The sequence below is a fragment of the Schistocerca serialis genome, chromosome 3 (assembly GCF_023864345.2).
Source record: "Schistocerca serialis cubense isolate TAMUIC-IGC-003099 chromosome 3, iqSchSeri2.2, whole genome shotgun sequence".
Lineage (NCBI taxonomy): Eukaryota > Metazoa > Arthropoda > Insecta > Orthoptera > Acrididae > Schistocerca > Schistocerca serialis.
The window spans coordinates 844,840,588-845,128,945 of record NC_064640.1 but is presented as its reverse complement, the minus strand read 5'-3'; the positions used below and the strand labels follow the sequence as shown (position 1 = coordinate 845,128,945).

General features: G+C 40.6%; 1 protein-coding gene across 1 annotated transcript; it reads left to right on the top strand.

Annotated features, from left to right (window-relative positions):
• The first annotated feature begins 56,314 nt into the window (after positions 1-56,314).
• On the top strand, positions 56,315-278,802 carry LOC126470946 (WD repeat, SAM and U-box domain-containing protein 1-like). The gene is made up of 18 exons (XM_050098996.1): positions 56,315-56,364; positions 56,459-56,572; positions 59,234-59,405; positions 65,140-65,285; positions 95,690-95,895; positions 112,630-112,868; positions 139,051-139,141; positions 147,596-147,708; positions 162,883-163,028; positions 192,900-193,071; positions 198,586-198,731; positions 213,062-213,261; positions 218,495-218,727; positions 226,474-226,564; positions 254,128-254,237; positions 262,171-262,318; positions 267,210-267,365; positions 277,904-278,802. Exons 2-18 carry the CDS (start codon positions 56,463-56,465, stop codon positions 278,062-278,064), a joined length of 2,640 nt encoding a protein of 879 aa, XP_049954953.1. The 5' UTR covers positions 56,315-56,364; positions 56,459-56,462; the 3' UTR covers positions 278,065-278,802.
• Positions 278,803-288,358: the final 9,556 nt, after the last annotated feature.

The following is a 288,358-nucleotide window of genomic DNA, read 5'->3' as shown; positions in this document are numbered from 1 at the left end:
CTGTTGCCGGTCCCAAGCCCGGAGAAAGGAGGAGGGTTGGCGAAGCGCAGAAGCCGTAAAAGAATCGACATAAAATAGTTGGAGAGATCCTGTAGAGCTTAATACCTCAGTCGTAATGACGACGACGATAATAATAATAATATTGATTAAAATTTCAACGAGCGTACCAAGCAGGAATGTTGGAGCTTCCCAAATCTCTTCAACCGAAATGCAAATACTCCTGGGCTTAACCATTTCTATTGAATAAAATTTTTCTTGGTTATCGCTATTCTTATAACAGCAAAATATAACAGTTTACGAATGGATAACTTGCACACCCTCCGCGCTTGTGCCAATTCTTGCTATTATCTGTCAGTGTAACATCGCCAAAGGGCTTGTCAGTACGAAAGGATAGCGTGTTCAGCTTCGAAGTCTAGACAAAGTTATTGTAGTAGTGGACACAAGGAATCGGATATTCTAACCACTGCTTCTCAGTATATTTATTCCTTAATGAAATTTGTTGAAAATAATGTGCCTATTTACAACCAATAGCTCAATATATTATATCGATACTAGTGATAAGAACAGTCTCTATAAAAACCTAACATCACGTACCTTGGTCCAAAAAGGCGCCCAATATTCAGGAACACACAGATTCAGTTAACTGCCAGCAACCATTAAAAACTTGGCTTCAGATAAATTACAGCTTAAACAGAGTTTAAAAGACTTTTTGTTAGGAAACTCATCTACTCTGTAGACGAATATCCTAACAGGGACAGTTATACCAGCTTATGCAAAAATTTCTGTTTTGACAGAACTTGGTCACAACAGTTAAGATTTGGTATGATGTGTATGACGATAAATTTATCAAATACTTATAACTAGGTTTCATTCTGATAGTGTATTAATTCTGTAAATATTAGCAGTTCCAATTTATTGTAATATGTTCACATATTGTGACAATCTCCTGACAAATGATTGGGGAAGTGAGTGTTGTATTCATGTGTTCTATATTTTTCATGTTATACTTTCTGACATGTTCCATGCCCATGAGAGTCATGTCACTTTTGGGTCTGTGGAACAAAAACTTAATCCAATCTAGAAAGAAAATTTCATCTCATCAAAACAGTCAATAGAAATTGTGAATTAAATTTCATTAGGGGGCTTTAAATTTCTAGTAATGGAATAATAATATGTTTTTGTGTAAAGTTCACAGTCATATAGATTACCACATAGTCCAGTATGAGTATGTATTTAGAATATGATTTATAACCTCTTTGTAATGTTTAGTTGTGTCTCAGCTACATTTTCTGACATGATAAAGAATTCAAAGTATGACTAGTAGTAAATCTGGCAAAAATTACAGTGATCCCTTAGACTGCCCTCATCTGAAGAAAAGTTGAATTTCTAATTTATAATTGAGCTTACTGTTGATCTGCTAATGTTATGACCAACCTTGCCTTCCACTTGCTGAAACATGCACTGATTACCCTGAAAGTAACATTGTTATTAACTTTACTAGTGGAGAATTAAAATTCTCTCTCTCTCTCTCTCTCTCTCTCTCTCTCTCTCTCTCTCTCTCTCTCTGTTTCTCTCTCATCATCTGGGGGAGTACATCCTATGGGTTTAGATTGTAGACAATGTCTAGCATACGCGCAGTTTAAAAGTGCTGTATATTAAGCCATAGGTGTTCAAACTGAGTGTCTGAATTCAAGTCTTCATGTGACCTGAAAGAAATGATAAATAATTGTACAACATGTTTTGAGTCACTTGTTCAGGATAATGACAATTCTGTGTGCCACTTGCTTGTAATGACTTGTTTATGTGTAGATGTCGATGCATTAAGGTTGATTACATGCATGTGTTGGCCACCAGTAGCTGAGTGGTCAGCGTGACGGACTGTCAATCCTAAGAGCCCGGGCTCAATTCCCGGCTGGGTCGAAGATTTTCTCCGCTCAGGGATTGGGTGTTGTGTAGTCCTAGTCATCATCATTTCATCCCCATCAACGCGCAAGTCGCCAAAGTGGCGGTCAAATCAAAAGACTTGCACCAGGCAAGCGGTCTCCCCGATGGGAGGCCCTCGTCACACGCCATATATACGAGGTGTAAGGCATTCAGGCTGATACATGCAAGTGAAGAGAGTGGGAAGTGGGCCTACAGTTAAAGATATGTTTAGTTGTGTACATATTTGTTGTATCAAAGAAAATATCTTGCTTGTGAATTCACTATGGTACTGCAAAACATTTAACTGCAGCTGCCAGGTAAATAAACAAACTTAAAACTTTTTGCGGGGCAAATCATCCTGTGGAGCAGATACAAAGTAGAGCAAGTTATACATGCGAAACAATAATCTTGTGTTTTTTGCCTTGTTTGTGCAGACAGGGACAGGTAGGGCCAAAAAGGAAGAGGAACAGATAGCTCTAAAAATATATGAGACTTTGGTGACAAATGCATGTAATGTTGCAAACCTCTTAAACAAGTACTTTGTTTCTATTACTGACTGCTTGGGCTTTTCAGGTTCAGTAAACATTGCAGTGGAGTATCTGAGACCAGTCTTTACAAATAACTGCAGTAAAATGGAATGACACATCTCCCAAAGAAGTAGCATTCATTATAAAATCCTTAACATCTAAGTATTCTAGTGGTTATGGTAAATTATATAAACAAAGTTAATCAAAGAGTGCTCATGCAAGGTGAATTCTGGCTGAAGCTATTTGTGTAATCAATCTCTTATCAGCAGAACATTTGCAGACTGTCTAAAATATGCCGAAGTTAAGCCTCTTTACAAGAAGGGGGATAAAGAGATTCCATCAAACTATCACCTAATTTCACTTTCGCCAACTTTTCCAAAAATATTTGAAAAGGTTGTATTCAAGTGTCTCCTTAAGTATATGACTGCAAATAATATATTGTCCTAGTCATAGTTTGGGTTTCTAAAAACTTTCTGATAGAGAGAAAGCTATTTACATGTATAGTGAGAATGTACTTAATGAACTAGATAACAAATTAGAGGTTAGTGGCTTTTTCTGTGGCCTCTCAAAAGCCTTTTACTGTGTGAATCACAGCATTCTCTTAAGTAAATTAGAATATTATGGTGTCAACAGTAGTGCTGCGAAATTGTTTGAGTCTTATTTAACTAACAGGAAACAAAGGGTGTCACTGTGAAATACCCAAGCATTAAGCAGTCAGTCTTCATCTGACTGGAATTAATTACATGTAGTGTTCCTGGAGGTTCCATCTTGGGTCTGTTGCTTTTTCTTGTGTGCATTAATGACTTCTTGCCCATTACATTGCCAGATGCTAAGTTTGTTTTGTTGCAGATGGTACAGACATTACAATAAGTAGGAAGTCAAGTACAGATTTAGAAATGGCTGCTAATCAAGTTTTCACTGACATTAATAAATGATTTAAAACTAATTCACTGACATTAAACTTTGTAAAGACACACCAGAACCTGTAAGAGATTTCCTTCTAGCATGTGTATAGCACATGAGGACATGCAGATCAAAGAGGTTGACAGTGTTAAATTTCTGGGATTATAACTCGATAATAAATTCAGTTGGGATGGGATTTGCAGTCAGAATGATGTCAGGTGTAGTAAATATAATAAGAACTTGCATACTTTTCTTATTTTCTTTCTGTAATGTCATATGGGATCATATTCTAGAGTAACTGACGAAGCCGAGCAAAAGTTTTTAGCAAGCAAAAGAATATAACAAGACTCATTTGTTGTGTAAATTCAAGAAAATCATGTAGAAACCTGTTCAAGGAACTTTGTATCCTAACCATTGCTTCTCAGTATATTTATTCTTAATGTAATTTGTTGCAAGTAATATATCTCCATTTCCAACCAATTGCTCAATACATAGTATTAGTACTAGGAATAAGAACAATCTACATAAAAACCTAAAATCATTTACCTTGGATCAGAAAGGGGGCCAATATCCAGGAACACACATTTTCAATAAATCACCAGCAACCATTAAAAACTTGGTTTCAGATAAAGCACAGTTTAAACAGAGTTTGAAAGACTTTCTGGTAGGCAACTCCTTCTACGCTACAAATAAATATCTAAACAGCGACTGTTAGACCATCTTAAGGAAAAATTTTAGTTTGCACCAATAGGTCACAACTGACAAGATTAGGTATTTTATGAATGATAAATTTATTAAAAGTGCATAGCTGTGTTTCATCCTGACAGAGTATTAATTCTGTAAATATTAGGTGTTCTAGTTTACAGAAATGCATTTACCTATTTTGACAGTCTGCTGATAATTGATCAGGGTAGTGATTATTATATTCAGATGTTTTATGTTTTTTTATGTTATACTTTCTGACTTGTTTCACACCCGTGAGAATCATCTCATCTTTGGGTCTCTGGCACAAAAACTAAATCTAATGTAATCTAATTCCATTTCATTATAGTCACAGAACTTTGTAGGTAGTAGTCCTAGTGCTGTGTTGACATTGCCAGGTCTTGTAAACATTCTCTATTCCATGTAGTAATTTTGCCACAAGTGTCATATCAGAGCAGACTTTATCACTTATACTACATTATTTGCCCACAAAATTGAAATACTGAATGGGGATAAGGTATTTATTTATTTTTATCTACACCAAATCATTCACATGCAGTCAATGGTTCCATGAATAATTTTGATAACTACTTTACATTGGGAATTGACAAAATGCGGTTGTGGGAGTGATGTAATCAACTAATTGATATGTGACAAGTGCAGTGTCTCTCTAATTTCTCATGTTCTTTGATGCTTCCTGTTCTGGTTTGTTTGCTAATGTGTACACATGTGTCTTTTGTATCTATGCACAATAAAGTGTGGTTTACACTGAGGTGAAAAACAGTCATAGAATAGCAATGTGCACATGGTGGTAATATCATGTATACAGTGTATAAAAGGACAATGCATTAGCAGACAAGTCATTTGTATTTGAGTGATTCATGTGAAATGTTTCCAACCTGATTACAGCCATATGAGGGGAATTAACAGACTTTGAACACGGAATGGTAGTCGCTGCTAGATGTGCGGTACTTTCCACTTCAAAAATCATTAGGGAATTCAGTATTCTGAGATCCGCAGTGTCAAGAGTGTTTCGACAGTAGCAAATTTCAAGCACAGTGCAAGCTATTGGTGGCTCCATAATTGTGTGGGCTGTGTTTACATAGAATGGACTTGCTCCTCTGGTCCAACTGGACCAATCATTGAATGGAAATGTTTATGTTCAGCTACTTGGAGACCATTTGCAGCTATTCATGTTTGAAACAATGGTGGAATTTTTATAGATGACAGTGTACCTGATCACTGGGCCACAATTGTTCGCACTCGGTTTGAATAACTTTCTGAACAATTCAAGTGTATGATTTAGGCACCAGGATCACCCAATGTGAATCCTTTCATACATTTATGGGACATAATTGAGATGTCAGTTCATGCACAAACTTGTGTACCAGGAACATTCACACTTATAGAGACAGCATGGGACGATATTTCTGCAGGGGTCTTCCAACAATGTATTGAATCCACGCCATGTCATGTTGCTACACTACTCCGGGTAAAAGCACGTCCAACATGATATCAGGAGGCAACCCATAACTTTTGACACCTCAGTGTATTACACTGTTAGTCCGTGAATGTATTTTATTTGTAGGAGATAGTGTTCTTCCATAATTTGTGAACCCAAAGAAGCAATTCTGCTCTCGTGGATAGGTTATCTGCTGCAGTTGGCATAGATAAGTTCCGTCAGGCATACCACACATAACCTTCTACATTCCATCAGTGGTACCGTCCAGGTCATTAAAAATGAGATACAGATTCTACATTGCCCGCCTCCTGTTTTTCAACCACTAGACTCCGTGCCACACACCGATCCACTTTGGAACATCATGGTTTCAAACACACTGGTCATGAAATTGGACACAGTGATATAATCACATAACATTGCTTCACACATAATTACAGCACCGTCGTGAGACATCAAATTCAGAGTGAACATATTTCCAGTCATTTCGCGTTCACTGGTACCACATGTGAGATCAACAGAAATATCCACTCGTCAGCTTTCGCAGTCCTCCCACACTGTATTTGCAAATTCAGGCCCCACTGTTTGCAACTAATTGATTGAAAACTTAGTTGCAGTAAATGGAGAGCATTTTCAAGTAACAGCAAATTAGTGACTCTTTTAAATAGTTCACTTTGGTGACCAGTAATCTTGATCAACGTGTTACTTCAGTAGTGTTGGACATTATATTATGATGCTCCCTGCACCAAGCCTACAATGCCCTCATGATGGTGCTTATTTCACATTGCACAAAATCAATGGGTCAAAGGCTCACACAAGTCCTGTACCATGAGAGGCATTATGACATGATTCTGTCTGAATTCTGGAGACATCTGCATGGAATGATTATCAGTTTGGATGCTTTACTGTTACACATTTGTCAACAACAATTGCTACCAAAATGAGGTTAATTTTAATTGCTCAGGAAGGGCAACCATTATATTAGTTACCAATAAAGCACACACCTTGCCCAAAACATATGCCACAGTGGCCACCATGATAATTTCCATTCACTCTGAAGGAAGAGTGACCAGCCCAACATGCTGCTGCCTCGCTACCATGCCACATCTGCCTGAAAGTCACAGAGTGTTCTCGAGGACCTGTGAACTCCCCATGCCACTGTCAAGCGGCTAACTAAGCAGTCGTAAATGTTGCAACTATTGATCGTGACAGCTGAGCACAAACGAGCCCCTTGCACATGCCCACAGTGGTTTCATAGCCATGAGACCAGTCAGACAAATGTTTACTGTTCCACAAACATTTTGGTCAACTGGCAATGAAGTGCAAGAAATTATGTTTGCACCTCAACACCGAGAGATGATTTAGCTCAGGTGCAACAGTTTGACACCCATTTACAGCACCTACTGTTTTAGAACAGTTAGCACCCTATGTCAAAAAGACAGTATAGGACTGCTCATCCTAACGCTTCTATTGGCATGCCTCCAAAGCTGCTGACTACCGAATGACTACACAGCACTACATCACAAAGGCTGTTCATTACCAACCATTATTCAGGGCTAGTGTTATTAATCAAATGGGATCAGAGATCAGCACACTCCCACACTAAGGCCAATTTAATGGCAGTTAACAAGTCCGTCATATGTGCATATGGTCACAATACGTTTGAGGCTGACAATTGCCTCTTTGAGAACTGCAAGTGGACTTACAAATTAACCAACGTTGCTCAACCTATTTCAGGTGCCGATTTCCTCACACAGGCTGCACTGACCACCAATTTACTAAATGAATGACTGATACATTCTGTCAACAGTCATACTATTCTTGCAGGAAAGGCTCATTCATCAAAGTACACAATGTCCAATGTGTATAATTTAAGTGCTAACACCTCAAATGACCATCAACATTACTGGGAGTCGTACTGCTGCAACTTGAAATTACATCTCCATACCATGAAACAAGATTATGTAACAATCGGGTGTGAAATAATCAAGTTGCATGAGGACAATGTGGTGTTGAATGATACCCTATTGGAAACAGAAGGCAAACTCCAAGTGGCCCACAAAACATAAGAACAACATAGGACACCTAAGCATTGCATCTGTGCTTTGCACACAACTGCGTCCACAGAGTAACTGTGGCCCGTAAAATCACAGGGCATGGGCACACATACTACGGTTCACCATATCTCTACCAGACCTGGTCCACAATATCGTCACAAGTCCATTGGATTGCTAGAAAATGACTACCACCGATTTCCAGTGGCTACACAATGTTACCAGGGGAAGGAACACCTCACTCCCCTCCCCCTCTGTCTGCTACCAATGGCACTCCTACCAACCATCATTCTACGGTTCTGGCTGTGTCACTGACTGCAGTTACATGTCCATCATGTCCAGCCACCCACACACAAGCTGGCTGTGAGTTCAAATTTGAACTCCCTCTCATCTTTTAGGAGGGGGGGGGGGGGGGAGGGAGCAAATGCTGTGTGGGAGTGACATAATCAACTAATAAATGTGTGACAAGTGCAGTGTGTCTTTAATTACTCATATTCTTTGTTGCTTCCTGTTCTTGTTTGTTCACTAATACACTGTTTTTCCCTGTATGTATTTGATATGTAGTAGGTGGTGGCCCTACATGGTCCCACATTGTACAATAATTCATACTGTAGACCTATACTGAAATGTACATAATAAAATTAATAAATGCGTACATTTGGTAGACTTTGCAACTGAACATCTTATAGAAGCCTCTTTATGGGCCTAGGGATTGTTACATGTACACACTCCCTGGTGGTATTTTTGGTTAACAGCAAGAGTGAATTTAGGATGAACTCAGCAATTCACAATCACATAACTAGATGAAGTAATAATTCCCATGTCAGCTATGTATCCCTTTCTAGGGTTAATAATGGAGTTTTATTTTTGTGTACAAGAGTCTATAAAAGTGAGCTGCAAGCAGAAAACTGAACATTTGCAAATATTTAAAAACAAAACTAAATAATACCTCATTAGCCACTCTTTCAACAATTTATCAGAATATTTGAAGTGAAGAACGAAAATTCTGTTAAAAATTGAGCTCACTGTTTCATATAGATACATGACAGTGGCAAAACATTGAGTTCTTTCAAAGGTGTCAAGTGATGGAAGAGAAAGGCACTTATTTCATTATTTCCTCTTTTGTGTAATAAATATATTTTTGAGAGATATGTCCCAAAATGTAATGCAGCGTGGCATTACGAAATGTACAACTGCAAAGCAGGCACATTTGACTGTTTCTGTGTTGATTACTTTACTCAGTCTGTTTAATGACTTCTCTTTAAGTATTCCTACTGTCGAGTACTGTCTGTCAACATACTCTGAGGAATTTTGTAGTTGCAGTTTTATGTTTGTATCAGCAGTCAGAGCTTTGAGTTGATGAGAACAGTATATTAGAATCACCAGAAGACATTACCAATAGACCATCCTGAATGTTTAGGGACAGATCATTGCAAAGTATGATAAACAGAATTGCTCAAAGTGTGAAAATTGAGGAATTCCTTGTCTTACTACTTACTGCTTTAACCAACACTTTCACTACTTGTTTGGTGATTACAACTTTTTGGACTCTATTCAAAAGATATGATCCGAACCGATAACTGCATTTTCCCCTAATTCGATACTACCATAATTTCTCAAATGTAATGTATGGTTGTCAAAGTTTGTGAGCTCAAGGAATAGCCTGTTGTGTGTTTTCTTTTACAAAATGCACTATAGAATTAATCAAAATGAATATAAAGCTCCATTTATCATTACCCTTTCTAAAAAGACAAACTTTTGGAGAACCAATAAGCAATAACTTCTAAGGAAGCTCTTCAGGCCAATAGTTGTTGCACTTGCAGCTAACCTACCGGCACTAGTTTATGTGGCCAGCTGGTACTGAAACATGGAATTTCATCTAAATTACTCTAGCACAGGAATGATTTGTTAACAATTAATGAAAATTTTGAGAATTGTTAACAATAGTCCTTTATTATGCATTAAACACAGATGATAACTTGAAATGAACTTCCAGTGTGCTATATTTTAAAACAACTATTGAAACAAAAGACATACACCACAGTCTCTCCCTGTGAGTTTCCAATAGTTCTATTACAAAAGTCAGTGTGAAATTTTTATGATCGTCCACCTTTCCCTTTTCAGTGGCTTAGTAAACAATAAATGCATTATTCACTGAAGTATTTAGTAATCTTCTAATATGGATAAGTTATTTGGAGGAAGTAACTTCTTTTGTGATCACAATATTGCCTTTACAAGGGTAGGTCAATGACAGTAGCAGTACTTGACTTAGTTACAAATATAAGTCAGGGTTTTGAAGACAAAAGAGTCTAGAGCACTGGTACCTTGTGAGCTTAGTAAGGTATTCAATTGTACCTCATGTAAGACCCTCCTCAGCAATGTAAAATCATGTGGTGCTGGGGGAGCTGTTGAGCAAATTCCTACCTAAATAACAGACAGCAGATTGTATCAGTGCAAGGAGTAGACTCAATTGAAAAGAAGTTGAAATGGAGTGCACCATAGGAACCTGTAATGGGGTCTCTGTTGTTCCTGATTTTTGTTAGTGACATAAGCGTCAATGGGCACACCTTGCAGTTTGCAGATAATAACATTTGTTCTCAAAAAGGGAGAGTGTCGCTCAGGCTTTTCAACCAGCAGAAGTCCTATTAAGCAAAGCCAAGGCCTAGTTTATTATGAACAAGATGAAAATTAGTGAATACAAAACACAGAATGACATGGAGCCTTATTGAAACTGGAGCCCTGTGTGACACAGCAGCCATGGGCTTTTTCATTGATTCTATGTTAACATGGCAACAGCCCACAAAATGGTGTATTCCAAACTTTCCTGGGTCCTGTATCTCCTGGGGAAATTACAAGGTGTAATATCGGACAAGTAGCAACCAACAGTGTACCATGTAATTTTCCAAAGCTGCATGAGACATGGGCTGCTGCTGTGGAGGCACTCTGCAGACTGCAAGAATATACTTTGTTTTAGCCAATCTTTATTCAACTGCCTTGCTCATATGGAGGTAAATCATGCACGCTACAGAAAGAGAAATAAATGTCATCACCACAGCACTGGCAATAGACAGAATAGAAAGCCCTGGATGTTGATTAACAAAAACACAAAGGGTGTCCACAGGGCGGCTCTCGAACTGTTGAATGCGCTACCTAAGGGTATCCTGTCATTACCAATGGAGCAATTTAGGACTAAAATTTTGTCTGAACTGTGCACTATGTTCTAGAACTGATTTCATAGTTGTATAGTCATTGTACATTAGATTATAATCGAGTTGTTCTCTTCATTATATATTTTATAGCATCATAGTTTAAACTGCAGTCTTTCATTCATTTTATTGTTGTAATACTACTGTAATCTTGACGCAGTCTGTCCAGCTATGGCTGGTTAACAACACAGAGCTGGTAATAAATGGACAAGATGTCAGACTGGTTTTTGAAGATAATAAGCAATATTATCCTAACCACAGGATTATTCATTAGGCTTTGTGTTATAATGCTGCAAATTTCAGTAGGTGTGAGCGGGCAAGGAAAAAGTTATCTTGGGAGCAGCACAAAGCTTGTACAGTGACTAGGTACAGAAGGATTGATAAAAGAAGAAAGTTTGTCATCAATGTTTATAAAGTGATTGTTGAATATTTCACATAAATTTTTTGATCAGAGGAAACACCATCTTCATTCTTAATGCATGTTATTGATTGACGTCTTTCCTTTTCACCACCCGTCTCACTGATGACTTTCCATATAGCTTTTGATTTATTACTTGAATTGAGTATAAACTGCTAGTTGTACATTGTCTTGGCTTCACAACAAACTTGTTCACTTTGAAAGAGTTATTGAATAACTTGTTGTATGTAGTTTTACTGTAAGTATAGAGCAGTCTTTTGTTTGTACAAGAGGTTTGTGTTCCTGACACCAGCAATTTATTACTTGACATTTTCCATATAGTTTGCTTAGATCTAAGTTTGATTGGAATTGCTACATCTTCATGGTTGTACAGAATACTCAAATTCTTGTACCTTACAGTCAACATCACTATCACAATGTACACCCTTCCAGTCAGCTTCATGGAGCACATGTGTGAAGGTGAATAGGCTATATTATTTTCTTCAAACTTTCCTAACGGTCTGTCAGCATCTTGAGAGGTCAGGTACAGCCCAAGCCTTTGCAGCACCTGTGCTGAATGTCTATCTTCCAGCTGTTCTTTTTGCCCTCCCTTGGGAAATATGTCTGGGTAGTTTTGGGAATTCGTTCTGAAGCTTTCGTATCCTGACATCAGAACAGTCCCTCAACTGTTTTTCTTTCTTTCTTCATTCACCATCTCCTGCCCTTCCTCTGCTTCAACATTTGAGATTCCTCTTTGTTTCTTCTTCCTTCCTGTTTGCTCCTGAAGGCTGGCCTATATCTTTGACGTGTAACAGCTGACTGGTAATGTGTTATTCCTAGCCCCGGGTCAACAGGTAGTGTTCGCACGTAGCCCCTGCTACAGGCAAGGCGCAGGGAGAGATGACTGCCTGAGCTGTTACCTTCCCCAATTGCCAATATGTCACTCTATCAGGAGTTTGGGAGGTGTGACGTGAGGTGTGGACAATCACATAAGGCAGGTGAGGCCCCCTTGGTAGGACCCCAGTTGGAAGGAAAGCACCATCGAAGGCACTGTCAATCATGGGGGATTTTCTCACAATGAGCCAATCATCATTTCTGTCTACATCTACTAAATTTAAACAGAATGAGGCTAAAGATTCAAAGAATCTCCCAGTGGCACCTCAGTCCCTCAGGGTATCAAATACTGAAGAAGGTCAGTCCTTTGCTACTGTTAATGTGTTTATTATTCAAAAAGGTTTTGCTGCAATTGCAGGTTCTGTGAAATATTGCTACCATTTATGTAATGGAACTTTGTATTTGGAGTATAATTGTGATTTTCAGGGCCAATCATGTTGAGACCCACTGAATACTGAAATTTTTGCATGGTGTTATTTACACTAGACTGCTTGGAGGTCTGACCAAGGGAGAAATCCAAACTTACCTCTCTGATCAGGACATCACTGCAGTCCATCAGTGCTTCCACCGAAGATCAAAGTAGATTATGAAGTGATCATGATCCAACTGTACATTCCAAACTGGATGTGTAGCCACCAGTGGCAACATTACAACCGAATTCACATGTCCTGCTGAAACAAAACCAAATGAGTTATTTGTGGTAGGGTTGCTCGCAAGGACAATTGCCACCTCCTCCTCCATGCTGTATCAATTGCAACAGCGACCATGCAGCCTCCAGTGGAAGCTCCACAGCATTAGATCCAAATAGAAGGAATTATGGCTGCTCTTCGAATCATAGCATCCACTCTTTCTCTGCCTCCAAGAAACAAAACTGCATCCTTGAGATCGCTATGACCTCTCATATTTCCTTCTGGTCTGTTTTGACCTTCCTGCAGAAGACAGCATTCCATCTCATGGGGGAGTCATATTGCTGATCTGGGATGACATTCATAGCCAGACCATCTTACTGAACACTTGGCTGCCAGCTGTTGCAGTTGACATTATCCTTCATTGCTTAACCTTTGCTCTTTGCAGTGTATACGTCCCTCCATCATTTGGTGTCGCCAGGGCAGGCTTCCTCCAGCTTATTGATCAACTGCCTCACCTCTGCTTAGTGACTTTAATGCACACCATCGCATTTGGGGCTCTTCCAGAACCTGTCAGAGAGGTGCTCTCTTGGCTGACCTCAATCAACTCAACCTCTCTATCTTAATAATTGAGCACCGACATTCCTTTCAGACTCCACACACACCTATTCCCATTTGGACCTCTTGTTCTCCAGTGCCCACTTTTCCTGTCATCCTGAATGGTCCATTCTCTCTGATATGTACTAGAGTGACACTCTCCCATGCGCTATCTGTTTGCTGACTCCTATCTCACCTATGTGTAAAGCCAATTGGAAGCTTTCTGAGGCTGACTGGAGCCTTTAGTCCTCCCTGGAGACCTTCAAAAAACATTTCCCCAGTTGTGATGACCAGGCATAGTTCCTCACAAACATTATCCTTACCATCATAGAACATTCCATACCTCGCACTTCATCTCTACCATGCTGTGTACTGGTCCCCAGGAGAACTGAGGCATACTGTTATGTGAGTCACATGCGAAGACATGTTCTCTGCATTTATAACCATCATCCTTTGATGGCAAACTGTATTTGCTGTAAACAGTTGCAAGTGCAGTGTCATTGCATTCTTCGCTATATCAAAACAGCTAGCTGGATTTCATTTACTAGTTCTTTTAACAGTTCCACTTCCTCTTCCGTCATGTGGGGGGCAACCTCCATCGTCTGTTTGGGACTAAGGTCTATTACCTGATTTCCAGTATGACTGTAGCAGGTGATGTCATTGTGGACGTGGTAGCTATCTCCAATGCCTTGGGCTGCTATTCTGTGGAGATTTTGAGCTCCACCCAATATCACCCCACCTTCCTCCTTCGGAAACGAGTGGAGGAGGCTTAGATGATACCCTCCTCCTCTCAGAAGAGTGAATGCTACAATTCTGTCTTTACCATGGGGAAATAGATCATGTTCTCACTTCATTCTGATCTTCCACCCCAGGGCCAGATAATGTTCACGTTCAGATGTTGCAGCACCTTTCTCTTGAGGGCAAGCACTTCCTCCTTCATACACACAATCACATTTGGGCAGATGGCACATTTCCCAGATGCTGACGTGAAGTCATTATCATACCCATATCTAAGCTCAATAAGGACAAACACATTCCTTTTAGCTACCACTCCATTTCTCTCATCAGCTGTGTTTGCAAGATGATAGAATGTATGATTAATTGCTGGTTGGTATGGTGGCTCTAACCTCGCAATCTACTAACCCTTGCACAATGTGGATTTCGAGCGCATCATTTTGCTGTTGACCAGCTCGTCACTTTATCAACTCATGTCATTAACCATTTTCAGCCAAAATACCCAATGGTGACTTTGTTTTTTGATTTGGAGAAAGCCCATGACACCTGCTGAAGGGCTGGTATCCTCTGTACTCTATACACATGGGGCTTTCGATGCTGCCAGCCCTGTTTCCTTCAGAAATTTTTAAATAGACCAAGTATTCAAGATATGTGTGGATACAACCTAGTCAGACATCTTCATCCAGGAGACTGGGGTGCCTCAAGGCTCCGTCCTGTGCATCGTACTCTTTGCTGTAGCCATTAACCCTATAATGGCCTGTCTCCCACCAGACATCACAGGCTCACTTTTCGTCGATGACTTTGCGATGTACTGCAGTTCTCCACATACTTGTATCCTTGAGCAGCATCTTCAGCCATGTCTTGAGCATCTTTACTCGTGGAGTATCGACAATGGCTTTCGCTTTTCCACTGACAAAAGAGTTTGTATGAATTTCTGGTAGTGCAATCTGTTTCTTCCACCATCTTTACATCTTGGGCTTGTTGCTTTTCCATTTGCTGAAATTATGAAATTCCTTGAACTCATGCTTGATAGAAAACTTTCTTGGTCCTCCCATGTGTCTCATCTGGCTGAACGCTGTACCCAGCCTCCTAATGTCTTACGTGTTCTAAGTGGTACTTCCGGGGGAGCAGATCATACCACCCTCCTCCATTTGTACAAATCCCTTGTCTGTTCGAAACTAGACTCTTGGTGTTTTATTTATTCATCTGCACATCCATCAATTTTATGCCATCTTAATACAATCCACCGTCTTGGGATCCGTTTGGCCACTGGTGCCTTTTACACTAGCCCAGTTGAGAGTCTCTATGCAGAAGTTGCCGGGCAACTGCTGTTATACCGGTGTGATGTTCTCCTCAACAGATATGCTTGCCATTTATCTGCTATGCCTAGCCACCCATCCTACACCTCCTTTTTCGATGACTCCCTTGACTGCCAGTATGGGGTGCGTCCCTCTTCTCTGTTACCTCCCAGAGTTTGCTTTCAGCTCCCATTCCAGCAGCTTAACTTCACACTCCTTGCCAGTTTTCCAGTGGGTGTGAACCCTTCACTACCTTGGCATTGCGCGGTGGCCTGTGTTTATCTTGGACTTTATTTATTCCCTAAGTAAACTACTCCCAATTTGATCTATTGCAGTAAGTTTCTCGACCTCTGCACACAACGTAGTGACAGCACCTTTGTGTACAGTAATAGTTCTAAAACTGACTGTGGTGTCTAGTGTGCCTTCGTCATTGACATGGACCATTTCCGGTACTGGCTTCCAGAACACCACCCGATATTTACAGCAGAGCTCTACGCCCTCTATCAGGCTACCTAATACATGCAGCTGGAGAGGCTTTTTAATTGAGTCATATTTTGACTCTCTCAGTGCCCTTCAGAACCTCTGTGTGCTGTACACAGTCCATCCCTTAGTGCAATGGGTCCAAGAAAGCTACCATTTGCTGTCTGTTGAGGGAGACACTGTGATGGTCATGCAGTCTCCTGTTCACATTGCTCTGATGGGAAATCAGGCTGCTGATGCTGCTCACAAGGTTGGAATCCTCCTACCTCAGTCTGCTAGCTCTTCCATCCCTTTGGATGATCTCTATGTTGCCGTCTGTTGGCAGGTGGTGTCACTTTGGCATCACCACTGGTGCACTCTTCATGGCAACAAGCTCCAGGGAATTAAACCTCTCCTAGCAGCTTGGCCAACGTCATCTCGGCCCCTTTGCTGTGAGGAGATCATTTTAGCTAGGTTGCATATTGGGTATTGTCGTTTTAGCCATCGCCATTTGTTAAGTGGTGATTCCCCACCACTTTGAGCTCATTGTCGTCAACCTTTGATGGTTCACCATTTCATGACCGAATGTCCTTGTTTTAACTACTTATGTTGTCATATATGTTTGCCGTCTGATTTGTAGGGTGTTATAGTGAAGGACGCAGGGGTTGTCGACTGCGTTTTACTTTTTATCCTTCATAGCAATGTGGCAAATGACATTTAATCTTTGGTTCAGGACTTCCACTGTCTCCACAGCATATTTTGTGGGCCTTTCTACATGAGGAAGTCCTTGTTCTTAGCTCGCTTTCCATCAGTCGATTGGACTTAATGTATAATTTCTTTTAAGTTCTTTTACTTCTTGATATTCTAAGGTTATGACATGGGCACCTTAGTTGTCTTTGTGCCAGTGGGTTAGCGATGACTGGATCTGCAGGATTACATGATTGAAGTATGTGTTGCAACGATAACTCCTATCTGTATTTCAGGAAATCTGGTGTTGGAGGGGAAGGATCCAGATGACAATGGTTAGGAAATGCTAGTACATTAATAATCAGGTAATGACCATTCATTCCTCTGGGCTGCTTGTAGGCGATCATGTCAAAATAAAATGCTCTGCAGAAATTGTGGCAGCACTGTGACTGCCAGAAGTAAGGTTCCACCTATTTTCTAACTCCTCCACCCACAATCTGTACCATAGTGATCCCCTCCCAGAAGCACAACATAACCTTCCATTCCTACTCAAATCCATATGCCTATCCCAGAATCTGTTCCCTGAATCCATCTCCCTCCAACAACCCCCCCCCCCTCCCCCGCACACACATATTTTACAAGCTTTCTAAAATCTATAAACCCAACAATGCTGGATGTCCTATTGTAGGTGGTTACTATGCTCCCATTGGAAGATCTCCACTCTCGTTGACCAGCACCTCCAACCAGTTGCCTGTAGCTTAGCCTCTCATATCAAACATACAAGCCACTCCACTTAGCAATTCTCAGCCATCCCTACTCCATAGCCACCTGGATCCTTATTTGTCACAGTTGATGACACCTCCCTACACACCAACATTCCTCAGGCCAATGGCCTGCCATCCAACACTACCACTCTCAATGTCCTTCTGACATCAACCCACTACCTCACTCCTTCTAAACCTTACTGATTACATCCTCCTTTGAGAGGAAGATCCATTGCCAGGAAAAAAAATCACAACGCCAAAAAATAATTAATGTAGAGTATTGAAATTTCAGGAATACATTGGTCTAGGTAACGTATTTAAATGATTGACATTGCAGGATCACAGGTCAATGTAAGCACAAGATAAACCAATGCAAATGTGAAATGCTGGTACATTAATAATCAGTTTACCTGCCAGAATTCTGAATGCGAGCATGCAGAGATGTATGCATTGTGTTGTATAACTGCTGAATGTCTCTTTGTGGGATGGAGCCTCTTGCAACTGATCAGTCAATACAAGGACGGTTAATGCTATTTGTAGATGACACTGGAGATGTCATCTGATGGTGTCCCATAGTGCTCGATTGAATATGGATCTCATGATTGAGTAGGCCAATGCAACATTTCATCACTCTGTAGAGCTTGTGGGATTACAACAGCAGTATGTGGGCGAGCTTGATCCTGTTCAAAAATACTCCCTGTAATGCTTTTTAGAATGGCAGCACAACGGGTTGAATCACTAGATTGACATACAAATTTACAGTCAGGATGCGTGGACTAATCCCGTGATTGCTCCTGGTGTCATACAAAATCATATTCCAGACCATAACTCCAGATGTAGGTCCTGTGTGTCTAGCACATGAACTGGTTGGTTGCAGGCCCTCAACTGGCCTCCTTATAACCAACACACAGCCATCACTGGCACTGAGGTAGAACCAGCTTTCATTTCAAAACACAACAGTCGTCCACCCTGGCCTCCAATGAGCCACTTGACACCACTGAAGTCACAAATGACAGTGGTTTGGGGTCAGTGGAAGGCACACTACAGGGCATCTGTTTCAGAGCTGCCCTTGAAGCAACCAATTGGTAAAAATTCATTGTGTCACTTTGTGCTAATTGCTACTGCAAATGCAGCACAATTCGCCAGAGCCTCACGCCAGACATGATGGTCTTCCCCCTCAGTAGTGTCATGTGACTGTCCAGACCCCCCATCTTCTTGTGACTGTACTTTCTCGTGACCACCCCTGCCAATGATCATCTACAGTGGTTACATTTCTGCCAAGTCTTACTGAAATATCACAGAAGGAACATACAGTTTCTCATAGCTCTATTACATGACTTCACTCAAACTCAGTGAGGTGCTGATAATGGCATTTTTCTTGCCTTAAAGCAGTTCTTGACTAATATCAAGTCGTTATGTTTAGTCCCAAATCCAACCAACACTATAGTCATTACAGCATGTATTTAAAACAAGCCTCATTTGAATCCTCATAGTGGCGCTACTACCAGCATTCTTATGTGACTAGCATGAAATTTTATTTAAAAACAAAGATGATGTGACTTACCATACGAAAGCGCTGGCAGGTTGATAGAAACACAAACAAACACATACATACACACAAAATTCTAGCTTTTGCAACCAATGGTTGCTTCGTCAGGAAAGAGGGAAGGAGAGGGAAAGATGAAAGGATGTGGGTTTTAAGGGAGAGGGTAAGGAGTCATTCCAATCCCGGGAGCAGAAAGACTTACCTTAGGGGGAAAAAAGGACAGGTATACACTCGCACACACACACATATCCATCCGCACATACACAGACACAAGCAGACATTTGTAAAGGCAAAGAGTTTGGGCAGAGATGTCAGTCGAGGCGGAAGTAAAGAGGCAAAGATGTTGTTGAAAGACAGGTGAGGTATGAGTGGCGGCAACTTGAAATTAGCGGAGGTTGAGGCCTGGCGGATAACGAGAAGAGAGGATATACTGAAGGGCAAGTTCCCATCTCCGGAGTTCTGACAGGTTGGTGTTAGTGGGAAGTATCCAGATAACCCGGACGGTGTAACACTGTGCCAAGATGTGCTGGCCGTGCACCAAGGCATGTTTAGCCACAGGGTGATCCTCATTACCAACAAACACTGTCTGCCTGTGTCCATTCATGTGAATGGACAGTTTGTTGCTGGTCATTCCCACATAGAAAGCTTCACAGTGTAGGCAGGTCAGTTGGTAAATCACGTGGGTACTTTCACACGTGGCTCTGCCTTTGATGGTGTACACCTTCCGGGTTACAGGACTGGAGTAGGGAGGGTGCATTGGACAGGTTTTACACCGGGGGCGGTTACAAGGGTAGGAGCCAGAGGGTAAAGAAGGTGGTTTGGGGATTTCATAGGGATGAACTAAGAGGTTACGAAGGTTAGGTGGACGGCGGAAAGACACTCTTGGTGGAGTGGGGAGGATTTCATGAAGGATGGATCTCTTTTCAGGGCAGGATTTGAGGAAGTCGTATCCCTGCTGGAGAGACACATTCAGAGTCTGATCCAGTCCCGGAAAGTATCCTGTCACAAGTGGGGCACTTTTGTGTTTCTTCTGTGGGAGGTTCTGGGTTTGAGGGGATGAGGAAGTGGCTCTTGTTATTTGCTTCTGTACCAGGTCGGGAGGGTAGTTGCGGGATGTGAAAGCTGTTTTCAGGTTGTTGGTGTAATGGTTCAGGGATTCCGGACTGGAGCAGATTCGTTTGCATGAAGACCTAGGCTGTAGGGAAGGGACCGTTTGATGTGGAATGGGTGGCAGCTGTCATAATGGAGGTACTGTTGCTTGTTGGTGGGTTTGATGTGGACGGATGTGTGAAGCTGGCCATTGGAAGGATGGAGGCCAATGTCAAGGAAAGTGGCATGGGATTTGGAGTAGGACCAGGTGAATCTGATGGAACCAAAGGAGTTGAGGTTGGAGAGGAAATTCTGGAGTTCTTCTTCACTGTGAGTCCAGATCATGAAGATGTCATCAATAAATCTGTACCAAACTTTGGGTTTGCAGGCCTGGGTAATCAAGAAGGCTTCCTCTAAGCAACCCATGAATAGGTTGGCATACGAGGGGGCCATCCTGGTACCCATGGCTGTTCCCTTTAATTGTTGGTATGTCTGGCCTTCAAAAGTGAAGAAGTTGTGGGTCAGGATGAAGCTGGCTAAGGTAATGAGGAAAGAGGTTTTAGGTAGGGTGGCAGGTGATCGGCATGAAAGGAAGTGCTCCATCGCAGCGAGGCCCTGGACGTGCGGAATATTTGTGTATAAGGAAGTGGCATCAATGGTTACAAGGATGGTTTCCGGGGGTAATAGATTGGGTAAGGATTCCAGGCATTCGGGAAAGTGGTTCATGATCTGGAGCTAGGGTCAAGATATCCTATCTTCATTCATCCACAACCTTAACACCTTCTCTCCCATCTTCTTCATCTGGTCCTTCTCAGTCCTATGTGTCATCTTCTTGGCATTGTCCTCCACCTCATTGATGGCTTCATCCATATCCAGCTGTGTGGCTGGATTGAAGAGTTGTTAGCAAACAGAACACAGGATGTTGTTCTCAATGGAGAGACATCTACAAACATTAAAGTAACCTCTGGCGTGCCACAGAGGAGTGTTATGGGACCATTGCTTTTCACAATATACACTCCTGGAAATTGAAATAAGAACACCGTGAATTCATTGTCCCAGGAAGGGGAAACTTTATTGACACATTCCTGGGGTCAGATACATCACATGATCACACTGACAGAACCACAGGCACATAGACACAGGCAACAGAGCATGCACAATGTCGGCACTAGTACAGTGTATATCCACCTTTCGCAGCAATGCAGGCTGCTATTCTCCCATGGAGACGATCGTAGAGATGCTGGATGTAGTCCTGTGGAACGGCTTGCCATGCCATTTCCACCTGGCACCTCAGTTGGACCAGCGTTCGTGCTGGACGTGCAGACTGCGTGAGACGATGCTTCATCCAGTCCCAAACATGCTCAATGGGGGACAGATCCGGAGATCTTGCTGGCCAGGGTAGTTGACTTACACCTTCTAGAGCACGTTGGGTGGCACGGGATACATGCGGACATGCATTGTCCTGTTAGAACAGCAAGTTCCCTTGCCGGTCTAGGAATGGTAGAACGATGGGTTCAATGACGGTTTGGATGTACCGTGCACTATTCAGTGTCCCCTCGACGATCACCAGTGGTGTACGGCCAGTGTAGGAGATCGCTCCCCACACTATGATGCCGGGTGTTGGCCCTGTGTGCCTCGGTCGTATGCAGTCCTGATTGTGGCGCTCACCTGCACGGCGCCAAACACGCATACGACCATCAATGGCACCAAGGCAGAAGCGACTCTCATCGCTGAAGACGACACGTCTCCATTCGTCCCTCCATTCACGCCTGTCGCGACACCACTGGAGGCGGGCTGCACGATGTTGGGGCGTGAGCGGAAGACGGCCTAACAGTGTGCGGGACCGTAGCCCAGCTTCATGGAGACGGTTGCGAATGGTCCTCGCCGATACCCCAGGAGCAACAGTGTCCCTAATTTGCTGGGAAGTGGTGGTGCGGTCCCCTACGGCACTGCGTAGGATCCTACGGTCTTGGCGTGCATCCGTGCGTCGCTGCGGTCCGGTCCCAGGTCGACGGGCACGTGCACCTTCCGCCGACCACTGGTGACAACATCGATGTACTGTGGAGACCTCACGCCCCACGTGTTGAGCAATTCGGCGGTACGTCCACCCGGCCTCCCGCATGCCCACTATACGCCCTCGCTCAAAGTCCGTCAACTGCACATACGGTTCACGTCCACGCTGTTGCGGCATGCTACCAGTGTTAAAGACTGCGATGGAGCTCCATATGCCACGGCAAACTGGCTGACACTGACGGCGGCGGTGCACAAATGCTGCGCAGCTAGCGCCATTCGACGGCCAACACCGCGGTTCCTGGTGTGTCCGCTGTGCAGTGCGTGTGATCATTGCTTGTACAGCCCTCTCGCAGTGTCCGGAGCAAGTATGGTGGGTCTGACACACCGGTGTCAATGTGTTCTTTTTTCCATTTCCAGGAGTGTATATAAATGACATAGTAGATAGTGTCGGAAGTTCCTTGCGGCTTTTTGCGGGTGATGGTGTAGTATACAGAGAAGTTGCAGCATTAGAAAAATGCAGTGAAATGCTGGAAGATCTGCAGTGGATAGGCACTTGGTGCAGGGAGTGGCAACTGACCCTTAGCATAGACAAATGTAATGTATTGCAAATACATAGAAAGAAGGATCCTTTATTGTATGATTATGTGATAGCAGAACAAATGCTGGTAGCAGTTACTTCTGTAAAATAACTGGGAGTAGGTGTACGGAACAATTTGAAGTGGAATGATCATATAAAATTAATTGTTGATAAGGCGGGTGCCAAGTTGAGATTCATTGGGAGAGTCCTTAGAAAATGTAGTCCATCAACAAAGGAGGTGGCTTACAAAACACTCGTTCGACCTATACTTGAGTATTGCTCATCAGTGTGGGATCCGTACCAGGTCGGGTTGACAGAGGAGATAGAGAAGATCCAAAGAAGAGCAGCATGTTTTGTCACAGGGTTATTTGGTAAGCGTGATAGTGTTACGGAGATGTTTAGCAAACTCAAGTGGCAGACACTGCAAGAGAGGCACACTGTATTGTGATGTAGCTTGCTGTCCAGGTTTTGAGAGGGTGTGTTTTTGAATGAGGTATCGAATATATTGCGTCCCCCTACTTATACCTCCCGAGGAGATCACAAATGTAAAATTGACTAGATTTGAGCGCGCACGGAGGCTTTCTGGCAGTCATTCTTCCCGCGAACCATACGCGACTGGAACAGGAAAGGGAGGTAATGACAGTGGCACATAAAGTGCCCTCCGTCACACACTGTTGGGTGGCTTGCGCAGTATAAATGTAGATGTAGATCTCTGTCCATGTCAAACTCACTAATCACCAACGATACCTACTTTTTGAGCACTGTCACCCTTTACACAACAAAAAATTGTTTCCATTTAGCATGGCCACTTGTGGACAGCATATCTGCTGTGACGATGATTTGTGACGTATCCATAACCTGTTGATGCACTTGGCTCCATGTATCTCAAAGTCTCAAATTTCAGGGTTTTGAAATAATATGCTGAATACCAATTCTATAAAGCATAGTGCAAAATTACGTAGACCACACAATAGTTAAATTTCAAATTGAATTCTCCTACTTTATTTGCACTATAGCATTGTTGATTGTCAGTTCAAGTTTTACATATTACAGTTTAAACAGGTGAGGAGACATGCACCTCCTCCTTCGTAAATGTATCCAGATGAGAATAAATTCACCCACTAATCAGAGTCACAATGTTTATTGAATTTCATGGTGGTATAATATGCAGTGACAGAAATATGTAGTTAACAGTGCACATTATATAACTTGCTACACAATCACCAACATGAATAATACTGTCCAGTAAATAATAGTGATTGAACATTAACACTTTGAGTTTACATATGTGACATAGGTGTCATGCAGATGATGTCAAATCACAAATTTTCACATGAGATATTAGGCCTTTGATACTTAGTCTGGGACTTTCAAGCAGAATGATATAGTATGTTTCTGAGTGCTGGCGTGTCACAGAACTTTCTGATGCATTGATGTTGTTCGTTCGGTACTGCACCCATGAGTCTAACTCAACTCGACATAGAGATGTTACCTGGTTGCTGACCATTCACGGACTTTCGCTTTAATCGACACTAGTTGGACACAACCCAGTGATTTTGGGGGAGGGGTGGCTATTTAAAGACAGGCGCAAGAACTTTATGTGATTTATGAAATAATTTAATTTTTTAAAATTTGGCTAGGTTAGATTTTACTATTTTGTGTGGACTCAAGGACTTTACTATTATCTAGCTTATGAAAAATGTTTCAGGTTAATAAACCATAAAAGCATGTGGAACACCATTATGTTTTCGTAGTCTGAAATCCCATATCTACAAGTAGGGCATCTCTCCTGAAATCCATATTCTGTGATCCTCAGTTATCCAAAATCTTAATTAATGACTGAATTAATTAGTGAGATTTGTTATGTGATTCAGAAAAAAATATAGCAAAAGAAAAAATTATACCATCACAGGCCAAAATCCCACTAACATCAAAGCAAAATAGATTATTGAAATTATGAGTGTCCAAACTTTTAATGTCACTTATCCCATATGTTAATTAATTTCAGATAATTTAAAATATGGTCATGAAAAATTGGGAATGTCTGTTTTTGAATGAGTGGTAATAATACTTCCTATCCTGCCCATTAGCTCAATATGTTTTCCCATTAAGTGTTGTTGCAGGAACTTTAATTAACCACAACTTTTAATTTCCGAGTATTCTAGTAAAACTACATCACTTTAATCAGGAAGATAAATACAGACAATTGAATCACAAATTTAAATAAAATTTCACATAAATAACAAATTTACACATTCCTGTATATCTTACATATTATGTGTGTGATAGCATTAGATACAGGATGAAAAAGTGAAAGAATTTTAGTTATTCATATGAGCAGAAAACACAACAGTTGCAGTATTTTACAACTTCCTATATCTGTTCACCCTCCAACTGAATTAAACAGACACTTATGACAATTAGCTTACTGGATAATTCAGTGGTCTATAAGAGTCTTACATGTATCAAAATACATAAGAAAGAAACAATGTTATCATAATACTTTAAACTAATTTTCAAATCAGGTATCCCAACTAAATGTTACCTAACAGCCTTCCCTGGCCATCTTACGACATAAAATTTTACAAAATTTCGAAACATACAAGTGTGTAACTACAATACTTCAAAACACATTTATGTCAGAGAACTTCATGGGTCATAACTTATTCTTGATATTTCCCAAATTTTTCACCATGTTAACACAGTTCATTACTCATCGTTGGCACCGCCTTCACGAAAACCACACTCATGGTTTGCTGTAGGTTCTTTCTGGGATTTCTTCTTAAAATTTTCACTCACATCCAATGTATTGTATTGTATAGTATTGTATTGTATTGATCCAAAGTGGTGTTCGGCATTTACAAACATGAGAAGACAAACAAATTTTCTAAATTGGTGCACTAATAATTCCTATCTGTATATCTCCTATAAGAATGATTACTCATTAATTGGACATTTAAGTGTTATAAAATAACACAGCTATCAGTATAATGTCACACAGAGAATTTACAACAAAGGTCTCCTCTGACTATGACTTAACTTTCTTGAAATGAAGATTGAGTTAGTGAAATTCATTGCATTTTTAATTCCTGTTAGAAAATGATATCAAATAGGTGGTGAACAGGACAGTATCATAAAAATGAACTTTGTAGCAATTTATATTCAACAAGTCATTAAATAAATTAGTACTTCACTTAGCTTCATTAAATAATTTTCAGTATTATTATCTTTTTTTTTTTTCATGAAAGCATCACTCTGTTTCTGAATACAGTGCTGTAATGTCCAGCAGGTTCTCAACAAGTTATGTCATTTTACTTAGGCATGCCATCACAACAAAAGAATATTATTCTCTTGTGTATCATTTCACTTTCCAGTTTATCAATGCTCATTATACCATTTATTTACTCTGTTTCAGACATGTTGACTGAAGAGGTACTTTTGCAAAAGAAACTGTTACAAAGGCAGGGTCGCTAATCATTACTGTTTCATATATACTTCAAAGCACTTAATTCAGTTTGCCACTTCATATTCACTTTCTATTTCATCAATTCATTATAATATACTTCTCAATTACATAATACATTGCTGCATCATATACTTCATTCTGTTTGGCTTTATACACAAAAAATGACTCTACTGCATAATTATCAACAGCAACCACCCATATTAATGACAAGCCGACATTACTCTCTATCACATAGCAGAGAAAAATGTATTCAAATAATCACTTTATTTTCCTCATGTTTGAAGAGCAAGTCTATGACACACTTTGTTCTCACTAAAATTTTGTGTATGCAACAGTTATTATTACTGCAATATTCTTTATTTTGGCCTGAAAGACTTATAATATGGCACACATGCACTGAAAAGATGAACTTTCATACAGACAACTGAACTTAATTAAATTTTACATTGGGGCAATGACTTTCTGAATTTCATATACTTAGGAAAAGTTGGGTTAACTGATTCTCAAATCTAATTCAACCATCACATTTATAAACAATTCAAGAGGGAAAACTGTTTTTTCATACCACAAATATGTGCCCTTAGGTGGGCTGTACTGTGTGAGCTAATATGGATGTTGCCTGTTAGCTACATGTGCAGATATAGATTAAAAAAACTGAAATCGACGGGTAAGAGTATTTTTATTTTTGCATTTAACAATATCTCCTACAGTTTTACTTTTTTGAGTTAGATTAAGTGTTTATTGCTTTATGATACTCCATGAAATATGAACTGTGCATGGAGTCATTTTCCCTTCATGCTGAAGATTGTTGATAAAGTGAAGGTGGGGTTAACTGTACCAGTAAAATTTGTCGTTAAGTGGATTGGTTCAGTTAACCCCAGACAGTTGCAAAACATCTAATAAATTACATAAATGTAAGGTTTGCACGTTCAAGTAAAAACCATTTTTCATGCAGTTTCATTTGCTTGCTGTAAGAAATTGCCTGGAAATTCAACTTTATGTTGACCTCTAAAGGCTCTGATTTCATGAGTAATTTCAAAGAAACACATTCTAGTGCCCAAGAAAAATACCATATATAACACAGCCCTTGTTGGTGTTGCATTTCCTGACATTTGGAAAGGCTTTCATGTTAGTAATATCAAACGTATCAGTTCTCTCGTATTTTATGCCTACAATTTTTTATCGTCTTACATATTGGGCAGACCTTTCCCAGTCTGACAACAAATAACAAATGATTCACTGGGAGAACATGCAAGCATATCTGCAGATGACAATGTTCAGAATCTTGGACACAAGCCAGAAGATAAGCAAACAGAAATTACACATACATTATAAGTTTGGCCATGTACTAAAGCTGGTACAAGTAAAAAAATGAGACACAGAAGGAAAGGAAAATAAACTGTCCTTAACAGTACAACAGTTAAACAATGGACAGAGGCAGCAGCAAAAGACAGAAGAGCAAAGCTATTGCCAAATAAACATAAATTAAATTACGTATGCCAAATACTGGCAGAAAGGAGCAGCAGCTCTGAAGATTCTGATCACGTCCAATACACTGATTCATCTGATGCTAACTTGTACACAAGTGTTGAAAATGTTGAAACAGTGCAGAAAGGTGACTTTATTGTAGTTAAGGTACAAGGTAAAACTGTCACAAGTAGTCACAATTATTTGCTAGAGTGATTAAAATGTATGTTGATGACTGAAGTAAAAATATATAAGACAGTTGTTTATACTACAAAATTTGCAGCTACAGAAGAAGAAGATACTTTTTTTGCATTAAATGAAATAATTGCCAAACCACTCAACCCACTATGTCTCACTATGCAGGTAATTTGGTGTGACATCTCTATGGCACTGACTTCTTAATAACAATGTCGGGTATTCACAAGAGCTACAGAAAAAGTTCGCTATTTACATTGTTCAGAGTGGTATTGAGAGTGACAGGTTTAAGTGTTCACACATTGCACAAGTTCAGTCGTGGATACAGCAGAGCACTCGAACCGACCTCAACGTTTGAGACAATGGAGGTCTGGAGAACATGCATGATTATGGTACTATCATGACTCAAAAGCGGGTCCGGGAGCTGATACGGACAAGCCGGGCGGTGCGGAGCGCGATATCTGCAGCTCGACGGTGATGCGAATCGGTAAACTGGCACGGATGTCAATCCGGCCTCAACGCCCAATGTGGCAGAGGCACAGGGACATGAACGTGCGTCCAGGAGCTGCGACAGACACAGGAGGCATTGTCTGGGGTTACCAGCTGAAAGCGTGCTAAGCTGGAGACTAGGTCTCTACAGCAGATGGTGGCAGGTGCACGCCAGATTCTGACGGGTTCGGCAGCTCGGGCACTTTTTTTCTGCTGTGGGTGGCCTGGCGCATTGGTGATGCAGCACTGCTGTTTGAATCGGAGACGGTGGCTGGCGCGCGGGGCGTAGTCCACTGGCAGCTGTGGTGGGGGCGGCCGGTGCACCAGTGGTGGGCGCGGTCCGAGTGGCTGTGCCAGCTGCCTGGGCGGGGTGGTGTTAGGCACACATGGTGGCGTGATGACAGCAGGCTGCCGCTGTGCATCACCAGTCACCAGCGGCTATGGGTGCGGGCTCCGTCTGGCTACTGGCAGAGGGAGTGTCGTCTGTGATCAGGTCTTCTGCTGAGTCGAAGAAAAGCGTGGCTGCTGGAGTGGGAAAGACGTAGGCTGGCTTGACGTGGTCAATTGACACTGTAGATGGCTTCCCGTTGCACTTGATGACGAGCGTTTTGTCACCTCGGCGATCACTTGGTGCAGTCTGCAGTAGGGCGGCCAGAGAGATGATTGTACTGCGTTGCTACACAACATGACATTCGTGCAGCACTGTAGGTCAGTGTGCACGAATAGCTTCCTGATGCCTTACTGCATCGGTGCGTCCGCTCAGAGGCTGGCCATGTGAGTGCACAGATGTTCTGCCAGAGTGGGTGCCACGGTGTCGTGTGGGAGTGGTACTTCTTCAATGAAATTGCCCAGGATCGTCAGACGTTGACCGTAAACGAGGTCGGCAGGTGACGTGCCGATCTCCTCCTTCGGCGTTACTCGCAGGCCGAGCAGCACCAGTGGGAGTGCCTCTGGCCATGGTGTGTCGTGGCAAGTTAGGGTGGCTTTCAAAGTCTTGTGGAACCATTCGACCATGCCATTCAAAGCCGGGTGGTAACTTGTTGTCCTGTGTAGCCAGATGCCACACAGTCTGTCGACGTGCGTGAACAATGCGCAGTCAAACTGGCGGCCGGGGTCAGTTGTCACATGACTGGAACATCTAAATCGTGCCACCCAGGTGTCGACGAATGCGGTGGCGATGGTCTCGGTGGTGATGTCCACGACAGGCGTTGCTTCCGGCCAGTGAGTGAAGCGGTCCACCACGGTTAAGAGATACCGCTTGCCTCGAGAGACAGGAAGCGTGCCGATGAGGTCCACGTGAACATGCGCAAATCGGCGTGTCGCATCAGGGAAGGTGCTCACGGGTGCGTGGGTGTGCCTCCCGACTTCGCCGCACTGACATGCCGTGCAAGTGCGCGCCCATTCACGGCAGTCCTTCTAAAGCCCGGACCAGATGAAACGCGTGGCCACAAACATCGCAGTGGTGTTGGTGCTGGGGTGTGAACGTCTGTGGGCACAGTCGAAGATACTGCTCCGGGATTCCTCCGGAAGGAACGGTCGGTGCATGCCAGTTGAGATGTCACACCAAATCTTCCGTGCAGAGCCGGGGACAGGCACCAGCTCCAGTTGCAGGCCGCTGGAAGTGTCGTGCCGGAAGTGGTGCAGTTCTTCATCACTCTCCTGTACTTGGGCGACGTCCTCAAAGTTCAAAGAGGGTGAGATAGCGGCACACGCTCGAGACAAATAATCGGCGACAATATTTTCTATCCTCGAAATGTGTCGAATGTATGTTGTAAATTGCAACACGAACTCTAATTGCTTGAGTTGGCGCGGTGAACACTTAGTGTGGTTGTTATGGAACGCGTGCATAATCAGTTTATTGCCAGTGAAAATGACAAATTGTCGTGCTCCTAAGGACGGTTGGAAGTATTTCACCGCCACATACACCGCAAGCAACTCTCGGTCATAAGCGCTCCAAGCGTGTTGCGATTTGTATAGCTTCTTAGAGAAAAAACCGAGAGGCTGTCAGCTCCCGCCGACACACTGCTCTAACGCCGCACCAGTGGCGGCCTGGCTGGAGTCCAAGACTACAGCTAAGTACGCGTCATCTACTGGGTGAGCGATCAGTGTCGCTTCTGCGAGATTCCGTTTTGAGTCCATGTAGCTCTGCTCCATTTCGTCTGTCCAATTCACAGGGGTCTTTCCCATTGAGGTAGGACCATGTAACGCCTTAGTCAACGGCTCTTGCACGGCGGCAGCGTTGGGCAGGTGTCAGCAATAAAAGTTCAACTTGCCATGGTAACGGCATAGTTTTTTGTGCGTCTGCGATCGCGGCACAATTAGTATCGCTTGCACTTTCTCTGGTAGTGGCGTCGATCCGGTGGGAGTAATTAAATGGCCGAGGAACTCGATTTTCGTCACACCGCATTCGCATTTTGCTGCATTAATAACGATGTCGGCTTCACTCAGGCACTGAAAGACGGTCATTAGGTGGCGGCGGTGGAGCTCGGATGTCTTGGAATACACCATGATGTCGTCGAGGTACGCGAAACAAAATGGCAAGCCTCGCAAGACGCCATCCAGGAACTGCTGCCAAGTCTGGGCAGTATTCCGAAGACCAAAAGTCATAAATAGCCCTTCGGAAAGCCCAAAGGGCGTTACAATAGCTGTGTTTTCAATGTCTTTGGGCGTCATCGGAATTTGGGTGTATGCCTTTGCACAATCTATCTTGCTGAACACCGCGCAGCCCGCCAAAGTATAACTGAAGTCTTAAAGTTGTGGGACTGGGTATCGGTCCGACACCGTTCGCAAATTAAGGGCGTGGTAGTCCCCACATGGGCGCCACGAATTGTTTTTTTTGGGTATCAAATGTAACGCCGATGCCTTGCCGCAGCATGGCTCAATCTCTGCCTTTGCTGCTGCAAGTCTATCAGGCGCGAGTCGACGTGGGCGGCACGATGTGGGTGGTCTGGGTGTGGTTATTATGTGGTGCACTGCCGAATGTTTAATGTCTCTCGGTGCGCCGGCTGGGCGGGTGAGGTCGGGGAATGTTTCAAGGATGTCAGCATAAGCACTGGGGCACGTCACAGGTTTAACACTGTAGAATGCGGCCTGCCGGAGCCGTCCCGCTATCTTTAAATTTGTTGTCACGTCGATGAGCTGGCCATTTGTGATATCGGCTAGCAGCCTGTAGTGGCCAAGAAAGTCCTCACCCAGGATCGGCTCATTGACATTGGCCACAGTAAAAGTCCATGAGAATGTGTGGCGTAGACCTAGATCTAAATTGCGGCTGTGTGTGCTGTAAGTTTTAATTGCTGAATTGTTTGCTGCTGTGAGGGAGAGTGCCTAGACCCGCCTGTGGTCTCGTAACATAGAACAAGGGAATATCGAAAGGTCCAAACCGATGTCGACAAGGTACCTCACGCCCGCAGCCTGTTCCACGACAAACAGGTGCTTCGATATCATACTGCAGCCGGGTGCGCCTAGGTCCAATTGCAGCTGGCGTTTTTGTGCGAGCAAGGAGCCCGGCACCTGGTTGCGTCATTGCTGAAATGGGCGTGGCACCAGCAGCAGCCGCTTTGTGCATGCTCTGACGTCTGCGGGGTACAGTTGGAGCGGCTGTTGCTGCATTGCCGGCTGCACGAGCTGCGCCGCCTGTAGCCTGGTCTGCTGCTGCTGCGATGCGTGCTGCCCTCGTGCCGCGAGCGCACCAACCGGTCAACTTGCGTGGAGAGAGCTGCCACCTGTGCGGCCAAGTTTTGCACTAGCTGGTGCAGGTCGGCATCCTATGTGGGTGTGGGAGGCACATGCCGCCACTGAGGTGGGGGGCTGGTGTCGTAAGCTGCCATGGCCGCGGTGTTAGGTGCTGATGTCAGCGCATCATGCACATGGTCGACCAAGTTAGCGACAGTGTCCAGCTGCATCTCCGTCTGTGCTGCTATCACTGCCTGCACCTGAACTGGGTGGCTGCGGACCCAGATAGTGCATAACAGCGAATCTGGCACCATGTTGGACTGCACGAGGCTCCGTAAGTGACGCAGGAACTGCGAGGGACTCCAGACGCCTCATTCCTCTAGCCGCAGCCGTTGGTGCACTCGTTGTTCTTCGGATGACGAGATCCACCAGATCAGCTCTTCCTTGAGCCGTCTGTAGGATGACTGCATCGGCGGGGCATCCCGCACTTTGACCGCATAATTCTGGTCGAGCTGGCTCACTACGTGTCCAAATTTTGCCAGGTTGCAGGTTATGTGGTTGTTCATGAAGACCGCCTCCACTTGGCTGAACCACATTACAGGATCGCGTGGCCAAAAGGGAGACAGCCTGATCAACACCCGACCAGTGCTTTTCGGTGTTCTGGCGATCATAGGAAGCATCGGTGTGGCGGGGATTTTCGCGCCAAAATTGTCCTGGGCTGTCTGTGGCTGTGCGGCGTCCACACGTGTAGTCCATGCTTGTAGCTCACTCTCCAGCCCCTTGTTGCATGCGAGCGGGTCTTCAACAGTCTTTTGCAACTCTCCTAATGTCGCCACCTTAGCTCAGAGTCGAATCCTCGCACAAGAGCAAAGCACACAAAATAACATGACAAAAGAAAACACACAAAAAAGAATAACACTAGACAGCTCGCGAACGAATCATGTGCGCACAAAAACAATACAAAAAAAAAGCGTTCGTACACAAAAAACGTTTATCACTGAGGAGCACTGTTCAGGTGCAGGCATATAAGCACCAGCCTACTCGCGGTTCCACATCGCTTGTACCAACAAACGTTCGTCACTACGTGTTTCTAGCCTTGGAGCACGTCGGGGTCACCAGTGAAGTGGGGACATGTGGTATCACTGCTTACAGTCATGACGTGCAGTGAACCAGCTTTATTGCTGTGCCCACGCAAGGGAGAGGCTTGGTGACAGAAACAACTAGGGCAGTTTTTGGTCGTGACACATTTATTCTTCACTAGTTTTACAATAAGTAACAGATACCATTCACCAGTAATGTCCGTCCATACAGGTGTGTTGCGCTAGCGGTACAGCTCGATCACCAATCCAGGAGGGTGTACACTCCAGTGATGAGCCTTGGCGCGACGTGTGGGCTGACTGAGACCAAAGCCGTGTTACCGAAAGTTAAGCTCCTGGCGCGCCCAGAGGCACCGTGATGTCCGCGAAGGAGCAAAAGGCACTGCCAATGGAGGAGTGTACACCGCTATCAGGTGACTCCATTTAGGACCGCACGTACGCATTTGCAGTAGAGTCACATTCACTCGAAGCATGTGGTCCGTGGCGTGAGAAGTCGGAGATGTGTGTCGCGTCGCATTGACCAGCTCGCGCTGTCTGTCTGCTTTGTCCTGTATGATCTGGTGTGGGATGCACTGATGCCAAAATTCGGTATAATGGCATAGGTGCACTCGTGAATACTGGGCGTTGTTTACTTGTGTTGTCTGTGCCGTAGTTCAGCCCTTCGCGGTTTTCAACGGTGTGGCCGCCACAAGCCTATCCTCAATTCATGCCAGTGGCTTATGGAAGTGGAGTAGCCTGCTGGCCTGGCCTGTGGGGTGCAACCAGAGCTGGCAATCTGCAGCATTGTTTCCAGAGGTGGTTGGGTTCCTTTGGTTTGGAGATGAGTGGAGTGTCTCAACCATTATCTTTGGCTCTGTGATGATCTTGGGTGCAGATTTCTGGAGCTACATTAATGGGTGGAGAGTCATAGGACGCCTCTTGACAGGTCACGGATGCATTACACAAAGAAAGGAGCTACTCAAGTATCAGGAGTATTTGTGGAGTGCTCAAGGTTTTTTTTTTTTTTTTTAAAGGCTATGTGATACTTTGTATTCAACTCATAACATACATTTACAAATCATCCGATCATGCTGTACAGTTACACGTCAAATTTAGCCTTATGAAATACATAATTACATAACACTATTTTTACCATTACTGGTCGATATTGGACACAGTAATATTATTAAATTGTTTTTCTTACGATGTGACAGTACATTATCTTTATATATGTGTACAATATTACACTTAATGCTATAATATTAAACAGTCACACTGTTCAAATGATGGCCATAGTAATTATATAAAATTGTTTTTCTTATGATGTAACAGTACATTATCTTTATATATGTATCCAATATTATACACAATGCTATAATATTAAACAGTCACACTATTCAAATGACAATTTCATCGTTCATAAATTCCTCAATTGAATAGTAGCATTTTTCCAATAGGCTATCATCTATCTCCATGCTCAGTACAGCTCTACCCTTGAGTTTATTGTAAATTTTCGTTCCCATGTACTGGTGTGTCCGTTGGTAGAGTTTTAAGTGATGTGAAAGCATGAAACTTTCTTTGGGCCTAGTGTTGTACATATGTTTAAAATGGTTTTCTTCTGTCAGTTCAGGTTTACTATGTAAAAAGATGACAATTTCAAATATGTACAATGCAGGGATAGGTAATATTTTTAGGTTCTTGAATAATTGGTGGCAGCATTTTCTTGGAGGGGCAGCACAGATTTTTCTAACAATTCTTTTTTGAAGTAGCAGGATTCATGACATGTAGCTTTAATTTCCCCCCAAAATTAAACCATCTCTAATTACAGATTGAAAGTAACTGTGGTACACCACTTTTCTGCAGCTTATGTCTGTTATACCATTGCAAAGGCAAGGCTATTTAATTTTGGAGTTAAATAATCTACATGTGCTAGCCAGCTTAGATTTTTGTCCAAGTTTATTTCCAAGAATTTAATGGACAGAGCTTCGACCATAACTTAATTTTTGTGTACAATACTGAAGTCAGTGATTTTTTATTGTTTGGTTCTAAATTGTGTAAAGAAGGTCTTTGAAAAGTTAAGTTTAAGTCCATTTTCTTGAAACCATGTATCTAGGTTGTTTAGTGTGTTTATAACACCATCTGGAATTTCTCTCACATTTTGTTTTTCAAGGAGTACTGAAGTATCATCAGCAAACATGCCTGGCTCAGCAGTGATATTAAGACGTAAATCATTTATATAAAAGAGAAACAATATTGGCAACTAAGATTGAGCCATGATTGACTCATTGTATCCTCATGGTATCTTTGCAATATATATGTAGGAGGGAGCAATATACTGTGTGACTTCTCGGTGAAGGTATATTCTCGAAACTTCAACAAAAGCCCGTACCGAGCTACTGAGCGTCTCTCTTGCAGAGTCTTCCACTGGAGCTTATCTATCATCTCCGTAACACTTTCGCAATAACTAAATGATCCTGTAATGAAGCGCGATGCTCTCTGTTGGATCTTCTCTATCTCTTCTATCAACCCTACCTGGTATGGATCCCACACAGGTGAACAGTATTCAAGTAGTGGGCGAACAAGTGTACTGTAACCTACTTCCTTTGTTTTCGGACTGCATTTCCTTAGGATTCTACCAATGAATCTCAGTCTGGCATCTGATTTACCGACAATTAATTTTATTTGGTCATTCCATTTTAAATCACTCCTAATGCCTACTCCCAGATAATTTATGGAATTAACTGCTTCCAGTTGCTGACCTGTTATATTGTAGATAATTGATAAAGGATCTTTCTTTCTGTGTATTCGCAGCACATTACACTTGTCTACATTGAGATTCAATTGCCATTCCCTGCACCATGCGTCAATTCGTTACTGCATTTCAGTACAATTTTCAGTTGTTACAACCTCTCGATATACTACAGCATCATCCGCAAAAAGACACAGTGAACTTCCGATGTTATCCACAAGGTCACTTATATATATTGTGAATAGTAATGGTCCTACGACACTCCCCTGCGGCACTCCTGAAATCACTCTTACTTCAGAAGACTTCTCTCCATTGAGAATGATATGCTGCGTTCTGTTAACTAGGAACTCTTCAATCCAATCACACAATTGGTCTGATAGTTCATATGCTCTTCCTTTGTTCATCAAACGCCTGTAGGGAACTGTATCAAACACCTTGCGGAATTCAAGAAACACGGCATCTGCCTGGGAACCCGTGTCTATGGCCCTCTGAGTCTCGTGGACGAATAGCGCAAGCTGAGTTTCACATGATCGTGTTTTCCGAAACCAATGCTACTTCCCACAGAGTAGATTTCTAGTCTCCAGAAAAGTCATTATACTCGAACATAATACGTGTTCCAGAATTCTAGAACTGATCGACGTTAGAGATATAAGTCTATAGTTCTGCACATCTGTTCGACGTTCCTTCTTGAAAACGGCGATGACCGGTGCCCCTTTCCAATCTTTTGGAATGCTACGCTCTTCTAGAGACCTGCGGTACACCGTTGCAAGAAGGGGGGCAAGTTTCTTCGTATACTCTGTGTAAAATCGAACTGGTATCCCATCAGGTCTAGCGGCTTTTCCTCTTTTGAGCGATTTTAATTGTTTTTCTATCCCTCTGTCATCTATTTCGATATCTACCATTTTGTCATCTGTGCAACAGTCTAGAGAAGGAACTACAGTGTAGTCTTCCTCTGTGAAACAGCTTTGGAAAATGACATTTCTTATTTCGGCCTTTAGTCTGTCATCCTCTGTTTCAATACCATTTTGGTCACAGAGTGTCTGGACATTTTGTTTTGATCCACCTACCGCTTTGCAATAAGACCAAAATTTCTTAGGATTTTCTGCCAAGTCAGTACACAGAACTTTACTTTCGAATTCATTGAACGCCTCTCGCATAGCCCTCCTCACACTACATTTCGCTTCGCGTAATTTTTGTTTGTCTGCAAGGCTTTGGCTATGTTTATGTTTGCTGTGAAGTTCCCTTTGCTTCCGCAGCAGTTTTCTAACTCGGTTGCTGTACCACGGTGGCTCTTTGCCATCTCTTACGATCTTGCTTGGCACATACTCATCTAACGCATATTGTACGATCGTTTTGAACTTTGTCCACTGATCCTCAACACTATCTGTACTTGAGACAAAACTTTTGTGTTGAGCCGTCAGGTACTCTGTAATCTACTTTTTGTCACTTTTGCTAAACAGAAAAATCTTCCTACCTTTTTTAATATTTCCATTTACGGCTGAAATCATCGATACAGTAACGGCTTTATGATCGCTGATTCCCTGTTCTGCGTTAACTGTTTCAAATAGTTCGGGTCTGTTTGTCACCAGAAGGTCTAATATGTTATCGCCACGAGTCAGTTCTCTGTTTAACTGCTAAGGTATTTTTCAGATAACGCACTTAAAAAATTTCACTGCCAGCCATTATAAACGTTTGAGTCTCCCAGTCTATATCTGGTAAATTAAAATCTCTACCCAAAACTATAGTATGGTCGGGAAATCTACTCGAAATATTTTCCAGGTTTTCCTTCAAGTGTTCTGCCACAACAGCTGCTGAGCCAGGGGACCTATAGAGACATCCAATTACCATGTTTGAGCCTGCTTTAAGCGTGACCATCACCCAAATTATTTCACATTTCGGATCTCCGTCAATTTCCTTCGATACTATTACACTTTTTATGGCTATAAACACGCCTCCCCCTTCACTGTCCAGCCTGTCTCTGCGGTATACATTACAATTTGAGTTTAGAATTTCATTAATGTTTACATCTGGTTTCAGCCAACTTTCCGTTCCTAGTACTATGTGGGCATTGTGACCGTTTATTAATGAGATCAGTTGTGGGACCTTTCTATAGACGCTCCTGCAGTTTACTATTACCACTTTAATATTGTCATTCGCTGTTGCGTTTTGCCTACCGCTACCTTGTCGCATCTCAGAAGGCGTCTTGTCGGGCCGAGGGAGGGAAGTCTCAAACCTAAAAAACCCACATGCGCACTCCACACGTACTCTGCTACCATTGTAGCCACTTCCTGCTTGTAGTGCATGCCTGACCTATTCAGGGGGACCCCACATTTCTCCACCCAATAGCAGAGGTCGAGAACTTTGCACCCCAGTTCTCTGCAGAATCGTCTGAGCCTCTGGTTTAAGCCTCCCACTCGGCTCCAAACCAGAGGCCTGCGATTGGTTCTGGGAATGACATTAAAAATAGTTAGCTCAGTTTCCACCCCGCGAACAAGGCGGACGCCTTCACCAACTCCGCCAACCGCCTGTATGAACTGAGGATGACCTCTGAACCCAGACGGCAGGAGTCATTGGTGCCAACATGAGCAACAATTTGCAGTCGGGTGCTCCCAGTGCTCCCTGTCGCCCATGGCAGGGCCTCCTCCTCATCTCAGATGAGACCCCATGGCAAGCAGAGTCAACTCTGGCCTTCTTCCCCGACCTTTCCGCTATTTCCCTAAGGGGTTCCATCACCCGCCTAATATTGGAGCTCCCAAACACTAATAAACCCCTTCCCCCCATGTGCCGGCTCGGACCTTGCTGAAGGAGCGGCCATGTGTCCACTCACAGGCAGCGCGGGTAATGCCACATGGCCAACCTCCACATTGACCCTCCGCCTCGTGCGACGTGAACACCGTTGAACCCGCTGCTCCCCTTGGGGATAGGGTGGCCCAACCGTGCCCGGTACCCGTGAAGATGTCTCGACAGCAGAGACTGTGGGTGAAGCATGTAACACCTGGGGTGTACAATGCAACGCATCAGCCTCCCCACTGCCGCTACACTCCGAGGCAGCAGCCTGAAGACGGCTGACTGTGGCCATCAGCACATTCAGCTGTTCGCGAACAGTGGCCAGCTCCTACTGCATCCATACACAGCAGTCACACATCCGATCCATCCAAAGAAATCAACAATTTACTGTAGACAGTTAAGTAATTAATTTTGAACTAGACTGCTAATTCAGTAAAGGCGGCTAATAGCTGACTAAACTGTAAACTGTGGTTACTAGACACTTCTTGTTGGAAACAATGAGACTGAGCACTAACTGTCTCTGGACTGTATTCGAAACAAACACAAAATCTATGGAACACTATTACTAGTGCTCGAAAATTAAAGTTTCCTAAAAGCAAAAACACACGGAAAAAGAAGTGACCAGTAAGAAAAACGCAGTTAATACATAAATTTACGTTGCTTGCTGCACAGGAGAAGTGAAGCAGACGGCAGTTAACGCTGACAGTCATGTGGTGTCAGCTAACAGATGCCTTTCAGAACAGTTCCTGAATGCTTTTTAACGACATTCTGCAGTATGTCTACTGATATAATAGAGATATATGCAAGTTCACTGCACTACTAGAAAAGAAAACACTCTGCCTCTAAATTGACATCGGTCTGTGTTAAAGGATGATAGAAAGTAGATGGATGAATCAGCTGAGTGGGGCTGTAATGAGTTATGATTTACTGCTTGACTGATGATGCATTCTAGAGACAGCGAGAAGTTGTGGCAGGTCATGTATTGCACTTTCAATCATTTTTTTCCAATGTTCTCTCATTGCGTATCAGTTGTGTGGTATAACTTGCACTCAGCTCATATATAATTGCATGTTCTACGTGTGATTTAGAGAGCTATGTACCTGCGATCATTAACAAAAAAAACCCTCCATACCACAGTCAGCGGAGCACTTCCAACGCATGTGCGATGAACCATGTCTACCAAACCGATGGAAAACCTATTTCAGCATCCTCCTCCAAACAAATGAAGATGTATGCAAAGTACTCCATTCCCCTGCCACATCTTGAACATAAATTGAGGCAGGGCTTTGTGAGGTACTGTAATCCCTGCGTATACATTTGCTTCACAGTTATTGTGTTTGGAAGAGATTGTGTTCTGTTCTCATAGTTAGTGCAGCATTGGTGTAGTCTGACATGTCAAACACCACTGCTATGCGTTTGTCTTTTTCCTCATAAGATGTGGTAGTTTCATGAATTTTCCATTGCTGACAGTCATTTTATATGACTGATGCGAGCGTAGAATAATTTTTGAACCATATTCGGACATGAACAGTGTGTGCTATACACCTCCAGAAAGCTATATAGTGCATGTTTCACAAAGAATCTATTTTTTCCTCTTGGTGTAGAAGGTAGTAGTTTTATCATCATAAAGCTTCTCACCATAGTAAGTAGGATAGAAATCTTAGAGGGTGAATATATGTCACGTGTTGGACATATATTTACTCCATTGGAGTATTAATAGAATCGCATTCCATGTGACTAAAATATTGGAAACCACACTGCTTTTACATTATAGCATGTTTATGTGTTGAATCGTGTAGTCTTACGAGTGTATGATCATGTTCCGCGACAATTTCTCTTTTTCCAATACTACAGAATTGCTAGCACAAGTGATTTCTGTGCAGTTTTTTAAACTCCTTCCTCCTGGAGTTCCATCATGCATAAACCATACGTTTCTTCTTCTTAATCACCTGTTATATCATCGCAACGGTCTCAAATGTATCAGGCTCGTATTCGCGACACACCATTAAAGGGTGCTAACCTCCTCAGCATGGATGCATCTAGAGAGATCGTGTGTAATTGGATGAGTGATGTAAGATTGGTATCAAACAGTCTTCACAGAACAGCAGCTACAGTAGTGGAATGTGCATACTGGTCTGTATCGCTAGTATCAGTCGGTTGTGCAAGTTTGGAAGTCGTGTTATGCTCTTTCTGAAAGCACAATATCGAAATATATTGATTACATGGATCTCAGTTCATCCCGTTCTTTAACAAGGTATCGAATGTAGTGGGTATAGTGCGCTCACACTTCCGGTCAGTTCCTAATTAAGTCGGCGACAATGTGCGCAGGGAAGGTTGGTTAAAGGCCAAGGAACAGTTACAAGATGCATAGAGAGAGCATCTAGAGTTTTTTCTCAAGATCATTAGTCGACAGGTTCAATCGAGGGGCAGCTCATTTCGATATAGAGGGCAGAGTGCTGCTATGAATATGATTCTTTTGTTGGGATGGTAGTTATCAAAGGTGATATTTCAATCTCAGACTTTATTCTATGAATGCAAGTATACTTTATGACTCTCAATCACATAGGGAGACATAGGCAATTGCAATAAAATCTTACAGAATGTATGCAGTGTTTTGGCTAAGGAAAGTAGCTTTTGCACATTCTCTCTGCTAATGACTATTTCCCACATTAAAGAACAGTATTTGTCTCATGTCATTTAGGAAGTGTAACAGGGTTTGCGATATGTCCACATGTATATAGCACTCGCAAAGTAATGGAGGGTATGGTTTAGCAGTGATACAGAAAATGAGACTCATGCTGCAGTGTCATTGGCTGATAGCATAACGAGATTGCCACAATGAAACTCTTTGTTGTATTGACAGGTCGTCGAGAGTGGTGGTCTGGAAGTCGAGTAATTGGGAAAATTGCCTTATGGGAAACCTGGCAAAATTACGAAAATTAATGGAAAATACGTAAAACTGAGGTAAATGCGACAGAAATGTGGAGGAATAAGGGTACTTACATGATCGCCTGGGTGTACAAAAATCATTCCATTCCTCCACCAATGTAATTGACAACTGATTCTGCATACTATCCATGCTCTATGGGTTTAAGTCCTACAGAATACCCCCATGTTCCACATGTGGTTATGCATTGTAAGCCATAAAAATGAAAGACACAGTGTCCAAAGATTCAGAGATCACGATGACGACTACCTAGGCCACCAAAACAGTAACCCCACATGTGAGTTCAGTAAGCACCACCAGTATAAGGAATCAATGCTTTTGGACTCTTAAAAAATGGAACACTGAGACATCTGCTACCACATCACTGTGGAACATGAGTTTAAATGCAGACGTCATCACCTTTAGATATCTGTTTGGAAATGCTCTACAATACTGCAAAATTTACCAGTTTCCATACGTTGCAGTCTCATCTACATTTTCGTCAATAAGAAACACCACCTCTGTCTTTTATTTCAACCATCCTGTGTGTTTTGGGAGCAGCTTAGTTTACGCCATGGGATGTCCAAGTTTCTGTGAGAGCTCAAGGATCAAAAAGTGTTAATGTCAGTTTAGCACCTGATGCTGACCTCAAAGTCAAGGTAGAAAACCAAAATGTATGGTGGTGTACAAAGCTGTAGCCACACACTGTTTGGATGCATTAAAAAAATCAATGTATCAAACTGCTTATGAAACATCAACACTGGAACCCTCTATTGTGACTGATGGTCTGTGGGATATGGTCCTTCCTCCAGCACAGACGATAAAACTTTGCTCTGCTTTGTGCAAGCAACTTTAACCACTGGCCACCTGCTTCAGTGTGCCAATACCTACATATTTAATAGGATCGCCAGATATGTTCGATGTCAGCATGCAGAAAGTATTTGTTTTCGACATATTGGAAATGAGAGGCATGTTAAAACATTACCACCGTTCTCTACCGGGTGGCGTTAGTGAAGTTTTAATAGTTCATTGGATATTATAAAAGCAAATTGTGTGTGTCTGTGTGTGTGTGTGTGTGTGTGTGTGTGTGTGAGAGAGAGAGAGAGAGAGAGAGAGAGAGAGAGAGAGAGAGAAGAATAAGAAAAAGAAGAAGAAGAGAGAGTGGTTGGTTGGTTGTTTGGGGAAGGAGACCAGGCAGCGTGGTCATCGGTCTCATCGGATTAGGGAAAGATGGGGAAGGAAGTCGGCCGCGCCCTTTCAGAGGAACCATCCCGGCATTTGCCTGGAGGGATTTAGGGAAATCACGGAAAACCTAAATCAGCATGGCCGGACGCGGGAGAAGAAGAGAGACCTTGCCATTAACAAAGGATCTGACGATCTGACACTATTACACTGTTGTATTTCTAACGTAGTAATCATAGGAATATGATAAAGATTAGGACATGTACAGGGGGATATTTATAGACAGTCTTTCGATATCGATGAATTGTAGGTGTAGTGCTTCCGAATTTCTTTGTACCGTCCATGTATACCCTGCATAGTTGAGAATTTCCTTCTGCATGTTAGTGTTCTATTTTTCTCGTTGCGATATCTCTCTGCCCAATCAGTGATGGGTGGAGGAATAGACAGTCTTCTAACTAATAGAATGGTGCTGTCAGGACGTAATGGGATTTCGAGAGAATGAACTGGGATGTGGGACTTGCCAGGGGACATCTCTTTCTCGTCGGAATCAGGTGGATACAAATGCTATACCGTGGAACCTCACTTAACGAGCACTGCTCATAACGTGCAATTCGCATAACGAGCAAAACAAATGGTAAAAAATGACTCGATTAACGAGCAATGTTACACATAATGAGTGACGATGACTAGTGTGATGTCACCAGCCTTTTGTGCACAGCAGGAGAAACGTTCAACAACATAAACACCTTTCATTGTCTGCAGCTAACATCTTAGTGCAGCTTATGATCATACATTTTTCTAAATTTGTGTTCACATAGTGTTTTTCTGTGTGCAAACGTTAATAACTTTCGTACAAATGTCCCTTAGATAAAGCCATTAGGAGACGACAATAAGGGAGAGAAAGTGGCCTTAGAAATGAAACGTAAAATCATTGAAAAACGCAAATGTGGTGTGAGTATTGCTGATTTAGCATCCATGTACACTATGTGATCAAAAGAATTTGGACAGCTGGCTGAAAATCACTTACAAGTTTGCAGCGCCCTCCATCGGTAACGCTGGAATTCAGTATGGTGTTGTCCCACCCTTGACCTTGAAGACAGCCTCCACTCACGCAGGCAAATGTTCAGTCAGGTGCTGGAAGGTTTCTTGGTGAATGGCAGCCTACTCTTCACAGAGTGTTGCACTGAGGAGAGGTATTAATGTCGGTTGGTAAGGGCTGGCACAAAATCGGCATTGCAAAACATCCCAAAGGTGTTCTATAGGATTCAGATCAGGACTCTGTGCAGGTCAGTCAATGTCAGGGATGTTATAGTTGTTTAACCACTCCACCACAGGCCATGCATTACGAACAGGTGCTAGATCATGTTGAAAGATGCAATCGCCATCCTCGAATTGCTCTTCAACAGTAGGGAGCAAGAAGGTACTTAAAACATCAATGTAGGCCTGTGCTGTGATAGTGCCTCGCAAAACAATAAGGGGTGGAAACCCCTCCATGAAAAACATCACTGCACCATAACACCACCACCTCCGAATTTTGCTTTTGGCACTACACACACTGGCCGATGAGGTTCACCAGGCATCTGCCAAACCCACACCCTGCCATCAGATCACCACAATGTGTATCGTAATCTGTCACTCCACACAACATTTTTCGACTGTTCAGTCGTCCAATGTTTATGCTCCTTACACCAACCAAGGCGTTATTTGGCATTTACCAGAGTGATGTGCGGCTTATGAGCAGCCACTCAACCATGAAATCCAAATTTTGCACCTCCTGCCTAACTGTCATAGTACGTGCAGTGGGTCCTGATGCAGTTTTGGAATTCCTGTGTACTGGTCTGCATAGATGTCTGCCTATTACACATTACGACCTTCTTCAACTGTCGACGGTCTCTGTCAGTCAACAGACAAGGTCGGCCTGTATGCTTTTGTGCTGCAAGTGTCCCTTCACGTTTTGATTTCACTATCACATCGAAAACAGTGGACCTAGGGATGTTGAGGAGTGTGGAAATCTCACGGCCAAACTTATGACGCAAGTGACACCTAATCGCCTAACCATGTTCATTGTCCGTGAGTTCCACAGAGTGCCCCATTCTGCTCTCACACGATGTCTAATGACTACTGAGGTCGCTGATATGGAGTACCTGGCAGTAGGTGGCAGCACAATGCACCTAACGTGAAAAACGTATCTTTTTGGGGGTGTCCGGATACTTTTGATCACATAGTGTACAAGCGGTGTGCATCAATTATGAGGGTTGCCCAGAAAGTGATGAAACGTATTTTTCTCTCGCCCGAAAACAATACTACTAATGCGAAATGTTACTTATGTATTATTTGAAGTCTCCTGAGTGAGTGAGTTTCCGTCACCTTCGACAGATAGCGTAGCTGCAGGACAGTTTCAAAATGGCGTCTGTAGGTGATGTACGATACAAGCAACGTGCCGTCATTGAATTTATGACTGCAAAGAAAGAAATTATGGGGAATATTCACAAACGCTTGTTCAAAGTCAATGGAGCATTTGCTGTCGACAGAAGTACACTTAGTCGCTGGGGACGGAGGGTGAGGTCATCAAAAGGTGGCTCGGTGGAGGTCCATGATTTACAGCAGTTGGGGAGACCATCCACGGCTGTCACACCTGATATGTTACAGCGATCTGATCTTGTCATTCGCCTTTAAAGGATGCCATTCCTGGAAGACATTTTGAGGACTATGAGAAGGTGATTCACACATGAAGCACTAGCTCTGCCACCAGGACAAGGATTGGTACCGACAGGGCATATGAGCCCTTGTTTCGTGCTGGAGGAAGGCCACAGAATGGATAGAGATTACGTGGAAAAATAAGGCGTGTAGATAAAACAACATTCTTTCGTGTGTGGAATTCTCATTATGTTCAATAAAGAATTGTTGGAAAAAAATGCGGTCCACTACTTCCTTGGCAGCCCTCGTACTTGCGCTATCCTCAAGATGATTGACAAGATTAAGGAGATAGATGCTTCAAAGGGAGTGGCTCTGAGCACTATGGGACTTAACAGCTATGGTCATCAGTCTCAAAGGAAGTGTCAAGAGTATCTAAACAACGGTTTCGTATTATGGACGAAGTCGGAAGATCGCTCCTTATATGGATAAATAGAAAGCAATTGCAAAGCAACACTATTAGTGAGAACATCAATTGTGAGAAGGCGAGAATGATTTTCGCCATCCTCCTTAAGAAGACGCCAGGATGATAAGCGGCCAAAGAAGTTTATAAGGTAAGCCATGAGTCTTTGAGAAGTTTAAGAGAAGACCTGGCATCGACAGCATTGTAAGGCATGGCAAAGCAGCCAGCTCCCACACAAAGGCAGCAGAGAACTTCATCAGCAACTTCAAGATGCTCGAAGGTTCTGAGGGTTATCTGCTCCAGCAGGTTTTTAATTGTGACGAGATTGGTCTGTTCTGGGAAAATATGCTGAATCATACCTTTATAGCAGCAGGGGAGATGCATTGCCCGATCACAAGCCAATGAAAGACCATCTCACATTGCTGTTCTGTGCCAATGCAAGTGGCGATTTGAAATTTAAACCGCTGCTTGTTTACCATTCAGAAGCTCCATCAGCCTTCAAAAAGTGTAATGTCCAGGATAACTGGCTAAATGTGATTTAGAGGTCCAACGACAAGGCTTGGGTGACACATGATCTTTTTTGTGATTGGGTCAATGAAGTGTTTGGTCTTTCAATGAAAAAAATATTTGCTTGAGTTGAATCTGCCACTCCATGTCTTGCTTGTTATGGAAAACTCTCCTGCCCATTGCCGGCCAGTGTGGCCGAGCGGTTCTAGGCGCTTCAGTCTGGAGACGCGCGACCGCTACAGCCGCAGGTTCGAATCCTGCCTCGAACATGGATGTGTGTGATGTTCTTAGGTTAGTTAGGTTTAAGTAGTTCTAAGTTCTAGGGGACTGATGACCTCAGATTTTTAAGTCCCATAGTGCTCAGAGCCATTTGAACCATTCTATTGCCCATTTTCCTGGTCTACAAGAGCCCACCTTGAAGATTTTCAATTCATCAAGATCCAGTTTCTGCCTCCCAATACCACTCCATTACTCCACCCTATGGACCGGCAGATTATTTCTAACTTTAAGAAGCTCTACACTACAACATTCTTCGAGCATTGCTTTGAGTCGGCTGAAGCTACCAATCTCACTCTCACAGAGTTTTGGAAATATCACTTCAACATCGTTGCCTGCGTCAAGATAATCGAAAAGGCGTGGGAAGGAGTTACCAAAACTCTCACTTCTGCTAGTAAGAAGCTTTGATTGAAGTGCGTTGTCGAATGTGACTCTGAGGCATTTGAGTCAGTACCCTGTGGAGCCTGTAGTCAACGAGATTGTGTCTTTGGCCAAGAGTATGGGACTAGAAGTGGAAATGAAATGAAATGTCGTGTGGCTAGGGCCTCCCGTCGGGTAGACCGTTCGCCTGGTGCAGGTCTTTCGATTTGACGCCACTTCGGCAACCTGCGCGTCGATGGGGCTGAAATGATGATGATTAGGACGACACAACACCCAGTCCCTAAGCGGAGAAAATCTCCGACCCAGCCGGGAATCGAACCCGGGCCCTTAGGATTGACAGTCTGTGACGCTGACCACTCAGCTACCGGGGGCGGACACTAGAAGTGGAGAACAATGATTTCGATGAGCTTGTGGAAGATCACAGCCAACAAACGACCACCGGAGAGCTTATGGAGTTGCAGTGTATTTCACAGCCGGAAGTTGTGGAGAAGAGTCCTTCAGATGAAGAGGAGGATGAGGAGGATGAGATAGTAACAGCAAAGCAGTAATCTTCCAGCGCAGTAAGAGAAATGCTGAAAGCATGGGAATCGGTTGCAACGTACACTGAAAATCATCACCCCAATACAGCGCTGGCTATTCCCGCTACAAATTTATTTGACATCATTGCTATGTCGCATTTTCGCCAAGTGTTGAAGCGTCGGCAGAAACAGATGACTATGGACAATTTCTTAGTAAAAAAGAATTAGTTATGTGTGATGAATAATAAAGTACATAATACTGTATGAATAATTTTCTTTTAATAAATGTGGTGAATAAGATAAAACTTTCAGAACTTTTCTGCATGGAATGCATTATCGTATTTTACGTTAATTTATACGGGATAAATTGTTTCGCTTAACGAGTGTTTCAGACTACGAGTAAGATTCCAGAACGAATTTTCCTCGCTATGTGAGGTTCCACTGTACATCGAAGGCTGGAAGATTCGTGAGCATATGGCACGTAAGCAACACTCTTGATGAATGAGGAGTAGAGAGGTGAGCTCTATACCGCTTCTTGTAAGTTTTGTGGGCAAATATATTACAAGCTCCCACATACGTTTCGAGAACTGACTGCAACGAGAAAATTAGGGGCTAATACGAGGATTTTTAGCAAGACAAAATCAACAACAGAAGTTCCGTCTCTTGTTTCCTCTATAAATAAGAGATATATTCTTCCGCGAGTTTTGTATTCCTATAGATGGATGGAGTGATATGTTAACAGATGTACTAAATTTACACTTATATTTACATTGCTTACTGAGCAACCCATCGTCCGACGTGTGGCGGGGGGTGCCCTGTACCACTACTAGTCATTTCCTTCCCTAATCCTCTCGCAAACAGAGCGAGGGAAAAGGACTGTCTATATGCCTCCATATGAGCGTTAATTTCTCGTATCTTATATTTGTAGTCCTTACGCGAAATGTATGTTGGCGAAGGCAGAATGCTTCTGCAGTCAGTTTCAAATGTCAGTTCTCTAAATTTTCTCAGTAGTGTTCCTTGAAACGAACACCGTCTTCCCTCCAGGGATTCCCATTTGAGCTACTTGACGAAAGTAATCCGACTGTAGGAAAAAAATTAATCGCTATGGAAAGAGGCTCTTATAATCAATTTTATTACTTAGTCAATCAATTTGCTATCAATGGCGTCGCTGGGCAGGTGGAAAGCAGGCAATACTGCCACAGATACTCACTACTGGCCATTAAAATTGCTGCACCAAGAAAAAATGCAGATGATAAATGAGTATACATTGGACAAATATATTATACTAGAACTGACATTTGATTGCATTTTCACGCAATTTGGGTGCACAGATTCTGAGAAATTAGTACCCAGAACAAACACCTCTGGCCGTAATAACGGCCTTGATTCGCCTGGGCATTGAGTCAGACCTTGGATGGCGTGTACAGGTACAGTTGCCTATGCAGCTTCAACACAATACCACAGTTCATCAAGAGTAGTGACTGGCGTATTGTGACAAGCCAGTTGCTCGGCCACCATTGACCAGACGTTTTCAATTGGTGAGAGATCTGGAGAATGTGCTGGCCAGGGCAGCAGTCGAACATTTTCTGTATCCAGAAAGGCCCGTACAGCACCTGCAACATGCGGTCGTGCATTATCCTGCTGAAATGTACGGTTTTGCAGGGATCGTATGAAGGATAGAACCACGGGTTCAAAGTGCCGCCAATGCGAACAAGAGGTGACCGAGACGTGTAGCCAATGGTACCCCATACCATCACGCCGAGTGATATGCCAGTATGGCAATGACGAATACATACTTCCAATGTGCGTTCAGCGCGATGTCGCCAAATACGGATGCGACCATCATGATGCTGTAAACGGAACCTGGATTCATCCGAAAAAATGAGTTTTGCCATTCGTGCACCCAGGTTCGTCGTCGCATACACCATCGCAGGCGCTCCTGTCTGTGATGCAGCGTCAAGGGTAACCGCAGCCATGGTCTCCGAGCCGATAGTTCATGCTGCTGCAAACGTCGTCCAACTGTTCGTGCAGATGGTTGTTGTCTTGCAAACGTCCCCATATGTTGACTCAGGGATCGAGACGTGGCTGCACGATCCGTTACAGCCATGCGGATAAGATGCCTGTCATCTCGAATGCCAGTGATACGAGGCCGTTGGGATCCAGCACGGCGTTCCGTATTACCCTCCTGAACCCACCGATTCCATATTCTGCTAACAGTCATTGGATCTCGACCAACGCGAGCAGTAATGTCGAGATACGATAAATCGCAATCGCGATAGGCTACAATCCGACCTTTATCAAAGTCGGAAACGTGATGGTACGCATTTTCCTCCTTACACGAGGCATCACAACAACGTTTCACCAGGCAACGCCGGTCAACTGCTGTTTGTGTATGAGAAATCGGTTTGAAACTTTCCTCATGTCAGCACGTTGTAGGTGTCGCCACCGGCGCCAACCTTGTGTGAATGTTCTGAAAAGCTAATCATTTGCATATCACAGCATCTTCTCCCTGTCAGTTAAATTTCACGTCTGTAGCACGTCATCTTCGTGGTGTAACAATTTTAATGGCCAGTAGTGTAGTTCGCGAGTTGGAGCAGTAATCAGGCGTTTTTTCGTTGCCCTGAGATCTTTCAATCTCCCACCTGCACAGGGAGTGATGGCCAAAGTAATAATATTACCGAATTTATAAAGTGATACATAGTATTAATATGAAGTTTACAACCTCTCTGTGCTGCTACCTTAAGGGACTTCATAGGTGCTGAGGCACCTGGATACTTTAAGAGAGTTCGAAAGTGAGTGGGCATCTTATGACAAAGGTAGAATTTGCTTTTGGCACTCCGTTATCAGACTCGTATGATGAAGAACACAAAAGATACACTGATTCTTCTTTACCTGAGAGGAAAAATAACCTATACCAAATTGTTGTACAGGATTTTCATAACAAGTGCCAATACTTTAACGATGGGAAAACGTGTGCATGCCAAATTTCTTCTGTTGTCGAAAATAACTCATATAAAAGGGAGGAGTCTACATTTCACGTAAGACGTTTGAGGTTTATAGACAACATCGTCGTCTACGTCACGGGCGGAACTGCAGTTAGAACTATATGTCCAAGCTGCATTTGCTCGTCTTGCAGTGTGGTGCAGTCAGCAGCAGGGGCGGTTACAGGGGCTTGACCGACCGGAAGCTGCAGCTAAGCCTCGCTTGACAGGAAGGTACAAGGAATGGTCTGACAAGTTGGCTCTTGCCCGGAGCCTTGGAGACAACTCCTCGCCATGGCACGTGTGCTGCCCTCTGAATGGCTGAATAGTGAAGTAACCAGTACACTGGTTGAGCAGCAGCTGAAGCAGATGTGTGTGTTGTGTGAGGAGATTGCATATGGCAAGTGTTTGTGCTGGACGTTTATTGATTGTTTCACTGCTTGGTAGTCACAGTGACTGTCTCTGTGGGCTCTGAGCACCTGGTGCATCTGGTGTGTGGATACCTTGAGATATGTGAGCTACTGCCAGCATGGTCGATGTGCATGCAGGCCTCTTCTGTGCAGTGCGTTTCCCTAGATGGTGCACATTTCATGATCGTGGGCATGTGAGATCAGAATTTCTTTTTTTTTCTACCAGATATGTTAAGTGAAGTGTTGTGTTGAAGCCGGAGTTCGTGTTCTCAAATGTTGGTGCGTACAAGACCTCAGATATATTTAGCACTACAGTCTAGTTGTGGCAGAAATTTAATTACCTGATTTGCAAAATATTTGCATGTGATTCTGAAATGCTGAAAATGTGTTTTATTTTGGAGAAGAATCACTGTAAGGTGGTGGTGATTGTACTAAGAAATCTATTTGATTCCTGTAAATTGTTAAACAATTATTTTGATAGGGTAGGGCAATTGGACTATTTCCTGCCATTTTTGATATTGCTATTGAACCAGCCTTGCCTTTGTCCCCAGCATTAGCTAATAGGAACACAGTGGGGATGGAAACCTCCATCTGCATATTTGGATGTATTGGTTCATGAGTGTGTACACACAAACAGAAAGTAACTGCTTGAGAGAGACAGAAACAGGAAGCGAGTCTAGAATTTCCTGATCAAAGGAAAGCCACCACCTGATGCTTTGTTTGGGGGCCATGAGAACAAACGGAGGTCCCTCGGGCAGGTAGGCATGTCACCTTGGTCTATGTGTTTGAGGCACGCGTGTTACCACACGAAGAAGCCACTGGAGAGAAAGAACAAAGGATGCCGACTTCCAGTCTGTGGCTGGCGGTATTTAGTATCATGATCTGTAATTGCGACATTGGGCAGTTTCCGACCTTCATGGCATGCGTCCTAAAAGAGTGGCTAATACATCATTGAAAGCTTGTGGGGGGGGGGGGGGGGGAGGGAAGGAGCCCAGTCTCCTGCAAACTGATTAAATAAACAACATGGAAATTGAATTCAACACCTTATTATTGACATCGATTTGAATTTCATGCCGTGAAATCCTTCCTCTCCAACACAGACTGGGTCTTTTCCCCACAAATTTCTAGATGGTGAGGGGAGGGGAAGTGGGGGAGGGAAAGGAGAAGTGAGGGCTTGCGGTTTAACTGAGCATCTTTTTTCCCAGATGGGTTGCCCGCCATGGTGGCCGAGCGGTTCTAGGCACTTCAGTCCGGAACCGCATGACTGCTACGGTCGCAGGTTTGAATCCTGCCTCAGGCATGGATGTGTGTGAAGTCCTTATGTTAGTTAGGTTTAAGTAGTTCTAAGTTCTAGGGGACTGATGACCTCAGATGTTAAGTCCCATAGTGCTCAGAGCCATTTGAACCATTTTTGAACCAGATGGGTTGGGGAGGAGGAGGAAGGGGAGGGATGGTGGGGAAACCACTTAGCAGAACAATACCTTAAGGGAGTCGTGGGAAGAGGGGGGGTAGGTGTTACATGAGTAACCACTTAGTAGAACAACAGTTTAAATTCATAACTCAATCAGCTGTCATAGTTCAATCCATCTGCATATCGATTCGGTATAAAAAGTGCACCAGAACCAGCTTTGAGCAACTACTAGTGGCACAATTCCAGGGGATGGTGTGCCGAACTGTGAGGCTGGTTGGAATTGAACTTGCCCGAAGCCTACTCCAAACTTAGTTGATTAAACTATGATATCAGAGGGGTGAGGAAATTGTTTAAACTTTGGACTGCTGGACTTTAATGTGGGGCAATTGATGGGTAATGTCAGGGGAGAATCCTGTGCCCGCCTTAAATTATGTGCTTAGAATAGACAACCATGACTGTAGGTCTGTACTTGTCCTTGTTAGTAATAGATTGGGAAAAACGTGAAGTAGATGAGGGGACCAGCATTCTTTGTCTATCAGAGACGCTTGGACCTGTAGGAGGAAAGAAACATCCTTTGTACCAGGTGGTAAACTCAGAAATCTGATGTCATTAAGATTGTCCCAGTATTCCAGGTCTTCGATCCTAATGTAATAGAGTCTGTCCCAGTATTACAAGTCAGCCAGCAATACAATACACCACATAGGATTCTTCAATTTCCCGCCAATGTATTCTTAGGACAACAGCCCCACTTCCACAGCGCCTTTATAGAAATGTGGGAAAAACCCCTGCTATTTATGAATTTACCAACAATTTCTGAACTTCCTGCCATTTTATAGATGCTGCAATTGTCCTTATGAGAAGAATGCTGCCAACTTCTGCGATCTAATGTTTGTGGCACTATTGTCGCTTGGCAAAGCCTTGTGTTATGTGTTTCAATTTGTTTTGTGTGCAGTGTATTGAGTGCAATAAAGTTCGATTATTCGATTTTATATGAGGGGGAGTCAAATGAAAACTGAACACCTGCCACAACGAGACCATGCGATGGTTCCACTCAAAAATAATCACCACATGCGTTAAGAAATTTATTCCACTGGTATATGAGGTGATCAGTTCCTGTTACAATCAATGTACAGTGCTCTGAAGACACTTTGCACAAAGTGTGATGTGCCATAAAGTCAACACGCCCAGAAATGCTGTTGAACGACATCATCCTGAAACTTCCTGACAGATTAAAACTGTGTGCCCGACCGAGACTCGAACTCGGGACCTTCGCCTTTAGCGGGCAAGTGCTCTACCATCTGAGCTACCCAAGTACGACTCACGATCCGTCCTCACAGCTTCAATTCTGCCAGTACCTCGTCTCCTACCTTCCAAACTTCACAGAAGCTGTTCTTCAAGGTTCGCAGAAGAGCTTCTGTGATGTCTGGAAGGTAGGAGACGAGGTACTGGCAGAATTGAAGCTGTGAGGACGGGTCATGAGTCGTGCTTGGGTAGCTCAGTTGGTAGAGCACTTGCCCCCAAAAGGCGAAGGTCCCGAGTTCGAGTCACCCTATTCATAATGTGAGCCCAGGGGCGCACATGCAGGAATCCTGCACCACCATTCAAGGCATGGTCATAGTGGAGGTTGTTTGCTGTTGTGTTCTTCCCTACTATTATGAAGTGTTAAGTATGTAGCTGTGTTGTGTACATGATGTGACGAGTGTTTATACAGTGTAGTGTTGTGTTAGGCAGGCCGATGTGGCCGAGCAGTTCTAGGCACTTCAGTCTGGAACCGCGCGACGGCTAAGGTCGCAGGTTCGAATCCTGCCTCGGACATGGATGTGTGTGATGTTCTTAGGTTAGTTAGGTTTAAGTAGTTCTAAGTTCTAGGGGACTGATGACCTCAGCAGTTAAGTCCCGTAGTGCTCAGAGCCATGTGAACCATTTTAGTATTGTGTTTGTGTTGTTATGGATGAAGGAAAGGGAGACGATGAAACTCAGTGCTGGCACATAGACTACTACTCTCAACGGCCATTAATGGGGCCGCCGTGTTTAATGTCCCCATCTGACAGGTGTATCACCATCAACAGTGCTGGCACAACCATACAAGCAAGCCTTAGCGACCTCAGCTACAGTGGTTTAGCCTTAAAATATCACACTGTGAAACATAATTTGTCCTACAACAGTATTGACTGTATTGTAAAACTGAATAGAATAATTTATGTTACTTCAGGTATAGCTTCAAGTGTTCATCTGGCTTGAACAGAATTGGAAGCTCTAGTTACAAACGTGTTGGGACCAAACGCTATTCAGAATGCAATAAATGATCTAAAAACAGAAAATTTATTTTACTGCCTCCAAACTGATTCTTCTGTCAACATAAACAGCCAAAAATGGCATTCAAAATAAGTTAGCAGATTTTTACAAAAACAGCGATGAGTCTGCTCATGGTGTGTTTCAAGCAGTTCAGAAGTAGAATTCATCGTTTCAAAATATATGTGGGCTATGTGCTAACAACATAAATGCTAATTTTGGAGTTAACTGTTCTTTGTTTACAAACATGAGAGATTCGATATTAGATTTTATTAAGAGAAATTGTACGGATAAACATTGCCATAACTGTATGAGACATCCGAAGAGTTTTGTATCATGTGACAGGCTGTAATTTTGACAATTTACGCCCACATTTCCGACGCTGCCATAAAAAGGGATGAACTGAAAGAAAGGCATGAAATGAAATGCCATGTGGGGACAATATGGCTCTCTCTCTTACCCAGCAGAGATACATTATTATTAAATTGGAAGTTATTTTGCACGCTTAGAAGAAAACTGTCCAATGATTTTGCAAAATTTATTGATGTTTGACAGTGACAATAGCATCATTGTAGTCACATTTAAAATTTGTGTATTAAAACTATAAAATGTCTGGAAGAGAACTTCATAACAATTTAGGATGTATTTATAATTATGGATAATCTTAAAAATACACTAACAAAAAGAAAACAAGATCTCTTCTTTTAATATGAAACAGCAAAAAAATTAAACTGGCTTCATCGACACTGACTAGAAAAATTCATAGAATTTGTTTATTATTTTAGTTTTAGAGCACCTAAAAGAATAGTTGTTTTAGTGACGAGAACTGATTAACTGCACTAAGCAATATAAATTCAAAACTCAATGTTGAATATCACCATTTTTTAACATAATTGCAAATTTAAAGTTACAAAAAACTCCATTTCAGTTTGGATGATCATTATTGGGAAACTGCATTATTAAGCAAATTACGTGATAAAATATAGGCATCTGAAGATTTTGACGAATTATTCTAACACAAAAAGGCAACAAATATTTAATAAGAGAATGAATGATTTTACAAATTAATTACAAATATATTGTTGATTCCCTCCACTTCAGCTATCACAGAAAGAGTTTTCTTTGCGATGAATATTGCGTGAAGAAACAAAACAAAGAAAGCATCTCCGAATTTGGTAAAAAACAAATTATCCATTTATTTCAAATATAGACTGCAAAGATGCTGTGAAGCTGTTTGTTCCTAGATTAGATTATACTTTGACTGACAGTTATTTCTGAAAAATTTCTAAAAGCAATAAAAATATAGTTTAAAGAAAGTAATAAAGGAAGTAAATAACACTCTCTTTTCATACAATGTACCGTCTGTTCCTATCTTTAACAAGAAATATACTTTATTTGTAAAAAAAAAAAAAAAAAAAGTCTGTCCTACAGACGCCAATTCATAATCGGTTTCATTGTTGGTTTCTTATGAGGGTTATGACCTCAGAACAATTAAAATCCGATTTCAGTGTCGTTTTTTATGCGGTTTTTAGCCTTAGGGCAATTAAATGCCTATTTTTTCGTATGTGATGTTGTACGACCTTCCCATAGCGGATGCGCTTGCCAAACCTACGCGATCACGCATATCGCACATTATATACAGTTGGTTTAATGTGGAGTTCACATGGTAGACGTCGTATTACGATTCGTCCGTCATTTGTAGCCGAAACCACATGCGTTGTGACGTTTACTGCGCCTAGTGGGAAAAATTTCTTTTTTTCCCATAATATTTCTCCCTTCTTCAATAATATGCCTTTTCAAATTTATCATCTTCCAAAGCATCTAGTTTTTAAGCCTTTTGAAACTAGAACTTTAATTATAGTCATCATGTATATTTTAAAAATTCGAACTACAAAAAGCGCGCGTTGCGCTTTGCTTCAGTCACTCGATACATGCACGCCCTGTTGCGGCAAAACTGTTAACTACACTGACAGTAATCAGCGGTGAGGCTGGATGTTTTGTATTGGTAGTGTTACGTTGAGATAAGGTGTTGTATTTGTTTATTTTTGTTGTTTCTGCAGACATTCACACAACAGTAACTCAGATTTTTGCACATCTAATAGGATATGTATATGTTGTAGTACGATGTCACAACCCAACAAGAGAGTTAAAACTTTGCAAATACTACAGTGTCATAAGAGCGATGTCATAACATGTGATTTTGGCGGAAACCATGCCTTGGCGTCGGGTTCTGGGTGAGTGTGTTAATTGCGGATATCATATCGTATAGTTAATGTTTTACGTGGGTTGTTGCACTCTATTTTACACTAAAGACCATGTTTAAGGATACTGTTTTAATTGCTACCTTATCACAAAAGCAAACCGCAGGTTATAAAAAAAAGCAATGGTGTTCACACGAGAAAACTGGATAAATTTCGCAACAAGGAATGCAGTTTTCAGATAACTGGAATTGTTTAACATGTTAGACGCAAAAACTATATTTGTCTGTCCATTATTTAATATGCAAAAAGAGGCGGATTTAACAAACTATTTGTTTCAACTGTGTTATTTCTTGTCACCTAACAAAATATTGTGATAAGACGTATATGTACTCTTTATGACATTTGTTGACAAAATTCCTTAGTCAACAAAAAAATCATCAGTGGAACTGTCTAAGTGAAAGTTGAGTTTGTCAGAAATGAAAACATTAAACGTTAAGAATATAATTTATTATTGTATTTGAGTGGTTAATCATCTTCGACTCCTCTTTAAATCTGTTAAATTTATTGCTGTTCTCAGAAATTAGACACAGTGATCCTTAGAACTGCATGAGTATAAAAAGTGGCTGCATGTATGAGAATAAGACATGTTCCGCAAACATTAAAAATTCATGACCAGTCACATTCTAGCTATTTGAACTAGAATTTTCATATCATGGAGTTGTGACTGATATTATGTGGTTTGTTTCCCATTTCAGTAACCTATTAAAATAAAAAAATGTGTTGTATGTATATAAACAATTGAGAAAATTTTATGTGCACATACTCATCAGCTAGACAGGCATGTAGTGAAAATCTAACAGGGCACATGCCTGTTGCTTTAAAAGCCTGAAGTTAATAAGCAATTAAATAAGATTCCACCAGACAGTTGAAATTACTGTTTTTTTTCTCATTCTGTCTAGACTACAAATTTGTCACTGGACTGTTGTAGCTTAATTAGTATTAAATCATCATGTTCTAAGTTATGCCAATTTGTATGAGGTAGTCATATGCGATTGTTCCATTATCTTCATAATTCTCTGAGATTATTTCATGAGAGTTAGACCACTTTCAATTTTTGTAGTTTATTTACATAGTATGTACAAAATACTTGTCAGAAGTTTGCCTATTATTTAATGTAGCTTTTCTAATTTTATCTTGCAACCTCATTAACATATGGCCGTCAGTACCCATTTTTCATGACTTTTTCATTTATGTGTAAAGACTGAAAATTTCTGTTCTGGTAGAGGAGAAAAGAATCACATGTTGTTAAATCAAGTTATCAGATACTGCATTATTTCTTCACCTTTTCAGCATGTTCGAGAAAGCCATGGAATCGTGTATATCCAGTGCTAGTGCCATGTCAATTGATATTTGTCTTGCATTTTATTCTGCTCATCATCATGGTTTGTCTATGATTCATAATGACTGTTCATCCTTTTCACTTTAAAGGCGTATAAAACAGACAGAAATTATTTGAATGATTGCTGTGTGGTTTGTTCCTTTACTGTATCTAACTCCAACTTTTATATCCTTCTCCCTGGCTTCTTATGCAGACTAGCAGTAACTTTAAACTCAAATTATCAATTTTCTATCACTGAAAACTAGCAGTAGACGGGTTTATTGCCTTTGCACAGATATATGTTTCTGTCATTGATGTGTTCAATTATTTTGTGTTTGGGAGACGTGCCAGTTACTACACATGGTAGGGGTTTAGGCCACACCTCTCTTTGCTGATACTACACTGGTCTTGTAAATAAACAGCTTAGAGCTCAATTTAAATTTCTGTGTTTTGTGTTTGGCAATAGAGTAACGCATCTTTTACTATTACGCACTTACTTTTGCAAGTGGAGCCCAAGAACCAGCAGTGCTTATGTTTGAATTTGCATTACATGTTTCTAGTTTCATTTTTTTCTTTTCTTTCCCTGAATTTCGGTTCTTTATTTGGATGATAAAAATCTACTCACCAAGCAGCAGAAGATGGAAATACATGAAAGGCATAAAATTACTAACTTCTAGCAGAAGAGGGGGAAAGATTTGGAAGAAAGGAGATGATAAAGCTTAAGGATACATGAAAAACCACTGGAAAAGTCACCAAGGACGCTAGGTTGAGGGAGACTTGCTGATTAGAGGAGGAGCAAAAATGGCTTATTCTCATCCTTTCTGGTAAGTTTTCCTTAACCGTTTCCTATATGCTTGAGCCCTACCAGTCTGTTTTCCTGTAAAAACCACCCTCTCCTTTTTTATGCTGTAAGGACAACTCCTTCGTCTGTTGGGTAGCAGTTTTAATTCCTTCTATTTGTTTTTATCTGCTTGGTGATTGGATTTCTGTGTACCCATATTGAAAGTATTATCAGCTCATTATCACTTATTGCAGATTTAGTTTTTTTTTCTTTTGGGTATATGGGGCATTGCCTTCTCCAGTTTTCTCGTTCTTTAAACTACTGCAAGCCAATGGATGAGAAATGTTTGAGACACAGTGGGAGCTTAACACAGAGGTGTTTCAACTTCAGTAGGGGAAGAATTTCCATTACTAGAATTTGGCTAGTTGAGACACATGTGCAACTAATAGAGGTAGAAATATGCAATATCTAAGCTGATGGACACTGTTATCAGTATTTTTAATTTCTTTTTGTTGTAATTATGCAAAAATTTCAGAGACAAGAAAATATGGGTTTATGACTGGCATCCAGGCTTGGGATATATTGAAACCCCATACTCTCCTCTTTTGGGTCATAAGTATGGAGTTACATCAGTAAGATTCTCCCCTCAAGGTACGATGCTGGCTACCTCGTCAATTGATGGCACTACTGCGTTGTGGAACGTGCAGGTACAAGTAGCTTAAAATTTCGAGGAATATATTTATTAATTTACTTTTTTGGAAAGTATATGCAGATCTACAGGATGTCCCAGGAGGAAACGTGAATATTCAGGGATATGACAGTAATGATCAATCTAAACAAGGAAGTCTAGTAAACATGATCTCTAAAATTCACACCTTAAGAGCATTTCTTCATCTTTGATAGTGTGAAACAAATCTCTTTCAATATAAGCTCTTTGCTTTCCATTTTTTGGGAGGAGGTAGTGTAGACCAAAACAAGGAAAAAAATGTGTACCTTAAGAACTATAACACTTGTTCAGTAGAAGAGGTGTGTTTCACAGTGTGAAAGTGAAGAAGCTCATAGCTCTTAAGGTATGCAGTTAAAAGATCACATTCACTAGTCTTTTCTTTAGAATTATGATTTGTCATTGGACACACTGTATACTCATATTGTAACTTTTTTGTATTAATAGCTATGTACTGGTTATCCCAAAAAACACCAACAATGCTTAGTATGTTGTGTGAGAAGGTACTCTGATCAGTTTTCGAGAGGGAATGCATACCCGGAAACACGCGGCTCAGGTGCTGGAAAGTGTCGAAGTTTTGGATGGGTATGCATTCCACATTATGTTAGTAAACCCAAAACGAGTAACAGATCACACTGTCTGACATTACAAATTGGCTTCAAACTGCAGACCGTCTTCATCAATGCAGAGTGTACGTCAGTGGGCTGAGCTTTATGCACGTTAGCCAGTATGTGTGATTGTCTTTGAAGTATTTCAATCACTCCGTGGACTCAAGCAGTAAGGTCCTCTGTTGACATTACAGTTGTGCCATATACCTTACTCTTCATACTATCCCACAGGAAATAGTTGAGAGGTGTCAGATTTGGTGATCGAGCTGGCCATGGAACTGGTCTCCCCCCCCCCCTTCCCCCCCCCTCCCCCCCCCCCCCCCCCACACACACACCAGTCCATCAATTGGGATATGAGATGTTGAAGTAATTCCACATATTGACATCAAAGTGTGCTGGATCTCTGCTGTGTTGCAACCAAGTGTCCAATGGAACATTTGGTGTCACTACATCTAAGATAAGCAAAACATCTCTAATAAATGTGAGATAGAGCAAGCCTGTCAGTCTGTTTGGCTGTAGATATGGCCCAATGATGTTGTCACCAATTATCCTGGACCAGATATTAATATCAATCCCGTGTTTCTGATTTTGAATCACCTGCCCACACAGATTTTTGTCTGCCCAAACATGCATGTAGTGTAAGTATAACATGCCCTCTCCATGTGCATTCCGGGTGGAGTCATTCCTGATGTGGAAAGGGTCCTTCCGGATGCCATGAAGAGCACAGGGTGCAGCCAGCTGCAGGTGGTTGCTCATGTCGGCACTAATGACGTGTGTCACTTTGGATCTGAGGAAATTCTCTCTGGATTCCAGCGGCTATCTGATTTGGTGAAGGCTGCTGGTCTTGCTTATGAGATGAAGGCAGAGCTCACCATCTGCAGCATCGTTGACAGAACCGACTGTGGACCTTTGGTGCAGAGCCGGGTGGAGGGTCTGAATCAGAGGCTCAGATGGTTTTGCGACCGTGTTGGCTGCAGATTCCTTGACTTGCGCCATAGGGTGGTGGGGTTTCGGGTTCCGTTGAATAGGTCAGGAGTTCACTACACTCAGCTGGCGGCTACACGGGTAGCGGAGGCTGTGTGGCGTGGACTGGGCGGTTTTTTAGGTTAGAAGGCCTCGGGAAAGTACGGGGTGGGCTGCAATCTCAAAGGATGCATGGCAAATACAGGATGTGCTTGGATCAAGGAACCGTCGGAATTGTAGTTGTAAATTGTTGTAGTTGTGCTGGGAAAGTCCCTGAGCTTCAAGCGCTAATAGAAAGCACAGAAGCTGAAATCGTTATAGGTACAGAAAGCTGGCTAAAGCCTGAAATAAGTTCTGCAGAAATATTTACGAAGTCTCAGACGGTGTTCAGGAAAGATGGATTAGGCAGAATTGGTGGTGGAGTGTTTGTGTCTGTCAGTAGTGGTTTATCTTGTAGTGAAGTCGAAGTAGATAGTCCGTGCGAATTGGTATGGGTGGAGGTTATACTTAACAGCCGAACTAAGTTAATAATTGGCTCCTTCTACCGACCCCCAGACTCCGATGATATAGTTGCTGAACAGTTCAGAGAAAATTTGAGTTTCGTAACAAATAAATACCCCACTCATACGGTTATAGTTGGTGGGGACCTCAACCTTCCCTCGATATGTTGGCCAAAATACTTGTTTAAAACCGGTGGTAGGCAGAAAACATCTTCCGAGATTGTGCTAAATGCTTTCTCCGAAAATTATTTCGAGCAGTTAGTCCACGAACCCACGCGAATTGTAAATGGTTGTGAAAACACACTTGACCTCTTAGCCACAAACAATCCAGAGCTAATAGAGAGCATCATGACTGATACAGGGATTAGTGATCACAAGGTCGTTGTAGCTATGCTCAATACCGTTTCTTCCAAATCCACCAGAAACAAACGCAAAATAATTTTATTAAAAAAAGTGGATAAAGTGTCACTAGAAGCCTTCCTAAGAGACAATCTCCATTCCTTCCGAACTGACTATGCAAATGTAGACGAGATGTGGCTCAAATTCAAAGATATAGTAGCAACACCACTTGAGGGATTCATACCCCATAAATTGGTAAGAGATGGAACTGATCCCCCATGGTACACAAAACAGGTCCGAACGCTGTTGCAGAGGCAATGGAAAAAACATGCGAAGTTCAGAAGAACGCGAAATCCCGAAGACTGGCTAAAATTTACAGATGCGCGAAATTTGGTACGGACTTCAATGCAAGTTGCCTTTAATAGGTTCCACAACAAAACATTGTCTCAAAATTTGTTAGAAAATCCGAAGAAATTCTGGTCGTAAGTAAAGTACACAAGCAGCAAGATGCAGTCAATACCTTCGCTGCGCAGTGCCGATGGTACTGTTAGCGACGACTGTGCCGCTAAAGCGGAGTTATTGAACGCGGTTTTCCGAAATTCCTTCACCAGGGAAGACGAATGGAATATTCCAGAATTTGAAACACGAAGAGCTGCTAGCATGAGTTTCTTAGAAGTAAATACCTTAGGGGTTGCAAAGCAACTCAAATCGCTTGATACGGGCAAGTCTTCATGTCCAGATTGTATACCGATTAGGTTCCTTTCAGATTACGTTGATACAATAGCTTCCTACTTGGCAATCATATACAACCGCTCACTCACCGATAGATCTGTACCTACAGATTGGAAAATTGCGCAGGTCGCACCAGTGTTTAAGAAGGGTAGTAGGAGTAATCCATCGAACTACAGACCTATATCATTGACGTCGGTTTGCAGTAAGGTTTTGGAGCATATACTGTATTCAAACATTATGAATCGCCTTGAGGGGAACGATCTATTGATATGTGATCAGCATGGTTTCAGAAAACATCGTTCTTGTGCAACGCAGCTAGCTCTTTATTCGCACAAAGTAATGGCCGCTATCGACAGGGGATCTCAAGTTGATTCCGTATTTCTAGATTTCTGGAAAGCTTTTGACACCGTTCCTCAAAAGCGACTTCTAATCAAGCTGCGGGCCTACGGGGTATCGTCTCAGTTGTGCGACTGGATTCGTGATTTCCTGTCAGGAAGGTTGCAGTTCGTAGTAATAGACGGCAAATCATCGAGTAAAACTGAAGTGATATCAGGTGTTCCCCAGGGAAGCGTCCTGGGACCTCTGCTGTTCCTGATCTATATAAATGATGTGGGTGACAATCCGAGCAGTTCTCTTAGGCTGTTCGCAGATGATGCTGTAATTACCGTCTAGTAAGGTCATCCGAAGACCAGTATCAGTTGCAAAGCGATTTAGAAAAGATTGCTGTATGGTGTGGCAGGTGGCAGTTGACGCTAAATAACTAAAAGTGTGAGGTGATCCACATGAGTTCCAAAAGAAATCCGTTGGAATTCGATTACTCGATAAATAGTACAATTCTCAAGGCTGTCAATTCAACTAAGCACCTGGGTGTTAAAATTACGAACAACTTCAGTTGGAAAGACCAAATAGATAATATTGTGGGGAAGGTGAGCCAAAGGTTGCGTTTCATTGGCAGGACACTTAGAAGATACAGCAAAGAGACAGCTTACACTACACTCGTTCGTCCTCTGTTAGAATATTGCTGCGTGGTGTGGGATCCTTACCAGGTGGGATTGACGGAGGACATCGAAAGGGTGCAAAAAAGGGCAGCTCGTTTTGTATTATCACGTAATAGGGGAGAGAGTGTGGCAGATATGATAAGCGAGTTGGGTTGGAAGTCATTAAAGCAAAGACGTTTTTCGTCGCGGCAAGATCTATTTACGAAATTTCAGTCACCAACTTTATCTTCCGAATGCGAAAATATTTTGCTGAGCCCAACCTACATAGGTAGGAATGATCATCTAAATAAAATAAGAGAAATCTGAGCTCGAACAGAAAGGTTTAGGTGTTCATTTACATAGGTAGGAATGATCATCTAAATAAAATAAGAGAAATCAGAGCTCGAACAGAAAGGTTAAGGTGTTCGTTTTTCCTGTGCGCTGTTTGGGAGTGGAATGGTAGGGAGATAGTATGATTGTGGTTCGATGAACCCTCTGCGAAGCACTTAAATGTGAATTGCAGAGTAATCATGTAGATGTAGATGTAAATGTGGGTTCACCCATGAATACCACCAAGGAATTGTGGCTGGAGTATGCATTGTTGTAAATACCACTGCACAGACTGTACCTATCGTGTGTACTCCTCCTCCTGTAATACCTGGAGTTCCTGCAGATGGTATGAATGGAGCCTGCATTCATGGACAACACCCCACTTTTACCTGTGTTCAGCGTCTGTGCCACCATTGGAATGAAGGTGGCTGGACTGAACATTGTCAGTACGTCCTCCTCCAACTGTAATGTTCGAGCTTAGCATGGACGACCCGCATCACATTTTGGTCTCTGCTAGAGGACAAACAGTAGACTGGGGACAGTATTCGCAAGTACCAAGCACAAAGTGCTATTGCTTTACTGTGCAATCTACACATCTCGGGTAGAAAATACGTACGTGCAACTTTTCAGTTTCTCTGAGGCATGTCTCAGTGTCTGTGAATGTGGAATGATATTGGATATGTCTGTTTGGAAAATGTTCTGCATATGCTTTTGCAGCAGCTTTCCCATTGCAATCTGCTGTGTTGTATTCAAGCACTGTGTTGATTATTTTTGCAGCTGTGTACTGTTACATGCCGCACTGCTGTCGACAACATTACTGCACTGGTATACCACACAAGGTCCGCATTAGTATGTGCACAAGGGCTGTGTACAGGAATCTAGTGTTTGTTCTCGGACTTCGTCGCTCTACAGCACCCAAGCTGTGTGTTTCCAGATGTGGGCTCCTTCTTGAAAACTTGTGGCCTTCCCACACAACATACTAAGCGATGTCAATGTTCTTTTGGTATACCCGGTATAAGTTACTTAATCTGTGACAAGTGTTAACATTAGTTTCACAAGCTTTGGAAATGGACATAATTGAAGAAACGTGCAGAGAGATTTTTTTTTTAATATATATATATCAGATTAAGTAACTTATACCGGGTATACCAAAAGAACATATATATATATATATATAAATTTGTATCAATAATTTAGAGTAAACTGAATTCAGTTTTAAACCTCTGTTTCTCTGGGTGTTGAGAGGTTATGCATACTGTTATTTACAGACTGGGAATCGAATTCACACGTTCGTACAGACAAATGGTGTAGCCGTTAGAGTAAGCAGATTTGCACCAGATTGCAGTTTACTTATTTCAGCTGGGGATGATGGCTCTGTTTGTGTATGGAGTATTCGCCACAAAAATCTTGTTAGGTAAGTTGTACCTAATATGTTTCATTTAAGGCAAGATTGTGTCATTGAAGTTGCCAATTGATTATGCATTACCTCTGTGTAATGCTGCACTTTGTATTAAATTAAGTATTGTACCTAACTGTGCAGTCTCAGTGATGAAATTTGGTTGTGATGCAAATTTTCAAGATATAAATTAGTTGGTGACAACTCTTGTCCTAGGTGTAGATCATTCAATACACGATTGTGCAGCAAAAGGCGTGAATTACTCTTAGAAATCCTAACAGTGGATTGAAAATCTAGTATGAGAAATTTCATAAGATCCTTTCTGGTAGGCAGGGCTGTACTGAGCGCATGGTGAGATAGGCCCCCACCAAGGGTGCAAGCACAGAGGGGGTAGCAAAATATGACCAGTTAAAGAAATATGATGTAAGAATTAAGCAGCGGAAGTATGAGAGTTCTCCTACCCCTCGTGTTGCTGTCTTCTGCATTTGAGAAGAATTCTTTCCCACTCACGACAACTGTAAATGCCCACTGTTGTCACAGTGTCATTTATGCAGTGGCATTTCATCCAAGCAGTCTGATAATGAAACGACTATTACCAAACAGATGTCTACCACTGACACGGTTTATGTGGCAACAATGAGCTCAATTCACACAGCTGCCATGTGCACAGCTCACTCGGTTCACGCAGTTGCTACATTCACAACTTGCTTGTGTTCAACAGGGAGCTCTCTTGCTGAAACTTCACTATGGTGTTACAGGACCTCAAATGTCAGCAAGCTGATGTTGAAACAAACACAGTATGCTATTTCACACAAGGCATCCAATTTCTGTCAAGTGAGAACTGGAATGAGACTTGTTTGAGCTAGCATGTTTTAAAATATTTAACAGAATAATGAGTGTAATGGAAAACAGATCTCTCATATATCAAAACATTTCATCTGACTTCACCCCCTGCGGGTCCGGGGTATTCCTGCCTGTTGTAAGAGGCGACTAAAAGGAGTCTCACATGTTTCGGCCTTTATGTGATGGTCTCCCGTAGGGTTTGACCTCCATTTTTCAAAATTTTCCCGAAGAGTGTGCCAGTTGGGGAAGATGCCTTACATAGTGCATTGTGTCCATCATGTGCTGATACCTATTGCATCCTTCGTTGACTTGGATCTGCACTTCTGCCCATTTTCCAACTGTTTTCCATCAACTGTGCGGGTGCAGTATTGTTTTCTACGCTGACGATGATAATGGACTTATGTGCTTGGTTGTACCTGATATCCAGCATGGTAGCCACTCTGTTGTGGTGGGGCCGCCACATACCCTGTTGGTTGTAACCCCCTGACCACACAGGGATCGCTCTGCTGCTGCCTGCACCATTAACTCCCCATGTATGCTGAGGAGTAGATGCCTGTCACCCTGGGGCATCGGGACTCATGGCAATGGCCATCCTGCCAGGTGGCCTTTGCTGCGGCTGGGTGGTGCCGGTGGGGAGGGCCACTGGTTGGAGTGGGTGGCATCATGGTGGATGACACCTGATGAAGCGTAGTACATCATCTCTTGCTAGTGGTCAAACACCAGCAGTCTCGAAGCATTCATGGGCTCAATTCAACCCACAGAAGTATGACCCCAAATTGTTCCCCTCCCAGACCACACCATGGGAGAAACGTCAGGCTAAGGTTAGCAGCAGCTCTTCTTTGCCCTGGTACCTTGTATGTTTGAGAGCTGATGTGGAATCTTTCATGACTATGAGGCCTCAGTTTTTTGTTGAGCATTTAGAGGACAAGTTTAGGGAGGTGGAGGGCTTGTCCAAAATGAGATCTGGATCAGTCTTGATCAAAACAACATCCTCTGCCCAGTCATGAGTGTCACTCGCTTGTGGCAAGCTGGGGGATGTTTCTGTAACCATCACACCCCATGAGAGCTTAAATATGGTCCAGGTTATCATATTTCACAGGGACCTTCTTTTGCTGTCCAACGATGAGCTGCACGCCAATTTAGAGCGCCGAGGTGTACATTTCACTCGGCATGCCCACTGGGGTCCAAAGGATAATCAGGTTGCCACCAATGTCTTCATCTTGGCCTTTGAGGGTGATACATTACCTGCAAAGGTCAAGATGATGGTCTACCACTGTGATGTAAAGCCCTATATCCCTCCCCCAATGCAGTGCTTTAAATGCTGGAAGTTCAGCTATATGTCTTCCCGCTGTACTTCCAGCGTCACATGTCGAGATTGCGGACGCCCATCACATCCCAATACTCCATGTGCCCTGCCTCCCATCTGTGCCAATTGCAGAGGGCACCATTCGCCTTGCTCGCCTGACTGCAGGATTCTTCAGAAAGAAAGGAAAATCATGGAGTACAAGACCCTGGACCGACTGACCAACTGACCGACCAACCTACACTGAGGCTAAAAGGAAATTTGAACGCCTGCATCCTGTACATATGACATCATCTTACGCTGGTGCTACAACAGTTCTAGCCCCATCAGCTCCACCAACCCCAGTCACCTCTCGGAGCTGGAAGACTACACCTGCTCCCTGCCTCCATGTTGCTCCTGCACCACCTACTTCGGGAGCAACCCCCCTCCCCCCCCCCCCCCCCCCCAACCCCCTCCCTCCACCCCAACCATCGAGAATATCAGTACCCACTTCTGTGGCAGAGAAGCGTAAGTCTTCTTCAGCTCCTCTCGCTAGGAAGGGGTCCCTCGGGTCACTCCCTTCCCAAGTCTCTGCTGGTGGGAAAGATGACACCCAGAGCCCAAAAGCAACTGGTTGTAGGGCTTCACGCTCATCCTCAGTCCCAGAGACTGAATCAGTGAAGTTATCCCAGTCAGGGAAACTCAAGGAGTACCGAGAGAAATCCAAAAAGAAGATCCCCAAGACCAAAAGAATTGTGGTGGCACCCACACCACCGCTACCTACAAGCTCTGCGCCTGCAGATGAGGTGGAGATTCTGGCATCCGCTGAGGACCTAGATATCGCCAGACCCTCAGACACAATGGATATAGACTGCTCAGGCAGTAAGTCGGTGGCAGCAGGTGACCCTGAGGCGTAAACTGCCTCATTGAATGTTCCATGCCTTCCCAGTCTCACCATGATGTCATCCTCCAGTGGAATTGCAGCGTTTTTTTTCCACTGCCTGGCTGAGCTACAGAAACTGTTAATCTTTACATCTGCTTTCTGCATTTCCCTCCAGGAAACCTGGTTCCTGGCAATGCGGACCCCTGCCCTCAGCAGCTATAAAGGATATTACAGGAACTGTAGCGACTATAATTGGGTGTCAGGTGGAGTTTGCGTTTATGTCCTAAACTCAGTCTGTATTGAAACTGTGCCCCTTCAAACCCCTGCAATATATATCTTCCTCCAGATGGTGCAGTACCCCTGAATGTATTATCTGCACTGATTGATCAACTCCCTAAACCTTTCTTACTTTTGGGAGATTTTAATGCCCATAACCCCTTGTGCGGTGGCACCGTGCTTACTGGCCGAGACAGAGATGTTGTAACTTTACTGTCTCAGTTCGACCTCTGCTTCATAAATACTGGGGCCAACACACATCTCAATGTGGCTCATGCTAGTTACTTGGCCATTGATTCATCAATTTGCAGCCCAGAACTTCTTCCATCTATCCACCGGAGAGCACATGACGACCTGTGTGGTAGTGACCACTTCCCCATCTTCCTGTCACTGCCAATGGCATCAGGTCCACGGACGCCTGCTCAGATGGGCTTTATAAAAGGCGGACTGGGAAACTTTCACCTCTGCTGTCGCTGTTGGATCTCCCTCACACGGGAACATTGATGTGATGTTTGAGCAGGTGACTACAACAATCCTTTCTGCGGCAGGAAACACGATCCCTCATTCTTTAGGGTGCCCCCGGTGAAAGGCAGTCCCTTGATGGTTGCTGGAAGTCGCTGAAGCAGTTAAGGAGTGTCTGCAAGCTCAACAGCGACATAAGAGTGACCGCGGTGAAAGGCAGTCCCTTGATGGTTGCCAGAAGTCACTGAAGCAGTTAAGGAGTGTCGGCAAGCTCTACAGCGACATAAGCGGCACCCTTCCCTGGAATACCTCATAGCCTTTAAACGGCTCTGTGCCTGTGTTCACCAACTTATCAAATGACGGAAGTAGGAGTGTTGGGAGAAATACGTCTCAACCATTGGGTGCCACATGTCACCTTCCCAAGTCTGGGCAGGGATCAAATGTGTTTTCGGGTACCAGACCCCAACAGGTGTTTCCTGTGTAAACATAATTGGCGTGTTATCTACTGACGCAATTGCAATTGCCGAGCACTTTGCTGAGCGCTATGCTCAAGCCTCTGCATCGGAGAATTACCTCCCCCCCCCCCCCCCCCCCCTCCCGCTGCCTTTCGCACTCTCAAACGGTGACTGGAAGGGAAAGTCCTCTCGTTCACTACATGCCACAGTGAATCCTTTAACATCCCATTTACAGCATGGGAACTCCTCAGTTCCCTTGCGCATTGCCCCGCCGACACTGCTCCTGGGCCAGACTGGATCCACAGTCTGAGGATTAAACATCTCTCATCTGACTACAAGTGACATCTCCTCATCTTCAACCAGATCTGGTGCAGTGGCACTTCCCATCGCAATGGCGGGAGAGCACCATCATTCCAGTGCTCAAACCTGGTAAAAAGCCGCTTGATGTGGATAGCTATTGGCCCATCAGCCTCACCAATGTTCTTTTTAAGCAGCGGGAACGTATGGTGTGTCGGCAGTTGTGTTGGGTCCTGGGGTCATGCGGCCTACTGGCTTCATGACAGGGCAGTTTCCGCTGGTGTTGCTCTGCCACCGATAATCTTGTGTTCCTCGAGTTTGCCATCCGACCAGCCTTTTCCAGACTCCAACACCTTTTTGCCATCTTTTTTGGTTTACGAAAAGTGTGTGACATGACATGGCGACATCATATCCTTGCCACATTATACGAGTGGGGTCTCTGAGGCCAGCTCCTGATTTTTATCCACAATTTCCTATCGCTCCATACTTTGCGTGTCCAAGTTGGTGCCTACCATAGTTTCCCCCATATCCAGGAGAATGGGGTCCCGCAGGACTCTGTATTGAGTGTATCTCTATTTTTAGTGCCCATTAATGGTCTAGCAGCAGCTATAGGGCTGTCCGTCTCACCTTCTCTGTATGCAGACGACTTCTGCATTTCGTACTGCTTCACCATTACTGGTTTTGCTGAGCAGCGCCTACAGGGTGCCATCCATAAGGTGTGGTCATGGGCTGTAGCCCACGGTTTCCAGTTTTCGGCCACCAAGTCGTGTGTTATGCACTTCTGTCGGCATCGTACCATTCACCCGGAACCAGAACTTTACCTTAATGATGATCCACTCACTGTAGTGGAAACATATTGATTCTTAGGACTGGTTTTCGATGCCCAATTGACTTGGCTTCCTCATGTTCGTCAGCTGAAATGGAAGTGCTGGCAGCACCTCAATGCCCTCCACTGCCTGAGCAACACCAACTGGGGTGCAGATCGCTCTATGCTGTTGCAGCTCTACAGAGCCCTTGTTCAATCCCGCCTTGACTTTGGGAGTCTGGATTAGGTGGCGCACTCAGCATTGCATTTACTCAACCCAGTGCAGCACTGTGGTGTTCACCCAGCGATGGGAGCTTTTAAGATGAGTCCGATGACCAGAGTCCTGGTAGAGGCCAGAGTCCCTCCATTGCAGGTTAGGCATGCACAACTGCTGGCCAGTTACGTTGCACATGTTTGTAGTTCTCCTGTGCATCCAAATTACCGTCTCCTTTTCCCACTTACAGTGGTTCATCTCCTGCATCGGCGGCCCAGGTCAGGGCTTCCAATTGCAGTTAGTGTCTGATCCCTTCTTTCCGAACTGGAGTCCTTGCCTTTACCACCTATACTTGATGTCCATTCACGTACACCTCTATTGTGTACACCTAGGCCGAAGCTTCACCTGGATCTTTCACATGGCCCTAAGGACTCAGTTGAGCCTGCGGCTATCCGCTGTCACTTCCTCTCGATTCTTGACATGTATTGAGGCCATGAATTGGTTTACACCGATGGCTCAATGGCTAATGGTCACGTTGGCTTCCCGTATGTTCATGGAAGACATATTGAACAACACTCTTTGCCAGATGGCTACAGTATTTTCACTGCAGAACTGGCGGTCATTTCTTGTGCTCTTGAGTGCATCCGCTCAAGCTCTGTCGAGTTGTTTCTTCTCTATACTGACTCCTTGAGCAGCCTATAAGCAACTGACCCTGCCATCCTTTGGTAGTGACCATCTAGAAGTGCATCTCTGCCCTGGAATGGTCCAGTCGTTCCGTGTTGTTTGTGTGGACCCCATGCCACGTCGGAATCGCAGGAAATGAACTTGCCGACAGGCAGGCCAAACAGGCTACACGGAAACTGCTTCTGGAGATCGGCATCGCTGTAACTGACCTGCGATCATTATTATGCCACAAGGTTTTTAGCTTCGGGAGACGGAATGGTGTAATCTCAGTATGCACAAAAAACTGCGTGCTATTAAGGATACTATGAATGTGTGGAAGACCTCCATGGGGGCCTCTCGCAGGGACTCTGTGGTTCTCTGTCAGCTCCACATGGGCCACGCTTGGCTCACACACAGCTACCTCCTCTGCTGTGACGACCCACCTCAGTGTCGGTGCAGCACCCGGCTGACATTGGCCCATATCTTGTTGAACTGTCCTCCTTTGGCTGCCCTGTGACAGACTCTTCAGTTACCAGACTTGTTGCCATTAATTTTAGCTGACAACACCTCATTGGCTAATTTAGTGTTACATTTTATACGTGATGTTGGGTTTTATCATTCTATATATAAGTTTTCATGCATGTCCTTTGTGTCTTTGTGTTCTCTACCCTAGTGCTTTTAGCCTGGATGTTTTATTTGTAAGAGAGTAGCTGGCTTTTCCTTTTTATTCTTGTGGTTGGCCAGCCACGGTCATCTGCTCTCTTGTTTTTATCCCTTCTACATGTTTCTTCCTTGTTTCTGTGGTTATCTTTTCCTGTTTTGTCCATAGTTGTGTTGGTTGTCCTTCTGTTGTTCTTCCATTCTCCTGTTATTGTGCTGTATGTCTCCTTTCTTTTCTTCTTTCCCTTGTGTAATTATTTTACCGGGAACAAGGGACCGATGACCTCGCAGTTTGATTGGTCCCCCCCCCCCCCTCCCCCTCCTTTAAACCAACCAACCAACCAACCATTCATCTGACTCAATATCCTGTCAGGAAATGTATTAAATGAAAGATCTGTGTCTAATCTTGGAAAATGTGCTGCTGAATTTGGTGCTAAATATAACAGACAGATTGATATGACATAGCTAGTTAAAGTAATAGCTGCTTTCACGTTCAAGGTAAAAGAGCAGATTATGAACACTGAAACAGATTCCTATTTGGACATTTTAATTTTTTACAAAGTATGGATTGAGAGAATCTTATCCAAATGTTGAAATAGCTTTGATTGGGACTGCAGTATCTTGGATGAAAGTAGACAGCTGACCCTAAGGTTTTGTCCATAGGATATGATACATATGTTAAACTTCACATCAGTGAGTTTTCTTCATTCAAAACAAACGTATTCAAAGTAAGATTACAAAAAAAAAGTAATCCCTGTAGACAGACATTGTCTCAACTCTAAATTATAGCCCTTTTTCTTCTCTTTCTAATTAGCAATGTATATGCTATTGATGATTTATAAAGAAAAAATAAAATTTGTTCTTTATTATTAGTGATGTTATTGGCGTGTGGACCCTATTGGATCACACAGTGCCTTTAGATTCATTTTTCTGATCTTCCATATGGCTCTCATTCTCTATCCATAGGCTATTTTGCTTTCTTCTGTTCAATTGGTTCCTGGGTTTATTTTATTTTTTATTTATTTATTATTTTGTTTTTTGACTGAACAGATTCGTATCTACTACTTCCACTGCATCTGCATTTTTGTGAGGTCCTTTTTAACTTGCTTGATGCATGGTACAGTCTTTAATTTTTGGATGTGTGCTATAATCTTGTGTGTAAGCCTTATTGTTGGTAGTCTTTTGAACATATCCACAAAATAAATCTTCATTTTCTAATGTCTGTTGCCGGGTTTGATAATTTCTATGTTGCTTTACGGGATTTCCATCTCTATCAGTCCTCCATTTTGTCTGGGCCAACAATTTCCCTTATAACTCTTCGCTCTTCCTTCAGGATGATTTCCAGATTGTCCTTTCTGTTGAGAATAAATTTTGCTTGTGTACAAAGCTTTGCTATTGATTACCATGTTACAATGTCTAATCTTTGTTTGTGTGGAATCCAAGTTTGGTTTTAGATGTTGTGTGTTTCCTGTGAATGTGTTCTTGTAATTAAACTCTTAGTACTTCCTTTACTAGTCATGTTCATTCTGTGATCTCACTGTCATGATTGAAGCATCTGGCCCTTTCAGTTTGCAATACTCCATTTTTAATTTCTTAATGTTAAATTTAGTACTGATAAACTTGTGAGAGGGGGATATATGCCAAATTTTTCATCACATTCCTTGAGGACTTCTGTCTCATTGCTGTGATTTCAGTCTTCTAGGCCTACTAAATGGTCTTTCAAGACTAAGCAAGGGATATTAACATCATCTTTGTTCACCAAAGCAGAATAGGTTTCTAGAGATTTTAATTCTTTTTCTCATTCTCTAATGACTTACCTGAGATGAGTTTGAAGATGAGTAGGCTAGTGACTGTCCATCTACTTGGGAAATACCTTTTTTGATTTTAAAGGATTCTGATATTTCCCATGTAAATTTTACTTTGGATGTTGTGTCCATGAGCATTTGTTTAGTGAAGCTTACTCTACTGTCTTAGGATATCAAACAGAACTTATCAGTCAGTCAAGTCAGGTCTTCTTGAAGCCAAGAAAAGTGTACATGATTCAGCTGTTTCAAGTTGCCTTATTGTTCAGTATAGTTTTTAGTTTGAAGATCAGTTCTACACACAAAGACCCTGATAGAAAGCTTGCTTTGCATTTACTTATTTTATTTCGTGCTGCACTTGCATTCTTTGAAGTAGGTAAATATGTAGAGAATATCTTGTCTGTGATTTGAAGAAGAGGGATCCCCCTGTAATTATTTACATCTAACTTGTCTCCTTTATTGTGGAGGTGGTGGATGAGCATGTACTTCCAATCATCTGGCAGTTTCTCTATGTGCCAAATATCTGTGATGTGTGTAAATTGCTCAAGTGTGTTTGTCCCTATGTGCTTGAATCACAATGCAGCAATGCTATCTTCCCCAGATGTCTTGTTTTTAAGAATATGTTTGTAGAATTAATGTTTGGTGGGTGCTAGAAGGTGGTTCTGGACAGTTGTGTAACTGAGAGAAGTGTCAAAATTGCTCTCCACAGTTGTCCTGACTTGTCAGAGTGAGTTTACTGGCCTGAATCCTAAAGCATATTTTCTGTGGTGTGTATACACAGCTCTTTCCTCTGAAACTCATGCATCTTGTGATCCCAAAAATATTGTAGGAAGGTTCTTGTAGAATGTAAATACTTCTGGATTAAAGAAGATTACTCACTGAAAATGAGAAGCAATGAGGCATCTCCCCCTGCGGGTCCAGGGGTTAGAATAAGCCCAACATATCCCTGCCTGTCGTAAGAGGTGACTAAAAGGCGTCTCTCACTTTTTGGCTCTATAAGTTCATGTCCCATTTTATGTTTTGACCTGCCACTTTCCAAATTCTACAGAAATGTGGGCCGTATGGGGAAGGATGCCTTATGTGATGCATGAGTTATCCATAGTTCCCTTAGATTCTATCTCCTGATCCTCTTGTCACGGCTTTGAATCTCCACCTGCAATTCAGCTATATGGGCAAGGACACTTTCCAGGGTATGTCATCTTCTTCCATTGTCTCCTGTCCTCTTTCGCCCCCAAGACAATATTGATTTTCTCTGCACCCACTATCCAGCATGGTAGTCAGTTCGTTGTGGTGGGGCCATCATGTACCCATTTGGTGGTAGCCCCCTGACAACACAAGGATCGCACTGCTGATGCATGAGCTGTAAACTCCCCGCGTATGCCAAGGAGTAGATGAGTGTCTTCTTGGAGCATCAGGACTCCTGGCAACGGCCAATCATGCCAGGTGGCCTTTGCTGTGGCTGGGTGGTGCCCGTATGGAGAGCTCCTGATCGAAGTGGGTGGCATCAGGGCGGATGACAAGCAATGAAGTGGACTAAGTCATCTCTTGCTGCTGACCGTACAGTGCCAGCAGTCTCTAAGAAAGGCAAAATAGAGTACAGTGCGGACAGATATGACCCTAAATCGTGTTCTTCCCTCGCTACACGATGGGAGGAACGTAGGGCTACACCTCGGTATTTAGTTTGTAGCAGAATGTATGGGCACTCCTTTCTACCTATGAAGCCTCTATTTTTTGTTGAACATCTTGAGGGTAAATTTGGGGAAGTGGCAGCACTGTCCAAGATGAGAAGTGGTGCAGTCTTGATTCAGACTGCACCCCATCCCAATTCCAGGTGTTACTCGCTTGTGACCAGCTGGGTGATATTCCTGTTTCCGTCACTCCCCATAAAAGCCTCACCATGGTCCAGGGGATTATTTTCCATCACGACCTCCTCTTGTAGTCTGACTATGAGCCCTGCACCAATCTGGAACTGCAGGGTGTTCATTTCATCCAGCGCATTTACAGGGGACCCAAAGACTACAGGGTTGCTAGTGGTGCCCTCATCTTGGCCTTTGAGGGTGGTTCGTTGCCTGAAAAGGTCAATGTTAAACCATACATCCCTCCCCCTATGCGGTGCTTTAAGTACTGGAAATTCGACACGTCTTCCTGCTGCACTTCCAGCACCATGTGTCAAGACTGTGGACGTCCACAGCATCTGTGCACCTCCTCCCACTTGTATCAACTGTGGAAAGCAGCGCCCCAGCTGCTCACCAGACTGCACAGTACTCCAAAAGGACCGGAAAATCATGGAGTAAAAGACCTTGGACTGGTTGACTTACCAGGAGGCTAAACGTAAATTTGAATGATTACACTCCATTCGGTTGACATCCACATACGCTGCAGCTACATTACAATCACCATCACAAGTACCAGCCATACCACATTCTGTGCCATGAACCCCCCAAATGCACGGGACATCATTCCCCTCCCCCTAGCCAGAGAAGCAACAGCCTTCTCCGGCTCCTCTTGTGCGGAAGGGGTCCCTTGGGACCCTCTCTCCCAAGGTCTCCACGAATGCTGCAGCGGAAACTCGCTCATGGCTGAAGGAGCCAAAAGCTGCTGGACAAAGAGCTTCACGGTGTTCCTCCATGCTTGAAGCTACTTCGGAGAAGTCTTCCCAGCAAGCCCCTGAAGAGAAACGAGAGGGCAAGCAAACAGAGAACTTTTCTAAGAAAAAGGACCCTCCGGTGACCCAAACACCACCACTCCCTACCAGTCCTGCACCTGCGGGTGAGGTGGATATCTCAGCATCCCCTGAGGACCTGGATCTCACTGATGCCTCATCCACAGTAGGAATGGATACAAATACTCAGTTGGTGGCAGCAGGTGACCCAGAGGTGTAACCTGCTTCCTTGAATGCTTCATGCCTTCCCAGCCTCATGATAATGTCATCCTCCAGTGGTTTTTTCCACCACCTGGCTGAGTTGCAGCAACTGTTAAGCTGTACACCTGCTTTCTGCATTGCCCTTCAGCAAACCTGGTTCCCGGCAATGTGGACCCCTGCCCTCAGTGACTATAGGGGATATGACAAGAACTGTAGTGACTATAAAGCTGGTATTACACGACGATCTGCCGCGAACGGTACTGGTCTATCGCGACAGCCATCTAGCAGTAGAACGGGTGAAACTACGAAAATTAGCACACACATTATCTGCACGCAGGAATAGAGAGCAGTTCTAAACTGCCGTCAATCCGCGCATGCACAGTAGGCAGCGATAATTCGCGCATGCACAGAAGGGTGTACCACGGTGCTTTCTGCTTGTTGTTTGGTTATTGTAAGGCATCTAGTGGCTAATTTCAGATGTTTGTGTTTGGGATTTTTCGCGTTGGGGATCTTTTGCATTTTTTTTCTGTAAACAGGTTTCACAAATGCAGAAAAGAAACTTTTTTTTTTTTTGCAGCAGACTCTTATATACTAGCTGTTTGTGAAAGGATTTTTTTCTGTTGATAGCTTCGTATTCTAGAAATGAAATGGAGCAGAGAGGAATTAAGTGTCTGAAATCAGGCATACAGTGAGGAAAGGTGTATGTATGACCCACTGTATCATAATAAGGTAGTCTGAAATTGTTTCTTTCTGAGGAATATGCATATAACGTTATACGGTGATTTTTGATTTGTATCATAATGCCTTAGTTACGACAATTCAGGTTTGATTTAATTGCACCTCTTGCTTGATTTCAACATGCCAGAAAAGAGAAACTGGCAGTGAAAGGGAGAAAGTCCATGCAGTTTGCCCCAGTGCAACAGGCAAGGACTGCAAAATTCGAGTATAGTCCAAACTTGGAAAAATAACACAAGGTCACCTAAGTATCGGTCATTTAATGTGTTGCAAATTGCAGTGCTTACATCCATAACAACTTTTGAAATGGTTGGCAGTGCTATTCTGTGGCTGAAAGCCAGACTCTTAAAAGATTCCCCATTCACCAGGAAACTTAATGTTACAACCAGCCAGCAACATAACAGGGCGTTCACTGGTATTTTATTAGTGATCTAGGCTGGTATGATCACAAAACATAACAATATAATTCTTACTCTCTAGAAGGTGAGATAGCCTCCCTCATGACTGTGTCAAACTTACGGTTTCCATCTTCTATCATAGACAGCAGCTTCTCGAAACAGGCCATGTCCATCCTAACGAAGTTCCGAAATTCTTGCAGATCTTCGGGCCTCAGTTCTTTCATTAACAGTGAATATATTTCCCTGCCTTCCACCCTTCTTGTCAGCCAGGGTCGAACCCAACAACGTTTGACTTTTCGTTTTCGTCGCCGTTCTGCCCTAATCCGAAGATTCACTGTCACTGCTAGGGCAATAGCTCCAAAAACAAGTGGATCCTCCATGTGCAATAAATGTGTATAAATGTAATGTGCAATGTGTATAAATGTAAATTTCGATATACATATGCCTGTGTAATCAAGTGTTGTAATATAAAACTGTTGCGTCTGTAATTCAGAACAGTACTAACCTGCATTAGAGAAAAACTATTACTTAATACATAATGGTAGAAAACAATTTCTTTATAAATAGGAACCTTGAGTTCACAAATAATCTGAACGTATGGCACTTCAGTATATCATACAGTCACCCTCAAGTTGCGTGTGGTAGAACGAACGACTTTACAAGACATTAGGACATAAGACATCTATTTTCATTTCGCACATACAGTCTACTGCTGCGCATGCGCCCTAGGTATATCCCGTGCAGATGGTGTAATAGGTTGGAAGTGAACTAGTCTGTAGTTACAGGTATGTACATTAGGGGCGTTGGTACATAGGTGTATGGTTTAGGCAAATCGTGTAATACGGGCTTAATAGTGTCAGGTGGAGTTTGTGTCAATGTCCTGAAGTCAGTATGCAGTGAACCTGTGCCCCTTCAAATCCCTCTTGGAGATGTGGCTGTCAGGATAAGGAAGATGCAGGAAATATCTGTCTGCAATGTATATCTTCCGCCAGATGGTGTAGTACCCCTGAACACATTGGCTGCACTGATCCACCAACTCCACAAACCTTTCCTACAGGGTGTATATGCAGACAGGAAGAAAAAATTCCTGGATTTTTCCCAGATCTCCTGCTTAAAAATACATTTTCTCCCAGGTGAAAATATGCTATTGCCATGTTAAGTGACAGTATACTTTGCCTCGGAACTGTAAAACTTATCCTTTGATAGGATATGGTTTTATACAGCAGCATAGAATTTCCCAATACTTTAGAAAACGATACTCAGGGGGAAAAAAGATCTTTGATGTGCAGCAACATGTACGCTGCATGTTTTCGTATTACGAAAGTATAAATTCGAATTCCACCAACAGGAAAAGTTAATGGTTTAAATTAATATACATAGTGTTGCTACAAGAAAAGCAAAGCTTTCGCATATAATATTTGTCTCGAAGATTAATAAACTACAACAGAAGCTAAGCTTTCACTTATAATGTTGATCTGCTTAGTGCATATTACACGTTAATATACACCACACAAATACACCAGCAAAATTTTTAATACCGACATAAATCTCTGATCTTCTGGGCTCGAAATTCTTCTAAATAGCTCGTCATCAAAGATTTGATTTTTAAGAGAGACCAAACACCACTCTGTGATTTAAGAAATCCATCGTACATTCTCGCACATAGTTCATCTTGCATAAAAGAAAATTTACTTTGAAAATAACGCTTTCCTAACAACAATTCGCAATATTTTCCCTGTGACCTGTTAGAAATATGTTCATTTCAGCGGTTGTCAGAGAGCGCCAGATAAGAGTCGTCATCGCGCTTGCGCAGCTACGATGATGTGAGGATACTCCAAGAGCATCAGAATTTCGTGAACCATACTAAAATGCATAGTTCGCCTTACAGTGCACATTGGTATGTCCAGATTCTCAATGACGTAGGCCTCGACCAGATATGAAGCTTTTCAGTGTGGTTTTTGGGATCTAAATTTGCTTGGAGTACCAGTACTGTATTATGTCATGTTTGGTTCTTTATTATGGCATAATGTCATACGTGCTAGAAGATGAAAACGTGCACCTGAAATGCAGCGAACAGTTGAAACTAGCCAATAGTGTGGAATAAATTGGCTGCCTCAGCAGGAAAGCTTAATAAATGCCAAATTTATTTATCAAACTGACAAAAATAACTTAATTGTTCTCCAAGGTTATTAATGCTTGAGTATCAGAAAGGTGGAAATAAAATCAAATCAGAAACTAGTAGCATAGTTTACCCTTCCATAATTATGTGAATGTATTTTAATTCAGTTGATAGCTCCCGGCCACAGAAATTAAGAAAAAATACTTGGAAAAAAAAGTTCATTTTGTAGCGCACATCTTTCTGAAGAGTCTGATACATAAAAGATATATCTTCGAGGATATGTAAGGCACGTTATTTGGTCTTAAGTGTGCAGTGAAGTTCCACGCATCTTCAAACAACATTGTTATACCGCACGTCTCTATATTTCGCTCTGTGGAACTCAAACGTGTATATTTTGTAATGGATCCCATCAAACAATTTCAGGACAGTTGAAATTAAAATGTCCTGTAGCGCCTCTCCTGCTCCCAGTCGGCCGGTTTGACGCCTGCCCCCCCCCCCCCCCCACTACTTTTTTTTAAACCCCTCTCAATTAATACTGGATAGAATTATTTGTAACCAGGAGAACAAGAACTCTTCAGAAAAACTGGACTCTTTATTGCCTATTAGCTAATAACTTGCTCTTCTGTGTGACATAAAATTAAATATAGGACACCTAAAACCAGTAAGGACAAGAGACAGGCAAGACAGTTCACATTTCTTCAATCCTTTGGTCCTAGCAATTTTTCTCTCTAATCTTGCTACAGCTTTATTCAATCCTTTGGTCCTAGCAATTTTTCTCTCTAATCTTGCTACAGCTTTACATGGCGTGCTTTCCTTTCTGCGAAAGGACTATTACCTTATCAAAGTTCGTCAAACGCTTTGCTACATGAAAAATGGAAATGCCGTTGTCTAATACTGAAAAAGCTGTTAATACAAATAGTACCCAAGACTGGTGTGGTTTCTCAATCTGATTATGTCTATTTTGTCACTGTGCACTGGAGAAAACAAAATAGGCCTTTCTAATATTTCAGCAGTTGTAACACACACCAAATAAGCAAGACTGTTTTGGCAATAATGATCATTTTTATAATACGTCAGAATATAATTCACGAAGTACCAATACAAAATACCTATTTGGCCTACTACAAGCAAAAAGCTTTACGTTAGGAAATAGTTTCACATTTAATTCATACGCTCCAGTTTCTTATGCATGATACCGAAAATTAGTAGAACGAAATTTTTGTATAAATTTGGAATCGTCATATTCTTCCATAATTTGTGTGATGTCCCCGTTTCTTCTCCTTCCTCGTTCTAACAAACAGTCTTTTCATCACTAATTCTCTAACTATTCCTACCACTGCCAAAACTCATTCTCCGGTTAATTTCACTAACACTGCCACAATCACCGGTTTAGTTATCCAGCGATTATTCTCCAGTCAGGCATTATTACGTGTTTGTACAGTGCGTTTTCCGTGCTACTCTCAGAACGGAACTTAAGCAGCTGCTAGCTGGGGACTACAACTGGCCCTGTCTCATGTGGCGGTTGATCATCAAAAGATTTGTCAAAATTTCACTTTCTTGGATACACCTTATAACAAGGCTGAACATTCGCAAACCGAATCAACCACATAAACAAGCAGCACTTGGCATTCACCAGTTCAGCTTTATTCCGCTCAGCTCATATAGCCCCGTCCCGTTTTGTCTGCAGGAAAGTTTATTTCTAAATGTGACGAGGATTCCCCTGGCAGAGACATCACATACACTATGCACGCATTCAAAAATCAATTTATAATTCATTCAGAAATCAACTTAGAATGTGTTCAAAAACCAGCAGGGGTGCGTTTCAAAATCATATGAATAATCGATAGACCGACGTGTGCTGGATGCTGGGTGCTTTATGAAACATGGTTTTTTTTCTCAAGAATATGAATTTGCCCCTCCCCCCGAAATTGCCGTCCGGTTCAGATACCCCGGTTTGCCCTCACTCCGCACTAGATCTGGGCCTGCTGCACACGCGTGAATCTGGCAGCTTGGGCATGCCAGTAAAATTTTTCTGGGTATCATGTGGCTGGTTGCTGCTACTGCTGCTTACACAGCCAACAGCCACATTTCTGCAGCCAGAAGCGGGAGAAGGTACTACTCGTACGCGACTCAACTGCGCATGTGCATGAGCCCACTCGTAACTGATTAAATGAGTCTAATGTAAACAGATGTGACGTCACGCTCATTGAAGGCAATTTGTTGTTATGAAGCATTGCATAGTCTTCCGAAAGCCTTTGACACATTTTGCTGTTGGCAGACGCTTGTACGAGCACTGTGTTATTTTATATGGCGCATTTTCTTTGCAATTTAAGTTTTATTTTCGTTTTTTTCTCTCGTTTATGTTTTAATGCTGCAGTATTAGTCTGTAGTAGCGGTATACAGTAATATCCTTTGTTAGGGTAACGGTTCTTACCACTGAAAATTACAAAAATTTAACTGAAAACTAAACAATGAAATATTCCCGGATTTTTTTCGGTTTTCTCCCGGATGAAAAAATTCCCGGGTTTTTCCAGGATCTACCAGTTGTCCCAGGTCATATACACCCTGTCCTACTTTCGGGAGATTTTAACACCCGTAACTCCTTGTGGGGTGGCGCACTGTGCTTACTGGCCGAGGTAGAGATGTCGAAACTTTCCTGTTTCAACTCAACCTCTGCCTCTTAAATACTGGGGCCACCACACATTTCAGTGTGGCTCCTGGCACTTACTCGACCATTGATTTATCCCTCTGCAGCCCAGGACGTCTCCCATCTGTCCGTTGGAGAGCCCATGAGGACTTGTGAGGTAGTGACCACTTTCCCATCTTCCTGTCATTCCCCTAGCGTGATTCCCCCAGACATCTACCTAGACGGGCTTTAAACAAGGCAGACTGGGATGCTTTTACTTCTGCTGTCACCACTGAATCTCCCCCACAAGGTACCATCAATGTGGTAGTTGCGTAGGTCACTAGAACGATTGTTTCTGCGGTGGAAAACATGATCCCTTGTTCTATACTGAGCCCCCGACAAAAGTCAGTACCTTGGTGGTCGCCGGAAATTGCTGAAGCTATTAAAGAGTGTCAGCGAGCTCTACAGCGACATAAATGGCACTCTTCCCTAGAGCACCTTATAGCTTTTAAATGTCTTCGTGCACGCATTTGCCAGCTTATAAAAAGACAGAAACTGGAGTGTTGAGAGAGGTACGTCTCGACCATTGGGTGCCATCGTCACCTTCCCAAGACTGGACGAAGATCAGACATGTTTGTGGGTGCCACACCCCGACAGGTGTTACTGGCATTAACATCAGTGGCGGGTTATCCACCAACACAAACACAATTGCTGAGCACTTTTCTGAGGACTATCCTCTAGCCTCTGCATTGGAGAATTATTCCCCAGCATTTAGCACCCTCAGATAGCGGATGGAAAGGAAAGCCCTCTCCTTCATTGAATGTCTCCATGAACCCTAAAATGCTCCATTTACAGAGTGGGAGTTCCTCAGCGTTCTTGCACATTGCCCTGACACAGCTCCGGGCCAGATCGGATCCACAGTCAGGTGATCTAACATCCCTTGTTGGACTACAAGTGACATCTTCCATCATCTTCAGCTAGATCTGGTGCGATGACGTCTTTCCATCGCAATGGCGGGAGATCACCATCATTCCAGTGTTCAAACACGGTACAAAACTGCTTGATGTGGATATCTATCGGCCCATCAGCCTCACCAACATTCTTTTTAAGCTGTTAGAATGTTTGGCTGTTGTGTTGGGTCCTGGAGTCACATGGCCTATTGGCTCCATGCCAGGGTGGTTTCCACTGGTGTCGCTCTGTCTCTAATAATCTAGTTTCCCTAAAGTCTGCCATTCAAACAGCTTTTTCCAGATGCTAACACCTGGTTGCCGTCTTTTTTGATTTACGAAATGCTTACGACATGGCCAGGCGACATCATATCCTTGCCACATTATATGAGTGGTGTCTCTGTGGCTTGCTCCTGATTTTTATCCACAATTTCCTTTCACTCCGTACTTTGCGTGTCCAAGTTGGTGCTTCCCATAGCTCCCCCCATATCCAGGAGCATGGGGTCCTGCACAGCTCTGTATTGAGTGTATCAATATTTTTAGTGGCCATTAACTGTCTAGCAGCTATCAGGTCACCTGTCTTACCTTCTTTGTATGCAGACAACTTCTGCATTTCGAACTGCTCCACCAGTACTGATGTTGCCGAGCGGCGCCTACAGGGAGCCATCGACAAGGTGCAGTCATGGGCTCTAGCCCATGGCTTCCAGTTTTCAGGCGCGAAGTCATGTGTCATGCACTTCTGTCGGTGTCGTACCGTTCATCCGGAACCAGAACTTTGCCTTAATGACGATCCACTCACTGTAGTGGAGACATTTTGTTTCTAAGGACTGGTTTTCGATGCCTCATTGACGTGGGTTCCTAATCTTTGCCAGCCGAAGCGGAAGTGCTGGCAGCACCTCAATGCCCTCCACTGCCTGAGCAACTCCAACTGGGGTGCAGATCGCTCTATGCAGCTGCAGCTCTACAGAGCCCTTGTTCAATCCCGCCTTGACTATGGGAGCCTGGTTTATAGTTCAACGGTGCCCTCAGCATTGCGTTTACTTGACACAGTACACCACTGTGGCGTTTGACTGGCAACGGGAACTTTGAGGTCGAGTCCAGTGACCAGCATCCTGGTGGAGGCCGGAGTCCCACCATTGAAGGTTAGGCATGCACAACTGCTCGCCAGTTACGTTGCACACATTCGTAGTTCACCTGAGCATCCGATTTACTATCTCCTCTTCCCACGGCATTTCATCTCTCACGTCATAGGCCCAGGTCAGGGCTTACAATTGCTGTTCGCATCCAGTCTCTTCTGTCTGAAGTGGAGTCCTTGCCTTTACGCCCTATACGTGAGGTCCATTGACGCACACCTCCATGGTGTACACCTAGGCTGAAGCTTCGCCTGGACATTTCACATGGTCCTAAGGACTCAGCTATCCCCGTGGCTCTCCGCTGTCACTTCCTCCTGATTCTTGACATGTACCGGGACCATGAAGTGGTTTACACTGATGGCTCGATGGCTGATGGTCACATTGGCTTCGCGTATGTTCATGGAGGACACATTGAACAGCACTCCTTGCCAGATGGCTACAGTATTTTCACTGCAGAACTGGCGGTCATTTCTTGTGCTCTTGAGCGCATCCGCTCAAGCTCTGTCGAGTCAGTTTCTTCTCTGTTCTGACTCCTTGAGCAGCCTACAAGCAATTGACCCCACCATCCTTTGGTAGCGACCTTCCAGGAGTGCATCTATGCCTATGGTCCAGTCGTTCCATGTTGTTTGTGTGGACCCCAGGCCACGTCGGAATCCCAGGAAATGAACATGCCGAAAGGCTGTCCAAACAGGCTACACGGAAAGCGCTTTTGGAGATCGGCATCCCTGTAACTGACCTGCGATGATTATTATGCCACAAAGTTTTTCAGCTTTGGGAGAAGTGTGCAAGACCTCCATGTGGACCTCTCACAGTGGCTCTGTGGTTCTCTGCCAGCTCTGCATTGGCCATGTGTGGCTAACACGTGGCTACCTCCTCAGTCGTGAGGACCCACCTTGGTGTCACTGTGGTTCACATATGACTGTCGCCCACATCTTGCTGGCCTGCCCACATTTAGCCGCTCTGCGATGGACTTGTAACCTTACCAGCACACTACCTTCGATGTTGGGTGACAATGCCTCAACAGCAGATTTAGTTTTATGTTTTATTCATGAGGGTTTTTTTTTTATCGTATCATCTAAGGGTGGACATTTAGCCTTCTCTCAGAGGCCGCGACCCCCCACCATTTTAACTTTGTTGCACTTTCTTTGCATTCGTTTGTCTTGGTGGTAATCTTTTCCCTATATGTTTTCATCTCACCTTGTCTTTTTGGGGTGGACATTTTAATGTGTTGCAGAGTGGCTAGCTCATCCTCTTTTGTTATTGTGATCAGCCAGCCCAGACCATCTGCTCTATGCTTTTAATACCTCCTTCTACTTTTCCTGGTGGTGTATGTTTTCTCCATTTTTTGTTCCATTTGTTTTGTTTTTAGTGCGCACACACACACACACACACACACACACACACACCGTATGGCCCTACATGGTGCTGACTGGACTAGAGCTGTATTTTGGGAGGTGTACTGGTTGTAGTGTGGGTAGTATCAGGTGGGACAGGTGGAGGAAAAGGGATGTGGGTGGCTGGGAGAGTGTTGGGGGGTGAGTGACTAGCAGTTCGATGGGAGGAAGCTGGTTTGCTGTCTAGGAAAGTGGGAGGGGGGGGGGGATGGCATGTATACGGGCTCAGAATGTAATGCATGATTGTAGGGCCAGTGGGGACTGGCACACGCTGAAAGCAGTGTGAGGATGCGAATTCAGAGGGGCTGACAAGACAGAGGAAGGGGAAACTGTCAGAAGGAGGTGTGGGGGGTAGTGGATTACTTGAGATTGAGGGCAATATAATTGCGGTAGTGGGGATATGTTGTAAGGATAACTCTCATCTGCATAGCTCAAGGAAGCTGGTCTACATCTACATCTACATCCATACTCTGCAAGCCACCTGACGGTGTGTGGCAGAGTGTACCCTGAGTACGTCTATCGGTTCTCCCTTCTATTCCAGTCTCGTATTGTTCGTGGAAAGGAGGATTGTCATTATGCTACTGTGTGGGCTCTAATCTCTCTGATTTTATCCTCATGGTCTCTTTGCGAGATATACGTAGGAGGGAGCAATATACTGCTTGACTCTTTGGTGAAGGTATGTTCTCGAAGCTTTAACAAAAGCCCGTACCGAGCTACTGAGCATCTCTCCTGCAGAGTCTTCCACTGGAGTTTATCTATCATCTCCATAACGCTTTCGCGATTACTAAATGATCTTGTAACGAAGCGCGCTGCTCTCCGTTGGATCTTCTCTATCTCTTCTATCAACCCTATCTGGTACGGATCCCACACTGCTGAGCAGTATTCGAGCAGTGGGTGAACAAGCGTACTGTAACCTACTTCCTTCGTTTTCGGATTGCATTTCCTTAGGACTCTTCCAATGAATCTCAGTCTGGCATCTGCTTTACCGACGATCAACTTTATATGATCATTCCATTTTAAATTACTCCTAATGCGTACTCCCAGATAATTTATGGAATTAGCTGCTTCCAGTTGCTGACCTGCTATTTTGTAGCTAAATGATAAGGGATCTATCTTTCTATGTATTCGCAGCACATTACACTTGTCTACATTGAGATTCAATTGCCATTCCCTGCACCATGCGTCAATTCGTTGCAGATCCTCCAGCATTTCAGTACAATTTTCCATTGTTACAACCTCTCGATGCACCACAGCATCATCTGCAAAAAGCCTCAGTGAACTTCCGATGTCATCCACAAGGTCATTTATGTATATTGTGAATAGCAACGGTCCTATGACACTCCCCTGCGACACACCTGAAATCATCTTACTTCGGAAGAGTTCTCTCCATTGAGAATAACATGCTGTGTTCTGTTATCTAGGAACTCTTCAATCCAATCACACAATTGGTCTGATAGTCCATATTTTCTTACTTCGTTCATTAAACGACTATGTGGAACTGTATCGAACGCTTTGCGGAAGTCAAGAAACACGGCATCTACCTGTGAACCCGTGTCTATGGCCCTCTGAATCTCGTGGACGAATAGCGCGAGCTGGGTTTCACACGACCGTCTTTTTCGAAACCCATGCTGATTCCTACAGAGTAGATTTCTAGTCTCCAGAAAAGTCATTATGCTCAAACATAATATGTGTTCCAAAATTCTACAGCTGATCGACGTTAGAGATATAGGTCTATAGTTCTGCACATCTGTTTGACGTCCCTTCTTGAAAACGGGGATGGCCAGTGCCCTTTTCCAGTCCTTTGGAATGCTACGCTCTTCTAGAGACCTACGGTACACCACTGCAAGAAGGGGGGCACGTTCCTTCGCGTACTTTGTGTAAAATCGAACTGGTATCCCATCAGGTCCAGCGGCCTTTCCTCTTTTGAGTGATTTTAATTGTTTCTCTATCCCTCTGTCGTCTATTTCGATATCTACCATTTTGTCATCTGTACGACAATCTAGAGAAGGAACTACCGTGCAGTCTTCCTCTGTGAAACAACTTTGGAAAAACACATTTAGTATTTCGGCCTTCAGTCTGTCATCCTCTGTTTCAGTACCATTTTGGTCACATAGTGTCTGGACATTTTGTTTTGATCCACCTACCGCTTTGACATAAGACCAAAATTTCTTAGGATTTTCTGCCAAGTCAGTACATAGAACTTTACTTTCGAATTCATTGAACGCCTCTCGCATAGCCCTCCTCACACTACATTTCGCTTTGCGTAATTTTTGTTTGTCTGCAAGGCTTTGGCTATGTTTATATTTGCTGTGAAGTTCCCATTGCTTCTGCAAATATTAAGCACCAAACTAGGTTTGAACTCGGCATCTTTCACTTACCAACCAAATACTTTAACCATTCCACTAACACACTTCGTGATGTTGATGGAGGCAAGGCTCCATATGGCCTGGATTGTGAAGCAGCCATTGAAATTGAGCATGTTTTGCCACCAGGTGGCCAACTTTGTTCTTGGCAACAATTTGGCAGTGGCCATTCATCACGGTGGAGAGCTGGTTTGTCGTCATACCAACATAAAAACCTGTGCTGTGTTTGCAGCCAAGTTGGTATATGACATGGCTGCTTTCGCAGGTGGCCTGGCCTCTGATGTGGTGGGATAAGCCTGTGACAGGACTGGAGTAGGAGGTGCAGAGTGAGTCGATTGGACAGATTTTGCACCTTTGTCTACCACAGGGATACGATTTCTGTGGCAAGGGGTTGGGAGTGGGTGTGGTGTTAGTATGGACTAGGATGTTGTGTAGATTGGGAAGGAGGCGGAACACCACTTTACAGGGGGTGGAAAGTATCTTGGGTAGGATGTCCCTCATTTCAGAGCCCTGGTGAAGGATAAGTTTCAGCATTTTTAGTCCAGAGTGATATTGTGTGATAAGGGGACACTTCATTGTCACCGACTCTTGGGGGTGGTGGGATGATTGGGGGTGTGAGAGGCCTACTCCAGTTCTGTCAGAAGCTTATCTTGCCCCATCAGATCCCGGGTCACATGTGAAAGCAGCCATGCCATGTAACAATGTGGCTGCAAATACTGCACAGCTTTTTATGTTGGTATGATTTGACTACCAACCAATTGTTCACCAGGATGAGCAGCCACTGCTAAACCGTTGTCAAGAACAATGTTGTCCACCCAGTGGCACAACATGCAGCTGAACACATCATACTCAATTTCAAGGGTTGCTTCACAACCTGGGCCATTACTTCTCCACTAAGTTGTGCGATGAAATCACCTTGTATGATTTGTATACCAGTTCTTTATTGCACATCATACTAAAACCATTGTACAGTAGCTCCATGAACAATAAAATACAATTTGGTTTTATTTTAATTTTTTGTAAAGTTTATGCTCTTTGTGACTTATTTACTACAGCGATACATTTAATTTCTTGTGTGCAATATTTTATATAATATGGTTCAATTAAGTAATTTTTTCAATAGTAATTCATTTTTATTAAACCTACTTAAAATTGTAAAATTAGCTAAACGTGTGTGTAATTACAATGATAGGAGGCACAGGGGGAAGGGAGAGGGGGGGGGGGGGGCAAATTTGGGAGTTCTGGGTAGGACGCAGGATCACCTCAGTGTAGCTCTGTTGATGGGCTGTTGTGGAGCTTACTATGTCACATCCTTATTTTAGAAAAACTTCAGGGCAGTAGCCTACAATGAATTAAGGAAACTTTGAACAAGTACATCTACCTCTACATCTATACTCTGCAAACTACTGTGAGATGCATGGCAGATGGTACATCCCATTATGCCAGTTATTAGGGTTTCTTCCTTCTCAAGTCATGTATGGAAAGTGGGAAGAATGATTGTTTGAAAACTTCTGTGCATGTAGTAATTATTCTTATCTTACCCTTATGATCCCCATGTGATCTATACAAAAACTTTGTTAAAGGACTTTCTGGGAATAGTTTACGTTTACAGGAGTCTTCCAGTTCAGTTCCTTCAGTACCTCTGTGACACTCTCCCACAGAGTAAACAAACCTGTGACCATTCATGTTGCACTTCTCTTTATGTATTCAGTATCCCTGTTTCTCTTGTGTGGTACGGGTCCCACACACTTGAGCAATATTCTAGAACCGGTTCACAAGTGATTTGTAAGCTATCTCTGTTATAGACTTATTGCACTTCACTAGTATTCTATCAATAAATTGAAGTCTACCACCTGCTTCACCCACAACTAAACCAATGTGATCATTCCATTTCATATCACTACAAAATGTTACACCCAGGTATTTGTATGGGTTGACTGGTTCCATCAGTGACTCATTGATATTATAGTCATAGGATGCTATGTTTCTTTCAGTTTGTGAAGTAAAAGATTTCGTGTATCTGAACATTTAGAGCAAGTTGCCAATATCTGCACCACTTTGAAATCTTATCAAGATCTTACTGAATATTTATTCAGCTTCTTTCATATAGTTCTTCAATATAGTTAACTGCATCATCTGTAAAAAGCCTGATTTTACTACTAATATTGTCTGCAAGGCATTAATAAACAACATGAACAGCAAGAGTCCCAATACACTTCCATGGGGCACACCCAAACTTACCTCTACACCTTGCGATCACTCACCATCCAAGATAACATTCTGTGTCCTTCCTACCAAAAAGTCCTCAGTCCAAGCACAAATTTCACTTGATACCACATATAATGGTACTTTTGACAATAAATGTAGGTGTGGTATTGAGTCAAATGCTTTTTGGAAATCAAGAAATACTGCATCTTCCTGATTGCTTTTATCCAGTATGTTTTGAGAAAAGTGCGAGTCGGGTTTCACATGCTCAGTGTTTTCGAAACCCGTGCTGGTTGACATTGAGGTGGTCACTCTCTTCAAGATACATCATTATATTTGAGCTCAGAAAATGATCTAACATTATACAACAAATCAACGTCAATGATATTGGACGTTAGTTTTGTTAATCACTTCTACTTCCCTTCTTGTAGACGGGTGTGACCTGTGCTGCCTTTTTCCAAGAACTGGGCACCATTTCTTGTTCAAGGGATCTATGATAGATTATAGTTAGAAGAGGTGTAACTTAGCTGCAAATTCAGTATAGAATCTGACAGGGGGTCCATTGAGGCTGGAAACTTCTTCTGTTTTAATGATTTCAGCTGTTTCGCAACACCACTGACACTAATACTTAATGTCATTCATCTCTTCAGTGGTGTGAGGATTAAATTGGGGAAATTCTCATGCATTTTTCTTTGTAAAGAAACACTTGAAAATGAAAATGGAGTTAAGCAGTTCAGCTTTTGCTTTGCTACCCTCAATTTCAGTTCCTGTCTCATTTGCTAGGGACTGGACACTAAGTTTGGTGCCACTGACAGCTTTCACATACAACCAGAATTTCTTTGGGTTCTGTGAAAGATCACTTGACAGTATTCTGCTGTGATAGTCATTGAAGGCATCACACAATCCTCTCTTGACAGTCAAACACGTCTCATTCAGCATCTCTCTATCTGTAGCTCTACACTTTGTTTTACACCTATTATGCAGTAATCTCTGTTTCTTTAGAAGTTTTTCTACAGTGACTCTATACCATGGAGGTTCCCTCCCATTATGAACTGTTCTGTTGTGTACATATCTGTCCAGTGCATGATCAACTATTCTTTTAAACTTGATCCTCTGCATGCCCCTGCCCTGTGCTGAAAGCTTCAAGTTCCTCAATGAGATATGACACTGCTGAGTTTTTATCTAGTTTACCGAACACGTGTATCTTTCTGCTTGTTTTAATTGTTCTTTGTGCTTTTGTAATATTGTTGCCACAAATGCATCACTATCACTGAGACCAGTTTCGATGTGGACGTCCTCAAAGAGGTCAGGTCTGCTTGTTGTCATTAGATCCAACATATTTCCATCGTGAGTGGGGTTCCTAACGATCTGTTCTAGGTAGTTATGAGAGAAGGCATTTAGTAATCTTTCACATGATGTCTTATCATGCCCACCACTAACAAAACTCTAATTTTCTCAGTTAATTGTTGGATGACTAAAGTCTCTATTGATGATCACAGTATGATTGGGGAATGTAGATACAAGTGAACTGAGGTCTTCTCTAAAGTTTTTGGTTATGTCAGGAGATGAGTTTGCTGGGCAGTGGAAGGAGCCAATTATCATTTTATGCCCACCCCTGATTCTGAGTCTTGCTCAAACAATCTCACATGCATCTTCATTTTCTATCTTGGTGGATTTGAGTTTCTTGTTTACTGCAACAAATATACCACCTCCATCTCCCATTTGCCTATACTTGATATACATAAATTTTTCCCAAAAACCTCACTGCTATAAATTTCAGGTTTCAACCAGCTTTCTGTACATAGTACTATGTGAGCTTCACTGATTTTCGTGAGTGCTTCAAACTTTGGCACTTTGTTGTGAATGCTTTAGCAATTTACCGTTAGGATTTTAATACTCTCACCTGTGGGAAGCATTTCCTTCAGTCTTACACTGATACTTCTGGGTTTCCTACAGCTACCATTATCTGGATTGGATGGAGAGTTGCTTAATCTAAAAAAACCCATATGTGCACCCCACTCAGTCAGCTACCTGAGTAGCAGTTTCTGATGTGTAGTGCACAACTGACCGATTTAGGGGGACCCTACAGTTCTCAGCTCTATGGGGTCACAGTGTAGCTTGTCACAGAACCTTCAAAGACTCTTGTTCAGTCCTTCCACTCAACTCAGAACCAAAGGGCAATTATCAGTTCTGGGCACAATGCTGCAAATTATGAGCTTCATTGAAATTCCATGCACAAGGCTGATCTTCTCAACCTTCTCTGCTAGTCGCAGGAATGACCCATGAACGACCTCGGAGCCCAGATGACAGGCATCATTTATTCCAATGTGCACCCCAATCTGCAGTTGGTTGCACCCTGTTCCCTCGGTGGCTGCTGGGATAGCCTCTTCAACATATTGAATGAGGGCTCCAGGCATACACACTGAGTGCAGCTGGTGTCCTTTCCTGTCCCTTGCTGCCATTTCCCTAAGGAGTACCTTTATTCGCCATACTTTTGAACTGCGGATGATTAATAGACCCCTTACCCTTTTGTTCAAATGGCTCTGAGCACTATGGGACTTAACTTCTGAGGTTATCAGTCCCCTAGAACTTAGAACTACTTAAACTTAACTAACCTAAGGACATCACACACATCCATGCCCGAGGCAGGATTCGAACCTGCGACCGTAGCGGTCGCGCAGTTCCAGACTAGCGCCTAGAACCGCTCGGCCACTCCGGCTGGCTTAACCTTTTGTGTTTGCCGCCTCCTGACACCAGAGTAAACAGGTTTTTCCAAAACGGGTGAAGTGAGTCCAGTCCTACTGGCTCGGTTTCAGTGAAAGGCAGCACTCAAACTTGTTGGTTAGGGGGAATGTTGCAACACCCTGAGTCCTCCCTGGTCCCTATCCACACCTAAATCTACCATTGACTCGCCACTCAGAGGCAAGTGGACAAGTAATGAAAGATCCTGTACTTTCTGCAGAGAATACAAGGTCCACAGGAGAGGATAGTGCTTGAGATACATGTGGTACAGATATCATGGGTACATGACCCTCGGGAGCTCTTCCAACACACTGATTTTCAGCAGCTTCCAATCGTTTGACAGTAGTCAGGGTGATTTCCAGCTGATTATGAACATCAGTCAACTCATCCCATGTTTGAGAACAGCATTCACAGTGGGTCTACATTCTGGCTGGTGCAATGTATTATAAGGCAGTGGAAAATAACTTTAAATTAAGCCCACTGATCCTCTTTCAATTTGTTGAGCTGAAATGTTGCTGATTCCCTATAATAATTGAAGCAAATACTTAAAACAAGGTTTCTGTTAAGGCAACACAAACATCTGGTGTAAAAGTTACTAGTTTCGTAAAATGTTTTGGTCTTAATAATAGTTGTTAGCAAACTCGAAAACAGAATTAATTTACGATACATGCAGATAATATATAGGACTACTCCTCTTTAATGGAAAACTAGATGTAATACCATATATTAGTTAGAAAATCTGCTGCAGTTTGTTACAGATTGCTCATAGATTATGCAGAGGACAGTGGTAGCTTCCAAAAATTCTTGAAAATGCATGTTTATCTATGTTGATGTTCAGCCAATTCAGAGGTGATGTGTTCTTTGGCTGAACTGTAAATTACACACACTGATTTGCTATGAAATATACTATATATCCAAAACACTTGTACCGGAAACTTACAAAAATATAGTTTTGTAAGCATCCAAAAATTCTCAGAATAACCTATCTCTCATGTAATTGTACAATGAAATTAGAGAATGATTGTTTTGGACACTAGATAGGCCTGCCATTCTCAAAAATTTTGACAGAGCAGTGTTAAGTTTAAGCCTACAATTGACGATAAAAGTAAGAGTTTATCACAGTACCCACAAATGTTCAAAATTTCACATTATATCACAGTACAAATGGGTATTGATACAGTCTGAAAGATTATGCGGGAACGAAGTGAACAGTAAGATATGCAAATCTAGAACTTTAAATCGGCACATGATCTTGTACACACGTTTTCACACAAATGAAAATTCCTAAGTCAGTTTTTATATATTATAAATAAATGTGTATGTTGCACAGATTTTTCACTTGGCTGATTCTGTGCACACTTGTACACTAGTGTGCTGAAGAAGAACACTGCAGCTTGAGTTTATCTCAATCAAAAACCCAATTTTGCTGCTTTGTTACCTCAGTCATTTGTAAGCGTAATGGTACACCTTTTTTCCCTTTAAGAAAATAAGGTTACAATGATTGTGTGGTGTAGTTGGGAGTAATGTATGTAGGAGATGAAGTATAAAGTAGGATACAGGGCTTTTATGGAGTGAGTGAGCAACCAAGATTTTATGTAGATGTGGTACTGAAAGTACTCATATTAACCAGCTCTCAAACTGCTCTCAAACTGAAACATGCTATTTGATCCACAAAGCCTTCTTTATGAAAGAGATGATGTAAAGTAGTTAGTTTTAAGAAATATTTCCATGTCCAGGTGTAAACAATCAAATAGGTTGTTGACTGTTATTTCAGAAGTGTGTGTTGCATGTATTATCTTACTTTCCAGCAAACATAAAACTACATTCATAAATTTTACTTTTTTAAACATACCACTAAACTTGAGAGAGAAAAATCGAGGTCCTTTCATTACCACAAAAGTGAAGATGGGTGATTGCTGTGTTCTAATGGATACCTCTAAGAATCAAACTAAGTACTTATCTATGGGGCATGGTGCTTGTAACATCAATGTATCTTCAGTTCATATAGAAACAGAAAACGATACCCATTTTCATTATGAAAGCAGAGTTAGTAGCAGGCACTCTGTCTCTGAGACACACTGCCCAAACAATGTGTTTTAGTGCTCTAAGATGATGAAGGCCATTACTATTACTATTAGGTGACATAATTAACTGTGAATAATCAGTATGTTCAGAATTATGAAGGTCATATAGTTGTTCCTTGTGCAATTAATTTTTACAATTTGTGTAACAAAAAGTATGTATTACTCTCATAGGACGTTCCAGCCACATGAAGGAACCATTCAGGCTGTTGCATTTGCTCCAGATTCCTGCTATTACATAACAGCCTGTTCCCAAGGAGTCATGAAGTTGTGGGAAGTTACTAATGAAGAAGAAACAATTAACTCCCTGATATCAGTTGATGATGTTCATGATCTTGGTGTTACAGGATGTGATTTTTCACCAGTTCAAGGCCTCACAGGTTTGGTAAAAGCATTTTCAATCACCTGCGCCCCTGTATGATGTTGCAGTATAAATTATGTTAATCATCTAGAGTAGCATATGAATGACCATACATATTACAATTACTCAACCACTGAATATTTTTAACTATAGCATCATTGACTAACATAAACATATTAGACTCCACTTAATTATTATTTGAATTTTTTGTATACAACACAGAACAAATCACATAGTAGTACTGCATAATTTGTATTAATCAGGTACTAATGATCATGTATTAATATGAATTTGCTGTTTTAAAAGAAATTTTTATTGCTGAATCTTAATTCTGCCTTTGTTAGGCACATTAAGATTAAAAGAATGATTCCCTCTGTGAAATTTGTTTTCTTTCTGCATTTATGGAAAAGCTAAAACTTACTCAATGACTGTCTACGGAGATTAAATTCTTTGTAGGTTTCCCCTACCTGTTTTAATACTTTCATCTTATAATGTATAAAATGAATATCTCACAAATGTACTGCTAAATGACATAAACTATAATCTATTGCTTATTCACTCTCTGATACTGTGACAATAAATAATGCCAGGATGCATTTGTGCTCACCAGATAAAATAATGGCTATATTTAACAAATCGCTCTAATGTACAGGGTGGTTATAATTAAACTTTCACTACTTGAGCCAGTGGAGACAGAAAACTATTTACCGTATGGTTACCCAACTTTTTAGGAATGATGTTCATACTGTGCACTGCAGGATTTGAGGTTTTAATGGTGTTAGTGCCATGATGTGCTGTTAGGCTCCAGGTCTGGTGCGACGACATAGGACTGAAACACAAGCATTGGCGTCCCATACAGTTGTAGACAGTCAACATGAGTCTGGAAAAGGTGAGCAGGGCCTTACTCGTATGTTGTTTTATCAAAACAACAACGATAATGCTGCTGCTCTTCATAGGTATTGATGCATTAAAGGAATATGGAGAAGTCATCTTTCCATGCCAGGGTTGAAGAACGTGATTCAGAAGTTAAAGTTGACTGACACTTTGGGAATTGTTCATGGGATAGGCAGAAGGCCAATTGTGCGACTAATCTTTGAAGAAGTTGCTGCTGCCATGTTTGAGAATGATTGATGCAGTGTGTGATCTTCAAGCATTGCACAAGCTGTGTCATTACAGCTAAACATTCCATGGTCAAACATCCCACCTGAGATGTTTCAGGCAGTAGTATAGCAATATCTGGTGTGGTTCCAGGCTGTCAAGGATGCAGATGGTCATCACATTGAGCAGCATTTACAACCTGGCATGTAAATGTGCTACATAAATAACAAATATGTGAAAATGAAAATGTGTTTCTTTTAGTGTTTTATTTGTTATTTCTCTTCCTCATGTCCTTACAAATGTTTTCACCAAGTTTCATTGTCCTACAAGCATGGTCACCACCTCAAGTAGCTAAAGTTTAATTATAATAACCCTGTATAATAAGTGTCAACTTTTTTCTTTTTATCAACATGAAGTCTATGCAGGAGCAAGATATGATGATAAGAGGAGGGTTTGTTTGTTTGTGTTGTTGTTGTTGTTGGTGTTGGTGGTGGTGGTGGACATCTTCTTCTTCAGTCTGAGGGCTGATTCGGTACAGCTCTTCACGCTACTACCAACTTGCTTACTGTATATTTTAGTATCCCTCTACAATTTTTATCCTCCACGAATTCTTCCAATACTAAATTGGTGATACCTTGATGTTTGATGTCTCAGAATGTGTACTATCAACCAGTCCCTTATTTTAATCAAATTGGGTCACAAATTCCTTTTTCCCCCAATTCTGTTCAGTACCTCCTCATTGGTTATATGATATACCCATTTAATCTTAGACATTATTCTGTAGCACTACATCTCAATAACTTTTATTGTCTTCTCATCTGAACTGTTTACTGTCCCTGTTTCGCTTCCATACCAGGCTACACTACAAACGAATACCTTCAGAAAATACTTCATAACACTTAAAGCTATACTCACTGTTGTTAAATTTCTTCTTCAGAAATATTTTTGTTGCCATTGCTGTTCTCTGTTTCCATCCTCTCTGCTTCAGTCATTATCAGTTAGTTTAGTGCCCAAATAGCAAAACTCATCTACTACTTTTAGTGTCTCATTTCCTAATCTAATTTCCTTACCATCACCTGATTTAATTCTACTGCATTCCATTACCCTTGTTTTGCTTTTGTTGATGTTCATCTTATATCCTCCTTTCAAGAGACTTTCCATTCCGTTCAGTGCTCTTCCAAGTCCGTCCCTGCCTGAGAGAATTCCAAGTCATTGACAAATCTCAACGTTTTTATTTCTTATCCCTGAACTTCAATTCCTTCTCCAAAATTTTTTTAGCTACTTGCTCAGTGTACAGATTGGCAGCTGCTGCAAGTTGGTGTGCTGGAAGAGCTTCCGAAGGTCATGTACCTGTGGTACCAGTTGTCTAGTACTGTCCCCTCCTTGTGGATCCTGTCTGCTCTGCAGGAAGTATGGGATCTGTCATTCTATGTCCAACTGACTGACAGGCATCTCAATAGTAGATCTAGGCATCCTGTACTGGGTAAACATGCCCGGGGGGACTCAGGGTGTTAGACTGAGTCACCTAACCAACAAGTTTGAAGTGCGGTGTTTCACTGGAATGGAAACTGAGCTAGTAGAACTCACTTCACCTGTTCTGGAGGAACTTGCTTTGTCCCATGTCATGGGGAGGCAAACACAAAAGGGTTGGGTCTATTAATCATTGGCAGTTCAGACTTATGGCAAATAATGGTACCTATTACAAAAATGGCAGCAAGGGACAGGAAGGATCACCAGGTACACTCAGTGTGGATGCCTTGGGGCCTCATTCAACATGTTTAAGAGGCTAATCTGGCAGCCATAGTGGGACCTGGATGCAACCAACTGCAGATTTTGGCACACGTTGGAACAAGTAACCCTCCGAGGTCATATTTGGACCACTCCAGCAACTGGCAGAGAAGGTTGAGAAGACCAGCCTTGCACATGGACTTTCAATGAAGCTCACAATTTACAGCATTATTCCCAGAACTCATCATGGTCCCCTGGTGCTGAGTCAGAGGAAGGACTGAACCAGAGACTTCAACGGTTCTGTGGCAAGCAAGGCTGTGACCCCATAGGGTTAGTTGTGCACTACAAATCAGAGGCTGCTACCTAGGCAGCTGATCATATGTGGGGTGCACACAAGGTTTTTTTGGATTAGGCAACTTTTCATCCAGTCCAGATAATGACAACTGTAGAAGACCCAGAAGTGTAAGTGTAAGGTGGAAAACAATGCCCCCTACAGGCGTGAGTATTAAAGGCAAGAGTATTAAAATCCGAGTAGTTAACTGCCAAAGAATTTGCATCTGAGTGCCAGTATGTGAAGTGCTCCTGAAACACAGTGATGCACACATAATACTAGGTACAGAAACCTAGTTGAAACTTGAAATTGATAGTAGTGAGATTTTTGGGGAAAATTTAATTATTTATGGAAAGGATAGGCTATTGGGAAAAGGAGGTGGTGTATTTGTCACAGTAGACAAGAAAGTCAAACCCATCGAGATTGAAACTGAATATGCATGTGAGATTGTTTGGGCAAGACTCAGTATCAGGGTTGAGCATAAAATGGTAATTGGATCCTTCTATCACCCACCAGACTCACCTCCTGATGTAACTGAAAGCTTTAGAGAGAACTTCAGTTCACTTGTATGTTACTTCCTCAATCATTCTGATGACTTCAATCACCCAACACTCAATTGGGAAAATTATAGTTTTGTTAGTGGCAGGCATGGCAAGACATAATGTTAAACATTACTAAATACCTTCTCTGATATCTACCTAGAACAGATAGTTCAGAACCCCACTCCTGGCAGAAATGAGTTAAACCTAATGGCAACAAAATAGACCTGACGCCTTTGAGTGTCCACATAAAAACTGGTATCAGTGCCCATGACACAGTCGTGGCAACAATGATTATCAAAGTACAAAGGACAACTAAAACAAGTAGGAAGATATATATGGTCAGTAAAATAGACGAAAAAAGTGATAATGTTTATCTCAATTAGGAACTTGAAATTTTCAGCACAGGACAGGAGCATGTAGAGGAACTACAGCTCCAGTTTGAAAGCTTTGTTGACCATTCACTGGATAGATGTGTACCTAGTAAAACAGTTTATAATTGGAGGGCCCTCCATGGTATACAATCACTGTAAAAAGCTTCTAAATAAACATACACTACTACATAATAGGAGTAAAGCAAAGCATAGGGCTATAGATAAAGAGCTGCTAAGTGAGATACATTTGGCTATCGAGAGAGCAATGCAGGAAGCCTTCAGTGACTACTATAGCAGAATATTGTCAAATGATCTTTCAAAAAACCCACAGAAATTCTGGTTGTAACTTATTGTCCAGTCACTCGTGAGTGAGACAGGAACTGAAGTTGAGGGTAGCAAAGCAAAAGTTGAAATACTTAACTCTGTTTTCAAATGTTCTTTTAATATGGAAACCAATGAGTATTGCCCCAGTTTAATCCTTGTACCTCAGCAAAGGTGAGTGAAATAAGTGTTAGTAGTGTTGAGAAACAGCTGGAATCATTAAAATTGAACAAAGCTCCAGGGCCCAGTGGAATCCCTATCAGATTCTACAGTTAGCCCATCTTCCAACCGTAATCTATTGTAGCTCCCTCGAATAAAAAACAATGCCCAGGAGTTGGAAGAAAGCACAGATCACCCTGGTGTGCAATAAGAATAGTGGAAGTGATCAACAAAACTATCATCCATTATCTTTGACATTGATTTGTTGTAGAATGTTAGAGCATATTCAGAGCTCAGACATAATGAGGTATCTTGAGCAGAATGACCTCCCCCTTGCCAACCAGCATGGATTCCAAAGACATTGGTCACACGGATCCCAACCCGCACCTTTCTCACATGACATTCTGAAAGCTTTGGACCAAGGCAATCAGGTAGATGCAGTGTTTCTTGATTTCTGAAAAGTGTTTTACTCAGTACCATATATATGCTTATTTTCAAAATTATAACCATATGGGCCATCAAGCAAAATTTGTGACTGAGGATTTTTTGGTAGGGAAAATATAGCATGTTACCTTGATGGAGAGTCATTGCCAGAGGTAGAAGTAATTTTGGGTGTGCCCCAGTGAAGTGTTGGAATCCTTGCTGTTCGTGTTGTATATTAATAACCATGTGGCAAATATTAATAGTAATTTCAGATGTTTCGCAGATAATGCAATTATCTATAGTGAAGTGCTTTCCGAAAGAAGCTGCATAAATATTCACTCAGAACTTGATAAGATTTCAAAGTGAGGCAAAGATTGGAAACTTGCGTCATATGTTTAGAAATGTAAAATTGTGCACTACACAAAATGGAAAAATGTTGTACCCTTTGACTGTAATATCAATGAGTCTCTGTTGGAATCAGCCAACTCCTGCAAATGTCTGGGCATAACACTTTGTGGAATATGAAATAGAATGATCACATAGGCTCTTTGTAGGTAAAGCAGATGGTAGACTTTGGTTTATTGGTAGAATACTGGGAAAATGCAGTCAGTCTGCAAAGGAGATTGCTTACAAACCACTGGTGGCTCAAGTGTGTGGGACCAGTACCAAATAGTACTGACAGCGGATTCTGAATGCACACAGCAAAGGGCAGCATGAATGGTCACAGGTTTGTTTGACCCATGGGGGATGTACCCTCTGCCATGCACCACTACACAGTGGTTTGTAGAGTATGGATGTTGATGTAGACTGAATAACATCAGGGATAGGCTACAACCTTGTCTCACTTCATTGTCAACCACTGCTTCCCTTTCACTCTACTTGACTCTTATAACTGCCTGAAATCTTTTACTTCCTGAATTGTACACCTGCTGCCTTCAGGATTTCAAAGAGTGCATACAGTTCACACGGACAAAAGCTTTCTCCAAATCTACAAAAAGCTATGAATGTAGTTTGCCTTTTCATAAAGCTTGTAAGATAAGTTGTAGGGTCAGTATTGCTTCATATGTTCCTACATTTCTCCGGAATCCAAACTGATCTTCCCCGAAGTCAGTTTCTGTGAGTTTCTTCATTCTTTCGTAAATAATTCTTGTTACTATTTTGAAACCGGTTTAATAAGTCATTAAACCAGTAGTTCAATAATATTCACACCTGTCTGCACCTGCTTTAATTTAATTGGAATTATTACAATCTCCTTGAATTCTGAGGGTATTTTGCCTGTCTCATTCATATTGTATACCAGGTGGAATAGTTTTGTTATTGCTGGCTCTTCCAAAGCTATTAGTTGTTCTGAAGGTATGTTGTCTATTCCATGGGCCATGTTTATACTTAGGTCTTTCAGAGCTTTGTCAAATTCTTCCCACAGTGTCATATCTACTATCTCATCTTCATCTGTGTCCTCTACTCTTTGTATAATATTGCCTTTAAGTAAATGTCCCTTGTATAGACCTTTTATATGCTTCTTCCATCTTCCAGTTGTCCCTTCTTTCCCTTCTTCTCTTAGTACTACCATATTTACCTAAGTATAAGATGATCCTGAGTATAAGATGCCCCCTCTCCCTTTTTTAAGAGGTTGCCTCAGAAAAAATTGTTTTTAACACATTCTGATTACTCAAAATTACAAACTTTTTTACGGACATGAAATATTTGCCAGAAAGTTCACACCATACATCTTCTAAACTGATGCCATTTATTGATTTTCTACATTTTTATAATACTAGGAGAAATAAAATAATCAAAAAGAAATTGTTTGTATCATTATAATCTTCATTGGGATTGATTTTCCTTCCTGTTTCAACCGAATGTCACCATCTTGTTCTAAAGCTGATAAAAAGCTGTTAATGTTTTTACCCGTTGTTTTAACACCTGAGCGGCAACTGAATTTCTCATTTGCAATCCACTTAGTAAATCATTACAGTCTCTCATAACCAGGAAAAATATTGTTCTGGATTCTGTATCAACTAATGTTTTTTTTAAGGACAACATTTCTTTTTTTGAATGTTACCTTTGGTTAAAAAGTGGCATTAATATTTGTATACGGTATCCATACATGTATAAGAACATTTATTGCAAACCTGTTCAGACACAACAAAATTTTACATGATGATTGAATTTAACAGAGCAATAGCAATGGTCTGTTGCAGTAGATATTTAGTAGTTTCTCGTGTATCTCTGGCACTTGTGCTGCATGAGTCAGTGTCGTGTGATTGTTCGAGCAACGTCGATACTGTATCAAGTGCTTCAGTGTATCAGGAAATCTCGAGCCTATTGGAATGTGAGTGTAATTTGCTGAGCCCTGCCCTTCCAGAATCTTCAATGTAAATCTGCATGTGAATCCAATAGCCAAAGCTTCATCTCTAAATGTAAGACAGCCCTATAAATCTAAGACTGTCCTTATATACTCTACTAAACAATGTAAAACTGTTGACCTCAGCAACAATAGTTTAATCTGCGAATATAAGACTACCCTGTATTTTTCTAATGACATGTTTGGGAAAAAAACCTAATCTTATAAACAGAAAATTATGGTAGTTTTCCATCTGAGCTCTTGATATTCATACAGCTGCTTTTCTTTTCTCCAAACATGTCCTTAATTTTCCTATAGGTGGCATCATTATCCCGTAGTTATATGTACTTCTGTATCTTTACATTGATCTTATAACCATTCCTGCTAAGCCGATTTGCAGTTTCTGTCAGTCTCATTTTTTAGACATCTGTATTCCCTTTCAACTGCTTCATTTGCTGCATGTTTATATTTTCTCCTTTCATCAATTAAATTCAGTGTCTTCTATGATATCCAAGGGTTTCTACTAAGCCTTCATTCTTTGCTGCCTGCACCATTTCATCACTCAAAGCTACCCATTTGTCATCTACTGTATCCGTTCTCATGTTTAAGTCAATTGTTGTTCCCTCTGAAACACTCAACAACCTCTGGTTCTTTCAACTTATCCAGCACCCATCTCCCACCTTTTGCAAATTTTTTCAGTTTTAATCTACAATTCATAACCAATATATTGTGGTCAGAGTCCACATCTACCCCAGGAAATGTCTTACAGTTTGAAACATGGTTCTGAAAGCACTTGTCTTACAATTATATAAGTAAACCTTGTAGTGTCTCCAGGTTGTGTCCATATATACATCATTCTTTCATGATACTTAAACTAAGTGTTCGCGATGATTAAATTAGGCTCTGTGCAAAATTCTGCCGGACAGTGTCCTCTTTCATTCCTTTCCTGAAATCCATATTCACCTGCTATTTTTCCTTCTCTTCCTTTACCTACTATCAAATTCGAGACCCTCATCACAATTTTCATCTCCCTTAAATAATCTTAATAATTTATTTTATCTCATTATACATTTTTTCAATCTCTTCATTACCAGTGGAGCTAGTTGGCATATAAACTTGTGTTACTGTGCTGATTGTTGGCTTCATGTCTATCTTGGCTACAATAATGCGTTCACTCTGCTATACTGGGTGAAATAATGATAGAGCAGGAATAGGTGCAATAATGAATAAGAAAAATGGCCATATAGTAAAGGGTTATTTGTGTCAAACAGAAAATATACTTTGATGATCAGACAAAATGGGTGTGCAGCAGGCACTGTAATTACACATACCAGTGAAGTTAAAGATAGATATGATAATATTAGTGAACTGCTAAAGCATGTCAAGGGGGATGAGAACTGGGTTGGAGAACAAGTGAAATAGTCTTCAAAGAGGTGTGTAAATGCAGCTGGAAAAGTGCTGAAATTGGATTAATAGCAGATGAGATACTAGAATTAATAAAGAAACAAAAAAAGTAAAATAGTTGAAAGTGAATAACAGCTATACGGGGTGTTAAAACTATCCAGTATTACAGGGGATGATAGTATGCATCAAAGCAAAACAAAAATGTCTAATGACCAAAGGCCCTACAAAGCATTTGTTATGACATACGGTATGTGATCAAAAGTATCCGGACACCCCCAAAAACGTTTGATTTTCATATTAGGTGCATTGTGCTGCCACCTACTGCCAGATACTCCGCATCAGTGACATCAGTAGTCATTAGACATTGTGAGAGAGCAAAATGGGGCGCAATGCGGAACTCAGACTTCGAACGTGGTCAGGTGATTAGGTGTCACTTGTGTCATACGACTGTATGCGAGATTTCCACATTCCTAAACATACCTAGGTCTACTGTTTCCATTGTAATAGTGAAGTGGAAACGTGAAGGGACACATACAGCACAGGCCAACCTCGTCTGTTGACTGACTGAGACCGCCGACAGTTGAAGAGGGTCGTAATGTGTAGTAGGCAAACATTTATCCAGACTATCACACAGGAATTCCAAACTGCATCAAGATTCACTGCAAATACTGTGACAGTTAGGTGGGAGGTGAGAAAACTTGGATTTCATGGCAGAGCAGCTGGTCATAAGCAACACATCACGTCGGTAAATGCCAAATGGTGAGTCGCATGGTGTAAGGAGCATAAACATTGGATGATTGAACAGTGGACAAACATTGTGTGGAGTGATGAATCATCGTACGCAATGCGGCGATCTGCTGGCACGGTGTGAGTGTGGTGAATGCCCGGTGAACATCATCTGCCAGCGTGTGTAGTGCCAACAGTAAAATTCGGAGGTGGTGGTGTTGCGGTGTGGTCATGTTTTTCATGGAGGGGGCATGCACCCCTTGTTGTTTTGCATGGCACTATCACAGCACAGTCCTCCATTGATGTGTTAAGCACCTTCTCACTTACCACTGTTGAAGAGCAATTTGGGGATGGTGACTGGATCTTTCAACAATATCGAGTACCTGTTCATAATGCAAGGCCTGTGGTGGAGTGATTACATGACGATAACATCCCTGTAATGGACTGGCCTGCACAGAGTCTGACCTGAATCCTATAGAACACCTTTGGGATGTTTTGGAATGCTGACTTTGTGCCAGGCCTCACCGACCAACATCGATACCCCTCCTCAGTGCAGCACTCCATGAAGAATTGGCTGTCATTCCCCAAGAAACCTTCTAGAACCTGATTGAACGTATGCCTGCGAGAGTGGAAGCTGTCATCAAGGATGGGCCAACACCATATTGAATTCCATCATTACCGATGGAGAGCACCACGAACTTTTCAGCCAAGTGTCTGGATACTTTTAATCACATAGTGTATGAACACATTGTTCATAGGAGGTGCTCTTGTGATGTCGTCCATGGCCATGCATTACTTGTCCTAATACGAATGACTACCCGATAATTAAAGTCAGTTACAACCCCTGGCATGGAATGCTGCAAGGTAGGAAGGCCCCACAAACATGAGGGGGCAGATATGAGCACCGTTGTTGCATTGGTGCACCATTTCATACCAAGGTCAACAGCGTGCTGGGATAATGCCATCCAGTATTGATGTAAACATTAGTTGTCTCAGTTCTCTGCAGTGAGTTGTCCCTTTTATGTTGTGTCATTGTCCTGTAGTCTTGTTACATCTGTTTACATTCGCGTACGTTTCTCCTAACTCGAAGTGCGTACTGTGATGTTTGGCTTACTTGTCCTGTAATCATGTTACATCTGTTTACATTCACATACATTTCTCCTAACTTGAGGTGCATACTTTGATGTTTTGCCCATTTGCATGTTTGTGGTGCAGTACAACATGTTTCCTCTCTTGCAGATACTGTGACAAAACCTAGCAATGGGGGCCTTTCATTCCACAAGGAAAATGGCAGACATAATTTACTGCTATAGTTTAGCAAATGGAGTTAATCTGAGAGCCCATAACCTGTACACTGAACGATTTCCAGCACTGAGTGCCATCTGTCAAGCTCTTCAGCCGATTGTTACAGCATCTTGGGGAAACAGGTTCCGTAGCACCCAACAAAGTAGATGGTTGAAGGCCTCATGTGGTTTGTGCACGCCTGAAATGGAGGAGCATGTTCAAGGTGCAGTGGAGATGTTCTTGGTGATAGATTACTAGGGCCATACGTGCTACCACAGAGATTAACTAGTGCTCATTATCACTGCTTTCTGAAGAATGTGCTGCCTTTCTTACTGGAACATGTGCTATGTCAGGACAGGCTACAGATGTGATTCATGAATGATGGTGCACCAGCACATTTCCTCTGCATTGTGCATCAGCAACTGACAAAGACATTTGAAAACTGGTGGATTGCCCAGGGAGGTTCCATACCTCAGCCTGCTCGTTCCCCAGACCTAAATCCTCTAGACTTCTGGTAATGGGGACACATGGAGCAATTGGTGTATGCCACTGCAGTAAATGATGTGCAGACCGTACACAGTTGTGTCTTCCATGCATCTCGGCACATTCAGAACCAACCAGGGCAATTTCAAAGAGTGCATGAGCCCTTACATAGAAGGGTAGAGGCTTGTGTTGAGATGAATGGTCATCAAGTTGAGCACATCCTCTGAACAAGTGCTCATACATCAGAATGTATGCTTTATAGGATCCATGGTTATAAGATATTTTTCTTGTTTTGATGTGTACAGTCATCCTCTGAAATAATGGATATTCCTTTCCTGTGCAGGTCACTCAGTGATGAAACTATCAAGATATGTAGAAAAGGTAAAGAAAATTGATGGATAAAAGATATCATGAAAGAGATACAAAATTGAAACGAAATTCTGCGCACGTATGGTGTGGTATTAACAAACAGTCAATTTAGAGACCACAGAATAAGGAGCTAAGGAGCACAGTCGTTAGAGATTAAAATGGGGTGTGGCAATTGAAGTAGAAATAAGGTGCAAAGTTGGAAAAACTACTTTGAGAAACCATGAAGTAAACCGGGAGAAATTAAACCAATTGAAAATAAGGACATAGTGCTAGAAGATGAGGTGGCAGATACAATACTCTTTTCTGAACTTCAGTAGCTTTCCATCAACTCAGAAGAAACAATTGCCCAGGTATTATTGAAGTACCAGTGGCACACTACCTGGAACCAGGCCAAGGGGTGGAGCAACAACTTTTATAGCTCACAAATGAAATTTGGATAAGTAGAGATGTTCTATCAGATTTTGAAAAAAGTATAATTGTTGCACTTCTGAAGAAAGCAAGAGCAGATAGATATTACTGCACATCATTGTGCTGTCACATGCATAAAAAATACTAACAAATATACTATATCAAACAATGAGCTGGAAAATTAAGGTGTATTAAGAAAGGACCATTTTAGCCTTAGGGAAATAAAGGGCATTCAAGAACGCACTTTAGCACTGTGAGTAATGATAGAGGGCAGATTTAGGAAAAACAAGGATACATTGGAATAAAATGTTTTTCTCTCCAAAGCAGTGTGGTATCAACTACAGAGATAGAAGGGTAATAACTTCTCTTTACACAAAGCAGACAGGAGTTATTAGCATTGATAGAATAATAAAAGAAGGCTAAATCAGCAAATGTGTAAGGCAGAATGGCTCTTTTTCACTACAGGTATTCAGTTTGGGTTCAAGGGAAATGTAGGAACTCGTGAGGCAATACTGACCTTATGACATATCTTAAAAGGTAGACTGAGAAGGCTAAACCTACATGTATAGCTTGCTTTTGTGGTTTAGAGAAAGCTTTTGATGAGTAAATTCATTGAAATTCTGAAGATGGCAGTGGTATATAAAGGACTTGAAAGGTTACATGCAACTTGTACAAAAACCAGATTGCATTTGTATAGTTAATAAAATGTACCTGTAACCTAGAAGTTACAATAATGGACAGCCACTGACTTAATGTCTATTAATAATTCATTTATATCATTTGAAAAACATGAAGGTGGAGTAGTAGTTGAGGGGAGAGAGAGAAAGAGAGAGAGAGAGAGAGAGAGAGAGAGAGAGAGGGGGGGGGGGGGGTTGTGGCCTATTCCTGATGTCATTTTATCTTTACATGGAGCAAACTGTGAAGGAAACCAAAGAGAAAATTGGAAAGGGAATTAAAGTTCAGGGAGAAGAGAATTAAAACTTTGAGATTTGCCATTGACAAGATTGAAAGCTGAGGTATTGGAAGAGCAGTTGAATGGACTGGATAGTGTACTGGAAAGTGATTATAAGATTAATATCATCAAAATTAAAATAAGGATAGTGGGATGTAGTCAGATCAAATCCTGTGATACTGAGGGAATTAGATTAGGAACTGAGATACTAAAAGTAGTAGTCAAATATTGCTACTTTTGCAACAAAATAACTGATGTCTGAACTAGAGGTAATATAAAAGTGTAGACAGACAACAGCAAAGAAATTGTTTCTGAAATAGAGAAATATTGTAACGTACAGTGCAAATTAAAGTGTTGGGAAACTTTTTGTGAAGAAATGTGTTTGGAATCTAGCCTTGTACAGAAACAAAACTCAGATGCTCAACATTACAGACGAGAAGAGAAGGTGTTGAAATGTGCTGCTACAGGAGAATGCTGAAGAATAAATGAATATATTGGATGACCAATGAAGATTAGTGAATCAAACCAGGGAAGAAAGAAATTTATTGTACAAACTAAGCCGGCCAGAGTGGCCGAGTGGTTCTAGGTGCTACAGTCTGGAACTGCGCGACCGATACGGTCTCAGGTTCGAATCCTGCCTCGGGTATGGATGTGTGTGATGTCCTTAGGTTAGTTAAGTTTAAGTAGTTCTAAGTTCTAGGGGACTGATGACCTCAGTAGTTAAGTCTCATAGTGCTCAGAGCCATTTGAGCCGAACTGACTAAAAGAAATGGTTGGTGTGATAGGACACATGGTGAGGCATCAAGAATTTGTCAGTTCAATAATAGATGGAAGTGTAGTAGAAATGGCAGGGGAGATGAAGGCCTGACTACAGTAAGCAGCAAAGAAGTCTTTGGACTGGCAGTCACCAAAAGTGAACAGGAACTGAGTTGGGTGCTTAGTGGAATCAAATGTGTGCCACCTCATAGCTATTACATGCATATAAACAATAAGGGAACTATTGTATTGGTGTGCACAGCAAGTGGACATGCTGAATGACTGAATGTTTAACTGGGGCAAGGGTCCATTAAAGAGATGAACAAATTTTGCTATCTCAGAAGAAGAACAGATAAAGAAGGAAGTTGCAAGAGGGACATATTAGAAAGGATTGCGTGAAGCAAGAAAGCTTTTTATAAAATGAATCGCCTATTGAAACCCAAAAATATTAACCCCAAGACTAAAAAGAGATTTGTGATAATCTATTTTTTGAACATTGTTTTAACTGCATCTTTGTCACTGATTTAAGTCAGTTACTGTTAATGTGATTATCACAATATGAGCTAGTGGTATTCTCTTGAATGTCTCTGTGAAAAGAACTGAACAATTTACTTTTAGAAACATAACCGTTTCATATATGTGCCATGAAGATATTGTAGTTAATTGTTATTCTCTGAAATTCTTTCTACAAAATTGTCAGTACATCCAATAGATTTTTTCTGTGGCATTATCTGTGTACGTAAGTGAACATTTACTCTAGTTGATATACAGAATAATACATAAGTAGACCTTAATATTTTTTTAGCATTTTCTGTAGCTAAACTTGAAGCTTTACATACTGGTCATATCAGGTCATTGAGTACCGACTGGCCACCATGTCATCCTCTGGCATTGGCACCGGTCAGATCCATTACGGAGGGGCCCGTAGTCAACGCACCGCCCTCCCATCCGTTGTTGGCTTCCCAGACCTCAGAGCCACTACTTTTCATTCGAGTAGCTCCTCAGTTGTCATCATGAGGCTGAGTGCACCCCCTTCCAGCCTTCTCACTGAGGAAGAATCCCTGACTGTACCAGGAATCGTACCTGCGTGCTCCGCGTAGCAGTCTGATGTACTGATCACTGAGCTATGGAGGTGATTTAGCAGTATCTCACTAACAAATTTTAGGTCATTTTCCTCACCTAAAAAGATACTTCTCAACCTGGTAGTATCAAGGGCATATATCAAATCACTGATGCCACCACCTTGAAACAAGAATTATATTACCTAAAGAATGCATTGGCAACAAATGGTTGTGACATAAATCCAATGAACAGAGCTGTGAAGTGGAAGGAAGTAGTAGGCATGAAAGGGAAAGAGAAGAGATTACTGTGACAATTGGTTTTTCCTCCTCCAATATAAAGGTGTGAATACAATTTTTCCAGTAATTATAAAAGAAGCAATGTTTTTAAGATCTACTGAAACCACTACCAATACTTGGAGTTTATGATGTTAGCTGCAAGTGTAATCAAATGTATGTAGGGGAGAAACGTTGTGCAGTTAAACTATACTTGGAAGGTGAAGAATGACATGTGTACCTCAAGCAACCCAGCAAGTCAACCATAGTTAAACATAGTGAAAACCGTGATCAGAATATAGACCTTGATAATGTTCACATTTCAGCATAAGCACCATGTGAGTGTAAACAAAAAGTCAGAAAAGAAGTCAAGATTGCAAAGCACTCAAACAGCTTTAATGGTGATGACAGTCTTAGGCTTCTGGCAGCATGGCTTCTTGCCCTTAGTACTATGCTGGTGTTACTGGCATTTGCTAACATAAATTCAAACAAGGTACCACCCACATCCCACCCTCCAGTAATAATACATCAGTTAATCCTTCCACCAAACATGGCAAAGCCATTCAGTGACCTTTCCTAAACATTTATGGTTATAAACATACAAAATACAATGTGTAACGTGGTGAAACTTTGACAGTGTGCCCAAGTGTGCAGCCAGTTCCTAGAAGAAGGTTTCGACAAGGAGGCTGAAATGTCGAATTAGAAGATTCGAGTATGGTGAGATTACTCAAGAACTTTAAACATAGTCAAGAGTGGGTATGAAAGCCTACATTATAATCAGAAAGAATACATTCTCCAACAAAAAATGATGCTGTCTTTGTGGCCAATCTGGACACTGTTCATTAACACATTAAAGACAAGACAAATGGTGGGAATACAAATTATTTAGTTTCCAAATAGAACACAAAATTGTGCAAATAAAAAGTATAGAGAATGACAGAGCCAAGTTACATCCTAGTAAGTACACATAAAGTTACAAAACTAAAGTCCACCGAGTCCAAACAGCAAGTGAAAGTCAATGTAACAGGTTATAGTCAGTTTGAACACAATGCAGATAGAGACTTACAGAAGGCTGTATGGGCTGTATTGTGCCTTATAAACACTACTAACATATTGGCTCCCTCTACTAAATCAATGGTGGTACCAGTGTCATTCATGGGACACTCTCTGGATCATACATTTCCCTATGGGCACAAGAAGTGGTCCACTTGAATTGTGAATGACCAACTACAAATGCTATCCAGATTTAGGTATTATGCAGTATCATCCAGACAATGTAGGCAAATACCAAAGCATATTTTTTAACCAAGGAATGTGTGATTTATTCCCTGCTATAAGTGTTAGAATTTTTCTGAATAATTGTGTACTTGTGTTTACACCAGTTCCCATCAAGGACTCGTATAGCCTTTTCAAATGTTTTGCAAAAAATGACAAGGTTTATTTTTACACTAGTACTTGAATTAGCGAGATCTTTTCCTTGTGGATGCACAAGTGATAATTGTTTCTATTTCGATGAGAATGTGACTTATTACTAAGGCACTCGATACTGATCAACCCATCAAATTTCTTCCTCTGGCAGGTTGTGTAGTTTGCTTTGTAGCTGGTGTTTGTTCATCCATGAGAAACCACAACAGGGCAACAACAAACGTACATTTGCCAGTATACAGAATATTGTGTGTGTAATCGGTAATGGTGTACATACTATTATCTTTCTTTTTAGAGAGCAATGAAGAGCTGTTTCATCGTTATAACTTTGCCACTTGCGGTAATGACCATCTGGTGAAACTTTGGGAGCTACTTGTGGGAAAGAAAGAAAAACACCACACCAAAACTCCTCTACAGCTTAAAAGTGTTGTGTCAATGGAGGGACACTCTTCAGCTGTTACATGTGTCAGGTTTTCACCCAGTGGCTCATATATTGCATCTGCAGGAATTGACAAGATATGTTGTATCTGGGATGTAAGTGATGGATTTCCTTGCCATAATTAAAACTCACATTATAAAATTAGAACTTTAATAAATATAATAATCAGCACTCTTTGAATTTAGTCTTAATCTGTAACTTGTGATGGTATCTGGTAGAATTTTCGTTTTCTTTTGAGCTTTTATTTTAATTTTAATCTTCTGTATAATACCATCTCCACATGAAATCTGAGCTGTAGTGTTGTTGCCAAACTGTGCACAGCAGTTGCATTACAGTGAGAGTTAAAATTTTTCTTTCCGTCCATTTTTATTTCCATATTTGTCTTATGCTGTCATAATTTTTTTATTTTCTTATAAATACGCACATTTTGCAGAATGTATGTATCAATTCCATTTCATTACTCTTTCACAAAGTTGTAGAATACAACTGCTAGATGACTCTGTGAAATGAGTGTTGCATATGATACATAAACCTAACAGCAAGCAGTATCTTGCAACATGTCATGTTAATACAAAATTACAAATAATATTAAAACACACATCAGTTTATTTAAAATAAAGGGTAGAGTAGTAACTTAGCCATGTGCAAATGAAAAAAAGGTTGATATTTTTGGTAGAATAAGCAGTGTGAAAAGGATTGAAAGGAATGGAAGTAAAAATGTGGAATAATTAAATTTCAGCAAGAAAATAGAGTGAAACTGCTATTGCATCAATGCAGTTGTGTATGCTTCTGGATATTTGTTTTCTTGTTTGCATCACTGTTGTTGTGCAAGTCTCATTGCAGACGAGGATTCTCTGCATTCACTTGTTCCTAACCACACTGAAACAAAAAAATTGTGCTGTCCATTTATTTAGTTCACATAAGACAGAGCATCAGATATTATATGACAACTTTGTTGATCAATATGCCTATCCAGTATACAGCTGTCGTGGGTAAATAAGTGAAATTTATTTTAATGCAGAGTTTTTTACAATTTTTAAAATTTGAAAACTTCCGTGAACATCAAAACAACATTCTGTGCAAGTTTGGTGAAACTGCATTTATGGCATTCAGTGGAGTGTACTTGCATACATCTTCACCAAATGCGAATACACAATTAACCATAGTCCAACATACTAAATATTTTTTTGTAGACTCACACATTCTAACCCAGTCAGAAGTGGCTATTGACCGAAGTACAGGTTAATATTCATTCATATCTTTGCTTCAAGAACCCCATTTACTCCATTCATTCCAGTCATACAAAGGACTGTTGTTTTGCTGTACTTTTGAGAGGCACTTATTTGAATTTATGGTCAACTGCTCCCTAGCACAATATGGTACATTGTTGTATGTTTATTCCCATTTTTAAAAAAAGTTAAATTTGTTAATTTTATCTTCACAATGTGGTTTATTGCCATGAATTTTTTTCTTAACACAATATTTTCTTTGTTACTGACAACTATAGCTTGAGGGAAGGTATCTGTTACATGTACATCTGTGTAAGCACCCTCTATAGCGGCCACACCAACCAGATGCCTCACCATGAATTAAATGCTCCAAACTTCAGTCCACATTCTGGGGAGAAACATAATTAAACTCACTAATAAGTCTAATAAGAGTATGTTTAAAATAAAAATCTGTATTAAGTTGATAAAAAGGAGAGTCCAGCCTGGAAAAGGAATAGAAAGGTCACTCACTATATTCTTGAGGCATTAAGTGGTCAGTGGACACACAAACCAGACTGAAAATTTTGCTAAGCATCTTCATAGCTAACTGATACACAACATGTTCAAAATGACACACATATACATAAGGGTACTAGTGTCCCATTATACTTGTGCTGCAGTTTGACTGAGGTGAGGGGCTTGTATTGGGTGGAGTGGGTGGGAGGGGAAGAGAAGGAAGTGTGACTTGAGGGCTGAGAGGGAGAGGCAGCAAAGCAAAGAAATAGGAATGTGGCACTGGTGAGGTGTGGGGAGTTGCATGTGGCATATAGTGAAGTGGAAGAGTGCATTTTGAAAGGGAGAAGGAGACTGCAGAGAGGAGAGAGAGTGAGTGTAAAATGAGTGAAATGAGGGACGTGGGAATGGCAGTGGAGGTGGGGGTGGGATGGGCTAGCAGAGATTGAGGATAAGAGAATTGTGGTATTCGAGGAAGTGTTGTAAGGTTTATTCCTATCTAAATACCTCACAGAAGCTGTGTTTTGGGGTGGAGTGGAGGATATCCAGATGGCACAGGTTTTGAAGCAGCCATTGAAGTGCAGCATGTTCTTAGTAATGTTTTCTTCTGCTGGTTGGCCATTCCTGCTGTTACACACAGTTTGGCAATGGCCACGCATTTGGGTGGGCAGTTGGTTGTTGGTTGTATCTGCATGAAAGATTGTGCGAAAGTTTAAGCAGTGGTGGTTTATTGATATGACTGCTTTTAGGTGGTAGTGCCCGTGATAGAGTAGGGGATGCCTGTTCTAGCACTGGAATAGGATGTGCTATGTGAGTGCACAGGACAGGTCTTGCACCTTGGTCTTGTACAGGTATATGATTCATGTGGCAATGTGTTGGGAGTACACCACAGATGTGGTTTTTTTTTTCCCTACTTGAAACAGTTGTGGGTATCTACTGACATGTCCGATGATCTCATGTCATAGACACTGATAGAATAAAAATAGACAAACAAAATCAGTGATGTAATAATATTTCAGTGCACTTATTTTTAACTGAAAGACATCTTTCTGTTTCAATATTGCTGTTCAATAAATGTATGTTGTCTCCATTGTGTTTTTAAAATCATTTTCATGTGAAGAAATACTTTGAAAACACTAATAAGATCATAGGCATCTAGAAAATTTCACAGAATTTGTCAGGATTTTTCAGTAAAATGTTTTGCAATAGTAGTCCACTATCTTATAGGTAATATAAGAGGGCATACCTTGTATCAGTACATGGAGTATAAATGCATACAGCTGCTGTTGCTGACAGCATCAAGCAGAACTAAACACTTAATGCCAGACATGTCTTAAAGACAATTTTGAATGTGAATGTATATGCGTGTTGTCATGCTGTTAGTAATAACTGTTGATATGGTTAATACTTCGTGATTACACTGCTGTATGTGTAAATTGTTGTTTTTTGTCTCTGAAGAAAGCATGACCAGTCAAAGGCTTGTGCCTATGTGAACATTTGAAAATGGCTTCACAACTTAAACTGTTCAGCAGTGCAAATGGAAAAAGGATATAGAGTGAAACCCCAAACCCCATTTTTACACTTTTCAAGGGACTTAAAAAAAAAAAAAACAAACAAACTGGTGTAAAATGTGGGAAATAGTGTTGTAAGCTGTAAAAGTTACGTATAGGATACCGCCTTCCACTCAGTGTATGATATATGTACATAACAAGCATCAAAATATTTGTCAGGGACTTGTTTATTATCTAATGAAGATTTATTATTGAATAAAAACTGCTGATGTAACTGGAACTGATAACTGTTTGGGAAGTAGGAACGTTTTGACTCAATTTTGTATGTCATAATCAATGTTTTTGAAAGCCCGCAGCAGTCATTCATTATTTAAATAATGAAATACTGCACTAGTTACATATTTTTTCATGCTTAGCATGACACTTTTTGAGAATTTTTTCTCATTGTCAAGTGCAAGTATGTAAATAAGTATTTTGTATGGTGTTTGAATGCATCTCTTGCACTGTAGTTGTCCTTTTGAGGTTATTAGGTTCTGTACCTCATCGGCAATGTAGAAGACACACACACACACACACACACACACACACACACACACACACACACACACACTGTTTTTCGTGTAACATTACTAAAATACGTATGTAAATGCTGCATTTGACAATGAGAATAAATTCTCGAAACACATTTTGCTCAGCATGAATAAAATACGTAAGCGGCACTGTGTTTAAACTAAAAACATTTGAGCAATGCGAAGTGAATGACGGCATCAACTAGTGCTCCAAATGGCCATACGCCGAAACACGCTAAATATGGTTTGAGAAAGGTCTCACGATGTTCACAACAATTACGAAATTGCATTTGCGCAGTAGAGGCATTTCGGAAATGGTTGTGATTGGTCAGGATATCTTCATTCAAATGAACCTAGTTACTCACATGCCATCAGCCACCATGCCAAGTAGAGCTTGGTAGCGGCGGGAGATACGACACGAATTGTTCCAACTTTTACACATTTACCAGTTCAAATCCACTGAGTAGAGTGCCCTGGTGTCAAGAAACTTAACCACGTAATATTTGTAAACACTACTGGACAGCTAACATCATGCCAGCATCATTTTTTCTCTACAAACATTTTTTCGTAATGCGTAAATCGTGGGAAAATTATAAATATGTTGGCACAAAGTAGAGTGCAAATTAACATTTTTAGCATAGAAAACTTGATGAGACCAATAAAAAAATGTTGTAAACGGTAGGAAAACGTTAATTATGGGAACGTAGAAGTGGGGTTATGCAGTAAAGAAATTTTACAGTCTGAAAAAATGTTATCATGTAAACATTTTTGTGCTGTGATTTTTCTTTTTTTTAAAGAAAACCTCCATGATGTGGGTCTCACCTAGAATGATCGTGTTGTCAATGGTTCATTAAACTGTAACAATGCTTTCCTTCCAATTATACTGATTGGATGAAATGATTTCAGACTTTCACTATGTAGCCACTGTCCTCTAATGTATGCATTTATTCTTTATTGTGGGGTCCAAATAAGTTTGTACTGTATATGGTAACACACGGGTTTATTTGTGTAACTGTGTACATAGTAGCAGGGCTGGATTGATGGTTAGGTGCAGACGAGCATTCTTACTGCAGTTAATCTCCCATAGTGCCTGGTAAATCCATATTCTGATGTTACCAGTTCCTTGGTGTGGCAGTGTGGAGCCGTAAGACTGCCACACTTACTCCTCCTACAACGAAAAAAAAAAAAAAAAAAAAAAAAGGTAATTGTTAGTTTACAAAAATACCTGTGAGTCCAGGTAGAATTGAACTTTTCTGTATTGCATCATCACAGTATCATCCTCTTCTCTTGACTTTGAAACAGCACAGTGCTTTTGTATAGGTGTGTGGCAGCCACAGTCTGAGTTTGTGGAGATGGGGATGGGACAAAGGCCCATCCAGTAGTGGCTGACAATTCAGCAACATCTTCGGCAGTCGGGTATGTCGATCTATGACTGACAGACATGAGTTTCTTTTCCTCAGGAGAGTCAGTGTCATGTCACCATTTTACAAATGGGTAAGGGCTGTTTTAAAGTGCTCAAAATTTTACGTAGCAGGCCTCAGCACAAAAAGGGATTGCAACTCTTCCATCTTCCACACCATTAGAAGCTGCACAATATGGTTTGGTGTCATTCTTCTGAGGTGATTGTCATGCAGTTGCACCATGGTTGAAAACACCACTGCCTCCCAATGGTGACCTCAGCTGGATGTCACCCATTCCGGATATGTGAAACACAATGTCTATTTCAAAGTAACGATGCAGGTCACACCTCCCAGTGTCTGATCTTGTAGTATTAAAACTTCTGGCCAACTCACAAACCTGTTGATCACTGATAACTGTGAGGCAGCAGTGGAAATTGTGACAAAAAGGCAATGGGCTGACAAGACCCACAGGTGTCACGAGCTTCTGAGTTGTGCCTGGATGTCACTTTGCACTGGTGACAGGGAACTCACCACTGGATCCACGAGCAGCAGTCTTTCTTCATACGAGACCCTAGAAGCATTGTGCTTTGTGTTATCAGTACCCTAAAAGTGCATATGCTTGGATGACTTAATACGTGCAAGGATGTGTGCTTAGTGACTAATATAAAAAAAATTTTATAATACAAGGAGCATCATATAAGTCCCAGATGCTACAACTGAGAATAATTATGTACTCAATGCTGAGGAACCTTCCTTTAATCCGATGTATCAATGTTTGTGCCTCGATGATGGTCACTCTACCAAAATTGATTGTCAATGTTGCAGCATCATTTGATGGTTTTGTGATGCTGCTCTTTAAGTATATTGAAGATGTACAGCACTGTTAACCAAAAATAAATGTTGGTCTGTCAAGAGATAGCTTCGTGTTACTTCAACAAAAATCTGTCCAACTGCAAGATTGAGATTATGTAAAAATTCTCCACTTTTATTGTTGTACCTCTCTTCTTGGAAATGACTTGTCTGAAAGTACAAACATAACTGAGAATTTTCCAAGAAAGGAGTTATTTAACAGTGGTCTTAAGTTTTCATAACTTTTGTTTATGTCATACATTTTATTTTTTTCTGCTCTACTGGTGCTGCTTTGCCTGTATGGTGTTTGATTATTTCTAAATTCTTTTTTATGAATTTCTCATTAATCCACACACATGGTTAATTAATATGTATTTGTTTTTGCACTGATGTACCTGTTTTTTATTCTGCTGCATGTGTTTTGAGTTTGGTTTTTGTGCCCACCCAAGAATAAGAATTATAGAATATGAGCCAAATTTTGTTTATGATATACTGAACATATTACATAAAAACACAGTAAATGGCAAAGATTAAAAAAGAATTAGTTACAAAAAAATTACTTCAATAATTAAATTATGAAATGGAACTTAAATTTGCACAAAACTCTAGGAACCTAAGCAATCTGAAAATAACATACCTACGATTTTTTAAAATATTCAAGCAGGCTTGCTTGTTTTCTATTTCTCCTAGACTCTATGGCAATCATTTCTTGCTCCAAATGAGCAAGTTGAACTACTGTTCTGTCCTCAAGTCTATGGGCCATCATGTATCTCCTGAATGTTTCAAAGGCTTCAGCTACCTTAGTATATGAGGGCACAGGGTCATCTTCCTTGTCACTGTCACTTTCACTACCACTATGACTCTCCAAGCTTCTCTCTGCAGTCAGCTCCTCAATACTTTGTACTCCTGTGGTTACCACGTTGTCATCCACAGCCACAAAGTCCTCAAAAGTGACAGAATCACTGCCTATTAATTGGTGAAACTCTTGCAAATCACTTGCAACTTCTTCCACAGGAGCTGCCATCTCATTCTCACAGAATCCCGCTTTTGTGAAACAGTTTTTAATAGTTCCAGCACTGACTTCCCTCCACGAGTACATAATTAAATTTATTGCCTGTAAAATATTCAGCTTCAGTTGTGAGCTTTGCTAGCTTCCCAGTTTTCTTTGGTCCATCAAATTCAAGGCCTTTTTTACAAGGGCTGTCCTATATTTAACCTTAAGGGCATGTATTATGCCCAAGTCCAAAGGTTGCAGACGGCTGGTGCAGTTGGGCGGCAGGAAAATTACTTTCACATTTCTCAGAAAGGGTACGTCTGCTGGATGTGCTGCACATCTATCCACAAACAGCAGCACTTTTCTTGCAGCACTCCCCATTTTGGCGTCAAATTCTCTGAGAAAACGTAAAAATATTTCACTCGTCATCCATGTCTTGGCATTGTTTGTATATTTGCACGGAAACGTGGAAATGTTTTTGAAGCACCTCAGATTTTTTGGCTTCCCGATAACCAAAGGTTTCAGTTTTTCACTGCCATCGGCATTTGTACACAACAAAACGGTAAGACATTCCTTGCTCTTCTTACCGCCATGGCAATTTTCCCCACGAAAAGTAAATGTCTTATCCAGCATTAAATTGAAAAACATGCCGGTTTCGTCAGCGTTATAAATGTCATGCAGTTTGTAGCCCTGTATCAGATTAGGGAGAGTCTGCATCCACTGAGCTACAGTTGGTTCGTCCACACTTTTACTTTCTCCACATTCCGATTTGTACACAACACCATGACGCTGTCGAAATTTATCAATCCATCCATTGGACACCTTAAAATTGTCCATTCCTAACTGCAGTGATATTTGAAGCGCCTTCTCCTTCAAAATAGTTCCGTTTATAGGAATGTTTGCAGCACATGCTTTCTGAAACCAAGTTAATGAAACTTTCTCCATTTCGTTGTAAGTCGATGGTTTCAAATGCATACGTTTGGAATTTCTACAATTCTCAAACCCTTCCATTATCGACGATCTGTTTTTCATAATAGTGTTGAGTGTTGAAGGGGCCAGTCCCAATTGCTTCGCTAGCTCCACGCGACTCACGCCAGGAGATGCCTCCACTTTTTTAATAACAGAAACCTTCTCTTCCAGAGAAATATTCTTCCGCTTTTCACACATGTCCACTGATGAAAGCTTTAAAAAAACGTTATAGCGAAGACACACACTTACTAGGCACACGAACTGTTTGCTGCTCAGCTCACACAACACGCTACGAATACAAAGCATCGACTGAAATGGTGCCATAAAGATCGCAAGCAGAATGTGTGTCACATGTAATGTGACCGGGTTCTGCCGCTGACATATGAAATATGCTGAGCGCGGGCTTTCCGAGCCGGTGCAAACTGTGAATCCACAGAACGGAAAATGATGCGTCTACATCCAGTCACTTAAACATTATAAAGAGGTAAATAATTGACCAGGGTTCCAAAAATATGAGCGTTACATGGAGGAAACTGTAATGTAGAGGAAACTGTAATGTAGAGGAAACGCAGTAAAGAGGAAAATTTAACATTGTTTATATGGGCTTTTAGTCGGGACCGAAAAAAATGGATGTAACATAGAGGAAAACATTATATGGAGGAATGTTATAAAGAGGTTTCACTGTATAGGTAATCATATGGTGATTTGTAAGGAGATAATAAAGCTGATATTTTACAGTAACAAGCCATCACATTGTTTCATAAGATTTGCAGATACTTTTCACCCTCAATCCAACCATCCCTTGAGTGTTGAGAAGCATTGGATCTAATTATCTGATTGCCAAATTGTCACTCATAGTAATATTTCTTTAATTAAATAAAAAAAACTTTTGCTGTGGTAATAGATATTCCCTTCAGTGCTTTTGTTCACTGTTTATAAACATTCTAACCACACCTCAGTTTTATAAGGCTTACCTAGGCACATCGGGCACTGACTAGGTGGACTCTTATCTCCCTAGCTGCTCATTTTACCAAGATGTATCCTTCAAAATTTTTTCTTCATCCTCCCAGTGGGAAGGGTGGGTAGGTCTTAGCACTTGATTGAATGCGATGACTTGTGTAGCCAGTCCTCTGGATTCAGGACTTATTCAGAGTGCTGCTATTTACAGTAACAGAACACGTGCTGCTGGCCAGAATGTGTTTTTAATAGTCTAGCAGAAAGGGAGTAGTTTTGAGAAGGTTTCACCCTCCTATATCCAGAAGTGCTTAGAAGGAATCTGTGGCTCTTTAAAGTCAGTCGAGTGCTTGAGCAATGGGACACTGTTAGTTGGAACTTCTAATTCCCAGCAAGCAGCTAACCTCCAAAAAGCTAGATGCCTCAGGGACATACAATAGAAACAAAACTGCACAACACCTGGAACTACAACAAAGGTGTTGTGACTTGCAGGGATCTACTTGACATTCCCAGAGAAGAACTGAAAAATGAATGCATTTTTGATGTGCAAAACGTGATGAAAAGGGTGAATGGTGGTATAGTGAAATTGGACTCCTTTATACTTACTTCCGACAGCACAAAACTTCCAGAGCATGTGAAGGCAGGTTTCATTTGCCTAAGCATGTGGCCTTATTTCCCCACCCTAATGCACTGTTTTAAGTGCCAGCACTTTGGGCACACCACTGTTGGATGTAAGGGAGAAGCCACTTGTGGCAAATAGGGTAAGGCGGCCCAAGAAGGAGTTGGATGTTCATCTCTTGCTACATGTGTAAACTGCTCTGAGCCTCGGCCAGCTTGGTAAAATGTCCACTTTAATTTCATTGGTCCTTTTTTAGAAACTTTCTGGTTATTGCTTTTTCTTGTTTTCATTATGTTATTCATTGTCCATCTGCGATAGCAGGCGTGACTGTCAAGGCCCTATCATAGATATTTTTGATAGGAGAACTCTTGCACCTTGGTTTTGGACAATAGTCCTCAGTTTGTGGCACAGTCTTTCAAGGACTTTTGTACACACAATAGCATTAACCACATCATGGTGTCTCCCTTCCATCTGAAGTCAAGTGGCAAGGCAAAATGGCTTGTCCAAACATCAGCCTGTGTCAGGGCATTTGGACAGCACGCTCAATGGATTCTAGCTGTCATCCGTCCACACCTAGTACGGTCACTGAATTATCACAGTTCACACCAAATATCAACTTGTGGCTTGCCACTGGAAACAGTTCAGTCCCAGGATGATTTCAGGCCACCCACGAGGGAGCAGTAACTGCTGCGCAGAAGGAAACCCATTTCTGACATTCTGCGCATGACGTCACTGAGGAACAGTTTTTTGCGCGCACGAAGTGTACGTCTGAGCTTTGTGTTGTCGTGGTTCGTCCGTGTTGTGTTTCGTGCGTGTTCTCGTTTCTGTTTGGTTATCTTTGTGCAGTGAGTGTTTGTTCGAAGTATTTGAGTGTGTGGAAGCAATGCCAGGTTGTGCTGTTGTTGGCTGTAACTCTCACAATCGCAATACAAAAGGGACTGAAATACTGTTGCATTGATTCCCACGTGATGAAAGTCTGCAAAAGGTTTGGCTTTCAAAATGCTTTAGGAAAGAACATAGGGAACGCTAGAATATGCTCTCGTCATTTCAAGGAAACGGATTATATCCGGGACTTACGTTCAGAACTGTTAAATTTACCGCGGAAACTAATCCTTAAGAGTGATGCATATCCGTCTTGCAATTTGCCTTGTGGTAGTAGCGCCAGTGAGAACACACCGATTGCAATAGAAGAAAGGAAAGAACATTTTAACAAACGTGAAATTCGTAGAAGAAGCCTAGAGACTTTAAAGAAGCTCTCACCATTGAAGAGGAATGTTGACATGTATACATTTACAGATGAAGTTCTTTGTAGTGATCCACATAAAGTCACTTTACAGAATTCTGTAGCGTCACTACAGAGGAGAAATGCTCATCTAAGGAACATGTGCATGAAATTGCGAGCACGTAATAAAGATCTTAGAGGTCAGCTGTCAATGAAACGACGTCTGCACGAAGAATAATTAAATAAAAAGGAACTTGTGTCTCGTGAAACTAATCGAATACTGAGTAAAATATTTTCACCCAATCAAATTAGAAGTTTGTTGCGTGGTTCAAAACGGGTTCGATGTAAGTCTATTACTTTACGTGCTCTTTTGCAGAAGAGTTACAATTTTCTCAGAGAAAAACTCGGATATCCTCTACCAGCAGTGTCAACCTTGCGTTCTTGGATTAATCACAGTTTCAGTTGCCAACCAGGAATTTTGAAGGATGTTTTAGTGATGATGAAAATGCAGGCTGCAACACTGACTGACAGGGAACGTATTTGTGTTTTGTCATTTGATGAAATGAACATTGACGGTAGAATTTGTTACGATCAGCAAGATGACTGGATTCTTGGACCTCACAGTAATGTCCTTGTTGTCATGGTCCGAGGCTTGTTTGCAACGTGAAAGCAGCCTATCTATTTCAATTTTGACCTTCAGATGACAGCAGCACTCTTGAACGAAGTAATTGTTTCCCTGGCCAGCATTTGCTACAAAGTTGTGGCTGCAGTGGCAGACATGGGTGCAAAGAATAGTTCTGTCTGGAAGGAGCTTGGCGTTACTCATGAAAATACTTGTTTTCCACACCCGTGTGATTCTATGAGACGTGTGTGGGTGTTTGCTGACGTTCCCCATTTCCTCAAACTCTTAAGGAACCACTTGCTGGATCAAGGAATAATGTTGGAAAACAAGGCTGTGACAAAAACTGTGTTTAGAAACTGTTAGTTTTGGACAGTGGCGAGATGAAAATATGTCCTAAGTTATCTCAGCAACACATTATAGTGAAGGGCAGAGAGCGACAGCGAGTACGCTAAGCAGCTCAGCTGCTATCAAATACAACTGCACAGGCGATTCGGTAATTGGTGCCTGAAGAAGGACACGCCAGTGATTTCATACAAATGGTGGGTGAGACTTTCGATGTACTTAATTCAAGGACAAAAGAAAGTAATAAATCACTAGCCTGTGGATTTGGTGTCAATTTTCAAGACCAAGAACAGTGCCTACGTAAATTTTCTAAGTGTTGTGAGAAAATGCGTGTTGGCAACACAAAACATCTCCTACCCTTCCAGAAAGGATTTTTGAAAACTGTTGGGTCACTTTTGGGTCTGTTCAGTGACTTAGCTGTTTATAATATTGAATATTTTCTTACAGCAAGATTAAATCAAGACTGCTTGGAGAACTTTTTTTCTCTTTTAAGAGGCCTTGGACGTTTTTATGATCATCCATTGCCAGTTGAGGCAAAGAGCCGGATAAGACTGTTGTTGTTGGGAGCAAACGCTCATGATATTTCACTTTCAAATGCATCGTCTGTTGAGCCAGATGAAGAAGGAAGATTCGTGACTGCAACTGTTTTTGGCAATATTCTGCCTGATATGTGTGAGGCGTTGGCAATGGTTGAAGGAGAGAAGGAGATAGAAGATTTAGATTTTGGAGTAGGAGAATCTGATGTGCCTCCAATGTCACTGGCTTCTGATTGTAGCACTGAAGGATTTAAATATCTTGCTGGATATGTAGTTTATCGATGCAGACAGTATGACAGATCATTGGCCACACCCACTGGGGAGTTACTGACACTGCCTGAGGAGACATCGAGAGGATGGCTGGGCATGGTTTCTCATAGGGGTTTGCTTGTGCCTTCAGAAACGTGGCTCGAAACAATTAGCAAATTTGAATTAATTTTTGCCCAGATCCATGGACACGACAGTTTGTCCAGGGAAACTGGTGACACCAAGAACCTGTGCGCTATACTTACCGAGCTATTGCCCACTATTCACCCAGAAATCATTAAGATTTACTCTAGGGCGAGAACATTTATCCGACTGCGTTGGCTGTCTGCAGAGCACAAGTCGAAGAAAGCAGTTGCCGCTCAGCAACGGAAAGCAAGAAAGTGGTATTTGTCATCGCTTTAGAATGTAAATAAACCATATTTGTGAAAGTTAAATAATATATAAACTTAGTGCTAGAAGTGAAGGTCCTCTGTGTTTGTTTCACAACTAGCAAGACTCTACACTGACAGTGACAAGGATTGGCTTATTGTTTCCCACACTACATACCAACTTTGCTGAACGGCGGACTCGGTAAGTTAATTTACCACTATTTTCTGTAAATCGTATTTTGCAGCACTTTTTTGATTCAATGCCCTTTTATATAAGTGAATTTTAACAACTAGGGCAAACATTATACATCCACCTTGATAAAAATATAACCCAAAGGTTTGAGGTGTGAGAAAATTAAGAATGTGTGTGTGTGTGTGTGTGTGTGTGTGTGTGTGTGTGTGTGTGTGTGTGTTTGGGTTTGTGGCAGTTCAGGTAGGTAATTCAAATGCTTCCTACAAATAAGGCAGTTGCATAATTTCTTGAGTGAAAATGACAGTGTTTTTGTAGACATGATATAAACAGAATATAAATGAGCGTTACATAGAGCTTGTCTACAAGTTAACACTTCTCCCAGAACCAAAGTTAGTAAATTGAATGCTCATTTCGAACGTTTACTTCGTAGAGAACTGCAAAACAGATTGAACTTTGCACTTATTTTTGTATAGTTTGGTCTATAGACGCTTGATTTTATTAAAGTCAGCACTCAGCAGTGTCTGTTTAAAAGCTAGACAAGTTACAGAATATAGCAGTAACTTTCTAGAAATAGCAGAATAACAATTTACCTTTCACTATTTCTGTAGAAACTGAAACATTTCACAAATACATCGCTTAAATGCGCCGGCTGCGTCTTGTAGCGCTGTTCCAGAGGCAGCGGCGGTTCCTTCGTGACGTCACATTCTCAGCCAATGGCAGGACAGAACACTTACTGCTCAACCTTATTTTTTTTACGGACATTGAGGCCACCCACTCTGGCTGCGGGCCCGATGCCTTATTCTTCATCGGCCCTGGCAACTCTGGGAATCAAACAGGCCTGGTCATGCCCACCTAACCCAGTGGTTGGGGCTTCACCAGCACCGATCGCAGACTCGCTTCCTGCAGCAGGTGCCACCATCAGTGAGGCTGGAAGCCAGGTTTCTATCACCAGAGCATCTCCTCTCCAGTCCGTTGTCATCGCTGCCCATGTCAGCGCCCCTCGACATGTCCTCTGACATCCAGATGGCTCCTGCCCCATTGCCGGTTGTGTCCGCTGGTCGCACCAAGGCCCACGGGCAGCAGGCATATCCTCAGCCCACTCGCTTCACATTCGTACATGATGGTCCAAGTGTATCAAGAACTTCTCACGCCTTTGGCTGTCGACTGATGCTATGGACATCTCTTCAGTCACAGCATAGTGAACAGTGACACCTAGTCTTTGCCCCCTCCCATCCCCCCCCCCCCCCCCCCCCCTACCATCCTCCTCCTCTGCAGGGGAGGGAGAGTGATATAACTCTCTGGGTACTACAGTACTACATCTACTTCCCCAGAGCAGATGTAAATTGGGCCATTAAGCGAAGTGCAGTGCGCACTGACATTCACACGGTCCACCTTCAAGTATCTGAGGCAGTTCCAGGGGCAGCCTAGTCACCAAGCACCATCACCAGTTCTGCTGCGCATGCACAGTACTACACCAGTGACACCTGATGTTGATAGCATCTTTATAAGGGCATGCACAACCCTTCAGTCCCTCAGTCGTTAAATGTGCTAGAGACTTGTAAACTACTTTCATTGTATTCTTGTTGATGTCATTCTGTGACCTAATAAATTGTATCCATTTTATGGCTTTGTGTTCGTTGTTAGAACAGAAACATTGGCACTAAATGAAAACTCTGGCAAATGCAAAGCGATTAAGAATACAAGAGGAATTAGAAATTCAAAATGACATAACATGCCGCGGCAGTACATCCTGATCGTCACATCCAGCTATTAAGTAGCTATGCAAATAACATATTATTGTCAGCCAGTTGTAAATAGTTCTGTGTGAATCACTATACCTTAGATGTTAGAGGACATCATGTAAATGAACTGTTCTGATGTGGCTGAATAAGATAACAACAGTGATACATGTGTCTAAGCAATTAACTAAAGAAACAAGATAAGCGGAAATAAATCATTGAAGTAGTAAGGTGGAATGGTGCCATGAGCTACTGATGGAGATCTCCCCTAGCTTTCATCCAATGGTCAATTGTGCAGCCACAGATCAAGAATTATCTCAACATTCTAGCAGTGATAAGGGTATTGGACTGTATGTGATAGATTCGTGCTCCTGTAGAAGAGCAATTCTTTGCCAGTACACCATGGAAGTAATTTTCCACCATGTGCATGTGAATGAAGATATTGACACAAGATATCGTAGTAGACCATATTTGTGTAGGATCTTTAGGTCGGAGTTATGATAAAACACAGAGAAAATAATTTAGGAGTAGAGGAAACAACTCACTACATAGTATAAGCATTGAGTCATCAACAGGCACACAAAAAATAATGAAAACTTTACCACTTTCAGACGAGTCTTTCAAGAAGCTAGAGTAAGCATGCACGCATGCGTGGGCAAACACACGCACACTTGCGTGTGCCCGCGCTTACACACACACACACACACACACACACACACACACACACACACAAAAAAAAAAAGACCACTGTGCAGCTACAGTGTGCCTGCCGACAAATCAATATTTCTATTATTTGGTGAGTTGTCTCCTTTACTCCTAAATTATTTACAGTCTGCTCAAACTGTCCTTACCGTAACAGACTGAGCAAGTTAGATTTCAACATCTCTATGGTAGCAACATCATTTGAGATGAAGCATTAGCCCTGCTGGACAAGAATGGAGAAGGGAATGAAGAAACCATAATGGCATTTGCTTGGAAAAGAAACACAACTAATGTGAAGCACAAGAAAGGTAGTGTGTGCCATGTTCCAACATGTGTTCTGGTGCATTATACCAGCTAAGTGGCAGAAACAGTCATTCCATATTGTCAGGATTCCAGCTTCTGAGACTTGTAAATGATTTGAACAATAAATGCTGCCTTAAGGAAGCTGTAGCTCTTCTGCTTCCCTCTAGGGGAAAAACCCCATCTTGGGTCTCCCGCCATATTGTGACAAAACATGTCTGACTTATAGTTGCATACGATATTCATACTTGTGCATACCACAACAAATATAATTCCTTAAAAGTGCTGCACATCCGGAAAAACTGTTGACTGAACATGTGTCATGATTCAGCAGTTAACCGTTTAGTGCTCCATGACAGTCAGCATCAGTGAACTGTAGATCCAGACAGGTGAAGCCTGGTTACATGTTATTAATATGTTTGCATTGGCTTTTATCTTGGAATGTTTGTGTTACTCCTAATCATGTAGGCATGCATTAAGTGCATTTTTGATAATTCTTTTGTGGTTTTGTAACTGCCACTGCCCTGGGGAGGCATTTACATAAATAAATTATGTTACTTAACTCTGTCTTTAAAAAGAAGTGTTGTTTTTTCATTATTGAATTTCTTGAATTTTTCAACATCAGGTAAGTGTTTCACTTGTAAAGATTAGAGGTTCATCAAAAGGACAGGCACAAGCTTATGAGAAGACAAGAAATTATTTAGGGAATATAAATATTGACCAACTTAAACTGTTAATTGCTAATATCTGGCATTCATGTGCAACTTGTAGATTAATTTGTAGAAATGTAGATGAACTTAGAATGATTTATTCAAAAAACTTTAAAAACACTGATATGACTGTGTGACTAACAACAATTTTTATTTTTCTTCTGCTACTGTTATGCAGCATACAACACACAATAAATCAGTATGTGGACATTGATTGTGTGTTGTATACTGAACAAATATAACTACTGACTTAACGGTGACTACCTTCGATCCATAAGATGGATAAAATCTTTTCTTAAACTGTTTCTTCTTGATATGCAGTATGTTTCAGTAATGTATGATCTTAGGGACTTCATATAAGTTACATGTCATCTCATGCTACGGCAATTGTGCAACAAGACTGGGGTGTTGCAGAAGAGAAAGTGTTTCAGGTTTGTTGCAGGCCCACTAATGCTACAAATTGTGCACGACAGTGCGCAAGTGAAATTGTGTTCCTGCTTAAAATATTCTCCAAAGTTGAAGTACATGGGACACTATGACTTTTGTGGGCAAAACATCTAAACTCAGGGTTGCTACAAGTTCTGGAAATCAGGAATATCAGGGAATTTCAAACGCATCAGGGAAGTATCAGATAGAGGGGGGGGGACTGGAAAAAATCTCATATTTTTTTGTCTCTGTAGCATGAAATTGTTTGTTTACTTAAATGTCATGCTTCGTCACTGGCTTGGCACAGCTGAGTACATGCATCACTTTCAGACTCTCTCATTCTTACTGTTTCTCCGCTTCCCACCCCTCCCCTCAGCTTGAGGTCAGTGCTGCCATCACTACTTGCTGCTAGCCTAGCAGCTGCCGATGAGAGGCAGGGCGTCATGAGTAGTAGTTTGTTTGGATGTGATTATCAGAGCTTATCGACGCAGTGGCCAGAGACAGTGGTCATGTGTGCTTGAGTTGTGTCTGAGTGATTGTGTGAGTGGACTCGTTTTCTGACAAAGGCTATGGCCAAAAATGTAGTTGTGAGAGTGTGATTGTCTTTTCTATGTGTCTGTGTGGGGCTCAGCGATCATCTTTACGGTGAGTTGCTACCTATCCTCATTAGTATTTACGCAAGTACTCTGTTGTGTGGGTGATCACCGCGGTCTCATTTCATCGACATAGTGTCTGTGATACGTGAATAGCTGGCCACATGAGTGGACTTCCATGATGGGCCAAAACTGCAGGCCATTTCTGTGGGTATCTTGGATTGGACCTGCCAATCTGAAGCCCATACTTTCCCACTAATGTGTGGGCCCTGCCTGTCGGATCTAGTCTCACCGATCTTCCCACAGGCTGGGTCTGTCTGTGTGTGATGTAATGCGGCAGATTTTCATAGTTTATCCATGGACCCAGGACTGTGGTGCTTCTCGGCAGGGCAGAGACCACAAACGATGGATTTCAGGAACTGTGACTGTCTCACCGCAAGTAAATTGTATAGTGCGGTGTTTTATAGACATTTTATTTATTCTAGTACATTTTGGCACTTTGAAAATACACTCCTGGAAATTGAAATAAGAACACCGTGAATTCATTGTCCCAGGAAGGGCAAACTTTATTGACACATTCCTCGGGTCAGATACATCACATGATCACACTGACAGAACCACAGGCACATAGACACAGGCAACAGAGCATGCACAATGTCTGCACTAGTACAGTGTGTATCCACCTTTCGCAGCAATGCAGGCTGCTATTCTCCCATGGAGACGATCGTAGAGATGCTGGATGTAGTCCTGTGGAACGGCTTGCCATGCCATTTCCACCTGGCGCCTCAGTTGGACCAGCATTCATGCTGGACGTGCAGACCACGTGAGACGACGCTTCATCCAGTCCCAAACATGCTCAATGGGGGACAGATCCGGAGATCTTGCTGGCCAGAGTAGTTGACTTACACCTTCTAGAGCACGTTGGGTGGCACGGGATACATGCGGACGTGCATTGTCCTGTTGGAACAGCAAGTTCCCTTGCCGGTCTAGGAATGGTAGAACGATGGGTTCGATGACGGTTTGGATGTACCGTGCACTATTCAGTGTCCCCTCGATGATCACCAGTGGTGTACGGCCAGTGTAGGAGATCGCTCCCCACACCATGATGCCGGGTGTTGGCCCTGTGTGCCTCGGTCGTATGCAGTCCTGATTGTGGCGCTCACCTGCACGGCGCCAAACACGCATATGACCATCATTGGCACCAAGGCAGAAGCGACTCTCATCGCTGAAGACGACACGTCTCCATTCGTCCCTCCATTCACGCCTGTCGCGACACCACTGGAGGCGGGCTGCACGATGTTGGGGCATGAGCGGAAGACGGCCTAACGGTGTGCGGGACCGTAGCCCAGCTTCATGGAGACAGTTGCAAATGGTCCTCGCCGATACCCCAGGAGCAACAGTGTTCCTAATTTGCTGGGAAGTGGCGGTGCGGTCCCCTACGGCACTGCATAGGATACTACGGTCTTGGCGTGCATCCGTGCGTCGCTGCGGTCCGGTGCCTGGTCGACGGGCACGTGCACCTTCCGCCGACCACTGGCGACAACATCGATGTATTGTGGAGACCTCACGCCCCACGTGTTGAGCAATTCGGTGGTACGTCCACCCGGCCTCCCGCATGACCACTATACGCCCTCGCTCAAAGGCCGTCAACTGCACATACGGTTCACGTCCACGCTGTCGCGGCATGCTACCAGTGTTAAAGACTGCGATGGAGCTCCGTATGCCATGGCAAACTGGCTGACACTGACGGCGGCGGTGCACAAATGCTGCACAGCTAGCGCCATTCGACGGCCAACACCGCGGTTCCTGGTGTGTCCGCTGTGCCGTGCGTGTGATCATTGCTTGTACAGCCCTCTCGCAGTGTCCGGAGCAAGTATGGTGGGTCTGACACACCGGTGTCAATGTGTTCTTTTTTCCATTTCCAGGAGTGTAGTTAATACTCCTATATTAGGAAGTATGGATGATAAGAAGAAGAAAATTGCGGCAGTCACTGGCAGTTTGTACACTATGTACTGATGTGTTTCTTGAAAGAAAAAGCACATAATACCTGTAGGATAATAGACATAACACAGTGGGCAATAACCGACAGTAACAAACATAGTAGAACCAACATTTTATTCGCGGTCACCTACAGTGTTGGTTTACATAACTCTTCCCACCTTATACATTTCTTTCAAGAGGCCTACTTTTTTCTGAACTTGTTTCTGAAAACAGTGAAGGTATTTTAAATCTGTCTTGTGACTTCAACAAAATGCGTATTTTTGTAACCAAATGTGTTCTGCTTTATTGAAATAAAATAACATGTGTTCTTAATGAAACATATATATCATTTGGCTTACCTTCTCCATGTAAAAGCAGTTCATTAGACAAGATGTTGATGTTAGTACTTAAGATTTTTGCTCACACATTTAGAAATACATAAGCCCTTACTTTTTTTGTCAACTTATGTCTTTACTTACCCTTGAGACCTCAAAATTTGTCAGGGAAAAATGCTAAAACTTGTCTGGAAATCAGGGAAATATCAGGGAATTTCACTTGGGGAAACTTTTGGCAACCCTGAAATTGCACACAGATTCACCATGAAATATTGGTGCTATATATCCCAAATGCCCATCCATAATGAAACAGTGCCAACGATTTGACCAAGGCCACACAGATGTGAGTGATACCGATCAGGAAGGACCACAGATGACAGTGTCTAGGGAGTTAAGGAATTGGTTCGTAGCAATTGCTGAGTGACTATCGCGAATATTGCTCAGCAGACACACATCTCAATTTGCAGTGTTTATTCTGTGATCTGTGGTTATCTGCAGTATCAGAAATTGTGCTCACACTTGGTTCTGTAATCTCTGTCATCTGCACACAAGGTTTACAGTATTTGAGGACTTTTTGAGCTATACTCAGTGGAAGGCAATGATTTCCTAAACTTCACCATTGTGTGCAATGGGACAGGTTTCCAGCATTTCACGCCTTCAACAAATGCAATGGTGATTCACCACCTCACTCCTATGGAAGAAATGTAAAATTGTGACATCAGCAGGGAAAGTCAGGGCCACTGTTTTCTTTGAATGTTAAGGAGTTGTGTACACAAAGTTTGTGCCAAAGGGCACAGCCACCAATGGTGATTTGTACTGTGCAACTGTGACATCACTACACATTGGTATAAAGAACTAGAGGTGTGGAAAATTAAGCAAAGACATTGTTGTCCTCTACAGCAGTGCAACAACCCACATGGTGTGCACAACATGAGCTTTGCAACGACATTTTTGATGCGAGGCTTGGAAGCATCCACTGTACAGTCTAGATTTTGCACCATGTGATTTCTACCTTTTTAACAAGCTGAAAGCATATCAGTGAGAAACAGATTTTCCAATGATGAGGATGGTCACACAGTGGTTCTCAGATGGGTCCATGACCAAGGAGTGGAATTCTATCATCACAGAATTGAACGATTCATAGAACATTCCAATTGCTGTGTAAAGAAACTTGTTGACATTGTTGAAACATAGTGTCATGTATCTGTGTCACATTAAAGTTTAGTGCAGCTTTCAAGAAAAGTTACTTGACCTGATTTAATAATGTGTGACCTTCTTTTCAAAGTTCCCTTGTAAAAATGTTAGTTGCAGCAATATTACCTAATATTTTACTGGCGTGAATGTTCAAGAAACATAATACTGATTTAAACCTTCACTTTTGTACCTATGACACATTTGAGAAATAAATAACTTCAAATGATAAGGAGAAAACAGCAAAAAGTAAATAAATTATTTTATTTTACTCTGCTGAAATTTGGTGACAGAAGATTAAAATGTTACTGTGTATTCAGGAAGTTTACCCTGTATGCATCTCTAACAGTTATGGGGTCCATAGATCCTCAGAAGAAGAGTGGCAGCTAAAAGGCAAATTGTAGTTGCTAATTCCTTGCAACAGTTTCAGAAGTACAGGGATAGAGAAATTTATGACTTTTTCTCCTTCAGTTTGTTGAAATATCAAGTTATTTGAAACCAGTAGCATTCTATTTAGCATCAAGTTAAGGAGTAAATTTTCAAAAACACCATTTGCTGCAATGAGCATTGAGAAACTCCAAATAGTGACTCTGTGACCAGGGATAAGAATTTTTGTTTTGAGTCCCTGTTGTATAAAAAGTGAGAGAGAACTCATATAATAGCTTGATACTGTAGTGACTATAATAGATTTTCTGTTTTTGGAAGAAAAAGTCACTAGCTTCTTTGTCGCTGAGTTCATACTGGTAGTTCATCCATAAGAAATATTTGACTGATTACTATTCGTGTTGCTCAAATGTGTACGAGTGTAGAATATTTCAAATGTCAAAATCTCATTTATTGTTCCTTTATACATATATTAACTGGACCATAGTCAGCTGATGACGTTGCTATATAGCCTTTTCCAAGTGGCTGTAATGGTTAATTCATGTGGCTATACTTCGTTTGCATACTGTATGTGTTTTGACTTTGGAAAATTTCCATACGATTGTTCCATGGCTATACTGTATTGCATCAGTCAGTACAGCAGATAAAGACATGTGGCATTTATGAGATTATGATTGTTTTCAAACAAGAATTCATTTTGATTGGTGCAGCTCCTACTCTAGCGGTCCATAACACTTGATAGTGAGTAGGCTTTTTGAAACATGTTGTGTATAATGGAAAATTAAAGAAGATTTTGACCACTGAAATGGTAGCTACACAAGAATTCCCTGTACTAAGTTAACATGACTGTGGATAAATTTGTCTTCATAGATAACTTCACATATTCCACATAATATCTTCACAGATATGTAGTTTAACAGCTTCAGTAGAGAAATAATTCCGTGGATACCAGTGTTAGAGTAAAAAAATTGTGGTAGTTGTTTGACATCCTATGCCATCTTTAACTATTCTTAAATGCTGCAAAAATATGACAGTTTTCTTGATATTCTCCAACATCATCTGCAATTGTGACAGTTGCCACCAGATGATGATCAAAGAAGATGAAAACCACTTTGCAAATAAATAATTTTGTTTTGTAACTATCATCATGCCATGGTTATACTCAATGGAAAGCTCAACTAACTTTACTTTCATCAAGAATTTACAAAAGTAATTGTCTTCTTCTGCTGTGTGAATTTAGCATTCTGTAGAATGAGACATACTGATAAAATTTTCTTATGCAATAATGCTAAGAATATATACATAAAAGATTCCTGTTGTGCAGTCTTAGTTCATCCACAAAGTAGAAATGTTTGATCAACCATTGACTTGTGCTGGTATTTATCACCTATATTCAGACCATTTTCGAAAGAAATTTCTGGTCCACAGTCATAAAAATAAAATTTTCAGAACAGAATTACTACAGGTCTTACTACATTTTTTTTGTAATTTTTCAGACATGTAAAGCTTCTGTTTGCTTATATATGTGCACAGTTCAAAAGGTGTTGATGACCATCACATCTCTTCTGTTCTCCCTTATTGTGACACTTTTCACTGCAGCTGTCAGGGAACTTCTAATTAATATATTATGTACCCTGCATTTAAAATGTTCTGCTAACACTTAGGAAGTGAGAGCTATGAGGACTCAAACATGGTTCTGGAACATAAAACTACAGTGCCTGAGAAAAAGTGAAGCAACAAGAACACATGTCAATGTAACTTTGTACATGTACACACTGTGATTAAGAGTTGCAGTTCTTTGTAACTGTTAAATGGCCACCAGAGTGCATTAATTTTGGTTGTGTTTATTGTTGTTACCAGGGCTGGTAGGGTATAGATTGATGTGTCAAAAGTCATGGGATACCTCCTGATATTGTGTAGGATCTCCTTTTGCCCAGGGTAGTGCAGCAACTTGATGTGGCATGGACTCTACAAGTCAATAGAAGTCCTCTGCAGAAACATTGACCCACGCTGCCTCTATAAGCATCCATAATTGTGAAAGTGTTGCCAGTGCAGGATTTTGTGCATGAAGTGACCTCTTGATTATGCACCATAAATATTCGATGGAATTCATGTCGGGCAATGTGGGTGGCCAAATCATTCACTTGAATTGTCCAGAATATTCAGAAGTCAATCATGAACAATTGTGGCCCGGTGACATGGTGCATTGTCATCCATAAAAATTTCATTGTTGTTTGGGAACATGAAGTTCGTGAATGGCTGCAAACAGTCTCCAAGTAGCTGAACATAACCATTTCAACCAATGATCGGTTCAGTTGGACAAGAATATCCAATCTATCCCTTGTAAACATAGCCCACACCATTATAGAGCCACCAACAGCTTGTACACTGCCTTGTTGACAACTCGGGTCCATGGTGTCATGGGGTCTGCACCACACTCAAATCCTACCATCAGATCTCACCAACTGAAATCGGGACTCATCTGACCATGCTACGGTTTTCCAGTTGTGTAGGGTCCAACTGATATGGTCAGAAGCCCAGGAGAGCCAGTGCAGGCAATGTCGTGCTGTTAGCAAACGCATTTGCGTCAGTCGTGTGCTGCCATAGCCCATTAACGCCAAATTTCACTGCACTGTCATAACAGATATGTTCATCCTACATCCCACATTGATTTCTGCAGTTATTTGATGCAGTGTCTGTTAGCACTGACAACTGTATGCAAACACTGCTTCTCTGTCATTACGTGAAGGCCATCGACCACTGCGTTGTCCACAGTGAAAGGTAATGCCTGAAATCTGGTATTCTTGGCACAATCTTGACACTGTGTATCTCAGAGTATTGAATTCCCTAATGATTTCTGAAGTGAAATTCCCATGCATCTATCTCCAACCACTGTTCATCATTGAAAGTATCTTAATTCCCGCCGTGCGGCCATAATCGCATCGGACACCTTTTCTCATGAATCGCCTAAGTAGAAATGACAGCTCCGCCCATGCATTGCCTTTTTATACCCTGTGTACACAATGCTATTGCCATCTGTACATGTGCTTATTGCTGTCATATGACTCAGTATAAAGTGATGTGAAAAGTACCAGATGTTGAGTGATCACTGTTAAAGGTACGGAGATGGTGTGTACTAATGTGAGGCAGCATTTTAGCAGCTGACATAGTTCGAAAGAGACCTTATTATGGTTCTCCATTTGGTTGGCTGGTTGATTCCTGGAATATCCAGATTTGTGGGGCATTTAGATGCAACTGTGGGCCATTATTTGGCTACATGGAAATGTGCGGGCAGGCAGACTCATCCACGTATTCGGCCACGACTGACCACCGCTAGGGGGGGGGGGGGGGGGGATTCCCTATTGTGCCTAAGCCCATCGTAACCCCTTTGCGTCTGTGCCTGCCATCCGAGAATGAGTGAAAGACTCCCAGCAACATTCTATGTCATCCTGCACCATTGGTAGCCAGACTAACAAATTGTCCCATTGCATGGGCTGTCGTTAACAGCACGACACAAATGACTGCATTTGGAGTAGTGTCATGACTGAGAAGCATGACACCATTTAGTGATGAATCACAGTTTTGCACTGCCCAATATGACCATTTTCAGCAAGTATGGCAGTGATGAGGGGAGAGGTCCCATTCATCCAGTATTTTGGGGAGGCACAGCGGTGTTCCTTGTATCATGATGGTGTGGGGAGCCATCAGTTATGACTTCAGGTCATGGCTGATAGTGATTGGGGGAACTCTGACAGCATGATAGTACGTCACGGACTTCGTGCATCCTCACGATTTAGCTCTCGTGCAATAATATTATTGTGTTATTTTTTTTAACGGGATAGGGCTTGTCCCCACACTGTACATGTCTCAGTCTACTGTCTGCATGATGTTGAGGTACTCCTGCAACCACCAAACTCCCCTTATATGTCCCTGTTAGAAAATGTGTGGGATTAGCTCAGTTGTGTTCTGGTACCAGTATCCAGGGTATTGAGGACCATCTACAACAGTTGTGGGCAATCCTGCCTCTGGAGAGGATCCAAAAGCTTTATGACATCCTTCCTGACCCAATCAGTGCATGCACCCAGGGCAAACAGGGTGCAATATAATACTGATAAGTGGGCTCTTACTGCCAAGTTCAAATTTGACTCGATGTTGTAATCGCTGAAATAACGTAACATACTCTCTCAACTTGTGAAGTTCCATTCTTTTCCTCCTCCCCTTCGTGGTGCTCAACCTTTTCTATCAGGCATTGTAATATACAGTGACAGTCATAAGGAGAATGACACTTTTTTGACTTCACACAGTTTTCAAAAAGTTGTTTACAGTGTTATTTAAATGAAATAATGAATTAATTGCAGAGGCCATTCTTTATAGACTTACCTGACAAGTGAGCTCATAGAAACATATTGGCTCAGTGCAAACTTCTCTTATGAAGATTTCCTGAATAGAGGAAAAAACATTTTTCTGTTGTAATACTATCTGTAAGCTACTGCATGCAATTGCACAAAATTATATACTGCAGTTATTAATATAGTATTAATGTAATATTTATTTTTATTTTTTATTTATTTTCTGTTTTATAACAGCAGTTTATAACAGTCTAATTAAAATAAATTTAAAGTCTGGCATTAATCAGGCACCATTTTGTGTTAAGTTTGTAGTAGGAACTCACAGATTGGTTGTAATGAGAGAGTAGCAGCCATGTAGTATGTTGCATTTATTGCGCTGTATTGTGTGAAGATGATAATTATTTTTTTTCTTTTCTTTCTTTTCTTGTGCAGTTGAAGGGGTCCTGCCTGAGTGTTTTGGATGGGCACTTGCGTTATGTAACATCCTGTGCATTTTCTCGTGATGGATCATTGCTGGCATCAGGTTTGTGTGTACTGAAATATGTTACATAACTTACAAGTGGTTTCTCATCATTCATATTACATGGAACTGACATTTCTTCTCTTCTAGTTTCTGTGTAGGAAGTGATAAAACTCTGAAACATAAAGATACATAACCTATTAGAACAATTGAAAACTCCAAAGAAAATGAGAACTGACATGAGTGAAAAGAGTTAATTAAGAAAATATAGTGTCTTTGATCTTAAAAGTTACCGAAGATCAAGGAAAACAGAAGATTCATCAAAAAGTAATAAAATAGAACAGAAGTCACTGACTAAAAGTAATTTTGTTTGAATGTAGAAGGATAACTTACGAACATTTCCTGTATTTTGTGATACGCATCGTCTGACCAATATACGACTTGCCACATTGACACGGAATCTGGTACACGCCGGCCTTCCTCAAACCGAGGTCATCTTTGGCACTCCCCACCAGTGCACGAGTTTTATTTGGAGGACAAAACACAGTTCCGACCCGGTGTTTCTTCAGAATGGGTACTCAGAGTGGCAGATTCAACGTGCTCTCTGCCCAACCACTGCAGCACAACCTGTTGAGATAGATGAAGTCACGAGGGAGGAGGTAGGCACTGCATTTATTCCATACACAGGCGCACTCTCGGGGAAAATTGCCCGCATTCTGAAGAAACACCGGGTCGGAACTGTGTCTTGTCCTCCAAATAAAACTCGTGCACTGGTGGGGAGTGCCAAAGATGACCTCGGTTTGAGGAAGACCGGCGTGTACCAGATTCCATGTCAATGTGGCAAGTCGTATATTGGTCAGACGATAAGTACCGTCGAGGATCAATGCCGTGAACACCAGAGGCACACTCGACTGATGTATCCGAGCAAGTCAGCGGTTGCTGAACATTGTTTGTCGGAAAATCACGCCATGGAGTATGACCGCACGAGGATTCTGGTACAGACGTCGAGATACTGGGACAGCGTTGTTAGAGAGGCCATCGAAATTCGCACCAATGACGACCTCATAAACCGTGACTGTGGCTATAATCTTAGCAAGGCTTGGGAACCAGCGATTGGGTTAATCAAGAGTAAATCAAGCAAACGTATAGTTGTGACGACCACGGCGGACAGAACCATCACACCGACATCATCTCAGACGCCGTCACAATCTGTTCCACCGCGCGACCGTGGCACGGGGCGCGGACGGCGGAGGGAGCGCGCCGCTGGCGGAGGGTATTTAAATCTGCCGCCGCCGCGACCGAACCCAGTTCCCTCTGAGCAGCCATAGCGTACGGATCTCCGTGCCGGCATGTTCACAGGAGCTCAGTCCGTCAGTTCACCTGATGATGGCGACATGTATGATCGCTGAAATATTGTGCCCGTTGGGCACTATAGACCTGCAGCACACCCGTGGATATTTTGATTAAGATTCAATATGTCTCATCAGTGCCCAATGGCATAATAGCAGCACATGAGTGGGTGCAAATGGAGCAGTATGATCTGTCTTCAGGGGATAGGTGGGTCACGGGCAATGGCTAATGAAGGTTGAAGCCAGGAGGATTATGGGAATGGAGGATTTATTGCAGTTACAGTTCCGATCCGTGCAATTCAGAAAAGCTGGTGGTTGTGGGAAGGATCCAGATGGCACAGGCTGTGAACCAGTCATTGAAATGAAGAGCCTCATGTTCGACAGAATGCTCAGGAACTGGGTGGTTCAGCTGTTTCTTGGCCACAGTTTGTTAGAGGCCCTTCACGCAGACAGATAGCTTGTTGTTTGTCATGACCATGCAGAACACAGCACAGTGGTTGCAGTTCAGCTTGTAGATCCTGGTATTGCAGGTAGATGGGATAGATGATGATTGTGACTGGACTGGAGTAGGTGGTGGGGGGAGGATGTATGTGACAGGTCTTGCATCTAGGTCTATTACAGGGATATGCTCCGTGAGCAAAGGGGTTAGGAGCGGGGGTTGTATACGGATGGATGAGGATATTGTGTAGGTTCGGTGGGTGGTGGAATACCACTGTGGTAGGGGTGGGAAAGATAGTGGGTAGGACATTCCTCATTTCAGGATATGATGAGAGGTAGTTGAAACCCTGGCAGAGAATGTGATTCAATTGCTCCAGTCCTGGGTGGTACTGAGTTATGAGGGGAATACTTCTCCATGGCCAGACAGTGGGACTTTGGTAGGTGGTGAGTGACTGGAGAGGTAAGCTGCGGGAGATCTGTTTTTGTACAAGGTGGGGAGGTTAATTGCAGTCTGTGAAAGCCTCAATGAGACCCTTGGTATATTTTGAGAGGGACTGCTCATCACTACAGATGTGATGACCATGGGTGGCTAGGCTGTATGGAAGGGACTTCTTTGTATGGAATGGGTGACAGCTGTCGAAGTGGAAGTATTGCTGGTGATTGGTTGGTTTGATTTCGGTGGAGGTACTTATATAGCCATCTTTGAGGTGGAGGTCAACATTAACGAAGGTAGCTTGCTGGGTGGATGTGGTACAGGTGAAGCAAAAGGGGGAGAAGGTGTTGAAGTTCTGAAGGAATGTGGATAGGGTTTCCTCACCCTTGATCCAGATCACAAAGATGTCATCAGTGAATCTCAACCAGCTGTGGGGATTGGGATTCTGGGTGATTATAAAGGGTAAAGGGTTCCTCCAGATGGTTCATGAATAGGTTGGCATAGGGTGGCACCTTGCGGGTGCCCATTGTCGTACCCTAGATTTGTTTGCAGGTGATGCCTTCAAAGGAGAAGTAATTATGGATATGGATGTAGTTGGTCATGGTGACTAGGAAGGAGGTTGTAGGTTTGGAACCTGTCAGGCATTGGGAAAGGTAGTGTTCAATAGCAGCAAGGCCATGAACACTAGGGAAGATGGCATCAATAGTGACGAGCAGTGTTAAATGAAGAGGAAGTGTTGAGGGTTGGTGACTGAAAAGGTTGGTATCTGTTGTTTAGGAGGGTGGGTTATTGGTATTAGGCTGAAGGTGTTTGTCTACTAGAGCAGAGCTTCTCTCAGTGGGGGCACAGTAACCACCCACAATGGTGTCTCTTTGGTGGTTGGGTTTACGGAGTTTAGTTAGCATGTAAAAGGTAGGAGTGCAGGTAGTGGTAGGGGTGAGTAGAAAGATGGACTCCTGGAAAAGGTTCTGGGATGGGTCTAAGGACTTGAGGAGAGACTGGAGGTCCTGCTGGATTTCTGGAATGGGCTCACTATGGCAGAGTTTGTAGGTGGGTGAATCTGATAGCTGGTGGAGTCCTTTTGCCAGGTAATCCATGCGATCAAAACAGTGGTTGAGCCTTTGTCAGCAGGTAGGATTATAAGGTAGGGATCAGTTTTTAGATGGTGGATTGCCGTTCTTTCTGCGGATGTAAGCTAGCTTCCACATTGAGTGATTTGAGGAATGATGGTGAGCCAAGGTTTGAGGTTAAGAAAATCTGTGATTTGAGGGCAGTGGGTGTGTATCATGGTTGGATGGAGGAGTGAATTGAGTCAGACAGGGTTCAACATTGGTCTTTGGTTGAGCCCGAGTGGTAGGGTTGGTGACGAGAAAGTGTTTCCACTTAAGGACCAGAGAGGAAGAGAAGGTCTTTAACAATTACTGCATGATTCAATTTGGGAGCGGGACAAAAGATGAGGCCTTTTGAAAGGACTGATGCTTCTGTAGAGCTAAGGCTTTTGGAGGAAAAATTCATGGCTTTTTTTTGGATCTGTTTAGGCTCAGGATTTTGTATGGTGGCGGGAGTGAGTGTGTCTAATTCCGATGAAGGCCATTTTGGCCAAAAGCTTACTTGTGTGACAGTATTTCTGTTGTACTTATCTCCGACACAGCATCCCCACTGTATAGTGAGTAGCAATTTATCCTTCTCATAATATTGTAAAAAAATGAAATTAGATTGCTAAACACCAAAGAAAATCAGAAACAAAGAAAACTGATTTCAAAATAAACATAAAAAAATCACAAACAAAGAGAAATGATTGCAAACAAAGGAAAAAGTTCGCTGGATGAAAAGATAGATAAACAGAGAGAAAATGTCATTGAGTGAAGAGAAAGAGCATTGAACACAGAAAAGAGACTGCCAAATGACAAAAAACAATTACAGATAACACATGGACAAAACAAAAATTATATTATCAGGAAAGATGACTAATTGTATAAAAAGGAAAATTCACTCCAGGGAAGAGTGAAACAGAATGGCTGACCACTATTTGCCTTTAAAGGATGAAATTCAAAATACTGCCAATAAACACGTTTAAATGTGGAAAAAATTATTATTTACCTTTGGGAGATGACATTTGATAAACACATTTAAATGTGGAAATTAGCTATACCCAGTCTTTTGTGCTGTTAGTTCCTCCTTCAGGAGGACAGGAGGATAAGTTGGGAAAGGTTGGAAAGAAAGGATGAATCACTGAGACCCATGTCATGAGGATGAGAGGACAAAGATCAAAGATTTGGAAACATAGAGTTGGATGTGGAAGGTAGTAGTTTTGCTAACACTGTGACCGCTTCAACCCAGAGATAATAGAATAACATATTGAGAAGAAACATAGATTAAGAAGAACAGAAATGTAATGCAGCTATCAACAGTACTAGGAATTTCACCCTTTGAAGGTAAATGCCATCCAACCATACTGCCTCCTCATAATTTCATAACTTTCTCAAGTGAATTTCCTTTTTGATGCATTATTGTGAACCATTTTCCATGTGGCAAACCAAAGATTCTGTTGTTGCTAGGACCAGAAGTGTCACCAAGCTCGCGCATTAAAAGGAGGCATTAGGTGTGTGAACAGAGGAAAAGTGAGAGTAAAAGAAGATAGTTTTATGGAGGATGTCGTTTCTGAATGTGCTATTGGACCCAGGCACAGAACTATGGAGGGTTTTGAGTGCTGGTTAAGCTGCAGTGACAATACCAAAGAGGACCAGAGGACTGAAAAAGGAAAGAACATGTTTGTACAGTAAGATGCAGAACATATATGGACAATTAATCAGTAAGAACTTTGTTGATAAGTGCAGAAAAGCTGTCAGTATGCAAAGGCAAAATTCAAACAGAAACAAAGCAACAGTAATTAAGGAAATGAATACTACCACTAATAAAAAATGAAAGTTTTTTAATATAAAGAAAAAGAGAAATTCATCACTGAATAAATAGAAAGAGAATGAGATAGAATTAAACACAGATGCGAGAGCACTAAACTGAGAATAGATGTTGCTCAACAAAGGAAAGAGAATATTAACATGGAAATTAGATTACAAAGAAGGCAGATAGCTAAAAAACAAGATATCACCAAACAGATGAAAATGACCTCAAAATTTATAAAAAAAGAGGGTGGCTAAAGCGTCAACAATCACAGAAAGAGATTGGAAAAAATAAGGAGTAGAAAAGCTAAATTAACATATGGGTAATGACATACAGTGCAGTCAAAGGATGTAACAGAGACGTGTTGAGAGACAGCAAAAAGTCTGAAGATTGAGGACATTTTCAAATTTGAATTGGAGGTTATGTCATAAGTTTAGACAAGGTACATAGTGAACAAAGTAAGAACTTAAGAAGGAAACAGAACAATGGACAGCCATGAATTGCAGAAAAAAAACTGAAGATGGTGGGAATACAAATGTTAAATTAAACTAATGAAAGGTGCATTGACATGTATGTGACTTAATGTTGATTGAGAGATGCCAAGCTTTTCGAAACAGGTATGGATGTCATCAGCTTTACCTGCCCACTCAACTCCTATGTATTAAAAAGTGGTTATTCTGAATTTATGAACTGGAGTTTGATGACATTCCTGGTGTATTTCATTGTGTTAATTTTGTGTGAATTTAAGCCACAGGATATTGGCTAGAATTAGCCATTTTACAAAACGACTATGACAGGAAAATTGAGGAAATTCGAGCTCCTTCAGAGGCAGCAGTTACTCTTCTAGTACACCATTCATGACAAACAGGAAACGGAGGAACTAATAGCGGTACTCAAAGTACCTTCTGCCACACACTATAAAGTGGCTTGAGGAATATAAATGTAGATATAGGTGTTCCTTAAACCACAGTGCATGATTCTATGTTGCATAGGCAAGAGTTCCCCCAGTGGGGAAGATTTGATGTGTGTAAGATCGAGAATAATATTGACATAAGTCACAGCTTCCATCATTCTTTTTGTAACAAGCACAAACTCAATTGAGTGCTCCTGTGCCATGATACCATTGCTACTGGTGTGTTGATGCACTGCTTTGCACTTGTCAAGCTGGAAGGAAGCATTTCCTTACACAAATTATGACATGATGTAACAGGAATCATGATTCATTTCCATTCTTGTATGGTTATAACAAAATATTGCTACGTTCTCTTCAGTCATAATAAATAACCTACATCTAATACATACTCCGCAAGCCACCATGCAGTATATGGCCTAGGGTATGTTTTACCTCTAACAGCCATTTCCCTTTCTATTTCACTCGCAAATACAGCAAGGGAAAAAGACTGTCTATATGTCTCCATATGAGCCCTGACTTATCTTATGTCCGTGGTCCTTATGCAAATGTACATTGGTGGCTGTATGATTGTTATGCAGTCAGCTTCAAATCCTGGTTCTCTAAATTTTCTCAATAGTGTTCCTCAAAAAGAACATCACCTCCACTCCAGGGATTCCCTTTCAAGTTTGCAAAGTATCTCCATAATACTTGCTTGTTGATTGAACCTACCAGTAACAAATGTAGCGGTCTGCCTCGGAATTGCTTTGATGTTTCGTAAGCCTGACCTGGTGGGGATTGTAAACGCTCAAGCAGTACTCAGAAATGGGTCGCACTACTGTTCTCTATGTAATGTACTTTGCAGATGAATCACAGCTGTGTAACACTCTCCCAGTGAACCAATATCAGCATTCACCTTCCCCAGTACAAACCATACATGGTCATTCCATTTCATATTGCTTTGCAGCGTTATGCTTAGATCTTTAATTAACGTGGCTGTGTCAACTAGCACAGTACTAATACGATATTCAAACATTATGGGATTGTTTCTCCCACTCATCTGCATTGGCTTACATTTTTCTACATTTACAGCTAGCTATCATTCATCATGTCAACTAGAAATTTTTTCTTGAGACATCTTGTATCTTCCTACAGTGACTCAATTATGACATACTCCTGTACACCACAGCATCATCAGCAAACAGCCCCAGATTGCTGCTCACCCTTTCCACCATAATATTTATGCGTGTAGAAAATAATAGCAGTCATATTATAATTCCCTTGGGCACTCCCACTCACACTCTCTGGTAAACACTCACTGTCAAGGACAACATATTGGGTCATATTACTTAAGGGGTTTTCGAGCCACTCACATATTTGGGAACCTATCCCTTATGCTCTTACCTTCATCAACAGGCTGCAGTGGGGAACTGTGTCAAACTCTTTTTGTAAATCTAGCAGTATGGAATTTGCCTGTTGCCCTTCATCCATTGTTAGCAGGATATCGCGAAAAAGAGGGGCAAGCTGAGTTTCACATGAGTGATGCTTTCTAAATCTGTGCTGATTTGTTGGCAGAAGCTTTTCCACCCCAAGGAAATTTATTATACTTATACTTATACTTAAACTGAAAATATGTTCAAGAATTCTACAGCAAATTGATGTTAAGGATATTTGTCTGTAATTTTGTGGGTCAGTTATTTTACCCTCCTTATATACATGGGTGACTTTCGCTTTTTGAGTTGGCATGGCACATACAAGACTTATCTCCTGCAGATCCTGCCCTTAACTATGTGCTCTGAGACATATTCTTCCTCATCCAACATGTTTTCCTCAAAAGATGCATTATGATTGGCCATGATTTTGAACTCCATGTTTTGACTGATGCACATTGCCTTTCATATTTACTAACAATTTTAATCATTTACTACTTTTGATCAACACTATTGACAATGTCAGTTGAACATCTGATAATCCTCACCATTTTCATGATGATTATACCCACCTGATGCACTACGAGAATTTCTCGTAGTCAAATTCACTTTAATAAGAAGTTTTCTATTTTCTGTTTGTAGAACTAACCTTCTAAGCATCTAATGAAATGTCAGAAACGATAGAAAAGTATTAAGAGAGGTGACCAGTTTAATAATTTAATGAAACAAAGGTGTTTTGGGTATGTGAGATATTTTATTGAGCAAAATAATCAGGAGTCAAAGACAAGGAAGAGATAAGTATCAATGGTAAAGAAAGCATGGCGGAGTTGCTTAGTCTCTGAAAAAATATGAAACACAAAATTTGTGGTATTAGGACATTTTCTTATCTTGTTATTATGGAAACAGAAGAAACAGACCATGTAATTGATTTATCTTCTATTTTCTACATAGTTCTGATGACATTGTGCGTGTAGTACATAGCTTTTGTTGTGACATTCTTAGATGTTAGTTTCTACATGTAGATTTCGAAGCATAATTGCATCACTTATTTTGAATGTTTCTTGTTCTTAAAAATAGGTTCCAATGACAAGACCCTTGCAGTATGGGACCTGACGGGAAACCTGACCGTAGACTCAGAACTGACAAAACCGTGCTCTGCCCTACGTCACTATGCCAACAATAATACCGAGGTGAGTACAATGAATGGATTTGCACGAGTACTTTATCAGTGGGAAGAAATCCATTACAGCTCATTTCTATTTGCATTTGTATTCATGTGGTGCTCATTTTTGTCTTTTTGGATCTATAAATTCTTTTTTCGAGATCACTCAGATTCTTAGAACATTTTAGGTGATGGCATTGTTTTTAAAACAGTGTAAGGCTCCACAGGTGGTCTTGCTTGCCTCTGTTCTAGGACCAGTAGACGTTCTTGAGAGAAATCACATCAGACGGATGAATTTTTCAGAAATTTGTGAGAGATTGGAACAAATTAGGGATTGAAGTTTACTTTCTTACTACAGCTGAATCAGGCTGCAGTACTGAAACAATGTGGCCAGCCAGGACTATGTACCTGTGTATGTGGTTTTCAAATAGCCTGCAGATAGAGGTAGAGTGGTAGGGAAGTGTGGGTGGAATGAGGTCTGCATATGCATAGTGTCAGAGAGCGGCCAAACGATGTCTGAATTGCCAAACTGTGTTGCTGTGGACAACAGTCAGGTTCATTTGCCTGTGGTACATTGCATTACATGTTCAAATCTGTGAGGAGAATGATAAATTTTGAAACTGATGTCAATTAATCGCCTACATGAGAGAAATCTTAGTTCTCATCTTGACTACATTGTGTCTGCTGCTTCACTGCAATAGTCTGCATGACGTGTGAAGAAGAGAACAGCTAAGTGGTAATTTCAAGTACTGTGATGAATATTCACCAGTCAATTCGGTGATAGGGACACCAGACTGTGTTCAGAGTAAAGACACTCTATCTAAATTTTACCAGTGAATTGTTGAAGTATTATGATAACGATTGAAGCAGAAGGATCTATAATGCCCAAGTATTAATAACAAAGTTCCCAAATTTATCATCCTCTAGGAAAGTTCTCAGGCTCAAATTATTCTTTGAATCGATAGCTGGCTAAAACCCAGAGTAAAAAGCTCTGAGAAATTTAGCGAGTTGAGGAACATTTATCAGGACAGGTTAGATGCCATATGAGGGGGACTTTCCATTGCAATTGACAGAAATATCCTCTCTATAGAGGTTGAAATGGAGTGTGACAGTGAAGTCATCTCGTCCCATTTAACAGATCTAGATAAAACCAAGTTAATTGTTGGATGCTTTTACCAGCCACCCAATTGAACTTTGACAGTTCTAAAATCATTCAAAGAAAGTCTACAGTTGGTAGCATGTAGTTATCCAGATCACGCGATACTAGTTGGAGGCGACTTTAATGTTCTGAGTATAGACAGAGATGTCTGTGGATTCATTGCAGTTGGTGCAGACACACAGTCTTGTGAAGGGCTTTTGTACACAGTTTTTGGAAAACTGTCTTGAGCAGCCAGTTCGCAAGTCCACGTGCAATGGAAATATCTTAGACCTCGCAGCTACAAGCAGGCCAGACCTTATCAGTGGCGTCAATATGGAGATGGGCATTAGTGATCATGGTGCCATCATAATAATTGTTGTTATGAAAGTTAATAAATCAGTCAAGAAGGCTATGAAAGTGTTTCTGCTAGAAATAGCAGATAAGCAGTTGTGAGCATCTCGCTTAGCAGTGAACTGCAGTCATTTAATTCCAGTATGATGGCCATAGAGGAATTATGGGCGATTTTTAAACAGTGTACGAAGGGATTAATAAAATATTCTCAGCTTTCAAGCTGCATCAAGTTGTTAACTACCCATGAACTTTCGGCAGAGATCTCCTCTGCCACTGTCAAGTAATTGACTGTCGTTTTAATGCTGCTGCTGCATGTAGGTAGCTGTGCCACTGTCGATGAAGTCATTGGTGCCCAGTCTCGCAGAACCTGCCTCAACTCACCAATCACAGGTTCCCCGGCCATACTCAGCTGCAGTCTACTGTCGTTATTGAGAGTGTTGTCCAATATTTTGACCTCTGTTGCTTCTTTTATTACGCTATCCCAAAAGCTGTGGCCTATTCAGTAATAGAGGTATTGTCAAATGCAATTCAGTGTCCATTTTCCAGTGCATGCTCCACTAAAGCTGATTTTTTGAGATAGCGTAGGCGGAAGCAACTTTCATGTTCTATGTGACACTGCATGTAGGTAGCTGTGCCACTGTCGATGAAGTCATTGGTGCCCAGTCTCGCAGAACCTGCCTCAACTCACCAATCACAGGTTCCCCGGCCATACTCAGCTGCAGTCTACTGTCGTTATTGAGAGTGTTGTCCAATATTTTGACCTCTGTTGCTTCTTTTATTACGCTATCCCAAAAGCTGTGGCCTATTCAGTAATAGAGGTATTGTCAAATGCAATTCAGTGTCCATTTTCCAGTGCATGCTCCACTAAAGCTGATTTTTTGAGATAGCGTAGGCGGAAGCAACTTTCATGTTCTATGTGACACTTTTCAGTAGTGCAGACAGTCTGACTGACATAAAACTGCCCACACCCCTACAGTATTTTGTATATTCCAGGAGTTCTGAGGTCTACATTGTCTTTCACAGGTTTCATTAGTTGCCGGATCATTTCTGGGGGCCTGAAGACACTGGCAATTTTATGTTTCTTCAGGAGCTGACTAATCTTCCCTGTTATTGAGCCACAAAATGATAAAAACACAATCTTCTTTGCGTCTTCTTCAGAGACCTTCTACCTTCTGCTATTGCGTCTTAGATGAAACTGCTTGCAAAATTTGTCTGTTGTTGTAACTATTTTCCTCGAAAACTCTAAGTAATTAGCTCAGATCCGTCAGCAGGTTTTTGGTGTGTGTGACAGTTTCAGCTCAATGTGCCAAAGTCCTCAGAACAGACCGTTTCTGTGCTGGGTGGAGGTAACTAGTGGCATACAGGTGCCCAGTGCGTGAGTGGGCTTGCAGTAAATGCTGTGACTGAGACACCCATTGGGTTCACAACAGGTGGGGATGTCCAGGAACGGCAAGGAACCACCCTTCTCTACTTTAATCATGAACTTTATGTAGTCATGGTGGGTGTTGTTGATGTGTTCCAGGAATTCTTCCAGCTTTTCATGTCTGCGAGGCTATGTGATGAAGTTATAGTCAATTTAGCAATAAAAATAACTAGAATTTGCAGATGATGTCCTCAAAATGCTCCATAAAGAGATTGACTACAACTGGAGCTAATGGGCTCCCCATTGCAATGCTGTCCATCTGGTTGAAATATTCTCCTCCATGTAAAAAATATGATGCTGTCAGGATATGTTCAAATAAATCTATGACGATGTTGTCAAATACCTGGGACAGCAAGTCCATGGTGTCTGTGATGGGTAGACATGTGAATAGAGAAACCACATCAAAACTGATCATAATATCCCTTTCACCAAGGTGTAGATGTTTAATTCAGTCGATGAAGTCCACCATATTCTTTATATGGTGCACACAATGTCCAGCATGCATTGAGAGGAGGTTGGCCAAATGCTTTGCAAATATATTGGTTGGCGACCCAGTGGTGCTCTTGGGGATCTGATGGTGCTTACTATAGGCCTTAAAAGTATATCCTTCTTGTATACCTTTGGCAGATGTAGAACTTGGGTGGTCTGGGTGCCTGAGGGGGGTTGTTTTAGTGACACACTCTTCCAGCAATGACTGATAGATAAGTCTTCCTCACTATTCTGGATGTTGGGTCCTGATGCAATTTTTCATATGTATCTTCCTTGAGCACCCATCAGATTTTTGTATCATAGTCGTCTCGTTCCATTAGGATGGCAGCACTGCCTTTGTCAGCTGGCATGACAAATGTGAGTGAGAGGATCATTGTGGAGAGCATGGAGGCTGTTGTGTTCAGCTCTAGTCATGTTTGGTGCATGCAGTTTGCATTTTAAAAGAATTCAGCCCGTTTCTCTTTCTCTACGAACTTCTCCTGCAATTTCACTGGGTCCTAATGGAACAAGCCGACTATGATGTGAAAATTCGACAGATGCTGAAGGAAGATGGTGCAAAAAACTGCTTCAGGACCCAACCCCCAGAATGGTGGAGAAGACTTCTCAAACAGTCGCCGCTTGTAGTGAGTGTCATTAATAACCACCTTCCTCATGCACCCAGACCACCCATGTCCTACATCTGCCAAAGGTGTATAAGGATATTCCTTTAAGGCATATAGTGAGCCCCATCTGATTGCTAATCCATTGACTTGAAAAGCATTTGGCCAGTCCCCTCTTGACACACGATGGCTATTGTGCACACCATACAAAGAATACAGTGGACTTCATTGTTTGAATTAAACATCTATGCCTTGGTGAAGGGGATATTATGATTAGTTTTGATATGATTTCCCTATTCACGTTTGTGCTCATCGCAGACTCTATGGACTCGCTGTCCTGGCTCTTCAACAACATCATCATGGATTTATTTAAACATACCCTGATGTTATCATATGTTTTAAATGGTGGTGCATATTTCAACCAGATGGACGCATCACTATGGGAAGCTGGCATCTGCAAAACTTAGTTGTTTTTATTGCTACATTGCCAATTTCTTTGTCATGTGGCCTCATGGACATGAAAAGCTAGAGGAGTTCCTGGAACACATCAACAACATCCACAACCACATAAAGTTCTCACTGGAAGTATGGAAGGATGGTACCCTGCTGTTTCTGGAAGTCCTTGTCTGTCGTAAACCCAACGGGTATCTCAGTCACAGAGTTTACCACAAGCCCACCCACACCCACACACACACACACACACACACACACACACACACACTAGTATCTGCTTGTCACCAACTACCACCACCCCAGCACATGCACCGTCTGTTCTGAGGCCCTTGGTACACTGAGCTGAAACCATCTCAGTGCCGAAATCCTGCCGAGGGATCTGAGCTACTTACATAGAGTTTTCAAGGAAAATGGTTACAGCAACAGAAAAATGTCACAAGCAGTTTCATCTAAGCCACAATAGCAGAAGATCTGTGATGGAGATGTAAAAAAAGATTGCATTTTTATCATTTTGTGGCTCAATAACAGGGAACATTAGCCGACCCCTGAAGAAACATAAACTCGGCACAGTCTTCATGCTCTCAAGAAAGATCTGGCAACTAATGAAACCTGTGAAAGATGATGTATACCTCAGAACACCTGGAATATACAAAATACTGTGTGGGTGTGGGCAGTCTGATATCAGTCAGACTGTCAGTACTATTGAACAGCGCCAGATAGAACATGAAAGTTGTTTCCATCTATGCTATCCCCCCCCCCCCCCCAAAAAAAAATCAGATGTGGTGGAGTATGCACTGGACATGGACACTGAAGTACACCCTGGGATCCTGTGATTGGTGAGTTGAAGCGAGTTCTGCAATCGCACATCCAAAACATTGCTGTATCTAGTGTATGACTGGGCACCTGTGACGACATTAGCTGTGGTGCAGCTATGTAAGCATGGCAGCAGCATTCGTATGACTGTCAAGCTCTTTACAATCCCAGAGGAGATCTCTGCCAAAAGCTCGTGGGTAGTTAACCACTTGATGTGACTTGAAACTGAGAATATTTTATTAATGTTTAAACAGATATATGCCTAGTAAGTGGATTAAGGATGGAAAAGGCCCATAGTGGTTTACCAATGAAATTTGGTAAATGCTGAGGAAACTAAGGCTGTTGCACCACCAGTTCAAAGGAGACTGCATAAATGATGACTGGAAAAGGTTAGTAGAGTTCATGTGTCTGTGAAAAGATCTATCAGCAAAGCATATAGCAACTACCATCATCATAGCTTAACAGAAGATCTGGCCAAGAACTCAAGAAAATTCTTGTCGTATGTAAATTCACTAAGTGGGTCTAAGGCTTTCATCCAGTCAGTCATTGAACTGTCTGTGTAGCAGTTGAAGATGACAAAACAGTAGCAGAAGTTTTAAATTCTGCTTTTAAGAAATCGTTGTAGCAGGAGAATTGTTCAATCATACCACTGTTTGACAATCCTACGGAGTCCCAAATGAATAGCATCACGGGTATAGAGAATCATGTAAAAGAGTTTAACAGAAATAAGTCACCAGAGAATTCTAACTCAGTTGTACAAAGTGTACTCTACGGCATCATCTCTCATCCAGTGCAAAGTCCCAAGTGACTGGAAAAAAGTGCAGATGACTCACGTATGTAAGAAGGGTAAATGAATGGACCTGCAAAATTAGAGGCCAATACCCTTGACATCAGTTTGCTGCAGAATTCTTGAACATATTCTGAGTTCGAATATAATAAATTTGCTAGAGACCTAAAAGCTTTATGTCCAAGAATGAACACGGTTTTAGAAGGTATAGCTCGTGTAAAACTCAGCTTGCCCTTTTCTCACATGATATACTGTGAACTATAGATGAAGGGCAACATGGAGATTCCATATTTCTAGATTTTCGAAAAGCATTTGACTCGGTACCGTACTGCAGACTGTTAATGAAGGTACAAACATACAGATTAGGCTGAAAGACTTCTGAGGTAATAGAACTCAGTATGTTGCCCACAATGGTAAGTGTTCAGCAGAGAAAAGGGTATTATCAAGATGCCCCAGGTAAGTGTGATACGACTGCTATTATTTTGTTTATACATGAATGATTTGGCAGACAGGGTGGGCAGCGATCTGTGGTTGTTTGATTATGGTGCTGTGGCGTACTGGAAGGTGTCAAATATCTGTGACTACAGGATGATACAACATGATTTAGACAAAATTTCTAGTTGGTGTGATGAATAGCGGACAGCTCTAAATATAGAAAAATGTAAGTCAATGTGGATGAATAGGAAAAACAAACCTGTAATGTTTGGATACAGCATAAGTAATGTCCTGCTTGACACCGTAACATCATTTAAATATCTGGGTATAATGTTGCAAATAGATATGAAATGGAACAAGCATGTGAGAGTTATGGTAAGGAAGGCAAATGGTCGACTGCTGTTTTAGTGGGAGAATTTTAGGAAAGTGTGGATCATTTGTGTAAAGGTGGCCACATATAGGACACTAATACCAACTGTTCTTAGTACTGCTCGAGTGTTTGGGATCTGCACCAAGTCTAACCCAAAGACATCAAACCATTTCAGAGCTGGGCTGCTAGATTTGTTACCAGTAGGTTCAAACAACTTGCAAGTTTGTGGAGATACTTCAGGAAATCAAATGGGAATCACTGGCAGTGGAACAGGAAAAGAAAAAACTAGTGATGGTGTAGGGTACCCTACACCAAGCACCGTACAATGGCTTGAGGAGTACATGTGTAGATGCAGATTTAGATGTAGCTAACACAGCTTTGTGAAGACTTCAAGTACAGTATTTCTCAAAATGACAATTGTCTAATGACAGTATCTTTGAAACTGGTTGCAATAAGTGTCATTTATTATGATTTGCACTATGTTACAAGTAAAAATGTAATACTCCACAAAGACTATTGTAAAAATGGTCAGTAATGGTGTCATATTTTTTGCTGTCAATGGGCATTATGAGTGTAAACTAACTTGTTCAGCATTACAGTGAGAGACCACATTTATGACCAATTACACAAGCAAACAATTAATCATTGTCTATGAAGAAAATGACAGTGATTTACATTGGTTTGATATCAGAGTTAATAATGAATTTATGTGGCTCCATTCTAATGAGTTATTAGAGGATACAACATTAGGAACAGTATGATCTGCATACTTTCATAAGATAAAGATTCTTAATCTGTAAAGGCTGGGAAGTTCTCACATGCTATGTATACAGTTGATATGTTGACAAATACATTTTTTAAACCATGAGTCTTTAAACCAAGAATATTATTACTTTACTTTGTTCTTAATCTGCATCATAATATCACTGTCACTGATAACTGAGCCTGTGTCCGAACCATCTGATTGTAAATTTGATGATGATAGTTTCAAGGCTCATATCCATCTTCACCTCTGTATCAAAGACTTCTACCTGAAGCTTTTCAAAGAACTACACACAGTGTGTCCACACTGAAAGGGGACATTGTTGCTTCATGCACAAGTGTTTCAGTGTCTGTTATCTTGAATGTTTTGTTTTTTTCTCCCACATAGCCTTTAACATGTGCCCAAATTAATTCCATTTCATTATACTGACAGTGATATGTGGGTAAACAGAAAATTGCATGACCACATTCACATCCAAGAAAGTGAAATTCATAAATTCTGTCATGTGACTTGTATAAATTAACGAGCTGCAGGAGTTCGGTGTGAGTCTGATTTATGCCATGTGGAATATTTTTATTTCTAAGCCAATGCACAATATCTGCTTTCCTGGTGTTTGTGCTGGGCATTTTCTCTGTAAAAACTGAATGATAATGGGCATGGTGCATTACAATGACTAACTTTGAAGTAAGGTACGGCAAGAATTGTTCAGTAAACCACTTCTTGAAACTGACAGCATTTGTTTCTGAATGATAGTCAGTCACTGCTTTTTTTTCTTAAACCTAAATACAAATTTACTCTCAGGAACAAAACCAGAAGAGTCAGCATGCAGAATAATTATCCAAGAACCTATTCCTATGGGAACGTTAAAATTGCCAGTACAACCAGTGATTTTTCCAATAGGTATTCCAGGAATGATTCTGATTCACTCAGGTTTCATCAAGGTGATACACTGTCGAACTACCTCCTTCTCTTGTACTGTGCATCTATATAAGGGATGTGATTCATACTGTATCTGTATCACTTCTTTCAATCAGAAGCTCTCTTCTTAACATATTTGAAACCAATGCCTCTTAAAATTCTTTGCGCTGATGGACCTCTAACTTCGAAGCCAATTTTCTCATGCATAATTGTAACAAGTTTTTGTGATATCAGGTATCCACATTTTATATACATTTCAAACATAGAGTGCTTTAAAATATTGTTGTCAAAACCGTCCATTTGTGTTAAAGGTTTCTCATGATTTGATTGCTTTCTAAGTGACACAAAACCAACTTTTCCTGATGTATCTACCACTGTGACACTTTTGTTTACAACTCTCTTTAGTTATCTTACTGACATCACCTGCTTCTGCATTCCGTTCTTGTATCTTCATTTGTCAACAGTAGGAGTCTTGCATTCAAAATCACATTTTAAATAGTTATAAATGCGGTAAATAATTCCCCTCACCTGCTCGTGATGCACTTCATGTTTATTGCCGTCATCTGACATATTTATTTGGAAATTGCACTAACACATTGACAGATACACTTTCACAGATATATTGCTACACAAAAATAACAATGACAGTCGAACGAATGATTTGGTTTTTGTGAAGTAGGGCAACAGTGCAGCGCACATGAGAGAGATTCTTGCCATCTAGCTGTAACTCACAGGACTAGCCACACAGAAAGAGAACAAATCATATCAATGCCAGGGGTTAATGGAGGAAGATTTGCAGAATGGCCGAAAATTGGGCCACGTTCCTACATGTCGTGGTCTTCAGTTAGTTCTGAAGAACCATATTGTTCAAAAGCTCAGCAACAATTCCAATCTTGTTTGTGTTGCTGTTGACCACTTTAATGCCTCAGCTATATGGTGAGGGGCTACTTTTCATTATTCCATTGTTTCTGTTCTGTTGAAGACTTTCCAGTATTCCATTAGTTGAAACTTCCTGGAAGATTGAAACTGTGGGCTGGACCAGGACTCAAATCCAGAACATACACCTTTCACGGACAATTTCCCCACCTGCTTAACCATCCAGGCACATCTTCCATCTTCACAGCTTTATTTCTGCCAGTGCCTCTTCTTCACCTTCCAAATTTCACAGAAATTCTCCTGCATACTTAGCAGGAATGGAACTGTGAGAAAGAGTATTTTGGAGAGGTGTTGATGAAGGTGAAGCTGTGAGGGAAGGTTGTGAGTTGTGCCTGGGTGGCTCTCTCAGTAGAGCAATTGCCCACGAAAGGCAAAGGTTCTGGTTTCGAGTCACAGCCTACCACACAGCCACCGAGCGAAGTGGCTAGCACACTGGACTCTCATTCAGGAGGATGACAGTTCAGTCCCACGTTCAGCCATCCTGATTTACGTTTTCTGTGATTTCCCTAAATTGCTCCAGGAAAATGCCGGGATGATTCCTTTGAAAGGGCATTGCCTATTTCGTTCCCCATTCTTCCCTAATCCGATGAGACTGATGACCTCACTATTTGGCCTCCTCCCCCAAACAACCCAACCCAAACCCAACCCTACCACACAGCCAGCCAGCCAGGAAGTTCCAAATCAGTGTACACTCTGCTTCAAAGTGACAATTAATTCTGAATTGTATTAATTGTTTGTGTCCAGGAGGGTAAATTCTGTATACATTATATATGAAGTGCAACATAGCTCACAATGCCTCCCCCTCCTCCCTCCCACCCCCCTCCTTTCTCTGGTAATCCATTTATCACCTGTCTGTGATGTATATACTTTTGGAAGGAAGGAAAGTAGTTTAGTTAGTGTTTAACATCCTGTTGATGATATAGTCATTAGGAGCATGTGCTTGGATTGGTCGTAGAAGGGGGAAGAAAACAATCATGTCCTTTTCAATGGAACCACCCTGTTATTGGTTTTAAATAATTTAGGGGTATTGTAGTAAGTAAAAATTACACACAGATTATGCTGTGAATATCTTATGAAATTCACTGATTTCTGCAGAGATTTTTACGGAAATGGTTTGTAAATATGGCTGACATGGAGAAGTGATAAAGTCCTCTCACTGTGTTACATGGAAAGTGTGTGAAGTTCCTGTGTAATACAAAAATTAAGGAAGCATATAGTTATACATAGATTTATTTAGTATGCATAAATTCAACTTATTTCTGAAATGATATTATAGATCACTTTGTTATTGGTCAAAAGTGATTAAGTTTTTTAGTTACCAATGTCATAAGCAGATAATGACATTGGTTGCAACCACTGACAGCATTCTTGAGTTTAGAGAAATTTCTCTTACAGCACATTAGTGGTTGATGTGAAATTGTTATGGCTGTTGATGTCACTGTCACAAAAGTGACACATTGTTTTAATACGTGAAGGCAAGGAGAAAGTTTTTCAGCCTGTCTGGTAGATTGTGTATGTATCGATGAAACTTCATTTTTATTGTGTTGGGATCTGTTGTTCAATAATATGTTTTGTGTGAACATGGGAATTCACCTGAAGTTGATGAATGGCTGTAAGGATTGCACTCCTTCATTTTCAGCAGTTAACAAAATTGATACTTGAACTCTTAACATGCTGTATGTTTGACACCATTTTCTTTCTGTGGATGAGACATGGATGTACCACATCTGGCCAAAAATGGAACAGTGGTAAAAGAAAGTGGGTAGAAGCAAATAGCTTTGTGCCAATGAAGGGAAAGTTCACATCCTCTGCCAGTAACTTTATGGTCATTGTTTTCTTGGATGCAGAAGGAATTCTTTGTACTTATTACTTTGTGAAGAGTAAAACAGTAATTGGTGAATACTACACAAGTGTTCTGGATGAACAGAATGAAAAAGAAATAAATGACTTGTGTTAGTTGCAGGACTGTGAACATACCCACAAAGGTGTTTCTACAATGGAAAAAGTGAGGAATATGAAGTGCAAATTTCAATGTCTATGAATCTCCAGATTTGGCACCCACTAATGTCCAGCTATTTCCACATCAAGAGAAATTTGCGTTTGTAAGAAATTGGTGGCCAATAAAGGTCTTAAGGTAACTGCACATCTTGCAAAATAGAGCCCTGCAAGCATGGGGCCTATCTGCACTGTCTTCATACATGTGCAGTGTGTGAAATAGAGAGAGAGAGAGAGAGAGAGAGCACGAAAACACTTCATGAACTTTGGCGGATGTTGCTGCAGATGACCAATGCTTCCTCACCTAGTAACACAAGCAAGTGAACACTTAGCTGTAGGCATGCATATATTGCATGCTTTGGCACAGTGAAGCGGATATCATGCGCTCACAATCGCTTGCACATAGGTTGCGAAATTGTAACGTGCACATGTTCGATGCACTTTGCTTCCCTCCCTCACAGACTTGGACAACATTTATTCAAATGAGGAATAAAGATTAAAAATTATAATTCATTATTTGTGTATAACAAATGAAAATACTTCTGTGAAATATTATTCATTTACACAAATAAAACATTTATTCATTACCTATGAATAAAAAACCTTCATGAATAATTGATAAATTTGAAATCCAATGACATTTATTCCTCCAATTCTTTGTAATTCATTAAGTAAACATTTTTCCAAACATCTCATCAGAAACTTTATTTGATTTTCGAAGATTTGCCGTTGTGTCACACTAAATGTAATACTTTCTACACATGTAAAGAGGATAGCAGTGCATTATATCACCTAACACCATCTTTATTTGAGAATAACTATACAAGACTTCAAATTGCAATCATCTTCAGCAAAGACTGAGAAGTCATCAATTCCACACCAGTAACCCCTCCTCCCCCGCCTCCCTCCAAATAATAAATAATTTATAGTAATTTGATTTTACCCTCATCTCCCAGATTACATTCAAAATAAAATCATCTTTGTATGACAGAAGATCATTTGAAACTCATGATATCATTTCTTTTAACATTTCTTCGGTTATTATGTGTCTGCAGTTTGTTGTAAGCCTTCCTCGGTTGTGGCCAGCAAAACAGGTAAACTATTTATTTTTAAATCATATTCCAATTGGGGTAGAAAGACAGAAAAAGTCTTCCAATCATCTCTTGACACTTTCTTGATAGATATAGTTGCCAGTGTGCTGTGCTACTCTTCACTGTTCCCAAACACATTGTCTCTTCTGGAATTTTTCAATCTTGAAGCTCTCTGTAGCTGCATAGCCGTGTGTCGCATTGAAAAACTATTCCGTCTTCTAAAAGAAAGCTTATTTGTAATTAATCATAAAATAGTTTCGAATGACTTTAGTCATTCAGCATCATTCCAGAAACATCTTAGGAAATTAGTGTTTAGCAGCCACTGAGTTTTTGCTTGGTTCATTTTATCGCACTATGAACATAGATGGTGTAATTATATCAATGAGACATCCATTTTCAGTAGTGTTAGCAATCTAAGGAAGATATAGCAAATTAAGAGTTTTTGTCAGCTGGCTTCTCATCTTTGGCTACTTATGTGGTATACTTGCACATGTTAGCAGGAGGAGGGGGGGAAGGTACTGGCAGGTGCAGAGACAGTTGACTGGGGCTGCATCGGTGGTGTAAGTGCTAAGAGCCATTTGCCTATAAGTATTTTTAAGTTCCAGTTGTTACACTATAAATCAAGTAAAATGGTGCTGAAATCAAAGGTTGGTTTGAGCACTGCAGTGTTTTGCTAGGCACGGTAGTGTGCCCCTAACTTCCTGCCACCTCTGAAGCGACTTACATAGTCATTTAAAAGGGAACCTACATTTCGACATGAACTCTTAAACAGGGTGCAACTTGGCTTGTAATTATTAGAGCTGGAACAAGCGGTATGTAAAAGAGGAAATTGTAGCTGCAACAAGTGACTGAACTCCATACCTTTAGTTTTGTTGTCTGGAACTTTACCCACTGAGCCATATTTCTGGACAAACTATTAATAAGTTTTTTATCAGATAGAAACTGCACTGAACCAAGGGAACAGATACTAATCATAGAACTGTGTACAAGAAATAAATAAAGAAAATGCCGTAGTATTCTATGTTATTTGTTATTTAAGTTACAAATAATTTATTTTCAGGTAAATTTATTTGAATGATATGTACTGGAATAATTATCAACATACAAATTTATTCAAATAATGTCCATCTCTGCTTATCACTACACCTTATGCATCCTTCCTCTTTGTGGTCGTTGCAGTTAATATTATAAACTGTAATGAGTTCTGGTAGTTAATTTGCTCAGTTTACTCATGTGAGCCTGCAGTTTAGCTAGACTGAAGTCATTTTCTTAGTTATAAAAAAAAGCAGAAAATTGTAATCAGTTGTCACACTCTTCAATATAAATCTGTTTCATTTGTTCTGTCCAAAATGGTCTCAATGTCGGCGTGATTTTAGCCGGAGTCTGTGTTCGAGCATTATTTCATCAGCTTTTATTCACGCAAATTTAGATTTCCACAGCTAAATCAGTGATCTTCAGCAATATTCAGCATTTGATTAAAACATTACATTTTGTTATAAATAGTCATACTTCGTTGCTGTGGTAATAACTGATGAATCTTAGGTATACAACATTCATTTTCTACATAGAAAACTGACTGCTAAAAAAAATTCTAATTCTAAATGTAGTAATGCTTGCAAGGCCCATTAGTGCAACTACATTGTGACAAAGCTGTACAGAGGCTGTATTTTGTAGTGGTGTGGCAGGGCCATACACCTGTTGCCCCACATTCACCGAGTGAGCACTATGTGATACCGAATGAAAGTGCATGGTACCTAGTGAGGAAATTACTGGTTGCATGCTTCCCCATGTGTGTGTGAAGCGAGTGGTGGGCGGTGGGTGCTACTAGTATGGTTTAGTCATGGGATGTACTGCTCTAGTGCAAACTGCACACATCATTACAGTTCCACCTTGTGTTTCATTGAGATCATCCTCATTGGGAAGACATACATGCCCAACAACTGCAGAAAGAAGCATCATGCATCACGACTCCAAAGTATAAGAATTAACCTAGTTAGTACTCTTTAGTGGAACATTTAAAGAAACCATTAAATCTAAGTATTATTTTCTAGTAAAATTAGAAATGACTTTAATGAAATTGTTTCCTGTTCTTATAACCAACCACTAAAAAGAAATGAACATTGCTGTCATAGAAACAAATGTGCCTTATGCTGACCAACTACAGCATACAGAACGTTAAAAAGAATATTACATTTGGCAAGTTACTTTTTCTGTTGTTGCCCCCTCTAAATTCATTTCTTAAGTACTTACAATTAAACAATATAAATATCAAAATATTCTGTCAAGTTACTCAGTTGGCATCCCACAAGCCATTTTAATTAAGCTATCTCTTTTAGCCTTTTTTTGTGCATTGAGCTGAAAGAATTAAAAAAAAACTGATGCTGAATAATTCTCTTCATTCTCCTGTACTCTCTACACACAATATGTAATAAATATATCATTTTTGCATATTTATAACCAATTAATTTGTGAAAAATGTAGTTGTCCTTTTATTCACCTGTTTTGGTGATGAAAATTGTATGTCTAGTAGTATAACATCAAGCAGTTGTTCTGTTCATTATTACGAGTACAACCTAAATACCAATAGGAAAATCTTACAGTAGCAGAACCTGTGTGCTTATAACTGTTTAAATTGTTTCAGCATGGGTTACTGGATGAGGAAGAACTTATGAGACAAGCAGAAAGAGATAAAAATGAAGTGAAGCTTTTACAGTCCATTGATGGTCATGAAGGTGGCATCAACACATGTCATTTTTCTGGGAGTAAGCTTCTGGCATCAGGATGTGGGTTAGTTGTAGCTTTAAAGAAGGTGTTTACAATTTCTTTTTGCATATTATCCATCTTTCCAGTATGTATTTAATTACATATAACACAATCAGTGCCTTCTCTGTGCGATAACAGTGGAAATACTGTCAATGACAGTGCTGCTAAAGTAGGGTTACTAAACACAGCCCTCCAAAATTCCTTCACCAAAGAAGACGAAGTAAATAGTCCAGAATTGGAATCAAGAACAGTTGTCAACATGAGTAACTTAAAAGTAAATAAACTAAAAGTAGTGAAGCAACTTAATAAAAGCAAGTCTTCTGATCCAGACTGTATGCCAGTTAGGTTCCTTTCAGAGTATGCTGATACATAGCCCCATACTTAACAATCATATACAACCACTCGCTCGGTGAAAGATTCCTAACCACAGACTGGAAAGTTCCACAGGCATACCAATATTCTAGAAAGGCAGGAGGAATAACCCACTAAATTACAGGCCCATGTCATTAACATCAATATGTAGCGGGATTTTTGGAGCATATATTATGTTCGAACATTAGGAATTACCTCAGAGAGAATGGTCTATTGACACGCAGCCAACATGGAATTAGAAAACATCGTTATTGTGAAACACAACTAACTCTATTCACATGAAGTGTTGACTGCTATTGACAAGGGATTTTGCTTGTGCGACTGGATTCATGATTTCCTGTCAGATAGGTCACAGTTCATAGTAATTGACGGATAGTCATTGAGTAAAACAGAAGTGATTTCTGTCATTCTCCAAGATAGTGGTATAGCCCTGTGCTTTTCATTATGTATATAAATGATTTAGGGGACATTTTGAGCAGCCATTTTATGTTGTTTAAAGATAATGCTGTCATTTATCATCTAGTAAAATTAACAAAAGATGCGAAACAATTTAGAAAAGATACTGGTATTGTGCGAAACTTGGCAATTGACCCTAAATAATGAAAAATGTTAGGTCATCCACATGAGTGCTAAAAGGAATCCATTAAACTTTGGTTACACAATAAATGAATCAAATCTAGGCTGGAAATTCAACCAAATATGTATGAATCACAGTTATGAATAACTTAAACTGGAAAGAAAACACAGAAAATGTTGTGGTGAAGGTGAACCAAAGACTATTATTTATTGGCACAACATTTTGAAGATGCAACAGACCTACTAGAGAGACTGCCTACACTATGCTTTTCTGTCCTCTTTTGGAGCATTGCTGCACAGTGTGGGATTATTACCAGACAGGTTTAATGAAGTATATTGAGAAAGTTCAAATAAGGGCAGCAGGGTTTGTATAATTGAGAAATATGGGAAAAAGTGTCATGGATGTGATACAGGATGTGGGACGGACATCAATAAAACAAAGATGTTTCTCGCTATAGCGGGATCTTCTCATGAAATTTCAATCGTCAACTTCCCCCCCAAATGCAAAAATATTTTGTTAATGCTAACCTAGATAGGGAGAAATGATCATTATAATAAAATAAGGGAAATCAGAGCTCGTACGGCCTTTCCACGCAGTGTTCGAGAGTGGAATAATATAAAATTATTGTGAAGGTGCTTCAAGGAACCCTCTACCAGGCACGTAAGTGTCATTTGCAGAGTATCTACATACATGATGAAAACATCACTTTTAGCAAATGTGGCAAACCATGACCAGAATTTTATTTGTTGAGCAAAGTGTAGTTTGTCTTTGCTAATCAGACTTCATAGTTAGATGGAATGTGTTTATGCAACATGTTATTCTGTTTATATCAATGAATACATAGCATATTATCTCAGTACTGATTGTTCAGTAGTGATGATTGTGAAAAGGGATCACTCTAGTATATAGAACAGCTCTACTACAAATAAATGAATTTGAATACCTAATGTCCATAATATTGTAGACTAATAATTTATTTTTGGTCACTGCTGCTTCTGTTGTGTGCTATGTTATTTTTGGTGCAGACTGCAGTACAGAAAATAGTATACTATATATAATGAATGTACTTGGTGTCTGGCAGAGGCTACTTAGAGAGAAAATTCTTCAGTTGCAAGAATTTTTCCCATTACTAATACATTTTGACATTGGTGTTGTGATATGCTGTTTTCATTAAAACAGCCACTGTTTGTTGGTTTATTCAGGGATTAATTGTGGTGTACAAGCACAGAACTGAGTGATTGTTGTACAGGGTAAAGTGTCACTAACATGAGAGACAGCAAAATTCTGAACTTTTAGATAGGCCGAACTTCTTTCTAAGTAAGATTGATCCACCTAACTATTAAATTTTGTGAATGTACTTGGTGCTTTCAACAATCTTTAGTAGAAAATGGAAGACGTGGGTCAAATCACATAGCTTTCTGTCCTTGCCAGGAGCCTCTTGTACTACAGTATAACCTGCTTTTACATTCCCGGAATTAACATTTTCCCACATTTTTTATTGCTCCCTTCAAATTTCCTATGTTCACAATGTTAATTCGCACCCAGTTTCATGTTAACATATCAGTAATTTTCCCCTGATTTACATTTTATGAAACAATGTTCGTGGAGGAAAACAACTGGCGTGATTGACATAAAATGATGCAGGTATAGCGTTTGCCTTCAAGTAGTGTTTACATACGTTATACATTTAACTTTCTTGACACCAGAGTGTTTCACTCAGCAATTCTTAAGTCACAAAAAACGTAATTTGTATCCTGCACTGCCAACCACAACTTGGCGTTGTGGCTGATGGGAGTAACTGTTTTGATAGAAGACGGAAGAATGCGCAGCTTCTGAGGAACATTCATTCGTTTCGAGACAATACCAACTTTATCTGTCAGTACTGTGTGCTACAATAAGTAGTACCGTTGCGTTATTGTATCCGTATTGTTTCGGCGTTAACTTCACTCTGTGATAATGATCACATACAGAGGATATCCATTTTCCAGTATTTGTAACTTGCTAAATACGGTAGTTTCCTTTATGGTTTGTATACGCATTGTACAGTGTTGTTTGCTATCTAAGGTTGGCAATGCGACAAGCCTGTTCCTACAACCGAAGTGAGTCGATTTCAGTTGACACAGCTACTCTCGACAACTGCCATGCAAAGAGTTTGCGTTTGTTACTTTGTTTGTGTGCACCGGGTAGCGTGTTCGTAGCCTTGTGTGAAGTGATTGAAGTCTGTGGTTAGTTGTTTCTTTCACATTGTTGTTTTCTGTCACAATTTAGGATGGAAAACGCCGGTTCTGCCAAAAGAGACAGGAAAAACCTTTCTATGGAAGAAAAGGTCAAAACTCTGGAAATAGTTGATGCTCACCGTGGAACACATGTTGCATTAGAACAGAGTTTGGGAACTCAGGTATCTGCATTGAACACTGTCATGAAAAACAGAGACTATTTTGGAAAGTGTAAGTAACAGTGGGCCAAATTCCAAAAAAAAAAAAAAAAGAAATATGCCAGCTATTTGAAATATGCAGCACTGAAAGAAATTGCGAAGAACTGGTTTCAGGCAGCACGTGCATCAAATATTCCAATAAACAGTGTGATGTTGCGTGAAAAGGCACTGAAAGTCGCCAATGTACTTGGGATCGAGGACTTCACGGCATCAAACAGGTGGATAGATAGAGTCAAGAAGTGGTGCAATGTAGTGTACGAAACTGTATGTGGTGAAGAAAACAGTGTGGACATAAAATCTGTTACGGAATGGCAGAGTGACAGGTTACAAGACCTTTTGGAACAGTATAAACTGAAGGAGATCTTCAGTATTGATGAAACAGGTCTCTTTTACAGTGTACTGCCAAATAAAATGCTTGCTTTTAAAGGCGAAAACTGCCATGGAGGTAAACACAGCAAAGTTCACCTGACAGTAATGTTAGGCATGAATGCAGATGATTCTGAAAAAATTAAACCGTTTGTGGTTGGCAAATCTAAAAAACCATGGCGTTTTAAAAACATAAAAACACTGCCAATGAACTCCATTGTCAACAAAAAAGCGTGGATGACAGGAATTATTCGAGCAATAATTACATTGTCTTGATGCAAAAATGGGTACTCACAACAGAAAAATTCTCCTGTAAGTGGATTGTTGCCCTGTGCATCCCAGAAATATAAGACTACATAATGTGCAATTAGAGTTTCTGCCACCAAACTGCACAAGCAAATTACAGCCTTTGAATTTGGGTATCATCTATGCCTTCAAAACACACTATAGGAAGGCGATTGTGCAGAAGGCGTTAACTTTGATGGAAGTTGGGAAAGACCCAGCCTCCTTTAAAGTGTCAATTTTAGATGCTTTGCATTATAGTGCAAAGGCATGGACAGAAGTTACGGCGGCCACCATCTCCAATTGCTTCCGAGTAGCAGGATTCATCGAAGCCGACCACGGAAATGGATCTGATGTACCAGACGTGAGTGTTAGTGACTATGGTGAAAAACTGCTTGCTTTGTCATGGGAAAAGCTGCAGCTTCAGCATCTGGTTCACGATTTTTTACACATTGGCGACGACGTTGCCACTGTGGAAAGTGTTTCTGTTGACGACATTATCGACTTTCACTCACAATAAAATGCAGAAAGTGACAGTGACAGTGACAGCGACAGTGACAGTGATAGTAATGAAGACAATGAGATTCCCTCATTTGCAATTGTTAATGCAGCAGTGGAAACAATTAAATATATTTCAGCTGCAGATGTTAATGACAAAGTTTTCCATTGTGTTTATGAACTCGAAAACCACATTGAAAAAATACATCAGGCAAAATTAAAACAACCCACAATTTTGGATTTTTTTTGCCAAAAAGTAGTAACTACTGTATCCATTTGTTAACATCGTATTTATAGGCCAGCCAAATTAAAGGTCAGTATAATAAATATAAATGGCATATTAACGTGTTGTAAATGTGTGCTTAAAATGCTTAAGTGCAGTATGGTTTCCTTCCCTGTAATTTTGGCTGTGCATACAGGCCGATCTGTATTGTAACCCTGATGTCTACATTGATTTGAAAGTGTCTGTTTGGCTGGGAGCTGACTAAGTCAGTGAGTGTGAAATAAAGGCTTTAGTGGCAGATTGGTCTGTAGTGTAGTGCCATATTTAATGCACTTTACACATTTCACACACCTATATATACGAAGTTGAAAACAACGAGATAAATGGGTGGTACTGCATACATCTGCTGACATCACTTTCGCAGGAAAGTTACACTTAAAATCATGCAGTTTAGAGAGATCTTTAATGCAGTGTACACTTGACATGCACTTTTCATAGGCTTCAAATATAAATACTTAAACTGCCAACTGCATCACTTTAGCTTTGCAAACACATAAATCAACATATCGGCTGTGTGGTTTGTGTTATTTTTAATGCGATTTGTTGTGCTAAACTGTCGGTGAATGTCATGTCACTTGCTAAACGTAGCACTAAATTCAGATAACCTTTAATAAAAATAAACATTCCCTGATGAGTATTTTTTTGCCTTTTATGTACATATCTCATACAAAAGTACAGAAATGGAAAGGGGGCCCCATACACAGCCAGTAAAACTTAAAAAAGTCATTTCTCACATTTCACATTTTCCTGCAGTTTACGCCATTTTTTGCAAGTCCCTTGAAAAGTGTAAAAGCCGGGTTTTTCTGTATTTGATCAACAACAGCTAAGTGTGATCAGTCTCTTTAGAGTGTGTACATGTGTTCAGTATGTTTCTAATCATAACATTTATTGACAGTTAAAATGAGAACATTGATGCTCATAGAGCACTACATGCTTCGCTAGAAATCCGGTTCAGAGCATCCGAACTACTGCATCTTTTTTCCTCCCACAACAGAGGCCAAAGGTACTGATGACCTCAGATGTTGAGTCCCATAGTGCTCAGAGCCATTAAAAAAAAAAAAAAAAAAAAAAAAAAAAAAAAAAAAAAAAAAAACAGAGGGCCAACTCCATCTTTCCCCACTGTTGCGTCTTGTCAGGGAGAAACAAGAAACTGCATGCAGCACCATAGTGTGTACCCCATCCTCAGATCTGCCCCAGCCTCTCCTTTGGACCAAAAGACTCAATAGACCCTATGGTTTTTCACTGCCTGTTCCTGTTCCTGGACATCCTTGATGCATTTACAGGCGCATGTGTGGTATACACTGATGGCTCTGTGATCTACAGACAAACTGGTTTTTCCTACACACATGCAATGTGAAGTGAAGTACACTTCCTGCTAAACGGATATAGTGTATTCACTACAGAACTGATGGCCATTGCTTGAGCCATCAACCGCCTTCATTCTCGCACGGGCGAGTCATTCTTAATTGGCAGTGACTCTTTGAGTAGTCCTCAGGTTGTTGACCATTGCTACCCCTGACCCCCGTTGCTTATGACTATCCAGGATCTCCTGTATGACCTCCACCACACTGGATGGTCGGTTGTCTTTGTATGGATTTCCTGGTCACATTCGGATCCCAGGGAATGAACATGCTGACCGGTTGGCCAAGGCAGCTATCAGGATATCGACTTTGGAGATGGAGGTACCGGAACCTAAAATTCGGTTGACTCTGCACCGACAATTGTTGGGGACTTGGAATGCAGGTTGATGTGCCCTGGTTTCTCAGAATAAACTGTGAACGATAAAGGAGACCATGACCGTGTGGCAGTCTTCCTTTTGTGCTTCTCACAGGGAATCTACTGTACTCTGTTGGCTTCGCATTGGCTACACTTGGCTGACCCACGGCTGCGTATCTCCGCATAAGTATCCACCCCACTATCAGTGTGGTGCCTGTCTCACAGTGGACCACATCCTGCTGAGCTGCTTTAATTTGACAACCTTATGGCGAAACCTTAAACTTGCAGACACATCACCTGTGGTGCTAGTGGACAATGCCAAAGCAACTGATTTGGTTTTATGTTTTACCCGTGAAAGTGGTTTTTACTCCTCTCTGTGACGTAGGGCACATTAGCCTCATCAGCCGATTGAGGGATTGGAGGGGTGCCCTGTTGCCTGCTCTGACCCGAGACGCCAATGGCTGCCCTTCCTTGGTGATCCAGCCTGGGTTCATGCCCTTCCCACCTTTTTAATTCTTTGTATTCTTTTACATCTGTCATTGGTTGACAGACTAGTCATCATTGTTCTCTTTCCTGATATTTTATCTGTCCTTGTAGCTAGGTTTCTTGTGATAATGGAGGTTATGGAAGCACATATCGGATGTAGTGTGTGTGTCTCCAGGCACATAATGTGCCCTGGGTTCCTGCAGCTGCTTTCTGGTTCCGTTGTAGCAACTCTCCTATCTTCACACTTTTATCTCTTCTCCCCCCCCCCTCCCCCCCCCCCCCCCCTTCAACACACACACACTTCTGCTTGCTTCTATCTGATGACTTTCTTGATTCTCAGATGCAGTTGAGTCCGTTGGGATAGGTCTTTTGTGTAGTTTGTCTCTGGGAATTATTCTTATCTTGACACACATAGGATTAAGGAACCAATGATATCAGTCTATTCATTCATTCATCCATCCATCCAATTCAGAAGATTATCACTTAATAACATGTGATCAGACAAATGAGTAGCCTGGAAAATTATAAAATTTAATAAACAGAGAAACATAACGTGATCTCAAAGTCACCATACTTCAAGAGAAGACCATATAAGCTCCAGACTGGAAAAAACGAGAATAGCAACTGGGTCTGTTCTGTATGGATAAAAATTACCACAGGGAAACCTACAATGTGAAAGTTCTGAGAAGGACAGATACTGGATCACATCATTGCACGATAAAACAAAGAGTTGAACAAGTAGCTCCAATAAATCCAAGGAAAAAGCAACAGTGTTGGAACAATGAGTGTGTAAAACAGTGGTAGATAGACAACAAACTTGATTAAGATATCTGAGTCGTAAAACAGAAGAATCACATGTGGAACTCACAAAACAAAGAAACATAACCCAAAAAATAATAAGAAGGGATAAATGCCAATATCAAAAAGGTATACTTCTAGTAATAGGAGCTAATAGTGAGGAAACAAACTCAAGAGATCACTACAGAATATTTAACAGACAACTACAAAATATTTAGTATACAGTTACAAAGATATATTCTCCAATATTAATGTTAAAAGATAAAAATAAGAATGTGGCCCATAGCAATAGAAAAAATACAGTTATTGTAGCAGAAACATTTAGTAAATTACTAAATTGTGAAGATCCCCTGAACAACTGCAAAGAAACAGGTACTTATATTAAAACACCAGTGGAAAATGTAAACTCACCCACAGTCCATGAAGTCTACAAAGCTTTGAAATAGATCAAAAACTACAAAGCAAGTGGAGAAGATTGAACATTGTGGGACTTTGGAAATATGCAGCAGAACCACTGAAGATGTCATTACACCATTGCATAGTGAGAATGAGGAGCAAAGAACAACTACCAGAACATTGGACTACAACTGTGAGCCATTCATTACACAAAAAGTAGCAAATCAAATCCAGACAACCATAGAGGAATTTCCCTTTTGGATATCACATATAAAGTCATGTCGACAGTGCTGTACAATTGTGCTAAAGATCATCTTGATCTGGAACTAGGAGAATACCACAGAGGATTTAGGCTGTGTATAATCTGCCCAGAACATATAATCACTTTGAAATTTGTTATGCACTAAGATAAAAACAAGAAGTCATAACCTTTGTAGACTTAGCTTATGATAGTATCTGCAGATCTCCAGTGTTAAAGATAGGAAGGAATTTCGGCCTCCAGCCCAAATTAATAAAAATGATAAATTAAATCTGAAAAACACTAGATGTAAAGTAAAGTTCAGAGGAGAAATATCTGAGTCTTTTATGACTGAAACAGGTTTAAGACATGTAGGTGGTTTATCACTGTTATTCTTCAATCGTGCTGTGGAGTGAGTGATGAGGGCATGGTAAAAGGAAAATCCTAAAAGCATAATAACTGGAACCAAGAAAGATCAAATAAATTTAAATTGCATGGATTACACAGATGACTTAGTGTTACTATAGTTCAATTATTTTATCTTGGCGGTTCGTGCATGCCCACCCAGACGCGGGAGATTGCTGCGTTGCCAGTTGTACGCGCCAAGAGAAGCAGCGCCATAGTATAGTTCGCAGACTTTCGTTTAGGGGGGAGCGCGCAGTTTATGAAGTAAAGCCACCACGGCCGCATTAACCCTTTCGCTGCTACAGAGACGTGCTCCTCGCATTCCACGATGTGCGCGATTTTGTCATCACTGCATTGCTCGCCTGTGCAGACACATGGTGTTTCGACTGCTTTGACACACTTTATCATTCGACTTCATAAAAACTATTTGTCCCAAAAACTTAATTTTTACACACCTTCTTGACTGATACCTTCCCCCCATAAATTACTTAATTTTGTTTCGATGTTCAATGCAGTATTGTGCAGCATTAGATGTAGTAAACCATTGCACGAAATTTTGAAGAGTTTGCAGAGGTAAAAGTCCATAGCGTATACTTTCCATATGGTCGATTTTAGTTGCCACTAGAAATTTCAAAAAATTACATTCAAATGAATAAAATTCATGAAGTAAGACACTTCAATATTGTTTTTGAATAAAGAAAATATTAAGCACCGAACAAGGTTTGAACGCAGAACCTTTCGGTTAGCAGCCATACATGTTAACGATTACGCTAAGGCAGCTCGTCATTCAATGCATCTCCCGGAGGATGTTTTTAATATCACGCAAAATACCGACAAACACTGTTGGTATGACTATGAATTACTCACGTTTCATCGAAGTACAATTGGAAATAAACAATTACCGCTGTTCTTTATTGTGAAAAGGCGGTTAGTGAGAATGATACAAACACCTTTCCTTGCTATGGCCTGAATTAGGAGGTTTAATTAATTAATGGAATATGAAGCGATTGGCATAAAGAATGCTTTTTCCAAACTTTCTATAAAAGAAAGTCTGCTATCAAGACATTGCTTTTGTTCAATTACTTTATTTATGACTGAACGTTTCTAAAACTGAAGACACTCGTCCGTGCTCTGCACTGCAGTCGAGCTCTGGCAATGTCGTTCTCTGTTCATTGGCTGACTGTGTTTTGTGACGTCAGATGCGCAGAACAAACCTAAACTCGGCCGCCATCATAAATGACACGCACTTTAGCTAACAACATTCACGAAGCCAGAAATTAAATAAAAGACCTACAGAATACAGCACAAAAAGTAGGACTCGAGATATAATTTGAAAAGACTGAGATAATGGTAACAGAGGCACTAGTAATCAACAGCATAACAGTAAATAACATGAAAATAAAAATAGTGAAACAGTTTAAATATCTAGGAGAAATTATAACATACAACTCAGACGAGAAACTTGCATGGCAAGAGTGAATTAATAAAATGATAAAAACTCAAAAATTAACGTGGTCTTTATACAATAAACAATGCATATCAATCAAAACTAAATTGGAACATAACAAGATGGTGGTTCAACCAGAGGTGGCATGCGGAATGAAACTCTCTTGAAACTCACTAAAAAAATAAAAAAATAGACTCGACAAAATCCTAAAAAGTAGAGAGAAGTATAGCTAGAACATGCATAAATGAGAAATATCAAAAAGATTAATAATTGGAAGTAGTGCCAAATGGAATGGTGTACAGCAAACTAGAACCCATTACACATATTGTGTGGAAGAAAAGGAAATTTTTTTTTTCACAAAATTAGGACAGAACAAAACAGATGACCAAGAAAATTTATAGAGAAAATTTAGAACATGACGTAACAAGTAGGATGGATAAGAAAAATCAAAGTGCTAGAACTAACTCTGTATGATTTGCAAAATAAAACAGAAAATTTAAAGTAACTGAAAGACATAAGAATAGGGTTCAAACCAGAAATAGACAAATGATAGAATAAAAAGGGCACTTAAATATGAGTAATGTTGAAAAAAGATCATAACCAATGAGTAGCTACCGGGCAATTAGGAAAGAAAACATATTGTAGATGATGATCAGAAAATGCTTAACTGAAGTGGTCTAATGAGGCTGTAGAAGAAAAAGAAGAAGAAGAAGAAACAGAGGAAGCTCGTGTAAGTTTTCTTTCTGAATAAAATCTTTGACATGAAGGATGCATTACAGTGACATTGAATTTCATTTTTAATTGGTGTGATGCTAATAGTTTATGAAATAACAGAATTTTTTACAATTTTAGAGTAATTTCCAGAAGTTTACAAGCAAATGCAACCGTATGAACCTTGTATGGGCCTCTAATGTGTTTTTCTCAGTTTCAGCAATGACAGCATAAATGTTTTGTTTTCGGACCAGAAGTTGGTGGCTTAAACTTGGATATGAAAAATCAGTTTCCAAGTAACAAAATATTATTGCCAGCCTCAATCTCTGTAGAAATTGCATTACATATAACTTTATCTTGCCTCGAGAATTTACATATTTAACTTTCTGAAGCAAAACACAGAAATCTTACAATGGCAAAAGCATTAAAAGAACATGTGTGTGCTGTGCTGTATTGCATATGCATTAATTGCATGCATTCGGTAAATTTTGTCTTGTGGGCCTTTGTTACCATGCATTCTGCACTGGAACATGAGAAAAGAGGTATCATGTGGACATACTTTATCTTGAAAAATTAGTTCACATTACGTAAAATTGATGATAATCTCAGGTCTGAGTATATCAACACTATACAGTATTTCTTTCATTTTGATGTAATGGTGTATAAAAATCACTGCCAGTTTTCTTTAATGAATCATTTTGTACCCAGAGAGAAATGGCTTGCTTTTGTTGCCATGTCTTGAAGGTATCTTTAACTAATAAATTTCCCCTAAATGAGAAATATTGTGTGCTCTTTCAGTACAAAATTTAATAAACCACTCATATCGTATCAGTTATTGCTCATAAGGAAACATATCTTTGTTAAAAATTTTAATTTGGTTGAAATTTTACTGTTGAAGTTATTTTAGATATAGAATCTTTCTTTTAAGATACTGGGGATTGAGATTTCAGTTTATGTGATGAATATTAATAAATTGCTATATCGTTTGTTGTGTACATTTTTAATGCCTTTTCTACCCAAAGTACTCTGTAATGCTGCAGGTTTTTCCCCTTCTGACTTACTGCTCTTAACATATGTCCCAAGGTAACCATATTAATTTAATCCTAGATGGCACTGCAGTTGGTAAAAAAAGCGTATAACTTTTGCTTAAAATTACTATCCAGTGCCCAGCGAAGTAGTACTTTAATTAATGAAAATGGTGTGAACTAATTTTTTTTTAAATAGGATCCACCTTTTTAAATGCATATAATGATTACATATAAAAAAAATCAATCCATAAAAACAAAGTTTTATAGTACTGCACATTCTGCAAATAGTTCACAGTTGGAATTAGCTTTATCTGAAATACACCATATGGAGGTAGCCCAAGCGGATTACGCACATTGTGAGGCCTCGATGAAGGATTATTGTTTGTAGTGTCTGTTGTGTTGTTAGATACTTTGTTTTCTGTTGCTGTATTAATTGTGCAGTGGACGAGGTAGCAGACTGTCCAGTTGTTATCATTGTACCAGGCTGACGGCTGTTTGTGGAATATATGTAGCAGGCAGTACAAGAACAGCCATAAAACAAGGCACACTACAGAAAACTGCTGCTGTATTTGGTAGAATACTGAGAGAGGCTGTATAGAAAAGAAAATAGGGTTGTTTGTTGCAGCCTGCTTCGAAATGTGGAATAAGTACTCGAGACTCTGGAATGAATTTCCCGTTGACAAAAGCCTAAGACTAACAGCATGTATGGTTGTAATTGTTTTCCTGAAATTTACATCTTTTTTTCCTTTTTTTTAAGAAATGGTGAGACCATATTTATCTGAAATTCAAAATTGTTAGGTGATATCCAAGTGAAATTACAGAAACTAAAGCTGTCTTCCATATTCAGTTCCTATATGTAGCAAGTTTTTTCCTACCAGCTATTCTACAGTATGTTTTCACTCATCCAAGACAACAACTGTATGTGCAAATCCATTTCATGCAACAACTAATCTAATATTATTAACCACTATAAACTACTAAACAAACTTACTATCAAAATAATATTGTAGTTTTGTAACCAAATAAGAAATTCTTTGATAAACACAACCTTATTCTGTAAAACTACAAAACATTGAGAGATGCTTGACAATGACGTCTTTCATTTTGTTTGCGTGAACCTTGAAGTATTAATATTGCAGCAGCACGTATAATAGTTTCCTCATCTCTAGACATGACGTGGCAGACAATACGAAAACAATACAACAAATAGCATTGCAGACTATGCGAATACACTAAGAAATGTGTACTGTCAGTCTGGACAGAAACAGAGTTGGAAACAGATGTGAAATACTGTAGAAAATAATGTGTCCAGTGGCATTGTGGATGCAACTTCACACAACTTTTTACGGTGATGGCGTCACTAGTGAGCTTTCGACTATCGACTTTTGCAAGCAATTGTGAACGACCCCTGTGGTGAAATGTGTGCATTTCGATTATTCATTCCTGTGTGACGTACCTGCGCAGTAAGCCTTTTAAAAGAAATGTTGCATTGAAAGAATCATATCACAGATATGTCACACTTACCATTAAATGTCAATTAAAGCATCAGTGATGAACGCTTCAAGAGACTTTATGATAACTAATGCACGATACAAAACTTGGATGAGTAAGCTGTTGCGTAATGGATAAGGTTAGCTCAGTTAGAAGTTAGAGGTTCGCAACTTGCTGCACACTTTTTTTTTTCCCCAATTAAGCATTGTTGTGGTTGTAATACAATACATTCTGCAATATTTCATGTTGTTAAACATTTCTGTCTGGTTAGAGAACGAAGGATGAAATAAAAATTTGCCTGTTTATTTCCAAATGTGTGGTGATTTTCAAGTGCATGGTAAGGCAGCAATCTAAGAAGACAGCTTACATTCATGTGAGTGAAACAAGCAGCAATAAAATTCATATTGTTCCTTGTCACAAATACCTCACAGTTTATTTCCCAATATGTGGCAATTTCTGAGTGTGTGATTAGGCAGGAACCTCAGAGGACAGCTTAAATTACTGCAAGTGAAACAATGAACAATAACATTCATATTCTTCCTTGTCACAAATGTTTCACCAATTGCGCAGCCACAAACATGTCCTCCTAAAGAGTTCTTGCTACAACTGAGGCTCTCCTGTCACTAACACATTCGTAAACATCAACTTTACATAATACCGATAGACAAATAACTTCTTCTTGCAGGGGTGTGTGAAGAGACTAGTTTATGAGCACCAGTCAGTACTCACATGGACCTCGTTTCTAGGATTGTCATCGCAGCTCATGGGATCCTTGACAGTTGATGGTGCATCATAGTACACCTTGCTGTGATCGTGTTGCTCAACATTTTGAACAATACCTGTACTGGAACAGATCCGCATTTGTACTGTACACTGACAGAACAGATTGAACACACTGTGGCACAGGATATGGAGTGGGATGCATGAGTGGCGGAAGGAAGGCAGTGAAATAAATCTAAATCCACATTTACGTCATTACACTGCAATTCACAGTTAAGTGCCTGGCAGAGGGTTCATTGAGCAACCTTCAAGCTATTTCTCTACTGTTCCAATCTCTAATAGTTTGAGGGAAAAATGAGCATTGAAATCTTTCTGATTTCTCTTATTTTATTATGGTGATAATTTCTCACTATGTATGTGGATGCCAACAAAATATTTTCACGATTGGAGGAGAAAGTCGGTGATTAAAATTTCACGAGATTATCCTGCCGCAACACAAAATGCCTTTATTATAATGTTGCCACCCAAATTCATTTATTGTGTCTGTGGCACTATCTCCAGCATTTTGCAATAATACAAAATGATCTGCCCTTCTTTGAACATTTACATTGTCCTCCATCTGTCCCACATCACACAGTGTTACTCCAGAAGAGGGCAAACAAGCACTGTGTAAGCAGTCTCTTTGGTTAATTAAATGAAACTTAATATATATTCTCAGTGATGGAATACAGAAACCCCTGGAGCAGAGGTAAATATTGATTGTCAGTCTAGGAATTTGGTCAAAAATAATAAAGGAATGGTGAAGAAGATAGCTGATGTTTCATGTGGATGTGGCTAGTGGTCTGTCCTGGTGAGCAGATCCAGTGGCAGACAGCAAGAGCCACCTGTCCTGGCTGAAGTATGGAGTGAGAGAGTGGACACCGAGACGGCAAAACAGCTGCACCCCCATCCAAGACCCCCCCCCCACCCCCACCCACCCCACCCCTCTCCCTCGGTGACCACTCGTGTGAATTCCCGATTGATTAACTCGATGGTGTAAGCAAGCCAACACATTCAGCAGAGGGCTTTGTCAGAGGCTTGTACTGGAATGAGCTGCTACTGTCCTGATAGGCTGGGTTGTCATGTAGGCACTGCAAGAACTCACATTGCTGGATTGTTTGAAAAAGCATGGGAGAAAAATTTCAGAATCAAATTCTATTATGAACTCTTAAGATATTCTTTGACTGGCTGGTAGCCTCTACATCCTCCCACTTCCACAACTGTTTACAAAAGGACACCAGACACTTATTCAGAAGGTCCAAGACCCCCCCCCCCCCCACCCACCCCACCCCTCTCCTTCGGTGACCACTCGTGTGAATTCCCAATTGATTAACTCGATGGTGTAAGCAAGCCAACACATTCAGCAGAGGGCTTTGTCAGAGGCTTGTACTGGAATGAGCTGCTACTGTCCTGATAGGCTGGGTTGTCATGTAGGCACTGCAAGAACTCACATTGCTGGATTGTTTGAAAAAGCATGGGAGAAAAATTTCAGAATCAAATTCTATTATGAACTCTTAAGATATTCTTTGACTGGCTGGTACCCTCTACATCCTCCCACTTCCACAACTGTTTACAAAAGGACACCAGACACTTATTCAGAAGGTCGGTTGCCCAGGTAATGGACCTACAGGCCATGGAAGGCCTCTGTACGATCTATTTTTTGTAGTGTTGTTAAGGGGAAAATTGCGTATGGTTATATTGTCAAAGACTTGTGACACAAATTTTCTTCTTAAGTGGGATAGTTCTAACATGGAATAATCTTTCCATGTATATTGATAGCAAAAAAGATATAAATCTAGTTGTTGTTAACACTGAAAATAACCATGAATTGCAAATAATTTAAAAGTTTATACTTAACACAAAGTCGAAATTCACTGCTTCTTCTTCAGTACACATTATTTCTTCCATTAATAAAATTCATAATTGTGTGCTTATTGTGCTATCACATGTAACCTAAGATAGGTATTTTCAATGGGGCAATCGTTGTATACCTGATACGTTAGTTATACCTGTTGGGTAAGATAGAAACAATTTGATTCTATCCTTAATTTTTAAGTAAAGGTAAACATTCTCTGCACATACATGGAGTGTATAATTTGAATACCATAACAATAAAACGTCATTTTGTAAATAAAATAAGTAGATCCTATCTTAAGAAAAGGTGTGGTAGCATACTGTAATGCCTCCAGACATTAGGCTATAAAATTAAGTAGGGGATTACAAAATAGATACTGATCCTGAACAAAAGAAAAGTTTGTTCCCAGTGGCAGAACTTTAGGAAGGGCACTAATGGTGCAGAGCCTCAAAATTATGAATGTAAAGATGAGATAGCAAAACTGGTACTGCCAGAAGGCTTTAGCCAGAACTGCCCTTTCTCAGCAGTAGCAGAAGAAATATAGGACAGCCTCAGTAACTCAGCAGAATGTAAGAAATAGACAGGAGTGGCCAAGGCCAATGTCTGCCAAAATCGACAGAACAATCCATGGCAATCTCACTGCTTCAGTAGCATAAGAAACTGTGCTGTTGAAAGATTGTCAAAATCACTCTCTAGTTTATGGAGAGAGAGAGAGAGAGAGAGAGAGAGAGAGAGAGAGGGGGGGGGGGGCAAAGGTAAACATATAAACAGACCTATACACATGGAGAGATATATGAACAACAGTATTTTTTATAACCATACAAATGGTCGAAAGATCATGTGATTATTGAAATTGGTCCAACAATTCAAAATCATGAATTTGTGTGAGCACACTGAAGACTGCATCATGAGGTGATATACTGACAAAATACAGGAATTATTTATAAGATTAGGGGACGAAAAGGTTACTCAACATAACCACAAGTTTCTAACATTAAAGTTCTCAGACCCAAATGCATTTTGAAAACCTCTTGTATAGCGAATCTTAGAAATACAATTTTTAGGAATTGAACAAGAGGTACTTGTTTCTGCTAGGCCATTTATAATGTGCATTATATGCATGTAAAAAGTTTATTTATAATTTATTGTCATTCTACTTTTGATTATAGTGGAGTAAATAATATTGGCACACGAACTAGTGCTCAGGATATGTAATGGCAGCAGATCTGATAAATTCTTCAAACTGCCCACCTTCTCTAGCATCATACCTCCACAAAACATTCAGGTATACCTTAAATCTCACTTAAACTTGCGTAGAAATCTGAACATGGATTCTTGGAACCTTTAGCCTGCATCTGACCATCCCTCATCTCAGTACGACTCTGTCAAGTCCCTTTAGCAGCAAAAGAGCACATGAAAAATTCTGATTAATCTAAGGAAAGAGGATTTGAAAATATTCTAGTACAAACTTATTATACTTCAGTGCACTACAGACAAGACCTGGTTTCAAACAATAATTTCGATATGTGCTACTAATATGACAGTACACCAAAAGTTTAATATCTCACCACAATTCATTAAATCATTAAATATTAGGCCTGAAATCCACTGGCACAAAATGTAGATCATATACATGTGTAGTCTATTAAATAGCCCTCAAACTCTCTTAAAGAGTTTAACACAAAGCAGTTCTATGAAGTCATGTCCCTCAACATGTCTCCATCAGATTTTACAGTTAGCACAAGAGCAGTAAAAGTATATGTAGTTGATTATAAGTCACTAAAGCAATACAAAATTAAAATAAAAGATATGTAAAAGCTTCTCAGTAGTGTATGCTCGAAGTACATTAGTTACATGTCAGTAATGCATACCGAACCAGGTAGTACTGTGCTTAGCACACTGGACTTGCATTCGAGATGATGACAGTTCAGATCCATGTCTGGCCATTCTGATTTAGGTTTTCCATGATTCCCCTAAATCACTTAAGGCAAATGCCAGAATGCTTCCTTTGAAAGGGCACAACCAATATCCTTCTTCGTCCTTCCTTAATCCAAGTTTGTCAACAGGACATTGAACACTAATTGTCCTTCTTCCCTTCAGTGATTCAGAACCGACACAAATGAAATTCAAGATTAGCATTCACAAAATTATTTGAGATGGTTGCAATCTGTGTGTAATAGATTTATTATATAGTTCTTTAAGTTTAATGTTTTATATGGTAAATAAATAGCAACTTACCAATGGTTGAAAATTGATTATAGGGGAAAGGAAAAAAATACACAAAGTTTTCTGTAAGATTTTGAAAGGATACATTCAGAACATGGCTTAGCCCAGCACAAGTACACATGCAGCATTTTTACAAATGTCAGACGACAGGAAACAGTCACGTGGGTGGTGTGGTGTGGAAGTGGTAAGTGTCGAGAAATGTAATGGCAGCACTGCAAAACTAGTGGGGAGGAGATACTTTTTGCAATACAAGACGTAGGTTTCACCAAAGGGGTAAGGAGAGGAGGGATAGACTGTTAGAGGTGTGGGTGGACAGGGGTGGAGAGGGGAGAATGTGCAGTCACTGGGGAAAGAGAGGAGGTAAGGCCTTCTGGGGTGACAGAGGCATGATGGAGAAGAGAAGAGGAGAAAAGAGGGGGGGGGGGGCAGTGTGTCCAGAATTCGCAGATACATGTGTGCCCGCCAAAACGACACCGTAAAAAGCGTGTGCTTTGTTGAACAGCTGGAGATATCTTATCAGTTACATAACATCAGCTGCACATAAGACAGAGTAAGGCACTGTTATTTAACAGAAGACCAACCATCAGTGTTAACTTGTAGAGGCATATTTGAGACTTGAATGGCTTTTAGTTGAAATGGAATAATCAGTACAGTAAAATTTCATCTTTGTAAATCAGGTAGAAAGTAGTGGCTCAAACGAGCAAAACAAACAATCAGAAAGTTTCAACTTGAAACAACAGGTTATAGAAATAAGGTGACATATTTCATCTCTGTTTTAAGATTTTTATGTTGGTTTAGTGCATCTGTGTGGTGAATTTCAGCAAATAAAAGGTTCCAAAACTATTGGCTGCCAACCTTGGGAATTTAACGTTTGCACAGAAACCACAACAATGTCATGTCAATACAAAGAACATTTTGATGTGGATGGGATGCAGTAACTTAGACTTTAGATGAAATTACACTGGTTAAAACAAGCAGGTAGACACAAAGTGCTTACTAATCTCATCGAACACTGGGCAGGAAAATTTTATGAAGAAATGCAGAAGGAAAACAGTCATTTCAGTGGACATAAAAAATTAAAAATGTGCACAATTATTTTTAACTCTTATGAATGATGCCATGAAAGAAAGGAACAGAAATAAATGCTTCCAATGCTCATCTGCAGAGCGATGCAACATTAGTTGCAAAGAATGAATTCAGTTTGGGGTATAATGTTCCATTGAAAAGAAAGAGTGAACAGAATGGACACTGCAAAGAGAGGGGTGGACTTGGCAACGAAGCTTAACACTCACAACATGAAGTTGTAAGAGGAGACTTGATACATTCTTTCATCACCTTAGCACAACAAATGAGTGATGCCTAAAAACCTACTGTCACATATTTGTGATCTAGTCATTCAAAAGCAAGTTGGATTCTGTCCCACAGAGCTCATTAATATCTGTAACCACTGAAGAGTCAATAAAGGTCATGAGTGATTATAGCAGCTTAAAATCTATAGACAATGTAAGAGCCACCATAGTAGATATACACATGGAAAATCCTTCTCACAAAGTTAAAACAAAATTAACTATGAAACAACCACTGGACAGAGAAAGAGTATCTCAGTTTCAAATCTTATCTGTTCATAACTCACCATCAATCCTACCACTATATCGTGAAACGTGCGTTGAAAGCCAACAGCAGATGATACAGGTGGACTTTGCAATAGTTAATTAATCAATCATATTCTCAGTTACTTTATATCGTGCCATATTATTATCCCCAGTATTCATCTTACCATATTTCTCATAACAATACTTTGTTAACTTCATATGCCATGGCTTCCTTTTATCACGTAACACTCAACAAACCTTCACTGCTCCCTGTGCTAACAGCCAAAAGTAACCCAAAATGACAAGTTGTATTAAGCATCTAGAATGAAATGGTATAGTCTATTACAACATTGGCACTTCGTCTCATCCTCACATCTTGCAGGGTGACAGTGCATCAATCAATCTGTAGCCTCTTGAAAACAAAATATCACCATGTGCAAATTTGTCCAGTTTACAAAGCGTGAAAAAGACAGCAACCAAAATATAAAAGGTGGAGGGGAAGAATCCGCTCTGTTATTTCATAGTGGTCCCTATCATGTATACGATAGGGGCAGGACTGTGAAATAACTTTAAACAGTTTTAGAATACAAGAAAGAAATAATGTAATCATTACTTACAGAGAAAAAACAGAAAGAAAAAAAGGAATCTGAGACAGAGAAGGTAGAAGGGAAAGGATTTAATCCTTTGCTCCCAAAATCTGATAGGTCACACAGTGTTCTAGTGGCTTCAGCAACACAGGTGCTAGCCTAAGGTCACATAATCCCTTTTGTAATTAGATTGACACAATGGAAATTGAGAAACTTAATGGCTTTAGGTTTTCCTTTCTGAGTCTAGATGCCGGTATAGCATCTGCTCCTGGCCCTAAAACAAAAACTCACTCACACCAAGGCTTAAGGTTTAGGCACATACAATTTTGACTGTAACATAGATGCAGTTTAGTGGGGAGAGGAAGGGGGGGAACATGACCCTTAAGCCCTCACAGCTGTTCATGGGGCGGGAAGGGGGGGGGGGGGGGGGGGAGGACCTATGCTCGGAAACAGCCCACAGAAACAGTGCCTGATAGGAAAAATGAAATACAAGAGAAAAGATTGTGACATGAAAGCGAAACAGAAGAAAATGTCACAATCACCAACTCTGTGGTCACTAAGCCATGTCTTGCGAGCTGCAGGGTCCTGGAGATCATCATCAAAAATATCATCTAAAAAGTACCCATAGTTAATATGCACAAAATATGAAGGCAACTGACCACTATAAATCAAATGGGACATATCGTCGTGTGACAAAGTGCTGCTAATAGACCATTACGTAATATATAAAAGCTGTCTCTCTAAAAACATTAAATTTACTAAGGCTAAATAAATGAAAATTCTCATATCCAGTCTAGAGTCATAATTTAATTAAGTTAACAATGTGTTTCCATTTTAAATTGAATGAGCATGTGAGAACTGTGGTAAGGAACACAAATGGTCAACTTCAGTTTATTGGGATAATTTTAAGAAAGAGTGGTTCACCTGTAAAGGAGATTGAATATAGGAGGCTGGCATGACCTCGTTTTGAGTACTGCTAGAGTGTTTGGGATCCACACTAGATTGGGTTGAAGGAAGACATCAAAACAATTCAGTGGTGGGCCGCTAAATTTGTTACCGGTAGGTTTGAATAACATGTAAGTGTTACCGAAGAGCTTTGGGAACTTAACTTGTAATCCCTGGAGGGAAGGTGATGTCCTTTTCGAGACACACTGTTGAGAAAATTTAGAAAACTCGCATTTGAAGCTGACTGCCACATGTGTAGACAGCTGGGTGGCAGGCATGTGGCACCCAAATGTGTGTGGCACAGACTCAGTGGCAGCTGCCGCCCACATGGTGGCAAGGAAGAGATGTCCCTGATACTGAGGCCAGGACTCTCAGGCCCAGGACGTGGGCTGATTCAGTGGTTACATACCTGTTAAACCGTGGGGTGCCGAGTGTCTTGGGCTGCAACGTCCCTGGCGAGGGTGGGACATATGGCTACAGCAGGTTACCGGTGCAGCCCAGGCGAAGGCAGCACAGTATTGGTGACAGATGGACCACAGTGTGAGGTTTGTGGCATCGAACGGGCCACATGACTGAGCAGCAGCAGCAGTAAGCAAGTAAGTGATGGCATGGACAGCTTGGCCAGCAGACCAGGCAGGCATCGAGGTAGTGAGGCCGACAGGTCCAACTGCGTGACAGTGTGTGGGATGGCACAAGTGAGCCCAGCAGCTTGTTTGACAGGAGCAGCAGGCAGGAAGCCAGAGGGCTGTGCCAGTGGCAACGTATAGTTAACAGGGCAGTGCTACTTGCCAGCACTGTCGTCGGATGATCTGTGCCAGCTTATACAGCTCACTCGTGTGGTCTGCCTTCCCAGGCAGGTGCTGGCGAGCATGCTGCACAAGTGCAGAAGGCATGTGGCAGGACGGTATACCTCACTGCAGCGAGTGGCGCAGTTGGGCTCTGCCCTGAGCACTGTAGAGGAATGTGCAGATGTGGTGTGTCCCAGACCACACGGTGAGATGCTACATGGATTCCAGACAGTGACTGTGGCAACTCTTGTTAACTGGCCACACGGTCTCGAAAGTGAGCTGACGATTTTGTGGTCACCCTACGGACTGAACTGTGGATTAGATGCTGTTTCTGAAGCCAACTTGTATGGGGTGCGAAGTGGGATGAGTGAATATCGGAAGGGAGGCAGCAGAATAAATGAGTTAATTAATGAAAACTTAGAATATATTATCAATTACAGAATACAGGCCAAGTTCCCTTGCACCTTTCTCCAGTTGTTGATAGGCCTCACCTAGCACAGCAGTGTTTCGTGCGAGTAATGCCACATCGTCAGCGTAGGTTAGGTACTGTAGTGAACGATTTAAGAAGGTTCCTCCTTTATTTAACTCTATCTGACTTATGACTTTTTCTAGGCAAAGGTTGAATAGCGATGAAGAGATATCGTCACCCTGTCTAAGTCCCTTCTTCACTTCCACTTCTCTGGTGATTTCGCCCAGTATTTTTACTTTACAGTTGGTTTCGTTGAGGGTCATCATAGAAAGTTTAATGAGCTTCTTAGGTATTCCAGCCTCTTCCATTACATTCTGCAATGTCACTCTTGAGATGCTATCATAGGCTTGTTTAAAGTTGATATAAATCTGGTGTATGTTAATTTGATGTTCGTAACATTTTTCAAGTAGTATGCGCAATGTGAATATCTGGTCAGTTGTTGACCTATTTCTTACAAAACCACTCTGATAGTCTCCAACTCTCTCTTCCACATATGGAGTAAGCCTGCTGGTTAGAATCTTGGAGAAAACTTTATATGTAGTATTTAGTAGGGAGATTCCTCAATAGTTCTGCCAGTTTAATTTATCTCCTTTTTTATGTATGGGGCACATTATAGCTGTTTTCCACTCCTTTGGCATGCTCTCCTCTTGACAGATATTCAGTATTATTTTATGAATTGTTTTCCACAGAGTTTCCCCACCATATTTGAGAAGTTCAGCAAGGATCTAATCTTCTCCAGGCACCTTATTGTTTTTTAAGGTGTTAATGGCTTGCATCGCTTCCCCCAGTGTAGGTTCTGGTGTTGAAACCTCTGGTCCATAGTAAGTTAGTTCCACCAGTTTTCTTGTTCCAACCCTTCTACTTCTGGGTTCAGTAACTCTTGGAAGTATTCTGCTCACCTGCCAAGTATTTTATTACTCTCCCGTATCAAATCCCCTTCTTTGTTCCTACACACATTTGTTCTGGCTTGGAACCCGGTCTTTCCTTCTTTAATCTTTTGGTACATTTCATGACTTTGCTTCTCTTCTCCTAGCTGTTCAATTTCTTTCAGTTTTTTTCTTTTCTACTGCTCTTTTCTTCTGTCTGCAGAGCCTCTTCGCTACATGGCACTTTTCATTATATTCATTTAGATTTGCTTGAGTTCTTCTCTGCAATAATTTCATTTGTGCTATATTACATTCCTCAATTCTTCTCATACATTCTTCGTCAAACCAATCTTCCTTCCCTTGAGCCCATTCATGTCCTAAAACCTCTCCAGCTGCCTCGAGGATTGCAGCCTTACATCATTTCCACATTACTTCTATATGTTCGTTTTATGTCTCAGTCTCATTCCCCTCTTCTATTATCATCTAATATGTTCTCTGTATTTCTTCTAACTTCAGTTTCTTAATGTCAAACCTCTTTTGTTTGTGGCCTTTTTGTTTACTCAATAGTGAGAGCCTTTGTCTATATTTAATTCTCACTAGATGGTGGTCTGAATTGCAGTCAGCTCCACGTTGGCTCCTAACATCCATTATGTCCGATCTGTGTCTCCGATCAATCAATATATGGTCTATCTGATTTCTGGTTTGTCCATCTGGCGAAATCCATGTTTCTTTGTGTATTTTTTTGTGTGGGAAACATGTACTGCTGACAGTCATGTTTTTGCTTATAGCAAAATCTACAGCCCCAAGTCCATTGTTGTTTGATATTTCATGGAGGCTATGTCTTCCTATGGTTGGCTGAAAGGCCTCTTCTTTTCCTATTTCTACATTTAGGTCTCCTATTAATATCTTGACATAATGTTTGGGAGCCTGATCATACAGTTGTTCTTTGCTATAAAACTTGTCCTTCTGTTGTTCATCTGTCTCCTCTGTGGGTGCATGTACATTTATCATTGTAATGTTGAAAAAATTTCCCCTTAATCTTAATATGGACATCCATTCATTGATTGGTTGGAAGCACATCACCACATGTTTCAGTTCTTTAGCGACCACAAAACCTGTTCTAAAGGTATTCATCCTCCCGCCACTATAGAAGATAGTGAAATTTCCCACGTCCATTATGTAATTCCCCTTCCACCTAATTTGGTGGAGAGCCAATATTTTTATACTGTAGTTGTTTACTTGCGTTTGCAGCTGATGTAGGGCTCCAAATTGGTATAGACTCCGCACACTCCATGTTCCTATGCACATATCTCTTATCCTTTTTTTGTTTGCGAGGGTCATCATCAAAATATCTGTCTGGCTTATTCCTTTGCTAGCATTCGCAACAATTATTGTTTTACAGGGGGAGATTGTTAATCCTCTGCCCAACCATTTGGGGGGTTGCCTCTTACAGCTCGCAGGGTAGCTGGCTCCATGTTCAGGGGAGCATCCTTAGCCTTTGTAGATCCCTGTACTAACTGCAACGCAGCAGATGATTTGTATCGGGTTTACTCCCTTAGGGAGACTGGCTTCACTGCGCCTCGAGAGCCCTCCCTGCCCTATGTTGTAGGATGTTAAGAATGATAAGGGAAAGGGATAGGCTTAGGATAGGATTGGACAGGAGATAGGTCGTTGTGGGACACACTTCGTCTGACTCCTCCCCGTTGGCCTGTCCGGCATCGGTGGCCCTGCTGGTAGCTACGCTACCGCGGGCATAGCCCTCTGGATCCAGAGCACCCAAACATCCTCGCCCGCACGGGTAGTGCTACATTAAGGTGGTGTCCCCTGAGGAGTATCCATACACATCCAAATGTATTACCAAAACAAATATGAGAATTTTTGTTTTTCTTACAGTATCTTTATTTATTCATCAATCTCAACTTCATACACATGTTCTAGTGCTTTTTCCAGTCTTGGAATCACTTCTGGAACTCATTTTTCATTATGGTGACAAAACGGCACCCTTTCATGGTTCTCTTCAGCCTCGAGATTAGAAAGAAGTTGCAGAGGGCCATACAGTGGTTGAGGCAGCGTAACAGTTTTGTTTTTTGACAAAAAATCATGAACAAGCATTGAGTTGTGATGCAATTTCCACAAGTGGTTTTCTCACAATTCTGGTCATTTTCTTTTGATTGCTGTACACAAGTGCTGTCGAACTTCCAGGTTTTATTCCTAATTGACTGTACGACCATACGACATGAAGTCATGATGCACTATCTAATCAAAGAAAATAATGAGAAGAACCTTCATGTGTGCTTGAACTTGTCAAATTTTTTGTGGTCTTGGCTCCTTAGGCAATTTCTTTCTGGATTATTGGGCCTTGGTTTTGACGTTTCAGGTGTATTGTCACATGTTATAACCACCTTTAGAATGTCTGGATTGTTGTTGATTTCATTCAGAAATTCCCGAGTCATGTCTGCACAGTGTCATTTTTGGTCAGAATTCAACAAGTTCGGAACACATTTCACGCGCAAAATATTTAAAAAATTGCTTGGCATGAGCCAAAGAATATGGTGACATAATCAGCAACCTCTCTTATAGTGATTCAGTGATTTTCCAGAACCATTTTCTTTGCTCCTTCCACATTGTCATCAGTAATTGATTTGCTTAGGTTTCTAGGGCAGTCATCGTCTTCTTCAACATCTTTTAGACCCCATTTGAAATGTCTATACCACTTTCAAACTCTGGTCTTACTCGTAATAGATTCACCAAAAGCCACAGTCATTTCAAATGTAATGCTGCACTTCATTCTGTTCTTCAAGCCAAGTTTAATGCAAATTCTTTGATCTGTCTTTTTGTGAGTAAAAATTTACTGAGCACTCGAAAACATGTATAACCTTGTCAGCTGTCAATAATAAGCTCTAAACATTCAAAACAGCTCACAGCTGAAAGTGCAAACATACATCAGGAACATGTTTACCAACAAGATAAAAAGATAGTTTTGAAAATTGGCTGTGTAAAGCCCGCAAAATTAAAAAAAAAATTCTGTTACTTTTTTATCACACCCCATAAGTGCAGTATGTATGTATGTTCCACACCTTCTTCTAAACCACTTGACTGATTTCAACCAAACTTGGTACATGTATCACTTACTGTCTGGAAATTATCACTGTGGGAGTAAGAACTGCCTACCTATCAAAGGGATGAGAAATCAGAGTAGCCCATCGGATGCAAATACCCATAGTTTAGTCATCCAGTATTCAAGAACGAGAGCACTTAGAGACTTGCAAATAACGTTACACATAATTTCAAACCTTCACAAAACTTTTTCTCACTTATGACCCCCCACAAACTGATGAAAGGAAACAAGTTTATCATTTACTACATTTTCGCTGTTCATGCATTAAAACTGCAGTGTGAAACATGATAGTTTAATTTATTACTTCTTCATGTCTATCTCTGTTCACAATACATTTCACAGACAATTGTCACGTATACCACTGGATGTATCTGGAAAATTATATTTGTGTACAGCACATAGTTCAGGAGATTCAACGTCATAAACGTTGAGCTGGCTGAAAACGAAACTGCAGGGCAAAATTTGCTAGAGATACAGATGAAATGTGTATACAAATATGTGTGAAATACATTAAATATAAGTGTAATATATTTGACATGAATATACATGGGCAAAGCCGTGGGTAAAAGGATCATTCTAAACCTTTGGAATGATTTCAACCAAATTTGATACACACATTAGCTACAGACTGGAAAGAAATACTATGGGGTAGAAACCACCAGCATCCTATTGGGAGTGAGTGTGATATTGTGGAAGGAGGAGGAGATATACAGACAGTGAGGAGGAAGGAAGAAATGGACACACATAGGAGAGAGGAGGAGATGGACAGACAAAGGGGAGGTTGAAATGGGCCATTTTTTGTCTGCCATATATATTATGTTCTTCTTATAAACATGTCCCATGATGTACTATGTGCTGATCTTACTATTGCTTTTGCTTCATTTCTTTTCCAGTGGCATTGCTCTTTATCTACTAATGATTTCTTCTGTAAGTATTCATTGTATGCTATCTGTTTATCGTTAATGACTTTTTGTATCGCTTGATTCCATATTTTAAACCTCTTCTGATTGGCCCTATCTTTTTCACATAGCACTTCTCTTGCTATTTGCTTTATAAAATTTTTATATTACATCGTTCTTTGTTCACGTCTTTAGTAGTTGGGATTTCATTGAACAGTTGTGATACTAGAGGTATCCGGCATAAAACACAGAGAGTGAAAGGTTACTTATAGTGTGTTCAAAACTGGATGGCAGTCATAAGAGTCAGAGGACATGAATGTAAAGCAGTAGTTGAGAAGGGAGTGATGCAGGGTTGTAGCTTATCCCCATTGTTATTCAAATTATACATTGACCAAGCAGTAAAGGAAACCAAAGACAAATTTGGAGAAGGAATCAAAGTTCTGGGAGAAGAAATAAAAACTGAAAGGTTCGCCGATGAGTCTGTAATTCTGTTGGATACAGCAAAGCACTTAGATGAGGAGGTAATGGAATAGATAGTGTCTTGAAAGGAGGATATAAGATGAACATCAACCAAAGCAACTAAGAGTAATGGAATGTAGTCAGATGATTCAGAAGATGTTGTTGGAATTAGATTAGAAACTGAGACACTAAAAGTAGGAAATGAATTTTGCTTTTTGGGTGGTAAAATAAGTGATCATAACTGAAGTGTAGACAATATAAAACGTAAACTGGTAATGACAAGGAAAGCGTTTTTGAATAAAAGAAATTTGTTAACTTCAAATATAAATTTAAGTGTTAGAAAGTCCTTTCTGAAGGTATTTCTCTGGAATGCAACCTCCAACAGATGTGAAGTATGGATTATGAGCAGTTCAGAAATGAGGAGAATAGAAGATTTTGAAATAACACGCAAGGTTAGCCGAGAACGCTAATGTGGTGCTTCCTGTACTACTCGGGTAGGTGCACCGGCCCCAGATCGAATCTGCCCGGCAGATTACTGTCGTCGGTTGGTGTGCCGACCAGCCTGGATGTGGTTTTTAGGCAGTTTTCCACATCCTGCTAGGTGAATACCGGGCTGGTCCCCACGTTCCGCCTCAGTTCCACGACTTGCATACATCTGAACATGTTCGCACTATTCCATTAATTACACTCGACGCAGACAGCAAGGGTACACTAATTCCGTCCCGGGGAGCACTGGGTGGCGGCAGGAAGGGCATCCGGCCACCACTTTCCACTAACCTTGCCAAATCCATTCCTAACAATGCCAACCCTGCATCAGCACGGGACATGGCACCAGTGAAAGAAAGAAAGAAAGAAGGTTTTGAAATGTGGTGCTACAGAAGAATGCTGAAAATTAGGTAGGTAGATCACCTAACTAATGAAGAGATACTAAATAGAATTGGGGAGAAAATAAATTTGTGACATATCTTGATTAAAAGAAGGGATTGGTTGATAGGACACATTCTGAGTCACCAAGGAATCATCAATTTAGTATTGGATGGAAGGGGTGGGTGGGGGGGTGGCTATAGAGGGAGAGCAAGAGTTGTTACAGTAAGCTGGTTGAAATGGACGTAGGTTGCAGTAGTTATTTGGAGATGATGAGGCTTACACGAGATAGAATAATGTGGGAAACTGTATCAAACCAGTCTTTGGACTGAGGAAAACAACAACAATATTTCTTTTACATCTGTATTAGTTTTTGGAATAGAGGTTGTGGTGACCAGCCGATCTTTTGTGTAGCTTAGTTCTACATTAGGTTGGAAGGTGACAGTGGTTGTGAGTTGGCAAAGCCAAGTAATGTGAATATGAACTCTTTGGTGTAACGCTTTACTCATCTGTGGTCTGGTCCAAGGTGTAAGTTGGTTGATAGGTTACGATTTGGTTGAGAATTAGTGAGGGTGTATCAAATGTTTCAGTTGATCCCCATCTTGGTAAAATGAACTTGGTTACCTTGTGACACCATTTGAATGGCATTTTTGTTGGTTGTGTGTTCTTAAAGACATACTTTCAAAGGAAACAGAAAAAAATACCCCTAACTAAACTGTGTATCACAAAAAGTCTCCCTTTCTTTCTTCAAATTACTACTGCTATTTTTATGTCACAATGCATACAATCATGATGTGATTAAAATAGAATTCGGCAGGTTGAATTAACTTCCCTGCCTAGTAGTTTTTAGTTCAACAAGTCATCTGAATAGCAATCTTTGCACAATTTTGCAAATTAAGTATATTTTCTCTTACTTAATAGTTTCCTGTCTAAATTCCAGGGACAATAAGATTCATGTTTGGACCCTTAATGAAGATGATCAGTTTGTTGAGACTAGTGTCTCACCATTAGAAGGACATCAGTACAGTGTTTACAAAGTCAACTTTTCTCCAAGAGGTGACAAATTGGCTTCATGTTCTCTGGATGGTGCAGTAATCATCTGGAATACAGAGGTAAAGGGTTTTATTCACTGGAGATTTAAAGTAATTTGCTTAACAGACATTAAAATTTACGTTGTTTTTAAAATCTCATCATAGATCTAGCTTTATAAAATGTGGTGTAAAATCTGGATTGAAGAGGAAGCAAAGCTAGGTTATAAACATTCATATAACTGATTTTATTCATGTGTTAGTGAGCATAAAGCAAACTAAAAGCTAGCAGCCACAACGACAATAAAATATTGTTATTCTGTGTCCTGGGTTGAGGGGCGGGTACAACACTTGAACGAGATTGTGTAATACAAGAAGTTTACTTGCATTATTGACAGTTAATTAAAGATTTTTTCAATTCATAGCCACAGCACTCAACAATTTTTTAAAAAGTGATACCGAATTTATGTAGTATATTGCAAAAAAAGTAACTTTCAGTATTTTGTGGCTTACACTACTAATTCTGTTGGATTGTGCAACAAAAAGGTTTCATACTGATGCCAGCAGATGTGACCTTAGAGCTGTCATTCAGATTTCTGGATGATAGATAAAGTGAGGACCTAGAAAAAAAAGAGATAGTTATAAGAGAATCAATTTCTGTTATGTGTTTTTTTCACAGATTACATCCCTAACTTGTAATGATCTTCATTGTGTTTGTTAAATGCCATTTGCTTTATGAGTTAACTACACTGTGGAATTCATATGGACATGTTGAAAGTTCAAGGACATATTCCAAGACTATGGAATTATAATAATATGCAACAATGCTAGAAAATATCAGGACACACACTGCATTCACAGAAATCAAGTAGAAATGAACGTTGGTCATTCTGATTATTTATCTCACTTCTCTAACTGATATTTGTGAAGAACAGAAGGGAAACCCTGGATTGGAACTTTTATAAATAGTTCAGTGTGCTGGAGGAGAGAGTGGTTCAAAGGTAACAGACTACAGATCCAAAGGTCTCAGGTTTGATGCCTGGTCAGTCAGATTTTTACCTGCCTTTGTTCGTGTGAAACTGTTGGTCCCCCTTTAACTGGTGGGTGAGTGAGTTCCGGTTGTTGGAGGAAGGCAACAGCGTACCACCTGTAATAGGGCCATGCCTATTACAGCGCTGTAGTGTTCAAGTCAACCTTTGTGTTGATGACTGCTTTATATTTACTTGGGGCGAATTAAGAGTAGTGGAGGAATGCTGTGAAGGAAAGATTATATAGTAGAAAATAATTACCTACAGATCATGTCTAAATACACTGCCTGACCAATACAGTGAAGCATCTGGAAAGGGAGGAGGAAACGAAATGAAATGTCATGGTTTGAGAAGAGGATATGTGATGTCATTTCAGTGATTACAAAAATTGAGTCAAATTAACAAAGATAACGGCTATAGTCGTCTTGTCATGCAGTTCTTCTTGTTTAGTCGATGCTCCCACCCCCCAAAGAAGATGGCAGTTTGAGCCCTCTTATCAGAATAGCATTGCACCCATTCTGGCCTGGATACACACTGATTCAGTTGGGAAGGCTGTTGTGATGCCATTGTATCCTTCCCTAAGGCAAGATGGCCCACAACTATTGTAACTGGTCCTCAGTATCCCAATTAATGGCACTGGAACAGAGTTGACATCTGAGATTGTCCCAGATGTGTTCTATCACTGACAGATCTGAAGACCTTGCTGGCCATGAGAGTACCTTAACATCACGCAGACAGTTCATAGAGACGTGTGCCATGTGGATGAGCATTGTCCTGTTGAAAAATAGCATATCTCCCAATACATACACATGAGTGGTAACACACAGGGACGCAGTATGTAGTAGCTGTTGCAGAGCTGAGAGGGTGCTTGTAGCTGCAGCAGTTTGTTTAATGTGTAGTAATTTATTATAGTTTTTGTTTTTATAACATACTTCTGCAAAGAAGTTAATTATATCTGTGTATTTTACTGTGCTGATTAGTGTTGAGTAACTTACTCTGAGTGTTTTGCATAAATTTTAGTTCATATTTTTGTGTGAGGCAGCTTTATTTTGTAGTAAAGACTAGAAGCAGTGTAGCAGCAAAATTTAAATTGCACCCAGCAGCTTCTTGGGTTAATGTTGCATCAGTTATGATAAGACAAAACAAAACTTATTAAAGGTGGATGCAGGGGCGGGGGGGATTGGCCACTGTTTGCAAATGGATGGAAGCTGCATTGGCCACAATAGACAGTCTTCAGGCTGCTATCCTGGGCTGCTGCAGCATTGGGGCACCTAAGATGAATACTGTGGCACTTCTGGAAATATAGCACTGCCTGGAATTCCTGATGCCCCTGTCGGTTGACACTTGCATGAAAGTGATTGGTGAACAGTGGCCAGGTCATGAATTTCTAGGCAGAAGGCAAAAGAGGGTACTAGCTCCGTGGCTGTCCCTTTATGCCTCAAAAACAGGTTTGAGGTATTGGCCACTGCTGAAAGTGCATCTGAGTCAGTACAGAATGCCTCACATGTTGGACCATGGCTAATCTTTCTGAGAGGTCTGGACAAGCACAAAGGGTGGGATAATGTGTCATTGGAATGTCCAATGTTAAACGGATAATGGAGTTTCTCAGGGAAATAGAGCACAGATCAGAAAAGGAGGCCACTGTCCACTCTGTTTGCTTGCCAGAGGGGTCTTGTCTGAAATGTAGAGATTGAGCGATTGAGCATACTGGCTACACTCAACTACAAATTGTGGCTCATGTTGGCATGAATGACACCTGCTGCCTAGGTTCAGAGGCCACCCTCAGCTGCTGCAGGCAGCTGGCTGATTTGGTGAAGACAGCTATCCTTGCTTGCAGGGTGGAAGCAGATCTATCATTTCATAGTATCATGCCCTGAACAGACTGCAGTCCTCTGGTTTGGATCCAAGTGTAAGGCTTAAACCAAAGGCTCAGATGATTCTGTGACAATCTTGGCTGCAGATTTCTCAACCTCCACTATTGGGTGGGGAATTGTAAGATCTTGGAAATGGCTACCAGTGTAGCAGAGTACATGGGGTGTGCACATGTGGTTTTTTAAGGATAGAGAAATCCCTCCACAGACCTGATAAGACACATTTTGAGTTCAGGCTGGGTATTATTCATCATAGCAGATAGGAGAAGGAAAATATTAGTATAGTATTAGTTAACTGTAGAAGTTTCCACAGAAAGATCCCAGAACTAGTCTCACTTATAAATGTTGCCCACATAGTACTAGGAACAGGAAACTGGCTGAAACCAGATGTTAATGACTATGAAATTCTAAATTCTGATTGGAATGAGTGTCGCAAATATAGGTTGGACCACGGTGGTGGAGGCACCCACTTATTGCTAAAATTGTTTCGACTACAATGCTGAAGTTTTGCTGGGAAGCCCTCACGTATCCTTTATTCAGTACCGGCCTCTCAGCGTGTGATTTCCATACTTTTGGAGCTGCTTCAGACAAAGAGCAGTGCACCTGGGTACAATCACGGTTCTGTAGGCAACTGCAAACATTTTTTCATGAAAGCATTGAACATCTTGTCTCTCAGTGGGATAGATGTATTAACAGTTATGGTTATTAAGTTTGGAATAGAAAATGGTTTACTTTGTTTTCCATCTGTCTCATTTTCATTTGCCTGCCCCTTATACATAGCTGCACTCTCTGTCCAAGTCAGTTCTGTTCTGGTGTATGTTGGTGAGGTGTCAGTAATGAATGTGCTTGCAATGCTAGGTGTTGTGCTTCATTGATTACCCTTCCTTCATACTTGGACTTGATTATGATTTTGATGCAACATTGTTTGGTGGAGACACTGGGTGTTTCAAACATATACATCATTATGGCTCTAGGCAGTGTAAGAGCTGTCACCTACATGGGCAGTACATCATACCTAAAAACTTTATATTCAGAAGACAGATGGATACTAAAAAAGCAGTAAGTCAGCTTCACATCAGGGATCCATCAGTGTTTTCCAAAGACACTGCTCACGACCCAACAAATGGCTGAAAGAATTCGACCGAATTGCCAAATACGGTGTTTGGGATGACATGATGTGTTTGGCAAATGTCTACATTTACTTGAGTGGCTGTTCCCAGCAAATTCATGCTGAACTGGAGAAAACATTTGGTGACAATGGACCAAAAGTCTATGTAACAGAAGAACAATTCAATAATTGGGCCCCATGTCATGACAAAATGACACAGTCATATATACAGAAATAGGGGAGAGAGAGTCACTGATAACTGAGTAGGGGTGGTAATTACAGTTCTCATAGTGGTGAGATATTTTCCTGAAATAATGATCATGAACTTTCTTGTCTAAATGCCAAAACAGTTTGCGAACTCCTACCTACATAGACAGAAATGCGTATCATGATAAAATAAGAGAAGACTGAGCTTGCATGGAAAGGTTTAGGTGTTCATTTTTCTCAGGTGTTATTCAAGAGTGGAATGGTCAAGAACTAGTCTGAAAGTTATTTTATGAATCTTCTGCCAAACATTTAAGTGCAATTTGCAGAATATTCATGTAGATTTAGATTAAATTTATGTATTTTTCTCTGGTAATATGAATAACTTCAAAAGAAAATATGTTCATTTGTATTACTGTTACTGTTGCTCTGTTATGCAGTGGCCTGGAAATAGCCAGCATGTACCAATGCACACCAAAAAATCATGTATATGTAACCTGTAAACTGACTCCTCGTATATAATTTTGATATAAATTGCATCAGGGAACATGGAACTAACTAACTCATTAACTAACTGTGCGGAATAATTGAGATATGTTGTGAATTGTGACATTTGCTTACCATACTCCCTAACCGATTACACCACTGCAGTCACACTGTTCTACTTAGTGTATGGGTGTGAGCAGAGGTGATACTTGGCCCCTTACTACCGTTATATTTTGACTATACAGGGAGAAATTACATCAGCCAATGCATGACATAAGGGGCAGAAGAGATTTCAATTGTCGCAATACGGAAACTTTACTAATTGCAATGTTTTGTGTATGCTGAGATGTGAAATAGAATGCTGGTTCATCAAGAAAGTGGTAACAACCAGCGGCTGATAGTTTTAGAAAATATGTTTCTAAAATTTATGTTTATTGTGTGACACAAAGTTTTGATAAACAGCAACTGTGACTTCATTCACTTAGTATGCCTTGTCAAGTTCCAGTTGTATGGTTCTGCTTAATTTATTTCCATCACACTAGAAGTATGATTTACGATGAATATAATGATTATATTTTTATTGGGTGCAGTTCAATGATACATGCCGAATACTGTTTAGTTTCTTATTTTAAGTAACTGTTATGTTTCTCTTTCCTTGATGTTACAACAAAGCAATTTTGGCCATTTCTCTCACACTAATACTGGAAAAACTTTGCTACTACTATTTTTATAACTACTAATCAATACCATTTATACTTTGGTAAATGTAAACTTTGCCAATAAATGTCTGGGCTTTATCAGCTACTTGGTGATGCAGCTTCATTTAATGCTGTAAGTGATGCTTTAAATGTATGTTTTGTGAGTTAACATTCCGTAATTCTCCTATGATGTAATATTGCAGACTGGAATGCCTATTTGCCCAAATTTGCATTGTAGTGGTAGTGGAATCAGAACATGCCGATTCTCACCAGATGGACATCTGTTGGTCATAGCAGGTGATGCAGAGAAGGCGTGCGTGTGGAATATTGATTCAATGGAATGTCTGATGTAAGTTTCACATTGAAAACATCCATTAAATTAATTTTTTTAAAAACATTGTACATTTCTGTTCTAGCATCAATAGAATTAAAAAATGGTATCTCTAATGTACTTTCCCAAAATTGTTATTGTAGCCAAAGTATGGTCTTTCAACTTAAATTCCTGAGATATACCATACTTTGAAATTATAAGTATTATTCAGCTTTACAAATTAAATTGGTTGATTATTAGAAGAGATAGAAGGGGCCATGAAAATGTTTGTTCATTCACCTGCTAGAAAATAGGCTTGGATTGGTTATTTTGTCTGCATTGAGTAACAGCTCGTAACATTGTTTCTGTACTTATAAACCCTTCTTTGTAAGTGATCTTTTATCTCGTGCTTAGTATTGCCAGTTATTTTATCTGCATTGTGTAACAGCTCGTAACATTGTTTCTGCACTTATAAACCCTTCTTTGCAAGTGATCTTTTATCTCGTGCTTAGTATTGCCACCAGTGGATGTCCCAATCGAGGCAGATGAACTGGCGTGGGTGGAGCAGCAGAGTAGTTCAGGAACCTGCCACGGAGAGCACACCTGTTGTTTCATATCGGCAGACTCACTGATGTCAGTGTTCACTTGCGAGTGGCAGTAAGCAGAGCAAGTCAGTGCGCCTGTGGAGTTAGACCACTACGGACCTACTATTGAACAGGTGCCAAGAGTTATCTTGTTCCTAGTCATTAGCTGCTTCAAGAAGAGTATAATAATTCCAATCCCAAAGACAGCAGGTGTTGACAGATGTGAAAATTACCGAACAATCAGTTTAATAAGCCACAGCTGCAAAATACTAACACGAATTCTTTACAGACGAATGGAAAAACTAGTAGAAGCCGACCTCGGGGAAGATCAGTTTGGATTCCATAGAAACACTGGAACACGTGAGGCAATACTGACCTTACGACTTATCTTAGAAGAAAGATTAAGGAAAGGCAAACCTATGTTTCTAGCATTTGTAGACTTAGAGAAAGCGTTTGACAATGTTGACTGGAATACTCTCTTTGAAATTCTAAAGGTGGCAGGGGTAAAATACAGGGAGCGAAAGGCTATTTACAATTTGTACAGAAACCAGATGGCAGCTATAAGAGTCGAGGGACATGAAAGGGAAGCAGTGGTTGAGAAGGGAGTAAGACAGGGTTGTAGCCTCTCCCCGATGTTATTCAATCTGTATATTGAGCTAGCAGTAAAGGAAGCAAAAGAAAAATTTGGAGTAGGTATTAAAATCCATGGAGAAGAAATAAAAACTTTGAGGTTCGCCGATGACATTGTAATTCTGTCAGAGACAGCAAAGGACTTGGAAGAGCAGTTGAATGGAATGGACAGTGTCTTGAAAGGAGGATATAAGATGAACTTCAACAAAAGCAAAACGAGGATAATGGAATGTAGTCGAATTAAGTCGGGAGGGAATTAGATTAGGAAATGCGACACTTAAAGTAGTAAAGGAGTTTTGCCATTTGGGGAGCAAAATAACTGATGATGGTCGAAGTAGAGAGGATGTAAAATGTAGACTGGCAATGGGAAGGAAAGCGTTTCTGAAGAAGAGAAATTTGTTAACATCGAGTATAGATTTAAGTGTCAGGAAGTCATTTCTGAAAGTATTTGTAAGGAGTGTAGCCATGTGTGGAAGTGAAACATGGACGATAAATAGTTTGGACAAGAAGAGAATAGAAGCTTTCGAAATGTGGTGCTACAGAAGAATGCTGAAGATTAGATGGGTAGATCACATAACTAATGAGGAAGTATTGAATAGGATTGGGGAGAAGAGAAGTTTGTGGATACAACTTGACCAGAAGAAGGGATCGGTTGGTAGGACATGTTCTGAGGCATCAAGGGATCACCAATTTAGTATTGGAGGGCAGTGTGGAGGGTAAAAATCGTAGAGGGAGACCAAGAGATGAATACACTAAGCAGATTTAGAAGGATGTAGGTTGCAGTAGGTACTGGGAGATGAAGAGGCTTGCACAGGATAGAGTAGCATGGAGAGCTGCATCAAACCAGTCTCAGGACTGAAGACCACAACAACAACAACCCTTAAAGTGAAACTTCTGAAGCAAGAAGTCAGTTGCACTTGAATATTTCTAGTGTTGATTACCAATTCTAATTTTTCTGCTTTTGAAGTTACTGAATGCTGCTGTGCTTTCCACTTACAGTCAGTACCAATCTTGGCCTCTTTCACACTCTTTTTCTGAAGTGTAATAACAGTGATCAGTGACTGATTTGCCATGCAGCAGATGTTTTATCATGATAGGTACCTAGTAAAACTATCAACGTAATAGTGGGATGTGATGCCATTTCCTTCTTTGAGTCATTTAAGTGCTGTGTTTCAACTGGTTTTTCATTTGTAGGTAATTATAGATAACCTAGATTTCACCTGGTGTAATCACATGGTTAAAAATAAAATCTCTTTGACTAATAAAAAGGAGTGTGCTGTTATTCTTGCCATTTCCTCTTGAATCTTTCTGGGAAAGTACCAGTTTCTGTGGTACCCATTTTATGAGACACCCTGAGGGAACGGCTGCTGATGGATAACATCTTTGAGGAATTTCCAACTAACACTGATTGCAGTCATAATATTTTCAGTGCTCTGCTATTCATTGAAATATCTCCGCATTCTTTATGTTAGTGCCTGGTTAGCAGTAGTTAAGGTTGTCTGATACAATTCAGTTGTTAGATTCCCCCTGGATTTTCATCGTTTAAGGTTGACTGATGTTAGAGTTATTTTTGATTTGATTCGATTTGTTTATCCAGGGATCATCTCACAATGACATAGAATTTGTCATCATAATACAATGAAAATAAATAGCTCAAAGTATGCATACACATAGAATTTGTAAGTATGTTTTTATGAGGATGGGGTAGGTGGTCGGCTGTGCTCTCAATGAAAGAATCGTCCCAGCATTTTCCTTAAACAGTTTAGGGAAACGTAAGTCAGGATGGCCAGCCAGAACAAGCCCCACCCTTCTTAGTATGAGACTAGTGTGTTAACAACTGCACTGCATCATTCGATTGGTCTATACTGTACAATGTTCTTTGTGGTTTCTCTTAAATGTATCAGGTTAGTGCTTCAGTGAGTCCATTCAAAACATTTCATTGTACATCATCATCAAGATGAGTTACAACCCTCTCTAATGAATGTAATATCTACACACCATTAAAATTCTTCCTATCTTCTATCTGGATTTTCATGCTTGTGAAGTGCACTGTTCATTACCTATTCGTATATTTTGGAACGCTATATGTCACAGTGGTTAAGTATGATCTGTAAAGGCCAGATACATAGGTACATAAAAATAGGTACATAAAAAAATCACATATTCTGCTGCAGAATGTGAAAACACAAAATTACGTAATAAACTATTTCTTAGTGAATTGTACCCAGTTGAACTATTTTATCACAGGTAGTTTGAAGTAAACTCATTTTCTGCATGTAATTATTGAAAATTAACCAATTTTCAGTTGTTGATGTTGCACATCATCTGACAAAGCCCAGTTTGGAGAGATAATATGCATAAGAATGTGTTTGCAAAATAAAAAGTGCACAAATGCAATGGTGTATCAGTGCACTTTATGCTCTGGAGTCACAACGGTTGGTAGAACAATTTGTGTATGACACACACTGCATAATGCATCATAGGACCCAGCTCTGGGACTTACTATAGAACAAAGAAACAGGTATGTTTCTCTGGGTCAAGAGTTGGTGTGATTCAAATGCTTTTAACATGGCAGTTTTAGCTGGCATGTGTTTTGAACTATGGTTGCATCAAATACTAGTAGAGGTTGGGCCTGAACTACCTCATTACAGCACTGCCAGCCTCAGCAGACAGTTGTGTGGTAACCATTACCAAATGCCTTTGTGTTCTGCATTGCTCATTGGTTTCTTTTCTTATTTTGAAATGAGTGAAGAGACTAATCCTGGTTCACCACAGGCTTCGATTATGACTCTCACAACATGAGAATGTATTCCTATTCTTGCAACAGTGAAAAGTTGCACTTGATAGTTCATTTTACATCAAGGTAGGCTGGTTATACTGCAATAGTCATGTTGCTGCAGCATCAGCCTCTATACACATAACAGCCAATATGGTTTTCCAGTTCATCTGGAGCTGGAGCTGGAGTAAGCTATTGAGCAATAACCTTGTACATAAGAATTCATTGTGGAGTGGCTACTATAGTGACAGCAAATAAACAACTGCATAATAATGTAGATGTAACTGCAGCAAGGTACATGCTTTCAATAACAGAGCAAGGAAGTACATAAAATAAGGATTTGATGACAACCTATACCTTTTCAACAATACAGTGCATAGTTTACAAAATAAGTAATAACCAGTGTTCATAGCTTTTCACTCACCAGTTTATGGTGATGATTGCACAGTTACATCCAGCTCCTCATCATCACTTTTGTCAGAATCAGTACCTAGACCATCTTTATCATTGTCATGACCAAAACAAACCATTGGTTGTTCATGGTCACTGCTTGAATGTGTTTGTCATTGCGCTCGAATTTTCGTCCATGAGGCTGCATCCACAGTTGCAAGAGCTTCTCGCAACAGCCTCTCCACCTCTGTTATTGTAAAGGACTTGATATTGTTCCCTATGTACATCTTCACATCACTCCATACTAACTCAGTAGAGTTGAAATGATAGTGATATGGTGGTATTCTTATTACAGTATGATGCTGCTCCTTGGTGATTTCATCTACAACATGTGTAGGCATCACAGGCATACTTTTTGTAACAAGTGAATATAAAAGAAACTTCATCATACTCATATCTACAGTAATATTTCACAACTGTAACCACTTCACTATAAGTTCTTTGTGGTTCTGGCTTTGGTCAGTATCATGGAATGATATGGAGGATTGTCCATTACAAGTGTTGTAGGGACAGGAATCTTTTAAAAAAGATTCTGGAACTACTCAACGACCCCTCAACAAATCCAAGTCTTCGTGGTAATCACTTGTTTTTTTGCACCAAAACACTAGAAGAATATCAGGAACAAAATCACTGGAATAGCCAGCATGGACCATAATTAATCTAGCTCCTCTTCCAATCAGATGATGACTGCTACTGCTTGGAGTGTCATGCATCCAGCATTCACTGACAAATTCCTCCACATTAACCCACATTTTTTCTAGTTCTTTTAGGGAATGAATGTCTTTGTCCAGAATTTCATCCAAGAAAATACTTCAAACCATAACAGTAATCACCTTTTCTAACAGGACTTTGTGTCTGACTAGTGTTTTATAATGGAAACCCACAGTTTTCAGCACCATTATTAATGATGTTTCTCCCACCCCTGAAAATCTTACTTTCTTTTAATGACACTAGGAACTTTGCTACGCTAGGATACTCTTTCCTTGCTGTAATATATGTGTCTGCGAACTGCATCAGTCTGGAAAAAATCTAAGTCAGTGGCAGTGTGAGCCTGCTTTTTCTTCTTTCCAGAAGTCTCTAGGAATACATTATTTGATCCAGACAGCTCAGAATCATTACAGATCATGTCTATGTCTTTTGACTTTTGCAATAACACATCCATATTTACTACTGTTCTTGAACAACTTTGTTGGCAGGAATTGATGACTGTTCATGAATACTTACATATCCTTCCTCCTGCTTGTAAAACTTGAGAGTTCTCTGTGGTAACTCCAGTGCCTGGCTGTTTGGAGGCACACCTCAACACAAATGGTTTCCACTATGTGAAAAGTCTTTTTGGTGGCATTTTCCAAGTATCAGAACTCCTTAAATGCTAGCAAAACAAAACGTAGTACAACACAAGCAGGTGTTAGAAACTACACACAATGCGCATTGTTTATGTTCACACAAAATGAAGCTGGCAACATGGGAGCTTCAAGATCACAGCATGTAATGACTGGTTGTGATTACTGTGCCATAACTGGATCACTCCCCATGCCTAATGCTTCCCGCCTCTTCTTCTGTGCTTATTAAACTGTTATGCTGCCAACTTGAAACACATATATCAAGTGCAAAATTTTAGAAGTCTGGGTATATGTCCACATGTTAGTTCTGCTTGTAGAAATGAAGAAGACAGGTGCAGGTTGCTTCCATGCAAGAGGGAGGTAGGGCTTGATGCCCTCTGTCCACCCTCACTCCTCTCGCAGTTATAATTCTAGCTGTTTACACTCATGGCCAAGTGCCAGTTTATAGTGTTCTCATTCTGCACTATAGTACAGTAAAACAAAACCTGTTGACATATTTTGACCATACCAGAATTCTTCTCTAACATGCAAACAGAGTTATTTTCAGTTTAATTTCTATGCTAAGTGCATTGTTGGCTCTATCTGAATCATTGTCAACATCAAGTTTTGCCACTATAGTATGTTTAATTTTGGGCTTTGTGTTGCCCTTGTGTTATGTGTTACATGGACAACTGAAGTTTTAATTCTGTGGTGCCTGAAGTGTGTTCTGTTACCTTTTTCATTGCACAAGTTTGTAGCAATAAGTAAACAGATTAATAATCAATAAAGGCAATCATGGTGAAAAAGTTCGTTATAAGCACAACAGATGTGTTTTTCATTGATGTATTTTCTCATTAGAATAGAATTGAAGAACTATATCAGTTGTGGTATACTAATTACTGAAAAAACTGGTGTTTAGCCCCCTGCGGGTTCGGGGGTTAGAATAGGCCCGCAGTATTCCTGCCTGTCGTAAGAGGCGACTAAAAGGAGTCTCCAATGTTTCGGCCTTATGTGATGGTCCCCTCTCGGGTTTGACCTCCATCTATCTAAATTATTCCGAAGAGCGAGCCAATTGGGGAAGGGCACCTTACATGGTGCACTGTATCCTTCGTGCAATTAGACCTATAGCCGTCTTTCTCGTCGTTGCAATGGTGTCCCGCTCGTTTTCGATCTCTTGGGCGATTACCACGCTGCACTCTGCAGTGTTTCTTTTAACTGTGACGACGACCTTGACCATTTTTGCACCTAAGATCCAGCACGGTAGCCAGTCCGTTGTGGTGGGGTCGCCATGTACCCTCTTGGTTGTAGCCCCCTGACAACACAGGGATCGCTCTACTGATGCCTGCGCCGTTCACTCCCCACGTATGCCAAGGAGTAGATGCCCATCTCCCTGGGGCATCAGGACTCCCGGCAATGGCCATCCTGCCAGGTGGCCTTTGCTGTGGCTGGGTGGCGCCCGTGGGGAGGGCCCTTGGTCGGAGTAGGTGGCATCAGGGCGGATGACCCGCAATGAAGCGTGGTACATCATCTGTCGCTGGCGGCCAGCCGTCAGCAGTCTCTAAGCATTCGAGAGCCCATTTTAAAGGTAACATTTATGACCCCAAATCGTTCCCCTCCCTCGCCACACCATGGGAGGAACGACAGGCATTGCGTGACACTGAGACGTATTCGCCCAGATATCTTGTCTGTACCAGAGCTGATGGGGAATCTTTTCTATCCGTGAAGCCTCAGTTCTTTGTAGAGCATTTAGAGGACAAGTTCGGTGAGGTGGAGGGCTTGTCCAAGATGCGGTCTGGATCGGTGTTGATAAAAACGGCATCCTCTGCCCAGTCACGGAGGTTGCTCCATTGTGACAAGTTGGGGGATGTTTCCGTTAGCATCACGCCGCATAAGAGTCTGAACATGGTCCAGGGTATTATATTCCACCGGGATCTTCTTCTGCAGTCCGACGATGAATTACGCGCCAACTTCGAACGACGAGGTGTTCACTTCGTCCGGCGCGTCCATCGGGGTCCAAGGGATAATCAGGTCGCCACCGGTGCCTTCATCTTGGCCTTTGAGGGTGATGTCTTACCCGAAAAGGTTAAGGTGATGGTTTACCGTTGTGATGTGAAACCATATATCCCTCTTCCAATGCGGTGTTTTAAATGCTGGAAGTTCGGGCACATGTCATCTCGCTGTACTTCCAGCATGACGTGTCGGGATTGCGGACGTCCTTCGCATCCCGATACTCCATGTGCCCCGCCTCCTATCTGTGTTAACTGCGGAGAACACCATTCCCCCTGCTCGCTGGACTGTCGGATATTGCAGAAAGAATGGAAGATAATGGAATATAAGACCTTGGACCGGCTGACCTACCCCGAGGCTAGACGGAAATATGAGAGGCTCCACCCTGTGGCAATGCCGTCCACCTACGCCGCTGCTGCAACGACGGTTCTCCCGTCATCACGAATCGGCTCTAAGATCGGTCAGCATCCACCGGCCCCCTTGCTTGTGGGGGGCACTTCACACCCTGTTGCTCCTGCTCCATCTTCTTCAGGAGCAACACCCTCCCAACCTTCGGGGACATCAGCTCTCCCTTCCCAGCTGGAGAAGCGTAAGACTTCTTCGGCTGCTCTCGCCAGGAAGGGATCCCTTGGGGACCTCCCTTCGCAAGTTCCGACCAGTGGAAAAGCGGACGCCCGCAAGTGGTTGAAACAACCGCCAGTCCCTGGTCGTAGGGCCTCGCGGTCGTCGTCTGTCCCTGAGACTGACCCAGTGAAGCCCATGCAGCCTGAAGCGCCGAAGGCACAGCGTGACGAGCACAAAAAGAAGAAAGTCCCCAAGACCAACGGTAATGCGGTGGCACCGATCCCACCGCTTCCTACAAGCTCTGCCTCTGAGGACGAGGTGGAGATTCTGGCGTCCGCTGAGGACCTCGCTCTTGCCGGTCCCGCGGACGCAATGGATGGCATTTGCACGGATGCTCCATCGGAGGCAGCAGGTGACCCAGTGGCGTAATCTGCCTTCCCAGTCCCGTCACGCCTTTCACAGCCATAGACAACACCATCCTCCAGTGGAACTGCAGCGGTTTCTTCCACCATCTAGCTGAGCTCCGCCAACTTATCAGCCTTCACCCTTTCTTCTGCATTGCTCTCCAGGAAACTTGGTTTCCAGCAATGCGAACCCCCGCCCTCCGTGGCTATCGGGGTTATTATAAGAACCGAGCAGCTTATGAAAGGGTGTCTGGTGGCGTCTGCATATATGTCCTTCACACTCTGCACAGCGAGTCTGTCCCTCTCCAGACGCCTTTAGAGGCTGTCGCTGTACGCGTGTGGACGCCACAGGCTGTTACCGTCTGCAGTCTTTACATTCCACCGGATGGTGATGTCTCGCAGCATGTCCTGGCTGCACTGGTCGCCCAATTGCCGCCACCTTTCTTGCTATTGGGCGACTTCAATGCTCATAACCCTCTGTGGGGTGGGTCAGTGGCAACAGGTCGAGGCGCCATCGTTGAGCATTTATTGTCGCAGCTCGATCTCTCGCTGTTAAATGATGGTGCCTTCACACACTTCAGTGTGGCGCATGGCACCTACTCCGCCATTGACCTTTCAATCTGTAGCCATAGCCTCTTACCGTCTGTCCAATGGAGTGTGCATGACGACCTGTGTGGTAGTGACCATTTTCCGATCATTTTGTCACTACCACAGCGCCACTCTTCTGGGCGCCCTAGCAGATGGGCTATGAATAAGGCTGACTGGGACTTGTTCTCCTCCACTGCCGGTTTTGAGCCTCTCTCTACCGATGACATTGATGCGGTAGTTCAATCGGTCACTACCGGCATCGTTACTGCCGCCGAGTCTGCCATTCCCCATTCCTGTGGGTCCCCTCGGCGGAAGGCTGTGCCTTGGTGGTCACCTGAGATCGCTGAAGCGATTAAAGATCGCCGGCGGGCGCTCCAGCGTCACAAGCGACATCCCTCCCTCGACCACCTTATCGCCTTCAAACGGCTGCGTGCGCGGGCCCGCCTCCTTATCCACCATGGCAAGAAGGAGTGCTGGGAGCGGTATGTGTCCACAATTGGCCTCCATGTCACTCCATTGCAGGTCTGGGCCAGGATTCGACGCGTCTACGGCTATCGGCCACCTGTCAGCGTCCCTGCGCTCTCACTGAATGGAGCAGTTTGTACTGACTCCGACGTCATTGCAAATCGCTTAGCAGAGCATTTTGCTATGAGTTCCGCTTCTGCGAATTACCCCCAGGCCTTCCGCTCCATTAAAGAGCGGATGGAACGTCGGAGCCTTTCGTTTCGCACCAACCACCCAGAATCTTACAATGCTCCATTTAGTAAGTGGGAATTTCGCAGTGCCCTCGCTGCTTGCCCTGATACCGCTCCTGGGCCAGATGGCATCCACTGTCAGATGCTGAAACACCTTTCAGTGGACTGCCAGCGGCGCCTTCTCGATCTTTACAACCATCTTTGGGTCGAGGGGGAGTTTCCGTCGCAATGGCGGGAAGGCATTGTCATCCCCGTTTTGCAGCCTGGAAAGAACCCTCTGGAGGTGGACAGCTACCGTCCCATTAGCCTCACCAACTTTCTTTGCAAGTTGCTTGAACGGATGGTGAGCCGGCGCTTGAATTGGGTACTGGAGTCTCGGGGCCTTCTGGCTCCATCTCAGGGTGGGTTCCGTAAAGGCCGCTCCGCCGCCGACAATCTGGTGAGCCTGGAGTCGGCCATCCGTACTGCCTTTTCCCGCCGTCAGCACCTGGTCGCTGTCTTTTTCGACATGCGGAAGGCGTACGATACGACGTGGCGTCATCACATTCTTTCTACGCTTCATGGATGGGGTCTTCGGGGTCCTCTGCCGATTTTTATCCGCAATTTTCTGTCGTGTCGTACCTTCCGCGTGCAAGTCGCGGCCTCGTATAGTTCCTCCCACGTCCAGGAGAACGGTGTGCCACAGGGTTCCGTTTTAAGTGTCTGTCTGTTTTTAATAGCCATTAACGGTCTTGCTGCGGCCGTGGGAAACTCTGTCTCCGCTTCCCTGTATGCTGACGACTTCTGCCTTTATTACAGCTCTCCCGGCATTGCAGCTGTTGAACGTCAGCTACAGGGCGCTATCCGTAGGGCGCAGTCTTGGGCTGTAGCGCATGGGTTTCAGTTTTCGGCAGCCAAGACCTGCGTTATGCATTTCTGCCGGTGACGTACTGTCCACCCGGAGCCGCAGCTTTCTCTTAACGGCGAACTTCTTTCAGTGGTGGAATCGCACAGGTTTTTGGGGGTGGTTTTCGATGCCCGGTTGACTTGGCTGCCTCATATCCGGCAGCTCAAACAGACGTGTTGGCAGCATCTCAATGCACTGCGATGTTTGAGCCACACCCGCTGGGGAGCCGGCCGCTCTACCCTGTTACGGCTCTACCAGGCGTTAATCCAGTCCCGTCTGGATTATGGGTGCCTGGCATATGGCTCAGCATCCCCGTCTGCGTTGCGGGTGCTGGACCCAATTCTCCACAGCGGGATACGCCTTGCCACAGGTGCTTTCCGCACCAGCCCTGTGGACAGCTTACTCGTGGAGGCAGGTGTCCCTCCACTGCGGTTCCGACGCCAACGTTTGCTAGCCGCTTATGCTGCCCATGTTCTAAGCTCGCCCGGGCATCCTAACTATCGTCTCCTGTTCCCGCAGTCAGTCGTCCATCTGCCGGAACGTCGGCCCCAGTCGGGTTGTCCGATCGCCATACGCGTCAAGGAGCTTCTCTGCGGGCTTGGGTTTTTCCCTGTTCCACCTCCTTTCCAGGCGCCTCTGCGTACACCCCCGTGGTGTGTTCCTCGCCCTTGCCTTCGGCTCGACTTGGCACAGGGCTCGAAGGACTCGGTCCCTCCAGAGGCCTTCCGCCGCCGCTTTTATTCCATCCTGACCACGTATCAGGGCTCTGGCATTGTTTACACCGACGGCTCGATGGTTGCTGGTCGAGTCGGTTATGCGCTCACTCTAGGGGAACATTCCGAACAACGCTCCTTGCCGGCTGGCTGCAGCGTTTACACTGCTGAGCTGGTCGCCATCTTTCGAGCCCTAGAGTATATCCGCTCCTGCTCAGGTGAGTCCTTCGTCATCTGTAGCGATTCCCTGAGCAGTTTACGAGCACTTGACCAGTGTTTTCCTTGTTCCCGTCTGGTGATGGCTATCCAGGAGTCCCTGCATACTCTTGCGCGTTACGGCCGCTCTGCGGTCTTCGTGTGGACCCCAGGCCATGTTGGGATCCCCGGCAACGAGAATGTTGACCGGCTGGCGAAAGAGGCGACTAGTGCACCATCTCTGGACGTTGGCCTCCCGGAGACAGATTTGCGAGCGTTCCTACGCCGCAAAATTCTGGACCTTTGGGACACTGAATGGCGCGCCCTGCCTTCACGCAACAAACTTCGGGCCATCAAGGGGGCTACCGGTGTGTGGCGCTCCTCCTTGCGGGTCTCTCGCAAGGAGTCTGTTGTCCTCTGCCGGCTGCGCATTGGGCACACTCGGCTTACGCACGGCCACTTATTGCGCCGTGAGGATGCGCCTCTATGTCGCTGCGGCTCCGTTTTATCCGTAGTTCATGTTTTATTGGAGTGTCCGTTTTTAGCTGCGCTCAGGCAGTCGTTCGCACTGCCTGACTCGCTCTCTGCCCTTTTAACAGATGACTCGACTATGGCTGACTTAGTTTTACGTTTTATTCGGGCAGGGGGTTTTTATTCTTTAATCTGAGTGTTTCTGTTTTTCTCTTATTGTTTTGTGTTGATTCTGGCTTTTGGCCTCCGGTTTTAAACTGATTTTTTAATGTGTTTCTAGTGGTTGGCTTTTCCTTTTTTATTTCTCTGGTCGGCCAACCACCGTCACACTCTGTGTGCTTTTAGTTCGTTTTGTCTGGTCTTTGTCTCAGTTTCTCTTGTTACGTGTCGTCTGTGCTCTATTCTGTTACTCGTTTTTATTCTCTGTGGGTGTTCTTTGTCTTTGGAAAAAGGGACCGATGACCCTAGCAGTCTGGTCCCTTTAAATCCCCCAAACCAACCAACTGGTGTTTAGTCAGCACTGTTGGTTGTGAACTGCAGTGTGCAAGCGGCAATGAGTTAGGAGAATATTGTCAGTTCTAAAAACAAGCAACTGTCATTAGAGTGATACCCTGATACCCCATTCAGCTCAATTGAAATAATTTAAGTTATGAAGTCAGAAACTTATATCAATGTGACAAATACAGAGACAGTACAAAGATTGTGTGATGGAAGAATAAAAATAAAGAATCAAGAAAAAGTGGATATTTTTGTAAAAGAATCTGGTACATGTCTTACACGAAAGGGAGAGAGACTGTGGCTTTATGTACTTTGAAGTAAATACCATACAAGTTCAGATATGCTATCTTCTTGTTTGTACATGATTTGTAAAGTAAGATATGCATTGACAGCATTCCATGAGACATTGTTGTTTGCACTAATTGTGCTGTTAGGTAAGGGCTAATGTGGCCTTGAAGGAGAGAGCTGAGTATATATTAATTATTCTAGAAGGGAATTACTTAACATTGTTAAACTCTGCAGCTGTTGTTGTGGTTCAGTCTTTAATATGTCTTGGTTGAACTACAGGGTGTTACAAAAAGGTACGGCCAAACTTACAGGAAACATTCCTCACACACAAATAAAGAAAAGATGTTATGTGGACATGTGTCCGGAAACACTTAATTTCTGTGTTAGAGCTCATTTTACTTTCGTCCACCTACACTCAATGGAGCACGTTATCATGATTTCATACGGGATACACTACCTGTGCTGCTAGAACATGTGCCTTTACAAGTACGACACGACATGTGGTTCATGTGCAATGGAGCTCCTGCACATTTCAATCGAAGTGTTTGTACGCTTCTCAACAACAGATTCGGTGACTGATGGATTGGTAGAGGAGGACCAATTCCATGGCCTCCACGCTCTCCTGACCTCAACCCTCTTGACTTTCATTTATGGGGGCATTTGAAAGCTCTTGTCTACGCAACCCCGGTACCAAATGTAGAGACTCTTTGTGCTCGTATTGTGGATGGCTGTGATACGATACGCCATTCTCCAGGGCTGCATCAGCGCATCAGTGATTCCCTGCAACGGAGGGTGGATGCATGTATCCTCACTAACAGAGGACATTTTGAACATTTCCTGTAACAAAGTGTTTGAAGTCATGCTGATACGTTCTGTTGCTGTGTGTTTCCATTCCGTGATTAATGTGATTTGAAGAGAAGTAATAAAATGAGCTCTAACATGGAAAGTAAGTGTTTCCGGACACATGTCCACATAACATATTTTCTTTCGTTGTGTGTGAGGAATGTTTCCTGAAAGTTTGGTCGTACCTTTTTGTAACACCCTGTATATCAGCTGTTCATTTCAGTTGTTATTGGAAATACTGCCGATTATTTATTTTATGTCCTTTTCTTGTTTTGATTTTGATCTCGATCTCTAATTATTATATTATGCAAAAACTTATTTTAAAAATAAAATGTAAGTTTATACACAGAAAGAGCCACTAACTTGGGAGAGACACATAGTTCATTATTTGTATTTGTTGTATGTTTTCTGTAGTTTTATGCTTTGCTGCATTTTCATACCTGTATTATTTACAGGTCATGTGAGGGCCACAGTGATGCTATCGTAGATGCAGCCTTCTCGCCAGATAGCCAGTTTCTTGTAACTGTTTGCTCAGATGGTAACTTTAAATTGTGGTGTGTTGCACCTTGCTTGGATCAGTGCCTTATTACACAGGAAGCTGCTCATGATTTGGGTGTTCAGAGTTGTGACTTTTCTCCTTCAGAGGGAATAGCAGGTTGGTTTTTCATTATTAGTTGTAGTACCACAACAATAATTTTGTGTGTGATAATGCTCACCTTTTAAATATATTTTCAGAACAGTGGGCAATGAGGTAACATTAATGAGACTGCATAAATGTGGAAAATTATGAAAACTTTCACAATAATCTTGTACACATTACACAGTGGGCACTGTATGTACAGTTTCTGACATAAAAACCTTGCTGCCAAAGTGACTATTGTTTTAAGATGACAAAAAACATGGAAATTATTGGAATCCCAAATCCAGCCATTTGATTAACCTTCCAACATTTTAGGATGTGACAGAATCTGGAGGAAGTGATGTCATCTGCTTGAGCTGTTCCTCTGCTGTATCTACGTGTTGTGTAGTGGTAAATGAAGGGCAGTGCAAGCATGACATTGCACATTTGAAACATTTCTTCTATAATTTTTCAATGCATTTCATTTGCCTGATGGAAGTATAGTGATAATCTCTGTTGCTGAAACTTCCTGGCATATTAAAACTGTGTGCTGGACCGAGACTCGAACTCGGGACCTTTGCCTTTCGCGGGCAAGTGCTCTACCAACTGAGCTTCCCAAGCAGACTCGTGCCCCATCCTCACAGCCTTACTTCTGCCAGTACCTTGTCTCCTACCTTCCAAACTTTACAGAAGCTCTCCTGTGAACCTTGCAGAACTAGCGCTCCTGAAAGAAAGAATATTGCGGAGACATGGCTTAGTCACAGTCTTGGGGGATGTTTCCAGAATGAGATTTTCACTCTGCGGCGGAGTGTGCGCTGACATGAAACTCCCTGGCAGATTAAAACGGTGTGCCGGACCGAGGCTCTTTTTGCTGTCTGATATGACAGCAATAGCAAATCTGTCCAATAACATTTTTGTGAAAGAGGTGCTCAAGAGTTTGCTCTTGGTGCTGTTGGATACTGGCAGCCGACGGATGGAGGCTGGCCATGGACCGGGTGTTTGCAACCACATCACACTTTGCACATGCTGCTGCTCTTGCTTTGGAAAGTGTAAAAAAGTTTAAACTTATTTATTGTTGTAGTGTTAGTCTCTGAGCAAAATTTCTGTTATAAACTGAATGAACACCACATTAAGGTACATTTACATCTTGGAACTGTATCAACATAAGTATGTGTGACATGTATACGCCTCTCAGGGACATGTATCGCAATTTGTAGGAGCACGCTACTTCCAAGTCATACATGTCTGATTGTGCTTTTTCGTCTGGTGGTTTGTATCAGTGTGTTTGGTAGTGCAGAGCTGTTCAGAATTTGTGATAAGCTTCCCAAAATGACACGGAAGGCTTTACATTTTCATGTGCTGGTGCACTTGCTCTGTTGGACGAAGAAAGGAAAGGAAGGCAAAGGAAGCACAGATGATGGCAGTGAGAGTTCCTTCACAAATGGGTTACTCATGGAGCTTATGCAATGCTATACTCATTAAAGAGTTAACTCTTGAAGATGGTGCTTATTTCAAAAATTGTGTGATAATGAGCATGGAAGATTTTGGTAATTTGCTGTCTCATGTGGCTCCTCTTGTGTTCAGAACCAACACAGACATTTGAAAAGTGATTCCACCAGAGGATCAGTTGGCAGTGACCTTCAGATTTTTGGCCACTAAGGGTTCCTTTTCCACTTTAATGTACTTGCATAGGATACCAAAAAGCTCACTTTGCAATATTATTCTGTGGGTTTGTGAGACCATTGTACAAATTTTATCCCAAGAAGTGAAGGCAGGATTAAAGTTATTAAAATTCCTTACTTGTAAGAACTATAATATAGAAACAATATAATATGTAATAAAATTCTTAATTTTTTTCATTGTTGTGAAGCTGGCAAATATGCCTTGTCGTATAATTTCATACAGAGTGATAAAATAGCATTTGTAAAAGGTTTGCTTTATAATTTCTATTGTTAAGACCAACAATGAGCACTACTGTTCTGTTTGATTTTCTATAATTTGAGCTATTATGTTTTATTTTGGTAGAGTACCATAATCAGCTTCAGTAGTTGTGAACTCTAAAAAATTGTTAAATTTCATCTTAATTTGCCCATGAATGATCAATATTGTTTACATGAAACTGAAATATCTAATGCGAAAAGCACTGTATTATCTCCAACAATTCTCAAGAAAGACAAATATATCATGATTTCTTTACTGAAAAGCAGTTTGTATTACTGGCGAGGAGAAGCTAATCATAATTCATAAATTCTGGAAAGGAAATGAATTTCCCAAAATTTGCTACTGATGAGATAGTTTTAGTGTTTTGTAGTGACTGGCTTTCTTCAGCCAGTGATACTGATCAAATTTCCGATAACACTTTCTTCGCAATGAACATAGCTGACAATATTTATTTTCTATTTTATCTTATTCATTCTTATACATTACTTTCCTTCAGCACATTCATCAAACCAAAATTTGCCTCTTGCAAACAATTATAAATTCCGTTTTCTAACTTGACCATTATTCTAGTATGGCCATTCTCAAACAAATATCTTAGTTTGTTGGCAACTGCTTCATTTACATGGCTAATCTGATCCAATTTTCTGTTTGCTAAATTTTTTCCACTTTCTTTAATATTTTTATTAAACCTTCTGTACTGTCTCCTGCTTGTTTCCATTTTCTTTTGTGACTACATAAATTAGCACTTTCGCTTAACTTGCACATGCACTGCATCTGCAATTTCTTCATGCTCTTCGGCATTAGGAGATGGTTTTCAATTTCCACAACTTCTTGTGGAGGCATATTGAAAGTAAGCTCATCCACCTCATGATCATTCAAATGAAAAATATTTCTTCTCCTTCTGGAGGTGGGGCTTTGTTGGTGTTCAAAAAATACAACACATTTGTAAGCAAAGTGAATGACACACTGTATTCAAGATATCCTAATGTATTTAACACTTTTTGTCCAGGGAGTTGATATGTAAATGAAATTAAAATGACTTTCTTTGCTGTTTTCTGTGAGTGAAAAAGAATGGCTGGAAACTTCCAAAGGGTATGAAGAAAATTGGAATCTCCCCAGGTGTTTGGGAGCTATAGATGCGATACACATTGACATTGTGGCACCACCCAGTAGTGGAATTGTTAATTTTAATTATAAACAGCCCTTCAGCATTATTTTGCTGGCAATTGCTGATGCTAATTCTAAAATAATCTATGCTGATTGTGGTACACAAGGTCACATTTTGGTTGGTGGTTTACTTAATGACAACACATTTTACAGTATGTTAGAAAACCAAACTCTGCAAATACCACCACCATTTCCTCTTCCTGGTAGGAATAGGCATGTGCACATGTTTTTGTAGCAGATGGAGCCTTTGGCTTGTAAGAAAATATCATTAAGCCATTTTCAGATCTGTATCACAAAAATAGTTGACAACGTATTTGTGTTTATAGATTGTTTAGAGCAATAAGGGTTTTTGAAAATGTGTTTGGCATTATAGGCTTTGTTTTTAGAGTTTTAAAGAAACAAATGCTGCTGATTCCACAAAAGGCTACAGTGGTGACACTAGCTTTCTGTGTATGTACATAATTTTCTTAGAAAACATTAACACAGTAATTGCTAGGAGATGTGTAAACGTAAGGTTGTGCTTGACATTTTATAATGTTTTTAACTTCATTTATATTATACATGTTTTTAACTTCATACTACACTATAATCATAAAGGAACTATAATGACTTGCCTTTATTGTTTTGCTGATTATTAAATTGTCCCTGGGGATACCCAATTTCCATTTTTCTAATAATTCTTCATCCTTCAGAACCGAAAAAACTTGCACTTTCGAGCCTATAGTGTAATTGCCTCTACACCTTGTCACATAACATCTGTACGGCATTTTGTCTCACTGACGCCAGTGACTCATTGGTTTAGCAGTAACATTCTCATAAAGTCATGTGAATATTACACTACCAGTCAATTCAAAACACACTGGAGGATTATGTATTTAACATCAGTTTTTTCCTCACTTTTTCAATCCAGTTGGAAATGCTTTGATGAAATTCAGTGATATAATCCTAAGGAATCCTCAGTGTTAAATGTTGCTACGGTAATGTAGGTGGAATAATCAAATGTTGATAATCTTCAGCTTCCTACTAGCCTGTGACTTAATCTGTTATTACTGCTATGGCTGGTATTATTTTTATTATTACTATGTTGCAGAAAATCAGTGCCATCCCATGCAGTTTGGCTAACAGCATAAGTGGCAACTATTTTACCATACTTGCCTCCAGATGTAACCATCTTTGATTTACAGCCAACACACTGCCTCATTTACTTTGCGTGATTAATTGCTCATCATTGTAAAGAAGGAATGTTTTTTATGTAGCGCAGTTGAGCACATTTGTATTAACTAAGTTGTTGAAGCCAGAAAAATGTTCCTATTATGAGGGAAATGTGGGGAGAATCACTTGCAGCTGAACTCGGTACCCTCCCATTGAAGGTCTGGCCATTAACTACTCAGCTTCAAAGACCACTGACAATGTTTGCCACTTAGTCAATATGTGCTATAGCAAAAGGTAAAAGCGGCAGATTCCATTTACAGAAAAGTATTAGTATCTTCTTGGAACAGATCTAGAATGCCAATAGAACCAGGTTTGCATAAGGTTTGAAGAAGTATTTCCTCTTTCACATGTTCCCAATGTAAAAGCAAAAGCTGTCACCTTGTATTTCATGTGCATCAATGCTGTACGGGTGCTGTTAGGCATGTGGCAGTGTGCAGATGGAACTCTTCTCAGTTTCTGTTTTTCGTTTTGTGTGCACATCACTTACTGATTCTTAATATGAAAAAAATGTCCTTACAGATGAATGGGCCTCATGATTATCAGTGTCATTACTGACTTTTTATTCTGGCACTAGAGGTAGAATTTATGATCCACTCTAAAGCACACACTCTTTGCTGAAAAGGCATTTCTAATCATGGGACTTCAGTAATGAAAAAAGGCAAGGTTTATCAATGTGGTTAACCTCATGAATTAAAATAAAAATAGGCTATAAAAATGAATATTAATAGCTGTTAATTTGATTAGCATTTTTATTGAAAGGAAATGTTGTGAAGTAAAACTAAGATTTCGCTGAGTATTGAAACACGTAATTGGTAGTTATTTAGTTACCATCATTTATGCAAAAAAAAAGGATATAGAAATATAATTAAATGCTAATAGGATAGGTTGTTGTAATTTATACATTCATAACTAATTACAGGTACATTTGTCAATTAATTCTTTATTATAGGACGAGAATATGGACCTTACAATTACAGATATTTGCTTGCAACTTGTGGTGTGGATTCACTCATAAAATTGTGGCATATCACTATAAATGCTTATGAGAAAACTGAAGAGTGTAATCTGTGGAAACAGTTTGCTGGTCATGGAGGAGTCATTACCTGTGTTTGTTTTGCACCTCCTGCTGGTGAAGTACTTGGTTCCACAGCAAGTGACAAAACAGCTCGTCTCTGGAATGTAGTAAGTCAAAATTTTCCTCATAAATTATGCTTTTTTATGTTTGAGCAATATTTTGATTCGGGCTGGAGACTGAAGATCTTTCCTGACAGATTTGCTACAACTTGATTGATTAGTATTACTTTGTATGATTTGTACTACTGCTACTAATACCAATGTGGCCATTATTGTTTTATGGAATTTCATAGTTAAGAATTTATTGTTCATATTTTTTTCTTTCAAAAATTCTGAATATGTTATTGATTTTCTAAGTCCATGTGCCATTAAAACAGAGGGCCTACCTAGTAAAAATAAAGTACAGTGAAATAAATCTATTGAATTATACCTTTTGTTGAGATATTGCTACTTGGACATCAACTGGTCTTTGGTGCAGTATTGTCCCACAATAACAATTTCCTTTACTCAAATAATCAAAAGATTAGTATAGAGTATAGCCACTACGGTCAACAGTACACAATCTACATCTGTTCGTGATACTCCCACGAGACATTTCAGAATTTTTTTTATGTATGTTGGCCCATTTGTCCCTCAGTTATATGTTGCAATTCTCAAAGGGCATGAGGTTGTGGCATCCTCTATGCATCATATCTCTCAAGAGCTTAACAGGTGCAATTCTCAAAGGGCATGAGGTTGTGGCATCCTCTATGCATCATATCTCTCAAGAGCTTAACAGGTGTACTCTGAATAATCAGAAACAGACATGATGAATGTAATGGCTTGCATATTCTCTGAACTTAAGTTTCACATTGTGTCTTGAAAGATGGATAGTTGTGTGAGGAGAGAACTCATCTTCCATGAAAATGACTGCGAAAAACTGTACTGTCATTTTGATATGGTTTGGGAGGGAGGGTGGAGGGGCGGGGAGGGGGAGGGGCAGGAGGAGGAGGAGGAGGAGAAAGAGAGAGAGAGAGAGAGAGAGAGAGAGAAGGAAATTGGCACCTGAAAGACAAACAGTGTCTGAAGAGATTTGTTAAATGCATTTGGCTGCACCATAACAAGGTTGAATTATATCTCACCACTATCTTGGTACAATACTGTTCCCCCATTAGTGGCCTTTGATATGAAGACATACAGGTTAGTGATGTTCCTGGATTTATTATGTTACCATTCTGCCTGAATTCTTCTGAGAATATATTGGCAATATCATATATCCCCACCCCTTCCACACCCCGTAGTTCTTTACTTTTCTTTTATATCTGGTTTTCTCCTTCCATTTTTCTACTTATTTTTCTTTTATCCATTTTAGATTAACATACTTTAGTTGGCTGCTCATCGTGTTCCTTTTTACAAGAATTTTATTGAAGAGGTTGAAAAAAATCAGCCAACCAGTTGCAAAACAAAGATTTATTAGCCCGTGTCATAGGTTTTGATATTCCAAAAAATATCAACTTCAGAAGGAGTGGACCTTGGTACATCATATGATGATACATTAGATTAGCTGAAGTCAAGCATCTCTTGTCATACACAAAATTGACAAAAACAGGAATTATCCCAAGCCATGGCTGTAGATAGCAGCCAGATTACATTTAGTGTACTTCAGAATGAATGCTCACTGGTAAATGCCCACAGGTCTTGTCAACATAAAATTATAACAGGAGACACAGGATAAAATATTTCCATACGTCAAGTGTACATCATGCCAGAGTCAAAGGCCAGGATTTTTCATCCTCTTCAGGTTTACACAGTTGCTGATTCGCAACTGTGTTCAAATTTTGAGAATTTTAGTGGCTTGTAGAGATTGGTGACCCAGTAGTTTTATCTTTTCAACCCATAGACCCAATTCCAATTACTCAGATGACATCTTATATCCAGGACTAACTACTTATCAGTGTCTTTCCAATTACCTCGCTGGACATCCTTTAGTGTAATATGGCAACAGATATGGAAATTACATTATTCCATAACATTTCTGGACAAATGTATTAATGGTTGTGATTTTGTTGTGCAATCAAGTAGTCATTTAATTTACAGATTAATGTAGAGGAGTCCATTAAAACCAATTATCCCAAAGTACATAATATTTTATAGCATCAATGAGGAAGAAAGGCTTTGAATGTAGAAAAATATGATTAGTGTTAAAACTAGGGATGGTTGGTATCTCAAGAAATAGTTATTACAACTAGTTGTTCCTATTGCGAACTGCATAGGAAGGTCCTTCAGCAGACTATCACTTCTAGAGTGGCCTCAGGAAGTATTTGACCTGCCTTGGATTGTCTGACCCTACTGCAGGTGGCTGTACAGTAAAATTACTTACACAAACAGCATTTGAGAAACATTTTCTTTGACATTAAGAAGCTTATGATACTACATGGAGGTACAGGAGTTAAGACAGCTTTACAGCTGGAGCTTCTATGAAACATAATAATTTTATTGAAACGTTTCATTTTTTAAATGATTATTCGACTGTCAGATACAAATTAGGCAAATATATACATTAGAATTGTTGAACAGATTTTATTTGCATTCATTATTAAAAATGACCTGTTCTGGTTCAACATGAAAATCCTCAGATCTGTGGACAACAGTAGAATAACTAATCAACAAATGCTCTATGAAGTACATTTGTGAATACCATCATCAGTATGTAGCAGAAAGTACCTGACTGTATCAGTTAGAAGAGTAAACTATCCAACTATGAGAAAAATCTATATACTATGTCACAGGATAAAGTAGTGGTTTGATAGGATCCACTATATTAATATAACCCACAAGGCTATTGCTAACAGGCAGAATCTGGTACATCTGTCACGTTTGAATAAAATTAATAGTAATTTGAATTAATAGTAATTTTTATTTGTTTGGTGAGAATACTGTTCTTTGGAGATAATTAATTAAAATGTGCAATTTGTCAAGGTTCAAACACATTATAAAAGCATAATTTAAAAAAAAAAAAAATCTTGTTGGCACATATTTTACTCTTCCCTTTCTGGAAGCCGAACTGATTTAATGTGATGATATTAGATTTTGCCATGAAATTTTCGATCTGGTCTGCAACAGCTTTATCAAATACTTTTCAAAATATTGAGAGAAGACGTACTTGTCAGTAGATTCCTACATCTTTTTTTGAGCCTTTCTTGAATAATGGCTTTGCTACTACATACTTAAGAGCATCTGGGAAGCATCCTTCTTCAGATGAACTATTTTAACCCTTCCAGACATTAATTTTTCTTTACTATCTAATGATCTACGTGATTTTTTGATGATTTTAGATGCGAGATTTATACACGCATATGTACCTGTGTTCAAAATATATTTTGTGCACTTTTATGGACTAAAATAATTAATTTTGAAATATTGACTACTGTAATAAATAAACTGATCATTCAATAAGTACCATGCAAAATAACAACAATAATAATAATAATATTCAGATATACAGTGGATGTAACTAACCAACACTTCCCTGTATTCAGCGGCAACAAGTATGAACAGAAGCTACTGTGTACTACTACATTATCTTGTTGTGCCCGACAGGTGGCAGCACTTGTGCCTGGGGGAAAGATTGAACATTCACAAATGTGTACAGGTGGTTTCCAATGAGGAAAAAGATTTCTATTGCATCTAATACACAGTAAACATTAATGTACATAATTGTAGGCAGAGAGTCTGAAAGGGTTAATTACTCTAGTGGGTATTTCATGTTTTCCAGTCATTTTTTGTTTGTTTTTTTAAGGAGAATATTACTTTTTCATATCTGCAACTGCAATTTGTTCAAATTGAGTTAGAACTTTCCTGTTACCCTGATTGAAACCAAAGAGTTGTACGTTATCTAGGTAACCACTTAAATCAGCATGATTTTGATGCATTTATGAAAACCTTATTGAAATATTCTGGTATTTCTGAGGGATTTACTATGGATTTGTCACCTATCTTAATTTTGAGAGTTTGTGGACTGCTGCCTATTACACCAAGTTAAGACTTTACAATTGACCACATTGCCTTTGATTTATTTGTATGGTTCAGAATGAATTTTCTGTGTGCCACTTTTTGCTGCCTTTATCACCCTTCTAAATACAGTTCTATACCTTTTTACATAGTCTATAAAATTGAAATTCATAGTACTTTTCAGTTTATTATGTAACTATTTTTCTGTGACTTGACATTTTTATATCAGCAGTTATCCATTTCAATTTGCTCATTTTTTTTAATGGCTCACTATGGGGGGAAATATTACATTAAAAACATGCAAAAAGCTCTCAGGAAATCTGTCGTAATTTTTAGAACTTGTAGTACAATAATCCACTGACCAGTTTATTCTTTAAGCCTACAATAAAATAAGTTTATATTTTCCTTACTGAAGCATCGTTTGATGCACGTTTTTCTAATGGCTGGTTCATTTATTTTTGCTAGCTCCAAAAACAGTGCAGAATGATCAGAAATATGTAAATCAATGCATAATTTCTTTCCCATCATCAAATGAATAATTTGTCAGAATTTTATTTATACAGGTTGCAGTTTGTGTACTCTCTCTTGTGAATTCTGTGAAGTTTAGCTTGAAAGCAGATGCTTGAATGAGATTAATAAATTCTATTGATTCACTAGATTCATTTACTATGTTTATGTTAAAATCAGCAGCTATGATAATCATTTTCTTTCGCTCTTTCGTTAGTTTCTGTAAGAGACTCCTTAGATTCAACATAAATACTTTTGTTACTTATTTACCTGAGACTCTGTATATCAAAATTATTACAATGTTTTGTCTCTCTAATTCTATATAGCAACTTTCAAATATGAGGGTTGGGACTTAAATAGTGGCAACTATTTATTCACAACTGATACAAAAGAATTACATGTTTGCACCTGTTACTGTCCTTCAAAGTAGTCACCAGCGCTGTGTAGAATCCGTTGCCAGTGATGTGGAAGGCGTAGTATACCGTTAGCAGAGCCTGTTCTGTTGATGGTGCGAATGGAATGGTCTAAAGTTATGGTGATTCTTCTGTATGACTTTGATGGTATTATCCTAATGCATTACATTTCTCCATGGCAAACTGTCAGTGCACAGTATTACTGTTCATTTTTGGAGCAGCTTTGCAAAAGAAGCAGCAACACTTTCTGAGCAACCCACCCATCAATTTGCACAACAATGTAAGGGCACATACAGTGCAAAATCTGTAGCTGCTCTGTTCTGTTCGTGGGACTGGGAAGTACTGTACCATCCACCATCCTCCCTGGACTTAAGTCTTTGTGACTTTGATTTGATTCCAAAGATGAAGGAACCACTTCGTGGCATTCACTTGAGAACTGTTCCAGAGATTCAACAGACAGTAGACCACTCCATTCGCACCATCAACAGAACAGGCTCTGCTAACGGTATACCACGCCTTCCACATCACTGCAACAGGTTCTACACAATACTAGTGACTATTTTGAAGGACGGTAACAGGGGCAAACATGTAACTCTTTTGTATCGGTTGTGAATAAATAGTTGCCACTATTTAAGCTCCAACCCTCATATGTCTTCATCATTTAGAAAATTTTAATTTTCTCTTACTTCATATGTTAAAGAATTTTTAATTACTGTGCAGGAACCCTCATGAATTTTGTTACTTCTACAAAAGCTACCAAGTACAACATGCTTGTCTAATTTAGTAAGAATTATGATGCAGTGTTTTGTTAGCCAATGTTCATTTAGGCAAAGGACTGATATATTTCTCCCTGTCTCCTAGAAAATTTGTAGATCATCAATTTTTGCCCCTCTGCCATTAATATGTTTCATATGTAAGCCATTGATGTTTAAATGCATCAAAAATGTATTTTTACTGTTACCTGTTGTTTTAATAATGGATTTTCTGGATGGATTTTTGCATTTCATTTCATTAGGCAGCTTGTCGCCCCATCACTCTCCTCTAGTTTCCCTATTTATAATTTTACATATGTCACTAAACATCTTGCTGAACTTTGCTGACCCTAAAAACTTATCTGGATCTACAAATATTGTTCCTAGACTCTTACATTGTTCTGTGACGCTTCTGTTTATTTTGTCTATGAATTTGCCCCTCACTGATCTCCTACGGATAATGGCACTAATTGCCACTCTTGATTCTGGAAATACATCTTTTACTGTTGTGATCACATTTCTTGTTTCATTGATGATGTCTTCTTAAGTGTAGAATCAAAGGGAATTTGTCCCCACATGGATATTAGCTGCTATGTAATTTGCATTACAATTTATACTTTCTGTTAGGCTGTGTTTTGCTTGAAGAACATTCTTCAAATGTTTATTTCACTGGCAAACATCTGATGTGTGGCTTGAAGCTACTAAATTTTTAGGAATAGAATCTCCGATTAGTAGAAATTCATTTTCGACACTTTGTTCGATACAAACGTTCGTTCATATATAATTTTTTTGCATTTTCTTCTGTCAAGGAATTTATTTTGTCTTTAAGAACTTCAAAGTCTCTGTTCAGCAACCTCATAATATCATTTTTAAAGCTCAGTGAGTTTGTCAAGTCTACATGTTTGTCACGCTCACATACACAGCACGACCAAGGAAGCTTGTCATTTAAAAATTTTAAGTCAACTTTCATGCACTTGTCATGAAACCAGATGTTACACGTAATACACTTTTTACAATTTGCTTTTCACATACGTTGCATGCTTAACTACTATATGTGAGTATTTTTGTGGAGGTTGAAGTGTCACTGAACTGACCTGTTGGGGCCAACTTGAATTCGAGAGAGAGAGAGAGAGAGAGAGAGAGAGAGAGAGAGAGAGAGAGTAATTTTCTGCATCTGTAACATTAGAAAAAAGTAACATCATATCCATTATTAAATTTGCCCATGGTACAGAAAAGTGACACTACGCAGCTGTAAGATTTTTGACGATTTACCAGTAACGTAAAATATCTGACAGGCACTGCAGCAAATTTTAAATCTAATCTGAAATTACTTCTTCTGGATTGCGCCTTATATTCTTTAGATGATTTTTTCATTAAAATCGAGTAGCAATGTGTAGTATAGAAGCTAAAGATGTTTAGATTTGTTATTACATTTGAGTGTTTTTCATCTGTAACATGTTGATGTAAAAGGTTAATATGTTCATTTTATTAAATTTAAGCTCTTAGTACACTTAAATGTGTATCATATACTCAATAATACAAACAAATCATGTTTATATATCCTATAAACTGACTTATTCATCATAAAAAAATAGTTGTGCAAATGGTTTATTGAATATCAAATAGTGGATGCTAAATATGGAACATTCTGAATTTAAAATTTTTGATTTTTTGTGTTGAATTATATGAGGGAGTGTAAATGGGCTGTAAAGAGAGGAACACTGAAATGATAAAGATTTGTGGCTCTATATGACTATTGGGTACATCTTTTTTCTCATGTGATTGGTTATCTCACACTGACTGGTGTCTCATAATTAACCCTTCAGTTGTTGAATTCTGCACTGTTATTGATTTACCATTTTTTTGTTTCGGATGAAAGTTTGGTAATGACACAAAACAGTTATTTTTACAATGAAGAATTTCAATTCTCATTTAGAAGTGATAGATACAAAGATAAATTGCTATGTGTTGTACTCAGCATATTTTTACTTCTACATGGAATTGTGTACCCCAATAATTATTGAATGGTCTTGCTGCCTTACTGAATAGTTATTTTATTTGCTTCCTTACTAAATACGTGTTATATTTTGTACTCAGACTATGATAATCATTGCCAGTTATGTATTGTAATTTTATGTTTTATATGTACAGTCAAGGATTAACAACATTTCTTTCTTTCTTTCTCCATGCAGTACACTGGAGAATGCCTTCATGTATTAGAAAATCATAACAGCATGGTTACAACTTGTGCTTTTTCCACAGATGCTAATCTGTTTGCTACAGGTATTTATTTTGCATTCAGTGATAAAATCTTATTCTGTAATTGTTTGAAATTTATGTTGATATCGCTGTTTCCAATGTGACACAATTGTACAGAGCTTCATTAGCCTTTTATATTTGTCAAAAAGTGTGCTCTTCTTCACTTTCGCATTTTTCTGCATGCTTACCTTGATATATGTCACTAAATGTCGTTGACAATACTGAATGTAAGTTATCTGTAAATATGCAGATAGCCTGCTACTGTATAAATACAGTAATATCCAGAATCGTTGCAGTGTCTTTCGTTGGTACCTAGTTCAGGAATTCTTTTCAAAAATAAGTTTTCTATCAACTCCACAAATTTAAACTGTGAACTATACAATTTTTCAAGTGTTAAGGGTTTCATTTGTTGCTGGGTAAAGTGCAGTAAAGATCTGTGCAAGAAGCACTACGTCTTCTGTAATGATATTGATTTTTTGTGACATAATGGAAAATTGTGTAAACAATTCTTGAAGTTCTGTAGGCCATATTTGTTTATCTGCAAGTGCTAAATATGTTTTGATAAATTCTGGGAAGCTGTAATGTTTCCACAATGAGAAGAGCAATATGTCAGCTTGCGCGAACATCTAATAAGTGAGATCTCTATTTATTCAGAAAACACACATTTTCATAGTGAAAATATGAGAGTTCATTAACTACATACATTTCTTACTTAGCTTGTGCATGATGAATATTAAAGTCATTCATATTGCTGTAATGGTAATTTTTCAGTAACAAAGACATGTGAACTGATTTAGAAGTTGTACAGTGCATCAGTTGGAAAACTGTTTTGGAGTGGCAGAAACATTTTTGTGAGTGTGGATATACAGTGAAGGAAGATGAACACAGTGGGCAACTGATGACAAGTCAAACCATTAAGTGCGTCACGGCTTTCACTAAATTGAATAAAGCAGTAAAGTCATTGATGATAAGGAAAACAAAATTATGCTTCTCCAAAACAGTGTTTCTGTCAGTCTTGTAATATGATTTGAACAAGACAGCTGTGTGCAAGGTTTGTTTCACATGCTATGATGTGGAAGAAAACGAACTGTTTGAAAGTCGCATAATGTCTTGTGATGACTTTTTATACATGATTGAATGAGACAGACTGAGTGAAGTGATGCAGTAGTTATGTTAGACTTGTGTCGTTTCTAAACCCAACCTTGTGCACCATCTCTGATAAGGCCATTGTCAATGGAACATTAAACACTAATTTCAGAATTTTTAAGGGAGTAGTGCAGTGTCAAAGTAGATAAATAATATTAAAAATAAATAGCTATTCTTTCAAAAATCAAGGGAGAAGACATATTTTATTGTGCTGTTTTCCCACCTTTTCTGGATGGTATCGGCAGTTTTCATCAAAAATTTGTGCCTCCAGGTAGAAAAGTAAACAAAGAACCTATCAGGCTGTGTCAAAACACTTGCTATCTCAAATACAGTGTGTTCACCTATATCTTTTCACTTATCATGATTTGTTCCTAGAGCGTGGACTCTACACTGGATTATTTCTTGTTAACTAAACCTCAGTTACTTGTTGAATAACAAATTCCAGCATCACATCATCCACTCCTGACTATTTAATCTTCCCAAAACTGAAAATGCATATGAAAGATTCAAGAATTAACTCAACTGAGGGGAATGGGAATGCTGTGACCAACAAGCTGATGTCAGTTTCAAAACAAAACGGAAAATACTTCTCTCATTGTATGAAGAGATTGAAAGCTCTTGCTGAACAGTGTATCATATCAAATGGATCCTATTTTCAGTAAATTAACTGCCAAAACTTAGACGCTGGTAATTTTGAATTTGTTATTGGTTTAGTCCATGAGCTTATGAATTTTACTGTGTACCACGCCTCACAAACTCTGTCGTATACCAGATACAGGTATGAATCTTGAAAGGATCTATTGTAAGGTGACATTGAGGTGTCAGGCCTTCACTTTGAAGTTTCTATTGTGGCTGTAATGTCTCACTTCATTGTGTGTTCACTGACCTCACAGTGCAGTGAGTGGATTTACTTGTGAATAATATTACAGCTAAACTAATGTATGTTCATACCTCAGAAGAAAATGTACTATCTGATTTTTCCTGTGCTGGATACCAGTGTGTCCACTCCAGTTCATAATGAACACTCATTTCTAAAGTGAGGAGCTATAAGTCTCACTTGTGCTCACCAAGCTGCCTATTGTACAGAGATACCTTACAGGATATTCCCAAGCAGCATTTGTAATACAGTTAAGAACAATGTATTGAGCTCTGTCTTCTTGGAAGAAGCGCATCCAGTCACAAGATGGTTTTATGTTATGCAATATTTTGTTTTGTTTGCTATGCGATAGTGGCAGCTATATTCATTGCCTTTTAGATGTCAAGGAATAGTGCATCAACCTGGGTGCCATAGTCTGTCATCCTCTGGATCTCGAGTACGAACAGAATGAGTAACATTTCACAAAATCATTGTTTGGGGGTTCCATGTTAATTTCTAGAGCGGTGGTTATTGTTCTCCTACAAGACTCTGATACACGATTGTAAATAGTGTTCCATAATTTTACAACAGATTGAAATCATCAGTAAAGGCCTATAATAATTTGCATGTGTTTGATGACCCTCCATTGAAAAAGAAATGGCCTGCACCTTTCTCCAACCACTTGGAGTATTTCGTCACTCTAGTGTCACACAGTAAACTGATGCCAGGATGAGTTAGTTCTTTTAAGCTGTCTATATATAATTCTATTCATATCTTATCAGGTCCAGTTAGTTTTGCTCTGTTGAACCGTTTTAACTGATTTTCTGTTCTGTGATGGCTTACCACAATACCTATCGTTTTGATGTTTGTGCATGATGATCTTCTACTGTCAAACAAGTTTGGGTTACTGATTTCAGTAATTCCACCTGTTTATCACTTTATGTTTGGATACCAGAATTATCACTGTGCAACTGTATAGTTGATTTTGATCCATTTACTGACTTTATACAAGACCAAAGCTTCTTCGGATTTTTCATTTGCTTCATCACGAAAATTTTATTTTTGAATTTATGGAATACGTCTTACATTGCTCTCCTTACATTCATTTTAACTTCATTCAGCTTTTGTTAATCAACAAGGCATTGACATAGCTTACATCTGTGATAAAACTGTTTTTGCTTTTGCAGTGACTGATTAACATGGCGGTTCCTCACAACTCACAAATTGTTTAGCACATAAATGTCCAAAACATAATGTGCAATTCTTGTGAATTTTAGTCTTTGAAATTTCCCATCTCCATCCCCAGAGATGAATATTTGATGTTGACTACTCAATAATCTGTGATCTGTTTTCTGTCACATTTGCTAAGAAGAAATAGACCAGTGACCCAAAACATGACCACTGCACACTGCAAGACTGAATGCTGGCTTGTGGCATTGTGGCATGTTACACAATAAGGAAAGTATATGAGTGGGGGAGACACAAATGAGAAATCATTCTAGTGACAATATGGGCCAAAAGTAGGGAAATCCGCTGACATAAGCAGCTTTGACAAAGGGCTGTTTGCTATGGCTTGATGCCTGAGACCTGGCATATTGGAAACAGTGAAGCTGCTCAGCACTTTGTGTCCTGTTGCCATGAGCATTTATGGAAAGAGGTTAAGGACGGCGAAATCACAAATATGTTGGATGTCCTTGTCACATCAGACAACATGGACGTCAGAGGCTTGCCCATAGTGTAAAGCAGGATTAGGTGGTGATCTGTAGCAGCTCTGGTGACTGACTATATTACTGGCGCAGACACAAATTTTGGGAAGCACATCATTCAGTGCACATTGATGAACCGGCTCCACGTAAAATGACCCCTACTTTTTCCCATGTTGACCTAGTGTGATAGTCAATTACTATTGTAGTGGCCACAGGATTAGCAAGAGTGGAATGCAGGTTGATGGAAATGTGTTGCATGGTCAGGTGAATTACATTTTGTGTTACACCAGGTTGATGACAGTGTCTGGTGGTAATAATCCAAGGCACCACAATAGCTGTGGTTTGTCTACATCCCTTCTTGCTTGATGTCTTCCTCGATGTCAACAGAATCGTTCTGCAGGATAACTGTCCATGTTACAAGGCTATAATTGTGCTACAATGGTTTGAGGTGCATTATAGTGCACTTTGCCACTACATTCGCCTGGTATGAATGTGACAGAACACATCTGGGATACTATAGGTTGCCAGTTCATGCCCACAAACCACTGCCTAGGCCCATGCCCATGCCCATGCCACCGTACTGTGGCTTGCAGAGTATTGATGTAGATGTAGAATTAGAAATAATCAGAGATGTTCAGAGTGATTTATTTGCTCAAAAAATAAAAAAAAGTATTGCTTTGAAGGATAAGTACACATTATTTGAAAAGAAAATACTCATCTATCCATTGCTAGAATATAATAACCCGACATTCGGTGTAAATAAAATGGGCATATTGATTAGCTCTACCGTGTGAATCTCATCAAAAGAAGACAATTGTAACCCTCAGGAAACTGTGAAAGACATCAGCTCAATTTAGTAAAGGTTTTTCAAAGGCATATGCTAAATGCATGACATACAACTTCTCAGTTGTGGAAAATGGCTACAGAAGAATGTGAAACTATTTGGTAAATGTGAAACTATTGGGTAGCAGTCGTGCACGCAATATATCAGAATTATTGGTAAATGAAGGAAACAACAGCATTCATGTTCTGGCATTGTAAAACCTGGAGCAAAATTTGACATGGTAACTGTGAATGTTGATGAAGAATTCATTAATCTCACAAGAGATGATCATATTGTTCTCATAAGAGGTAATAATAGCATCTATAGAAATGAAGCTAGCGCCTTTATATATATAAAAAACAAAGATGCTGTAACTTAGCAAAGGACAGCGTTGGTATATTGATAGGAGACAATAAAAAACACACAAACACACACACAAATTTCAAGCTTTCACAACCCACGGTTTCCTGATGAAGCAACCATGGGTTGCAAAAGCTTGAAATTTGTGTGTGTGTTTGTGTGTTTTTTATTGTCTCCTATCAACATACTAACGCTTTTGTTTGATAAATTACAGCATCTTTGTTTTTAGATATATTTTTCCCACGTGCTGTCTTACAATATATTTATTCACAATCAGTTTTGACCATAATCATCTTCATATTAGAAAAATATTGTGACAACATCACATGTCATACATGCTATTTAACCAGAAAAGATGCCACAGCTGACTTACAAATGTCAGAAAAAGATCTTCACATTATAATACCTGCTTAAGCAAGCAGAAAATGTTGAAAACATGGAACTACGCAACAACAGTAAGTGCACAGCATCATTGGTCAGGCACAATGGATGTTGTTGTGCCTGAGCAATGGTGCATTGCATTTACCGTTGTCATATGCTTCCACATTTTCGATGTCTCTGCTTGCCTAAGCCAATATTATGGAGCGAAGTATCTTTTCCTGACATTTGCAAGTCAACTATGGCATCTTTTCTGGTTAAATATCATGTATGACACATGAAGTTGCCACAATACTTTTCCACTGTTAGGATAATCGGCGACCAAAACCAATTGTGAATAAATATATGGTAAGTGAGCACAGTCATACCATGCAATTCTCAAGTATATTGATGTTGTTGACAGTTGATTGAAAAAAAAAACATAATTGTAATGACTTGGCCACTAAGGTATGGCCTACCAGACTTGGTTGTGTATAAACAAATCCCAGTTTCTGAACAGGCTTGAAACTGTCATGTATTTTTACAAATCTAGAAGTAAAAAGATCATTTTGTGTGGTGATTTAACTTAGATTTTGTTAAAATTTCATGTACAGCAAGCAATTTCATAAATTTTGTAATAACTTTTAATATCCAAAACATATAATGGATTCAACTAGAATAACATGTAATTAAAGCAGCAGTATAAATGCAATATTCCTGGGCCCAGAATTTCTCCCATTTATGAATGTCCTGAAGTACTGTAGTGCACTGTGAGCATCAGGGTATCTTGTTATGGGTTAGTTTAGAACAAACAAAGGACAAGTCATTATCTACTTTCATGTACAGAAGACACATCAGAGACCTCATAAATATCATTATGTTTAAAAATATACTTCAATCACTTGGGATATTATTTACAAGGCAGATGATGTAGATAACTCCACTATTTCTTGATATACTGTGTCATCATTCCAGTATGGGCTTGCAGTAAAATGAGTCAGAGTTGTTATGTAAGCATTAAAATCAACTCGACATCAAAACAGAAAGCAAGGCAAACAATAGGGATAATGTATTGGGCTGGGCCAATTCACATACAGGTTGCACTTAAATTACACGTGTAATTTGCAGGAATTTCACAATGCCATAATTTATGTTCTTCACCATTTTTATGCATATGAACTCATTATAAAATCAAAATTTATTTTAGATAACAATATTTATACATACAAAATAGTTTTACTAAGTGATAAAACAAGTAATTTTGTAAAAGAATTAATTTTTTAAAAAACAATAAAAACCTTACTAACAAAAGAGTTAACCAAATCCAAAAATTATTAAAATCCTTTAAAACAAGACTGGATTTCCAGAAGCCTTCTGTATTTCAGACATGAGCCATTAACCCATTTAACAAGACTCATCCAATGAAAGAAACAACAGAGAAAAGATTTACAGATGAAAGGAAGAACGAACACAGTGAATTAGGTTTTGGGAAGAAAAGGAAATGAAGCTGTTATTGGCTGAAGTTCACATGCTCTTCTAAAGGGAAATTCTCGAGAATAATAATGTATTGCAGTCTACAGCACACACATATTACAGTGCATAAATACTTAAAAGTCAGTGTAACAAAGAGGTTTGTGCTCTTCCAACAATTGTTATATCTTTTACCCCTATCATGAACATGATTTTGTGGATAAGTAACAAATAAAAAGCTCCTGAAGCTGCTGGTGTGTGAAAACATCTGATTAACATATATATCCCACTTTTAATGCCAGCTTTCATCCAGGTTATGTTGCATTCAGAATATATTACAACCTCACTAGGTATTATGAAGTTTTTTATGGTAATAAATATGCTGCCTTCAGTGGTCCACACTATTATTATGTTATGTATTCCAACCAGAATTTAAGATGTCACAGCTGTTCACATCTGTTTTTAGTGTTACAAGGCCGTTGTTGATGTTGTTGTTGTTGTTGTTGTTGTGGTCTTCAGTCCTGAGACTGGTTTGATGCAGCTCTCCATGCTACCCTATCCGGTGCAAGTTTCTTCATCTTCCAGTACCTACTGCAACCTACATCCTTCTGAATCTGTTTAGTGTATTCATCTCTTGGTCTCCCTCTACGATTTTTACCCTCCACACTGCCCTCCAATGCTAAATTTGTGATCCCTTGATGCCTCAGAATATGTCCTACCAACCGGTCCCTTCTTCTCGTCAAGTTCTGCCACAAACTGCTCTTCTCTCCAAATCTATTCAATCCCTCCTCATTAGTTATGTGATCTACCCATCTAATCTTCAGCATTCTTCTGTAGCACCACATTTCGAAAGCTTCTATTCTCTTCCTGTCCAAACTATTTATTGTCCATGTTTCACTTCCATACATGGCTACACTCCATACAAATACTTTCAGAAACGACTTCCTGACACTTAAATCTATACTCGATGTTAACAAATTTCTCTTCTTCAGAAACGCTTTCCTTGCCATTGCCAGTCTACATTTTATATCTTCTCTACTTCGACCATCATCAGTTATTTTGCTCCCCAAATAGCAAAGCTCCTTTACTACTTTAAGTGTCTCATTTGCTAATCTAATTCCCTCAGCATCACCCGACTTAATTCGACTACATTCCTTTATCCTCGTTTTGCTTTTGTTGATGTTCATCTTATATCCTCCCTTCAAGACACTGTCCATTCCATTCAACTGCTCTTCCGAGTCCTTTGCTGTCTCTGACAGAATTACAATGTCATCGGCGAACCTCAAAGTTTTTATTTCTTCTCCATGGATTTTAATACCTACTCCAAATTTTTCTTTTGTTTCCTTTACTGCTTGCTCAATATACAGATTGAATAACATTGGGGAGAGGCTACAACCCTGTCTCACTCCCTTCCCAACCACTGCTTCCCTTTCATGTCCCTCGACTCTTATAACTGCCACCTGGTTTCTGTACAAATTGTAAATAGCCTTTCGCTCCCTGTATTTTACCCCTACCACCTTTAGAATTTGAAAGAGGGTATTCCAGTCAACATTGTCAAAAGCTTTCTCTAAGTCTACAAATGCTAGAAACGTAGGTTTGCCTTTCCTTAATCTTTCTTCTAAGATAAGTCGTAAGGTCAGTATTGCCTCACGTGTTCCAATATTTCTACGGAATCCAAACTGATCTTCCCCGAGGTCGGCTTCTACCAGTTTTTCCATTCGTCTGTAAAGAATTCACGTTAGTATTTTGCAGCTGTGATTTATTAAACTGATAGTTCGGTAATTTTCACATCTGTCAACACCTGCTTTCTTTGGGATTGGAATTATTATATTCTTCTCGAAGTCTGAGGGTACTTCGCCTCTCTCGTACATCTTGCTCACCAGATGGTAGAGTTTTGTCAGGACTGGCTCTCCCAAGGCCATCAGTAGTTCTAATGGAATGTTGTCTACTCCCGGGGCCTTGTTTCAGCTCAGGTCTTTCAGTGTTCTATCAAACTCTTCACGCAGTACCGTATCTCCCATTTCATCTTCATTTACATCATCTTTCGTTTCCATAATATTGTCCTCAAGAACATCGCCCCTGTATAGACCCTCTATATACTCCTTCCACCTTTCTGCTTTCCCTTCTTTGCTTTGAACTGGGTTTCCATCTGAGCTCTTGATATTCATGCAAGTGGTTCTCTTTTCTCCAAAGGTCTCTTTAATTTTCCTGTAGGCAGTATCTATCTTACCCCTAGTGAGATCCCTTGATGCCTCAGAATATGTCCTACCAACCGGTCCCTTCTTCTCGTCAAGTTCTGCCACAAACTGCTCTTCTCCCCAAATCTATTCAATCCCTCCTCTACATCCTTACATTTGTCCTCTAGCCATCCCTGCTTAGCCATTTTGCACTTCCTGTCGATCTCATTTTTGAGATGTTTGTATTCCTTTTTGCCTGCTTCACTTACTGCATTTTTGTATTTTCTCCTTTCATCAATTGAATTCAGTATCTCTTCTGTTACCCAAGGATTTCTACTAGCCCTCGTCTTTTTACCTACTTGATCCTCTGCTGCCTTCACTATTTCATTCCTCAAAGCTGCCCATTCTTCTTCTACTGTATTTCTTTCCCCAATTCCTGTCAATTGTTGCCTTATGCTCTGCCTGAAACTCTGCACAACCTCTGGTTTAGTCAGTTTATCCAGGTCCCATCTCCTTAAATTCCCACCTTTTTGCAGTTTCTTCAATTTTAATCTGCAGTTCATAACCAATAGATTGTGGTCAGAGTCCACATCTGCCCCTGGAAATGTCTTACAATTTAAAACCTGGTTCCTAAATCTCTCTCCTACCATTATATAATCTATCTGATACCTTTTAGTATCTCCAGGATTCTTCCATGTATATAACCTTCTTTTATGATTCTTGAACCAAGTGTTAGCTATGATTATGTTATGCTCTGTGCAAAATTCTAACAGACGGCTTCCTCTTTCATTTCTTACCTCCACTCCATATTCACCTACTATGTTTCCTTCTCTCCCTTTTCCTACACTCGAATTCCAGTCACCCATGACTGTTAAATTTTCATCTCCCTTCACTACCTGAATAATTTCTTTTATCTCATCATACATTTCATCAATTTCTTCATCATCTGCAAAGCTAGTTGGCATATAAACTTGTACTACTGTAGTAGGCATGGACTTCATGTCTATCTTGGCCACAATAATGCATTCACTATGCTGTTTGTAGTAGCTTACCTGCACTCCTATTTTTTTATTCATTGTTAAACCTACTCCTGCATTACCCCTATTTGATTTTGTATTTCCTGTATTCACCTGACCAGAAGTCTTGTTCCTCCTGCCACTGAACTTCACTAATTCCCACTATATCTAACTTTAATCTATCCATTTCCCTTTTTAAATTTTCTAACCTACCTTTCTCCTAATAACAATGTCCTCTTGAGTAGTCCTCGCCCGGAGATCCGAATGGGGGACTATTTTACCTCCGGAATATTTTACCGTAGAGGACGCCATCATCATTTAACCATACAGTAAAGCTGCAAGCCCTCGGGAAAAATTACGGCTGTAGTTTCCCCTTGCTTTCAGCCGTTCGCAGTACCAGCACAGCAAGGCCGTTTTGGTAAGTGTTACAAGGCCAGATCAGTCAATCATCCTGACTGTTGCCCCTGAACTACTGAAAAGGCTGCTGCCCCTCTTCAGGAACCACACGTTTGTCTGGCCTCTCAACAGATACCCCTCCATAGTGGTTGCACCTACGGTACGGCCATCTGTATCACTGAGGCACGCAAGCCTCCCCACCAGCGGCAAGGTCCATGGTTCATGGGGGGGGGTACAAGGCGGTATTGCAGTTAATAAGAAAGACAAATTTGGAGCTCTGCCATGAATATTCCTGCAGTGTTTGGCCCACTTATTGCATATGTCAACCCAAGACAAGCCAAAGTAATCTTAGATGGAATCTGCAACAGAATTCTCGTTAATATCACAAATCATAACATTAACCATGAAAAGAAGCAACTTGTGATACACACAGTATATGTGATATGCTAATAACTTATCAGGTAAATACAGTTAAATTAGTAATTCACTAAATGAAACATATAGTAATTCAGCTAAAACTATCTTAGGGATTTTCCTTGTTTACCAAATAATCCACTCTCCCACAACCCATCAATGCCAGCAAATAATACATTTATGTTATAGTATGATCAAGGGGAAGTGTGCATTAGCTAAACGTAAATGTCACACTAGCAGTCCACTTGGAAGATACAGCACAGTGTAATCACATTGTCTAAATCACTGTAGTGGCCCGCTGTATATATTCCAAAGGTGGCGATGAAGTAAAGTTCAAATTGCTGGTGGCAAGCCAAACTGCCATGACCAACCCTATTCAAGGTATGATTTTGGTCAACTTCTCCCATTCAAAGTGCAGTTCTATCGTAGTACACACCAAATGAAATGCAGTGTAGTCACAATACATTACCTTATAATTAAGACTGGAAAGTTGCACAGGTCACACCAATATTCAAGAGAGGTAGTAGGAGTAGTCCACTAAATTACAGGCCCATATCGTTAACGTTGATATGCAGCAGGATTTTAGAAAATATATTGTGTTCGAACATTATGAATTACCTCGAAGGAAATGGTCTATTGACACACAGTCAACATGGGTTTAGAAAACATTGTTCCTGTGAAACGCAACTAGCTCTTTATTCACATGAAGCGTTGAGTGCTATTGACAAGGGATTTCAGATCGACTCCGTATTCCTGGATTTACGGAAGGCTTTTGACACTGTACCCACACAAGCAGCTCTTAGTAAAATTGTGTGCTTATGGAATATCATCTCAGTTATGTGACTGGATTTGCTATTTCCTGTCAGAGAGGTCACAGTTCATAGTAATTGATGGAAAGTCATCGAGTAAAACACAAGTGATTTCAGGCGTTCCCCAAGGTAGTGTTATATCCTTACTGTTCCTTATCTATATAAACAATTTGGGAGACAATCTGAGCAGCCGTCTTCAGTTGTTTGCAGATGACGCTGTCGTTTATCGACTAATAAAGTCATCAGAAGATCGAAACAAATTGCAAAACGATTTAGAAAAATATCTGAATGGTGCGAAAAGTGGCAGTTGACTCTAAATAACGAAAAGTGTGAGGTCATCCACATGAGTGCTAAAAGGAACTCATTAAACTTCAGTTACACGATAAATCAGTCTCATCTAAAAGCTGTAAATTCAGCTAAATACCTAGGTATTACAGTTACGAACAACTTAAATTGGAAACAACACACAGAAAATGTTGTGGGGGTAGGCTAACCAAAGGCTGCGTTTTATTGGCAGGACACTTAGAAAATGTAACAGACCTACTAAGGAGACTGCCTACACTATGCTTGTCTGTCCTCTTTTACAATACTGCCGTGTGGTGAGGGAACCTTACCAGATAGGACTGATGGAGTACATTGAAAAAGTTCAAAGAAAGGCAGCATGTTTTGTATTATCGCGAAATATGGGAGAGAGTGTCACAGAAATGATACAGGAATTGGGCTGGAAGTAATTAAAAGAAAGACATTTTTTGTTGCGACGGAATCTTCTCACAAATTTCCAATCGCCAACTTTCTCCTCCAAATGCGAAAATATTTTGTCAACACCTACATAGGGCGGAACGATCACCACAATAAAACAAGGGAAATCAGAGCTTGTATGGAAAGATATAGGTGTTCATTCTTTCCGCGCGCTGTACGAGATTGGAATAATAGAGAATTGTGCAGGTGGTTCGATGAACCCTCTGCCAGACACTTAAATGTGATTTGCAGAGTATCTATGTAGATGTAGATGTAGATTCACTGCAGTTGAAGACACACTGTTTCCCCACATCACTTAGACAACCACCACAAATCATACTGTCCACTCTTGTGTTCTACCTCACACAAATTCATCAGTGAGACAGGCAGCGTCAAGCCCCACCATCCAATGGCATCATCTCATGGCTTTCAAAAACAGCTCTCTCCTCTTTGTAAGTCACAACCTCACTTTCCATGCACTCCACTGCTGAAACCCACTCGACTCACTCTTCACTTACCTCTATGCCACACCAATATCAGGACTCAGCATACCAGCCACTCCCAGTAGGGGACACTGTACAGGCTTCCTTCAAATGATCAACAATGCAGCAGATTCAAAAATGAGTGGGCAGTCGGCACAAAGTACACCATTCAGGCAGAAAACTGATAACTGATGGATCTCAAACAGTGTAAGAGTGTCGTGGAAGAATGAGGCCAATCTATGACCAAAGTGTGAAAACAGATGATCAAATGTCCACAGTTATTTTAAATTGGACAAGAAGATTCTTTGCAAAGTAATGTCTAAAGCAAGTCAGCTTGCAGATAAAGCTTACATAAATGATTCTAATAACAAATGTAAAGCCACATGGAATATTGTCAGAAAACCTTTACCAACAGATTTCAAACAGAAAACACCAGAATCTCTTCAGTATAATGGTCAACAAATAATACACCAAGCAAACTTCCTGGCAGATTAAAACTGTGTGCCCGACCGAGACTCGAACTCGGGACCTTTGCCTTTCGCGGGCAAGTGCTCTACCAACTGAGCTACCGAAGCACGACTCACACCCGGTACTCACAGCTTTACTTCTGCCAGTACCTCGTCTCCTACCTTCCAAACTTTACAGAAGCTCTCCTGCGAGAGCACTTGCCCGCGAAAGGCAAAGGTTCCGAGTTCGAGTCTCGGTCGGGCACACAGTTTTAATCTGCCAGGAAGTTTCATATCAGCGCACACTCCGCTGCAGAGTGAAAATCTCATTCTGGAATACACCAAGCACATTTCTGATGCATTTAATAAACACTTTTCAGGAACAGCTAGCAGTTTTTCAGTTGGTCACTCTCCACCAACAAAATTTTTCCCTTCAAAGTGTATAAGATATGTCAAATCAGTATTCTAATGCCTGCAGGTCCTCCTAATCATTAGGAATGTGAAAAATTTCCACTCATCTGGCCTTGATAGGGTTTATTTAGTTATGCAATAAAACGGGATGCTAATGAAATAGTACAACCACTTTGCAACATAATCAACTAATACACGAGTACTGACATTTTCCCACAGCCAGTCAAAACTTGCAAGATATTTCCATTACATAAGAAAATGGACAAGCATGAGATCAACAACTACCAACCAATGTCCCTCCTCCCAACTGTATCCAAATAATAGAGAAATTGTTTATACCAGAGTAATGTCCTTTCTTGATAGTAACTCCCTACTAACAGCACAGCAGTTCAGCTTTTGTAAAAATAAATCCATCAATAAGTCTCTCTTTTCATTTACTGGCCAGATAATGCATGTATTTAATCCAAAACACTATGTTTCTGGGCTTTTTTTGCTTACAAAAAGATTTTCTGTTGTCAGTCACACTCTGCTCCTTCACAAAGTGGATTCTTATGAAATAAGACTATTCAGTAATAAATGGTTTCATTCTTATCTATCAAACAGAGGGCATCTGGTAGAAATAACAATACAGGATTGAAGAACAAACAACACATTCAGATACAATATTAGTCAAAGCAGGTGTCCCACAGGGCTCAATCTTAGCCCCCCTCCCATCCTTCTATTTATTAATGACCTCCCAGAACATCTACCTTCACCAGTACCTGTGTTATTCACTGATGATACACACCTTTTGTAACATTTCTCCACAGCAGATGAGAGTTGACTTACTTGAGAGCAGTGAAAGGCTTCTATACTGGCTCTGTGGTAAGAGCCTCTTACTTTTTAAAATGGAAAAAAAGCTTGTATGATGATCTGCCCACCAAAGAACCATACAGTACTCATGTATAGCACCATCAGTCATAGACAAGAAATTTAATGATAAGATCAATGAAACTAAATTCCTGGGGCTCTGGATTGACAACAAACTAAAATGGAATATCCACAGAGATAAACTACTGTGCAAAATGAGTAGCCTCTGCTACACCTGTAAAGTACTCTGTCAAGGGTGTGACTCAACTACCATTATAACTGTGTAGTTTGCTCTAGCTGATCATCTCATATGGCATTCCTTTCTGGGAGTCTATACACAAGAAAATATTTATTATACAAAACTGAATTGTCAAGATCACGATATGATTGCTGCCACATACTCAGATCAGTATAATCTTCAAAGAACTGGAAATATTACCTGGCCCAACATATACATCCTAGAAACCATTTCATTCGTAAATAAGAATCGTCTTCTATTCAAAACATCTAGTGATGTACATCATCAGCATCTTGTGGTGATGCTAACATTCATGTAACACACCATACTTACTAATTGCCATGACAGTGTGATAGCACACAGGCAACATACTCTGTAACAAATTAGTTTGCCCAATCAAAATCAGTAAAAACTCTTTCATGAAGGATGTTACCAGTGTAACACTCCACCATTGTTTTTATTTTCTTGCCGACTTTATGGAGACCAATTTATGTCACATGTGGACTCCAAATTTCTTATGAAAAAAAAAAAAAAAAAAAAAAAAAAAAAAGAAATCAGTATATAGACACCAAATCAACCAGAAAACCATATTGTCTTACTAATCCGTAAGGATTGCTCTCTCTGTTAGACTGACCTACTGTCTTCTGGCATAAAATTTATGTGTGTGCTAAACATACCTGCTTCCTCTGTGTAGTACATGCTTATCCTATTGAGGGGACCACTAAAACTCTCTGCCTGTTAGTTGAGCTCAATAAATTTACACCCAGGATTGTTGGAGACTCATTTGATCTTCTTGTTCAAGTCCTACAGTTGAATCCGAAGTTGAGGACTGTAGTCATTCTTGATGGTACACTAAACTTTTTCCCGAAAACAAAACCATTATGCTGCTGAATACAAGTGTGATTCAAGAAGTATCTGTGTTATAAATGAAGACACATTTTTTCCCAAAATCAAATTATTTATTTTTCCAAATAGCCTTCTTTTAGAGAATACACTTTTTACAATGTCCTGGCCATTGTGTTAACACCTCCAAACAATCAGAATCATCCAGCTCTATAAAATACACCTCTTCCCTGGCAAAGGCAGGTGCTGTTTTTTTTTATCTACAAATCATTTCTTCATGTTCGGCAACAAGAATAAATTGTGGCAATCCAGCGCAGGCAAACACAGAGATGTGTGACTGCAATTAATTTAATGCAGTTCTGTGACAACAGCTCCAGATTAATGTGCTGACACCTAAGGATGATGAATCAGTCCTTTCTTCTATACCAGATGGGGCCATTATTTTTTTTCTGCTGTTTCTTGAAACAGTCAATATCCCACTATAGAATTAACCAAGGATTGTTTTTCAGTTTTCTGAGAGATGACTTCTTAAGCAATAGAACCCAGTACATTGTCCTCGGTGGTGAGTGTTCATCGGAGGTGAGGGTATCATCTGGATTGCCCCAGGGAAGTGTGGTAGGTCCGCTGTTGTTTTCTATCTACATAAATGATCTTTTGGATAGGGTGGATAGCAATGTGTGGCTGTTTGCTGATGATGCTGTGGTGTACGGGAAGGTGTCATCATTGAGTGACTGTCGGAGGATACAAGATGACTTGGACAGGATTTGTGATTGGTGTAAAGAATGGCAGCTAACTCTAAATATAGGTAAATGTAAATTAATGCAGATGAATAGGAAAAAGAATCCCGTAATGTTTGAATACTCCATTAGTAGTGTAGCGCTTGACACAGTCACATCGATTAAATATTTGGGCGTAACATTGCAGAGCAATATGAAGTGGGACAAGCATGTAATGGCAGTTGTGGGGAAGGCGGATAGTCGTCTTTGGTTCATTGGTAGAATTTTGGGAAGATGTGGTTCATCTGTAAAGGAGACTGCTTATAAAACACTAATACGACCTATTCTTGAGTACTGCTCGAGTGTTTGGGATCCCTATTAGGTCGGTTTGAGGGAGGACATAGAAGCAATTCAGAGGCGGGCTGCTAGATTTGTTACTGGTAGGTTTGATTATCATGCGAGTGTTACAGAAATGCTTCAGGAACTCGGGAGGGAGCGTCTAGAGGAAAGGAGGCGTTCTTTTCGTGAATTGCTACTCAGGAAATTTAGAGAACCAGCATTTGAGGCTGACTGCAGTACAATTTTACTGCCGCCAACTTATATTTCGCGGAAAGACCAGAAAGATAAGATAAGAGAGATTAGGGCTCGTACAGAGGCATATAGGCAGTCATTTTTCCCTCATTCTGTTTGGGAGTGGAACAGGAAGAGAAGATGCTAGTTGTGGTACGAGGTACCCTCCGCCACGCACCATATGGTGGCTTGCAGAGTATGTATGTATATGTAGATGTAGATGTAGATCTATGGGTATGACCTCCTTCGATCCCAATAATTCATCACTGTTGCTTTCCCAGCCAGTGAGTGTGTCTTTGCCTTCTCTTGCAGCAGATTTTCCAGCAGAAACCCATTGTTTTGATTGTTGCTCAATTTCCTAGGTGTAATGATAAATCCAGATCTTGTCAACTGTTACAACCCAATTCCAAAATTCCTTTGGATTTCGCTTAAATTACTCCAAACACAGCTTTGAATTTGAAAGCCACACATGCTTATTGTCAACTGTCAGCTTTTGTGGCACCTATTGCCCAAAATTTTATTCATCAGCAACTGATCCTGTTAAATATTAATTTCCATTTCTGCCAACTCACCTAATGCCAATATTACATTGGGACTATCATTTGAGAACCAGTGAAAATCATGTTGTGAATTTTTTCAGTAATATATGACAGACTTCGTAAGTGATCCTTATGAAATATTGATGTTTGACCATCTTTAAATTTCACTTTTTCCTGATCACACATCTTCCCATCCAAAAGTAAAAAATAAATCACTAACAGTGCTGCACATTTCCTTATTGGCAAAAACCACATGCCACGATTTACTGATATAGCTGTTGAACCTGAACTTGCTTATGAATCAGTGTAATTTTTGTTTCAGAATCATCTAACAGTTGATAACATCATTTTGCTTTCATGATGACAACTGTCTTAAAATATTCACTTACTGAGTCATCCACGGGAGCACTTACACTAACACCTACAGTGAACTTTAGCGCACTGCACACAGACAGACAGCAACATAGTGGGCTGAATCATGTTCTAATTTTAACCTACAGCGACAAGTGTTCCCTCAACAAGCATCAAGAGTGTATTGTCAGTGTAGGTTACAGCTCCCAACATCATGAATTATGAAATTGGTCCTGTGTGTCACTATCTAATAAACTCTGGTAGTTGTCACTCTGCTGGTCAATGCCACAGTTACACTCTTTCATCAGTGATACCGAGGGAGGATCCATTCTAATCACTGAACACAATTTTACGCTGTTCATCTCTCTGGTTGTTATCTTTTGTTACAATAAGAGAGGCACACTGTGTGGTGCCAGTGTGTATGAGGGAGGCTGGCTAGTAGCATTGTTGCTCATCACCTAGCTTCTTGCAAGTGAGTCCTGATGATCCTGTCTAACACTGTAAGTAACACAAATCGATATTTGGCACTGGCAGGGGTATGGATATGCAGCTGACCTGATGTCAAATATCCTGGGTAATTCTTTAGAAGAGCCACCAAGTCTCCTGCTAGCCAACAACACATTCTAACTGAAATTCAGTTAGAAAGTGTTACCACCATTGTACATCTACAATTCTTCCTAAAAAAGTACAGTATCTAAAACATCAGACCATCTATTTATCAAGCAAATACAGTCATTATTGGTTACACATTTTCATGCTCTGTACATGGTTCGTACACCATCTAAAACATGCCACTTTGAATTATTGAAACCCATGAAGCACAAATTGTCACAGCATGAAGGATACCTGTCTGGCCTATATCCAAAAAAAAAAAAAAAAAAAAAAAAAAAAACCTTGAAAAATCATTTCCATCCAACTAACTCTAGTCTAGTCATGCGGCCTGCAGTTTATATGACTCTGTTGAAGTTCAAGTGCTCCCCATGAAACATGGGCTGTGCCACAGTGGGGTGGCTCGCATGCGCCAACAATACAGATAGTTGTACCATAGGTGCAACCACAGTAAAGGTGTATATGTGGAGAGGCCAGACAATTATGTAGTTTCTGAAGAGGGGCAGCAGCCTTTTCAGTAGCTGCAGGAGCAACAGGCTGGACGGTTGACAGATCTGGTCTTGTAACATCAGCCAAGATTGCCTTCTATGTTGATACTGCGAACAGCTGAAAGAAAGGAGACGCTACAGCCGTTATTTTGTCAATGGTCATGCAGCTCTACTGTATGGTTAGATGATGATTTCATCATCTTGGATAAAATATTCTGTAGGTAAAATAGTCTGCATTCAGAAGTCTGGGCAGGGACACCTCAGGAGGATATTGTCATCAGGAGGAACAAAACTGGCATTCTATGGGTCAAAATATGGGATGTTATCCCCTAAATCAGGCAGGTAGGTTAGAAAATTTAAAAAGAGAAATGGATAGATTGAAGATAGATATAGTGAGAATGTTCCTACATTTCTCTGCAACACAAAATGGTCTTCCTTAGGGTTCAAAATTCTCCATTATTCTGAAAATAAATCATGTCAATATTTTGCAAGTATGACTTATTAAAACTGGTGGTTCAGTAAGGTCCACACCTGCCAGCACCTGCCTTCTCTGGAACTGGAATTATTACATTCTTCACAATGTCTGTGGGTATTCTGCCTGTCTCATATATTTTGCATACCCTCTGGAATAGGTTTTTTTTTTTTTTTGGCTCGGTCTCCCAAGGATCTTGATAATTCTAGAGAATATCATCTACTCCTGGGACCTTGTGTCCACTTAAATCTTCCCGTGCTCTGTCAAATTTTTCTTGCAGTATTGTATCTCCCATCTCATCTTCATGTACTTCTTCTCGTCTTTCTATAATATTGTCCTTAAGTTTGCTTCCCTTACATAGATCCTCTATACTGGGTGAGTCACGAAAGACATAACAGCCCTTTTATTTCATAAATGGTTCCAGATATTGAAACAAGGTTTTTGGCAAATTCTAGTGTTGTAAGAAGCATGTACTTTGGTGTTTGATAAAGAGTCTTAACTCTTGCATTGAGCAAATTATTGAAGCAAGTATGATTTAAAAAAAAAAAAAAAAAAAAAAAAAAAAAAAAAAAAAAAAAAAAAAATAGAATTATATACTTTTTTTTTTTTTTTTTAATGGCATCCAAAATTGCTTGGAAAGACAAGTACAGTGATATAATGCTTGTTAATGTTGAGGTTGAAATTTTTCACAAAAGACTCTGAGAAATATTCTAGAATTAGAAGGTAAGTCAGCCAGAATTAATGTCGCATTGTAAACGTGCTCATGCCAGGCTATGTCGTATCAAGCGTTCTGACTTTACTTGTCTGCAATGCAGAACTAGCAAAAGGTGTGTCATCTTTTGGCAGGTCATTTCTGCTTCATCATTATTTACATGAAAGCGTGTAAATCAATGTGGAGAGGTAAGATGTGCTACATTTATACGGCGAATGGTGGTACAAGAAAAAGTGCCTGGGAATGTGGGATCAGCCAGAGGAGTGTCATTTTCATCTTGCATTGACATAAATTCTGCCTTTACCATCCATCACTCCATCAGCACTTGGAGGACGTGATTTCAAAAGTCATATAGAATTTTGATGGTTGCTCTGCATTGCTTGAGATATGGATACTGTGTTTCTCCAACTTGTGTGCTCTTTATCAAAGAAGAAAAATTTACAAACCATGGTAATGTAAATTTATGTAATATGCACAACTGGGCGCTGAAAATGCATGCTGGCTTCATCAGGTACAACAGCAATAACCGTGAAATGTAAACCTATGGTACAGCATTGTAAGAAATTCCAGTGTGTGACTTTACTTCATCCCAGGGATGTTAAATGGAAATACATATGCACACTTTCTTACAAACGTTCTGCATGTTCTTCTAGAAGAGGTGCCACTGGACAAGCGACAGTGTATGTGGTTCCAAAACTGCAGCTACACAGCTCACTCTTACCGTGATGCAATGCAAATACTGAACGAAAAGTTTCCTGACCATTGGATACGATGGAATGCTGCAGTACAGTGGCTGAGGAGGTCTCTTGATTTGACTCCTCTTGATTACTTTGTATGGGGAACACTGAAAGATGCAGTTTATCATGAAGCCTGAACTCTGCCAGACAGTATGTGCTGTTGGATCGCCACATCATGCAGTGGCATATCATCGATGTACTGTCACATTTTCATCCATCTCTCAGATGTTGATTGCAATTATGCCTTAATGTCAGTAGTAATTTGAGCACATACTTAAGTAAAGTATAAAACTACATTTATTTACTAAAGTATTTGTTCTGTGGGTGACATGTTGTGAGTTATTCTGGACGAACTGTTTAGTTTACTTAAGGTATATTCCACCTGGTTACAGTTTCAAGTAGTATTTATAGACACATTTGCCCAACAGCGGTTTTAAGAAGCATTGAAGCGTGTCCAGGCAAAGACAAGTCAGGCTTTATTATTTTTCTTTTCTGAAATCTATGAGTAAGAAACTTTTTTTTTCCGTTGAAGTGGGCTGTTTATCATTATGAAGTATGTGAATGACTGATTTTTCTGTTTGCGCTTTGGCAGGTAAACAACAATGGGGGGAATTTAAATGGAAGACTGCCTGACAAAACAGAAGTTGTTTCCACAAAAACCAGGAAACATGCACACATTAGAAATATTTTTCCTAAACCCCATCTGATGCACCAGAAGCTAGCATATCCCATAGTTCCTTGCACAAAAACCATAGATGGCCCTGTATTTATGTCATATAGGAAATGAGGTTTTATCTTAGCCAATATATTCTGGATGAATGACAGCATAAGTTGTAAATATTGAAATCTTGTGCGACCATCCTCAGTCCAAATTATTCGAAATTTGTAGGAGCATATCATAATAACACAACATTTTCTATAAGGCATAACATATACTTTGATGATTACTGCCAACTGACATCTTCACTTTTACTGCATATAATAATTTTTAGAATTTACAGAAGAGCCTATATTGTAACCTTAGCAGTTGCCAATCCAACATACTGTGAGGTTGTAGCTTACACAGCCAACTAGCTAGTTGGCCAGGTCCATTTTGTGGATCTGGCATGCTACCAGCAGCACTGCAGAGCTAAGCATTGTGGCTGCCCGAGGTAGCTCTGACCATACTCAGATTGAATGCAATAGACATCAGATATGAAGAGCATCACTACAACCTTGACAAAGCCAACTAGATCTCTAATCTACTGTGGTGGTGTAAAAACTGTTTTAACATTGTGTTTCTTCAGAATACTTGTGAACTTGGTTGTCAATGGTTTGATATATTTCAAAAGTGCCAGTTCCTTGCTCTCATCGTGAGTTATTTTGATTCTGCATGTTGTACATGTTGTCTTCTTAATTTGTGGACCACTGTAACCAGTCCTCCAAAAGACCTCCCTCAGTTGGTGTGGTTTGATGCAAAAGCTTTCATGGTCAATTATAGCCTGTGTTATGTGGAAAAGATTTCTCAAAGTGGTACTGTTTTTGAATGGGTGGCGGCAACTGCAAGCATGCAGATGTAGATCTGTACGTGTGCTTTGGCCTAAGGTATATAAAGTGACCGAATATACTGTCTTGCTTCTTCCACTCTCAAATATCAAAGAACTTCCCCAGCCGTTGTGGCCGAGCGGTTCTAGGCACTTCAGTCTGGAACCGCGATGCTGCTACAGTCTCAGGTTCGAATCCTACCTCGGGCATGGATGTGTGTGCTGTCCTTAGGTTAGTTAGGTTTAAGTAGTTCTAAGTCTAGGGGACTGATGACCTCAGATGTTAAGTCCCATTGTACTCAGAGCCATTTGAACCATCAAAGAACTCCCTCTACCTCCATGATGAATATTATGTCCTCATGGATAGAGTTGATGTGTCCAGGAAGTTCATCCAGTGATTCCTACCATGTGTAGACACAACAAAGGTTTCATCTACATATTTATAGAGATACTCAAGTTTGAAGCATGCGGTCTCAATTACAATTTCTTCAGACTGCTCTGTGTAGAGATTTACTGTTCACAGTGCCATTGCAGATCCCTTAGCCATGATGCCCACTTACTTGCAATAAGTCCCACCACAAAGAAAGTAAGTGAGTGAGTGATGAACATCATGCCCCACTGAAGGTTTCTGTAATTCTGCCAGATATTTAGTCAGTCCATATGCCAGTGAGATGACAGCATTTGCTACCAGACAGTGAGATGACAGCATTTGCTACCAGACTCTTGCAGAAGCCCATGCAAGTGAAGGTTTGCTGGTACCCGAGGTGGTGGTTATGTTATCCATTTGAGTGACAGGTCTGGGTTCTTCAGAAGAGCAATAGTCTTCTTCATGTCGAACAGCACATCTTCTGTGAGTACCATGTGTGCTGGGTCCTGCAGCAACATGGAAATTTTCTACAAATACTCAGAGGCACAAAATAGAACTGTCACATTGTCTTTATTTGCTGATAGTGCTGTAGTATCTTTATCTTCCCGAAGGGTGTGAAGCATTCCAAATTCTGCAGATTTGACATTAAGTTTTAGCAATTTTAACATTGTGATAATTTTCAGGCTTCCACAGACATATTATTAATGGTCTCTTTTGACAGTATCTTGTTTTGGTGTGGTTTTCTAAGTTGGTGTAAAGTAAAGACCATCAGTTTGCCATTGTGTGTATTGACGAATTACTGAAAATGTTTGTGGGGGGCACTTTGTCCTCTATATGAAGAACCTATGTGCGTTTATGAAATCTACTAATTTGACAAGGGGGATATACTGGAGAGCTTCTACATAATGTCATGTACCAGAATGGCTTGAAAAGAATCACTGACATTAGTGGCACAAGATGTCTAGTTACATTCCAAATGCACTCTCACCACCACTTACTATCCGTGTGGAAGGTTTTATTTTGGGCATGTGAACAGTGTGACAATAGGCCCCCCCCCCCCCCCCCCCCCCATGTCACCAGCAATAGCCCATCCCTGCGTGCAGCGTATTGAGGAAATTGTCATTGAGATCACAGGTCTGAAAGCCAAACATATATACAGATATGTACAAAGGTGTGCTGAAAAGTAATACTTCCAAATTTTTTATGTGAAAACTCCTAGTTTTTTAAATGAAACAAATATTATTAACTTTTTACATCTTTATTTTTCATGTCGACAAATGTACAGCCATCTGCCACTATGGAACTTCAAATTGTAGTGTGTAATGTGCCAGTGTGTAATGTAACTATGTTGGTGCATGAGAAAGAACATGGTGTAATCAAGTTTTGATTTTGAAAAGTTTTCCACACAAGGAGCACTCTGCGCTTCAGCATGACAATGCCAGACCATATACGAGCACTTCAACACCTTCAACAGTCATACACCTAGAGTTCACTGCCACATCCAATTCTTGTCTGTTCCCAAAACTTAAAGAACACCTTCAAGGAAATTATTTTGATAGTGATGAAGCAGTGGAAAAAGAGGCGAGGTTGTGACACTGTTGACAAAGTCGAACATTCTACAGTGACGGTGTTAACAAACTGGTCTCTCGTTGTGAGAAATATGTTCATCACCAGGGTAACAATGTTGAGAAATGACATGAAGAATAAAGATGTAGAATATTAATAAAATGTGTTTTAGTTTTCACCTAAAAAATTCGGAGGTATTACTTTTCAGCATGCCCTCATAGATGATAACTTCATTGTGTGGTCACTTGGCTGGGAGGGCTGAGATAAATTTATACACATCAGTATTATCCATCCAAGAGGGCACTAACTTCATCATGAGAAGGGAGAAAGATAGCTGTCTCCCATCTTGCTATCTACCTACAAAAAAGAAAGATGACATGTTAGCATACTGTGTATACATGGATCTGTATTTGTATGCTTCCACTGCTGCTACCCATTCCAGTGCAGTACAGTTTTGTGAAATCGTGACCACAGGCCAAAAGTGACCAGGGAAGTCTGCACCTCAAGAGAGGTCTCCTGATGGAATGGCTACTGCAGTACACAAATTAAGAGAGCAATGTGAGCAACACGCACAATTGAAATAAATTAACAAGAGAACATGCAACAACTTTTCTGAAATATGAGAGACCACCGACAGCCAAATTACCAAGTATTTTGAAAAAGCAAAATTTTAAAACAATCTTGTGACCACAGAAGATTGAGACATATATTCTTAGTTCCAAGGATCCAGTAGGACTGTGCACATCTGGTGTCTGCTGCATTCAGTGTGAGTGTGGGCTGTTTAACATCGAACGCACACAATTCTGAGTTCTGCAGTGCTGTTTGGAGCTTGCTATGTACATTCACATTGGTCAGAAAGAAAATCTGGCAGTTGTTGAGAACTGCTCAGAAGAAAGCCATATGTGTGATGTCAAATGTATCAGAATGTTGTACAGAGCCAGTGGGTTTTAAGAGACCATACTGAGGTTTGAGTGTGGCTCTTTCCATCCAGTCCCACTCAGCCTGTGGCACTAGGAGGGAGGGAACTGCTGTGTGGCATTGTCCAAACAAAGGTGACCTAGGTACCATTTCAACACTTTCTCAGATAATGATGAGAGTGACATTAATTGAAAGTTCCTGTGATTTCCATGAATTCATCCAGCTGGAAACCCAAGAACTTTACGTTAGTTCAGCTCATTCCAAAAGGTGACAAGAGTATTTGAGTTTGTGTTAGTCTAGGAGTTCATGCCACTTGTTGGTTGATTTAGCTAGTAGTTGATAATACTGTTTAGGGCGATACTGAACAAGTTGTCCTATTGCTTCCTATCTTGGGATTCTGTATACCACTTCAGTCTCTTGCTCCTCCTCTTTTTTTTTGTGGATGTCACAAGACATCCATTCAAGTTGGTCATTGATCCCTTTACTAATTTTTTTTATTACAGAGGCCGAGCAGCCCTCTTACCGAACACGCTGAGCTACCGTGCCGGCTTGCTCTTGACATGAAATTTTTGTTTCAATGTGTCTATTTGTTAGAGCTTGTTGAGTATCTGGATTATAGAGTATATGTTTGTTTTTGTATTCTGGTGATGTGTTTCATGACCCTTTCGCTGTTATTTCCATTGATAAACTAATGTACTTACCCTGCATGCTTTCTCAGATGTTCTGTGTTATTTATGAGCTGACTTTTGTATAATGGTGCATAGTCTGAATGAATATGCTGTTCATGTGTTAGCACTATCATCCCACCTACCAATCTCACTATTGCTGTGTGAATGTCATCAAAGCTATGTGCATATAAGGACAGGTAGTTTGGCAGAATGTTGCTATTCAAAATATGAATACTCTCTATGAGCTTTCTGGAGGTGTTGTTTATTGGGAGCCATGATCCCCAAGTAGTCCAAGGTCCTCTAAATTTCATGACTGCTGTTATAATGTCTGTACTGTGATTTTCAGTTTTTCATCGTCCGGTGCCATTAAAATTGCAAAGTTTGTGATGTTTTGTAAGTCATTGTTTATTTGCATGATGATCTTGTGTTGTATTCAGAGGTATAACTCCCTCCTATATGTAATTGGTGATTTGACTGTCTCAAGCAGCATCTTCTCAGATCCAGCAGTGCTGATTTTCATATTGAATTCCTTAGTACAATAGCACCTTACCTTCTGTTGTGTGACTTTGAGAAAGATACTGCTTGCTAAATTGCATATTTAGCTTGATTTAGTAGTACCATTGCAAAATAAATCCATTCAGATCATTGGCCCATTTCATGTATACACTCGTCGTTTGCCAGCCTTGATGGGGGGCATCAGGGCCAATGTTGAATGTGATCCAGCCAAAATGCCTAGAGATCATTACTGAGTGTGAACAGGAGATGTTAGATGATGTTCTTGTGTAACAATATCTGATTTGAATGACCTGATGGGAGGCTTTCTGCAATCCTTTTCACCAGGAACAACTTGTATTTTGCAGCTGCAGCAACAGCTCCTGAGGTGCCCTGGCAATCCCCAGGCTGCATCTTTCTTTCTGAATCTTCTTTTATTACCTCTCTAAGTTTTAGTGGGTTTGAATTTTATACTCATTAACATGTTTGCTAAGGCTGCCCATAACATGTGGAACAGAAATTGTAAGCCACCTGTAACCTGGAAAACACTTTGAGCATCCACCTTCTCCTCCATTGAGACTTGCAATCTTCTGCTGGTGTTGGAACTGTTAATCAACATGTAGTAGTAGTAGTAGTAGTAGTAGTAGTAGTAGTAATAGTTGTTGTTGTTGTTGTTGTTGTCGTCATTGTTGTTGAACTATGCAGTTGCAGTGGTAAGTGTGACACAGTCTCAAAGGACACCTGAAGACCCTAATCTTGCCTGGTAGCATTAATTAAGTAATTAATTACTACACTCTATCAGTGTCATGTGTAAACATGGTTTTTCTCTGTTGTGTGTTTATTGGTATATTCATTTTTTAAAATTTTCCATTAGTGTATTTCACTGAATTAAGCAGTTATGTCTACTGCTTATGAGAGTAGGTCTTTGTTTCATTTGTGTATGTATTTTAATGATTTGTATGTAAACAAAATGAACTGTATCACCTTTTGTGCATCATGTGTGTTTATAATTCAATTTTAGAACCCCACAGCATATGTACTGAGCAAAAGAGTCTCTGATGAATGTACATGAATAAATTAAGGACAATATGTCTTACTAGTAAATAAAATAATATGTACAATTAAGTGTAATTCATGTAAGAAAATATTTTGTACAATCCAGTGAGGAAAAAGTCAAGTGGTTTGGGAGTTGTAGGCTATTTAAAGAGCCATAAATAATTAAAAGTGCTAGTTGTGTATTGTGTAGGCATGATGTAGTTCTGTTATGCATCTATATTGCTTAAAATGTACATTGTGGAATATGAGCTGATGTAATGTTTTAGGTTCCCTTGACCGGAGACTTATTGTTTGGCAGTTGCCTCAGGGCCTGGTAATGCAGTCTTATGTTACTGAATCATTTATAACAGAAAGGATTTGCAAACAGAAGAAGAAGGTATGTTACATTATATATACATACATTTGGTATATTGCTGCCATAAGTACTAATGTCATATTAATCAATATGTTTGGAAAATACTGCTTTACCACATGCAATAACATGTGCTTGGTTAATATCTAATAGTAGTAGTAGTGGGAGCAATAATCTTGAGTGGAATTGTGGTTGCTTACAGAGGAAGAGCAACAGTTTCAGAAACTTTTACTGACAGTGATGGTCATTCTGGTTGTAGAAGTAAAAAGTAATGTGCTAGTAAGTCTAATTATGGCAAAAACAAAAGCCATGTCGTATTCAAGAACAAGGTGAAAAGTTCTCATCCTAGATGAGTTTTATACTGCTGAAATTTTGTTATGTTATTACATGTCATACCATTAATCATGTTTCAATTTAGTCTGTACCATAGTTTGGTGTATAAGACCTTTTAAAGTAGTTTCATTGAGTAGATGAACTGGAATTAAGCACCATCACAAACTTGTTTGCTTTAGTTTGAAATGTCATCAAAAATTGGTGAAAGCTTATGAGAAGTCCTTTACTTCATTTTCGACAATGAAGAAAAAGGTAACTGATTTCAAATGTGACTGTACATTTCCATAAGATAATCGACATGAAGAACACTGTAAGATTGCAAGCATAGATGAAACCACTGTGGTAGTGCGTAGTATGGTATTGAATGAACAGTAATTAAAGATGAAACAGCTGACACTATAAGTGTATTAAAAGAAACACTACAAACATGCTGTATTATCAATGATAAATCTTTACACAAAATAAGTGCTAGATTTTTTTGAACGCTGACCAAAAGTAAACATGAAAAGTCAGTGTTACAGACTGTTTAAAAAAAGTCCAGCTTATATTGTGTAGCAGTTGGAATGTATGGATGGGACATTGATCCACCACTGCAGCAATCAGAGTAGACAGTAGAAACTGTAGACCTCCACAAGAATAGGTGAAATCAATTTCATCTGCTCTAAAGGTAATTGCTAGTGTTTCCTGGGATGCTAATGGCATTATTCGCATTGATTACCATGGTAACCCACAGGGCTACCACATAGACTTCGGCCACCAGCCAACATTGGACGTCATCGTATGACTGGAACATAAGGCGTGACAGTCACTCCACGTCCACTAATACAAAGAGTGGCCGCAAATGGGAGACAACGTCGATGAGCAACTGCACAAAATGGGTGTGTAGGTGCCTCCCAGCTCCACCTGCAACATGCCATCTATGTATGCAATCGTTGCCCGACTATTGCCCTCAATCTACTCTCGCTCACTGTACTACACTCCTGGAAATGGAAAAAAGAACACATTGACACCGGTGTGTCAGAACCACCACACTTGCTCCGGACACTGCGAGAGGGCTGTACAAGCAATGATCACACGCACGGCACAGCGGACACACCAGGAACCGCGGTGTTGGCCGTCGAATGGCGCTAGCTGCGCAGCATTTGTGCACCGCCGCCGTCAGTGTCAGCCAGTTTGCCATGGCATACGGAGCTCCATCGCAGTCTTTAACACTGGTAGCATGCCGCGACAGCGTGGACATGAACCGTATGTGCAGTTGACGGACTTTGAGCGAGGGCGTATAGTGGGCATGCGGGAGGCCGGGTGGACATACCGCCGAATTGCTCAACACGTGGGGCGTGAGGTCTCCACAGTACATCGATGTTGTCGCCAGTGGTCGGCGGAAGGTGCACGTGCCCGTCGACCTGGGACCGGACCGCAGCGACGCACGGATGCACGCCAAGACCGTAGGATCCTACGCAGTGCCGTAGGGGACCGCACCGCCACTTCCCAGCTAATTAGGGACACTGTTGCTCCTGGGGTATCGGCGAGGACCATTCGCAACCGTCTCCATGAAGCTGGGCTACGGTCCCGCACACCGTTAGGCCGTCTTCCGCTCACGCCCCAACATCGTGCAGCCCGCCTCCAGTGGTGTCGCGACAGGCGTGAATGGATGGACGAATGGAGACGTGTCGTCTTCAGCGATGAGAGTCGCATCTGCCTTGGCGCCAATGATGGTCGTATGCGTGTTTGGCGCCGTGCAGGTGAGCGCCACAGTCAGGACTGCATACGACCGAGGCACACAGGGCCAACACACACACAACACATCATGGTGTGGGGAGCGATCTCCTACACTGGCCGTACACCACTGGTGATCGTCGAGGGGACACTGAATAGTGCACGGTACATCCAAACCGTCATCGAACCCATCGTTCTACCATTCCTAGACCGGCAAGGGAACTTGCTGTTCCAACAGGACAATGCACGTCCGCATGTATCCCGTGCCACCCAACGTGCTCTAGAAGGTGTAAGTCAACTACCCTGGCCAGCAAGATCTCCGGATCTGTCCCCCATTGAGCATGTTTGGGACTGGATGAAGCGTCGTCTCACGCGGTCTGCACGTCCAGCACGAACGCTGGTCCAACTGAGGCGCCAGGTGGAAATGGCATGGCAAGCCGTTCCACAGGACTACATCCAGCATCTCTACGATCGTCTCCATGGGAGAATAGCAGCCTGCATTGCTGCGAAAGGTGGATATACACTGTACTAGTGCCGACATTGTGCATGCTCTGTTGCCTGTGTCTATGTGCCTGTGGTTCTGTCAGTGTGATCATGTGATGTATCTGACCCCAGGAATGTGTCAATAAAGTTTCCCCTTCCTGGGACAATGAATTCACGGTGTTCTTATTTCAATTTCCAGGAGTGTATTTACTACATTAGCTAGAACTCTACTGTAACTTTCTTGCCATGTGGCTATGCCATACACTGCATCCATTGTGAACTATTGTTCTGTGAAATCATGAAATATACTTGTTCTGGAGATGCTGTCTCCTGCTTTTTGTATTTTATTTTTTTATGTGTATCAATATAATTGGTGGCGATCATGGGCATTTTTCATGTCCATTATGTAACTATAGACTCAGCGCAAGAGGCTACCTTACCGGGTGTGATGCTGGAAGACATGTCACCAAAGTTTCTGCAGTGGCAGTTAGAGACAGAAATGTCAGAAAGTCTTGTGTGTTCATGTTGCTCTCCCAGCTGTTGGCTACAAATCTGCCACCTTTCCCACCTTACGACGAGATGGTAGAAGAGTAGAAAGTATTCAAGAAGAGATTCCAGCAGTGCTTTGCTGCATGTTGGGTAACAGATCCAGCTATGGTAAAATCACTTATCCTGTCATGTATCTCACCCAGCACATTTCAACTTTTGCGCAAACTGGCCGCTCTCGTGGATCCGGCACACTTGACCTTTGACAAAATAGGTGCTCCATTACCTACCTACTTTCACTGACACTGCCATGTCTTTGCATCCTGTGTGGAAGCTTATCAGTGTCATAAACAGCCAGACCAGTTGTACTGAGCAGGGGTGACTAAACTGAAGGGACTCAGATGGAAATGTCATTCTGTGATTCCGGTAAATAAGGAATCATATGCAGAGGGGATGATTAGGGACTCAGCCATTCTGGCAGCACCGATAAGGAGGAACCGCAGAAAGCTCTACAATTTGTGGTTACTACTTTGGAGCACATGTTAAAATGGGCCCAATCGTTCAAAGTTTCCCAGGCTGCAGACTGTCAATTAGAATTGTGGGATGAGGTGGCAGCCTTTGTATCAGACCCGGGAGAGGGATCCAACTTTGCTGTCACAGCAAATGCGGCAACAGTAGAGCACAAAGACAACCACACTTCAGCTACATCTCACGAACAAGGAAAGAAGTCTCGGCCCTCTGACTGGTGCATGTTTCTGTAGTGCCAGGTCTTTTTTTTGAATGCATGTCACAGATGATTTCCCAGACAAGTGGGCAAAGTGCGAGATGTGCCAGAAGGAAGGACATCTCAAGTCTGTCTGTCATGCTCTGGACAAAAAACACTACCCTCAACAGGACTTAATCAACATTAATGTGCTTTTGTGGAGTCTCGCACCACAGCGGTTCCACATAAGGAACTGAGCATCATGCTCACTTTGTGCAATATACAGGTTCAGCTACAGGCTGACACCAGTGAATCAGTTAAACTCTCAGACTTTCTCCAGATGGAAGAATTGCCCCTTCTATCCACAGGTCACTGCTTGGTGTCATATAACAAACACATTTCACTCAAAGGAGAACTCGCAGTCACAGCAACATACAAAAATGTCACAAGACATCTCACTTTCCTGGTGGTACACAGCCCGGATACAGAGTATCTGGCCTTTATACTTTTTCTGCTTTTCGTATTTGTCACCCATAACTTTGTCCATGTGGTCTCAGAACAAGTACCATTTTGGGAATTGGAAACTCTCAGTAAGGAGTACCCTGACATTTTTTGTGGTGGTCTATAAAAAGCAAAGAACTTTATGGCCCCCTCACTTCCTCTGTGTCCCTTGCACTGTAGTATACTGTCAACAATGAGCTAGCTAGATTGACAGCCTTGAATGTCATTGAACTCATCTCAGCAAGTGAGTGGGCAACAAACCTTGTATTATTGTGAAGAAACCATCAGGAAAACTGCGCCTGGGTTGAGACTTTAATCTTATGGTCAATTCCCAGTCAAATATTAATAATTATTCCTTTCCAAAATGAGACAAGCTTTTCTCTGCTCTTTCTCTGCTCTTTTGGGAGGCCAGTATTTTTTGAAGGTCAATTTCTTCAAAGCTTGCTCACAACTACATCTGGATGAGGAATCACAAAAAGTACTGGTAGTACAAATGCTGCACTGATTATATCAGCCGGACGGTGTGGCCGGGCGGTTCTAGGTGCTTCAGTCTGGAACCGCGCGACCGCTATGGTCGCAGGTTCGAATCCTGCCTCAGGCAAGGATGTGTGTGATGTCCTTAGGTTAGTAAGGTTTAAGTAGTTCTAAGTTCTAGGGGACTGATGATCTCAGATGTTAAGTCCCATAGTGCTCAAAGCCATTTGAACCATTTGACTATATCATTTCAGATGCTTAGTTTTCTGGGTGATCAGTCCCCAGCAATCTTTGAAAGGTTTCTTGAGTAACTGCTGCAGGGTGTGTTCCAGGGTGCATAAATTATCAAGACAACATTGTGGTGATGGAGCCCACAATGGAAGAATGCTTACGGTGGCTGTTCCACACCTTCTAGACTGCAGGTCTCAAATGCAATCTCAAAAAATCTTCCTGTGTTTTCTTCACTCAGTGATGGAATACCTAGTACACATCTCTCACAAAGGTATTCAGCCGCCATTGCACTTCCTTGCCCCACCTTGGGAAAAGTGCCCACTGACTCCAGTACTGGGCACTCTCTCTCAGCATGTGCAATTACAAAGTTTACTTCCACAATACCACTCAATACACCAACATGGAGACCATGTCCCGTCTCCAATGGGCCCCAACCCAGAGTTCAACCAAGATGAGAGTTTGTGCTTCCAGCTGGACGAAGGCACTTGACAGGCAAGGCCATTTTTCACATTATGGGGATCCATGTGGCTGTGACCATGGTCAAGTACACCATCTTACAACAGATATGGGGGTACATAAAAAAGCACTGGCCAGACCACATTCCCAGTTTGGACTCCAGCCCATTGTGGCATTAGTTTCCTCTCCACCACTGGCTAATCCTGCCATCAGTGTGAACAACATCAAGCGGCTCCACACCAAACGTTCTCACCCTGGCCAACGCCTCACACCCGTAGGAGGGCGTTCGTGTCAACTTTTCCAACTTTCCTTATGTGCTCCATGAGTATGGAGGCTACAGTTGCAGCTCTTAGCAGAATTTTTGCTGTTGAACGACTTCCACTCACACTGGTGTTTGTCAGTGGACCACAGTTTCTCTCCCAGGTTTTTGCTGAGAAATGGCATTCAGCACCTGCTGTGTCTGCCTTTCCACCCTGAATCAAGTGCTGAGGCCGAAATACTCATGTGAACATAACACAGATGAAGTAATAAGTGACCAACCCGCCTGCAGATGATGCGTTAATGCTTTTTCCAGTTCCTACAGGTTGACACTGATTGGGGAGAAGAGTCCAGTACAATTCCTCTCTGGCCATCAGCCCTACATGCACCTCCATCTTATGTTGCCAATGCCTGCGAGGCCATGTGTGCTACTGTCTCCATGCTTCTGGCTGGGCACCCGCATGTGGGCACGGGACTTTGGATGCCAGGACAATTGGATTCCAGCTGCCATACAGCAGCAGTGGGGCTGCTACATGTTCAGTCTGGCTGTGGGGGACCAGACATTGACATGCCATCTAAGTCAGCTCTGCCTGGAGCAGGGGACTGGCCACTGCCACCCCCAGGCCCTCTGGCGGACACACGGGGCAGCGACACCCCCTTTCGTTTCATTTATGCTGGACCCTCTGCTATCTCCCCTCATGCTCTCGAGCTGTTCCTGTCATTGGTTCTCAGCCCTTTTCACCAGTCCTGGCCACACCCTGATCTCCCTCTGTTAGGCCACCTGAGACAAACTGGATGTTGGAAGAAAATCGGGCTGTATTACTATCACCACCCCAACCACTCCAGCTCCTTCCCATTCCAGTACCCGATGTGGACATACTCTGGCCTCAGCAACCAGCATCAGAGTCACCAAGACTCTGAATGCACCACAGGCCAGGGATCATCTGGCCATATGCTCACATCTGTATTGACTGGGGCCCAATAAAACTAAAGGGACCATCTGATGCTTCCAGTGACATCAGCCTGCTTTGGAGCACTGCCTGAGTGCCCGGCTGGGCAGGAGCAACTTGCTGAGGTGCAGCTTGCCATTTCCTCGTGGAAGAGATGTGGTAACCCACTGGGCTACCACCTACACATAGGGCACCAGCTAGCATATCCAACATCAGCCATCATCACATGACTAGCACGTATGACCCGATAATCACTCTGTGTCCAACAGTGTGAAATATGGCCACCCTGACTGAGCGACCGTGCACAGCAGCTGTGCACTTGCAACATGCTGTCTATGTATGCAGTTGCCACCCGTCGATTGGCCTCAGTCTGCTCTTGCTCATTGTACTATTTACTATGGTAACTAGAACTGTACTGTCCCTGTGTTGCCATGTGGCCGTACCATACATTATTTCATTTGTGAACTATCGTCATGTGAGATTGTTAAATATACTTGTTCTGGAGCTGCTGTCTGGTGTGTTTATTATGTTGTGAGTTACAATAGTTACATTGAAAATGGCACAACACTAACAGTTAGATACTGCACAAGCCTTCTTGACCGAGTGGATGAAAAAATATATGTGAGAAGAGGCCTGGGCTCGGGGGGGGGGGGGGGGGGGGGGAAGGGGGGGGGGGGACTTCTCTGACTTCTCAATCAGTCCTGATGTTGCAAATATACACAGGGCACAGCACCAGTAGGGAGTGTCCACTGGAATGGACTGCATGCATTTACAGCCTCAGGACTGATTAAAAATGCCAAAGAAGTGACACTTCAGTGGGCAGCTGCACCACATGGTTAAGAATGACTTGTGGAAAATCCACCACCAACCCACCCCCTGAAATATGTTTGGGTCCAATAAAAATGTTATGTATCTTCAGACTTTCCAGTATTGCACTTTAGGGATTGAGTGTACATGCTAGAAGAAGCTGGATGAAATGCATAGAGTTAAAAGGAGAGTACATAACATGTAAGTGAATTAAAAACATAGTCTTTCATTACCAGGCTGAGAAATTTTCACCTTGCCCTCCTATAAAGGAGTGAATGCGTATCTTTATTGATCCTTGGATATATGACAATTTCTTGAATTTAAATAGTGTAGACATCTGCCTTTCAACACATTCATTTCAGGACAGGTTTTGATCACACACATTTCGTCCTATTTTTAAACTCCCTCATACTGTACACAATTTTTGTTTCTGTATGTGGAAGTATATTACAAATATTATTTTTTTTAATGTAAACAGTGACAGCAATACAATAGCATTTGATACATTTGAGCCTTTCATTTAATGTTATTTTTGATCATTAATTATCTCTTTGTTCAGCTGCTGAACTGGGGTGTTGAAGATGTACAGGAATGGCTACGTGAATTGAGGTTTGTGGATGTCGTAGAACAAGTGGCTGCAAATTGTCTGACAGGTCAACAGCTTGTGACACTACCATCTGAAGAAATTTTGGACCTTCTTGAGATAAGTTAGTGTTTAGATTTCCACTGTAATAATGTATACATATGAGTGGAATAAGTGAAGTAGTCTAGTTTCTTTTAGGAAAGTTAATCCCGCCATATTACATTTTTAGAGGAATGTAACTTTTTAGATTCACATGTTCATAGTAAAGTGAATAACTGTAGCACAGTAAATTGATAGTAAGAAATAAATAAATAAAAATAAAACTTGTTTTGAAAATTGTATTAAGACTTTTTTTAAATTTTTATAGATGGTAATGACTCATTACTGATATATACACTCATGCTCATAAATGAAGGATAATTGCAGAATGAAGTGCCACACAACGTGGCACTACATAAAACTGGCGCTAATAGCTTAGGCACATAGGGAACACACACGACTCAGATCTGTAAGTCCACGGTATTGGTGATAAGTTGACAAAACCAGCCCAAAACACGCGTGCTACTAAATTCCACTGTTTTTTGCATGTGTACCCTGACATCAATATGGGATATGATCACCATGCACACGTACGCAGGCCGCACAACGGGTTGGGATACTCTGGATCAGGTGGTTGAGCAGCTGCTGCGGTATAGCCTCCCATTCTTGCACCAGTGCCTGTTGGAGATCTTAAGTGTCGTAGAGGTTTGAAGATGTGCAGCAATACGTCGACCGAGAGCATCCCAGACATGCTTGATGGGGTTTAGGTCTGGAGAACAGGCAGGCCACTCCATTCGCCTGATATCTTCTGTTCCAAGGTACTCCTCCACGATGGCAGCTTGGTGGGGCCGTGTGTTTTCATCCATCAGGAGGAAAGTGGGACCCAGTGCACCCCTGAAAAGGCAGACATACTGGTGCAAAATGACATCCCGATACACCTGATCTGCTACAGTTCCTCTGTCAAAGATATGTAGGGGTGTACATGCACCAATCATAATCCCACCCCACACCATCAAACCACGACCCCCGTACCGGTCCCTTTCAAGGACATTAAGGGGTTGGTATCTGGTTCCTGGTTCACACCAGATGAAAACCCAGCGAGAATCACTGTTCAGACTATTCCTGGACTTTTCCATGAACATAACCTGGGACCATTGTTCCAATGACCAAGTACTGTGTTCTTGACACCAGGCTTTACAGGCTCTCCTGTGACCAGGGGTCAGTGGAATGCACCTTACAGGTCTCGGGCGAAAAAACCATGTCTGTTCAGTCATCTGTTGACTGTGTGTGTGGAGACAGCTGTTCCAATGGCTGCGGTAAGGTCCCGAGCGAGGCTACCTGGAGTACTCTATAGCCATATGTGGGCACTTACGGTGAGATATTGGTCTTCTTGTGGTGTTGTACACTGTGGACGTCCCGTACTGTAGCGCCTGGACACGTTTCCTGTCTGCTGGAATCATTGCCATAATCTTGGGATCACACTTTGTGGCACACGTAGGGCCTGTGCTATGACCTGCTGTGTTTGACCAGCCTCCAGTCGTCCTAGTATTCTATTCCTCATAATATCATCAATATGTGTTCTTTGAGCCATTTTCAATACACAGTCACCATTAGCACGTCTGAAAATGTCTGCACACTTACTCACTCCGCCATGCTCTGACATTCACCAACACACCTCTGTGGATGTGGACTGCTGCCAGCACCACCGTGCGACGACCGCAGGTCAAATGCACCGCATGGCCATACCCCAAGGTGATTTAAACCTGCAAACTGCTCACCAGAGCATTGTTTCACCATGTATCAGCATTATCCTTAATTTATGAGTATGAGTGTACATTGCATGTTATTTGTTGAGCTTAGTTGTAATAAGAAAAGTTGCTGCATTTAATACTCTCTTGGCCTTTTTTGATAACAGAACATGCTCACCAGAGCATTACTTCACCATGTATCAGCATTATCCTTAATTTATGAGTATGAGTGTACATTGCGTGTTATTTGTTGAGCTTAGTTGTAATAAGAAAAGTTGCTGCATTTAATACTCTCTTGGCCTTTTTTTATAACAGAACATGCTCACCAGAGCATTGCTTCACCATGTATCAGCATTATCCTTAATTTATGAGTATGAGTGTACATTGCATGTTATTTGTTGAGCTTAGTTGTAATAAGAAAGGTTGCTGCATTTAATACTCTCTTGGCCTTTTTTGATAGCAGAACATAATTTTACTTATGAGGGTTGTTTTTTTAAGTAAGGGCCATTTTTATTTTTATAAAAAGATACAAATACTTTTGTAAAAAAACTTTTATTTTCTGATTCTACACACTTTTACCTATTTTTCTACATAGTTGCCTTGTTTATTTAAGCACTTGTCATACCGTACAACTAAGTTTTTAATTCCCTCTTCAAAGAATTCAGCCGCCTGTTCTGACAGCCAAGAGTTCACAGCCGCTTTCACTTCATCATCGTCATTGAAGCGCTGTCCGCCAAGATGGTGTTTCAGGTACTGGAAAAGGTGAAAATCGCTAGGAGCAAGGTCGGGGCTGTATGGTGCTTGGTCCAAAACTTCCCAGCCAAAAGAATCAATCAATATCCCGAGTCTTTTGAGAGGTGTGAGGCCTAGCGTTATCGTGCAGGAGCAAAACTCCTTTTGTCATCATGCCACGCCTTTTGTTTTGAATTGCTCTGCGGAGCTTCTTTAGAGTTGCACAGTAGGCATCTGAGTTGATTGTCGTTCCTCGTGGCATAAAGTCCACTATCAAAACACCGCGCCAGTCCCAGAACACAGTTGCCATAATCTTGCGCTTTGACAGCGTCTGTTTGGCTTTGACCTTGACGAGTGAGGTTGTGTGTCGCTATTCCATCGATTGTCGCTTGCTTTCGGGAGTGATATGGGATACCCATGTTTCATCTCCAGTGACAATTTGACTCAACATGTCATCCCCTTCTTCCTCGTAATGAATCAAAATGTCCAATGAAGTGGCAAATCTCTTCCCTTTGTGGTCCTCTGTGAGGAGTCTGGGTACCCACCGAAAACACAGTTTCTTAAAGTTTAGGTTTTCAGACACAATTTTGTACAAAACCGATCTTGAAACTTGTGGAAATTCCAAAGAAAGAGTGGAAATTGTGAATCTTCTGTCCTCACGAATCTTTTTTTCTACTGCAGCCACCAAATCATCAGTGATCACAGAGGGCCGGCCTGAGCGTTCTTCGTCATGGACGTTTTGACGGCCATTTTTAAACTCTCTAACCCATTGATGCACTTTACCTTCACTCATTGAATTCAAGCCATAAACTTCTGTTAACTGACGATGAATTTCTGCAGCTGATAGGCTTCTCGCGGTCAAAAAACGTATCACTGACCGTATCTCACACGCGGCGGGCGATTCAATAATCGTAAACATTATAAAGTAGCACAGTGATGCGTACATGTCAGCTACAGAGCTGCAACTTGCATCAGTGTGAACGGGAAGCATGCCGGCAAGTGGTGCGGTGGCTTGTTGCGGCGTCCGCGCGAACTACGGGACTATACGCGCGAACGGCCCTTACTTAAAAAACAACCCTCGTATTAAGTTAGTAGTAGCTATTTTTAAGTACTTCATCCTGCTCTGAGTCATTCATTGTTCTTAGCTCTACTCAGTATTATTTCTTTTTTGTATGATTATACATGCATGCTTAAGTGTACCTGAATATGAGACTTGGTTATTCCAACTCCTGTTTCACTAGTATCACATGCAAGTTTCCTTGGTCATTGCCTTTCACTTATCAGTAGAGATGCATCTTTCTTGTCTGCTCATTTTTCAGTATAACTATGTACATGAATGAAGAGAGTATGTGACTGAGTAAATACTTTAATTCCATAGTCTTTAACATTTGTCTCACTTTTGATTATCTCTATTTTTACCCATTCTGATTTGCATTTTTATTTGTACTTTGTTTGCTGTCAGTTACAAGAAAACATGTTTCTATCTCAGTAAGAATTAGCAAAGGCATGTATTCAACATAATTAGTTTTATGCTCATCAATTTGTTGCAGGAATGATTTTGTTATTGTCCTTCAACATGATGGTTTTCAGATAGTTGAAATTGATGTTTTAGCCATTTTGTGTCTAAAATACTGTTGTGGAGCTTTTCCTGTGCTCTCTGCACACTTAAATTAGCAAATTTGCTAAAGGTGGCAGTGTGTTTTTCATCAGGGATTTCTTCAACTAAATTGACATTCCAGCAGAGTTATTTCCACAACAACTTCCCTCTACTTCCGCGAGGGTTTCTCTGGTCAATCTTCGTGTTCTGTTACTACCTTATTTCATTATGAGCAGTTAAAGCTTCATTTTTAATTAAAATTCTTCATTCTATTGATTCAAGCTGACAGTCCAATCTTGATCTGTGAAACTTGTTTCTAGTTGGCTTTATGATTAAATGCTGCTCTTCAACTAACAGCAGATGATTATCTTCTGTACTTTCATTAGGGATAACGTTAATGTGCTGAATGAGTTGTAATTCTTGATGGTGTGCTGTGTGTAGACAATAAGTCATTTACATTTGCATTCATGATTGTAGGGACAGTTTATTTATTTATTTATTTTCTTTCCTTCTTCGAAACTTATGGAGAAGTTGTATGTACAAATGTGAGTTAATAGTTCTCACTCTTGAGCATTTGTATCACCAGTAATAACAGCATTGTAGTTGTATGATTGTTTTCCATAGATAGTGACACAGTGTGTATTAAATAGGACATAACTTCCAAGCCTTTGTTCGATGTAGCAAGGTTATATACTTATTATAATTTTCCACTTTTGTATTAATTTGGGAGATCACGTAACCATAATTTTTAGGCACACCTGTTGCACGCATTATTGATGCTGACTCTCAGTACATCACATTCAGAATAATTGTTGCATTTTTTATTTCTTTTATTGTCATTTGATCATATTGCATAATTTGTGAATCTGAAATTAACCTAAGAATGTTTACATCCACAGGTGAAGAGGGAGAAAGACAAAAACTGAGATCCTACCTTTTTTGGTTGAAAAAAGCTGACTATGGTGTGTTGGATGTACCAGTAGACAAAGAGATTCCACATGAATTTCTCTGTCCTATTACGCATGAAATTATGCAAGATCCAGTTATTTGTTCAGGTATAATTAAACTAGTCACTGTTACAAAGATATTTTAGTTACAATAAGTGACTGCAACAAACTTAAGAATATTGCTAGTCGATAGAAGAAAAAATGTTGTTCATTGTCCTGCTGATATAGTTGAATTACCTTGTTCTGTTACATTGAACAAAATGACTAAGCTTCTTATTGTGATGACTGATCTTCTAATGCATTCTGTTTGCCATGCTTGATGTCACAGATCATACCAACTCTTACAATTAAACAATAGAATAACAACAACATGAAAAGAATAGATTGCCTCTCACCACATGGAGGAGGAATTGAGTTGCAGACAAGCACACTGAAAACGGACTGCTAGGTGTTCAAGCAATCGGACTAACTCCTTCGTCAGATGCACACACACACACACACACACACACACACACACACACACACACACGGCCCGGCCACTGTCCTAAGCGCATCCTTGTACACTCTCATAGGCAGCACTACCATCTTCCACCACCCCACCCTGCTATCTCTCACCCTCACTTCTTGAAGACTTTTGTGTACCCCCACTATTCACCTCAATGACCGTTGCTGCTTGTTTCAGATGTAGTTACAGTTAGGTCTAAGTGCCCAGAGATGACAGTGGCATTGTTTTCCTGAGTTATGCCTTGTGAATGGTGATGTGTTTTGGTTTGTCTACGTCTGATGAAGGACTTAGTTCGATCACTAAAATATCTAACAGTTTTTTCAGTGTGCCTGTCTGCCACTCAACAGCTCTTCAATGTGGCGAGCAGCAATCTGTCCTTTGATGCTGTGTCGAATCTTACAATTTGTATAATCACTGTCTGGATGCATGGGTACGGCTTTTCATGTTTGTGTACATTCCACGAGTCAATACACTTACTGTGCACAGTCACAACATGTAAAGCACTGATATACATGCTAAAGAAGTAATTGCAATTTGGTCATCACAAACTCCCACCACAGAAAGTTACCATCCTAGGATGTATTACTACAACATTAAATTAGAAAATAAACATTAATCTTTTTTTAATAACTGGTTGTACAAATTGCACATTTCCATGTAGCACTCTTCAACAGTTTTACCACCATTGAAATATAATTCATTTTTGTGCTCTGTACATCCAACCTAATGTGAGTTATGTTATATTCTTTGGCAGTGCAGTTCACAGTATTTTCTGTGAGTTCCTTATTTTGGAGACTTTTTCCTGTACAGTTCAATTTTCTGTGAATGTTAAATCTTTTTCATCATAAATATGACCCTTAATAAATATGGCAGAATTATGATGGACCCAACTGGAACAAGTTTACCTATTAAGCAGTTACTTAATTTTGAGAGACACTCATGCTTTCTTCATCTCAGGTGTCACATGATGGACCCAAGTTTCATCCCCTGTAATGATATGGTGCAGTAACTGAACACCCTACATCTACATATGCATCTACATCTACACACTGCAAGCCACCTTGCAGTGTGTGACAGTGGATACCTTTTGTACCTCTGCTACTCCCCCATTCCTCTTCCCGTCTCAAATCGTTTGCAGGAAGAACTAGTGCCAGTAAGCCTCTCTGTGGCATCAAATCTCTATCTAATTTTATCTTCAGGGTCCTTTCAGGCTCCCGCCCTGTGCGCATTATTTTCACCCGGTGCGTATATAGACAACTGTAGCAGTCTACCATTATTATTGAAATAAAAATGAGACACAAAATCCAGTATTGTCGGTGTAAATCGTTTCCTTTTTTTAAATCTTTGTTCAGAAAGTCTTATTTTGTTCAAAAAAGGTACTTTATTAGGAGAAAAAGTACAAAACATATTACATTAGTAATACTTCAAAGTGTGATATCTCTCGAAACAAAAATTCAAACATAAAGGCACATTACATTTTACACAAATGTATCTTGTGTCACTTCGTTTATCATGTTTTGCACATACAGTACACCTTCTCTGGGCGGCCTTCTTCTTTGAAGTTCCTGGGATTAGCGAGATAAACTGTCGCTCGGTTAGGCGTAAGGGATTGTCACCATCAGCCTATCTCCTTCCATGATGTCTGTTTGTGGCTGGTGGTGAATCTCTAGGATCTCCTTGATAAGTTTCTGTTGAAAATCAGATACTGAAATATTTCGTCTCGTTTGAGTTTTATATAATGCATGCGCACTGAGCAGAGACAGATCCACCAAATGAAAAAATTGTTTTTTATACCATTTTACAGTTTTCGTACACATTCTGCTGAACTTGGCATCATGTCACTCCTGTCGACGGCCCCCATATTTTCAGTGTAGCTTATGATGCAAGCTGGTTTTGTTTTTGGTTTATTCATGGTTCTGTCAATTTTGTCAGTCGCTGTAATTTCGCTTGTATGAAGAGTTGAAAGCATCTTCACTTCCTGCTTGTCCTGCCACTTCAGAGCAAGAAGTTTCTCTGTTGACATAAACTCAATCTCGCCTTTTCTAAGTTTTTTTGATACAGTAGGCATGCCTTTGCGGTTTGTTCTCACAGTTCCACAGACATTAGTCACTCTGTCATGCAAATAAGAAAATAACGTTGGGCTACTGTACCAATTGTCAACATATAATGTGTGACCTTTACCAAGGTAACGTTCAAGTAAAGTGAGAACAATGCTTCCAGGTATTCCAACATATACACCAAAGACAGTTTCTTTTTTTTACGTCTGTTGCTGCACCCACATAAATAATGAAGTCAAGAATATAACCAGTTTCACAATCACATAACACAAAAAAATTTACACCAAATTTGTGGCGTTTGGAAGGAATGTACAGCGTCAAGAAGACACTAAACTTTCATCAATGCACAAATTTTTAAAAGGATAGAAAGCACCTGGAAATACTCTTCTTAAGTGATCCACAATTCGACGCAATTTCCAGATTTTGTCATCTCCAGGATCCTTACTGTTATCAGCAAAATGTAACATTCTAAGTAACAGAAGATATCTATCTCTTGGCATGATTTGCACAAACATTGGATTAGACAGTAACTGATCATTGGTCCAATAATTGTTTATTTCATTTTTTCTCGCTTGAGGCATCAGAAAATTTACAGCAAGGAAACAGTAAACTTCGTCACTGTTTGTGTTTTTCCAACGTCGCAGTCTTGATTTTTCACTGGCATCATTGCAAAGGTGTTCATAATATAAATTACATTGTTCAGCTATGTAGCTCACAATTTCTTGGCTAAAAAAAAAAACTTGGAAGCAGTCGTATACAGTACATAAATCATCTAAATTGACAATTTTGCAACCGGAACCACTGTTATTGAAATTATACACTTTAGGGTCCCAATCAGAGTCTTTCCATGTAAAATCAACTGTTTTGTGTCTCTTAGGAGATTTTCCAGGCACACGCTCAAGCTCTTCTTCAGAATCGGAGAAAGAATCGACGATAACATCAAAATCTGGATCTGCATTTACTGGTTCAACGTTTGTTGGTTCACAAATATTTTTTATATTTGTGGTGACAGATTTATCTGCCAGCTCATCGTCGTCATTATCTGTCCACCCATAATCAGCTGGATTGGGCTTGATGATTTCCTCATCGTCACTTTGGTTTAGAATACTCAGCAGCTCATCATCTGTAAATGGACGGTAACGTCGCGTCATTTTATTCGGTGACGCAGAAACAGCCGCACACCAGCTGGGTAATATAGCGATACGAATGAACTCAGCAGAAAGAGAATTCAGCATTCAGTAATCATTCAGGTATCTCCTAGTATTCCAACAATTAAACTGCATACTTGCACAATAATTACCTCCGACTCGCTGGCCCGATTGTCGGTGTTATACCTAACTATACAACTGTAGCAGGGAACCGGTGTAAGTATTTTTTATAGCAAATAGTATATATACATCTGGTGCACTGAAATGATTAGCATATATTTACGTCTGGAGCAGTGAAAGGGTTAAAAAGAATTGAATGTATTTGAATGCCAAAATTTTTAGGAAATATTTTAAAGGTGCTGAGGAAGGTAGAATAAGGCAGATGGTAACCCCGTAGTCAGTCAGAGTCTTTAAAAAACAGGAGCATATTAACCTTTTTTGTACTCTGATAGGAGCATTTATGACTACGTCGTGTTAAAATGACAAATTCAAAGGGCTGTGTTCTCTTATATTTATTCATGTAATACATCGGCTGGATGTAATTCCTATTTTTGAGTTTCAGTGCAGTTGCTTTCCTATCATGGTACCTAGTCTGATGATGATAAGCATCTTACATTACAGTAAAGGAAGCCCCTGAATCGACTAGCACCTGAACTGGATTGCAATCAGTGATGATGTCAGTGAGAATTCATGACATCCTGAACACTATCGTCCATGGAGGATTTGTGTCTGTGGCAGCCTCATCTCCAGAGATAGTCACCTTGCTTAGTTTTCCTGAATTCAGTGGCTGGCAAGAGGCTGATAGCTCTGTATGGTGATGGGGTATGGCTATAACATACCCTGGGTACAGAGGTGGGCTTCATCCCACAGACTGAGTGTAATCATCTGCAGTTGGCTGATGTGAATAAAACTTTGGAGTCGGTTGACAACTGGCAGCATAATTAGTTGTCAAAAACTCGTGCATGTCGTCTGCAGTAAGGTACAAAGTGTCCGGGGTATCCACAGTGGAAACATACTGGTGTGTTGTTGTCTTTCCTTCAAATGTCCGTTCTTCAATGGCTATAGTTGGTGTAGGAGTTGGTTGCAGCCATGTTGGCCAGTTGCTAGATTGTTACTCGACAGCTGTGACGTAAGTCTGAATTGGTCAAATACATTCTTCCTGGCAGGTTCGACTGATAGTAGAGCGCAGTGTTAAAGATTGTTACTCCTCTTCTTCAGCATTATCTGTTACTTCCTGACATAAGGATTGACATTCATGGCTCCATCGCTTTTGTACGCAGTCCGGTTTTTCTGGCTGCTGTAAACTGCTGTATCTCTTCTCTTACTATCTTCCACAAATGATGTAGGCGCCACATTCAGCAGTTGGTCATCATACCCCTTTCATCTGTATCTTTTTCTGATTCATTTCTTCAATTTGCGGGCATCACTTGATTAATTCTTCTGTCATTGTAGAATTCTTTACCAAATAAGCTTGGTGCATTTCTTCTGCGACTCCTTTCATCAAGTGTGGGATTTTGTTGACTTCTGTCATGTTCAGATTCACGATGTTGCATAGTGCCAAAATGTTCTTTATGTATAACTGTGTTGTTTCTCCATGATGTTGGGTCACTAAGTGGACTTGCTGCTTATTATTAGCAAATGTTTTCTTCAGTTTGGCGTGGAATTTGTGTCAGCTGTTGAGATTCTCTTCATTGTTCATGAACCACTGCTGGACTGTGCTACCCAAGTAAAAGTTGACACAAACACATCATCTCATCCCACCTGTCGTATTTGGTGACTCAGTTGAACCTTTTCAGCCAATTTGTTGGGACCTGACCTGTGTCTTTGGAATGGTTGCCCAAGGTACAGCTGACTTACTGCTGCTTTGGAATCCATCTGCCTCCTGAATACATGGATCTTGGGAACAATGTACTGTTTGTATTGTGGTTCCCGTCTGTGTAGGCAATGGCTTTTATGTTGCCCAACTGACACAACAGTGATTATGTTTTTAAGTATGCAGCATCTCCACCAAACAATGTTGTACTGAAACCATGATTGAGTCCAAATCCGAAGGCAGGGTCCTCAGTGAACTGCAACATTTAACACTGAAAGCATGTTTATTACTGCTACTGATGTACATCTGCTATTTATTCAAACATTAAATATTACAGAATGCCGGTATTTATATGAACATTGAATATTTCAGAATATACAAACATTAGAAACATAAGGTATTTCAAGAACCTTCTAAATAATTATTGGTGTTTAGGGTCTGGACTGTTGAACTGCAGCATGCCAGCCAGACATGCTAACCTTTTATGCCACACTCCATGCCATGCACTACGGCTCCCTGAGATATTATTAATCTGAACTAGCAATGGACGTCAACTGATACTTGCTGCATTTTGACACATGTCTGCAGTATGCCCTTTGCAAAAAACATTGACATCATTCTACTTCATAATAGGGACACTCATGCCATGTATACAATGTAATACAATCTGGATAGCTAGGGAACAACTGTGAAAATAGGCCTCAGAATGACACAGGACAGAGTAGAACAGGGCTGACAGCCTGCCACTGGGCAAGACACATTTAACACATTAAGATCCAATGCAGAGTTGTAGTAGAGCTTCTGAAATCAGAAGAAAATGCGTGCTGAACAATTTGTGACTTCATTAGCACAAGCAATATATAACACTTCTGCTAGAGAGGTCCAACTGTTGTCAAGTGTATATGCACTCATATGTGCTGAAAGTAAGCCAAAATTAAGAGGAGCATTGATGGGTACAACAGCAGAGTCAACTTTTGCACTAAATAGTACAACTGAGGATTGGTTGAAAACAAAAATGCACACTGATGATCCGAATGCTTTATATCATCTACCTGTAAAAGCAGCACTAACCATTTTTGGTACACTTCTTGACTGAAAGAGCATCGAAATCAGCAAAACTTTATCAGTTCTTGATGTAGATTAAGTTGTTACTGCCACAGTTTAAAAGCTTTGCATCCTTATAGTTCTGCCTGATACAAATAAAGGTCACCAATTTTGTGCCTCAGTCTTCTTTGGAAACATTTATTAATTACACATGCATAAGTTCACTGCAACATGTCAGTAAGCTCTCAACAAAATAAAATAACTGTTTTGAGCCACAAGTAAATAAGAAGAATGTGGACAACTAATTTTTTTGTGAATGCAACTTAAACTGTATACAGCCAAGCTGCCTGATAGTAACACAGGTGTGGTGATATTGATAAACAGTTTTGGAAACCACTGCAATAGTTACAATATGATATTACAGTGCCTGTGTTATTCCAAATTATGATGTAATGTACCATCAGACATGCATGCACGACCAATGGAAAAGGCACTGTGGCAATTGCAGCCATTACGAAATACGTGAACTGTATTTGCAGTTGCGAATATGGACTACCATCAGCTGTATAAAGCAATGATGATAATGAACATTTTTGCCAGAGCGGGACTCAAACCCAGATTTACCATTTATCGCAAGCAGTCACCTTACCATTTGGCTATCCGAGCACGACTCATGGCCAGATCCAAACTTCTATATGTCGTCAATCATGTGTCTACAACCTGTCCTCATACATTCATTATGTATATTCCTGTGCAGGGGAGACACTTTTCTTGAGAGTCATGTGTCCAGTGTCGGTGGATAAAGGGAAAGTGACTTTCAAGTAAAATGTCTCCCCTATACTGGAATATACATAATGAATGTCCAAGTACAGGTTGTAGACACTGGTTGATGGCGGATGGAAGTTTGGATCTGGCTGTGAGTTGTGCTCGGATATCCGAATGGTAAGTCCACCACGTGCAATAAGCAAGAAATCTGGGTTCGAGTCCCACTCCTGCACAAATTTTCATTGTCTTCATTCCATTACACAGCTGATGGTAGTGTATACTCGCAACTGCAAATACATTTCATGTATTCCAATAGTTAGTTCTCTTGGCAGAATAAGTATACAGGGTTGGACAAAAATATGGAAATATCAAAAACACAACACATTACCACATCTAATAAACTGTAGGAAACCTATTGGAATTCCAAACGGCTTCCAGTTGTCTCGGAATGAACAAATAAAGATCCTATATGGTTTTCAATGGAGTCTTATACCATTCTTCCTGCTACTCTCAAGTTCAGGAAACCATAATAGAGGTGGATAGCGATCATGCACCCTTCACTCCAAAGTAGACAAGAAAGGCTTAGTAATACTGAGATCTGGTGACTGTGGTGGGCAGGGGAGGTGCAGCAATTCATCCTCATGCTTACAAAACCAGTCCTGGACTGTGTGAGCTGTGGGAACAGGAGCCTTGTCATCATGGAATGCAGCCTCCTCATTGGGGAACAAGGATTGTACCATAGGATGGACCTGATCAGCCAAGATGGTTACATAATCTTTAGCTGTTATGCAACTGCTATAGCAAGAACAAACACAATTTATGGAACGAATTACTTTATAGAGCAACACTTAAAGATACAGGTTGTGCGTAGCACTGAACACACAGACTGGACAACAATAATACAGAATATAGAACAGGGTGGCACTCATTTGTGATTGCTTAAATAATACTGTTCCTATGCCAGGCAGATGACCCAAGTGAACTGTAGGGAAATGCGATCTCTGAAATTGCGCATGTCATGAGTGAAGGTACATCAGCAACCATGCATTGTAACCATTGGGCTCATTGAATATAATGATATGACTGCCTAAATGTTCACCAAAATCCCACCATGTTTCACTCTTGGGATCTAAACTCAGCTGGAAGTTGGAGACAGCATGAAACAAGACTCATCTGACCAGATGGCATTCTTCCATTGCTCCAGAGCCCAGGTTTCAAGTCTTCAGCACCAGATTTTTCTTTTATGTGCATTTGCAACACTGGTGAGTTGTTTTGGGATTCCAGATCATCCTACAGTTCTCTTACCCAGAGCTCCCTATGCGTTGCATTGGTGCTGACAATGTTCACAAGTGCAACATTCATTTCTGCAGTGAGATTTGCAGCTGTCATCTTCTTGTTTTTCATCACAATCCTCTTCAATGGCCATGTGTCATTATCACTCAACGTGCTCATTTTTCCTCATTGTGACTTAGTATGGACTATAAATCTTCGATATGGTGCCTTTTGAAGCACTGAGCACTTTGGTTCCCTTCATTACGGAAGCACCCACCATATAGCATATCCAAATTCACTTAGTTCTGACATAATGCACTCACAACTATACAGAACATTGGTCTGACCATAACTGAGACTTGCAAAATGCTGGGGACATTGGACAGGTGCCATGCATAGTCAAATACAACGGCGCAACATGCAGGCTTGGCTATAGTCTGCATTTATGTTCAGGCATGAATTTCTCGCAGTTTTTCCATGTATTTGTTGAGTCCGTAGTTGCTGAAGCGTAAATTCGCTCTAGCAACCTCACACATACATGTGTAGTCAGCTTGCATACCAGTAAAATCACTCCACATCAGTATTTGACCGAGTCCATAAATAAAATATCATCTTCCAGGGAAACATCAGTTACCATTGGCATTGTCTGACTCACAGAATATGGGTGAGCTCGTGACGGCTTGAGCTTGAATCAGCTGGTCGACTGGTCTCACATGATCAGTCAACCCAAGATATTGTGTGTCCCTTTATGGTAGCACCTTTACTGGATATACACCCAATAAAACTTGCCAATTATTCCACATAATCCATCGATATGTCCGTATCCAAATTTCAGCTTAGTTTCCTGTGTTACAGTGTATAGTTCGAGTCGCACAGTTGATAGGCTACAACCTTGTCTTACCCCTTAAACACTACTGCTTCCCTTTTATGTACTTTGACTTTTATAACTACAGCCTGGTTTCTGTACAGATTGCAGATAACGTTTCGCTCTCTGTATTTTAGCTCTGGCAACTCCAGTTTTAAACAGTGTATTCCAATTAACATTGTCAAGAGGGTTTTTTTTTTTTTTTTTTTTTTTTTTTTTTTTTTTTTTTTTTAAAAAAAAATCTACAAACGCCCTGAATGTTACTTTGTCTCTCTCCAATCTGTATTCTAAGGTAACCCTTAGATTACATTAGATTAAATTTACTTTCATTCCAATTGATCCATAGTATGGTTGCTTCATGTTCCTGCATTGCTGATGGTTAATTCTCCCAAGGTTTTTGTGATGGAAACTCATCTACCCCATGTGCGTTGTTTTAGCTTTGGTCTTTCAGTAGTGTATTAAGTTGTTCTTGTAATACAACGAGAGTTCAAAAGTATTATACACATTATTATGACAGGCCAAGTAAATTTTGTTGAATGCACATTTTCTTCACACGCATAGTGAAAGAATGACCACTGAAAATAAAATAAATAATATAAAATAAATTTCTTAGATACTTTGAAATGAACTTAAGTAGATGCCTAGTTCCTTGATAGCCTCATTTTTGCTATCTTCCTGTATTGCTCACTATGTCCGTAACACTTGGCTGTGCGAAATCCTTATTCGTATCCATCACTATTTAACTATTCATGGATGTTTTCATCTCCAGGAGGAAAGCATTGCTTCTAACAGTAACAGAATATTTCAGGCTTCATCTTTTTATTTTTTTATAAAAGTCATAAATTATCACAGATAATTCTCATTCGGATAATTGGAACATTTCTGTGCAAGTACAATTTTGTGTCCTCCTCCCTTTTTTTAATATATATATATAGGACTTCCAGGGCTTTATCTGAGTTTTGAAACATTTGCAGGTGATACAGCATTTGGTGTAAATTTATTACAAATCCTCAGGTTGTTGTGTAATAGCAGCTACATTTGTGGATAATTATCAGGTTAAATAACAGTTTTCCACCAAATTGTAACCTAACATTTTTCTCATTGTATCATTTACTTAACTGTTCTAATTTTGTGTTTGTAAAATTTTATCATATAGATTTTATGAACTTTTTTCCAGATGGGTTCACATACGAGTGTGCAGCAATTAATGAATGGTTCCTCAGTGGAAAATTTACTAGTCCCATGACCAACAGTCAGTTGAGTAATACCAAATGCATTCCAAATACAGATCTTAAAGCAGAAATTTGTCAATTTCTTTATGGTGAAACAGCATCCTGAATTTCAGGTTTTGTATTTGTAACCCACCTGTATGTACATGCCACATGTAATGGTGTTACATCACCTATTACTTCTAAATTCTAAAATCACTAGTCATAAAATGGTGACTGATTTTGTTACTGTGCACAGCTACTGTTCTCATTCTGTCTCTCACATGTGAAAACATATGCTTTACTGATGCATTGCCTATTTTCAGGACATTATAAAGCTAGTTTATTCTTTTTAAATTTGTGTGCACAGTTAGCTGAATATCCTACCATTGCTGATTGGTGATGTGAACATATTTTTGTACTTTTGAACTTTCGCTACAAATTGAAATGTCTATTTTTATGCAGTGTTGAACAACAGTTTGTGACAAAGGCAGTGTGCCTTTACTTTTTTATGTGAAGTTGAAGCTTCTAAGTTTTATGAAGGCTTATTGCTGAGGATGGTACACTTTTCAAAACACAAATGTGTAGTCAGTGTAATGTTTGAATGCCATGAGTGACAGAATTCCATTATCTGTGCTTAACTTTATTTACAGGTGTGTTAGATTGCTTAACAGTGTTTATGTAAGTGCATTAGCACTTGGAGTAAGTAAACAAACGCCGACATGCTTTACAGTTCAAAGTCGTTATCATGCCAGGAGAATTGGAATATCCTCAATGACACCATTGCTGTAATTGAAGTGTGTAGAATATAGTTTATTGTGTTGTTGATACATTTGAACTTTACCCATAAAGAAAAAGAAACATTTGTTGAATTTTATGTATTATCTTCAGCTTTTTTAAAGCATTTTTATTGGTAAATCATGGATCTCCGTTTAAAATCCATGTCCTGTTTTAATGAGTTAATATATCATTGTTTTGTAATGAAAATTAGAGATATCACAGTTTATGAGACGATTTTTGTGATGTGTGTAATTTGTGTGTTATTCCATATGATTGGGAAATCCATGGCACCTGAATATATTTCATTCCTACAGTTACATTTTTGTAAATCTTGCACCAAAATTAAGTATTAATCAAGCAGTATTTTTAATTATGATTTATCCAGAAAGCTCTCAGATCTCATTGCTGTTTCTGCCGAAATTATTCTCATTGTTACATGACATTTGCAGTACTCAGTAGCATTCTATGTACCCAGGATAAAAGATACTTTTTTTATCACAGAATTTGATGAATTTACTGAGTACTGAACTAGTTATTTTAGGTTCAAGAAATGTAGTTCCAGCTAGAGTAAACTGTGTAAACAAGTGTTTCTGTGTTGCTGTTACAAGCATTGCAATACCCTTTTTTTTTTTTTTTTTTTTTTTTTTTTTTTTTTTTTTTTTTAAGGAGATGAAAATTCAGCCTTGAATTTCATTATTGATATTACTATATTTGTTCAGTTTTATTGTCATTTTTCATTGTAATTGTTGTAACAAGACATTTAATACCAAAGCTTGGAAGATTGTGGCACTGTGACAGATGACATCTGATCGAATATATGAGTACCTTCACGATTAACAGTTGGACTCTCTATGTTTTGCACACGTAAAATTTAGTGTTGTTAACTAAATGGAACAACTGCCACAATGAGATAGAATGATGTACAGACCTGACAAGCTTGCTCTTTTTCTTGAAAAATTGGTGTAATGAAAGTTAATACATTTCCCCAATAAGGCGGACAGCAGTTATTTTCTGTGAAGCTATCAGCTAAGAATTTACATTAATAGGTCCTATGGCCTGCACCTTCATAAAGAGTGCTCCATTGGTAGGCATTGGTTACTTTCCACTCTTGATTTGATTGTTTTGTTTTCTACTATTTATGGAACTGGTAGTGTGTGGCAGAGGTAATGTTGAGAAGAGTGTAGCATTTGCATATCATCTCTTATTAGCACTCACATGCCCTCTATTGGAGGCTCCACCAACCTGGACTGTGCAGGTTGCTTACAGGCACGGCCTCGCCCCCTGTCGGACAGTGAGGATGTGGCATTCTTTGTGCCACTGACTGCCCCTGTGAACGTACCTGGGCCTAGGTGTAGAGCACCATTTGCACTGGGCAGCAGAAGTGGTGTTGGCCTTGGGTTTATTGTTCTACTACTGCGTATTCTCTGAACAGTTTTCTATTGTGAGAAACTAGGTTTTATTTCTTTAAACTTCATTTTAGACTTGAACCTGATTCACATGACAAGAATCTTCATGTAGATAATCCCCCTCCATACCTCTAGTATTACACCCCTTCTTATTATGTGTAAATAGATGTAATTCACTAACATTCGCATTGTGAAACATACTTGCTTCTCCTTTTGTGATGATTTGCATCCTTCATTTAGGCTGGAAGTTGTTTGCTGTGTGCATAAAAGATTTTGATAATTCCCAAGGGAAAATAATGACATGCTCAATTACAATCACTTTTCTTTGTTTAGAAACTATTTCTTTGGGTTGTAGGTAGTATTCAGTTGTGCAAAATCTTGCCTTTCACTATTTTTATTCAACACTTTTAAATATCTTACCATGTCACAAGATTTCTCAAATGTTTGTGCAGATTTGTTCAGACAAGGTCAGTTGGCACAACTTATAAAATAATGTCAATGTTCTGTCGTTTGCAGTCTAATATGTCTTGTGGTACACAGTCCACTGAGATTGATTAGACATTACATCTTAATTGTTCACGTGGTTGGTCACATTCACGTAGGCCTCAGTGTGCAGAATAAGCAGCAGGGACTGGAAATGAGTCAATATTAGTAATATCAAAGAAAGGAATCTAGTACATCAGCATTCTTGATAGACATTGTAATTTTTACCCAAAAAATTACTTTTTTGCTTTTGTTTCAAAAGTATTTTTTCCCCTTGTTGTATGCTGTAATAACAGATAAATTTTGTGGATTGGTTCAGGTATTAGTGATGGGTAGTCCAAAAACTGCATTTACTTATATATATTTATACTAACAATACACATTGTTTTTCATATGTGCCTGTAATCTTGCAGCCAAATTTCTTGAATGTTTTTTCTTCTGACACCATGCAAAAATTCATAACTAGAACAAGAGTTCTGAATAGTGAAATTGAGATACCTCAGTAAAAGAGAGACTCTTGCAACCTTCAAAGAGGATAATGGAAACTACGGAAAAAGCAAAATATTGCAGAGATTATTCAGTACAAAAAAGGAAGTTTACATATGAATTTTCAATGCTACATCAATTTATTTCCTAAATATTTATTCTTATTGTTGACGCAGTTGTCCTGTACATTTTTAAAACTGCTCTGTGAAGGTTTGCCTGTTATAGTTTATCAATTGAAAAAAAAAAAAAAAAAAAAAAATCCCGTTTCCTCGTAAATCAGCTAACTCATGGAAGTGTCATGGTTGAGCACCCATATACAAGAGACACAAATACATGGGACATGTGATCAATTTGCCATTCTGTCATAAATAATTTTGTCCATTACTTCTCTCTTTGTCATGAATTTTTTAAATTTAAGTTAAGAAATTGATTACAGAATGGATAAGTATATACAGTTACCAACACATCTCTATGTGCTACAAATTAAGGAAGCAAAACTCAGCTATTTATGGTAGTGTTTACTATATTTGTGCTCCTCGAATACAGATGTACTGTTTCGTGCATAGTGTCCCAGCATTCTTTTGCCTTCAATCTCTCTCTAGTTTGGATGTAGTTTCTTTTATTCAGAATCCAGAAGAAATTGGTTTCATGTTAAATAAGTGCCCTATTATGGTATATTAAAAAGAAAGAAAGATGATTACCTGTATTTATATCACAGTTTAGTGTAATTCATACAACTAAAGTGTGGTGTGATTATGCAACTGACATTCTATACTGATGACGAACCAATAGAAAGGAATATTGTTTCCAAACAAACCCATTTGATCATTGATGTCTGGAGGAAATGTGATATCTTATTGGAGCATTATCATAATTACAGTGTTGAAAATGTGGGACCACTGGATTGTACAAGTGATTGTAGTAGAACAGTAGACCTTTAAACGGTGAAGTGCAAAGACTTACTTGATCATAGGTAGTTTGGTATTTGTAACAGAGTCCTTAAGATCAGGGTAGTTGTTTTGATCAGTCTAATGATATAGATGATGTTAGTTAGTTACATGTTTCATAGCTTATTTGAGTGCTTCTTTTATCACAGTGATGTAGAACAAGTCAGTTTACAGGATATGTATACTTGAATAGTGTGAACATTAATGAACACATTATTTTTCAGTCCTAATCTTAAAAACATTTAAAAACTAGATTTTTTTCAGGCTACTGCTTTTTAAATAAAAATTCATCCGTGGAATAGGAGGTGGACAGGACAAATGAGTTTTGACTGAATTCAAAACTTACTTTGTTACCTGTTCAACATTTTATGTTATTGAGCAAATGACCAAAAATTTTGTTGCTGCTTATCGAATTCTTTTCTTAGCCACTGACAGCTTTAATAATGAATAATAAAGTTCATTTTTTCCTCAAGTTTGTAGGCATGGACATTACTGTCCTTCTCAAATTGTGATGCATTATTTACAATGAATTGCATAAGTGAGTATATGTAATGGTTTTTTTTTTATTTAATTTCATCCATATTTTGTTGCTGTGAAATGTGTCATCACATGGGAAGTATGAATAAAAATGCATTTGGTGTTAATTTTTCGGTTTTTATTTAGTTACATGCAGCTGGAAATTGTTTTAATACATAATTTAGTTCTGTTCTAGGATGAGGTAAAATTTTTGCTCCAAACACTCAAGGAACAAAATTTTTAACCTTTTCACACTAGCATACTTTGGTTTATACTTTCTGTCATCACATGTCACATCACTCAAGGTGTACATATACAAATGTGCTGCTTGAGTGACATGTTTTGCAATGACAGAAAGGATAAACCAATGTCTGATGGTGTGAAAGTGTAAAATATGTTCGTAATTGATTCTGTTCTGATGATTGATAGAAATATTGTTCCCAAACAAACTCATTGGCAAATTGATAGTTTAGAACATACATTTCACCTCACTCAATTGGAACTAAATTATGTATTGAGATCATTTGCACCTAACGATGGAACCACAGGGTCTGAAATTCATCGTGTAATTAAATAAAGCAGGAGAAAATTGTGAGTGAAGGCATTTTTATTCATACTTCCTCTGCAGTTAAAATGCCTACCTCCTTGAAGAGGTACCTACTTGAGGACCACAGGTGAAAACCACCTATTTGTATTACCTCATGATTTTCTGCAATTAAGTGGTGTGTTGTCCCAGAAAATTTATCCATAAGACATTATTGAGTGGAAATATGCAAAATATTTCAGGATATTGGTTCATTTGTTTCCAAGACTAGCAATTATACAAAGAGCAAAGGTATCGGAACCCAATTGTTTGAGAAGCTTAGTAATATGCTTCTTCCAGTTCAAGTTTTCATCAGTATGTACACCCAAAAATTGTGAGTATTCTGCTCTGTTTACTGACCCCTGTTCACGCTCTACATCAGTTGTTGGTATGGCTGTTTGTTGTACAGGACTGAACATAATGTGTTTTCTCAATATTTAGGGAGAATCCATTCTCATAGTAGTATTTAAAAATTCTTTGAAAAACATCATTAACAATGTCTTCTATGGCACTCTCTAATGGTATTTATTGTAATGCTGGTATTTTCTTCTGCAAAAATTGTCAATTCTACTTCTTGAATGTTAAGTGGAAGGCCATTCACACATATAAGAAATCGGAGTGGACTCGAATTGAATCCTCTGTGACTCCCTTAGTGATTTCTCAACAGTCACTAAAATTTTCTATCATTCAAACATTGTTTGAATTATTCAGCACAACGTTTTACATTGTGTTTGTTAAATATGATTCAAACAAGTTGTGTGTAAAGCCATTGATTCCACAAAACTTTAGTTTTTCTAGTAGTGTAACATGATCTACATAATCAAATGCCTTGGAAAGATCACAAAAGCTGCCAAATGGTGATATTTTATTTTTTAGGGCTTGTAATGTTTGATGAGTGAATGTATGAATAGCATTCTTAATCAGGCAACCCTTCTGGAATACTAAATATGATATGCTAAGTAAATTGTTTCTGCTGAAATGTGACACTATTCTTGAGTGGATTACTTTTTTGAATATTTTGGGAAAGGATGTCAGTAAGGAAAGTGGATCATAATTATGTATATCTTTTTTATTACCTTTCTTATGAAGACATTTAATAATAGCATATTATAATGTATCTGGAAAAATTCCCTGTGCCAATAATGCATCACATACAGTGTGTGGCAGGTGGAATGGTCAATATTCAGGGATATGACAGGAACAATCATTCGAAGCAAAAACTTTCAGTAAACATAGACTGTAAAATGCATACTTTAAGAGCTGTGAGTGCTTCATCTTGAATGCTGTGAAAGAAATCTCTTCTACTGCTAGCTCTTTGTTCTCCATATTTTGAGAGGTGTTTGTATGGACCAAAGCAAGGAAAAAAAAATGTCAAGTAAAGCCGGCCATTGGAGGCCGAGCAGTTCTAGGTGCTTCAGTCTGGAACCGCGCTGCTGCTATGGTCGCAGGTTCGAATCCTGCCTCGGGCAGGATGTGTGTGATGTCCTTAGGTTAGTTAGGTTAAAGTAGTTCTAAGTTTAGGGGACTGATGACCTCAGATGTTAAGTCCCATAGTGTTCAGAGCCATTTGAACCATTTTTTTGTCCAGTAAACATGGGCTCTAAAGCTATAAGTATTGGTTCATTTTCGCTACTGTAAAAAACATGTCTTCTATTGAACAAGTGCTCATAGCTCTTAAGGGATGTATTTTGGTGCCCATGTTTACCGGACTTTTTTGCTTTGAATGATTGTTCCTGTCATATCCCTGAATATTGACTATTACTCTTGGGACACCCTGTATATGACTAATGATATTATTTGTTAAGTTAGAACAAATCCTCAGAATCCTATTTGAAATTCCATCAACAGCACATGAGCTTTTGTTTTAGAATTTTATCAGTTTCAGTAAAGGATGTTGGTTAGAGTTTTGTGGAATGACATTTTTAACATATTCTCTTCCTTCTTCAGGGGAACCATTTAATCCTATTTTTGCTGCTACATTTAGGAAGCAATTGTTAAAAGTACTCACAATGTGCGAATTGTCAGTCAAACCATTGTCATTTAGTTTAATTGCTATGGTACCTAGTACACTGACTGGCTGTCCTGTGTCCCATTTATTAGTGACCCATTTAGTTTTAATCCTATTACGTGTATTATTAATTTATGTCAGGGTCTACATATTTCTTGACATTTCAATGACTTTCCTGAAAATGTAATAGTATTTTTGTAGTATGCAAGTAATGTCAGCTCTTGACTTATTCTGGCCTTTATAAAAATTTATCTCATTCTCTTACATAAGATTTTAATTATCTTAGTTATCCATTGCTTAATTTAATTAAAATGGATTTTCTGGAAAATATTGACAGAAATCTACTCTAGAATAAAGTGAATCTGACAGCAGCATCTCTCTATGTATATGTATATCTAATCCCATACTATATCTTTTAACTTACTCCTAAAAAATAGTATCCTGTTCTCATTAATAAGCCTCAGACGGTAAGGGGCGCTTAATTAATTGTGCATCACCATCAGACAGTCCATTAACAATTGAGTGCACATCAGTTGTTTAAGCCTGAGAATTGTCTATAAAAATGTTATCAGTTAGTGTCTCCCTGTGTACGAGTTGGAAAATTGCCTACTGAGATTAGATTGAAACACCCAAATACTGATTCCAGTTCATTTTTCATGTCCATATATTTTACGACGTCTGCATTGAAATCTCCACAAACTACTAATGGTTTCTTCTTGTCTGACAGGTAACTCAATCATGCATCTAGATTTATCAAAAACAACTGAAATTTCCTAGACGCAATCTGTAGACTTTTAAAATGTCCATAGAAGTATTCTGCAGTAACAAGCACATTGTTCTAGATTCTGATCTGCACAAAAGCTATTTAATTCAGTATTTTTGACTTTATGTCCAACTTTTGCCATGACTCTGCACGAAAATGATGCTAGTCTGTAACCCCGGATATTTAACTTCTCCATCCCTGTGGGTACATGGTATTGAGAGAGGCACAAAACATCTGTAACTTCAGAATTTCCCACATCATTTAGGCATACAAGAAGCTCATTATCTTGTTTTTCAACCCCATAACGATCTAACAAGACAAATCTATTTTATTTTTCTCAGAAATGTTACATATATTATGGCCCTGTTCTGCTCTACTTTCTTTCAATACTGTCTGTCCATAATCTGCCTCTAACCTAAAGAATATGCCTCTCTGACTCAGTAATCACAGGGATTCTTGTGAGACTGTGACCCCCCTTACACTTTTGCAGCATGCTCAGTTAATCTGCCCTTCTTCCCATTCAGGTGCAGGCCATGATTTGTGTATCCCCCATCTCCCAATTGCAGCAACAGGCGTGGTACAGGTATGAGACTTTGTTTCATTTAGAAGCAATCCACTCAGCTCTTTGTTTACATAGCTAACAGCCATATTAACACAGGATCGTATTAAATTCTATATTTTAATTTGCTAGCCAGGCTGTTTCCTGCAAGTACCTGATTCTCTGCATCAAAATCACTGAAAAGGCCCCTAAGTTCTCTTGTCATCTGGCTAAGCTTGGCACTGGGCTTCGTGGTATTTTACACGTAGATTTTCCTGTAGTGTGATTGTTTGTGTGTGCTTCAGAGTGGACAGTTTTATATTCTCCTTAGCCTAACTGGAGAAGAGTGTCAACACTTCATGTGTATTGTTATATATAGTTTTTGAAGTCTGTACATTCTGAAAATATCTGTAAACCATGCAGTTAATCACTAACAACATTCATTAGCATTGTTTCTTTAAAGTGGATGTTTCAATTCATTAGTAGTAGTAGTAGTAGTAGTAGTAGTAGTACTTAAAGAAAGCTGATAGTTTTAAAATACTAAGTAAGGTTTATTCATATGTATCACACCAAAATAAAATTTTTGTGCAAATTTTGATACTGATAAGCACATAAAACTAATATAGTCTCCAGTGTTGTGTAATAGAGTTGTTAAGGACTAAAATATTGAGCAAAATAAAATATTTCATATTCTTTGAAAACATAAGCTTTTAATGTTTACAAATAGTTACCATGATAGTTTCAAAGGCAGAAAATGGAATGAAATATATTTGTGTGTGACTTTTTGATAAGAATTCTTATTAATACCAAAGATGATACTGTAATATGTTGAACTAACTATGTGACAGAATGGCTGGCTAGTACTTACATTGAGGAGATGCAACTCAAAGTACTGCCAGTTGCAACACTTAAAACAGGAAACAGTGTTTGCAGCTTGTAGAATAATAGGTAGATGAATTAGTTAGGAGGATGTTGGAAGGAGGAGGGAGGAGGAATGCAGCTCACTCATATCTTAATGTAAGGTGGCCCAGTTTCATTTTTGACATTGGATGACTCTATTTTAGCCAAGGTCTTTGTGACCTCCTCTCTGTCCCACCATATTCCTATTTCCTCCTTAAAAACCAATACCAAAGGTCACTGTTAAGCTAAAGTGTTTCTGTCAGCAGCAATGGAAGTACCTGAAGATTAGTATCATGTCCTGTATCTCTGTCATATTAACAAGTTTCTTATTTGAATTTTCATTTTTATGTATTTTTAACATGTTAGGCCATTATTGTGTAGTGTTTACAGTTATTGATATGACCCTCCCATCTTGAAAGACAAAATATATTCTTTTTGTCTTTGTGTTCAGAAGACAGGTAGCAAAAAAATAATTCAGTGACATTTACTTCATCCATAAAAATTGAATTATTTTAGCGGAGCTTATCGATGTAACTATTTCAGTAATAAATTTGCAATCACAGTAAGTACAATACATCAAAAAGAACAGAATAGTGCCACAGTGTGCAAACAGAAGCTCATTATCTCCTTTGGCATTAAGCAACATAGCTAGTGCAAATGGTCTTGAACTTAAACTTAAAGTAGCAAAACGGATGAGTTCAATTTAGCACCATTAACTTCAAATCTGTTATTTACTTGCTGAAGAATTCCATCTTTGATTGCAGGGTGGCCCTGTAGTAACAACTATTAAATGTTTCCTAAACATTTATGAATAATTTTGAAATTAATTGTGTGCTTCCTCGGGGTTGTTTTCAGATAACAGAAATTTTGTTGAACATCATAATACATTGCTTCAAGAGGCCTGCACCTTTATTTTAGCTATGCTTGTTGACATTATGCAGTGTACGTATTTCTGTAAACCATGTTTATAGTTCTTAGAGCAAATAACTGCTTCTATGTGCCTTTTCTTTGTAT

Bases quoted from the DNA above. Each gene is read 5' to 3' on its own strand.
- LOC126470946 (XM_050098996.1), top strand. From the start codon at position 56,463: ATGTCACAACCCAACAAGAGAGTTAAAACTTTGCAAATACTACAGTGT. The intron at 193,072-198,585 runs GTAAAGGGTTTT...GTAATATTGCAG, and splicing joins TAATCATCTGGAATACAGAG to ACTGGAATGCCTATTTGCCC. The intron at 267,366-277,903 runs GTATAATTAAAC...ACTTTTTTCCAG, and splicing joins AGATCCAGTTATTTGTTCAG to ATGGGTTCACATACGAGTGT.